We start from the raw sequence: 288,358 nt of genomic DNA, 5'->3' as shown, positions 1-288,358 counted from the left end.
AAGGCTTAGGATAAATCAGTGTCAATGCTTACTCAGATAACATCCATTAAATTGGAGATGTTTCCATCCCTGCATTGTCTCTCTCTCTGCGATAAACTGCTACACACCTGCCAGGTGGGGGTCATCAAAAGGACAGGAAAAGTGGTTCCGCGGAATCACACTGGCAGCAAAACGAATCACCCTTCAACACTGGAAAGCCTGGACCACACCAAGCACAGAAAACTGGATACAAGACCTCCTGCAACTAGTAGCCCGTGAGAAAATTCTACTCTAAGCTATGCAAAAAGTCAAGCTTTGGAGCACATTTTTGGAGATTTGGAGTACATTTTTGCAACTCATCGCTGCGTAACAGCCACATCTAGAAACACTTTTCCATTGTGTTGTGGCCGCCGTTTGAATCAGAATGGCTGCATATATCTGTTCATTGATATCAGTGCTGTTTTTCTAGAAAAAGAGGTGCTGGAACTCACCACGTATGCCTCCCTTGTTCTCTTAGAATGGCAATGGTGCCCCCCTGAGAGGTGCCGGAATGGAGTTGCGGCTGAAAAAAAGCCCTCATTGATATCTTCACATCTTCTCTGACTTGGCCCTGAACAGTAGAGGTGCAGGGTGGGTAACTTTCCAGCCTTTCTCAACCTGTGGGTCCCCAGATGTTCTTGAACTACAACTCCCATCACCCCTAGCTAGCAAGGCCAGAGCTCAGGGATGATGGGAGTTGTAGTCCAACAACATCTGGGGACCCACAGGTTGAGAACCGCTGTTAGACTCTGTGCTTTCAGGCTTATGGAGCCACTCCCCCTTCTGATGATAAGTGTTTTACTTCACTTATGTTGACCTGCGGTTAAACAGACATTCTGCATTAGGAGACCCTCCCAAATGAAATCAAGATTGGAACATGTGTGGAGGGGGTAAATTCACAGAGATTACAGCTTCAGAGGGAAAGCACAAATCTCGCCTCCCCAGGTGTAATTTCTGTGAAATTTACACAACAGTTCGTATTAGGGTTGCCATACACCTGGAATTTCCCAGACATACCCGAATACTGCAGTCAGAAGCAGTGTCCAGGCAGAAATTCACAAAATTTCCGGGAGTATCTGGATGTATGGCAACCCATGCCAGCAGTGTTGATTTTGCAAAAAGAAAAAAAAGCTTAAATACTCGGGCTGGGCGTAAGGTGGAATGCTCAATGGTGCTTTAGGAACCAGTTAGGTGTGGGTAGTTAGAAATGCATATTTTGAAAACTTGTGTGTGGGAAGCTCAATTCGTTCTTTAAAAAGATAATTTGAAATGTGAACTAATTCTTTAGTTCTTCATTAGTTCCTCTTCAAGCTGCTGGTTGCTCAGGAGTAAAGAATGATCAGAGGGGGGAAATTTTTTAAAAAAGACTCTGGTTTTAATGACTTTGTGGCTCCCACTGACATTCACCAGTATAAAGTCTTATATGTCATTAAAGACTTGATAAAACTGCTTATCAAATTAAATAGAAAATGCCTGCATAGATTTCAAGCAAAACTTGATTTCAGTCACCCAAGGGAGCGAGCATATTTTACAAGCAATCAGCTTTATAAGTAATCATAGTACTTGGATCATTTTCAAATCCTCCATGAATTATGCCAGAGTTGCAGTGAATATGAGTTAGTGTTATGCCTAAGGTTTATTGATTATGAGAAGGCTTTTGATTCATTAAGTACTCTGAATGGATGCCTTGTGGAATCTGGGAAACTGAAGATGTCAACACTGACATTAGTAATTACACAAATACAGGGATGGCACGTCTAGTTTAGGGCTCACAAAAATAGTAGCGAAATTAAAATTAAAGGAGAAGGACATTGCAAGGACTCTTAAACCCTTGGAAGGAACAAAACCACCTGAAGCACTTAAAAATTGCCTTCAGCTCTGAAAGATTTGATGCAAGATTTGAATGAAACTACAATGGGATAGAACTAAAAATAAATGTCCTTCATCCTTGCTTTTATCTTCACAATTACCCTGTGACTGAGAAATAGTATCTGGCCACCCTGAAAAAAATTATGGCTAAGCAGGGATTTTGAAATAGCTCTCTCTAGCAAAAGTCCAGTATCTTTGTCTCCTGTATGCAGACTGGACCTTATCTGAAATAATTATTTTTAAATCCAGTTACTTTACCACCTTGTTTTTTTAAGTGCAAGACTAAAAATTAATGCTCCTCAGCAAGTTGCTAGTCTTTAAGCTATACAAGAGCATAGCCAGCACAGAGGGTTAGAGGTGTCACTGAAGAAGAATCAGGGCTATTTTTCTAGGAAAAAAGAGGTGCCGGAACTCACCACGAACACCTCCCTTGTTCTCTTAGAGTGGAAAAGGCCCCCACCTGAGAGGTGCCAGAACTGAGTTCCAGTGAGTTCCGGCTGAAAAAAGCGCTGAGCAGAATATTAGCCAGCATTCCATTTGTCAAGAATAAAGCCACTTCTCCAATCTTGTTTTTCTTTTAGAAGATGAATGTATTTTGCAGGCCAAGGGTCGCATTATGCTAGTGAAATGGTTCCCAAATGACCCCTTCCCCCTTGAAAATTGCTGAGGACCCCAATGATGATGTATCTACAATTTAAATTCTATGGACCACATTTTGGGAACCCCTGCTGTAGTGGAAAACTGTTGGGGTCACATTCCAGTAATGTGAGATCAGACCCCCCACCTCTCTCTCCTTCCCTCCCTCCCTCTCTCTCTCTCTCTCTCTCACACACACACACAACTGATCACACATATGAGCAGAAATAGTGCTTCAGGTTAAGAACTTTGCTTCAGGATGAGAACAGAAATTGGGCTCCGGTGGCGCGGCGGCTGCAGGAGGCCCCATTAGCTAAAGTGGTGCTTCAGGTTAAGAACAGTTTCAGGTTAAGAACGGACCTCTGGAACAAATTAAGTACTTAACCTGAGGTAGCACTGTATCCAGCACCCTGTATTTGTCCTGATTCTGTAAAACACAAAAAGGCCTGCCTTATAGCTATTCAGAACCTCAAAATTAAAAATGCAATTGCATCTCAAAAATGCACATGCAGTTGCAAAATGTATGAACACTTTTTGCATATGGGCAAGGGACACAAGTCTACCTCTCCACTGAGACATTTGCCCTTCTGCTTTGATCTTCCTGGAGCAGATCCTTTTGTGAAAGAAGGAGCTAGAATTGTGCACTTTGAATTGTCCCTTTCCATTTGCCCCTGCTAAAAGAGCTGATGGATGAGAGGGGACCTAGAGGGCTGAAATCCAGCTTCAGGCTCTCTTTTGCTGTGGGCTGGAGGTTTTGCAGGTCTGCTGCAGACACTTAAAGAAAACAGTTACGTGGAAAGCGAATTCTGTGTCTAAGAGCTTAGATTTAGCAGAACTCTCTGCAGGAGTTGGTGCAAGCCCTTTACTCAGCCGCATGCGTATTCCCAGCTCTTAGATGTAAGCAGCATCACATTTCCAGGTGCTTGGGATTGTACAAACCTGCAAATTTCAGCACTGCACAACACATGGTAACTCAGAGGCAAGTACCACTGTGTTTAACAGGGCTTATTCCTAGGTTAATGGGATGGCAGCCTCTGCTATTTAAGACTCTTTAGCTTCTGACTCACAAGAGGCAATTTTTAAAAGCCATTGCCTGTATTTCCTTACTAAGAGCTCTTCCTTCCTTTTCTATATAAATCAAAGACACCATTCCTTGCATAAGTGCTTATGATGCACTTTGATTCTTTTCTTTTGCTTCACAAGTAGGTCCCTCTGAAGTCAGCATCCTCTTCCTGACATATTCTCTTGCAGTATTCCTGTGCTCGCAATGGTGGTGCTCTCACACAGTTCCTGTCGGCATCAACCCCTCTTAAAATCTGCTTTTCGTTCCTGTGCTTGAGATCATTTCTAAGCTATTACCAGAATTTTTCTATTATCCAAAGAAGTGTTCAGATCTATGAGACCTGCGTATCGCCTGCAGTGGTCAGAATTAGGTTTCATTTGCCTTGTACTTTTTTCTTTCTTTCGGGAAAAGGAAAATCCTATTATTGCCATAGTGCAGGAATGATAGCAACAAGAATGTCAGATAACACACTTGGACAATTTCTGCAGAAGGGAAGGCTTACTAGAATAAAACCTTCATAAAGCAATCATGACAGATTCGCTTTGATTTGCTAACCATGACATGGGAAATGTCAGATGAGCAATCTGATTTTCATGGTTTTTTAGGCAGATATGGAAGACCCCCATGCCAAAGGGAAGTTCAGGCAATGAGTCATGCCTGTTTCCCCCTGGCCTTATGGGAATGTATGTAGAGGTGAATGGCAGAAAATACAAGATCCTAATCATTGCTAGTTCAAAGCCTCCTAAAAGAACTAGGATTTGGCTTTGTGGCTGCACCCTGGTTTGCCTTGTCTCCACACTTCTGACTGTATTGCAAGGAGTGGGATGTTGCCATTTTACCAGCTGCTCTTGTGCAACCATGATGCAGATGAGAAGATCCCTCTAGCTGAGATTTTAGTGTGTGTGTGTGTGTGTGTGTGTGTGTGTGTGAGAGAGAGAGAGAGAGAGAGAGAGAGAGAGGTGGTGGTGGGGAGCAGTGATGTAGTGTGGGGGGGCATAGGGGCAGTTGCCCCAGGCGCAAAATTCTTAGGCGCACAAAGTTTCAACACCCAGTGCTGCCTCAATACAGCTGTGTTCTTCCATTGAGAGGCTCCACTGAAAGCAGCTTCCTCATGTGAACCAGGAAGTGGCCTCTCCAGACAATGGAACGACTCTTCTCTGTGGCTGTGATCTCCTGGGTGACATGGACGTCGTTAGGCAGTTGAATGCACATGCGTACTCTGTCCATTTCACTCTCTCCCGCCTTGCCCCAGGCTCTGGAAATCCACGCTACACAACTAGGGAGAGGGAGTATAAAGTATGGATGCACACAGGCTTTGTTTGACATAGCCCAAAGCTAAAAGACGAAGATATTTGGGGTGCCTTTTAGTGTCACAAAACTGCTGTGGACGCATAACTGCACAGCTGTATTGAAATGGAAGCACACCTGCCCATCCATCTAGTTCAGTTTAAGGAACATGGTGACCAACTAGCCTTTATATGTTGAGTGAGTGATCAGTGCCTGGTTTTGTAGGAGACATTTTTCCCCCTCTTCCTGTTTCATCTAGGGAGATCAGATGCTTGAGGTGAGGCCTGAATGGTTGATTATAAGTTCCATGTCAAATCGTTTGTGAAAGGTCTCAATCTCTAATACCTTTCTGAAATTCTTCTCATAATCTGCTCAGTTCTGCCAGGGTTCAGCCTTTGATCACAGTTTTTGATGGAATCCTATACAGGCTTACCTGAGAATAAATCTCATTGATCTTGGTAAGTCTGACTTCTGAGTAGATGCACGTAGGACTGCGCTGCTATGAAGACATGTACAGTGGTACCTCGGGTTACATATGTTCCAGGTTACATACACTTCAGGTTACAGACTCTGCTAACCCAGAAATAGTACCTTGGGTTAAAAACTCTGCTTCAGGATGAGAACAGAAATCGTGCTACGGCGGCGCAGTGGCAGCAGGAGGCCCCATTAGCTAAAGTGGTGCTTCAGGTTAAGAACAGTTTCAGGTTAAGAACGGACCTCTGGAATGAATTAAGTACTTAACCCGAGGTACCACTGTACTAGAATTATAAGAAGAGGTGGTTTTGAAATAGTCTGTTTCCCTCATCACCAAAAGATCACTCCTGCATATCTGATATATGGGGGAAAGCCTTCTACTGCAGAGAGCAAAGCCTTCAAGGAACCATTTGAGCCTCAGCCCTTTTAAAGACATTTGCAATTACCCCAGCCTTTTCAACACTGCTTTTAAATCAAGGGGTCTTTTCACCTTAATCGTAAATGATTGAGAATCCATGCATTATTATTTTTTTCAGTGGAAAATCCCTGTCTGCCAAGCACATACTCAGACTCAATGTTAGCTAGCTATAAAGGGGCTCGTATGAAAGCAAAATGCTGTTCTCTGAGAGATTAGGAAAATGGTGGGTGGGTGAATTATATTTCTGTCTTTCATCTTTCCTCCCCCATGCTTTGAGAAATAAATATTAAACTTCATGTATTTAACTGAGAGCACATACTCTCCCTTTTTTAATATTAAAAATCCTTGCAACGATACACCATGAACTTGGATTGCTGCAGTAAGTGTTATTATGATAAAGGAGGGGAAGTATGGTGGGGGGAATCTGACAGTATCAAAGGTGGCCAGCCTGTTGCTGAATTTTAATCACCAGCTCTATACTCTGCCAAGCGCTGCAGGAGCAATAAAAAGGGGAGTGGGGGGAAAATACAATATATTATGTGGAGCTCCTCTGCGTGGGCGGCAGTATCTGGGGAATGTTTGCAGGGATTTCTTGCAGGCGAATTTTCCTTTGTGAAGGATTTCCCCGGCTCTGCACGCTGACAGAATAACTGATGGGTTTTCTGCTGCACTAAAGGGGAAATACCTTTTTGTCTTCGAGAATGCCCTTCATTGCCGGAAAAGAAAAATTGGTATGCAGAAGCTGTTCATGATGGTTGCTAGATGCAGGCTTTCTGCTCTCTTTTCAGCATCATAGATAGATAGATGATAGATAGATAGATAGATAGATAGATAGATAGATAGACAGATAGATAGATAGATATAGTTAGCTAGATAGATGTAATAGTAATAGTAACAACAACAACAACAACAACAACAACAACAACAACAACAACAACTTGCTATTCAAGAATGCCGCCAGATACTTTAATAAAGTGCCTTTATGTAGCTGGTGCAATGAAAAATGAAAGCAACAGTGGAAAATGAAATCATGCCCATTGTATTCTGAAATGTTTAGAGTAGCTTTAAATCATCAATTAATAATGTATGTTGGATGATCAAGATGAGATGCATTAATCATTGTGCAAGAACAGAGGCCCATACTACTGTTTAATTATCTGGAGCTTTCCAATGTCACAAATGAGTTTGTCTTGCACGCTCTGTACTGGCTTTCTTTAATGCAGCTCAAAACATACTAGTTCACTTGTGATAAAGCAGGAAGTCAGTGGCCATTTTCTGAGCTGGTGAGAAATATCGTTGAGCAGTGCGAGATTCCAGGGGTTCAAGGAGCTCACCCAGGGTTCGGTTTCCTTTGGAATGAGGGACAGCGGAGACTGTGGTGTCTTTATGATATATAACCCTCCAAAACTCACAAGACCCAGACCTTTCCAGCTATATTAGCGCAATGGTTTTTTATTTGGAGCGAGATTTGGATGTTATCACTAAGTAAAAATTTGTATAGCTTTTACTCTCACCCAAGGTGTCCAAGCTGCTATTCATTTACACGGAGACTGGAATTATATGCTTTGGAAAACACTACAATGTTTTGCATATACAGTCGTACCTTGGTTGATGAACGCCTTGCGAGTCGAACGTTTTGGCTTCCGAAGTGAGTGTTCCGTTTTGCGAATGTTCTTTGGAACCCGAACATCCAACGGGGCTTCTGTGGCTTCCGATTGGCTGCAGGAGCTTCCTGCAGCCAATTGGAAGCCACACCTTGGTTTTCGAATGTTTTGGAAGTCGAACAGGCTTCCCAAACGGACTCCGTTCGACTTCCGAGGTACCACTGTACTTATATGGGGGAGAGAAGTGATGGAGAAATTCAATGCTTATGGTAACATTAATTCTAGTCTAGGGGTGGTGAACTGTGTCCATCTGATGCATTGGATTCTTCCCCCCTGATGTCACAATGATATCAAGTGACTGTTTTTGCATGTGTGGAAAAACACTGCACAGATATACAGCTGGTAGTGCATACATGTAAACATGCCTTTATATTTGTCCCATACAACCGCTGGATTTTAAAATCTCTTTTTAACCTATCATGCTTTATTCCAGATTAGAGCATGACAATCCCAGGTCTTTTTTCGATGTACAACTGTTTTATTTATCTGCAGGCTTTTCTCAGGTGCTTTTTTCCCTTTTGAATGGTGCAGGCTACTAAGATTTAAGTACTGGTCCATCAGATTACATATACATCCATTGATTTATGTTTCCCCATTGTTTAGCTGCAGACCTTGTCATGTGTGATTTCCTTTGAGAGACGAGGGCAAATTCTTTTATTACTGGTCTGTAATTCCATCACGATTTGCGGTAACACAATAAAACTGTATTTTATGGTAGCAAATTCCTGACATGAAATTTAGCCTCATAACAACCTCTTGCCAATGCAGCACACTGTATAATATACAGGGTTTTCCTCTTTGAAAGCCTGAGCTGCTGAGCTGTAAATTTGCTTACTGTAGCTGTTCTACCTGGGCTATTTCTGCAAGGAAATCTTTTTCTTTTGGACCTCATTTGGAGCCTGAGTAAACTACACCATTCTTTTTTATTCTTCTTACTCTGAGCTTTTATTATGATATTTGAATATGATATTTAATGTTCCTACTCTGAGGTTTGATTATGATATTTGAATAGGATATACACCTGTCCCCTAGCAAGTTGCTGTTGATTAACAGGCAAACTACTTGACTGCCATTATAATGGGCACTTTGGCACACCCCCCATACTGCAATCCTAATTTTATACACAATGGGGGAAATCCACTGGAATTGTGCATTCTTATGCCAGGATACTGAAGCAAATATGTATTGTTATATGGTAAGGCCAGTATGACGCAGTGGTTAGCATGTTGGAATTCTCCACTGAGCCATGAAGCTCACTGAGGGACCCCGGGGTTATCTGTCAGCCTAATCCACTTTACAGAGTTGTTGTGAAGATAAAATAGGACTGGGGTGGGGAACCCTTTCAGCCTGGTAGTTCTGATTCTTAGCTCCTCCAACCCCAGTGGGCCATTTTGGCAGGTGGGCAGGACCACTTGTCAGTCAGTTACCTAATGTCACTATGACATGATCTGTTTATGCGGGGCTCCCATTTTATGGCCACTCCAATAAATCTGAGAGTTATTCACACAGAGCCTTGCTATCAACCTGCACAGCCTCTGTTGTTGTTTATACCTTGCCCATTGTTAGGATTCTTGCTCCGTGTTTGCAGTCATGAGATTGTTGTCTATCACATGACGGTGTATGTTTTCATTCCACAGTGTGGGAAGTGACGGAGACAGGATGCTTTATGTTACTGAGTTCCGTGAAGTGGGACTATTGTCCTTTGTTCTTTCTCTCTTTGCTGTCTGATGAGAAAGGAAGGAGCTAAGTCAGAATGCTCTGAGTATATTATATGTAAATAAAGTAGATTAGTCAAGATGCTGAGCTATTGAGTCTGTTACGCGAACTGCCAATACTCTGCAGGATCATAAGTGTGCTGGTGCTTCTTGGTATCAGTCGCTGTGATGTTTGGGCTGGTGAAAGCTTTTGAAGCTCCCATACGACTGACCAGGAGGGAGAGAACATGCTAGTCGGGCATGTGTCTTTGCCAGGGTCCTACTTGCCACAGCCAGTCTTATAGCAATTTTGTTGGAATTACCTCTTTCTGCCTCCCGCACCATCCTTGTTTTCAGCATTTCCCAAATGGCTGTCTATCCACCATTGCCTCTATCATGGCCATCAATCTTTAATATTTGTTTTCTTAGATCCAGTGCCATTGTTCCTAAGGACCCGAGTGTGGCTAGTTCATGTAGGCTTGTTTGGGCTCTTTGCCACCTATACAGGAAGTCCCTGTCAAAAGGACTCGTATTGCTTCGTAACTTACTGGCTGTGGTACCTTGTTGTGACATAACACTCTTTTCTACAGCCATTTCTACTGGCATTTGGTTCCAGATTGCAAATTCAGCTGGTGACAGATGCCATAGAAAACTGGGCAGCTGTATTCAAGAGGAGTGACTAGATGGGCATTTGATCTGACACAGGAAGGCAGTTCATTTTTTTCACCTGCTTTCCCTTCACATGCAGGTAAATATATTTAAAGGCCAGGAAGACAGCTTTGATAGAAATGTTGCTTCCAGTGGCTCATGAAACAATTTCTCCAGCGTTTAAAAGAGATTATGCTTGCCTGTTGGAAGGCAAGCAAAGCTATTTCAAGCCTCTTCCTATGTGCAAGGAATCTTAACATTAATTTCACACAAAGCACACTCCTACATAATTTTATATACTGAGTGTGTGGGTGGGGAAACCCTTTGGTATGTTGGCTTAGAAGTGTTAAGGTTCTTACAAGCTCACTAATGCTCCAGAAAAAGCAGAGAAAATGTTGATGCTCCTGCCTTTCAATTACTTAGCAATGTAAGTTGTAATAACATATAGCGCCGTATATTGCACTTGCTTGTACCTTGGACTTCATGCACCCTTGGTCTTGGCCTTGGTCTTTTAGACACAAACCTCTTTCTCTGAAAGAGGAATAAAACGGGGGTGCCAAGGCCAGCCCAGGGACACTTTGCACCTTGATTTTCTCAATGCAGTTTTATTTGGATTGGGGAGATGGCAAACACCCCATATGCACACGATCATGTGGACACACAACATTGGCCACGACCCTATTTTCTGTTTGTGAAGGGAACCAGGATCCAAAAGGGGAAGGGCGAGGTGGCAACAGGGTCAGCCCAGTGCAGCCAATGCCTCTTCCTTTTAAGCTGACCAGTTCTCTGGGTATGCAGCAGTTGCGCAGCTGGGTGAAGCTCGGGTGATCAGTGCAGCCCCATCATGCTGTTTACTATTGGTTGTAGCCTAGCAGTAGGCTGAACTTGAGCTAAAATGGCAATAGTTCAGGGTCCAGTGAAAATTGCAGGAGTTTAATATTCTTCACAGTACTCCCTGCTAAAGATGCAAAGCAAAAGATAATATTGCATAGGTAACAGTTTCTGTTCACAGCAGAAACCTGTACCACATTTAATCCTACTCTCATAATCGTTAGAAACTGATTATCTTGTCAACCAAAATCCAACCAAATTCCCAGAAAACATGTCTGCTAGGTCCCATACTTCAAACCGCCCTGCAAAAGTATAGTTGCTATGTTTTTCTCTGTTTCTCTGTATGTCGAGCACAATGGATTAGACAAGAATAATCCTTTCAGAACTGTTTGCAGCCTTCTTTGCTCCCAATATAGTTTTCATTTTGGTTTCCCCACAATGCTCAGTGGTGAGGCTGAATTTTCCAAGTGGCAACTGGCATCACCTCCACACCATTCATTTAATGTTAAATGAATAAAAATAAACATGCTGCAAATTGTAGCTCTGTTGTGGGTAAACTATAGTTCCTAGGATTATTTGGGGGAACCTATATGCTTTGTGTACGTGTTGAATATGCTTTAAATATATGGTGTGAATGTCACCTAAATTGGGTGAAAACCAGCTATCTTTGAATAGTAAACCTTCAGTGGTGGAGACATTTATGCAAGCAGCAGTAAAAAGCTAATGTGAGCATAACCTATAACACCTCTACCAGTTAGGGATTTTTCAGGTTCTGTTAGTTTTTATTGGGTCTATAGTGTTCTTTTGAAATTGTGCCTCATTAGCCATTTCATAACAAAGATGACAAAGTGTAAGATTTTAATGTGTGTTTGAATATTAACAGTACTGTGGAAGCTGCCTCCCAAATATATGTGGTGGAAGGTGACGTAAATTAAATTAGTCAACAATTTAATAGGAATTTATTCCTTTGAGAATAATGGGAATGTTATTGAAAGCTGTTGTGCACTAGGCTGCCTGTATGATCCTGAGAAGATACTAGCAATTATGACCCTTGATTTTTTTAAAAAGAGAGATAGAGAGAAATCTCAAGCACCACTGACAGTGGAGGGAATTTCAGGAGGAATTCTGGGGCCATTTTGTGTCAGCTTTCTCACTGCATGGAATTGCATTCATATGAGGAGCAGGTCATACTGAACTTCTTTGTGTTCCTTGAAAACCAGTTTCCTTCTCAAGTTACACTTTAGTCTTTAAATGTAAAAGTAAAACAGACTGAGCTGTGACTGTCCAGGAAAGCTGATTGTATAACTGGGACCATGCAGTGCAATGGTTCACATGACATGATGTGCTAAACGATGACTTACTGAGATGGTATGAAGGTGTGGGCTCCTGGAGAGGAGCTTCCCATGACTTTGCTCCTTTCTGGTCTTTAATTATTTTTTTTACTGCCTTACAGTCCTAAACCAAGGCTTGTGTTGTCCAAACCTGGACTGTGGTTAAGTTGGCTCTAGTCACTACCTATGAGCAGCCAAACTTTGTTATTGAGTAGAGCTTAAAGCTTAACCATGAGTCTGGGTTAGGACCACACACTAAACATCTGGGTTTGGCCAAACCTAAGTGAAGCAATAATGGGAATGTTACTGAAATGTTATTGGACTGCAAGAAGATCAAACCTATCCATTCTTAAGGAAATCAGCCCTGAGTGCTCACTGGAAGGACAGATCCTGAAGCTGAGACTCCAATACTTTGGCCACCTCATGAGAAGAGAAGACTCCCTGGAAAAGACCCTGATGTTGGGAAAGATGGAGGGCACAAGGAGAAGAGGACGACAGAGGATGAGATGGTTGGATAGTGCTCTCGAAGCTACCAGTATGAGTTTGACCAAACTGCGTGAGGCAGTGGAAGACAGGAGTGCCTGGCGTGCTCTGGTCCATGGGATCACGAAGAGTTGGACACGACTAAACGACTAAACAACAACAACAAGTGAAGCAAAGGGACCATGGGCCCACCAAATGTTCATGCAGTCTTGGTAATCCATAGTTTGCCTTACTGTGATGTGTGAATGAGGCTGGTGTCCAAGTTTACACGTAAAGCCAAACTATAGTTGAAATCAGTAAGCCAACTTCAAAACCATGGCTTATTCTAACTAACAAAGCATTGTTGATAAGCTATAGTTAAGGCGCTGGGCTGTGTTTACATGTAATGGTAGCCCATGGCTTATTATGTAAGGTGTAGTCAAACCTTGGTTTAATGTGACATGTGAACCAAGCCAATGAGAACACAGTCAAACCCCCACTAAGTTAAAAATGCATTTGCTCATATTTCTCTAGTGAGCTTTTGAATGATTAGCTTATGACATTCTCATGGTGCTGCCAATTTAACCTAGCCCATTTTTACATAGAATCATAGAATTGTAGAGTTGGAAGGCATCCTGAGGATCATCTAGTCCAAACCCCTGCAGTGCAGGAATATGCAGCTTACCCATATGGGGATCAAACCTGCAACCTTGGTGTTATCAGACCCACACTCTAACCAAATGAGCTGTCCATTGGCATGATCTGGATGAGAGTTTTCACTCCTTATAGAACTGGTGTGGACTACTTAGAAACCAAGGTCTTCTCTGCTAAATTTTCATATTTTTTTTTTAAAAAGGTTTTCAGTATAGAATACATTTTTTTAAATGTAGCAATATGCAGATTCTGACTTCAGAATGAACTTTCTGTCATTACCATGACTTATTGTATCTACAAGGCCATTAAAAGCAACAGATACTTATTAATTTGTTTGGTCTAAGAGGCACAAGGTGCTTTCCAAGGTTAATTGTCTAGCTTATTAAAACTTCCATCTAGCTTATCCAGGAAAACCCAGTACTGCTCTAAAGACTTCAAGCATTCTCCTTTTAAAGTTTATCATTAGGCAGGAAATAATGTGTTCTTTTCCGTTCTTTCTCTGAATCCTGAATGTGTCCTGCAATGGGGTCCGTGGGGAGGAAGAAGGTGGTGGTTGAATGAAGAGGTCCTATAAGCTGCACCTAGCACACAGGCCGGGCAATTCCATCCCCCTGGCAAATGTCCGTACCATACAGGAGATCCTGAAAAGCACATTGCAAAGAATGAGAAAGAACTCATTTTTAATGGAAGGCGAGAGAAATTCGCACTGAAAAGCAAGTCCAAGGTAAACACAAGGTTATCTCCACCTTTGGTAAATAGTCCAGCAAATTTGCTTTTGTGTGTGTGTTTCTTCTTTAGAGTAAATTATTCAACTCCACATAAAGGCTATTTGGTTACACAAAGTAAAAATAAAAATTATGGTTAGCTGTTATTTAGGGGCAGGAGAAAATAATATACTCAAGAATAAATAGCTTGCTGGGATTTATTGTGCTATATTTTAAGGGCCCCATGAGCAATAGATCATTTTACATGTTGTATCGTACAATATTCATCACCAAAGTGCTATATTTATCTCAAACGGGGTTTGCTTTGGGTTTTTGTCTTGCCCTTGAAACGTTGCAGTATTTCTGCATTTTAAAAACCGAGTTTGTCAATTCAGGATAGTCCATAAAGCAATGATCAGTGAAATATTCAAGATTCCTTTTTGAGTGTCTTTTACCCCCCAAATTAGATTTACCTAAAAACATTACCCTCACCCCATGCTATTCCATAGGAATATTGGCACAAAAGAGCTGCCATGACAGTAGCAGCAGAAATCTTGTTTATTGGTCTCTGTGGAGTTTAGAAAGAAGAAAAGAGAACCATAATGCTCTCTTTATTGCAGGTTAATACTGGGAAAACTGCAGCCCTCAAACTACTTAGAACAAATGCAGCAATGGAGGATTTAACTTCTGCTCAGACATCCAAATTGCACCTTTACCAAGAGAGTATGTTCCCTCCCTATTCAGTGCCTTTGCTCAGCATCTTGACTGAGAAAGTCACCACCAGGAAAAAAAGGTGCTCTGGTGCAGGACTGGTGGCCAGAGGCAAGTTGGGATGTAGGTGTACAAGCTGTGTATTGACATAGACAAGGAAGTAGCTATGCATGAGGGGGCTGGGGCTGGGGCACGCTGCTAAATCCCTTCTCATCCAGTGCATCACCTTCAAGTATCTGATTATGACGGCCTATGTAACTTACGCCACATTTATTAGTCTTCGTGCTGCCAGCAGACTCTCATTGTAGTAAAAGCCACAGGAAATGTATTGGTGTAAAGCTTCAAGGCAAGTTGCCAACTACAGGTTTTAGGAGACTTGTATTATTATTATTATTATTATTATTATTATTATTATTATTATTGAATAGGACATACCTGTTTTCATCGGAAACATGTTGGAAGGTATGAAATCTCGTTACGATCCTCAGGAAATGTATAAATGTATATGTGCTGGGGCTAGGCGGAAGAAGAAATATCACCTTACAAACATTTTGAGGGTTCCCATTTTGAGATAATATTTTGCAGGATTTTTCTGTTGACGGATGTGGCAAATTGTTTTAATTTTTTTAAAAATAAGATTTTTTTTTTCCTGGTGTGCTATTTTCAGTCATGCCCTAGGTTTATTTTCTTATTTCTTATTAGGTGTGCTTCACATTCCTCTAGCAATCAGTTTTGTTAGCCAGCCATGTACAGCGGCCTGTATATAATTGCCATGGTTAGCTGCTGCCAGTCAGGATAACACTGGCATAATTGCATAATAGGATGCTTAGGTGTTATCAGTATTCAACACAAGGTGAGAGCAAAGGGCCTAGTGAGGAGAACATTGGCAGGAAATAAAATTTACTTTTTATCTTCTGTTATCTGCAGTGCAGAGAAGGCATTTGGTCCTATCTTCCCTCAAGGTGAATATGACCTACATTTATAAAGATTCACTACCACGAAAGAAAATTAACCCCGTAAATGTGAAATGGGAGGGCCCTCGCAAGATCTGATAGGACTTTCAGACATGGCAAGATTAAAGTGACCTAAGATTAAGCTGCCTAAGCTTTGTATATATAATGATCGGACACCTGTGTGACTGTATGGAAGCAGATTAACATCCATATCAAACTAAATTAATCTCTTTGGAAAGTATAATCTCCCAAATTTAGCCTGGTGCATTATAGTGAACAAGGTGCCTGGTGCCTAAGATTCATAAAGCAGGGAGCTCTGAGGCAGTAAAGACTGTCAGTGTACAGATGTCATGCTTCCCTGCCTAGGGAGGGAAGCTGGCAAATACATTGTAAGGAAGAGCTTCAGGAAGAAGTTGCACAAGAAAGAGGAGCCAAGAACACAAGACCCTTCTTTGTGTGGCTACTCCATGAGAGGTCCATAGGGTGGCAACACCAGAACAGGTCTTTTCTGAAGTGGCTTCCTGTTTGTGGAAGGCTCACCTGGTGCCTTCATTATGTATTTTTAGGCACCAGGCGAAAATGTTCCTCTTCGACCAGGCCTTTGGTTGATTAATGTTCTATACAGCCTTTTAAATGTGTTTGGGGTGGGTGGGTTACAGTTTTGTTGCTTGCATTTTGTATATTTAGTTGTGGGCTTTTATCTTGTGATATATGGCTTATTTACACATTTTTGCAACCTGAGCCTAAGATGGAGGGGCTCATTGCACTAACACCCCAAGAGGTACTTGTTTCTCCCATAGCCACAGCCTTGGATTCCAGCAGAAGTCAAGCATGGCTCTGACTCCCAGCTTCTGCCTACTGCCTGGTCTCAGCTCATACATCCTGGCCCTGGCTAACTACCAGCCAGGTGAGAAAGGTGGTCCACTCATTGGCCCTCTGGCCCAGAGCAACATTTTTTGGTTATACTAACAATGTTTTTTAAGGACCATTAACTCACAAAGAAACTTGCCTGACTAGTTTAACAATGAAATCCTGCATTAGCGTTTTTACCCTGGTTGGTTCCAGAACCTCAGGGATTAGAAGGTCTCAGGCATCATACAGACCAGCTCCCCAAACTCACAACTACTACTATCTGACATTCAGAAGACATCTTAAGGCAGCCCTGTTCAGGGAAGTTTTTAATATGTAACGCTGTACTGTTTTTAACACTGATTGGGAGTCGCCCAGAGTGGCTGGGGAAACTCAGCCAGATGGGCGGGGTATAAATAATAAATTATTATTATTATTATTATTATTATTATTATTATTATTATTATTACAGGTATGTAGAGAGGGACAGACAGACAGTCTTATTTGGTACCCAATGGTCATTAAACTAGTTTACATGGACTCTACACTTGGGTATCTGTACTCCAGTACAAAAATGTACACCAGTGACTGTCTCATGTACATCACTGGTGACAATTGGGTGCAGCGTGATGGAGAATTAAGATGAAAGTCAGTCTGGAATAATAATTTTCTCACTTTCTAAGCTCATTGTACATTCTTGTCTGTTCTAATTGGTTTCCATTGGATTGTTTAATTGGGAAAATGATAGCTTTTTTGAGTGTAAATATTAATCAGATCCCCTCGTTCTGCTTTTTAGAAGTTTACAGAAACACTTTGGTGTACAAACCTCTAGATATAGTTGCTGTACCCATACTGAAGGGGTGGGATTTGGGTTTCAGATGTAAATTGCACCCTCACCCCAAATTACTCAGTGCCTGAACATTTCTCTCAGTTGTGGAGGATAAAACATATTGGCATCAAGGGGACAATCTGCATTACAGAATTAGTAAGGGGAGAAATGATGAAACCCCTTCTACCCACAATGTACCTCTGGGGTTCAAATCGCAACCCCCATGACTGCTTTTAGCAGCTGCAGCAACACAACAGAAACAAGGGGTGCTGGGAGATGTGTCTATACCATGTCTTTAGAAGAACTTTCCACAAACCCCATAGTAATTGTAGGTGGTTCTTCAGCAGTAGTCAGAAGCGAAGAAAGTTGAGGGCGGTGGGGGTGGTCCGTCCTTGGTGTCACTCCTAAGGGGGGTGACATTACCACGGGCGGCACCCTCCTGGGATGCTCCCTGGCAGCAGCGCACCCCCCTGGAGCACACGCCCCACAGGTGCCCCCCCGGGACGCTCCCCACTGCCCGTGCACCCCTGCGAGCAGCTAGGATTATTGTAACTCGCTCTACGTGGGGCTGCCCTTGAGACTGACCCAGAAACTCCAGCGGGTGCAGAATGCTGCAGCAAGACTCCTTACGGGGTCTTCGCTGCGAGATCACATTCACCCGGTGCTATACCAGCTGCACTGGCTCCCGGTGGAGTACAGGATCAGGTTTAAGGTGCTGGTTTTCACCTTTAAAGCCCTATACGGCCTAGGACCCTCGTACCTACGGGACTGCCTCTCCTGGTATGCCCCACAGAGAAACTTACGGTCCTCAAATAAAAACATCTTGAAGGTCCCAGGCCACAGAGAAGTTAGGCTGGCCTCAACTAGAGCCAGGGTTTTTTCGGCTGTGGCTCTGATCTGGTGGAACACTCTGTCACAAGAGACCAGGGCCCTGCGGGACTTGACATCTTTCCGCAGGGCCTGCAAGACAGAGCTGTTCCACCAGGCCTTTGGCCAGGGCACAGCCTGACTCCCTCCCTCGGCAATCTTCGCGGAGCTCTTGCCCAATGGTTGCCAGTGGCCTGAGTTAATTAATTTTACAATGAATGATTTTAGAGTGTTGTTTGTGCTGTACTTTTGTACTGTTTTATTGTTGTTAGCCGCCCTGAGCCCGGCTTCGGCTGGGGAGGGTGGGATATAAATAAAATTTATTATTATTATTATTATTATTATTATTATTATTATTATTATTATTATAGCCCCGCCCGCGTGGGCCGCTCCGGGGGGCTGGAGCAGCTAACTCCACTTCTGGCAGTGGTGTCTGGTGAATGGTGTTCTCTGGCACATTTTGACTTAGTGCTGAAATTTTGAAATGCTTTGGATAAGTCCGGTTAAAACAAGCTGCTCAACACCTCGCTGAAAGCCCATATTTATATTTATATGAAACCGTTTATACTTCTTTGGCGGCAAGCTAAGTGAAGAACAAACGGAAGTGTCTTGTACACGGAAGCAAGAGGGTGTGACTAAAAAGCCAGAAAATTTGAGCGTTAAATGACAGACAGGCTTAAATGATTCATTACTTTGTACATACTGCAATGCTAAATAACGACTTAAATATTTTAGAAGGACTGATGGAGTTCTATGCAGCGTAACCATTGCTGGATAAAAAGAAATGAGTGTGGCAGTCAGAGCTGGAGGTGAGTGTCTGGAAGATGCAGGACTTGGTGTTAATTGAGAAACTGCCACAAAGGGTTCCAGAAAGCAACTGAAATGGAGTCATTGGGGATTGGTTTGACTTTATTGGGTACACAAATAAAAAAGAACACCAACAGACTCCACATGCACACCAGTATGTGAGGTTTTGGCATTAGTTACTCTTTCATTTTGTAATTCTTTCCTTGTTGATCCACTTTTCCTTCAATGTATTCTTACCTGCAAAACATATTGTCTTTTTTCTTTGGTATCCATGCAGAGTTGGAAAATATTTATTTATTTATTTATTTATTATTATTATTAATAAGTTCATTTCTATTCCACTTTATATTTTTAAGTAAACAATCCCAAACAAAACATTATAGAGGAAAGTCAAATATAAGCATGCATTCAAAGCAATATAATTAACAGGAAACTAAAATATTATCTTAAATATTTCAAAACAAAACATCATAAAGGAGATCAAGTACAGAATGCACATTTAGCACTGTAAAACTTAACATTTTAAAATCATTTAATGCTCCTGCACTTGATGCACTATTTTGGTAACTGTTCTGAGTGAAATGCCTAAAATGAGCCATGCCTGATTTCTGCATGAATCCAAGGTTGGGACTGTGGGAAAAGCAAGACATTCTTGGCATGCTAAAGCTGTGAACTCCTCCATCGTATGCTCAGGTTGTATATATGCGTAAATGAACCACATATCATAAAGACACAACAATCTCCACTGTGCCCCAAATTGTGCAGAGGCGCTTTGTGTGAACAAACCAAAGTTTGTACCAGATGACTGCACCAAAATTTGGGCTATTAGAGGAGCAAAGTACATGCTTTCTTCTTCTTCTTCTTCTTCTTCTTCTTCTTCTTCTTCTTCTTCTTCTTCTTCTTCTTCTTTTGCATTGAAATTAGTGGGACTTTAAGTTTGGGCATAATAGGTTACTCCCAATGCCTCCAGATTAAAAAAAAAAAGCTGAGAACTTTCCCCTCACAAATTCTAAAGCTTCCTTCATTGTGAGTGCTCTGATAGTGTTCGTTGATAGTGTGTTGACAAATGACTCCATTTGTCTTGACAAATGGCCATTTCTTTATCCTGACCCATTTCAGGCTGGCTTCAAGCCTAGTTTCAAGACCAATTTGGCCTTGGTCTCGCAGATAGATGACCTTTATTATTAGAAGGGCAGGTGGAGTATGACTCTGTTGCTTTTACTTGATCTTTCATCAGCTTTTGATGCTGTCTACCATAGTATCCTCTGGGATCAGCTCTGTGGAACAGGAATTTGTGGGACTGCGCTCTCTGAAGACGGTTACAGCTAGTGGATTTGGACAATTATCAGCCCCTTCAATTTGAGCTGTACCATCTTGTCCTCAATGGTTTTTAACATCTCCTTGAAGCTTTTGAGAGTGGTCAAAGCCTTAGATGTAGAGCATGGTATTGCCAGTATGCTGATGACACTGGGTTCGGTGCAGTAATGTCTGAATCAGGTGAGGCTTTGCAAGTCCTGGGCCAATGACTAGAGGTCATGAGGTGGCTGTGGATGAGGGCCAATAAATCTTGGTAAAACAGAAGCCCTGTACACAAGTGTCCCCCAAGTTTGGAAACTTGGCAGGTTTGGTGTTCTTGATGGGGTTGCACTCCCTGAAGGAGCACATACATAGCTTGGGAGTGCTCCTAAATCCATCACTATCATTGGGGGGCACAGCTAAGAGTGCTCCCCCCCAACTTGGGCTGGTACACCCACTACAGGCATTCCTGGACAGGCTTAGTTTGTCCAAAGTAGTGCAGATATTGGTAACTTAAAGACTGGGCTATTGCAAAGTGATCTATATGGGGTTGTCCTTGAGTTTGGTTCAGAAATTGCAGCTAGTACAGAATACTGCCGCCTTGGTTTTGGTTGGAGCTGCTCCACAGCAGCATATTACATGGGTGCTGAAAACTCTTCACTGGCTGCCAGTACCTTACCAAGTTAAGTTCAAGGTATTACTGTTAGTATATAAATGGTCCAGATCCAGCTTACCCAGAGGGAAGCCTGGTCTCTAATACACCAGCAGATCACTTCTAGCATCAGGGGAAACCCTTCTGTCAGGCGTCAGGGAATCCAATCTGCCCCCTCCCCCCACGACAGGCTGCTAGTAATTTTATTCAATATTTATTCAATATTCTTTTGTTCAATATTCACAGAGAGAGGCTTATAAATGCTGCCTCTATGAGCAATGGTGTTGCTCTGAGTAAACTCCACCCCCTTCCCTTCTCAATCATCAACAGCACCAGCCCCCTTATGGTGGCTGCTTAAGGTCATTTGCCTCTTTGCTCTCTCTTCTCCTACTTTCACTGCTCACCGGGTTCTGGGAGAAGGGGGGTCTAGAATGCTTTCTAGTGATAATGTATCAGGTAGCTGCTCCAGCTCTGTTTCTCCCCACTCCTCTTCTCCCATTATTTCCCAGCTTTGCCCCTCTTCTGTCTCAGAGCCGTGACCTTCTGCAAACTGCTATTGTTAATCCATACTGTCTTCCTCTTCTTTGGAAGGGAGAAAAGGAGCTGGAGGCGGTCTCCATCATTCCTCCTCAGTCCTTCTGACACCTTCTGACAGTCCCACAGTTCTCTTATTTGTTTAGTTTCTATGCAAAGTAAGGCTTAGCATAGTGGAGCCTGTACAATGAAACACTGTTCCCATTGACATCAGACCAGCACACACAATTCTGATACTTTGTAGCCTGCTGAATAGTTCCTGTTTTCTTTAGATAATTTTTTATTTCCCCCCGATAATTAATTTGGTTCAGTGTTGGTCATTTCTTCTGTGTTTTATGAAGTCCTAATGATTTTATCTTATACCACCTTTGTGTTTTCTTGTATAGTAATAAGTAATAAATAATGTTGTTTATTGAACGAATAGTCAACACATTTGTCAAGTGCTTCTTAGGGTTGTTCTTGAGACAACATGCTTTTCCTCGCTTGGTCCCTTCTTTCAAATATTGCACTCTCTCCTTTCATCTTTGGGAGGAGGAAGATTTGGAGATAGGAGAATGCAGGGTGACGTAGGGGTTTCCCTATTTCTGTTTAAAACTAAATCACCTATAGATGTACTGCACTTTTCAGAGCCACTAATTGGGTTTTCCACAAATAGAAAACTGCACAAGCTTGGAACATCCTTAGAGAATACTTAATAAGTCATCACTTCTTGTAGTGCAGTGTTTTACATGGGGAAATGTATTTCTGCTTTTAATTAACTCAAGGAAGGGTTTCGGAGCGGAGATCATTTATAAAATAAATTATCTATTTCAGATTTAAGGCTATTCATCGCCATAGGCTACAAGTCTTTAGTCTTCTTAAAGAAGTATAGAGCTAGACATTGAACTCATTGTCTCTAGAACCTCTATTAGTACTGTCAAGAGTCTGTGGGCTATTCCTAGAAGTTTGAGCTAACGTGCACTGTGTGTAGAGACAGTTTTTCTATCTGCTGCAAATTTGGGTGTTTAACATGATCATCTGGTTGACAAATGGATTTTGAGTAGCCAGTGGTACATGAGTAGATGCAGCAGGGATAACAGAAGTCATTACTTTGCCCCAGTGTGTAAGAGTTAAGTGTTCAGGGCACGGGGGCATGTGAACAAGCCTTACCTCCATCTCCCTGTACATTGGTCTCCTCTCGGATCTTCATATGTTGAGTGTGAAAGTTTGAAGGGGGCTACTACATCAATTCAACTGAATGCATTTAGAAGTCTCCGCAATTGGGAATCCTGATAAGACAGAGTTCCTGATCCACATGAAGGTTTCTACCTGTGTTCAGTCAAGTGCATGCAGAAGCCTCCTCCAAAACTTCAGTTTCAATATGTGATGGTCCTAGAGGGGATCACATACCGTAAGGGATGACATTGGGGACAGGGCTTGCACATGCACAACAGTTCTTACATTTCTCTGTTCAGACAAATGCCTGAAAGGGCTTTTGTAACCATGGAGCTGTGAATTCTGTTCATCAGAAGGAAACCATACTCAAAATCCTATGCTGGTGCCATTGTATAGCCTGAAAAAACCCAACACACCAATCTACCCACCTCCTTTAAAGCAGACAACAGTTGTTAGTCTTTGGTTTTTATCATTCTCTTTGCTTTGATATTCCTGAGGTTTAAAAAGGGAATAAAGTGAACATGTATGCCTTAATCCAGCAAGGGAGATTTGCATGTGAAAGCAGATTGTTGGATTGGGAGCCTGCTGTACATAGAGTTGTATTGTACAGGTGGCGACCATTTTGCCTGTGTCCAATTGAAGCGGGACCACTGATGTGTGGGTCCTTTTGAACCTGGAAGAGGACCAAACAGGGCAGGGTGGGCTTATGCGTGCTCCGCCAAGGTGTTCGGGGAACAGAACCCCTGCACAAAATAGTCGCCGCCAGTCCCTGCTTTTATTCAGAGTAGACCCATTAAAGTTAATGGCCATGACTAATTTAGGTCTATTAATTTCAGTGGGTCTACTATGAGCAAAAGGCAGCTGAGTACGACCCAGATACGCATTCATGTGGCAGGCTTCCAGTGTGGTCACTTGGTGAGCTGCTAAGTCTGGGTGAGAATAAGCATTTCTTTTTCCTTTTAAAAATTTATTTATGCTTTTCTATCCATATTGCAAGACATGGGAGTCGGTAGCTGCAACTATTGTCTGCACATGTATTGATGTAAGCAGATACATATGACTCGTGGATGAAGTGCTTATGTGTGAGTAATGTTGGGGGTGTGGTAGGTTTCTACATTGCCGTCTTTTGTTCTTTCCCCAATATCTGACAAACTTAGCATTTCTATATGAGTTCCTCTCCATTGGGGTATCCTTCACAATCTTTCAGGCTGAGGCTGGAGACTAGTGGAAACCATATTATATGCCTGCTTAAAGCAACAATTAAATGACTTTATCTCAGTGGAGATGACTTATCCATACTATTGGAGACTTTCCTTTTGAAAGAGAAAGTTGAAGGTGGTTTGGAAGAAGCATTCCTGCCTTTATTGTGTTCCCTCATCCCATTTACACTTCCCTTAAGCCTGCAAATCTGTTTAGCTAGAGGCGACAGTGAGATAAAATAAATGTGTTCAAGAAATGGGATGGGATGTCGTTCTTAAACCGCTTTCGGATTCCAAATGTGTATTTGTAAAATGTAGCCTGAAGTTTTTTGCTTTAAAAAACTTATAGTACAAATCTTGCTGGTGAGGAAATGCTTCCTGTTTCTCTATCGTCTGTTCCATATGGCTTCTCCAAATGACATGAATAATTTAATTCTCTCAGTTTACCAAGTAATATTACAGTTTACCAAGTCATATTATGATAATAAACTATACATCAAAGTAAAATGATGAAACATGCATATAATAAAACAAATCAACAGTAAAAGAAAGAATAGTTTTAAAGGCTAGAGAATACTTTCCCAGGTTTCAGTAAAAATCACAAAGAATATAATTAAATCTTAATACCTTAATACCTGTCAAATTTCAATGGCTTAAAACCACTATCGCATTCAATATGAGAGATTACTGTGAAACAATTCAGATTACTGCCTTATTATGAATAGAGATCAAGAAGCCACTTTTGGTGCTCTCCCAAGTGGCAATCTTGGGAGAAGACCAAAGGACATAATCCATTAATGTTGGATTATGGAACTGAAGATCTGTTGTCTTTGCACTGGGTACCAGATCTGTTTGAAAAACCTAAACTGCAGAATTATTTCATGAGGTCTGACCTTTGGAAAGTCCCTTCGTTGGCCTGAAGATTGTATAAATTTTTAATAAATAGCTGCTGTGGTGATTAACTTCATCTCTGTGGTGCCAGATGTTTGTTAGATAGTCCTTGATGAAATCAATTTAACCTTTTATGTTTGCTTTACAAATTTGGCTGATGGAAAGTTATGGGAAGCTGATGGAACAAGGCCTTAAGTCTGGAACAAAACAGGGAAAAAAAATATGGCAGGCAACCACCCAAAGATGTAAAAATAAATGATCAAAGGACAGTATATGCAGGGCTCCCTTATATAAATTTTCCACTACACTTTCTTCCCCTGCCTTCAGCAAAGTTAACATGGCAGACCAATCTATGGGCTGGATCCAGACTATGTTGAGTAAACTTGGGTCCTAAGCACTTGGTGAGCAAGGAACAGTATATTAAAGGTGAGACCCCAAAGCATGAATGCCTGAATCAAACCCATGAACCAGTCAGATTTTGAAGTGAGGGATGGCTATCACGTATTGCCACCTGGTTGACACACCAGAAATAGGGTTTGTGGCACCCAGGCTGCCACTACTGTTGGAAAGAATTACGAAATGTACTAAATGTACTACATACAACATTCAAAAGATGTGCCTGGCTAGAGCAGCCCATGGAAGTGACCCATGTAAAGCTTCTTCTCAAATGAGAAATCCAGCAGGCCAAAAAATGTGTGTGTGTGTGTGTGTGTGTGTGTGTGTGTGTCTGAGAAGAGGCAGAATTATTACGATTTGCTACACATAACCTCACCATACAAACGGCATCATTGAAAGAAGTATACCAAAGCAGACCAGATGTTTTTCTGGCATGCCACTGTTGGCTACCCCTCTGTTGACAACGGAGCAAACAAAACTTGTGTGCCACCTTCTTATGCACTTCCCTGAGATGGGAGACTCTGAAAGACAGCATGACAGGGTGGAAAATGAGCACCCGACTCTCACTAAGTTTTTAAGCCAGCTTCTTGTGAACAACCTCCATCCCATTAATGGAACAGAGGTTGTGGGTCATTGAGTGCTTCCATAGCCTTTGATAACAAATCCTGAAGCCATTTTAAAAATCTACAGTATTCAGCACCTCAGGTATACTATATTTGGAGGGGCTTACACAACCATGGGTACTAACTTGGGCTGGGGCACTTTCTTGGGGCCTACATTGTCAGGAGCTTAGTGCTTGCCAATCAGAAGGTTGGTGGTTCGAATCCCCATGACGGGATGAGCGCCTGTTGTCCGGTCCCTGCTCCTGCCAACCTAGCAGTTTGAAAGCACGTCAAAGTGCAAGTTGATAAATAGGTACCACTCCAGCAGGAAGGTAAACGGCGTTTCCGTGCGCTGCTCTGGTTCACCAGAAGCGGCTTGGTCATGCTGGTCACAGCCAGTAAAGCGAGATGAGCGCCGCAACCCCAGAGCCGTCCGCGACTGGACCTAATGGTCAGGGTTCCCTTTACCTTTACCTTTAGTTGGTGTGAGAATACCGAAAATGGCACAGTATTGGGTAGAGCAAGGTGGGTGTGGTGGGTGAGGTCCGCCCTGTGTGTCACCTCCGAGGAGGGTGACAAAATGTTGTGCGGTACTCAACGGCTGTGAGAGACACTGTGGCTTTGGCATGCACAGACTTCTTGCTGCTGAAACGGTCCACCCGCCAGCTCCGCCTCAGGTGTAGGGCAGCAGGCACACTCCTCATCGCAAAGCACGCAATCTCCGCAAAAGAAGCTCAACAGCAGTGGCTGCGGAAAAAAGCTTGTCAACCCCCCCCACCCAAAGCTAAAAAACTATGAAATAAAGGCAAACCATTTTTGCAGGCAATCCCCCCCCCCATGTGTGTGTGTGTGTGGGGGGGGACACAAGAAATTTCCCACACTGGGTACCAGCTGACCTTGCTACGCCACCAGCAGGCACCAGTGTGTGTCAGTGGGTGGCCGCTCCTGACATGGGCTCAAAGCTTCCACCAACTCATTCATGCTTCCGGGTAAGGATGGTGACCGTCTGTTCACAGCAGCACAGCAGCACTAAAGGGTATTTCTCTATGATGAACTTTTCAATTAGGACGTGAAATAATTTTTATTCCACAGCAGCATTATATGTAGCTAGAAATAATGTGTTATTTTTTTGGGGGGGGGATAGGCTTGCCATATGTTAGGAAAATTCCTGACATGTTCTGGTTTGGGGGTGTAAGGGGGTCAGGGGGGAATTTTGTATGCCAACGTGATGGAAGAAGCAGTGGGGAAAGTTGAAAAGCTTTAAAAAAGGCAATCCTTGTGGGGGGGGGGAGTCGTGATAACCATTATAACTATTAAAAACTTCCTATATATTTACTGACTGTCCATTTAGTACAAAAGTCTATGTTATTTAATTTTTGCATGTTGCAGCAATATTCAAGGCGACTTTAATTAATGTGTTATGTTCAGCAGGGAATAAAATATGGCTGACAGATTTTCTTTTCTTTTCTTTTTAGGCTGTGGATAAGTTTTGTAAAGAACAGCCTTCCTCTGGGAGAGATATCCTCTCTGCCCTTCATAAGGAATTAAGATTATTGTCAGACAATAAATACACCACATGGACAATATGTTATTTATACCCCTCTGCCTTAAAGGTATCTTGCAATTTCAAATTTCAAATCCCCATGATTATAAAAGCTAATTGCTAGATTTTAATTTTTGGATACCGGATTAACGTCTCTTGTGGCAAAGATTTCTTACTGGGTTGAGTATACAGTGGCCTTATGTCCTGTTTTGCAGAGGGCAGGCCAGTGTGTGGAGGGCTATGAGAAGACAGACCTCTTTTTGAGCATATATTTTATTTTAAGGGCTGCCTGGTCCAATTCCAGTCTAAAGATAGAGCACCAAAAGAAAGGAGAGAAGCAAGGGCCTCAAAGTTGCCCATCAATAGATCACATCTGGATAACACACTGAGCCAGGTACAGGACCGGATTTAGGTTTGATGAGGCCCTAAGCTACTGAAGGTAATGGGGCCCTTTATATGTCCAGCTGTCCTTTGTCAACAACAAATTGTCACTGTTTTTGTGTTGAATATATGCTATATGGTAATTTATGGACCTAATAGGTATCTAAAGCCATTTGCACATGTTGCCATGCAACCAGTCCATGCAGAATGTAGGCACCCTATATATAGAAATGAGCAAACCAGTGATATTTTAGGGAGCAGGCTAGCAGGCGGGGCCCATTACGTACACCATAGGAGCCTACACAACACTACACACTGTTGCTCTATGTAGGTTTTATTTTGTTTTTTTATCTTATATTTTGGAAATGTATATCCAGTGTTTTTTCCCTTTAATTTTTTTTGGGGGCCCCAAGAGAGTGGGGCCCTAAGCTATAGCTTGTTTAGCTTATATGTAAATCTAGCACTGGCCAGGAACACAGCGTCACCTGTGTACAGCATTCCCTGCTACGGTGTGGTGAGTTGTAGTTGTCATTGCTCTCTTTAAAACTACGAGCATCAGTTTCATTAATGTTCTCTCTTTCTACTACTTTCAGAAAATATAACATTCCCTTTGTCACCCCTCTTGTGTACACATCCATTTGTTACACTTCTGCACCCTTCTGCTTCCAAGAGCTCAGGGCATCTTACATCTGGTTCCTAGACAAGTCCCTGCCGTTAGGCCATTTATAGGGCCAGAGCTACTTAGCATCACCAGCAGAATCCTATCATGTACTGTCAGGGAACTGACATCAGAGCAACAGGCGAAGGAGAGGCTCTCGGATTCTGCAGGGGAAGGAACAAGCACTAGGGGGAGACACAGCTTGATGGAGGGGGAAGGAAATCAGCGTAACACCAAGGAGCCAGGAGAGCAAATGGGAGAAGAGGTGGAAGGGCTCCGGGATTCTTCCTTGGAAGTCAGTGAGGAGAGCCCTGGTCCTCCACTACCCACGCCCTCCTTGCGCAGGAGACTCCCACGCAATGAGAGGCGGAGATGATTGGGAGTCAAACAACTCTTATGCTGGCAACGGTTTAAGAAACGCCCACAGACAGACTCTGCGAGCGACTGAGGCAGCCACGCTGAGATGGGCTGTGCAGTCAGGACAGTTTAACCCAGGCAGCCAAGCTCCCAAAAGGGGACAGTTTACGCACGAGTAACTCCAAATCATTACATGTACCAACAGAGAATCTACAACCACCTACCACTTAGAGCTTTCTTTTTTCTTTTCACGGTGTTTCTCAACACCCCTCCTTCTTTGCTGTCCTTTCCTCTGTTATATTTATTTAAGGATTTATATAGCATCATAGAATTGTAGAGTTGGAAGAGACCACGAGGGTCATCTAGTCCAGCCCCCTGCAGCAATGTGGGAATCTTTTTGTCCAATATCAAACTCGAACCCATAACCCTGAGGTTATGAGCCCCATGCTCTACCAACTGAGCTGTTGCATATAATGAGTATCATGAAACCATTAAAAAAAACCCCAATAACTGTTTATTGCTACAAATTTTCCTTTGGCTAAAAACAAACAAAAAGGCACCACTGGTGTTAACACAATGCTGGCCATGCAAGTCATTGATGCCAACTTTAGAAATGAATATGAGTCTCTTATACTCATTGTTTCAGCTACCAAATTGATTGATGAAATAATAGCCTTGTCCAGTGTAGTCAGTGGGGTACCCTGCAAAGGTTGCTGTACTTCAACTCCCATAAGCCCAGCTAACATGGCTAATAGTCAAGGAGGGTAGGAGTTGGAGTCCAGGAACATTGGCTACCATGGCTTTGAGAGTTGCCATCCAAGGTTGGTGCCCTAGATAGTTGCCTGGGTTGCCTGCTTCTAAATCAACTGTGTTGAAGAAAATATATATGCAGTTTTTAATGTCTGTGTGACAAGCTAGGTAAAGGTAAAGGTACCCCTGACCGTTAGGTCCAGTTGCGGATGAATCTGGGGTTGCGGCACTCATCTCGCTCTATAGGCCGAGGGAGCTGGTGCTTGTCCACAGACAGCTTCCGGGTCATGTGGCCCGCATGACTAAGCCGCTTCTGGCGAACCAGAGCAGCGCACGGAAACGCCGTTTACTTTCCCGCCTGAGTGGTACCTATTTATCTACTTGCACTTTGACGTGCTTTCAAACTGCTAGGTGGGCAGGAGCTGGGACAGAGGAACGGGAGCTCACTCTGTCACGGGGATTTGAACTGCCAACCTTCTGATCGGCAAGCCCTAGACTCTGTGGTTTAGACCACAGCGCCACCCGTGTCCCTCGTGTGACAAGCTACATAGGCCAAAATTCATCACTATATGTTATATACAGGCACTATATATTATATTCCGCACAATATGTTATATACAGGCACTCCGCCTTCCTTTGCATCCAGTCACACTATCAGGTTTGTCTTTCTGGCTTAGTTTGAATTGTGTAGAGATGAAAAGTTGTGTGGGTTCATTTTAGGTGTCACTATTCTAGCCTTCACCTCAAGTGCTCTAAGTTTTAAATAATGTTGGTTTATCTTATTTATTTATTTTTTAAAAAATTCTTTCAATAATTTTTAATGCTACTACAACCAATCCCCTCTGGATCGTTTTCCAGATCCAGTTTGTTTAAGATTCAGACAACTCAGCCAGTTGTTTGCTTTGCCTTTCGCTTCTCAAGAATATTTTAGCAACACCCCATGGCAATGCTGAGTCAATAACATTTAAAGTTCAAGCTAAACCTTTCTCATTTTGCCTTTTCCTGGTAGTCTTTGTGTAGTAGAAGCCTCTGTAAATCTAATGTCATACACTTCTTACTGATGGAGTGCCTATTATCCTCCTGTAATACTGCTGGAGTAACATTTAAGTTTCTCATGATCTCACAGTGCCTGCCCAAAAGGTCATAATATCCCTGTTGATCACCGTTCTTCTTCAGATCTCCACACCATGTCCTAGAACACTAGTCTTCACTCTTTTTGGATCTGGGACTGTCCTTTAGCCCAAATATTCATTTAGGGACGCACTTCAATCCTCACATTTGCTTCATGGTGTTGCTGCTGTTGCAACTCACTTAGTGCAAGCTGCAAGCCATTGCTTCAGGATCAAAGTCCTACATAACCTAAGCCAGTTTTTTCCATCCCAGTGCCTACAGGTTCCATGGTGCCCATAGACCTTCATTAGTGCCTCTAGACAGGTGCTTAGACTCTGAACATTTTTAAAAAAAACTCTCTAGCCTTCCTAGATATAAAGTTATGAAGCAAAAAGTGAAGTCACCCTTCTAAGTTTTTGTGTGTGAAATTTGTATTTTTCAATGCAACTGGGACCCGTCTTGTTGTCTGATGTTTTCTTGCCTCTTTATAACAACCAGCATGCATGCTGCATTAATGATTCCTGCTCTATAGAATCATGAAGAAAACCCTAAGGCAGTAAGTGTTTACACTCTCTCTTTCTCTGAGGTCCAAGTTGATTACTTTTCCAATCCATCTAATCCTTCAGGGCAATTGTCTCCATAAAACAGGCCTAAACATGTAACTGAATAAAAAGATATGGCAAACTCACAGGATATCTGCCTTCGCCGGTGTCTTTAGTGTGCTTAATATGACCTGAAACTGTAGTATCACATCTACTCTGAAACACAATAGAGAGTTATATTATGTTACAACATATTTTATAGAAATAGAAAAAAAAAGACTCAATATATGCTGTTGAACTAAAGCTGCATTTTCTGCTCCTCTGGAATATCATTAGTATTCCATTCAAATAACAGCAGTCAGACTTTCATTAATGTTTTGGGATTGCTTAAATCCAGTGTAAAGCAAGAGAATTGCTGAATGTGCAGACTTCTGAAGCTGCCATAGTAAGTTACCAAATTATCTTCTGTGGTGTGAAGGTGGCTGTCAAAAGTGAACAGAGAATTTTATGGAGTCTGTATGAAAACAGCATTGTCCCACAAAATAGAATACACACCAAATGTCTATCAGGACCAATATGAACTTGATGAAAGAGCTCTATACAGCAGCCAACAGTAACCATTTCTATAATGCTGTTCCTACCATTTTTTTGGGGGGGACACGAATTTGCCACACACACCCTCCCCTGAAAGGTGGTATCTCCCAAGGGAGAATGTTATGGCCTGGTGGGTGATTTTACCTGATGGGGAGAGGTGGTGACAGGCTATTTAAGCTTGCTCCAAACTATTTCCTCTTCAGAGAATGCAATTTTCCCTGTTTCCAACACCAGTTTATTTCCTGGCTCAGGGCACATGAGTCAGCCTTCCTGTTCTATATTAAAACTGCATACATAAGATTTTGAACAACAAACTCACAGAAGAATGATCAGAAAACACATGATTAATTAGCATAATATTGAGCAAGAAAAGTACAAATCCCATGTTGACCAAACCACGTTAACACAGTTCAAAGGCTAAGGGAAGCATCAATCCTGTCAGGATATACTTCTAAGTTTAGTGGTTTCTTAGGAAATGTTCTTGGTTCTCAGAACATTCTTAGTTTCTCCATTCCTAACCAGGCCAGTCATGTTTCTGGAAGCCGTAGAATCAACTGTCTCTAACATCTAAAGCAAACTTTGATATGGCTGGCAATAGATCCTTGGTGCTTGGCAGAAACTTTCTACCAGCTTTCTCCCCATTGTGCCTATGTTTGTCTGCCAAGTGAAGATAACAATTCATGCAGCTGATGAAGTGGACTCCGGTCTTGAAAAGCTGATGCCATAATAAGATGCTACAACATCTTTTGTTTTTGCTACAACCGACTAACTCTGGAAGCATCTTAACAAACAAGATTAGGGATTTCTGGCTTTAGGCCAGATTCCGTAAAGTAAGGAGGCCACAAATATAAAATGAATATATGACAAAAGCGAGATATATCTAGGTATAAGCTCCACTTTTCTCATATACATGCTTCTTTTTATGTTTCCGTTTTTGAAAGGGCAGCATGCTCTTGGCTCCTGTGCAGCTATCACCGTTAAAGTGAGCAGGCTCACAGGACCCAAATCAATGGCTTGAAGTTACAAGAAAAGAGTTTCCGACTAAACATCAGGAAGAACTTTCAGACAGTAAGAGCGGTTTGACAGTGGAACAGACTCCCACGAGAGGTGGTGGACTCTCCTTCCTTGGAGTTTTTTCAGCAGAGGTTGGATGGTCATCTGTCATGGATGCTTTAGCTGAGATTCCTGCATTGGACTAGATTTCTATGATTCCATGACTCTGTGTTTCAAAGATCAACAGTGGGAGAAGATTACAGTAGTGGAACAGATGTAAAGTTAATGAGGAGAAAAGAATTGGGAGAGAGAGCAGGGAGAGAAGTAAAGGATCGTGGAAGACAAGGCTGCCACTGGCTTCTAGCCTTGATAGATATATTTAATCTTCATTGATGGAGGTAGTATGCTTATGCATGCTAATTTCTGGGAATCACAAGTGGGGAGAGTACTATTCATTCTTGCCCTGCTTGCGGACTTCCCATTGGCGTCTAGTTGACCACTGCTGTGCCTCTGGTTTGATCCAGCAGGGACTTCTTATGTTATTTGGGTCTGTACAGAAGAAGATAGATCGGATCATTAAGGCTGTTTTGTAAACAGCTTTGTGGGTATGGATCCAAGATCTGAATCACAATCCTTTCTGGACAGCGTCAGTTTTCAACCAAATCAACCTGAACAGCTCTTGAGGAAGAGGAATGGAGGTGCTGTAAAGTGGCTAATTAGTATGGGGATGTGCATCAAATAGCAGGGGAACTGGTGCCTATTTCTGAAGCAAAATGTATGTCATTTTCAGAGGCAAAATGCAGAAAACAATTAGATGGTTGTAGGTGAGTTGAAGAAGTAGACTGTCCATATGAGATAAACTTTTTGTTTAGGCAAAATACAATAATCTAAGGGGAATAGAAGAACAACACACTATTAGAAAGAAACTCAAGCAAAGTTGCAGAAGGGAAATACCTCAGCTGAAAAAAAACCTTTTAAATCAGTCCTCTTTTTCTATAGCAGCTCTGACAAGGCTAAATCCCATGCACAGTTTATAAGTAAAAGCAAGGATTCTAAGAGCTTTGTTTTGTGCACCAAAGCTGCACCATGAGGATTTCCCTTGAAATGAAATGTGAGTTATTCACGTCGCTAGTAGACTGTTAGATATAATGAAGAAAAATGGTTTACTTTTGGTAATTTTTTAATTACATTTCCCCCGCCCCCACTCTTTCCTCTGGCTGACATGGAGAGTCAAAGTATTTTTTCTGCCCTCCTCAACAACCCTGAGGTAGCATAGACTGAGCAATAATGACTGGCCAGAGATTGCCCAATGAGCTTAGTTGCTGAAAGGTGAGTTGAATCCTGGTTCTGTTCACTGATACACCCTATTGGCTGTCAGTATAATGAGACAGGACATAGATACATTGATTCTCCTGACAGTCTACATTAGAGCAAATATATATCGACATTTTGCTCATGTTTTTCTTATATCTATGGGTTGTTCACTAGAAGGCTACTTTGTCAGTGGCATAGTGTGGGGAGGGCCATAGGATCGGTTGCCCTGGGGCACATAAGTGTTAAGGGAGTAAAATTTCAACACCCGGCGCTGCCTCAAGACAGCTGTGCGCTTCTGTCACTGGGCTCTGTTGAAAACATCTTCTCCATGGGAACCAGGAAGTGACCTCTCAAGACAATGGAACAACTCTTCTTTTCTTATCTCTGCTGCTGCAATCTCCTGGGTGATGCAGATGCCATTAGGCAGTTGAATGCACATGTGGACTTTGTCCATTTCCCTCCTTCCCATCCCTGCTCCTCTGTGCAGCCCCGGGTTCTGGCAACACATGCTATGCCACTGTATTCTGTGATACAGTATTTAGCAACACTCCACAAAAGAGAATAGATCAATTATTCAGTAGACTGGAGGAGAATGACAGAGCGACCCAAGTTGTCAAAGCTCAGTATAGCATCCATCTATTAATTGATTGACGCAGGTAATGACATGTCAGAAGTTATTAATATTAAACAGTATATATTTTAGTGAGGTGTAAGGTTTGGCATAAAGCTTTCTGGAAGGCGGTAAAGCTCTATTTTCTTTTATTTGTTAAAGATGCAGATCACGGTACTTAAAACAATACAACATCGCTCAAAAATTCATAAGGTTTCTGTCAGCATTTTATGTAGCAATTGTCAGCTTCGCTCCTAGCTGTAAAGCAGGAATGGGGAATCTGTGATTGTTGGACTGCAACTCCCATTATCTGTGATCACTGTCCTTGCTGTTTGGGGCTGACAGGACTTCTCCAGCTCTGCTGTACAGAAATATGAAGATAAATTGTGCCATGAACCAGAAGGCTCTTCACATTACAAGATGGTGGAACTTAGGCTGATTTTCATATTCCATATGTGGTGGAAGTCAACATGTCAAAGCAGTTGTGTTCAGTGGGTTGCAGTGTGGTTTGTTTGTATGTATGTATGTATGTATGTATGTATGTATGTGTAAAGCAGGAGTGTTACTGAGTCAGATTAGCCATATAGACATTTTATTTCTTTTGTCAAAATTATCTTGAGTACTAATCTATTCCCTTGCTGAATAGCAACAGCCTCAAAAGATGACAGAATCCACTGGCTGTGTATAGCAGACCTTATACATTTGGAATTTTGTTCCCCTCTGCCCTGCAGGGGAAATACTGGAGAGCAAGACTCAATAAATGTGGACATATATTTGCTTAGAGAAATTGACAATCACGCAGCTCACGGGCTGCACTTACCGTATTTTTCGCTCTATAACACGCACCTGACCATAACACGCACGTAGTTTTTAGAGGAGGAAAACAAGAAAAAAATATTCTAAACGAAACAGTGGATGTATGATTTTTGTGGTTCATGCTGTGGCCACAGACGTGATCTGACGGTGAGTTTGGGGTAGCCCAATGCAAAAATCCTGAGGATCCATGTGGATCCATGCTTTGTAACCATGTTTTTGCGCCATTGCAGCCCCATGAAACAGTGTGTGTGTATGTGTGTGTTTTGGTGCAGGCTGTAGCCATGCATATGCTATATGATCTGATGGTGAACTTGGGGTGACCCAGTGCAAAAATCCTGAGGATCCATGTGGATCCGTGCTTTGTAACCACATTTTAAGTGGGGAGGGAAGGAAAAGTATTAAAGGGAGAAGGAACACGCGTGGGGTGGGTGGAGAAGGATGTGGCTAATAATGCAGGAGAGGGGTCTAAGGGGACAAGGAACACGTGTGGGGTGTGTTCAGAAGGATGTGGCTAATAATGCAGGAGAGGGGTCTAAGGGGACAAGGAACACGCGTGGGGTGGGTGGAGAAGGATGTGGCTAATGATGCAGGAGAGGGGTCTAAGGGGACAAGGAACACGCGTGGGGTGGGTGAAGAAGGATGTGGCTAATAATGCAGGAGAGGGGTCTAAGGGGACAAGGAACACGCGTGGGGTGGGTGGAGAAGGATGTGGCTAATGATGCAGGAGAGGGGTCTAAGGGGACAAGGAACACGCGTGGGGTGGGTGGAGAAGGATGTGGCTAATAATGCAGGAGAGGGGTCTAAGGGGACAAGGAACACGCGTGGGGTGGGTGGAGAAGGATGCGGCTAATGATGAAGGAGAGGGGTCTAAGGGGACAAGGAACACGCGTGGGGTGGGTGGAGAAGGATGTGGCTAATGATGCAGGAGAGGGGTCTAAGGGGACAAGGAACACGCGTGGGGTGGGTGGAGAAGGATGTGGCTAATAATGCAGGAGAGGGGTCTAAGGGGACAAGGAACACGCGTGGGGTGGGTGGAGAAGGATGCGGCTAATGATGAAGGAGAGGGGTCTAAGGGGACAAGGAGCTCGCGTGGGGTGGGTGGAGAAGGAGCTTTTCGGAGAGCTGAGCGGGGAGGGGGGAGGGAAAGAGCACTGTTGCTTTAAAGGAGCCAACCGGACAGCAGCCACTTACAGCAGTGTAAGCAGCTCCTTTCCTCTCCCGCTTTCCTCCTTCTCTCCCTCTTTGCTGCTTTACGCAGCTAATGGCAAATCCCCTGCAACCCAAGTCCTGCTCAGCGGATCAGTTGAGACGCTGGGAGAATTGTAATTTCCCCCTCTCCCTCATCCCGTGCCCTCCTGTCCCCAGCAGCCTTTTAAAAAACTTTTTTACTGATTTTCACTGCGCTCGTGGCTCAGAGCCCTCCTGTGCCTGCCGTCCCTCTGCAGCCTCATTGCTCCGTTTAGAGAGCGCACGGACCTTTGCTAGCTGAGGCTGCAGCAGCTGTTGCTGGCTACGCGGCGCTTTTTCCGGCTCGCTATGGCTCCCGTCTGTCCCTCCTCGCATGTAAGCGGCTGCTGCCCACTTTGCTGGCATGGCTCTCCTTCCCTCCCTCCTCCTCAGCTCCTCCCCCTCCTCCTGGCTGTAAAGCAAGCAAAGCTAGAGCCGTGCAAAGCCCTGCAAGCGGCTCCTTTGCTTGATTGACGGCAGCCATGGCTCCGGTCGAGTGCATTCGCTCCGTAACACGCACAGGCATTTTCCCTTACTTTCTAGGAGCAAAAAAGTGCGTGTTATGGAGCGAAAATTACGGTAATTGTTTGTTCTCTGAGAGCCAGTGTGGTGTAGTGGTTAAGAGCGATGGACTCGTAATCTGGTGAACCGGGTTCGCGTCTCCGCTCTTCCACAAGCAGCTGCTGGGTGACCTTGGGCTAGTCACACTTCTCTGAAGTCTCTCAGCCCCACTCACCTCACAGAGTGTTTGTTGTGGGGGAGGAAGGGAAAGGACAATGTTAGCTGCTTTGAGACTCCTTAGGGTAGTGATAAAGCAGGATATCAAATCCAAACTCCTCCTCCTCCTCCTCCTCCTCCTCTTCTTCTTCTTAATAGGCTGGACCTGGTTAAATGAATGCTTAATTGTTCTGCAGTTATTTATTTAATATAGTTAGTTACCGTATCATTAAATTTCAGTAGTGACGATGTCTTGCGGAACATAAGATATTCCTTAGGATGAATCAGCGTCCATTTATTTATGAATACTAATTTTTGTTGGCATAATTAATTAATTAATTAATTAATTAATTAATGCAATTGATTTATTTATATCCCACCTTTCCTGCAAGGGTTACAAGATGGCATACATAGTTCTCCTTCCAATTTTATCCTTACAACAACCTTGTGAGGTAGATTAAGACAGTGACTGGCCCAAGGTCACCCAGTGAACCCTGGTCTCCCAGGTCTTGGTCCAACTCTCTAACCACAACACCACACTAAGTAATTACTGAGTAATGATAATAGTGGAAAATTTGCATTGGAAAAGGGACTGAGAAAACACTAAACACAGTGTGTGTGTGTGTGTGTGTGTGTGTGTGTGAGAGAGAGAGAGAGAGAGAGAGAGAGAGAGAGAAAACTAATATCTTACTGTCATCCACAAATTGAAAACTTTTAAGCCCTCCAAAGTCACCCTAAAAGCATGAGTAGACAGCTGGCTTTATTCCAGAAAGAAATTATTTCAACACCTGTGAAAGGAAAAGGAGCAAAGTTGCTTATTTTTCTCTAGAATTAATCGAGTGCTCCCAGGTCTGAAAGAAAAGGCTGTTTTGAACTGGCTAAGCAACCCAAGGATTAGCCACATTGAAGTCTCTAAGCCAGAGATGTGTATCATACAAAGTCCATTTTACCTTGACTTGTCTTTGGAAAGATTCTGTGGCATTGATGCTATTTTAGTTAAATCCATTCACATCAAATTAAAAGTACCCTATCAGAACACGATTATTCCTCATTTTCACAGCTCCCTCTGATGTTAATGAGATTTACCATATGGTCTGTGAATGCAGAATGTAAATAAGCTTCTTTTTCTCCGCTGAATTCCTTGAGCCTTGAGGGAGCACTCAAAGCTTCCCAAAGCATGTGGAGAACAAATCCCCAACTAGTTCTTCTACACTTTATACAGAGGCAGCAATACTAACACCACTATTAGAGGTCATTGGATGGAAAGTCTGCGATATCCCATTTAACTTCTTTTCTTGCTAGGTTTATTCTTTGTGGGATGTGTTATATCAGTGCAGTCAATTACACCATGCTTTACTTCCTAGAGTGGACAGAGACAGGGGGATATGTAACTTCCTGTTCCTCTTGTAAATGACTCAGCAAGTGAGTGTGACCCTATAAAAAGCAGAGTCACACAGCCATTTTGTCTTCGGTTCAATTTCAGCTCTGTTCAATTCAGTTAAGTCTCTGGCTCTCCGCCAGCAGCTCTTAGGCCCATCCTCACAAAGGATGTGAGCTACGTTATATCTTTGTAACCTGAAGCTTAAAGCCTGTCTTCTAGGATGTGTATTGTGAACAACTTTCTGAGTAAACATATTGTCGTGAGTCTTTATTGCAGGGGTTAGCAAACTCCCAGTACGTTTCTGAGCACAATTCAAAGTGTTGGTGCTGACCTTTAAAGCCCTAAACGGCCCTGGTCCTGTATACCTGAAGGAGCGTCTCCTCCCCCATCATCCAACCCGGACGCTGAGATCCAGCGCCGAGGGCCTTCTGGCGGTTCCCACGCTGCGAGGAGTGAGGTTACAGTGGAATGCCCTCCCAGCAATAAACAACTACCTTATTTTTTGCTCTATAAGACTCACTTTTTCCCTCCTAAAAAGTAAGGGGAAATGTGTGTGTGTCTTACGGAGCGAATGCAGGCTGCACAGCTATCCCAGAAGCCAGAACAGCAAGAGGGATTGCTGCTTTCACTGCACAGTGATCCCTCTTGATGTTCTGGCTTCTGAGATTCAGAATTTTTTTTTTCTTGTTTTCCTCCTCCAAAAACTAGGCGCGTCTTGTGGTTTGGTGTGTCTTATAGAGCGAAAAATACGGTAGCTTACTTTTAAAAGACAACTGTTTAGGGAAGTTTTTAGTGTTTGATGCTGTATTGGTTTTAATATTTTGTTGGAAGCTACCCAGAGTGGCTGGGGAAACCCAGCCAGATGGGTGGGGTATAAATAACAAATTATTATTATTATTATTATTATTATTATTATTATTATTATTATTATTATTATTAGGAATTAAGTATGGTAACTATAGATATTTAACAGATGGATAAAGGAAAAAGATACAGAAAACGTTATCTTGAATATGGAACCCATGGAAGGAGGAAAGGAGGTCCCAAGCTTCAATAGAACCTTTTATTTTAATGTTTGAAATGGTTAAAGTTAAAATGTATAAATTTTTGTAAAACCAATAAAACATTTCATAAAGAGAGAGAAAGGACTCTGTATTTTCTTTTTTTGTCTCTCTGTCTTTTGTTTTTGTTTAGTTTCTTTCATCTTACTATACTATGAAAAGCTTTAATAAAATTTTATGAAAAAGAAGAAGAAAGGTCTAATGGATTTTGCAGTAGCAGGATTACATAGATCTAAACTATTCCATGTTGCCATCCAGAATCTCCTCCAAAATCTCTGCACAACCAACATTGGATGATTGTTTCATTCTAATGGTGGTGGTGATAATAATAATAATAATAATAATAATAAGAAGAAGAAGAAGAAGAAGAAGAAGAAGAAGAAGAAGAAGAAGGCGGCTTCATAGCCTGCCTGAATCCCTCTGCCCTGCCTGAATCTCTTTTTGAGGTGTTTGAATAATTTCAGTATATAGCAAGAGCACAAATACAATCCTAATATATATTATTAGTAAAATACTAAAAAGACACAAGGATAAAAGGATAGTACTCTTGCTATTAATATGCAGCACAAGCAGAACAATCTTTGAACACTTTTGGGCACTCATTATTTTGACAAAGGCACTTGCTACATCCAGAAGTTCCATCTGCTTCCACATCTGGTGTGTGTGCATATCTTTCATGCAAATTCTTGTTCAGAAATTACACCAGCCATGTGAAAACAGGATGCACAATAACTCATTTGTGTTTCCTTTCCTTGCCACTGGCTGCATCCAGGTAACATGCAAAGATGCTCAGATAACTGAACTCCAAACCAACCATCACTTGACCCTTTACTTATTAATAACTATAAGGTTCATTATGTTGCTTGCACTGTAGCTTCGCCAGTTAAGTATAACAAGATGCCCAGCAAGGGTTTGCGATGGATTAGAATGAATCCTGAATCTTGAAGTGGGATGTTTCAGAGGGGTCCTGAGCTTATTTGAGGAGGTGGTACAGTAAGGAGGGCCCGTATAGTTAAAGCTATGGTTTTCCCAGTAGTGATGTATAGAAGTGAGAGCTGGACCATAAAGAAGGCTGATCGCCGAAGAATTGATGCTTTTGAATTATGGTGCTGGAGGAGACTCTTGAGAGTACTATGGACTGCAAGAAGATCAAACCTCTCCATTCTGAAGGAAATCAGTCCTGAGTGCTCACTGGAAGGACAGATCGTGAAGCTGAGGCTCCAGCACTTTGGCCACCTCATGAGAAGACTCCCTGGAAAAGACCCTGATGTTGGGAAAGATGGAGGGCACAAGGAGAAGGGGACGACAGAGGACAAGATGGTTGGACAGTGTTGTCAAAGCTACCAGCATGAGTTTGACCAAACTGTGGGAGGCAGTGGAAGACAGGAGTGCCTGGCGTGCTCTGGTCCATGGGGTCACAAAGAGTCGGACATGACTAAACAACAACAGTAAGGAGAATACTGAATCTCTTTTAGCTCCACCCCCCCATCCCCAAAATCAAATGTACCTAGGACAACACCCCTGGACCTATTTGCCTCCAGTTTGGCACCTAGGGAATCCTATCTCTTGCCTTCCATTTTCATAACAATTTCCCAGAAAACAACAGGGGAGCAAATAAGTCTAAAAGGTGCCCTTTCAGGAGAATCATTGCAGCTATCCTTCTGATACTCAACAGGATCCATCCTCTCAGGAGGCTCTAACAAGCTTCCAATTTTCATCAAGTTCTGGCAAAAATAAAATAAGTGATAGATGGTTTGTAAAAAAACAAAACCTCACATTTTAAAGTGCACAGTGTTACGGATAAGAGTAGGGGGTGACTTGAGCCAATAATCGCACCAGGGTGGAAAAGAATATATTGATTCAGACTGCAGTAAGAAGGTACAGGACAATGGATTCCATAGCCTGTACGCCTCATGGGTGCAGAGGATATATTTTTATACATTTTGCTTACTTCAGGTCACCAGGAAGGTATACTGTGTTACATGCTGATTGACTACGGTGTTGATGTATACTGTGCCATAGAATCAAAGCACACTATTCAACTTTTTCTGCTTGTTCTTCAGTTCTGTGATTTCTTACTTCCTTACCTTCACTCTTGTTACAGAGGGTGTTCTGTGTGCTGTTCCTCAACAATACATTCCAAAGGGAGGGGTAGTGAATATAAAAAGAAGAGCAAGCAATATATGGCACTCTTTCCTCAGGCTGCTGCTGGCCTAAAATAGTGTTTGTCTGGTTCTGATACGCTACAATGGCACAAAAATCTTGGACCTATTTATCTGCAATTTGGTAGGCTATATGGAGGCTATTATGCCTGCAAATTTTATCCACTTCTGCCCAAAGGACAAAAAGTTATCACCAGTTTTTTATTTCCCTGCAATAGTGAATGCAGAGGGCATGGAGCATTATTTTTGTATGAACTAGGTTAGTATTTGGAGCCCAGGTCCAATCAGAGTTCAAAGTTCTTTGGACTAAAGCAGGTAATCTACGGAAGTGCCAGATTGGGATGCCAATATAATATTGTGGCTGGTGCACACCTGTAATACTTGGGGAAAGTTTTCTGCTACTGAAAACAGCAGGAAAGGGCCTTGAAGGCCCAGATACTTGTTGCATCAGTGCTGTTTTAATATATATAAATGGGATTAGTTACACTGGACAAGAGGCCGAAGATTAAAATTAATGGGGATCAAACTTGGAAGAAAAGGGGAAGGGAAGAGTTTGTCATGCATAAAATTATCAAAAAATTGTTGAGCAACTTCTGAAGCGAGATTGCTGCTGAGATGATAGCTAGAAGGCAAAAACACAAGGAGCACGATCCAGCAAATACATAAGTTCTTTCAATTTAAATGAAGAAGACTGTATTTCATTCTGGGGTCGTGATCCAAATTGTGGTGTCTGCAACTGCTTTTCATGAAATTAAAAGTTGTTGGGAGATCTAGTCACAGATCTCCTACATAATATTAAGTTTGGCCATAACTTGCTTCCAAATACAGTGTAGAAGTGGAATATGAAATTTCCCTGCAGGCCTCCCAGTAAGCTGGTGAGAAATAATCTCTGTTACATTTTGAGACTAGAAACATACATTTTAGGACCCAAAATTAGAACAGTGCTTTTATTTATAGAAAGGGACATTTGTGGCAAAAACACACTTGAATGAGCTACAGTATCAAAGACAAGAAAATAAGTAAATTTTGTAGAGGTTACTTCTTTTCTAATTCTGGCTACAATTTTTGTCTTTGAATCTTTCAGCAATGTTTTCTTTTTGTGTGGTCCAGCTCCATTCAGTGCAAGGCTGGCCCAATACATTTTGGCCCCTGAGGCAGACACTAAAATGGCACCCTGCCTCCCCACCAAGAAAGGAGGAGTGAGGAAAAGATCTACACCAGGAGCAAGCAGGTAAGAAAGATTGACATGGTGATCTGCTGCCCTGGGGGATCCTGCTGCTGGTTATGGTTGCCTCACTTGGCCTCAATGGTGGGCTGGCACTGAATAAAGATCAACATGGGGATGTGCTTTCCTAGGGGATCCTGACTCACCTGACCTCATGGGTGCCCAGCTCTGATTCAGTGTGTGAATAGAAGGCTGCCTAGGAATCTTCTGCATGTTGCCTTGAGTTCAGTGAAAGAATACTAATAATTGGTAGTCAGTCTTACAGTATTCAGGGACGCGGGTGGTGCTGTGGGTTAAACCACAGAGCCTAGGACTTGCCGATCAGAAGGTTGGCGGTTCGAATCCCTGTGACGGGGTGAGCTCCCATTGATTGGTCCCTGCTCCTGCCAACCTAGCAGTTCGAAAGCACATCGAAGTGCAAATAGATAAATAGGTACCGCTCCAGCGGGAAGGTAAACGGCGTTTCTGTGCGCTGCTCTGGTTTGCCAGAAGTGGCTTAGTCATGCTGGCCACATGACCCAGAAGCTGTATGCCGGCTCCCTTGGCCAATAAAGCGAGATGAGCGCAGCAACCTCAGAGTCGGTCACGACTGGACCTAATGGTCAAGGGTCCCTTTACCTTTACCTTACAGTATTCAGGCCATTGATTTTGTTGGGTCTGTGGCTTAGTTGGACATCACCATACTATTGGTATTTTTACAGTATGGATTTTGTTTTGTGCAAGGGCTTTGTTCACTCTCTCTTTTTCTTCTTTTCTTTCTGCTTGAAACAGCCAATTTTCCTGTCCTGCCTCTAATTTTGTTCTTTTTCCAGAGTTTATCGCTTACCTGGCCATCTGCACCATTTCATATGGATGGCACTGTGACAGCACATTTTTATTGCAACTCTCATGTAACACCCGTTGTATCTTACATGTGATAGTGATGGTCCTGCTCTGCAGCCTATTTTGTCTCTCTTACTCTTGCCATGGCAAATTAATGCTTCAAAACTTCAGAAGGATTAAACTCCCTTGAGGCACACCAAAGCAGGACTAACACTTTAACCTGAAGATCATGTCTGTTGCATTTTGTGTGCCTATCTGTCAATTACTTTTATATGCTATGACTAGGTGTGTGTTGGTATAGCTATGACATGAAACCAGTTTTCTGAATAACTGCCATTCACAGCATATTGGAGCAGAACGGACAAGAATTTTCAATTTACTCTGAGGATAGGATTGCTTGAGGTTTTTTGGTTGTTTTTTTGTAGTAAGCTATTTACCTCTGCAGAGCAGAACTATTCATGGGTATATTGAAATGCACTTTTCTCTGCGGAAGTAACGGGATGGGTGGGTGGCAGGCAATATTCATGAATTTGATCTATCATGGTTGGATAATAAAACCAAGAATTATGAGATAAACCTTGGTAGGTTAATAAAACCAAGTAATCCCTGAGATTGCTTTAATTTTAATGGCTTTGGTTCATGACTGATGCTCGACTACTTCCCAAGATGCCACCAAATTCATATTTCCAGGTTTGAGTTTATAAAGCTTACCTCATGGAAGAAGCTTATCATCTGAGTCAGAGAATCTTCCAACCAATTAGTCAGTTTTCTGTCCTATTCACCAAATCTCTTTCCTACCCTTCCCACTTCTTGGACCGGACTGGTGACATTGTCACATCTTCAGTGATGGTGGCAAGTTAGCTGTCAGGAGACTGAACGGAAGTATATAATTGTAAATGATATAAAATATCACCCAATATTTCACAATGCTTCTAGGAAATAATCTGGCTAAGATGGAGACTCTGCAGATAATGTTTCCCACATCTGTGAGTTAAACAGAAAGCCTGGTGGTGGTGTTGCGGAAAGCTCCTTTGTTTTTCCTCCTTCAATATCACTGTTTACCTTGACATGCTTTATATATTTTGCAACTCCTTCAACAAGACAAATGTGATCTTGAAATATTTTTTCTTCATCACAAGGAATACAGAAAACTTTACACCTTTGGTAAACAGAAAATGCCAAACTTCCTCAGGCATCGTATTATTCATGTAATAAATGTAATGTAATAAAAGAATACAAATATTTACTCCATTTTACAATCCAAGGATTCTGACCACTCTTTTCATGGCTTACAAACACACAAGACATAAACACACATTTTAGAAAGCAATTTACTTTATCCTGAATAGGCTAATTTTCCAAAATCGTATTTACCGGTAGGTCTATAATTTTGGTTTCGGGCAGAAGTAAAATAGCTTCTTGGATGCCAGTATTAACAAACAAGGCATTTGCTGATATGAAACCACCATCTTCTCAGCACACAGCCTCTTAAGTTGTACATACCATTTCCTCAAAAATAGATGTCATTATGCTTGTTCAGTGATTATCTAATGCATGGAATAAAATATGCTTTTTAGAAAAGAGCAAGAAAATGAATTGTCAGGATGGGTGTGGGGACCCCCTAGTTTTGTCAGCAGCCTGGCTCATCTCTGCCTCTTGGCCTCTCTCCTCTCCTGCTTCAGCTTCTGCCTCTGCTTCTGGACTGCTCTCTGCCACAGCCTCTTCCTGCTCACGAAACCCTGTTGCCTCTTCAACTTCTGACACCACCTCCTCTCCCTCTGCTCCCTCTTCTCTCTCATCGTCATCCTAACACTTATCTCCTAGCTGTGAGTCACTTCCCCCAGGGGTTCCCTTCGGGGTTCCCCAGCTGCTGCCCCCTACCACTCCTCTGCATCCAGGTAGTCCATGGCATGACTTAACTAATTGCAATTCATGCCATCTAAAGCTATGGAGATCTACTGAGAAGCAAAGGAAGATCCCTTGACCCATTAATGGTGCACATTTTATACACACTTACCTGAGGGAATAAGTTCCATTTGACTCAATGGGACTTCTGATAAGACATATATAGGGTCATACTTCAGGACCCACCTCCATTTGTGTGATAATGTTATACTGAACCACACACACACACACAAATATACTTGCATGCTGGGCTGTGTGTGAGTAAGAATTGAGGCTAAAGGGTACTAATAATTCCTTGTTCTCAGAAGCGGGTAATATTTATAATACTGTTTGTCATCTTGAGATCAGGATTAATAGGATGCTGTGTCTTCAAACCTTGTTGGTTGATAAAGATAAATTGCTTCAGATTAGTGCCACCTCATCTAAACCAAATAGTGGCCCTTTACCAAAATGTACACAAACAGAAACATAGCTTGAATGGAAAGCAGGCTCTCAAAAGTAATTTGGAAATGTACCAACCCATGAACCATATATGATTGATCCTCGGGAGCTTGACAAGTCAAGGGCAAATTGGAAGCATAGGGAGTCAGAGAGTGAAAAGAAAAGAAATTCTGTTGATCTACATTTCTACTACAAATTTAAGTATTTTGCTAAGTTAAACTGAGGTATAGAGGCTAAAATGTAGGCCAGCAATTCAACCTTTACCTGCTTGGTGGTCATTCTTTTAATTTCCACATTTCAGTATTGTCATATGTTCGGTTATTTCTCTGTGCAGCGAAAGTGTAAGAAAGCCACAATGTGGGATCCCTAAAAGGAAATGTCAAAATCTACTTTTCAAAACAATAATTAATTGTACGCATTGTTAAACAGCATGTTGAAAACTGATCTGGATGATTCATTAGAAAGAATTGACTCTGATTGCCCAGATGTAACATTAAAACCTGGTAACTAGAAAGCCAAGAAAATGCCGAGTCATCCATTAGTTCCACATGGGTTGCTGCAACCATGTTTTCTGATACAACTACATATTTCTCAATACTGTACTTGCTACTAGAATAACTGTGAATTTGGAGGTCTCTTAATGGAGAAAAAAACTCTCTCTCTCTCTCTCTCTCTCTCTCTCTCTCTCTCTCTCTCTCTCTCTCTCTCTCTCTGTGTGTGTGTGTGTGTGTTTGTGTCAGCCCTTTACTGAAATGTAATAAACCATAGTTTTAATTTGTTAGTAAAGGAAATGCTTTGGGATCTGTAGCCTTCTTCAGTTTTAATAGTGGAGGCAGAGAGGCTGTGAAAGATTTCAGATTAACAGCTTGAATGAATAATTTGCAATGAATAATTTACCAGACATATTTTAACTTTGCATTCTGTTTACGGAGAGTCTGTAAGCAGACTGCACCTTTCTTAAATGTATTCATCTAAAAATCACTGCACAAATGTTAATTGTAAATGGCATAGGCTACCTTAATTTTTTAAAAGTTGACTTTACAAATGACTATTTTGTGAACACTTGTGTTTCAGTCTTCACTTAAATTCTGTTCTAATAGAACCAGAGCTTCTTGGATGAGTCCCAGCAGCCTTATGGCAAGTACCGATGGGAGCAATGAACCTCACAAGAATTCTGCATGATTTGTTTCTAAGAAGTGGCTTTAGACAATTGGTGATGACTTTTTGTTTTGAGTAGCTTTTAAAGCATAAGAGTCTAATGCACTGCTGCTGATTCTGACTTTTTTTTGCTGAGTGTTTGCTTTGATTATTTTAGACTGCAATCCTAGATCAATTTACCTGGGAGCAAGGCCCTTTGAACTCATTTACTTTTGAGTTGCCACATGTAGGCTCTGTTAATGCCTTATCTTGTATTTTGGATTCTTTATTGGTAACTATTGGTTTTTGCTTTTATTTTGTAATATGACAATTTTTACTATGTCTTTTTAAGCTACTTTTGATACTTTTTGTAGAAAAGTAGGGTAAACTTAACTAAACAGTAGGAGTGACAACTTTGCGCCGAAGTCAATTTTGCATATAGGATGCAAAGTCAGTGCTAATTAACAATACTGTAAAGGGCAGCAGACTCATATACAAGACCAATCTAAGGCCAATCCACAGGAAGGATATAACTGGTCATAAACCAATGGGCATTATGGAAAAGGTTCATTTTTCTCTGATGGCTCCCTTCTTAATTATTTGGGCTGCCATACATTCAGATCTTCCCAGACGTTACTAGGATTTCAAAGGTAGAATTGATGTCAACAGCTTTTGGAGTGTCCTGGCTTTAATTTTTTTGAAATATGGCAACCCTATACAAGCTTATGTGATTTAAAAACAACTCTAGTTCTAGGGTGAAAATGCCCCCCAAAATTCCAGGTCAGTATTCATGCATTTTATTTCTGCTTTTAACCTTGTTATTGGGTTGCTATTCTATTATGTTTGATGGCTTGTGAGTCACTTTGAGAATATTTTACTGAAGAGTGGTATATATAATAAGTTAGTAAAAGAAAATTGGGCGTGACTTGCCCTGTCAAAGTTTACTATCATAAATTGCTTCTCTGTTAAATATATTACATATCCTGGGCCAATGAAATCCTACTTGCCACTGAAGCTATGAGACAACATGTTGTGGAAATCATCCATTGTCAAGTCACACATCTCAAAGTCAGAGTGAGACATGTTGCAGAGACTACGCGACAAGGAGAGGAAAGTACTGGAATAAAAACCTCAAGTACTGAAATAACTTATGAATTCTAAATCACAGTTTCACTTGCTGATCCCTCATGAAAAGTCAGTTTTGCATATGACATATTTAGTAGCCATTATGCTCATTTCCTCTCTCTGTTGTGTAAAACTGAGAGAGGAAAATATTAGCCATGGAGTTGCTATTGTTAGGAGATGCAAAACTAAATTGCACCTTCAGAACTATGAGTGTTAGAATAATTCAGCCACAAAGACCACTTGTTGAATGAGCCGATCCAAGTAATGGAAGGTTTAGTTTTAGAGGGATTGTACAATCTAACATACGTTCATCAGGAAACGGAGTTAGCTCTTTAGCACAATTCAGCCCATTCTATCATTTTCACGGGAATTAAGTTTTTGACACACACTTACTATATTACGCCCCACATTTTATAACCTATTTCTCACCAGAGGGGCAAACTGTACCACCTCAGACAACAGGCAGGGGGCTTGTTTTACCGAATAGTATAGGTAAAGGGACCCCTGACCATTAGGTCCAGTCGTGGTCGACTCTGGGGTTGCGGCGCTCATCTCGCTTTATTGGCCAAGGGAGCCGGCGTACAGCTTCCAGGTCATGTGGCCAGCATGACTAAGCCGCTTCTGGCAAACCAGAGCAGCTCACGGAAACGCCGTTTACCTTCCCGCATGAGTGGTACCTATTTATCTACTTGCACTTTGGCATGCTTTCAAACTGCTAGGTTGGCAGGAGCAGGGACCGAACAACAGGAGCTCACCCCATCGGGATTTGAACCGCTGACCTTCTGATTGGCAAGTCCTAGGCCACCCAGCACCACCCATGTCCCATGTGTTACCGAATACTCCTCCATAATTTCCCCCTGTACATGGAAAGCTAGCATGGCAGGGAGAAAGGCTATGTTGTAGCCTTTCTGTATAATATAGTTCTTTATATGAAGGAATATTTAATCATGTGAGCCTATACCTGTATCTTGAAGTGGTACAAACTAAATTCTAATTTCCTACATCAGTGAGAACGAAGGCCTCTATTATTATTTGGGGTTATCACATGTACCCTCCAAGACCTTCCCCAGTGCCTACAGGGTCCCCCAACCTGAAATTAGGTTTGAAAGAAGCATTCTATTGTAGCCAGTAGTACAGGTTATGCATTGTGTAAGTGAAAGGAATGGAGCAGAAATTTGATTATTTGCATTTAAAGCAAAATCTATCGGATTCACACTTCCCAACGCAATGTGACAACTGAAACACAACCATCCTGCAAAGTTCGTGCTTATCCGAGTTTTTCAATGTAGTTTCCCAAACAAAAAATGTTTGCAAATGTGCATATATTAAGGAAAAGTGTGCATAATAATGAAAGCATTCATGAACATAAAATACAACATGCATTATAATAGGAGTAATTGCATACAAAAATGTGTGTGTTAGTCCAAACTGTACACAAGAATGAGTTCGTTAGGGAAAAAATTGATTGAAATGATGAAGAATTTTTATGAGGATTTATATCTCTCTCTCCATAAATTGCTGCAGAAATGTGGAGAACAGAATTTAAGATTAGAAAAATGAGAAGCCAAGAAAACTGAAATTGGCAGCTCCATCTCGAGTAAGCAATGCCCACGGCAGTTTTTCTTGTTTGCAAATGTGCCCACAGGCAGAAAGAGATTGGTGACCCCTGCTGTATGGAGTGGATTTCCAAGCAGTCATCAGCTGATAATGCCGTGCTAGCGCTGACCAAAGCTGGCTACGGCTTGCTGATCTAGTAGGAAAAGGCTCACAATCAGATTTCTTAATCCCTTTAAGACTCTGTGGCCCTGAACTTTTGCTGTCGTATTTTGGTAATAGAACTGTAGCTCTATCAGCACATGAAGATTGATGAAGAGTCCACGTGAAAGCTGGATCCTAGAGAACATTAATGATATATCAATACATCCGATTTAATGAAAATTAAAAGCAGCATATTTGTTGCCTTTAGGCAAAAGCTGCACTTCATTGCAAATTCAATTTCATTCCTGGTATTTCAATGCACCTGTGAATTTTGCAGAGCTAATGGCCTGGCTTTTGTTCAGGCGGCACTCACCCAGGTAATTATCACTTTGTCACTGCCAGGACTTCACCTAGCAGTCTGAAAAAGCACCTTGGAAATACTCCAATGGAGACCCGAGAAGCAGCATCATTACTTCTCCCCTCCTCGCCCTGAAAAGGTAAGAGTAGCTGCAAGATACAACTACAGTGGTACCTTGGTTCTCAAATACCTTGGTACTCAAACAATTTGGAACCCAAACACTGCAAACCTGGAAGTAAGTGTTCTGGTTTGCGAACTTTTTTGGAGGCCGAACGTGCTCCGATTTGAGTGCCACACTCCCGTTTTGAGTGTTACGCTGAGGTCTGTCTGTTTTCGCTATTTAATGTTCGTTTTTGTTTTTGCAGCTCTTTTTGTTTTGTTTTTGTGACTGTGTGGAACCCAGTTCAGCTCCTGATTGAGTGATTGTGTGACTGCAGTACATTGTTTATTGCTTCCATTTTATGGATCAGTGGTCTCGTTAGATAGTAAAACTCATATTAAATTGCTGTTTTAAGGGTTGTTTTTAAAACTCTGGAATGGATTAATCCATTTTGCATTACTTTCTATGAGAAAGCACACCTTGGTTTTGGAATGCTTTGGTTTTGGGACAGACTTCCGGAATGGATTAAGTTTGAGAACCAAGCTACCATTGTATAGAATACGGTAAGTAGGCCTGTTCACAGTATGCATGTCAAGGGTGGAGAGCCAAATGTGGTCCTCTGGGCCTTCTGTCTGGCCACTGGGACTCCCACCGAGGCCACACAGCCACCCCAGTTACACACCTCACTGGCTTTGCTTCACACACCCTCCTGGAGTGCTTTTGCCCAGCTAGTATGTTTCTTAGAAGGTGATTTATCTTTGCCTGGATGGAGAATAGAGAGGGGTGTTCAGGTGTGTGTAGAAACTATACAATTGTACAAAGATATAATATACACCCATTAATCTGCCGACTTTTGCCTCTTACCCCACCCACTACTGGCATGTGGCCTCTGGATGGTTTCTTAGTAGGGAATGTGGCCCCCATGCTGAAAAAGGTTCCCATCAATGCATATAAACATTCAAACTAGTGTGCAAGCAACCATTTGCTTTTGTTGGCATCCATCTGTCTTGGGAGACAATGGAAGAGTGTGCCTTCGAGGGTAAAGCCAAACTGTTGGAGAGTTGCTGTGGCTGTGTAGAAACTGATATGGGAGAGACATGTTTTATTGCAGCTGGGACCAATGAAAGCACCCAGTTATGCTGCTACAGGTGTACCATGGTGTTCCTTCTTTCTGCATTTTGCAAAGTAACATAAATAAGAATAAATAAGAATGGCCACACTGGCATATATTTTGGCCCTAATTCACAGGTGGAGAAGCCATTATATGCAGCATATAATGTGCTGTATACTGGGACAATATATACACCCAGTGCGTATATATATTGTCCCAGTGCGTATACTGGGACAATATATACACCCATGCGATTCTTTTTCATTCCAATATTTGCTTAACCATGGCTTCTTCTCATCCTTTCATTCAGCCGATTGTTGCCTTGTGTTTCCTTTCTCCTGAATGCCTTACTTTATTTTTTACCCTTCTCTTCTTCTTCACTATGCATCTCTGCTTTTCATTATATGCTTTCTTTATTTTCTATTTCCCATAAGATGAAAGGGTAATCCTATACTGCTTTTACTTGGAAAACAAACACCACTAAGCAGAATGGGATATGCCTCTAGTTAAATATGTATAGGATCTGGCTGCACAATTAGTGCAATCTACATATTCTGAAGTTGTTGCGTTGAAATAATGAGAGCTATTTCAAGGTAACACGCTTCAAGGACTTCATTCAGAGAGCTGAGAGTTCCCATTGCAGGGCAAGGACAAAAGTGAGTGAAAAGTAATAACTCCAAAGCAAGAGAGAGAATATTTGGTTGATGATCTAGCTGACTCTGTATTACCCAGACAATGAAGACTACAGCCATGATTATCTGCACATTTCACAGTAGTCCAGCTGAAATCATCTGGAGTATTTAAAAGTAAGGTGCCCAAGGAGAGCTGAAGTTCCCATTACAGGACAAATGTTGAGTGGAAATTGACTAAAGGAAGAAAAAACTCAGAGGATGACCTGAATCTGTATTTTCCATGCAATGAATGACTAGAGCCCATATTCTCTGTACAGTTTGAAGTAGGCCCTTTGAAATTGGCAGGACTACTTCAAGAAAAGATTCAGGGAGCCGATATTCCCATTAGGGAGCTTGAGAAAGGGAGAGCAAAGCTCCCAAACAAGGTAGAGAGAACTTTATAGATAGTTCGGCTTTTCAGCTTATATATATAAAAGTGGTCATTATAGTGGGGGGCACCCACCAGGCATTATGGTCCCATCTGCTCCAACAAGGGCTGTTACTTAGGAGCTACTCAGTAGAGGGGTTGTGGTTTTGTTTTGTTTTTTGGATCAGGAAGTTTTTAATGTTTGGTATTTTATAATGTTTTCAAAAAAGTTGGAAGCTGCCCAGAGTGACTGCAGGTGCCCGGGGCCACACGCCATCACCAGGGCATGAGCCATAACACTGTTAGAATTCCTGCTCCATGATTGCAGTCATAAGATTGTTGTCTTTCACATGACGGTATATGTTTTGACTCCACAGAGTGGGAAGTGACGGAGACAGGATGTTTATGTAACTGTGTTCCGTGAAGTGGGACTATTGCCCTTTGTTCTTTTTCTCTTTGCTGTCTGATGCTAGAGAGAGAGGGAGCCATGTTGCAGTGCTCTGTGTCATGTGTAGGCTGAACTCCTGACAGAAACGTCATCACACCCCTGGCATGTGTGCACTATGTCATCATAGCCCTGGCAAACCGACGTCACGCACACCTGTAACGGGGAGTGGTGACATAGCACACGCACAACGGGAAGGTCATGCTGGCATGGCTGTGCCCCACTTTGTGGGTGCCCGCCCCCTCATTGAAAATGCTGTGGGAGTCATGGCACTCAGGGCCCCTGGGACTTGTCGCATATGCAAAATAACTTGGCCAGTCTTGGATTTTATGCAACTTGACTTATGGTAGGCAGAGAGGGTTTACTCTTCTGCTTCGGGCAGAAAAATGTCTTGGGTCAGCCCTGCAGATAAAGAATGAAATGCAAGAACTACTAAAAGCAAATGTGGCTCAGCCCCTTCAGCCCAACTCCCTGCTGACAGAAAAGCCCGTATCACGGTCTCTCTTTCTTTCACTATAAAGTGGCAAGAGTATATTAGTTTTAGAACTCCGCAGCACTTTCCTCTTTGACAACCTATAACTATTTTAACTCTGCCCTGTGCCCCACTTGTAATTAACTGAAATACTGCAGTCACTGCAAGCAAGGCAAAAAATAAAAACAAGTAAAAAATTAAGTTGGAAGGAGTATGATTTATTGAACGAATTTTGAAATAATTAGACCATGCTTCTGTAATGATGGCCGCGGAATGCTCATTAATCACAACCTTGCTATGTGTAATGAGGGGGACTTTAGTTTATTCTCACAGCTCTAAGTTGTGCATTATCAAAAATATGAAATGTCCACAGTTAACATAGGCTGAAGCCCACAAGCAATTTAAATTAATTCTATAGGAACCAATGGGGCTGATCCAAATCTGTGTATAGCCTTGGGTGGGGGGAACATTTTAGGTTTCAGTCGTAGTGGTGTGTTTGTGAGGGAGAGGGGTGGCAGGGTGCCAAGTTCCACAGCAAAATGTAAGGCCTGCTTTTACAATTGTGCCAAACTAAGTGTATCTTTAAAGCACTCCTTGTGGTTTCTTCGTGATACCTTCCAGTAGTCAAGTACTAGACAAACCCCAGGAGGAAAGGAATGCCACAGAGAGGCTGGGAATTTTTCGGGAAGTCTACAGAGCCCCACCTTGAAGATGTGTTGTTAGGCTTTTGCTCAGTCTTTGGACAGAGGCCGGTCTCTGCAGGAAGCAGTAAAAAAACCCAAAAACACTGGGGTCACTTAGAAGCATAGAATCATAGAATCATAGAGTTGGAAGAGACCACAAGGGCCATCGAGTCCAACCCCCTGCCAAGCAGGAAACACAATCAGAGCACTCCTGACATATGGTTGTCAAGCCTCTGCTTAAAGACCTCCAAAGTAGGAGACTCCACCACACTCCTTGGCAGCAAATTCCACTGTCGAACAGCTCTTACTGTCAGGAAGTTCTTCCTAATGTTTAGGTGGAATCTTCTTTCTTGTAGTTTGGATCCATTGCTCCGTGTCTGCTTCTCTGGAGCAGCAGAAAACAACCTTTCTCCCTCCTCTATGTGACATCCTTTTATATATTTGAACATGGCTATCATATCACCCCTTAACCTCCTCTTCTCCAGACTAAACATGCCCAGCTCCCTTAGCCGTTCCTCATAAGGCATCGTTTCCAGGCCTTTGACCATTTTGGTTGCCCTCCTCTGGACACTTCACATTTGCTAGTAGTCCCTAGGGGTCAGAGTTTCCAGGAAAAGATAACAAGCAAAAGCAGAAAAGAGGCTGCCCCTGTCAGAATATTCCCCCTCAAGAACATTTATTCTTGGTTGCTACGGAATACAGATAGCTGTCAGTAGAGCATGATACTCTTAATCTCAGGTTCGTGGGTTCAAGCCCCATGTTAGTCAAAAGATTCCTGCATGACGGAAGATTCGACTGTATGACAGATAATCCTTGCGGTCCCTTTCAACTCTACAATTCTGTCATTCTACAGGAGGCTGCAGCCCAGTCTGGTAGAATATGGCTGCTTTATGTTCCCTGTGGAGTTCCGTCTGTGGCAAGAAATTGGCAGGTATAGCACCTGCCTTTCCCAGTTGGGTTTAAAAGAAGGCCCACCCACCGACCCCTGCCTTACGCTTTGCAAAGAGTAGGGAAATTTTATCTTGCTGACTAGAAAGTCCCAGCCCCTTCTTCACCCAGCCTTTGGCACACCTGATTGTTGTTTGTGATTGCAGAACAGTGACAGCTATGAGGCCAGTGCTTCTTCTTCTCTGTGGGTCTAATTTGGAACTTCACAGAGCTCGGCCTTGCATCAAGAGCGGGGTATGTATGTCTTCTTCCAATAAATAGTGATATAGGTGTTCCTAAGGAATACCCACATGTGTTCCAGCCAGGAGTATTCTGAGCCTGTGTGGTGGTGGGGTTAAGATGTCTGACAGAGGCCACAGAGATCCTGGTTCGAATCCCCATTCACGTTTTGTTTGACCTAAAGCCAGGACCTATCTCTGGGCTGTTGTGAGGGTGACATGTGGAATGAGGGGCTAACCCTAATCTTTGTGAAAGAAGAGTGGGAAATAGGAAAAAAAGATCACTAAGCTTTGTTGCCTGAAACCTGCTTTTACAAGTTGTTGAAGAAATAGGGTGGCTTGCAAGGATAGGACAGAAAGACTCCAGCGCCTGAGATCTGTTGTAACAGAGCTCTGCTTCCCATCTCAAGGCTGGTGTGCAGTGATGGTCCTTATAAATGCTGTACCATCGCTTTCACCCAAACCACGATCCTCCTAAGGGTCTTTCTAGTTGACTACATTGCACAAAAGAAGAATGGAAAAGACAACCGGGAGGGATGAAATGAATCAAGTCAAACTCCTCTGCTGCAGTCATATGCTTGAATTCAGAGGCTTGGTGGGATGATCTTGTCACAAAGGATGCAGGGGAAATCAATATTTCCTACTGACAGAGCAATTTATTCTCTTTGTTGTAACTATCGGATGAATGTGAAAAGCCATTTTACAAAGCAGTGTCCCTTTATTTTTTTATTTTTAAAAAATATTTTCTGGAGTAAAACTGTATGGTGCTTTCTGGTGCTTTCTTGTTTAAGTTGATTCCCATTGTTCTGTGAAATGGATTGCCATTGCGTTTTTTAAGGCTTTATTTATGCCAATTAATCCGACTGTAGTTGTTTATTATTTATCATATTGTCTTTGATTGATATTTCATATAACAACTCCAGACCTTTATTGAGGGATAATCACTCACTGACTACTCCAGGTGGCAGGACACTCAATAACTGCGCAAAAGGTTTTTGTTTATACATGACTTTCATCTCTTCCTATGCATCTAACAAGTCCAGTCTCTGAGTGCATGACACATAATCTTTATTTGATATTTTAATTTGCACTTGCAGCTGTGAAGTGGCACTCTCTTAGTAATGAGATTTAGTTTTCTTTAGGGGAGCATTGCATATGTTAGCATGGTGACAGACTAGCAGAACCCCCTAACAGTCCAGGGTGATGGATGTGTGGGGAGGCCCTGCCCTTGTAAGTGATGCTGATAACTGGTTGCCAGGGTGACCAAGGCATGCACCATGGAGCACACTGACATCACCTGAGTGCTCTACTCCTTGCTGCAGAAAAATATGAATATGAGCCAAGTTCCTCCCATGCGAAGATTGCAGAAAGCTGTGGGAGTAACTGGCTGCATAAAATGATAGCTGGCTTGGGAAGGCGAAAGCTCAGTGAGACTGAGTCAAATCCAGGAGACAGCTGACAGCCCTGCCCTTTAGACCAGTTCAAAATGTTCACAGTATGTGCACAGCATTTGGATAATTCTATTTCACAAAATCGGGATGCGGGTGGCGCTGTGGTCTAAACCACTGAGCCTTGGGCTTGCTGCTCAAAAGGACTTCTGAAATTTTGGGCTCTCCTGAGGCAGGGTGGACAAACCTGTCAATTTCAATTTCTCCCAGTTTCTCCTTTTTCCAATCTTGAGTTCAGTTCTCCACATTTCAACATCAGCTTCTGATTTGTGGAAAGACGTTCTTATGAAAATCCAGCAGCATTTTAGTGCTAATTTCTCCCGATAGACTTACTTTTGTATGCAAGTTTGCCCAATATACACATTTTGGCCAAGCAAGTTCCCTGATTATTATTTTTTTGGGGCATACTGTTTATATATGCATTTTAATGCAAACCATACCCCTAATATGTGCATTTCTGTACACATGATGGGGCTAGAGAAATGCCTTGCAAAATTCAGAGAAGTGTGAATTTCAAAAGATGACTTAATTTTGGTTTGTGTATTGTTTTGGAAAATATGAATTATGTAGGCTCGCCTTTAAATGCAAACTGAAACAAATCCCCCCATCCCTTTCCCCATCTCTCTCTCTCTCTCTCTCTCTCTCTCTCTCTCTCTCTCTGTGTGTGTGTGTGTGTGTGTGTGTATGTGGTTCTATCTTGGAGCCATAAGTAGTGGCACTCATCCTGAACACTGGAAAAATAAGGGATCATGATGACACCTTCTGTAGAGAATAGAGTTTGGCTTTGTCCAGTAGTCTGTCTCTTTTATGCAGCCTCTTTGACAATTTGTGCCGAAGGATAAAAAGTAATAAAAATATATTAAAAAACACAAAAAATAAGGAATTGCTTGAAAAATAACAATAAAAAGGCCTGAAAAGAAACTAAACTATTGATTAGTTTCAGAAACAGCCCTCTGGCTAAATAAAATGTTATGCAGTGGCAGACTAGCAACACTCATCTTGCAGCCTTATTGTTCTCCTTGGGATTTGTGTGATTTCAAAATTAGTCCTGGACTATCTTAATGTATTTCACTGGGTTTAGGACACAAATTGTAAAGTACCAGTCAAGTTTTTAAATGGACTCTTTAAAAGCTTTTCTAAGAAGAAAGCTACAATATTCTACTCAAAGGTCCTGTTTCCTTCAAAGAATCCAACTTTTAAAAAGTTATAAGAGCAGATTAGGTGTCAATAAGCAAAAATGTGACCAGCTCATGATTTTGTATCTCTGAGTCATCTTGCATGAGGAATGTTTGGTGAGAAATAAATAGCAAAACCACCAGAATGCCTATATTACGCAAATCCAATTGAAAAAACACATAAACGTAATAGGCCGTATAGTAACAATTGCAAAGTTATTTACAGTACTAGAAACTACTTCCCAAAAATTAGATACAGCTTCTCATAATGTCAAAATCAACTTCGTGACATAATATATTAAAAAGTAGCTTTTCAGTTGATCACCAAGTCCAGTATGTACAACTGGATTTGTGTAATATAGGCATCCTGGTGGTTTTGAGAAATAAATAGCAGCAGCAACTAGAATTACTACTGTAAGGTGCATTTAATTTTAATGAAAATCAAAGCTGACTCTGTCTTTTGGGACATGTGCAACATGGTGTGGGCCTTGAGGATCTTCAGATCATGACTGTCTTCTTTTCAATAAGTTCAAGCCTTGTTCCTTATCAAGTAAATAATACAATTTGCTACTTCCCAATTAGTCCACTCACCCAATTAGTTCTTTTCATAAGACCTCTGAGACTTTATCATAGTATCATAAACTTAGAAAGAACTGCGAGATGAATTTAGTCCAACTAGCTTAATAGGGTTCGAACAGATATTCCCAGAGGTCTCCAATACGTTTGACCTTACCATCCATTGCTTTTGTTAATACTTATTGATCTTGGTTATGCAACAAATTATGATGAGGGCAAAAACCAGCAGGGAAGAGAGAGGTCATTATCACCTGGAAGTCATCAATTTTTAAAGATCTCCATGCATTGATCATATTTTCAACTTTCTACCTTGTTGCAAAGACAGTTGACCTAATAGGGAAACGATTGACTTGACACAAAGTTATACTGGGAAGCCAACAAAAAGTAGTTAGAGTTTCAGGGGCTTTTTTGCTTGTAAGTCAGAGTAATGACAAGCGAGCAAACTAACTCAAAGGGCATGCCCTTTCACGTACACAGAGAATTTACACACATGAACTTTTCAGCACAAAAATTATCAGCCTCCTCGCAATTATTTTTGCATTATTTAAAAGATGCACTTAAAGCTGTGTATAGTTTCCACTTCAGTCTTTGGCAGAATTGTGGGCCTGAAGTGAAACCTCAGTACAAAAAATTATAATCATCATCATCATGGTTTCATTGAAAAATATTTCTTAGTGTCTCTTTATTTGAAGGTGGTGTACAAAAGGGTGAACAAAAGTATTCACCTATCAAATAAATATTGCATTAAAGACACAACACATAAACAGAAGAAGGGGCAGACTAAAAATACAAAATTTAAGGAGCAGTTCCAACTGAAATGTCACCCAGCCAAAATGCTCCGGCTGATAGGAAGATCTTAAACTGGCATTGAGAATGATGTGCTATTGGTGCCAAATGTGTCATTGCCAAAAAAATTGTAAAGTGGGTGTGCTATTCCAAAGGCTTTCTCCTTTGAAATATATTATGTGCCCTTGGTAAAGGATATCTCAGGACATGGCTAGATTGGTAGGGTACAAAACTGCCTGGGACCTTAAAGGTGGGTACTACCAGCACTTTAAATGGGTCTCAAAAGCTAATAGGCAGCCCATGCACCGTATTTTTCGCTCTATAAGACGCACCAGACCACAAGATGCACCTAGTTTTCAGAGGAGGAAAAGAAGAAAAAAAATATTCTGAATCTCAGAAGCCAGAACAGCAAGAGGGATCGCTGTGCAGTGAAAGCAGCAATCCCTCTTGCTGTTCTGGCTTCTGGGATAGCTGCACAGCCTGCACTCACTCCATAAGACCCACACATATTTCCCCTTACTTCTTAGGAGGGAAAAAGTGAGTCTTATAGAGCAAAAAATACGGCAATTCTTTCAAAGAAAGCCTGTCTTGCACCAGTCAAAATTCTGGCGGCAGAATTCTGTACTAGCTGAAGCTTCTGGGATAGCTCAGTCAGTAGAGCATGAGACTCTTAATCTCATGGTCATGGGTTTGAGTGTCACGTTGGTTGGGCAAAAGATTCCTGTATTGCAGGGGGTTTGCCTAGATGACCCTTATGGCCCCTTCCAGCTCTGCAAGTCTATGATTCTATGATATTTCAATGGCACCCCCATGCACAACACATTACTGTATCCTAGGCAGGAAGTTACCAGACCATTAAATTGCTATGCTGAAAAATAGTTTCAGTCCTTGCAAAATGGGATTCGAATGTTATCATGCCCAAGATGGAGGGTGCCCCTGAGTGAAACGTGAAGTGCAACAACATTCTGAGAGTTAAAACTTTAAAATACTCTTTCCTGCTTTATTCTATCTCAAATAAGTGTGTTATTGAATGGAACCCAATGCTCACACAAAGGGATTTCAACCTTCTCTATGCAGCCCTTCTGTGGTTGAGCCTGCGTTTAGTGCACAATGGAAGCTGCCTGACACCATAATTTCAGCTGCATTTGCACAACAGAACACCTGCAGTTGTTCATACTGCAGATGCACTCACTAATAGCATAGTTCCCCCCCCTTTCTTTATATTTCCCCATCTTTAAATTCATCTCTGCATTGCACATGATGAATGTCTGTGCCAAAGAAGCAATTTCCCATTGTGTAAATAACTAGTGCAGTAGATGGAAGTAATCCTGAAGGCATCTGTTGCAATTCCCCTAGATTCTATAATTTAAAAAGCTAGATACATGTGATACCATTAGATATAATATTACATTCCCAGACTTTCAGAAATCAAATATTAGCTGCATTATCTTTTACATTCTCTGGAAATTGTTCCATGTGGGCAGATGATAGATTATAAAGAGCCACACAAGCTAGTTCATGCATAAAATAGAATTGTACTTATTTCAGCAGGTGAAACTTCTCTGTAAGACTTTTAAAGCCTAACCAGTGGGTAGGTTGTAGATAAATTCATTTTTTTTAATGGGATTTGACTGAGTCAGACCTAAACATGGCTATTTTTAGTTACTTGATTTTAGTTCCTATCCAGTCATCTTGAAAGAGTGGCAGAATTATTTATCATAAATGAATATCTCTACTGCAGAAACAGATTCTTTAACAGGGTATCTTCCACTGAAATGTACTCAGTACATTTATTGTGAAGGCCTTTGGATTCACAATAAATATTGAGTTGGATCCAGAGGGACTTCTCTTGATTGAACACTACTTAGGCCCTGGAGATCTGAATTCATTTAAAGTAGCTAGGTGTTCCCTTACTACCTTTTTGCTATATTGGGCTACAGCTCCCTCCTTGCATTGTTTCTTGTGTTTTCACCAGGTTGGGCACTGCTTTTGTTTGGGATGAAGACTGAAGCAAATAAGGTGTTGAGCAGTTCCGTCTTCTCTCTGTCTACCCAATATCATTTCTCCATCTTCTTCATGCAAGGCACCTGCTACTTGCTTGTCTTTCCTCTTGCTTTGAACATAGCCAAAGAACCCTTTGAAAAATATTTTTAACCTCCCTTGCAAGCCTGAGCTCATTCTGAGCTTTGGCCACCAGACCTTCTCCCTGCAACTGTTGGCTACACATGTATACTCTTCCTTTGTGATATCGCCTTTCCACCTGTTCTTATACATTCCCTTCTTACATCTCAGCTCATCTATAAGCTCCTTAGGTGTCTCCCACTTTTCTTTCTTGTTGGAATTGTCTGTGCTTGTGTCTTCAATATTTCATCTTTAAGAAACTCTCATCCATCTTTGACTCCTTTCTCTTTGAATATTTCTGACCATGGGACTTCTTCCAGTAGATCCTTAAGGTTTTTTTTGTTTTTGCTTTTTTAAAAAATCAGCATTATTAAAGTCCAGACTGCATGTTCAACTACATTCAGCTTATCACTTCCTTCCAAGGTTCCCTGTACTTTCACTTCATTGATCAGTTGTTCTCAGTTGGTGACAACCAAGTCCAAGAGAGATGACTCCCTTCTTTGTGGCCTTCTGGTCACAAGAGCTTCTTCACCTGCTGGATTTCTTCCATTTCTTAGTCCACTCAACCATTGTGAAGAGGTGTGTGTGAATCTGAACTTATGATATGGTTTATCTCTGTAGATCATGGCATGACTACTTCAGTTTTGTAGTATGTTTGTAATTATGTAATTCTGAAAGCCTCCTTGAACACGGTTTAACTATGGAGAGACAGCAAAGAAACAAACAAAGATAATGACGATGATGATGAATGGACAGAAAGTACCTGCAATTTGTGTGATTGCTTTTCCAGGCTAGTATGATTGCACAGTCCATGTGGAATGTCAGTATGTTCCTAGGGATCACCAAGTGAGGGTTGCTAGGAGTATGAACTGGCACACTCTTTCTAAACAGATAGATTTTAAGGCCCAAACCTTCCTAGAAGCTACACCTGTTGATCAAGATGCTCTTGCCATCTAATACCAGAAGTGCACATACACTGGTAAATTGAAGCTGCCAGAAGTTTGGAAGTGGTCCCCCCCCTTCTTCTCTGTCCTGCTTCTCCTTTTCACATTCTCTGGTTGTTAAAAATGGTTCTGAACCAAACAGGGCAACCTAAGTCAATGAGTATTAAAGTCCTCAAAGTCTGCATTGCAAAGAATCATTAGATAGGTCTGCTGCCCTGAGAAGTTTATTAGGGAGTGTGCCTCTGAAAAGGGGTGCTTCAGCATATACTTTTATCATGGGAATTGGGGTTGCTTGTGTGTAAACCTCCAGCCGTTCCCAACTGCTTGGGGTGGTTGCGTCTTTCCCCGGCTGAGCAGCCCTTTTGCGCTGCTGCTCAATCGCAGGCAGAATCCGTCAGTGGGTGTCTCCTAAATTTCCTCCAGCATAAGAATTCCTTAACGGACAACCTCCTCCTCGGCTCTCTGCGCGGAAGCCTTCTGCGCAGAGTGGGCGTGCCAAGCGGTGGTCCTCCACTCTCCTCACTGACTTCACTGGAAGAGTCTCGGAGCCTCACCTCCGAAGTGCTCTCTGCCTCTCCCTTCTTCCTGGTGTCACCTGGACTTCCTTCCCCAGAGGACGTTCTCTCTCTTCCCTTACTAGTTCCCTCTCCTGCAGAATCTGGGAGCCTAGCCTCTCCCCTCTGCTCCGATGTCAGTTCCCTGACATCGTGTGTGGTGTAGTGGTTAAGAGCGGTAGTCTCGTAATCTGGGGAACCGGGTTCGATTCCCCGCTCCTCCACATGCAGCTGCTGGGTGACCTTGGGCCAGTCATACTTCTTTGAAGTCTCTCAGCCCCACTCACCTCACAGAGTGTTTGTTGTGGGGGAGGAAGGGAAAGGAGAATGTTAGCCGCTTTGAGACTCCTTAAAGGGAGTGAAAGGCGGGATATCAAATCCAAACTCTTCTTCTTCTTCTTTTGTAAATAATGATGATGTAAGTATATCTGATTTTTTTTTAATGACACTATTGCTCCACGCTAAATAGGGATAAGCACTGTGCCACAGTGGCAACCTGTTAGTTCCAAAGTGTGAACACTGAACAGAGCAGACCGCATTATCTTTTGCTGACACAGCCTGGTTTGTTTGCTTTTTTCCAGCTCTGAAACAAGATGCTGCTGCAAAGAGCCACTGCGTGCTCTATCAATCATTTTTGACTACTTAGTTGCTGCAGCTTTAGATGTTTGCCTCTATTTAGAAAAACCCACAATTCCTGAACCAAATCAATTATGTCTTCAAGTTGTGAACAGCATATCTGATTTCCTATTACCAGCGTTGAATATGAAATTACACAAGAAGGGAACCACTATTTCTGCAACAGTGGGGGAAGTGCTGCCTCAGTCAGTAACTGTCCTTCCTGACTACTTTGGAGGAAAAGGCGAGGCCCTGAGGTCATCTCTGTCATCTTGGCTGGGACCACCTGTCATTTGGTTCCTCTTGCCTAGAAGTGTCTCCTGCAGTGACCACCACACCTGGTCATCATGCAACTTTACTATAACAGTTTGAAAGTGCAGATACCCAAAGTTTGCTTACTCTTCTCTTCCATCCCCGGTCATTCTTCCTTTTGTACCATGCATTTTGTTTCTGCAGCATTTTGTTACATTATTTTGAACTATGAACTCTCCTGAGTGCTTTGGCAGAAACGTGTTATATCAAGGTAGCAAATAAATAAGGAATCAGAATATTGTGCTGGCTGTATCACAATGGATAAAAATCTCTGTTGTCTGGGATGGTGACAGACAGGCAAGAAGGCTATTTCTTCACCTCTTGTGTGCCTGCCTATTAGATGTAAACACTTTCACTTCTTGAAGTATCAGAGAGAGAGAAGATGAAGAGGCTGTGTTAGTTTATGGTTCTGCTGAGCTCCTATAGCTATTGGGTGGTAGCTGTGGCAAAGGTGACCTTAGAGACCATATACTGGCCTCCTTGCTCTCCAGACTTAAACCAAGCAGCCCTTCAAGCAGGCAACTGCCCTTTGATGGCCCTTTACACATATGACCATCTTCTAGGAAGGACGACACACAGTGGTGCTACTCCCTAAGGCCTAAGCCTATCTTGAGCCATTCATATGAGCTACCCCAGGATCTGTCCCCCATTGTTTTCAGTGCTGCGGCATGCTCAGCGCACCGTAAAGTTGAGACTTCTTTTTGGAAGTAAGTCAGGTTTGTTAAAAGACAAGGACTGCATTAACTACACGGCGCCTCCCTGCTGATAAACGATATTGAATGACAGTCGTCTCTCGAGAGAAATGAATTTCAAATCCCATTTCTCACCCTGTGCATATGTTCCTTTCCAACTGTCTGATAGTTTCCCTGGTAATGAGGGAAGCATCTTCCTGATAGTGCTCTAAAACAGATTGCATTTGCGGGGCAGGGGTGGAGGGAAACCTTCCAAAATGAAGAGCTGGGAAGACCCCATTTTTATGCACTGTGAAATGATGCTGTTAGCTTCCTACTTTTGAACTGAAAACAAAAAAGAGCAAGCATTACAAGAAATAGTTTTTATGAGTCCTAATGGCTGCTGCAACCCCCCTCCCCCTCTTCGTCATTCGCAGGATTTATGAAAATGTTTAACACCTCGGGAGACCAGCTGAGTACAGGAAAAAATAAGAATGCTGAACAGCAAATGGTGAGTTCCCTGCAGCAGCTGAAAGTGGATCTATAAATAGAACTGCAAAGGAACAACCCTTCTGTGAAGGAAGAACCCTTCAGCAACTGCGGGAGGGAACCTCCGACAGGCTCTGCATCCTAATGAAGGAATGGTGTGAGGGGGAATGACTGCAGATTATTTTTCTTTGAATAGGCAGCGCAGCAGATGTGCATTTTATTTCCCAGTTTAGTGCCTGTTTCCACCCCCCAACCACCACCCTCCCCCCAGAACTGGGGAAGAGGGAACGATAAAAACATCATTAATTCCAACACACAATATGTCAGCAGCAACGTTTCCCTAGGAGGGAAAGCGGGGACTTGGCACCCGTCATCTTAAGCTTCTCCTTGTAGCAGATATAAATTCCTCGTTTCTAACGAAGGAGGATTTAACAGGGTTTTCACTGTAGCGTTTTCTCCCGGTGTGTGTGCTGGGAAAGGGACCCTCACGCTACCCAAGTAAATACCTTTGTGAATGCATTTGGTTTCCTTGGTATTGCAGAATCCGATCACTGTCTCTGGTTCTACCCTGCTGACAGTGATTTCTCCTGGCTCCCAGAGTGATGTGTTTTGCACATAATGGTGAGCACAGTGAAAATGGTGCAAAATAACACAGAAAGGGTGAAGCATGGCTTTTGTCTCAATCCATAGCTGCACACGTATCCCACATACAGAGTGGTGTTCTGCGTGAGCAGAGCATCTCTGGGAGCTGCAGTCAATTATTTGTGTTATTCTATGTACAAATGTTCTGATCTCCACTTGAGTGAAGGAGAGAGACCTTGAGGCCTCTACCTCCACTGCCAGCATCAGTCTGCTTCTGAAAACCAGGTGCTGGAAAAACTGCAGGTAGAGAGGATGCTGTTGCTTCTGATCCTGCTTGTGGGATTTCCATAGGTGTCTGGTTGGCTGCAGGATGCTGGACTAGATGGGCAACTGGCCTGATCCAGCAGCTTCTTCTTATGTTCTTCATTGGCATGGGAACGATGTGTATGCATGAGTAGATTATTGAACCAGTGGAACAGGTTGGAACCCTAAAAGAAGGAACAATGAGGTAGAGGAGAATTTGGAGTCAACATTACACCCTGGATAGTGTGGATACTAAAGGAAGGTCAGTGGTAAAGCACATGCCTGGCATGTAGATGGTTCCACTTTCCAGGGACAGGGATGCTCCTACTAAAACACTTGGGGGGCCTTATAAAGTGACATGCTCAGTTTTCCACTCCAAAGCACCAAACCAACTTGGATCAAATGTAATGTATGTATGTACAGTGGTACAGGGTTACAGATGCTTCAGGTTACAGACACTTCAGGTTACAGACTCCGCTAACCCAGAAATAGTACCTCGGGTTAAGAACTTTGCTTCAGGATGAAAACAGAAATTGTGTCGCGGCAGTGGGAGGCCCCATTAGCTAAAGTGATACCTCAGGTGAAGAACAGTTTCAGGTTAAGAATGGACTTCCAGAACGAATTAAGGTCTTAACCTGAGGTACCACTGTATGTATGTATGTATGTATGTATGTATGTATGTATGTATGTATTACACCTATGCATTGGTGTGTGAGTGAGTGGGGAATATTCTGTTTGGAGAATGACTGTGCTTCAGGGCATCTTTTAAATTCTGATGGCGTCAGGTTCCCCACATTCATAGAATGCACAATCTACTTAGGGATTCACTTTATGAATAGACTATATGCTCTTTTATTAATCCTGGGCTTTCCTGGGCTAACAGGCCTTGCACACCAACCAAGCTGCATTTAAGGGAATGGTGTTTGTGTCGCTGATCACACTCCGTGGCCTGAGGCTCAAATGCACAGTCCTCTAAGAATTGCATCCACACAAACACCATTTAAATGAATGGGAGCAGCATAAGAACAGTATTTTTCAGTGGCATTTATGCCAGTATGAATAAGTCCCAATCAGTATTTTTTAAACACCTGGCAGTCCTCTCCTATCTGCTTCCTAAAAACTCCTAATCAACAAATTAAGATGGAAAAGATGATTACTTGATACACATCCTAAGCATAAGAGATTTTAATGTGTTGAGCAGAGAGATAAACAGTCCATTTCCTGAAGTCTTGGAGGTGTTTTGTGGCAAAACTTTTACCTGTGTGCAATCAATATCACCACCACAACAGTCCTTTTGTGAAGGTGAACAATTCTGTTGTCAGTCTAGGGGGTTTCATATATGTCTGAAAGGTATAAGCACGAAGGTGTTATCTTGATGAAAATGTTATGAAAGAGGCTATCGAAGCAGCATTTCAATGCTGGACATGTAAAATGCAAAAAATAAGCCCCTTGAGAATGATAGGTGGGAATGGGGGGGGGGGGGAGCCTGAGAGCGCAGTAACAAGTTAGGCAGTGCCTGTAACATTGCAGGGTGATTCCCCTTCTGCCTTCTAAAGGGTTGATTATTCCTTTCAGGTTTCAGCAAACCCTCAGATCTGATTCTTATTGACAGCTGTGACACGTTCCGAAGGAGACCGTTTCTACCACTTGCAAACTGCTGTGCGCAGCAAATACCTTTTCTAAGCTCAGCCAATCTCTTTGATTTTTCTTTGAGATTTTGCCTACCAACCCAATATTTGGGAGAGGGGAAAAGTACCCTGGCAAATCATGTTTATTCTGTGCTTTGCCAATACAAACGTTCCTGCTCATTGCAGACAGAATTTTTGTTGTTGCCTGAGAAAATGGAAAGGAAGGTACATACCACGGGATAAATATAGTAAGACTGCAAACGAGTATAGTGAGATCCAGTTAAAAGAGGCTGCAGTCTTGATGTCAGGCTTGACTTCTCTGTCCTGTAGAATAGAGGGTCAATAGCCATTCTACTGAAATGGAGGGCAGCACTTCAATTGATTTTAATAGATTGGGATTAGGCCTATAAAACCTAGCTGCACATTTATCTCAGAATGAAACGTAGCCCACTAGTACCTAATGGGATGGACATGCAATTTATTGTCCTTGTAAAAAGACAATATGAATCAAAACTGTATCTGTCCAATTTTAAAAATTCAGAGCCAGATGCAAATTTCTCTCTATTGCAGCTTCATTCAACTCAGCCTTGTCCAATTTCTGAGATTTGGGGCTGGCTAACTGCAATTAAAAGGTTAGTTTGCAGTTTGGATCTTGGTGTAAATTATTCAAATTCTTGCTGTAGAGTTTCAAAAGCAATTTGCAGCACAGGATGGAAGATAATCTGTTGAGATTATCAGTCTATGTATTGGCAAACACACTGGCTATCTTTAATCCCACTCCCTTATATAGTAACCTGGGATAGTGATTTAGCATTTTCTTTATGGTAATGAATAATTTAGATTCTAAATAGCAATATGTTTCTACATCTTGCCCTTTTGAATCTGTGGCGTTTAATTAATTTTCAACCAGTGCTATCTATAAAGCTGTGGTCAAAGTAAATAGTGTTTATTTTAAGAATTCCAGTTTTAATTGGCTTTCTCATATATATATTTCTAATTAGCTACTTTACATGGTAATTAAACACAGAAGTAAACTTGGTATGCCATTTTGGTGCATTAAAAATGAATGATTTGTCATGCTTTGCAGACCAAAAATTAACATAAACCTGTGGGATCGATAGCTTTCTAAAGAAATGCAGGAGAAGGGAAGAAAGGGAAGGAATGATCTCATTGCCAAACTTAAATAAACATTAAAAATCCAGTAAAATGCATGTTAAGAATGAAGAATGAAGAAACAAAGTAACTCCCACTCATAGTAATATGCTCTAAAACACTCCATTAGAGAATATTGTTTAAAGTGTTATGGTGCTATTACCTTGAGACTGGAAATTTCTCATGCAAGCAACAGAATGATTGCAGAGATATTTTGAAAAAAATGGCATATTGGGAGTCCAGTTCAATTTAGCTTCCAATATAGATAGGAATGCTGTTTCTTTGCAGTTGCAACAATCAAGGTTCTCACTAAATCTCTGTAATATTTAAACCTTATTCCCCCCCTGTTTGGTCTTCCAAGCATTGTTGATATTACCTGCTATTTATTGCAGTTCAGTGTCAGTCTTGGCTGTATATAGCAAATGTTAAGGGCAGTCTAAAAGCAGAAATAAGAAACAGCTTAGCTGTCCTCTTTCACTTTGCCACTCCAGACCCTCCAAGTGTCCCTATTTTCCAGGGATGTCCCTGATTTTGAGAAGCTGTCCTGATTTCTGATTTGATTCTGGAATGTTCCACTTTTCCTTAGGATGTCTCTATTTTCATTGGAGAAATGTTGGAGGGTATGCCACTCTGATGAGCTGATGGACACATATTACCTTTTCCTTTTAATTCCCCCCGCCTTAATGCTGTGGTTCCATACAAATCATTTAGTAATGGGAAAAAATGTGTTGATACACAAGGTGGAATAAATCAGATGCCTGAATCACTGTTTAGCTCCTTGCCCTCATAGCAGGTATTCTGTGTGTCTGGCAATTCATCTCCACAGAAATGTGGCAATGGACATAACAGGCCATTCTGCGTGTGGCAGGCTGAGGTAGCATATTAAGGGAGGCACAACACATCTTCTTATTTTTAGAGAGAAGAGGCACAATTCAGATGAGTAGATTTGTGAGGAATCACAAAAGTATTAATTAACATATTTCCCTTTAATGTACGCAAGTACCCACATTTATTTATCATCTAGCCAGTCAGTTTGATTTGCCAACAAGTGATATTCAAATCAGAGGGATTCAATTATATATATATTTATTTCCCAACAGGTGCCCCACCACAACCTGACAGGAAAAAGTATCTTCTCTATGAGATATGTTATGACTCCTCTTGCTCTCAGGTATTAAAAACCTTCTCTTTGATGTAGAGGGAGGTTGTGGGACACAGGATATATCCATGCACATTCTGAGATGGCACAATTTCATGAGGACTATACCACTTATCATTGCTAACATTTTAATTGTCTCGTGGCTCCATTTATACAATCTATCTCATACAGTGGACAACAGTAACTCATATCAGCATTTTTCATGAGATCAATTGAGGAGAATGGGAGGAAAATTAATTGTTCCAGCACCCACTCTATATTTAATGGTTTCTTAGCTGTGCACTGTTTCGCACTAGACATGGCCTGTGCTGTGGATACAAATAAAGGGACCCAAATGAGTCACTGCAATTGTTCTTCACCACTTGGGATTCATGCAGATTTATACGAATGGCATCTTCCCAAAGAAGTGATTTTGATGGGCTTTGGACCAAATCCTAAGTGACTTGGCATGGATGAATTCCTACCTCACTTTTGCAGATTCTTCAATAGCTTTTAAGTCCTCAAATCATCTATTAATATTTTAGCAGCAGAAATCATTAATGAAATGGCTGCACACAAGCACTGACAGAGACAAAGATATCCAAGTTCAAAAGCAACAGCTAAGGAAATGGCTAAGCCCATAGCCATAAAATGAATGTTCCTTTTGCCACTTCAAAGAGCGTGATCAAAGTTGTAAAAATGCCGCTTCCTCTGTAGTAAAAGATGGGATTCATCTCATTAATGGTCCTCCTCACATATATCCGTATGTGCCCTGAAACTTGATATGATGAAGAGTCAGAATTAAGATGTCAAATAAATTAACGGGGCATGTTATTGGAGGATTTCATAGGCTTTGGCACATCTGGCACCGTAACTTGCAATTTCTGTGGGAAGCTGAGGGTCATTCTTAAAGCTGCTCAGCAATTTGGAAGTAAGAATCAGCTCAAGACAGTGACGAAAGTAAGCTTCCATGACGAAAAACATACCCTCTTCCAGTGGCGGCCATGAATTGTGCTGACTTCCACAATGTTGTGGAGTAAAAAAACGCAGCAGGAGCCAGTAAGATTTATTTTAAAGTGAGCCCCAAGGAAAGATGTCTGCAGTGGGCCCTGCCAGCATGCTGGGAGTAATCCCACAGACCTCCACTCCAACCCTGGGAAGGGGTGCAATCCACCATTGCAAATGGGGATTGGCCATGCGGTCCTTCGCCAAAGATCCCTTCAACCCTAGATCCAGACCTGGGAGGCACAATTAGGAACTGTGCACTTGGGCACTGAAGCTGAAATTCTCAAGGAAGCTCCCCAGAGTCTGTAGCATTTTGGTGCTAAACGCTACAGAAAGCATTTTGGGGAGGAGGGGGAAGTGGTGGTGGTGTTTAATTCAATCATTATCCTAGTTCTTAATTAACATCAAAATGATGAATGTCACTGGCATAGCTTTCCTTATGCTATTTGTTTCAGTATGAAACTCAATTATTTTTTTTGCTTCTTATACATTTATGATGAACTGCGTAATATTTTATAGATAACATGTAATCGTTTGCTGTGTGGCTGCAAGGCTTAGAGCAAAGTCTTGACAGTCCTGGGGAGCTCATAAGAAGAAGAAGAGTTTGGATTTGATATCCTGCTTTATCACTACCCGAAGGAGTCTCAAAGCGGCTAACAATCTCCTTTCCCTTCCTCCCCCACAACAAACACTCTGTGAGGTGAGTGGGGCTGAGAGACTTCAGAGAAGTGTGACTGGCCCAAGGTCACCCAGCAGCTGCAGGTGGAGGAGCGGAGACGCGAACCCGGTTCCCCAGATTACGAGTCTACTGCTCTTAACCACTATACCACACTGGCTCTGCAATCTTTAGAACTGCCTTGCACTGTGTGACCCAGTAGCAGTGGCGTAGCGTGGGTTGTCAGCACCCGGGGCAAGGCAAGTAATTTGCGCCCCCTAACCCATGGGTTTTAGTAGGGGCAGAGAGCTGCGAGTGCGAGTGCCCCCCCCCATGTTGCGCCCGGTGCGGCCGGCCCCCCCTGTACACCCCACGCTACGCCACTGCCCAGTAGGCCTTTTGCTGCAACACAACAGGGGTCTTCTTTTTGCATTTCATTGCCATTTAACTCCAATCTCTGCATTTCCTCCTTTGCATCTCCACCTGCCAACATAGGAGTATACGTAACACATGTGACAAAATGGACTCTGGTCCATGAAAGCATAGGGCTAGGGTTGTATTCAATATTAGTCATATTCATAGTTGTCTCACTGAAGTTAATGGAAATGACCAAGTTAGGTCCATTGATTTCAATGGAACTTTAAAGACTCTGCATTTCTTCTGTTGAATCTTGTCAGTTTCGGTATGGATTTAATGTACGCAAGTACCCACATTTATTTATCATCTTGACTTCAGATGTCAAGTATTTAATTTCTCAAATGACATAAAAAGAGGGTTTAGTGCCACTTTGATCACTCAAATATATTATGCTGTAAATTTACTGATTCCTATCGTGTATAATTTTTAAACTTTCTTTGAATTCACCAACTTATTCCCTACTGCTATCTTGACTACTGTGTACCTGGGGCATCCTCACCATATGTAGAAGCCACTACCTTCTTTTTGGGTTGCCCTGTTGTGCTTCCAGAGCGACAGGCACTCAGTCATCTGAGCTTGCTGTTAGTGGTGATGATATTTGATCAATACTTATGCACCTTGGGGATTTAAATGTGACCGTAGGAATCACAGAACCTAGTACTTCCAGTGCAGGACTGAGTTCAGTCCTGAGTGAGAAGCCCCTTTCTCAGCCATTGTGCCTTTGATGAGTTAACCAGCCCATCTATAATTGCACCAGGCATTTACTTATCAGTAGTGGTCGTAACCAGTAGTGGTCCTGCCAACCTAGCAGTTCCTGCCAACCTAGCAGTTCGAAAGCATGTCAAAGTGCAAGTAGATGAATAGGTACCGCTCCGGCGGGAAGGTAAACGGCGTTTCCCTGTGCTGCTCTGGTTCTCCAGAAGCGGCTTTGTCATGCTGGCCACATGACCCGGAAGCTGTACGCCGGCTCCCTCGGCCAATAAAGCGAGATGAGCGCCGCAACCCCAGAGTCGGCCACGACTGGACCTAATGGTCAGGGGTTCCTTTACCTTTACCTAGTGGTCACAACACTGTAACGTACCCTCCAAGTGTCCTTACTTTCCAGGGGCAGCCCTGGAATTAGAAAAGCCATCTTGGCTTCTGATTTGATCCCGGACTGTCCCTATTTCTCCCACCAATGCTGCTGCTGCCGAGCTCAGGGAGGAAGCTGAGCTGCCACATATCCCAAGTGGAAGTGGTGGGAGCATCTCCATGGTCGCTGCTGCCAATCTCCTTCTTTGGGCAGCTGGTAGTGGCTGCTGGAGAGTGAGCGACAAGGAGAAGCTGCTGCCTCAGAGGCCCAGCCCCAGGTGATGCTCTGGCTCTGAGGAGCAGGCAGAGAGCAGGGCTGCCCTTTGCCAGGGTGAAAGTTGAGTGGAGTGCAAGGAATCTTGATTTTTCTTTTTTTAAAATATGCTTTCTGCATCCGTGTCTAATGTTGGCCCCTTTCTAAAATTTATTTGTTGGTGTGCGGTTTTCTTTTTGTAAATCTACCAAAGACTAAAATAAAATCTGGATTGAGGGGTTTTCTCAGGACAGTGGAGGGCATGTGGGCTGTGTCTCATGTTGGTGGCACTTGCCCTGTTATGTACTGAAGTTCTTACCCTGGGCCAGCAGGGGGATACTGTAGATAGTTTTCACTCAGGTCCGCTTATGCAAATAAGGAATTGAAAGTGACGTTCAGTGATTGGATAGTACAGAAAGTTGTTACTGTTGCTTTGTGGTTCAGCTCTATATAAGCAGGTTGGCTGAACCCTTCAGTTCAGTTCTGTTCTGGCCTGTGAATAAACAAGAGCTGTCTGAAGAATCTTAACACACCCTTCTTCTGATGGGGGGGAGGCAAAAATCAGGGGTCGAGGAGGGTCAGTTGAGGGGGAGTGAGAAATGTCACTCTTTTCAGCTAAAGAATTATGGAGGGTGCGCTGTAAAAGGGTCAGTATAGCAGCTCTGAACATCTGAGGTCTGTCAGTTCTCCTAAGTACCTTTTGAAACTGCGCGTGCAATTTCTTCTTTGCATGATAAGCCTTGAGCCTCAGATATATGAAAGCTGACATCCCGCTTTAAAAAGATGCTGTGATGGCAAAATTGCTAGTTTTGACAATCTGCCCGTGGAGGCCTATCAGAGTTGTGATTAACCACAAAAGCATTCTGCAGGCTCATTCATAACTGTCATTCATCTTAGAGCCCGTGGAGCAAGTCTTAGGCACATCTGGCCAATATTGCACCATGCACATAACTGAAGCATTTGCAACCGGGAAACTAGAAATATCAGCAACGTTTCACCATTTCCAAAGCTTCTATGCTGTTTTGACTAAAACTTACTTATTTTTCATAAACACAGTACTCAGGGCAGCTGTCTAAGGAAACTAGCACAGGACGTTTGTTAGTTGAATCTTGTTCCAGACTTGGGGGACCTTTGTGCCTAAAATGAAACCCCGTGGAACTGTGTAATACAAGTTAAGGTGCTTTTCTTTACCCAGCGGATATTAGAGATATTAAACGGTTAACACGGATGAGTTACATTTGCTGGATTTGTTTCCTCCCAATTGACCCACACTTTATTATTGGTTCCTTTGAGCTTATATTCCTGTGGCAGTTCGTATAGTTGGAGAGAGATTAATTGAAGCTATATAGGGTGATTAATAATATGGGGAGGCATGTTCTGCTGAATAAAATGTGCACCTGGCACAAGTTGCCTTGCCAAAGGAACTGCTGGGTTCTGGAGCCTGCCTCATGTAATCAGGACGGTTTCCCTTAGGTGCTTCGATTGCCCTTGTGGTCTGAAATGAAAAGGACCCAAAATGCATCACTGGATATGCACAAAGTAATGAAATTTCACCTGAGTCAAGTGGAGGGCATTGGGTGCAACACCGCTCCTCACATCCTGTGAGCACGTGGAGAGAACGAATCGAAAGGGCTACCGAGGTGAGGATGTGCTTAAAGTGCTTTTCTGCAGTTAAATGGCACTCCTGAGGCAATGAAAATACAAAAGTAATTCTGGTTGTGAACTGCATGGTGACTTATAACATTTTGGTTTGTTTACATATCCACAACTTAGCAGAGTTGTTGTTGTTGTGTTTTTACACAGGAGCTGAAGCAAGCCAGAACAAAGTTCTGAGTAACCTGCCAGCACCCCAAAACTTCCCCAGCTGCTTTTGCTAGAAACCTGTTGGCAAGCCATGATTGGCTGCAGCTCTTAGCTGAGTGGACATTCAGTGGTAAACCTATGAATGAGGTAAAATGCATCAGAGCCAACAGTGCATGGCATGACCTGCAGCTTTCAGAAGTGGATTCTGGGTTTTCTCACCTGATTGCATCTACCACCTGAGCTCAGGTCCTCGTCTGTACAAATATATTTCACTTCATTTCAACACCTTTGTTTCACTTTTGATGTATCAGTCCCCATTTCTGCCTGATAATAAGAATAATAATGCCCCGCTCATGTGACTGGATTGCCCCAGCAACTCTGGGCAGCTTTTACTGGGCATGCTGGAGATCCGACAGCAGAAGGACACAGAGGACATCTTACTTGAGAATCAGAATGAGATAAAATGACATGCTTTCATCCAGAAAGCTGTAGTTGACCTGCTTGTTTCATTCTTGCCTGCCTGTTATTTCGTGCACAGGGGGCGGCGGGGGGGAAAAGCAGTATGCAAAGAAAGTGTTGACACAGTGGAGATTTGGATGCTTGTTTTTTTAAAAAACAAAACAAAACAAAGACGCAGTGTCCCTGTAACATGCAGGGGTGTGCCTCTGTCTGTGGAAGTGCACCATTTACAACCCTGATGAGCTGTCCACCTTATTTCCATTTGCAAATCCTCAGAGGTTGAGTGAGCAGTGACCTGCAAAATGTGCAACGGCGTTTTAAATGAAAAGAGTGGAAAGAAAATTCACAGTAGAGAGGCTGCACTCTTCAATGTCTGCTGACCAAGGGAAAATTATAAACACATATACAAAGCTAGTCAGGAATGTAATTATTTGTGCCTTCCAGCCTGCATCTTGATTTTCAGTCAATGGTGGTTTGCATCTCTTTTGCTTTCAGAACCTAATGTTACGGTGGAGGAGCTTCTGAAGCATATTCCGAAATGACTCTGAGGGACCGACACAATTAAGTGAATCTGAAATCTAGAGGTACTGGTAGCTAGCTGTCCATGTCAGATCTATAAATCTTTTGCAGTCTTTTGCACCTATATTATGCAGGAAGATTGCACTCAACTCTGAATGGGTCCAAGGGGCAAAATAAGCAATGGCTTCTATGACTGCCACATTTATTGTGCCACAAGCTTGTACAGGCAAGAGTATTTCATAACTGGCATGAAGGGCACTGTGAAGGTAAACACATTTTGAAGGCAGAGGTATTGTACATGAATCAGTTGATTAAACTGAAATATAATTCAATCACTAGGAGAGAGCATACTCATAGATTAAGTCTAAACACACCTAATGGTTGCAGTCTAGTATCTAATAATAATAATAATAATAATAATAATAATAATAATAATAATAATATATTTATACCCGGCTGGGTTCCCCCAGCCACTCTGGACGTCTCCCAACAAAATATTAAAATACAGTAGTCCGTCAAACATTAAAAGCTTCCCTAAACAGGGCTGCCTTCAGATGTCTTCTAAAAGTCTGGTAGTTGTTGTTCTCTTTGACATCTGGTGGGAGGGCGTTCCACACGGCGGGTGCCACTACCAAGAAGGCCCACATGCGAGACTTGCCCAGCCAAATGAAAACCAGTCAGATTTATCAGTAAACACTAGTTTCATAGCCTCATAACCTTTGTGCTTCTAAACATCTTTTGATTAAGTGGAGTGGCCGTGAGATCAGAAATTGGCCACTTTGGGATTTGGAAATTATCAGCATTTCCATATCTAATGTCAAATATGACCCCTTCAGATTTGCAGAGACTGAACAGACACCAGTACAGTGGGCCAAATTTTGGAAGGACATCAAAATCTTAAACTTTTGTGGATATTTCTCTGTGAAATATGCACATGAAATATGCATTTTGACTCTGCCTTGATTTTTAATGATTTCCTACAAGTGTCTTCATAGATATGAAACAAAGTTCAGCATACCCTCCAACATTTCTTCGATGAAAATAGGGACATCCTAAGGAAAAGTGGGACATTCTGGGATCAAATCAGAAACCGGGACAGCTTCTGTAAATCCGGGACTGTCACTGGAAAATAGGGACGCTTGGATGGTCTGCGTTCAGGCAGCATTCCCATATATTTGAAACTTGTATTCTTGGTTTGCCGTATATGAACATGCTTACATTAGCTTTTATTCTCCAACGTCCCCTACACCGTTTGACCACTGAGTGGCAGCACAAACATAGCTGTGTAGTTAAAATATTTCCCGACAAATCTGCAACCATGAAGATGTACAGGGAGTTTACTGAGTTGCCACTTCAGTTTTTCTACTGGCACCTGGGAAGAAATAGGAGCCATTAGACTAAAAATATAAGGATGCTTAGAAAAGGCAGGGCCCTTGTATCTTCACGGGGGTTAAGCTATTTCTGCCTGGATTGATATTCTTTGTTGTTACAGAAATTATATTTGGGGAAATGTAAAAACAGGGATATACATAAGCGGCTTTCCAAAGCAATGCTTTAAAACATCTTTCTTTAAAAACCTTTAATGTTATGAGACCTGCTATATCCAGCAATACAGAATGTTTATTTAAAATGAGGATTATATCTTGAAATGTACAATTTGTGCCAAACAAACCTAAGCCTACTTTGTAGTCTGTATCCAATAGATGGAGGTGAGGGTGCTTGTTGCCAGGAGATAAGGCAATGTGGGGGAGAACGTTGCAGTTCTGTACATGACATCCTTCTGGACCGTCTAGAGGGGCTGGGAGCTGGGGGCACTGTCATACAGTGGTTCCGCTCCTTCCTCCTGGGCCGTGTCCAGAAAGTAGTGTTGGGGGGTGAGTGTTCAGACCCCTGGGCTCTCATTTGTGGGGTACCTCAGGGTTCCGTCCTCTCCCCCATGCTTTTAAATATCTATATGAAGCCGCTGGGAGAGATCATCAGGGGGTTTGGGCTGGGTGTTCATCAGTATGCAGATGATACCCAGTTCTACCTCTCTTTCAAATCAGAAACAGTGAAGGCAGTGAAGTTCCTGTGTGAGTGCCTGGAGGCGGTTGGAGGATGGATGGCAGCTAACAGATTGAGGATGAATCCTGACAAGACAGTACTGTTTTGGGGGGCAGGGTGGGCGGGTGTAGGGGACTCCCTGGTCCTGAATGGGGTAACTGTGCACCTGAAGGACCAGGTGCGCAGCCTGGGAGTCATTTTGGACTCACAGCTGTCCATGGAGGCGCAGGTCAAATCTGTGTCCAGGGCAGCTGTCTACCAGCTCCACCTGGTATGCAGGCTGAGACCCTACCTGCCTGCGGACTGTCTTGCCAGAGTGGTGCATGCTCTAGTTATCTCCCGCTTGGACTACTGCAATGCGCTCTACGTGGGGCTACCCTTGAAGGTGACCCGGAAACTGCAATTACCGTATTTTTTGCACCATAACACTCACTTCCCCCCCCTAAAAAGTAAGGGGAAATGTCCGTGCGTGTTATGGAGGGAATGTCTACGGGTGGCATGCCTACGGATTTTCCTCCTCCAAAAAGTACGTGTGTGTTATGGTCGAGTGCGTGTTATAGAGCGAAAAATACGGTAATCCAGAATGCAGCAGCTAGACTGGTGACTGGGAGTGGCCACCAGGACCGTATAACACTGGTCCTGAGAGATCTGCATTGGCTCCCAGTACGTTTCCGAGCACAATTCAAAGTGTTGGTGCTGACCTTTAAAGCTCTAAACGGCCTCGGTCCAGCTCCGAGGGCCTTCTGGTGGTTCCCTCATTGCAAGAAGTGAGGTTACAGGCAACTAGACAGAGGGCCTTCTCGGTAGTGGCGCCTGCCCTGTGGGACGCCCTCCCTTCAGATGTGAAGGAAATAAGTAGCTATCTTCTCTTTAAAAGACATCTGAAGGCAGCCCTGTTTAGGGAAGTTTTTAATATTTAATGCTGCATTGTTTTTAACACTTGATTGGAAGCTGCCCAGAGCGGCTGGGGAAACTCAGCCAGATGGGCGGGGTACAAATAATAAGTTGTTGTTGTTGTTGTTGTTGTTGTTGTTGTTGTTGTTGTTGTTGTTCTTGTTCTTGTTCTTGTTCTTGTTGTTGTTGGATTCCAATGAGGGGGGCTTGTACAGGAACCTTAACTGACTCTGCCAATTTTGGTTTGTCTCAGTTTCTCCTTCCTCCAACATTAAGTTGAGTTCTCCACATTTCCTCATCTGTTCCAGATGTTGAAAGCCGCCTTGAGCATGGTTTTAACTATGGAAAGATGGCATAGAAATAATGATGGGTTTGTGATTTTTTTAAAAAGTCTTCTGAAAATGCATCAGCATTTTAGTGTGAATTTCTCCTTATACTCATTTTGTATGCAATTTTATCCAATAAACCTGAGGGTTTTTGTTTTTTTTGCAAAGCAGTTTTTCCAGTACAGTGCACTTCTGTATGCTGTTTTCACTAATGTATGCATTTTCAAAAATGCACCAGTATATGCATATTTGTACGCAGTGTCAGATTTATGTATAAGCTAAACAAGCTACAGCTTAGGACCCCACTCTCTTGGGGCCCCCCAAAAAAATTAAAGGGGAAAAACCTGGATGTACATTTCCAAAATATAAGATAAAAAACAAATAAAATAAAATCTACATACAGCAACAGTGTTTTGTGCTGTGTAGGCTCCTATTATGTAAGTAAATGGCTTTAGATACCCGTTAGGTCCATAAATGACCATATAACATATATTCAACACAAAAAACAGCGACAATTTGTTGTTGACAAAGGACAGCTGGACATACAAAGGGACCCATTACCTTCAGTAGCTTAGGGCCTCATCAAACCTAAATCTGACTCTGTTTGTACACATTGCTTGGCTAGAGAACTGCATTGAAAAATTCAAAGAAGTGCAGATGCTAAAGGATGGTTGTTTTGGAAAGTGCGAGTTTGTTAGGTTCATCTTTAAATGCAAACTGAATTGATTTTCTCCCCCATCCTTACACTGGAGGCAAAGTCTTGAGTGGGGGAGGGGGGGTCACCTGGGGCCTTCCAGGCATTGCTGGATTAGGTAAAGGTAAAGGGACCCCTGACCATTAGGTCCAGTTGTGACCGACTCTGGGGTTGGCTCATCTGGGGGGGGGGCTCATCTCGCTTTATTGGCCAAGGGAACCGGCATACAGCTTCCGGGTCATGTGGCCAGCATGACTAAGCTACTTCTGGCGAACCAGAGCAGCGCACAGAAACGCCATTTACCTTCCCGCCGGAGCGGTACCTATTTATCTACTTGCACTTTGACGTGCTTTCGAACTGCTAGGTGGGCAGGAGCAGGGACTGAGCAACGGGAGCTCACCCCGTCAGGGGATTCGAACCGCCGACCTTCTGATCGGCAAGCCCTAGGCTCTGTGGTTTAACCCACAGCGCCACCCGCGTTCCACAGCGCCACCCACGTCCCACAACGCCACCCGCGTCCTGCTGGATTACAGCTCCCATAATCCCCGACCATAGACCAAGCTGGCAAGGGCTGATGGGAGCTAGAGTTCCACAACATCAGGAGAGCCCAAGGTTCTGCTGATATCCCCCTCTCCCCGTTTTACCTGGCCAGGGGCGGGGGCATCCAGCTCAAAGGTCTCATTCAGGTGACTTCAGTCCTGCCACAGCAAACCTTCTTTTCGGAGGCTGTATGTGTGAATTCAGGCCTGTTTTGGGGGGAGGGGCAGTGGGAAATGGCGGATCTTCTTTATAAAACTTTGGAAATCACCCATACGAGGTGACCGTCGTTTCTTCATCAGGCAACACACATCACACATTATGTTCTAATTAATATTATTGCAAACGTGTTAAGTTAGGTGCTCTTGTGACAGCAAGGATCTAAAGAAAATCAATACTGGTTGCTTTCTAAAAAGCAGACACTTCATAATGAAGAAGAATGCATAGCATGGCAAAGATCTGTGAATACTAAGCACCCGCAGGATGTTTTGGGCCAGGACCAGGGGTATTTTCAGCTGGCAAATTTGTTTTCTCTCTCTTTTTTACAAAGAGACTTTCTTCCTTTTCTGGTCAACACTGTTGAGAGACCACAATACAGTGGTACCTCAGGTTAAGAACTTAATTCGTTCTGGAGGTCCGTACTTAACCTGAAACTGTTCTTAACCTGAAGTACCACTTTAGCTAATGGGGCCTCCTGCTGCCGTTGCGCCACTGTGCGATTTCTGTTCTCATCCTGAAGCAAAGTTCTTAACCCGAGGTAATATTCCTGGGTTAGCGGAGTCTGTAACCTGAAGCATCTGTAATCTGAAGCATTTGTAACCCGAGGTACCGCTGTAATTATAAACTGGCAAGCTACATGGACATCCATTTAATAAGGCCCTTTTGATTTTAATAAAGCACCCCAGCTCTGGTGGCAACAGTCCTCTTGTGTGTATTATACATTCAAAAGTGGAGCCTATCATAATTTTGCAGGAAAGAAATGAGAAACCCAAGAAACTGGTTGTATCCAGTGTTCTGCGTGCTTTGTTCCACCCGCAGAGCAAAGAAATCACTGAGTGACTTTAACTTTCTGCTACATTGCACACATCACTTTGTCTGGATCTAACCCATTGTGTCTGTACAGGAAAGAAAATTCTTTCTGAAAAGATATCAGTCTTTTTGAGGATCTCAGAAATGGGTTGGTAACTTTCATACTACTGTGGATTTGTCATCCTTCCCCACAGCACCCTTCTGCATGTGTGACAGGAGTGATCCAGGTGTGGAAACATTGGAGAGTCATGGAAATTGGCTTGGATCAGGAAAACATTGCTCTGTTACTTTGCTTAATAGCTTTTGATTCATTCCAAGCCAACCAAAGGAGTATAGGTGGAATGGCTGCTTTGTAAATGTGCTTGTGCCTAGGACAGAAAATAATTTGGTTTCGTTCTTACTTTTGAATACTAAACAGCTATTTTCCCCAAGCCTGTCATGTTGCACTAAGTAATAGTCAGGTTTAATGCATACCTTTTAAGTTTTCCAAATGATTTGAAGATAAAAGCTCTGGAAACATAACCGCAGGAAAGAAATTGCATTCAATAAAGCTGAAGCAAGCTACCAGGTATTATTTCATACCTTATCATATTAGAAGCAGGGGTGATGTTGTAGCGAACACAGCCTGCGTTTTGTTCCCTATACTTGGATTCCTTGGAAACTGGTTGGGAATTTTGTACCATAATCCAGCTATGCACCCAGGGCTGCCTCCGATTTGTGCATGCCAAATTCTCCAGTGTTATGGATACTGCTAATACCCAACATGATTGCCTCAAAATGTATCCTTGGGGAGGACAACCTGCAATTGGGATGCTACTGCAAACTAGTCCAGGTCTTGCCTTATAATACAAGGACATGCAGAGTGGAGCCTCACTCATAGGATGGGGAAAGTACTATATGCAGCACATAAGGGATGTTCAGATGATATTGTGTTGCGTGTGTTTGGGTGTGCTGTAGTGATATGTCTAGCAGTCATGCCCTCCCACATGCTAACCACATGTGTGAAAACAGGGGTCCTTTGCATGTCCATGTATTGAATCTCCCCTTGTGGGAACAGGGTGGGGTCCAAGACCAATCAGGATTTCCCCTTACCTGGAGCACCACTATCCACTTCAAATTTATGGGGGTCCCTTCTTATGTATGCTCCATTGTGTGGGAGGGTGGCTGTTGCATCCATCCAATAGGAATAGCACCACTATCTTTATGCTTATGACCTGGTCTTTCAGCTAGCAGACTTGGTGGTTCGTATGCCTTGTTTAAATACACCTCTTTCGCTTGCATTATATCTCACCACAGTTCTGAGACAGCGAACGGCAGGCTTCCTTTTAGGCGAAGGCGGTCTAAATGACAGATTGGCAAGAAACAGAAACCTGTTTTGTTAGGTTTACTTCCATAAGATGATAAATTCCTTCCACTACACCAGACAGCTTTGTACAATATAGGCTAAAATGAGTTTTTGATCCACTACTTTCTATCCAGGGATGAATATTATGTCCACCTCTATAATATCAGAATGTTAACTATATTTCAGTAGCACAAAGGCAGTTGAAAATATGTTCTCCTCATTCTAATGCTTTTTTGAAATGCCTCCCGGAATATTTTCTTCCTATCGCTTCCCCTTTTTTCTTTATTTTTGTTCTTTTATAATTCTCTATGTATAAAACTGACATTTGAATTATTACCGAAGGTTGCCTCAAAACCATGGCCTAAATTAGGTGAGGCCTCAACATCTGCCAGTTGACCCTAGCAACACATACTTGCGTTCTGTTTTTGAAACATTCTGCACAAGTCTTTAAATGGATCAATATCAATTATTAGAAAGACAAAACAATCTTGTTGCTGTCATGCCTGCCACACTTTCCTGAGCTGTGCGAAGTTTCAGGGGTGCAGCTCTTGTTTCCTTTAGTAGGCGGTCACTGGAGCGTTATGGTGTTTGGTAATATGTGGATTCATGTATACAGGCTGAACATAGGTAAGCGTGCACAGGCTAAACATTCTAATAGAAAACCCCACTGTCTTCCATCAGACAACCAGTCTCCCAAAAGGCACTTTTCAGAACCTAAAAACTAGACCTCTGCTTCTTTACCTGTGTCTTTCTCAAAAATGCAGTCTGCATCCTTTGTACTCTTTCATAGAAAGATAGACACACACCTACATTACAATATCCTTGGGTCGGGGAAGAGGGATGCATTTGCTCTATTCAGGAAGACCCAGCTATTAAGAGTCATAACCCAGCAATTTCTCTTAAAAAAGGAAAGTACTAACAGACAGCTAGCAGGTTTGGCCAACCTAAGCAGTCCTTCATTAGCTCCATTAACCTTCACGCTTACCCATGCTCACAACAATATCATACAAAGCAGTGGGAACTGGTGCCCATTGGAACTAGAAGGCCAGAAGGCAGGGAGCCACAGCCAATGCAAATAGAGCCAAGTAACTCTGGTTTGTCTCCGTCGTCTTCCCTGCTGAGTTCTACAAAGGCAACACTGAGGCTAAGGAAGAGGAAGCTGTCAGCCAGTGCCACTCCTTAGGCTGGTTTTAAGTAAGGAGAGGTGAGGGCAGGCTGAGACTGGTGAGCAGTGCCCTGTTTGCTCTGTGGACCGTCTTCTACTGACACAGACATGTTGTTCGCATTGATCTGCTAGCCTGCACGGTAGATATGGTGAATTGGAAAAATACAGATGGTAAAAGGACATGCAACATATTTGTAAGGAAGGCATTACTGCTTCCTGTAGGTTCAGTTTAGTGGTCAAGTGCTGCCAGAGAGCAGGGATAGGGAACCCATGGCCCTCCAGGTGTTGTTGGACTACACCTCCCATCATCCCTGACCATGGGCTATGCTGCCTGGGGTTGATGGGAATTGGAGTGCAACAAAATTTGAATGGCCAAAGGTCCCCCATTCCTGCCACAGGAGGTAGAAGGTACATTATTCTCCACCTGAGCCCATGTTTCTCACTGAGCCTCAGCCACATCCTTTCTCTTCCACACAGGGGCTTAATATTGCAAATGGGACATTTAGACATGACATTTAGACAGGTCACTGATTACAGGGTTTATCTTTTTTAAAAAAACAACAACACAACTCATTTGATTTTTCTTTTTTTATTATTCATTTATTTCATGAAATTTATATACTGCTTGACTGTAAAACAACAACAGTAAAATCAAGAAAAAAAGTACAACCCTACTCTTAAGCATGCAAAAGTTAAATTATTAAAGCAAATTAAGATTACCTCCATGGAGTTTTCTTGGCAGGGATACTGGAGTGGCTTGCCGGTTCCTGCTCCAGGTTTGTTCAAAACTCTCCACTATGACCTGTCCATCTTGGGTGGCCCTGCACAGCATAGCTCATAGCTTCTCTGAGTTATTCAAGCCCCTTCGCCACGGCAAGGCAGTGATCCATGAAGGGGAGGCAGTGATCCATGAAGGGGTCTGACCAAACTGCGGGAGGCAGTGGAAGACAGGAGTGCCTGGCGTGCTCTGGTTCATGGGGTCACGAAGAGTCGGACACGACTAAACGACTAAACAACAACAAGATTACCTCAACTTTCTAAGCATATGGGTAGGCTAAACAGGAATGCTTTTCCATGGAAAGGGTTAATCTGGATTAAATGGGGAAATTTACAGGCTGGCATTTTGATGCCAATGTTGTGTGGCTGGTACAAACAGCAACAACAACCCTGCATGCAAGAGGAGCACCAATCCCATGTGGAAGCAAGGTTTCTGTTGTCTACATGGGCAGAGTGCTATTCATTCTATAACAAAGTTTATTCTTCACACTTTTAGAAAATCCCTTCTGTTGAGATTCACTGTATGTTTTCTATATACTATAGTGACAGTACAGTCTCACACAAATAGGATTCGTATTTATCTAGAATTTGTATGCATTCTATGTGTCTACCACACTCTTTAGAGTGAGATTTTAAATGAGACTTTAGCCAGCATATCTTCTTTTTTATAGGACTAGGTAGGAGGTACCCATCTTGCTTTGATTCTTGCCCACTGTTATTTTTCACCACTGTCAGCTCTTTGTAGTATAGTGTTTTCTCTCCAGGCAGATGAGCAACTGTGATTCTGCCGTATGACAGCCTCCCTATGTTCTTTCCAATCTGCCACCTCCCTGTTCTGACTGGCACATTAGGGAACCGGATAACCCTTCATCTTCACAGGTGGTGCTAAATTCCCCTCTTTCCCCTGATATGAGCAATTCGATAAATAGGAGCCAAAAGAGGCACAACACAGCATTGTTTTTTCATCTCCTTGGAAGACGTTTGAAGAAACCATCAAGTTACGCACTTGCAGCTTCCAAATGAAATAACACTAGGCTTCAAGTGAGTGTTGTGCCAGAGGCCCTGTATGTAGTACAAAAGTTCACACTGGGTCTGAAATTAATCCTTTGGTCTTCAGTGTTCGCACCCCACTCTGCAAGCGGATGTAGTGGCAAAATCCCCCCGAAACACATACCGTATTTTTCGTCCTATAGGGCGCACTGGCCCATAGGACGCACCTCATTTTTTTGGGGGGGGGGGAAATGAATAAAAAAAAATTATTTCCCCCCCAGCTGCGGCTGCCACCCCAAGCCTTGCGCACACCTGCCCGAAGCACGGGGCGCCCTCCGGAGGGCGCCCCGTGCTTTGGGCTGCAGGCTGCCGCCCCAAGCCTCGCGCGCCCGGCAGGACCTCCCGCCAGGCGCGCAAGGCTTGCGGACACCCGCCCGAAGCACGGGCTCACAAGGCTTGCGGATAGCTTCCTGAAGCCTGGAGAGCGAGAGGGGTCGGTGCGCACCGATCCCTCTTGACTCCAGGCTTCAGCGAAAGCCTGCATTCGCCCCATAGGACGCACACACATTTCCCCTTCATTTTTGGAGGGGAAAAAGTGTGTCCTACGGGGTGAAAAATACGGTAGTTTATGTGCTTTGCACAATTTGTACAATATTCGGTTTTGGCTTTGGTTGTTGCATGTGTGAAATTTTGAATGTGTATGTTGATGGCATGCCAAATACGTATTTCTTTAGGGTTTATTTTTTTAATGTAGTGGACCGTGCTCCTAATAACAGTAGTGCTAATAAGGTGGCTAACCTAGCAGCATTGAAACTGGATGAAAGGCTTCTGTATGTAAGAGGCAGTTGGCAATTTTAAGTCCTTGCTACCCTCCCATTCGCTCTCCCTGAATTTTGCTTTGAAACACACAAACATATCCTGTTATAGAATGGGAGAAATTGATTTCATTTGCAGTTTTAGCTCCACAGTGCCAAATCTGTCTGGAGAAAGCTAAATGACTAATGGTGAGAATTAAATGTCAAATGTAAATTGCTTCTGAAACGAGCAGCCGACTTTCTTCTCTTTTCCAGCTTTAAGAGAAGTGGGGTTTTACTGAGAATGAAATGGATTTTCCCAAAACTTACTTTATGCTGCAACACTGGTTTCCAAATCCTGGTGTACGATCACTGAGGGGCTGTTTGTGGCAACAGCTTTTCACTTTAGTATTTGGATTCTAGCTGGCTCTGGGTGTGTGAATCCCTGCACTGGCTCCTAGTTCTGTCCATAGAAAATAGCAACCAACATTAATAAGTATTCAAAATTTTCAGCCAAGGCAGCTGGCTCACTGTATTTTGTGATAGGTTTGGATCCTCAGTACATTCAACTGGTCCTAGTGTATACATTATTCCAACTCTTTCCCCCAACCTCTCAGCCAATCAGAAGGAGAGTAGAGCTCTGGGTAACTTTTCATTTCCACAAAATTACCGTATTTTGTTGCACCATAGGGGGCACTGGACCATAGGGCGCACCTAGTTTTTAGACGGGGAAATCAATAAAAAAAATCTCCCCCCCCCAGCCCCAAAGAGCAGCATACAGGCTGCGCACAACCTCTCCCTGCCGGAGGGTTGCGCGCGGCTATGGCACAAGCCAAGGCAGCCAGCGGGATGGATCCCGCTCGCTGCTTTGGCTTCCTCTTTAGCTCCGCACAATCTCTCCCTGCCGGGAGAGTCTGCGCAGGGCTAAAGAAGCCATAGCCCCGTGCAGCCTCTCCCTGGCACAAGCCTGCATTCGCTCCATAGGACGCACACACATTTCCCCTCAATTTTTGGAGGGGAAAAACTGTGTCCAATAGAGCGAAAAATACGGTATTAAGTTTCTTTTTCATTCCAGAAGTCATTAAGTTTCTTTCCTCCCCTTAAGTTTCTTTTTCTTGGGCCGAATGTTTGGCCCTGCTGTAGGCTTCTGATCCTTTTGGACAGAACACCCTTTAAAACTAAAAGCAGCCATTTTATAACTAGAAACAGAACTCAGAATGATTGAAATAATATCAATCCTTCACAGTGTGAATTGTGGACCTTATCTTAGATAACAAACCACATCATTTTCCAACATGGCCACCCCGCTCACAAATTCAGAGCGGACAGATTAGTCATTGGGGTGGAATTCAAATTTTCCTCAGAAAACATCTGCTGAAATTAATGGATCTAACAATCATGTTCATTCATTTAAGTGGGTTTCCTGTGAGTAAAACTTAGCTGAATGCCACCCTGTGTGTCCAGGCTGCTTTCCTATCCTGTCTGAGGGCTTATCCACCAGAGAGTTTAACGTGGATTTGAAGCTGCTTGTCTCTCAGTTTTTCTGGTGTTATCTACATGATGCCCTCCTCATCCAACTTGCATCTCTCACTTTCTCAACATTGCTTCAGTCATACAGGAGAGAGAGCACACGGTAATGGAGACAGGGAAATTTGTTTTGCTTCTTCTGTACTAATGAGGGTATCCCTTGCAATGAAAATTTGTTGAATGGCTATATAATTTTGTTTACTCTGAAATTTATTTTTGATGGCGTCAGTCCACAACAGTAGGGAAAACCGTGAGGTAAAATAAATTCAGAGGCCTTTCAGTATTACAATATGAAGATGCATTTGGTATCTTTCTTATGGTAAATAGTTCTCTCTTTCTGCATGAGGCACTGGGGGAAAAAATGTCATTTTTATTCAGAGTTCATGCTGGCTTCTTTGGTGTCATAATGTGTCCTAAGGAAATAATAAACAATTCTTTGCTAAATGCAGGCTGCTGACTGTAAAATGTGACAATGACTGGCCTTCAAGGACATTTGCTGCATTCTGCTCAGGTACCTTCACAGGAAATTTGGCATGCAGAGCCTGAAAGACTCACACATTTTCCCTTCATTTTTAAAGGCAACACATCTTTTTCTGTATAGAAGGGAAAAAACTGATTACTTTATTAAGATACATAAATACTAAGAAGTACTTGTTATAATAGCGAAAAAGGCCTTCGTTGAGTAGGCAGCATGAATAATAAATTATATTAGTTTGGCTAGGATTTGGCTAGAACCTTGTGAGAAGGTTCAGAAGTTACAAAATTTCCCTCACAAGGCATTGCGTTGCCTGAGCTCAGAATGTAACAGCTGGGTTAAGGCAGCATCAATTGTACAAAACACCAATATGTCCAGTTTCAATTGTTGGAAGGACAAGATCTTGCACGGTGCCAAAGCTGCATGCAGATGCTTTATATCCTGTCTCCCACCTTACATGACTCCCATTATGTAACCATAGAAAACAAAAAATGTTTTACTTACAGAGTTGCGCAGCATACTTTTATTGATTAGCTCTCTTACTATTGCTTTCAAGGGAGAAATGCTTTCATATGTTATGAAGTTCAGACTAGAGCTACTGCTACCAATGAGATGGTGAAACTGGACTAATTCAATATGTCTAAACCATAATTAAATGTTTACACCAGTGTTGATAAGGCTGGGCACCATTCAGCACTCATCCAGCCTTGCAGTATGCTGCGCAGATGCTAACTGACCTTCCCAATAGCTTCCAGTCTCGAGAAACATCACCCTTCTTCCCTGGCATTCACCTCTGGGAATATGTTACCATGATCCTTCCAGGGATACTGCTAAGTTTCAAAACAGCACCTGCCAGGAACTGTTGGACTTAGCTGCCTTATTTGCTTGGAAGGGATTTTATCCAACCAGCAATAACACTCTCTTTAGAAACTACTGTCCTTCACAAGCATTTACGCAGCATAAGAAAGCTGCAATTGAAATGATGGCAAGTGTATGTGTGTATACTCCAGTCGTTTTCCACCACCCACACTCCTCTTCTATTGCCATGGTGTGCTTTTTGTTGTGTTTATTTCTCGTGGCTCTCGGAGCCTTTCGTTTCCTCCACAATTTCCAGTCTCTTAAGTATGGTTTTGGCCTGGTTTTCTGGGCCAGATGGTTTGATTGAGAATGTAGGAAGGAATGACATATGCAAGATGGCTCATTCGATGAATCAAAAAGATGTCTGACTTCAGTCAATAGCAGCTGGCAATGAATCCTATAAACAGCCTGGGCTTTTTCTTTTCAGCCGGAACTCACTGGAACTCAGTTCTGGCACATCTCACATGGGCGCCATTCCATTCTAAGAGAACGAGGGAGGTGTTCACACTGAGTTCCTCATTTTATAGAAAAATAGCGCTGTAAACAGCTATGTGTTGGTGTTACATTATGGTGAATGAGGATTCTTACTCTTCTAGGAAACCGCTATCAGATGCTAAAGGTGGGAATGGGAGAAGAAGTCTGATTCTCTCTCTCTCTCTCTCTCTCTCTCTCTCTCTCTGTTTCTGCTAGCATCCAACAAAATCCATAGTTCCATATTATAAACAATCATGGTTCTGTTGGACATTTGTTGATTGCTCCCCACCCCAGGACAAAGGAAGATGCATTTGCTTAAAATGTGTGCATTCTGTTTTATAAGTATTGACGCAAGTTCAGAAACAATTACCATAATATAAATAGAAAGCATCTCACCACCATGGGGAAGACTCTAACTCGGTGACCTGCGTGATTCTTACTGTGTGATTGCTCAGTCTGCTGTTACTTCAAGGTCTCTGCTCTCCCTTCTTTGTATACTTGATCTTTAAACTGGATTTTGACCAGAAAACCCTTCAGGTAGAATAGGTGTTGGAAACCTTTCACCCTTCAGCTGTTGCTGAAACAACAACAACAACAACAACTTATTTGTATGCCGCCCATCTGACTGGGTTGCCCCAGCCACTCTGGGTGGCTCCCAACAGAATATTAAAAACACAATAAAACTACAACATTCATCATCCCTGGCCATTGGTTATGCTGGTTGGGGCTCCAATTGGCCAGCATGACCAATGGCTATGAGTGCTGGGATTTGTAGTTCAGTAACAAACATGGAGGGCCAACGCTTCTTCATACCATGACTTTGAACAGAAGAACATAAGAGCATCTGCAAGAAAAGTCCAAATACAATTCAGTTCCCAAGCACTGGGACATGAAAGGGAACAGTCAACCAAAGGTAGCCTAGTTTTCAAAGTTGATTGTCATTTAATTCTCATTTCTCTATAACTTTGCCCACTGTGGTGTTTGAGCCCTGGAAGACCTGCTCCCTGCCTCGCTGGCCTTTTTTCACCTCACCTGGGAGGGTGGGGACCTGACTGATTCCAGCTACAAGAAGCTGAGGTTGCCAAACATACTCTTGAGCTGAGGTATTGTTTTGGGTGTTTTGTTGGACCAAGGTTGTTGCTGTTGCTGCTGTAAGTTTTTTTTGTAATCTTTATTTAAGGTCTTGTTGTGATTTATGTGGAAATTGTTCGATTTGGTTGTGTGTTCTTTAAAGTTTTATTTATTTGTTTATGATTGCTTTTGTTATGCTGTAGTTATGCATTTTTTCCGTGTTGTAAGCTGCTTTGAGCATGGTTTGAACTGTGGAAAGGTGACAGACAAATACAATTACGTATGTATCTGACCCCATTCCAGTGAGATTTCGGTCACTGTTATTTTTATTTTACAGTTATTTCTCTGGCTCTTCTCAGCTGGGATTTGCTAATGCCTCCTTGTGGATGTTTCAACCCCCAGCCCACAACGAGAGCACACCTGAAAACAGCAAGTGAACCATGATGGGGAGGGGCACTTAAAGCATCATCCCATCAAGCCATTCAAATACATTCGTTTCTTGTCATTTATCCTAACCCTCCCAGCCAATTTACTGCCATGTTCCTGTTAAGCATGCCTAGCATTGCTGAGGTCAGCAGCGCTGAGGGCAAACTCTTCAGTATTCCTGGCATTTATAAGAGTCCTAATCTCCAGAAAGGGGGACATCTTGACATTAATTTCCTTGTCACATTCTCCAGTGCCTAATTATAGTACTAATCAAGTATCTGGGGAAAGAGCAACCAAGGTAACATTTGGAACAGTCTACATGTCAACAAGCAACTCTTTTATTCACCTGATAAGGATACAGGTTGAGCCGGTTGCTATATTTAGGGACCGGGCCTCTTCTCTTTGAGTTCTCTACAGAAAAGAATTTGAACTCTCACCCATGTGCATATGTACAATCCCAGCTGAAGGTTTCAGTGTTTTGTTTTGGGTGGGGTCCGTTGTCTTGTGCAAGGTACTTTGAGTGGAAAACCACCCCGCCCGATCCTCATCTCCTCCTAGGCCCTGCGAGCACAACAGCCCAGATTGAGGGGGGATGGTTAATGGATGGAATTGGTGCATTGACTCACTCTTGCCATTGTACACATTCTGAGAGAAGGCAGGTGGGCAGAGAGCAAGGAACATGAGTAGCAAAGCCAAGAGGCTCCAGTCCAGAGAGTGACAGTGGTTCCACTGCAGCAGCGTGGGAAGGGAGGTCCATTTCAAGGTTGCTGCCACCACCGAAAAACCAGCTCTCTTCGGCTCCTCTTTCCCTTGTCACCTGGCAGAAGCCATTCCACTAAGCTGCAACAAAAGGACAAATTGCTCCAGGGCATGGCTGCATGGGGTACGGGAGAAAGGGCCGTTCTACCAGTGCTGCTGAAAGACCAGCTCTATCAGCCTTCTCCTTCCATCATCTGTCACCACCTCCTTTTAGGGTGGGTGAGAACCAAATTTAATAATCTATTAAAGATAATTCAGAACTCTTAACACTACTGCCCTGGGTTCTACAGTTTCCCAGACCTCATTTTAATTTATTTTAAGGGGGCAGGAGCATAATGCTATCAATCTTCAAAAGCAAAACTTAGAGCATAGTCTTAATTAACAGAAGGTTAAGGCTCTAATACAATGCACCATAACATGGGAATAAGTCTCATTTAACTCACTGAGGCTTCTGAGTAGACCAAGCACAGGGTCTGTTGAAGCAATGATTCGTCAACATCAACTTTGCTGGACTGGTCATGTTGTGCGGATGCCCTGATGATCGTCTTTCAAAGCAACTACTCTATTCCAAACTTAAAAATGGAAAGCATAATGCTGGTAGTCAACAAAAGAGGTTTAAAGACTATATAATGGCAAATCTAAAAAAATGTAGTATAAACACTGACAACTGGGAAACACTGGCCTGCGAGTGCTCCAATTGGAGAACAGCCTTTACCAAAGGTGTCATGGGCCTTAAAGACGCTTGAACTCAGGATGCAAGGGATAAACGTGCTAGGGTCCAGAATTGGCCTCCACGGTCACTTACGGACTCATTGTTAAAACTCTGTTTATGGAAGACAGTCTTACTCAGCTATGAATGATCACCAAAGAAATCATATACACATCTGTCTATGAGCAAGTACCATTTAACTCATTGGGACTTACTTCTGAGTAAATCTGCAGAGGTTTGCATTGCAAGGCTGCCAGATTACATGGAATTTATAGTTACCATTTGACATCACCAGTTTATAGTTTATAAGAGACCTTTGTTACAATTATATACTGCTGCAGAAAGTTCTGCATATACTTGCATAGGCATATATATATATATATATATATATATATATATATGCATATATATATATGGTAAACAGGCTATATTAACCTTTGGGTATTGCATTTCACTCCTTGAGTTGTTTTATGAATTAACTGATGTTATGTAAGGTAATAAATTTTAGCATGTACTTAAAACTCCTTTTGGCAAACATTCAAGCTCAAGCTTCAGCTTTCGCAAGGCATTTTTGAAGCTGAATCTCTTTTGTTTGTGCTGGAAGGCAACATCACAGGGTTATCAGGAAGGTTGGGCTTAAATTTGATTTTGAATTAGAAGTAATATTAACAAAAGTGTGTTCCAGTATTCGCTCAGCTCTAGCTGCAGGATAACAATTGAAGGAGCAAACATACCGGGGGGGGGGGGGACACTGCTTCAGCTATTGTGTTTTGTAAGTATTCATAAAATACATATTATTATTTTTTGCTTTTAATATGGATGTTCATTTTCTATTTATCAAGGTAAAAGGCGACACAATTGTTTCTTTTAAATATATTTCAATCAAAAAAGTCAAATTTTCAGCTTGCTCATTTATCTATGGATTCTTAAACAGCATTTTCAGTGCAATATTCATTAAATAGTAAAGGAGTTACATTTCAAGGATAGTTAATAGTAATCAAGGGACTGTTCTCTCCTTTTATTGATCTTCAAAGAGGAGCCAATTAGCAAACAAAACAAAAAAACTGATGATGGACTTAATTTAGTTTTCCTTGTTTATTCAAAGAATCAATCTCTGGAGTCATTTGAATATCATCCTCTAAAAGCACCATCTTAATCATGTTTACTCTGAAGTAAAGGGCACTCTGCTCAACAACAAGAAGGACCATTTTGCCCTTCTCCAGTGGTCTTCTGTGCCCCATTCCACATTGTTCAGGAGGGGCCCCTGACCCTTTGGGGAGGCTTTCCAGGGTTGCAAGTGGCTCCACAAATTATGGGAGTTGCAGCCCAGGAAGATCTGGAGGGTCACAGGTTCACCATCCTTCCTCTATGAAGTGAGCAGAAGCACAAAAGAAGAGCCCTTCTGAAGCATAACGAAGGTCCATTTAACCCAGCACCCTGTGCTACCCAGTCCAGTGTACAATTCTACAGTTACTATGCAGACTTCTATGGGAAGTTCACAAGCAGGACATGAGGACATGAGCACTACAGGCCATGTCCTTGAGCTATATGTGATTAGCATCAGTCTGAAGGGATCTTTACATTTCGTGCAGGTATTCCTGTCCCTGGGATGGAATTGAAGCTGATTGTGCGTTGCTTGGGAGGCATGCCTATGCAATCTATGACAGTGGTTTTCTCAACCTTTTTGAAGCCACGGCTACCTTGACCAACCACATGGTTTCTGCACCTCCCTGTGGGAGCCACTTACACTGGAGTTCCATTACAGGACATGCATGAGTGGGGATTCCCCCATTTCTTCCTGTCCCCACTCTGTTCTGCTGCCATCCCATTCCAACCTGCCTCTTTTTGGGGTGGGCTCAAGGAAGTATGGCCAGGGGGGCGGGAGGAGAGAGAGAAAGGTATACAGGGAGGTAATGGGCTGTAAGTTAAAGCCACCAGCTCCCCTGAATGTTCCAGAGAGAGAGAGAGAGAGAGAGAGAGAGAGAGAGAGAGAGAGAGAGACTCGGGCTCGGACTTGGAACCAGAGGAGTCTCAGTCCGCACCAGATCCTTTGCCTCAGGCGGCAGCTGAACCAAGTCTGGGGCCTGATTCTGAAGAGCCCCAGTCTGCACAGGTTCCCCTGCAACAAGCACCAGCTGGGCCGAGTCAGGGGCCTGAGCCTGCCCTGGCTCCAGATGTGGGGATTACCTCATTGCCTTCAGCTGGGCCATCACTTACAGTTGTTCTACTGCCAGTTGGGTCAGGAGAGGCTGAGGCGGTCTCTGGGTCTAGTAACCCACCAATATCTCCCGAGCTGCAGAGACTAAGGTCTGAGAGAAGGAGAGACCTGACTATTTACAGGAGGAGTGCTCACCTTCAGGCAAGACAGGGAGGTGAGTCACCGGAGAATCAGGACCGGTTGTTACCCCAACAAAGATAAAAGGCTGTTGGACCCAGCCCCAGGTTGCGGGAGCAACATTGCTGTTTGCTAGAACCTGCCTGAGACCCTGTGCCTGATCTAGCCTGGTTTCTTGCCTTGTGTCCTGCCTTGGCCCTGTTGGACTGACTCCTTGGATTCGGGACTGGACCTGAACCGTGTTGCTCGGGTTAACCCCTGGGCCCAGCACACACACACACAGAGAATGTGGGAAATATATGGATTGCAAGTTAATGAAAGGACGGCCTCCAGGGCTCTCCTGGACATTCCTCAAGTCTCCCCAATGATCTATGCAATGGGACAAGGCAGGACATTAATGAGAACCCCTTCATGCTGTGTTTACACATGGGTACCAAACACCCATGGCTAATGCTCTAAGCATGCCAGTAGTTAAAATATTTACAAATACATTTTATGTCAGTTTTCAGAGGTTTTATTTCCCATTTCTCATTCTGGTGAATGTCCTTCAGTCATACTATGTCCATCAGCATGTCATTTACTGCTGTCTAGAGATATCTGGGTGTCAACAGAAAGATTGATATAATTTTGAAAGTTGTGCTGGTTTGCTTTCTTTCTTTCTTTTTTACTGAAACTGTCCCAAGTGATGCACATGAGCAGACTTAATGTGCCTTGAAAGTCATATCGAGAGACTTGAATACTTTCTCCTCTCCATTTTCCCAAGGACAAATAGAGTCTCTTGAGTGCAACCCAAGAAGTAGCATATTTTGCAAAAACAATAAAATGCATGCATAGGATTTAGATGCTATTAAAGTTCTATTGCAGTGGCTTAGAACACAGTTCATCCCGTCCCTTATCTGCAGCTGGAGTCACTGCAAGAAGCGAGGTTACAGGGAACCACCAGAAGGCCCTTGGCGCTGGACCTCAGTGTCCAGGCTGAATGATGGGGGTGGAGACACTTCTTCAGGTCTACTGGGCCGAGGCCCTTTAGGGCTTTAGGTCAGCACCAACACTTTGAATTGTGCTCAGAAACGTACTGGGAGCCAATGTAGGTCTTTCAGGACTGGTGCTATATGGTCTCGGTGGTATATGTGGTATAGTGCTTAGGCTGTTGGCCTATAAAGCTCACTGTGTGACCTCAAGTCAGCCAGTACCTCTCAGCCTAACCTACTTCACAGGCTTGTTGTGAGGATAACATGGGACATCATGCCTTTTTCCATGCCTTATTCCCATTCATGGTTCACATCTATTTCCACTTCAGGTCTTCTCTTCTAGGCTGGCCAACTTTAGTCTCATTTGCTAAGAGTAAGTGCAAGTCACTGTTGGTTAATAAAACTATATCAAGGTGCAAGCAAGCCAATAACTTTACACCACTATAGAAATGAGTTGATTTATGGAATATTATGGAAATAACCACAATGATCATAGCTGGGCTAAAATAGAAATAGATCATTCTGAAAGGGAAACAGGAAAGCATGAAGAAGCTTGAGTGGCAAAATTAATTTGAGAAAAAAAAATGATTAGGATAAATGATAGCCTGCCTGGGTGGCTACTTTTTTGTCACGGGTTTTGCATCATATGCTATGTTCATACTGGGAGATGAGATTTGTGTAGTGAGGCCCCATGACCACCCTGTACCCCAAGGAGCAAATAACTAGACAATACACGGTATATTGGTTTGGGATCAAATAAGGCCACAGCTTTATTGGTTACAGATGTGAAGGTTTGGCCATAGGCATTGAAGTAAGCAACTACATATGTCACTCCCACCTGTCTGCTGGAAGTGTTTATAAGAGTAAAACCAGCAATGGGGGCGGGAGGTGCCCTATGAGCTACGTCAAATCAGCGCAGTATGTGAGAGGCCAAAAAGTTCAGCAGGACGGTCATTTAACCTTGCCGTGGGTCACGTGTTGCTATTCCTGCTGTCACTGGCCAATTTGATGGCAGGAGGACGATCTGGCCTGCAATAGGCTGTTTTCCAGAGGAGGCCCAGAGCCTGCCCACAAAACCGCCCACACAAAATGGGCAAATTGACTTCTATTTTTCTTTGTAACAAAATGCCCTGGCCAAATGTAATATTCTCAAAAGGGGGGGGGGGGAGCGTTGAGAAGAAACTTCTAGAGTTCTCACAACAAATTATATATTTATATTTGAAAAAAAATATTGCATGTAAAGAGAATTCTTCAGAGACTCTTTCAGAGAATCTAAAACACCCTTCAGTGAGTGGTTTTGAACATAAATATGAGAAATTGATAAAGTGGCCTTGGCTAGGAAAAACCAGTGCATCATTATTTTTTTAGAAAGTAACTCCAGCAATCTGGCTGGGGTTGTGGGTTTTGCTTGGCACTAAGTGGGAACACTGCTGGGGACATAGCTGTTATTGTTGTAAAAGTCCTGCTAGTTCAGATTGTTATAGAGATCAGTGAAGGAGCAATAAGTTAAAGAAAATAGTGCCATATTTGACTCTCTAGCTGACAGTCAAGAGAAGAGAGAACAATTTCACCAAGGCATGTCAGCACCTTATCACTTTCAAAAGTTTAATGTTAGTAACGTGAAATTGCTAACATAAAAACGCAGCTGCAATATGGGACACATTCTAATAATTAGCTGCCTGGAGCACTACTTTTGCCACATCATAGTGTCAAAGCGAGAAAGGAAAAATGTTCAAATGGCATGAGTCCAATTCAGATAAGTGCCAGGCCTTTGAGATCTTCCTTCCATATAGATGTTTTTATTTGTTCCTCTGAGAATGCTGCAAAATTCACTTGACAGACTCCATAAAGAAAAAAAAGGTTGGGACAATTATGGGGCTTCTCCTTTTAATGATTTCCTATACAGATGGAGGTTAGAGGCCAAGGAAATTCCCAGCAGAATCTTTCATTGGAGAATACCAGCAAGAGAGCAATTTGTTCAGCTGTTTTCCTCCCCTTTTTTAAACTACAAATGCTTCCCTCCGGGGTCTTCTCTTATGATGCCCAAGCAACTTCTTCGTTAAAAGTCTAAACATTCTGTATGAATAACAGCCACTAGATATAATTTATCTATGCTATAAAAATTCTTGTTCACAGGAAATCAGTCTCTGCAACCGCAGGACTTTCTGTAGGTAATAAGTTTTCATAGAGCTTTTGGTAGAACTGAAACTCCAGTTCAGATCCTAGTAACAAAAATAAGTGATGTCTTTTATAGTTTCACAGGGAGAGCATCCATTACTTCTTCCAGTTCCATTTCAAGGCAACACAATTGCTTTCATTGGACCATCAGCGCAGAGCAGTGGCATGCGGTAAGTGGACTAGGCGACTAGGCTAGTCCCCTAAATGTTCCCTTGGCTCCTCCTTCCCAAAGCCCAGGAAACTTCTGCCCAGCTTAGGGAGCGAGATGTGATGCCCACCTGCGTGACATCGTGACATCATATACTTGAGACCATCCCTCCCAATTACTCTGGCGCCTCTGGCCCTAACTGTTCCCCTACAAAGGTTTCACTGCATGCCACAGCCACAGAGTTACCATATATGTTGTTTTAATATGATATTTACCATTTTGGGGGCCTTTGAGCTGAAAATAATAATAATAATAATAATAATAATAATAATAATAATAATAATAATAATAATAATAATATGATGGTGATGATGATGATGATGATGATGTGGTACAGAAAAATTACAACACACGCAAAAAAGCCAGTATTGTAAGTGACTGGATCTCACTGATACTCAGGTACAATGTTTTGATGCTCTTTAATAGAATACAAGCCGGATTGATGGATTTGCATTCTGGTTTTTAGATGCATCTGATAGTATTGCAGGATCTGGAGCCAATGCTTCTTATTCTCTGCACTGTGGAATTAATAATCACTTTGCGTGTGCTGAAGCATTGCCAGATGAGGCCTTAGAGTATGACTTTTCAGCAAAATTGATTTTTATTTTGTCGGAAGAGTAGTGTCTCTCTTGCGCTCTCCTGCCCCTCCCTGTCTTGCTGTCTCCCCACCCCCTTTCCTATGGCTCTATTACTTCACTGAAATATGGGATTTGGCTCCTAACCTGATTATTATGGCATGTAAGCCAGTGCAATCTTTTCAAGCCATTTCCAACGCAAGGAGATCGCACTGCCTTAATCCATAGCACCATACTGGGAAGTGTTATTGATTATGTCTGTCTGCAAAAGGCAGCAAATGAGCAATGCTAGCTGAGGAAAGGAGAACCCTTCTGGAATATCAGCACGATGCCCTTGCAGAGCATTTTGAAACCTCTAAATATTTATCTGCAAGCACTGCAATGTCTCCCTTGTCACTGTCACCGTATGACAGGCTATTTAAGGAAAGGATAATCAATCTGTTTTGTAGACCATTTCAATCTATTCAAGTGACTGGAGAGGGGTTTCCCTACCAATAAGAACTGGCAATGCCCAAGCATAATTGAGCTCATGGGTCAGAACAGCAATATCCCTTTCTACACCCAGAGAAAGATAGACAGTTGATGCACTTATCCATCAGCTAACCAACTCAAGTCTTCTGCAGCTATGCTTCTCTACCAGGAAAGCAGCTATGCTTTCTCTCTACCAGGAACCACTCGAGCCACATAGACCTCCTAGGGCAAAACTACACATTACATGCAAAATCAGCCCTTAGACCCCAATAGCTGCTTCTTTGAGTGAAAACAATGGAGAAGTAGTGGAGGCAGGAATGGTTGGTAGGTTAGGGCAGCACAGCAGAGCTGGCATGTTGCTGCCACTTAATGGGACACTGCAGGATGGGACAGGGTGGTGAGGAGGTGGGAGTAGCTTGGGCACCCTGGCAGAACTAAGACTATGCTCCCACTAGTGCCAACACCCTAGCCTAGTACCCTGCCAGACCCTTCTAAGTGGAGAGAGGAGGATGTGCTTAATTCTCCACCTGCCATATTTTTTTGCTGCTGCAATTATATCCCCATAATTGCTCTCAGGGACTGTTAGATAGTTCTGTTAGTGGTAGAACGCATAAAATCATAGAATTGTAGAGTTGGAAGGGGCCACAAGGATCATCTAGTCCAGGCATAGGCAAACTCGGCCCTCCAGATGTTTTGGGACTACAACTCCCATGATCCCTAGCTAACAGGACCAGTGGTCAGGGATGATGGGAAGTGTAGTCCCCTGCCTGATGCAGGAATATTTTTGCCCACTTTGCCCAGAGTTACTCATAACTCTGAGATTAAGAATCTTGTGATCTGCCAACTGAACCATCCTGCAGAAAGTCTCAGGTTCAACCCATTGCAGCTCTAGTTAGGGGGGGATACTCCTGTATGAAACGCCAAAGGGCTCCTTCCCGGGTTGCAATATTCAGCCAGATGGGCCAGTCGTCTCACTTAATAAAAGACAGGTCCTTATGTTTATGGTTTTAAGCTTGCAAACGGGACCCTGATTGAAGGGCAGGGGGGGGGGGGTTACTGGGGGTCTTACACACTGAACCACAACATGACAAGTGCAAGTTAACAGGATAAAATCATTAAAAGCAAGAAATTAACTTCACACATGCACCAACAGGTTAGGACTACCCAAGACATAATGATCTAACTGTGCAATCCTTTGCATGTCTACTTAAAAGTAAGCCCCATCGAGTTCAGTGAGACTTACTCACATGCCAGCATTTGTAGGATCACAGACTTATGGTCGTAAAGCTCGCTTAGCATATCAATTGTGTATGTCGTAGCAGTGAAAAAGACAAATTGAATGTTGTGTGTTAAATGGAAAAGACTGAAAATAAAACTGCTGCAAATACTTTAATGCCATTATATTAAGCTAATTTTAAGGAGCAACATCCTTAGAATAAAAAGGTAAAGGTAAAAGACCCCTGGACAGTTAAGTCCAGTCAAAGGAGACTATGAGGTGTGGCGCTCATCTTGCTTCAGGTCAAGAGTTAGGGTTATATTGCTGTGTTTTATACTGGTTTTTAATTTATTTTTATTTTATAATAAAATTTTATTTTATTTTATTTCCCCCCACTTGGTTTTCTGTAACAACCACCTTCTGAAGCCTTATGGGCTACTCTTCTTAAAGGATGAAAGACAATTTTGAAACTGTATGGTACAAGTTAAAGGACCCTTGCATGGTTAAGTCCAGTCAAAGGTGACTATGTGGTTCCAGCGTTCATCTCGCTTTCAGGCTGAGGGAGCCAGCGTTTGTGCACAGACAGGTGATTCGAACCGCTGACCTTCCAATCAGCAAGCCCAAGAGGCTCAGTGGTTTAGACCACAGCGCCACCCGCTCCCTACTGTCTATCATTTCAGCAATTTTATATTGAGAAGTTTATAAAAAATACAGCTGGAAACAGCACAGAAAAGGACATTTAAATAACACCCAGTTAGGAACTCACGAAGCTGCCATACTGAGTCAGACCAATGGTCCATTTAGCTCTGGGTCGTCAACAGCAACTGGCAGATTGGGTTGCGAAACAGGCTCTCTGCCACTGAGCTGCAGTCCTTCCCTACAGTAAGAACATGTGGGGATTTATAAATTTAGTTTAGGGAAAAGGTGATAAGATGGAGCGGGGAAAGATAGTGGAGATATATGGGAAGAACAAAATTTGATTGGACAATCTTGCTCCCAATGACTTTGCCACTATTTTAGTCTACTGTAAAGTAAAGGAAGCCATGACTTAACACAGGAAATAAATGAACAAATTGCAGCCCCATGTAAAGTTGATGGTGGCAAGTGAACTGCAATTGTAGTTTCCGGTATCTTCTTTGCCCTTTTTATGCACCACCATAAAATGTATACTCTGAAACTGCCTCACATTGCTATCTGTGGAGCATAGCCAGTTTCTTCTTTTGTGACTCCAAGAGAGAAGTCATTTTGAGATGAGGTGGATCACATTTATGTCTTTGACACTATATGGTGAGGGTATGCTCCTTCTCTTTCATGGGGGGGGGGGAATGTAGTAACGATCACTTTATTTGCCCTGTCCCAACTATGTTAAGGACACTGAATAAACAGAGGCTGGTGACTGAAATAGAGACCAAAGTCATTTTATTTCTAATGCTTGATTTGAGTTGTCCCAGAAGAGCTTCAAAATTCACCATAAACTTGACAACCTACATTCACCAGTGTTTATTTCCTCGGAGAAGGACTTTGGGATTTGCTCAAAACACACAATTCTAAACTGTGCCCTACTTAGTTAGACCCCTTGCCTAACATATTCTTCTGATAATGCACCACGTGTATAGCATGATTCGGACTGTCCATTCATTGGAGTGTAAACCTGAGTCAAAGTTGATATTGCCAGGTGAGTGTATAGCCTAGGGAAACTGGCTACTAATTTATTTGTCTGGCGTTGACAAATGTATGTGATATTTACTGGATACTTCATTTCCTTTTACATGCTTAGATGTTTCTGCTCAATGCACCTATCAAATCAGCATGGCTTGTACCCTATGTAGCTGGTGGGGACATGTGCTCAAAATGTGTAAGGCAAAAAAGGATTACGGTGAATTTCATGCAGCTCTTGGGTTCAGCTCTTGGCGTGCATGCTTGATGCTGGGGAAATGGAATGAAAATAGTACTGACTTGATGGATTTCAGCTCACGCAGCCAGCTAATGCAGGCCAATGACACAGTTGCTGGTTGGACCTCAGAATCCAATACGTTCCAAGGGCAAAGCATGCGTTAAATATACCAGCGTCACTACCAGGCTGTTGTTGTTTTCAAAGCACAGAAGCAGCAGGTTTTATAAAAAAATATAGAGCCTTGTAAGACTTTCCCTGCTTGTGGGTCCAGGCACAGTGAACCCGTAGGGGGAGGCAGGGCAATACATGGTGATGTTGCAATAAACTTAATATTTTGGGATTACACAGGCCACAAAATTTATTGATTACAGATGCCAGCAGGTTTTGGGGCAGACACTGGGAGTATACCCTCTATCAACCAACCTGCTGCTGGTTGATGATTTGTCAGGGTTACCAAGGTTAAAAATCTCCCTATGACATGCATCAAATCAGGGTGACGCTTCCAAGATTTTGGGAATACTGTGGCTCATCAGCCTCCATATCGGTGTCCAGAAAGAAGCTCCTCCCCCTGGATCCCTTTAATCTGATTCCTTGGACTGGGGTGTGGGGCTCCCACCCCTGCCCCATATCCACCTTGAATAAGGATCCAACCCAATGCCTTATCTGCCATTAAGTTTTAACTGTTTTAGAAGCCTTTAAAAAAAATAAATAAATATGTGAGTGTATTTGCCCCCTTGGGCTTCTTTGGGAGGAAGGACAGGATATAAATTATCCAATCATCATCATATTTTTTTTGTAATCTGAAAAACATGAATGCCTCAGGTGGGCCTTCACGACTTAAGAAGAAGCCTGCTGGCAAAAACAGGAGGGATATATGTCTGTATCTATCTATATTCACTTAGAATTTGCAAAGAGAGTTACTATCTTTCATAATGTCATATTGAAATGAATAAATCTTTTGGGTTTTGCTGTGCAGAAATGCAGAGGCTATTCAGATTCTCCGACGCCTGCAGACACCAAGTAATGGGCTGTTGCTCAGGCAGTCAGATTCTACTGATTATTATTATTATTATTATTATTATTATTATTATTATTATTATTATTATTATTATTATTATTATTATTATTATTACTGCATGTTTAAATAAAGTTTTGCTACCTTGGCATTAATGATCTTTTCCCAGGGAAACAGTGTCATATTTTGGAACACTAAAATGGAGCAGACTTACTGCGATTAAACTTTACAGATTCCAAGTGCACTTCTCAGGAGAAGTCAGAAATCCTGTTGGTCTGAAAGGAAGCCTCCAGCCCCAGACATTTCCTGAATGGTAAGGCAGAGAAGCGGACACGGAGCAATGGATCCAAACTACAAGAAAGAAGATTCCACCTAAACATTAGGAAGAACTTCCTGACAGTAAGAGCTGTTCGACAGTGGAATTTGCTGCCAAGGAGTGTGGTGGAGTCTCCTTCTTTGGAGGTCTTTAAGCAGAAGCTTGACAACCATATGTCAGGAGTGCTCTGATGGTGTTTCCTGCTTGGCAGGGGGTTGGACTCAATGGCCCTTGTGGTCTCTTCCAACTCTATGATTCTATGATTCTATGATTTCCACATAGATCTGTCACTTAGAGGTGCAAACGATTAAGTATAAGCAAGAGTTAAGGTGTGCATTTTGGAGCAAAATAATAACAACCCTAACTTCCAATATATGCTGCTAGAGTCTGCACTGGCAGTGACTGAAGAGGAATGAGACCTTGGGGCAATAGTGGATAGCTCAGTGAAGATGTGCGCTCAGTGTGCAGCGGCAGTGAAAATGGCCGCTTATGTATGGATGTGGGTGGTGGTTGTGGCTCTACACAAGCCACAGTCGTGGGCGCCCACTGGGTGGCTGGGGGAGGACGTCATTTACTTCTCTGCCAGCTGCACTGGTTTCTGGGGCTCACCTGCAATTCTAGCCAATCATGGGCCAGCTTGGGCTGCAACCTGGGAAGCAGACTGGAGAGAAGACTTTGCCTGGCTGGCTTCCCTCTGGTCCACTCTCTGGGATATAAGCTGCACCTGGGCACAGCTCTCAGTCGGAGTTTGGTCTCCTGTGAAGAAGGACATTGCTGGAAGCTCCTGAAGAAGCCAAAGATCTGAGAAGAGCCTGGTTTCCGAAGTGACCAAAGGGGCTTGGCTACTATGAAATTGGGATGCTGGATCAGATAGCCCTTGCACCAGAGCTCTTCTTAAGTTCTTATGTTATTGTCCTTATATCACTCTGAATGTGACCCTATGTGCAATTTCCAGGATGCACTGGGACTTGTTTCAACTGAACATTCTTAGGATTGCCTCACACAAGACTTTAAACACAAACCATCTCTGTTGGGTTCAGCTGACTAAACTCTAAATGTGGTTAATTTTGTCCAGAGAAAAACGTTAATGACTTCAAGCAACATTGTGAGGAGGAAAAAAACCTCAGGCAGATAATTTCATTTTGGTGTTGTTGCTCTTATGATCATTGCTGGAGGATTGCCTAATATGATTTCAAAAGTTGCCAGTTCTAAACAATTAAGGTTGGTCCACAACCAATTCTAGGCCTGTCTTTTCTTTTCCTTCCCTGGACACCACAGAGGTCATTATTTGTATATTCTTGGCAGCAATGATGCTAGTTTGAAGTACAATCAATACTTTATATTCTTATGCTGAAAGAAAATGGCTTATTGTATCAGAAAGTGCTTGCTGGTAAAATATCTCTCAACTACAAATCCTGTGACAGATGCTTGATCGAAGACAGGATCCTGCTGCTATGGAAATAACCATATTAACCACCTTACCCAGGTGATTTGCCACCTTCATACATTAGTGGGAGCATACATAGAATCAGTGCTCCCATGCTGCAGAGGCCATATGATTTTAGGGGCGGAAAAAAGCTCTGGAGGTAGGTTCATATTTGTCTCCTCCGATCCTGATGCACAGCAGGAAAACTTCTGTCAGGGAAATGCCATTGGCTCAGGGGCAAGAGGGGAAAAGCCAGATAGATTACAGAGAGCCCCCAAAGATCGTGGGAAGCAGCACCTCCTCAGCAGAGGAGAGTAACCACGCCTCCAGCGGAGAGGAGCTTCAGGGCTTGGAGGGGGCAAGGCGGTGCCAGGACACCTTGCCTGAGCAAAGCGGGGAGGAAAAAGGTCCTCCGTTACCCACACCCTCCCTGCGCAGTAGGCTTCCGCGCAGAGAGGGGAAGTGCAGACTGGGCGTCAAGAAACTACTCTGCTGGGGAAGGTTTAAGGACCGCCCACTCACAGATTCTGCCACAGCGAGCCACGGAATAGTGGCGCTCTGCATGGTGAAGGTTTTTTGGCACCAATAACGAGGCTTTACAGCCGACCAGAGAGGCATTTGCCTGATTGCTCTCGAGTAACCCCCTGATATCCTTACAACTTCCATGTATTTAAGCTGAAAATTGGCTTAGAAGGAAGAGGCATGTTTAATATAGGGCCATTGTTTCTTTCTCCCTAATCCAAAGACAATTGCAAAATCATCTCCAGCCTGTGTTTCCACAGTCTGGTGCTCAACAGAGTGTGCCTCAGCCTCTCAGGACACCACTGGGCTTGGAGACTTAAGAGAGAAGGTAGTTATTATTCACCATCCTTCTCTACAGCAGCTACAGTATCCTAGGTTATTGATCTTAGGGAATCTTGTGAGGATCCAAAGAGCAGCAACGACCCCAGATTCCCAAGCTCACATTGTTTGTGGCTTCAGGTTTGAGTTCTAAACATGCATGCCGAGACAGACTGTATGTTGCTGTTTTTACCATAAAATCGGTTTAATGAAAGCTAAGTGTAATGGTAATGGTGGGAATGAACAAAAAGATTTACTAGTTTTACCCCAAAATGAAATTAATTCACCTTTAGGTTATTTGGCAATAATGGAACTACAGTGGTAGCTTGGTTTACAAACTTAATCCATTATGGAAGTCTGTTCTTAAACTGAAATTGTTCTTAAACCAAGGCGCGCTTTCCCTAATGAGGTCTCCCGTTGCTGGTGCCCTTCTACCGTTCAGCTTACGTTCTTAGACCGAGGTAAATTTTGCAAACAGGGACACTACTTCCGGTTTTGCAGAGTTCTTAAACTGAACTGTTCGTAAACAGGGCTGTTCTTTAACCGAGGTACCACTGTACTTTAAGGCGTAGTTGGGAGAATTTTGAACTAGTTCAGTGAACTTTGTTCAACTGAAGTAGTTGATTCCGAGCACTGCTTTAAGGTGTCATGAGACACTGCTGTTTATTTGCTCGAAAAGATTAATACGGCTATCCACCTAGGATTTAAGTAGCATTCATCAAAATTTAACCTAGTGCGAATGAAGTATGATATCTAAGTATGTGTAACTTTCATTTGCTCACATGTAATCCCTTATTACAGTGGTACCTTGGGCTACATATGCTTCAGGTTACATACGCTTCAGGTTACAGACTCCGTTAACCCAGAAATAGTACCTCAGGTTAAGAACTTTGCTTCAGGATGAGAACAGAAATTATGCTCCGGCGGTGCGGCGGCAGCAGGAGGCCCCATTAGCTAAAGTGGTGCTTCAGGTTAAGAACAGTTTCAGGTTAAGAACGGACCTCTGGAACGAATTAAGTACTTAACCCGAGGTACCACTGTTCTTTTGTTCCTTTCCTCCCCTCTGATACTCCTTCCTTCCTTCCTTCCTTCCTTCCTTCCTTCCTTCCTTCCTTTCTTTCTTTCTTTCTTTCTTTCTTTCTTTCTTTCTTTCTTTCTTTCTTTCTCCTCCCTCTGTTGTGTCCCCTGTAACACATTGAAGGCTGTAGCTAGCATTCTCTGTCCACTAGCACAATGGCAGGAGTTGTACTGGTGAAAACTCATTGCACAACACTTTGTGCAATCTATTGTGCAACAAAGTTGCCAGCAAGCTGCCTATGCATTCTCTTGCACAGCAACATTCTGCTGGTGCAGAACATTTTGCCAACAAAAGAAGTGTGCTACTATGTGGCTTTAATTTAGCGTAACATAAATTCTTAGATAGTAGGTCCTTTGAAGGCAGTGGCCTGTCTTCCCTGTGTGCACTATAAAGCAGCAAGGTACAAGCAAACAGAAAGAGAGCCCTGGCTAGAAATATGTGGTTCCTAATTTCTTTCAGTTTCGAAAAGATCAATCAAGACAATTATCAGTCCTGTTGATAGAAAAGAAAGCTGAAGGCGTACAAGAGAAATCCAGCTGCGCTTCTCTTATTGGCACACATGAAGTAGCTGTGAAGTGAAGGCTGCTTTTAAATTATTCCTTATCGCAGATGTTTCCATATGGCGACCCTTTCATGAGCAGATGTTGCCCAAACAAATGGGAGAATTTGTCTCTAAACCATGCTCTTTTGGTGACTGCATTGATATATGGCTCAGTGCAATATATTGTTGCCTCCTAGCTAACATTTGGAGTGGGCAAGACTAGTGGGAAAGGAGGGCACAAGATTTTAGAAGTGTTTGTGTTAGAGAGAAAGAGAGAGAGAGAATATACATGCATATGTGATGTGTATGTATTTATAACCACCACATGTTATATAATATAAAGGTAAAGGGACCGCTGACCATTAGGTCCCGTCGTGACCGACTCTGGGGTTACAGCGCTCATCTCGCTTTATTGGCCGAGGGAGCCGGTGTACAGCTTCCGGGTCATGTGGCCAGCATGGCTAAGCCACTTCTGGCGAACCAGAGCTGCGCATGGAAACACCGTTTACCTATTTATCTACTTGCACTTTGACGTGCTTTCAAACTGCTAGGTTGGCAGGAGCAGGGACCGAGCAACGGGAGCTCACCCCGTCATGGGGATTCAAACCGCCGACCTTCTGATTGGCATTTCCTAGGCTCTGTGGTTTAACCTACAGCGCCACCCGCATCCCATGTTATATAATATAGAAGTTTATAAATAATATATTGTTTATATTATATTATAATAATGTATTATATTATATATTACAATATATTTCAGTAATATTATTTATATTATAAATAATATAGATGTGTATGTTTATAAACACATGTTTATAGATGAGCTTTTTGGAATAAAATGTTCTAGAATGGTCCTTATTCATGAGGTATGCATATAGCGAAATGCTTTCCTTCATTTGAAATTAAACTTTGACATTTTCCTTTGAAAGAGAAGGCCTGGATATTCTCAGCTAATGTTGGCAGAGGGCTGCAGTAATTAGCATGTACAAGGGAGAACACTAACAAAACAAAAAAGGAAATAGGTTGCAAATGCAAACAGTGACTGAGTCTTTGATATGAGTGGGTGTAGGACTGCGGAGTCTTATAAGCATCCAGGGAACTGGAGGTAGACTATTGTTAGCGAAGAAAGGGGTGGTATCTCTAGTGGTCTTGTTGTTGTTCCTGAAGAGCATTTGCAAAACTTTGGAAACATTATTTCCATTATGTAGAATTTATATCCAACCTTTCATTTTGTGCAGTCTCAAACTGAAATAGCAAACATACAAATAACAACGCGCCCTCGTCCTGGTGTCCAGTCCAGGGGCAAGGAAGTGGTACTGGGGATTAGGGATGAGTGAATCTGTTAGTTTGGGTTTCTCTCAGTTTCTCATTTTCCCAATCCTAAGTTTGGCTCTCCACATTTCGGCATCAGTTTGCAAATTATTCTTAAGTCCTTGTGAAAATTCATAAGCACATCATCATCATCATCATCTCCATACCACTTTATTTATTGGAGAAAAATCTCAAAGCGGTTTACAGCATATTAAACATCAATAAAACAATGCAGAATCAAACATTTCTCCCCAATATACACATGCTTATATATGCAATTTTGCACTATATGCAAATGTTTGCAAAAATGTTTTCCCTAACAGAATGCATTTTAATGTTATTTTCAACAATATCTGCAGTTTTATGCACTTTTCCTTACTGCATGCATTTTTTTGTATACATCTTGCTTGTCTACTGAACAGCACAACAAAATCCAGAGAACTGCACATTTTGAAGAAGGGCTGCATTTTGGCTCACACGTTGTGAGGGAGGATAGGATACGTTCACCTAAAACATGAACTTAAGTGAATTTCTCCCCCAACCCTACTGGTGGCACACAGACACCTTCCATTCTATGTTACGGAAAGAGAGGAGCTTTCTTTATTTGGCCTGAAATATTTGGCTGTGGCTAACATTGCCAAAGCCACTGGAAGACCTTTCATTGCCTACAGACAGCCACCCAATCTTAAACAACTCCTAACCCACAATAATACTACAACCAGACTTAACACGGACACTGGCACCAGAGCCTGCAATAAACCCAGATGCCAACTTTGCTGCCACATACACCCGGATAACACCATTACTGGCCCCAACAACATCACACATACCATCTCGGGACTATTTAATTGCTCAACGTCTAACATTGTGTATGCCATCAAATGCCAACAGTGTCCTTCAGCTCTCTATATTGGACAAACAGGCCAAACCTTACGCCAAAGAATAAACGGACATAAATCTGACATCAAGAATCACAAAACAGAGAAACCAGTAGGAGAACACTTCAATCTCCCAGGACATTCTATACAAGATCTCAAAGTAGCTGTTTTACTACAAAGGAATTTCAGAAATAGACTGGAAAGAGAAGCTGCTGAATTGCAACTCATTACCAAACTTAAAACCATGGAGGGACCTGGTCTGAACAAAGACATTGGATTCTTATCTCATTATACATGACTAAGCCATTTCTCACCTTCTCACCCCTTGCCTTTTCCTGTAAGACCTATTACAGTCGTTAAGAGTCGTCAACAGGCTCATCTCAGCTATCTGCCAATCTCCCATTCCCACCACCCTTCTGAGTAATACCCCTCCCCACCTTCTCACTATATAGAAGGATCTGGCAACTTCTGTTTCAGTGTATCTGAAGAAGTGTGCATGCACACGAAAGCTCATACCAAGAACTAACTTAGTTGGTCTTTAAGGTGCTACTGGAAGGAATTTTTTTATTTTGAAATGGAGAGTGAAGCATAAACCCAAAGATTAATGGCAATATCCTCCAGCTGTTCTGCAACCCTGACAGAAGAATCATTCAAAAGAAGCCTAATTTTGAATATGTACTGAGAGTCAGTTGAATTCACATAGAAAATTGGTTTTTTAAAAAAGAGAATAGAGGCTACATTTGCCTTTATAATGCCAACCTGACCAACTCCACCAGCTGCAGAAAGTAGTTAGGTGGAATTTCTATGTTGGTCCTAACAGATATATGGAGGAGAAATCTTTAAAGGTTCATATAAAATCATAGAATCATAGAGTTGGAATAGACCACAAGGGCCATCGAGTCCCACCCATTAAAACTGGATTACAGTACTTTCCCACCTATTAAAACTGGATTACAAAAAGTTACTTCAGCACTGTGCACAATGCCCCAATATGACCTGAAAAGGAAGTTGTTTTTGCTAACCTTCAAGTGACTAATATAATTTTAATATTACTATTTATAATCCTTAGGCTGTTAATGGTCTTATATTATCCAAGGTGATTTGGAATTCACTCATGAGTAAGCTCATGAGTATTCTCCATTTTTATTCTGCAATTATTCTGTGTGCTTCATGTTGATTTATCATGTTTTCTTTCCATTATTTTTGGAATCCTTTTGTACATAGGGAATTTTTCTAATAGCCACTTATTTCTCTGAGGAACATTTTATGCAGAATGATTTGCATGTTACCAAATGTCTGGCTATTTAATGGTATTTTGTTACAACTAAAAATTCAGCTGGGAGATGCCTGCAAGATGAGTGACCTGGAATCACCTCATATTCTGTAGTCACGTGATTTCAATTTGGGAAAACTCTTTGCCAAGTTAAACATGAAGGGTTATACAGTCGTGTCCTTCTGCCGATGGGACACTCTTCAATCCAGCAGACACTTCCATGAGTGTAAAGGGCAGAGGGAGCTGTTTCCCCCCCTGATTCACCCTTTGCTATGGCCTAGGACCCAAGTACTTATGGGGCTGCCTCTCCTGGTATGCCCCGCGGAGGACCTTAAGGTCCACAAATGACAACACCTTGGAGGTCCTAAGCCGCAAGGTGGTTAGATTGGTCTCAATTAGGGCCAGGGCCTTTTCAGTACTGGCCCCAACTTGGTGGAACGCTTTGTCACAAGAGACTAGGGCCCTGCGGGACTTGACATCTTTCTGCAGGGCCTGCAAGACAGAGCTGTTCCACCTGGCCTTTGGTTTGGACTCAGTCTGATCCTTATGTTTCCCTCCCCTTATGGTTTTGATCTATGGGCTACTATTAAAATGAGAAGGGAGAAGGGGACAACAAAGGATGAGATGGTTGGACAGTGTTCTCGAAGCTACCAGCATGAGTTTGACCAAACTGTGGGAGGCAGTGGAAGACAGGAGTGCCTGGCGTGCTCTGGTCCATGGGGTCACGAAGAGTCGGACACGACTAAACAACTAAACAACAACAATTAAAATGAGGCTGCATTTTAAATTATATTTTAAACTGTATTTTAAATTGGGTTTTTAAATTTTTTTTACTGGTGTTAGCTGCCCTGAGCCCTGCTCTGGCCAGGGAGGGTGGGGTATAAATAAATAAATAAATAAAATTATTATTATTATTATTATTATTATTATTATTATTACTACTACTACTACTACTACTACAACTACTACTACTACTACTATGTAACTCCTACAGCGCTGTTCCAGAGGGGTTGGAGAACCCTCTGAAACAATGTGGAAAGTGGCATGGGGAGGTTGTAGGTAGGAGAATGTGGGAATTGGAGAAACTCATGTCCCTGCTTTCTGGTCATGGAAGACTCTGCTGGATCCAAGAGTCTTACATCAATGAAGATACATATCTGGAAACAACTCCGAACAATTTTAATCAATTCTTACAGAACAATCCTACAATGCTTACTCAGAATCAGGGCTTCTTCTTCTTTTCAGTCAGAACTCTCCACAACTCAGTTCCGGGCCCTCTTAGGTGGGCGCCATTGCCGTTATAAGAGAACAAAGTTCATGGACTTCCGGGTTAGCGCCTCTGGCAATGGCGGATTTCCTCTGACCGGGAGGAATCCGCTCCGTGGAAATTAGGGTCTGGACCGCCACGGCGAGGCGGAGACCCATTAAAAACCACAGGCGGGAGAAGCCTGTGGACGTGGGATTCGGCTGGCACCTTTTGCGCCTCCCCTACTCGCGGGGAAACTCAGTTTCGGGGATCCGGAGCGACGTGGGGTGAGCGGGGCGGTGCTTCAAATCGACTGCTTCTTTCACGGAGTGAAGCCGCATTGCTGTTGCCGGAGAGCGCTGACTTTTTCCTGTGGACAATTGGACTCTAAACAACTACCCGTGAGTAGAACGGAAAATTGGATCTCTAAACATCTTACTTTGTCATCGAAATGGGAAGGTTTCAAACAGGAAGTCCGCCTTCCTCTTTTATAAATAGATTAAAGCAAAGACGTTGCAAGCTAAAGTCTGGAAAGTCTTTTGTAAAGGATTAAATCTCCATCGGTTAAAATTACTAACCCCCCCCCCCTTGGAAGCAGGAGAAGAGGGGGGAAATTTTAGATCGTTTATGCCTGCAGGAGAGAGAGTGAAGAAAGATAAATTACCACCGTTTTGAACCTGGGAATGGGCTGCCAGTAAGATTGCCGTTTTGGGAAAGTTCATCGACTGTGAACAAAACGTATGTTGACAGTTTAAATATATATATATATATATATATATATATATATATATATATATATATATATATTGTAGGTTTTGGTGTCTTCGGGTGTCTTCCCGTGTAAGAGTTGGGGTGTCTAGGCGACGTTTCGACGAGGTCTCACTCGTCATCTTCAGGCTGCTGCTTTCGGCTTCTTGTTACTAGAACAGAACTAGTTCTAGTAACAAGAAGCCGAAAGCACCAGCCTGAAGATGACGAGTGAGACCTCGTCGAAACGTCGCCTAGACACCCCAACTCTTACACGGGAAGACACCCGAAGACACCAAAACCTACATTCCTGTACCCGTGAAAATCTACGAAAGCATATATATATATTGTTTCCATTGTTTCCTTTTGCACTTAAAAAGGAGCAAAGAAGTAACTGAAAATCGAAACCAATTTTGTTGCTGGATCTGCGCTTAAAAGGATGGATACAAATAGAAATTGTTTCCTCTAGAGCAGGGGTCTGCAACCCGCGGCTCCAGAGCCGCATGTGGCTCTTTTACACCTTTGCCGCGGCTCCGGGGCGGATACTAGCGAGGGGAGGAGGCGCATTGTGTGCCCTGACACTCCCCACTGTGGCGGGTGCTGTACTGGCTGTGATGTCGCATGGGGGCGGTGCGTGCGTTAGTCACGCACTCTCCCGACGTCACCTTCCCGCCCGCCCGCCCGCTACATTGTAAGGGGCATGTACGCTGGTCACTGCATTGAAAGGGGGCATGTACGCTGGTCACTGTTTTGAAGGGGAGTGAAGAACACACACACACAAAAAGGTAACTTGTTAATTTAACGTTTATTTCTATGAGGAGGAGTAATTCTGAGGGGTCAAACAAAGAAATAATAAAAAAGTGACAAAAAAGTTATTTTTATAATGACGAGTTTTGCGGCTCCCAGTTTTTTTTCCTTCGGAAACGGGTCCAAGTGGCTCTTTTTGTCTTAAAGGTTGCAGACCCCTGCTCTAGAGGGAGCTTTTGAAACTGTTGCAGGAGTGGAGCTGGGGAATTTTCCAGCTGCAGAGATTAAAGACCGTGAGAATCAGGAATTGACCTTGGACAAGAATGTTGACAGAAGAAGCCTTAGTGATTGCATTTTGCAAGACAAGTGCTTTATTGGGACAGCTTCATGAGAAGACGGATGTGATGATTACTAAAATTGACAATTTGGGACAAAAAATGACTGATTTGGGACAAAAAGTGAATACCTATACAGAAACCACTCAGGAATTGATTCAGGAATCTGTTTTGACATGGCAAGCTGTGGAGAAGACGAAGGAGAAAGTTGTTGTTGAACCTCAAGTAATTCAAGTGGAGAGAGCCCCGGCCTTACAGAGGCAATTTGATGAACATAAGCTGTTGCCTTTTACGATCCAATCTAGAGAATGCCAGATTTGGTGGGAAGGAGCCCCGCTTGGATTGGAGAAGGAAAGTAGGATAGATCCCCTTATGCAGGGATGTTCTGGCCTTTGGGATCTGGATTTGGGTCAGGGGGAGATTGGAGTTGTGGGGGCCTTTAGCTTTGGAGGGACTCTGAAACATGCTCTGAAATATCTTTTGGACTTTAGTTCTGACTATGGGCTGACCTGTCAAGAAGGAATAAAGACATTGTTAGGTTGGAGTTTCCCCGAGATCTACTCCTCAGTGCCAAAGGAAGGAAATTAAGAATAAGATCAGCAGAAGACAAAGTAAAGTGCATGTATAAATATGAAGAAGAGCTGCAGAAGGGACATGGAAGAGAGTTAAGAGCCTCGGACAGAAGGTCACCAGGTTGATGGACCATATGGGATTGATAGAAAGGACTGACAGAATCCGAGACCAGGGAGAAGGGACGGTGGAAGAAGATTGGAAAAAAAAGTTTTAAAAATTTTTTTTATTTAGAGAAATGTTGCAAAATTAATGAGTCTTAGAAAAATGTTGGAATGAAATTATATGGATTTAGTAGAAATGTTATAAGGAGTTAAGTATAAATAAGTTTTAGGGTTTTAATGGTAAGATAAGGTTAAAATAAATTAAGATAATTAAATGACAGGAAACAGTGAAAGTTGGAAAGGATTTGCTGAAATAATTAATAACTAGAACACAAAAAGGGAGGTGTGAGGAGGTCGATGAAACAAGTTAATGAAAGATAAAGATATGGAAATGTTGGATGTGCTTTTAATTGTTTTCGCTTTTGTTTCTGTTTTGATGTATCGTGTTTTTTGCTTTTTTATATGTACTGTAATTTGTATTGTTTACTTTTCTTTTTCTTCTCTACTTCTTTTTTTAATTCTTAAACTTTTAATAAATATTATTTTTTTTAAAAAAAGAGAACAAAGTTCATGGTGAGTTCTGAACACCTCTTTTTCTAGAAAAATGAGACAGCTCAGAAGGAAGTCTCGTTGTTTTCTATTTGGTTTACTCCTAGGTAATTGGGATTACAGCCTAAATCTCTAAATTCGGTGTATAGCAAACATGTATTGCAGCCCACACTTTACAACCCATTTCTGTGGACTTTGTGCAGCCTGACCACCCTGCATATGTCTGAGGGGTCACGGGTTTGAGAGAACCATCCTAAAGCAGCTGACCATATGCTTACATAAAGGTGATGAAAAGAAGTTTCTGCCTAGTATCGTATTTTCCAGGAAAGCATTTCAAAGCACCCTGAATAATGTATCCCAGGCACAATCACAATCACCTGCCATTCTAACAACCAAATGCACATCTTGCTTAATAAGCGCTCACTGGCTTCTCCCCCCTGATATTTTGTAAGACAGAGGTGCAGGTTTCTAAATTCCTTTAATGGATTACATGCAGCGAAACTGTCACAGTAATTGGGAGAACTGCTCCTCACATTGTACAGCATCTTTTAATGTATCTAATAGTGGCACTTAAGCTAAACACACTTATGTTAAAGTGCTTGTACAAAAGGTAAATAACAGTGACTGGCAGCAGACTCCTAAGCATTTTTTTACTTATAAGTAGGGATGTGGGAAAAATTCTATTCAGCTCGCATTTAAAGGCAAACTTACTTAATTTTCCCTTTCTGAAACAATATGCAAACTGAAACTTATAACCATCCTTCAAAATTTGCATTTTTCAGGATTCTGCAGATCTCCGGGGTGGGGGGTGGGGTTGGGGGTTGGGGTCCCTTCCAACTCTTCAATTCTATGATTCCAGCAAGAATTTTGCAGAAGTTCTCCAGCTAAGTCACATATGAAAAAATGTATATGCTAGGGTCAAGTGTTCATATAAATGCATGTATTAGTGAAAATAGCACACAAAATGCATATTTGGGAAAATTGATTTGAAAAAACATATGCACACACACACAAATGTGTATATTAGGCACATTTGCATACAGAAATGTGTATATTTGGAAACACTTGCATTAAAAATCTGATGATTGTCATGACTTTATTTTAAAAATCGTAAACTGATGCAGTAATGTGGAGAACTGAATTTAAGATTGAAAATATGAGAAACTGAAATCGACAGAATCACCCTTCCATATTGATGCATCTTGCTCATTATTGTATACAGTGATTGACAGCGGCTTTCCATGGTTTCAGATACGGGATACTCCCAGCCCTATACAGTGGTGCCCCGCAAGACGAATGCCTCGCAAGACGAAAAACCCGCTAGACAAAAGGGTTTTCCGTTTTTCGATGCGCTTCGCAAGACGAATTTCCCTATGGGCTTGCTTCGCAAGACGAAAACGTCTTGCGAGTCTTGCGATTTTTTTCGCTCCCCCCCTTTTCTAAGCCGCTAAGCCACTAATAGCCTTTTAGCCGCTAAGCTGCTAAGCCTTTAATAGCAGCTAAACCGCTAATAGCGCTAATCCGCTAAGCCGCTAATAGGGTTGCTTCGCAAGACAAAAAAACCGCTAGACGAAGAGACTCGCGGAACGGATTATTTTCGTCTTGCGAGACACCACTGTACCTGGAGATGCTGGAAATTGATCCTACGACCTTCTGCATGCATTACTTGGGCATATATAGTTTCTCCTTGCTGTCCTTCCCATGTCCCATTCCAGCCACAATTGCCATGAAAAATCAAGCTCTTTTAGCACTGAGATCTATGTTGTATGTTTTTAGTTCCAAGCTATTTTATTGGCTAGTAAACTCTGTTTTCAGGTGTGTTGCTCAGTGGAATGAGAACTTTGTGTCCAAATCGCTTCCTCTAGCCTTTTGCCTCCATCTGTCCCTTCTTCCTTCCATGACTGACACCTGGGCAACAGATGGTGCAAATAGCCCAGAATATTATTGTTAAATTAGTATAAAAACACTGCCAGGTTGCTGGATTCTTTGGCCATGGACCTTGCGGCTCTGAGGACTGGTTAGAGAAAATGATGGTATCTAGAAATTAATTGAGGCTGAACTTCTTGGTCTTGTGTTCTGAGTGGCTGGGGCAAGACATTTTAAGAATATCTAGTTGTTTGTCGAGAAGGACACACTTTGTATTCATTCTCATACGTTAGTTTTATATGTTGCTACTGCGCTCTAGCATGCTTTTCAGTTTTCAGTTTAACATTCATTGTAATAATTGCTGAAACTAATTGCCTTCCCCTCTCATTGTGCTACATTTAAAGGAACTAACATTTCTGGCATTCCCAGCTTTTTATAATCCCTGTTCTACCTGAGAGTTGGAGGGGATGTACGGCCATATTCATAAGCATCATTAACCATCGTTCAAATAGTATGAAGTTAGATCCCAATACAGTTCACACGGGATAATTATTTTAATTATCTATTAACTAAAGATGGCACATGATAGATATTTGGTGGTGAATGGGTTTATTATGTTCAATTCAGGATCCCCCCATAAGAACTAGCTGCCCTCATCCAAGTTTTGTAATTGCCTTATATTTACTGATTTCATGCATCGTGAAACTTAGCCCCAATACTGTATATAGCTGAATGTTTCGTAATGCACAATATAAAAGGGGACTTTGGGATATAAGCCCAATTCTGGTCCAGCGTTCTTTTAGATAATTCTTTTCCAGAGGATAATGAATGATAAAATTCCAGAGATCAGATAGGTAGCAGTGTTAAAATGTGGAGGGTGCCGTGCTCTTATAATTAATGCTTATTAAACATAGGAGCAGGAATTTCATGTTAGAAGAAATATGTATATTTTATGGAGGATATAAGCCAGAGGTGGGGAGCCTGTGGCCTTCCAGATGTTGATGGATTCATCTGCCCTAGACAGTTGGGCAATGGTCAGCAACAACAACATCTGGAGAGCAGCAGGTTCCCTATCACTGATCTAATGTTGTATCTTCTACTTTCTTTACCCATTCAAACTCCCATGTTATGTTACCAGCTAAATTTTTTGCAAAAGGCAAATAGATTCCAGTGGCACCTGCAGACAAAAAAAAATGTTATTTGTTAACAGAAAGTCGACATAAGAGTTATGTAATTCCTTTAACCAGGTAGCAGCCACAGTAGCATAACAGGGCTGCTGTGATGGCAGACTGGGAGGCTGAGGGACCGTGGACACTACTTTGAGCTCCTTGGAGAAAGGTGGAAAGTAAATGCAATAAACAAACAAATAAACAAATAAATAAATAATTACCCTGATCAGTATCAACAGATGATAAAATTACTTCCATTAATGAAGTGGCAGCCACAGGCACCTCGTATAAATGCTCATCGTGACATCTGATTCAGTAAGATATCACCCAACCGAAACCCATAAACAAAGTGAATGTAATAATAAGTACGTAAGGTCCGTATAGTTAAAGCTATGGTTTTCCCAGTAGAGATGTATGGAAGTGAGAGCTGGACCATAAAGAAGGCTGATCGCCGAAGAATTGATGCTTTTGAATTATGGTGCTGGAGGAGACTCTTGAGAGTCCCATGGACTGCAAGAAGATCAAACCTAGCAATTCTTAAGGAAATCAGCCCTGAGTGCTCACTGGAAGGACAGATCCTGAAGCTGAGGCTCCAATACTTTGGCCGCCTCAAGAGAAGAGAAGACTCCCTGGAAAAGACCCTGATGTTGGGAAAGATGGAGGGCACAAGGAGAAGGGGACAGCAGAGGACGAGATGGTTGGACAGTGTTCTCGAAGCTACCAGCATGAATTTGACCAAACTGCGGGAGGCAGTGGAAGACAGGAGTGCCTGGTGTGCTCTGGTCCATGGGGTCATGAAGAGTCGACTAAACAAGTAAACAACAACAAATGATCCCCCCTCTATTTTCTGATTGAGTGTAGTCAAATATGTGGGGTGATGCTTGTGGGATGGCGCATGAGTTATCCAGGACAGGATTATCTTCCTGTTCAGGAGTTGTATTCACACCCTCTTTTGAAGACCCTGTGAGAAATGGCTGCACTGAAAATGGAATCATTGTAAACAATAATAGAATACAGCTTCCTTTGTCTGCAACGGAAACTCTCTTTGTGTGGGTTAACTACCACGCTCCTTCGCCACCATCCCTACACTTGGTAACACATCATTTAGGTGTGTTGAAGGGCTTGGCCCTATTCTATGCTATTTTAAAAGGTTCCTCCCCTTAACAAGAGTCTTCCATGCTTTTAAGTCCCTGAAAACTGCAAGTAACACCCCTCCTTCAGGACGAAGCATAGGGTAGAAATTGAATTTTTAAGGCCATAAGAAGTCCAGTATCCTGTTATCCCAGATGTCTGAGCACGACAGAATTCGTCACATTTCTGATTCCTAGCACTTGGCATTCAGAAGCATATTACTTCTGACAGTGGAGGTAGGACATAGCTATCATGGCTAGAACACGGGTCTAACACATGCACCCGTCTCCCCATATACTAGGTATGCTCCTGGTTGCATGGCTCTTTGTAACTGGCCCAACAGAAATATGAGATGTTTTTTTCATCCTTTATTATACAGAGTTCTGTTTATCTGGCGAAGAGAAGCCAAAACTGAGCTGCCTCTTCCTCTTGTTTTGTGGCAATGCCCTTTGGTGAGGAACAGCAAACTGGAAAAGAGAGATCACAACCAGCCTTATTCACAGCCCACTGTTCCATTTGTTTCTGAACAGCAGATCTAGCAGCTTTTCCTTATTTATTGTTTTATTGCTTTTGACTTACTCCTTCTGGTCTGTGAAGACCCCAAGCAGTCAGAAACACCGAAACACCTGTGGCTTTGTGACATTGCTGCATGTTTGGAACAATTTTTTGCTTTTAGCCCAGTGTTACAATGCATCAGCGGTTGGCTTTTTCATGGCACCCTGGGGGATGAAAAGTACTAAAAAAGAGACAATAGTGGAGGAGGAAGAGCTGAGACAGCCTTGAGCGCCAAATCACTGGAATAGCACATTGCAAGCAGGAAGGCCAATAACAAAGATTGTGTTGAGGATATTTCAGATTGACAGGAAACACATGAATTGCCCTCAATCAGTCCCCGCAGGCCCCCTTCTGAACTGCGGTTCGAACTGTCAGGCATTTTTGGTTAATGTATAAATAATCCTCTAAGGAGCAGCCATGAATATCTTTATATCCTGCAGCAGCAATGAAGTTTACATAATGTCTTAACTTATCTACCATAGCTGCAGACCTTCTCAACCCCTTTAAAAAGTCTAGTGCAGGGGTGCCCAAACTAAGGCCTCGTTTATCTGGTCCGCAGAGACCCCCACCTGCTGCCACCTCCCGCTCTTAGTGGCGCTGCCCACTTCCGGGTTGGAGGAGCACCAGAAATAGCTTGTGCGCATGTGCAAATGTTATTTGTGCATGCGCAAGCGTTATTTGCAGTGCACATCCGGGTCGGAGGAGGCCTGTGCACATGCGCACAAGCTATTTCCGGTGCTCCTCCGACCCAGAAGTGCTTTGGAAATAGTATGTGTGCATGCGTATGGGCACATGCTTCCCCGCCCTCTGGCCCGCCGCACAATCAGCGCTGGAGACACCGGTCCAAGGAGCGGTAAGTTTGCTGACCCCTGGTCTAGTGGCATGTACCCATAGTGCATATATGTGTGTGTTTGTGTGTGTATAACTGGATGCGCCATACACAGGGGCAGAGTGTGGGGGAGCAAGGAGGCCTGTGGCCCTGGGCACACAATTTTTGATGGGGGCACAAACCAGGCACCCCTGTGCAGGTGACCCCAGTGTGTCGCAGCCCAGTGCTCCTCTCCACTTGCCAAGGGCTCAGCACAGCCCCGGTTTGCTCCAGTGGGAGTGGGTCGCTCCAGCGGTGTCGGCATTGAGCGATGAGGGGTCCACCCACTCAGTGCAGACACTGGCAACTGACACTACACCGCTGGCCATACAAGGACATCCAGTCAACCTGAGCCACCCATGCCTTGGGCTGAGTTTCCCCTAGTCTCTTGGCTAACTGCGCAGCAAAGATAAAAGCACAGCCAGGCAAGCACTGTGTGGTGCAGAATCCAGCCACAGGGGAAGAAGAAACCAGACTGCTTTGGTTGGGCACAGCAATCTTAAGCATGTCATTCAGAAGCAGGTCCTCCTAAGACTGCAATCCTACATTCAGTTACTTGGGATTAAGATCCAATGAACCCAATGAGACTTGCTTCTGAGTAGGCATGTTTAACATGTGCACCAACAGTTGTGGGCCTCCTCGACCTGGGAGAGTCACCAGAGCCCCTTGGCTTGTTTTGAAAACATTGAACACTTTGTTTGTGTTGGCTTTTGGCGGCCAGGACTGTGAACAGTATGTGCCTAGCATTTGCTTTGCCTTACACATTTTGGATCATATTTATAATATTATATAAACAGCATAATATTAGGGGATAAAGCAATATATGTTTATAGAAACAAGACAAACGACTGCTATGTGTCCTGGCCCTTAGGGATGAGGCAATATCCAAAATGAAATAAATAAAACTTGTTTTGAATTTATAAATATTTCTGTACTTCAGTTTCATGTCAGGCTGAGACGACTTGATTTATTTTCCCTTACCTTTTCTCTTTCTTTTTAACTTATTTGTTGTCTCTCTCAAGTAAACTGTACTGATCTATTTGAAAATCTCTTTCCTGGTTTTTCTTTTCCCCTCTGCAGAACCTTGCGGATCAGTGGTCTGGGACTAAGTGGATCTACTGTTCTGTGAAGTGACAGCCTTTTCAGAGTATCCTTTGCTATTTCTTAATACTTCAGATATTATTTTCTTTCCTGTAATGTACTGAAATGTTTCAGAGTGCTGTCTGCTGTTATGAAACAAACTTTATATACCAAATTTCAAGGGAGAGTGAGAAATGTTACTTTTCAATTTAAAATTATTGAGTTATGTTAGAAAGCTGAAATGTGGTACCTATGTAATTTGTCTCTTATGGAAGTACAATATAGTGAGTGAGTGACTCCACTCATTAGAATATAACTGACATTGCATAAAGATATAAGCACTGTCAGTGCAATCTGGTAAAATTCTATTGAAATCTATAAAATGCTTAACAGCACAATCCTATATATGTCTGCTCAGAAGTGAAGTTTACTCCCAGAGGAGTGTGCATAAAATTACTAGGAAATGTTACACTGAACTCAGCAGGAGCTACTTTCATGTAAATATTCCTTATAATCAGACTGTAAATCCCAATGATTGTAAGTTCTAGTGGAACTTGGTTGTGAGTGACTCATTTTGCTGGATTGTTCCTTCTGAGGGTCACCTCAATTGCATGATGTAATAAGATCTGAGCATCAAGAGCAGGGATGGAGAATCTGTGGTCCTTGAGATGTTGATAACTTCAACTTCCATTATCCCTGAAAATTGGCCATGCTGGCTGGTGCTGATTGAAACTGTGAGTCAGTAACTTCCAGAAGGCCACAAATTCCCCACACCTGACTGAGCGGTTAGGATGCTATCTGATAAAATTCTTATTATAAGTTTGTTATCTAGTTACTGCCTATGCCTTAACTACAATTCTTATTTTAATTCTTGTTTTCACATAATGTAAACAATAAAGTTTCTTGCTTTTTAAAGGGCCTTTTAATAGGCTTTTTTTGGCTACTGCTATCTTTTTTTAACACTGTTACTCACAGTGCAATCCTATGTACACCTACTTAGAAGTAGGGCTTACTCCCAGAACCAGGTTAAGTTTGTATAGGGTTGCAGCCTCAGTCTCTTAATTCAGAATTCAGTAAATACTACCACTATTTTAAAAATGTGCCAGAGCATATAAGGGATTGTTTCAGATATTCTTTCCCAATTGAAAATAAATGTATTATATCAGCATGTGATGAATCTCATATGTCAGCAGCCTTTTCATATTAGGATCTAAAGTTCTTTTTAGGATCCAAAGTTCTAAACCCAGAGGACACTTTCCTGAGTCATACATAACCCAGAAAAACAATATGAAGCTCAGCATTTGAGGACAGAGAGTGCATCACATCAAATCCAGGGCTTCATTTTGAAAAAAAAGGCAAGATCTCTGAATCAGTACCAACCAATATTCTCATACATTTCTTATTAAAGTCCCTTCAGATATCAGCCAAAGCAGGGTGATGATCTGGGTGTTTATTGTTACATGTTGCTTTGGGAGTCTTGAGCACCATGGAATTTACCCAGAACACTCCAAATGTGTTTACCGAATGTGTAGCCCTTACGTTGTTCTCTGATATCTGAAAATGCTGTCAGGGTGTGTCTGCGATAACTACACATTCTGTACAACAGGAAGCAGTTGGAATAGCTGAAGGGGTACATTTCAAAAAGCAGACATGGCGTTGCATCACCAACACACCTGACAGAGTGCAATCACTGACACAGAAATAAGACCCCCCTGCAGTGTTTATCGTGCAATGGAGCTGTGCTTTGCTGGCATCCTTGAGCTAATCAACCTACAGCTCAGTGCAGATTATATAGGTTAGTTGTGCTGCATCTTACATTGGCACAGAGCCATGGATTTCTGCTACTGCAACCATAGCCATGCACACTAATCCTCTGTGAATCTACTTGGAAGCTTCTACATTTAATACTATGTGGGTAATTCAGAAGACTAGCAATCTTTCTCTAGTTAAATAGATCCACTACTTCTACATGGAAAATACTCATTAGCTATGGGTGGTATTCTATTCAGTTTTACTCAGAGTAGATCTGCTGAAATGAATGAACATGACTTAAGTTAGGCCCATTAATTTCAATAGTCTACTCTTTGAATAAAAGCTGGTATTTATTTATTCTGGTCAATAAGCCATTGGAAAAACCTGGTAGACTACCACCCCAATGAGTTCATTTTTCAGAAATGTAATGTTTTCTTAAAAATGAAAGAACATCAAATTACTAATTCTGTACCACTGGTTTTATATTCCTGCACTCTTCGGAATACTTGTGCTATAAGGCACCACTTGTTTCACTGCGATTTTCCTGGCATGGCTTTAAGAATTGTGTAAGTAACACCTAGGACTCATTCACAGATTACATGCATGCAGGTTTCTGCAGGTATTGGATATCCTCTAACCCGCAACAGTTACGCAATCTATGCATTCATTTTGGAATTCCAGAAATCAGACATGTGTCCTTCTGGATGACATTTAGGAGCTATCATTTCAGATGTTACATTGCTCCTGCATTTGAGAAACACGGCAGTAAGTATTGCGACTTGATAAACACTTGTACAGCTTTTATATGTGAACCGGTTAATTAAAAGTCACTGAAATATATTAGTCTTTGCTAAATAACTGCCAGCATTTCCTGGATCAAACTGCCCTAAGCTTGCAGTTCCTCTAATTAATTCTAAGGTGCAGGTATCCAAGCTGAAGTGCAAAATGACAGAAAACAGTTTGAGAAAAAGCCTTCTTTGTAGATGGAATGGAACAGGATAAGAAAAGGGAAGCAATGCTAAGTGGCAATCTTCCTGAAAAGATGAAAGCAGGCAGTCTGGCATAATTTTGCTGCCATGTTGGTGGAGCTGGTTTAAAGGCTGACATTGTCTCCTGCTGCCTGCTGCTTTGAAGAGATATATATGTATTTGTGCTTACCGCTGAAAAGGAAAACAAGAGACCAAAGGTTTTTTAATGGGTGCTCAAGGCTGTCAGTCAGGGAAGCATGAGTATAACCCCTCCTCTTCCCCAAGGCTTAGCCACCCTTGTCTTGTGTCGGATATACCTCTCTTAGAAACCTGGAAGTTCTCTTCTTAGAACTAAAAGCTCTAGAATAGACAACTTGATGTCTCTGGAGACTTTATTAGGATGCCCATTTGAGCTTTCCTATTCTAGCGTTCCTGTTTTCTTCTCTCCTGTAACTGATTTCATTTCTTTCAACTTGAACACGTCATAAAGCCTCAACTGGAAACCAGCGGTTATTCTGTTTCCTAAGACGTACATGTGAAGAAAGCTAGATTAAAAAATGGGAAAAGAATCATAGGAGAAGACCAGTTCATTTTGGTTGAGCCATAATGAAGTGCAAGATCTACCAGCTCAGGATACTGAGGAGACACTAAATCAGAAGGGAGAGACGCAACAGGTAAGCCCTGAAAGGCTTTTATCTCAAAAACAAAATGTGGATAGTGCCAAATGAAATTTCTTAATTAGCTGAAAACCCTTTGTAAAGGGTGCATAACACACAATTGTACAATTTTCTTCCAATTAGCTTTTATAGGAAGTGGGGTCGGGTTTTTTTTACAAATATTATCTTTGGAAAGTACTTCTAATTCATCATAAATGTTCCTTTTAATATTGTCGGAGGGGGACGGACCTGCCTTTCAGCTTAAGCCTCAGGTTGTTATTGATATAAAGGAGTACTCTTGTAATTCTGTATTTTCCATTCTTGTGCGTTTATTGAATTGATTGGAGTTATTTGTTACTTATCTGGTTAAATAAGGAAGGTGGAACTTATCCAGCTGGATTAAAGGGAGAAAACTTTTGAAGCTTCACACCAATAATTCATTTCCCAGAGTTTCAAAAAACCAAGAATACATTTATATTCTAGAATGTTATCACTTGTAAGGAACCATAATATCTCTTATAGCGGAATCTACCCAACATACACAGCTCCATTCAAATCCAGGAGGTATAGGCAAAAGAAAACAGTCTGTACACTACACAATTTTATGGGTGAAGTCTTTATTAAATTCTGGTGCTTTGTTTTATTACCAGGGAAAAGAATGTAAAGCTTCCAAAGTTAGGAACCAATATGCCATAAAAGCAGAATAAAACAGCGAAACCAGCAATGAATCCTATTGTATGTTTATTAGTTCAGACTCAAAACGCATGATGCAGCTCATTACAAAATTCAAGGCAGGGACACAATCATTCGTTTATTTTAGTATTGCAGATCTAGAAAAGCCTTTATTGTTGTTGATCTTGGGTCCTCCCTGTTTAATAGCATGGGAGTCTTTCAGTATCCCCCCCCCCCAAAAAAAAAACTTTGATTCAGGTATGGATGATCTGTCTTCCAGATTCTGTGCAACTCTTTGCATAAAAGCAATAATGATTTTTCATTTAGAGACTGGATACTTAGGAACTCTTTTCTAGTCCCCTCTCTGTCCCTCTAAATATGGTAATCAAAGGCTGGGGGGAGAAGTACGATCAAAAGCTTCCACGCTATTTTACATTCATTAATATGCTAGAAATGAACTGTAGCCAAGAAGCATTCCTGCTGCAGCACATGTTGCACCACACATAAATCTAAACCAAGCTCACTAATGTTGCCATGCTACCAAGGCCCCAAATCACACAAATAGCTTTATTCTTTATGGGTATAAGGTGATCAAACACCAAAACGATAAACCAATGTACAAATGACATTTTGATATGGGAGCTACAGTATTAGCCCTGTGAATAGTATTTCATTTTCCCATCTGCCTAGAAAATGTTCCTTGCACTGCCATAATCTACATTCTATACATCCTTTGTGGGGGTTTGTCAATTAGTGTTCCGAAGGGTTCAGAAAGTAGGGTGATATTCATGACTGGCCGTGCTCACTGAGTGGTCTATTCTGGGTATGTCTTATTTACTTAAAGAATATTATGTCCCATTTTTCACTGCATCTGGGTCTCAAAGCTGCTTACATAAAAATAAAACCATACAATATAGAAAATTAAAACACTGGCATAGCATTCTGATGTCAATTATACTTGCCATCTACATGAAACTCAATGTAAAATGAGAACCCAATATTCTGGGGGCTCCCAGTTCTGTGTTTCATTTAGCATCAGGCTGCTGTTATCTCTATCCTGATCCATTTTTTGAAGCTGTGGTCAAATACATGAAGTCTAATAGGCTGAATCAAGATGAGATAGATATTGTGGTGGCAGAGAATCAGACTGTGCTGCAGTTGAGGTTGTCTGTTATCAGTGGAGTTTGCATAACTCTGGACCTGGCATTGCTACTTGAGAACCAGATGGTACCTGTGGTCAGGAGTGTCTTGTAGCAGTTGATTTTTATATGCTGGCTGCCATCATCTATGCCTTTGAGAACTTTTTGATTGGCTACTGAAACACACTCCATGTCAGGTTGTCTTTGAAGGTTTAGAGCAGGAATGAGGAACCTGTGGTCCTCCAGATATTTCTGGATTAGAACTCCCATCATTCCTGACCACTGGTCATGCTTACTAGAGCTGATAGGAGTTGAAGTCCAAGAACATCCAGAGATGTTCCTAGGTTCCCAATTCCTGGTTCAGAAACTCTCCTTGCTGGGATGGAAACATAGACCATGGTTGGGGGAGGTAGGATTAAACCTCTTTGTCCCATGTACTGTGGTTCCAATGGAAACCAACCCCTGCCTTTAGTATTGAATAAACAAAACCCACCGAATGTGTCACATTTAGCATCGCATGTAGGTGGGTCTCAAGTACTGGCTGCACCTGCAAACCTTCTGTGGTCTGTGGAAATTGCTGCTTTGCTTTGTTTTGAAGGCATTTCTTCAAGAATCTGCCGTAGAGGAAATAAACTTGTGGCGACCCACTTTCCACCATTTGAGAATGGCCAATTTAGCAAATGCTGCGAAGGAATGGTTCCACAGCACAAGCAACAAAGATTGTCAGTGGCTCAAAAGGCGAACTTTTCACCTTTTCCTATTTACTGTGCTGATTCGGTAAACTCAGGGCAGACAAAAAGAAAGTACTTCATCTGATGGTTAAAATGCTGTCGTGCTCACATTCCGCTTGCAGGCTTCCAGTGGGCTTTTGGTTGGCCACTGTGAGAACATAGTACTGGACTGGATGGGCCTTTGGCCTGATCTAGATGGAACCTTGGCCTTGGCTCATCTTGTGATATTACAGTGGTACCTCGGGTTACAGACACTTCAGGTTACATACACTTCAGGTTACAGTCTCCGCTAACCCAGAAATAGTACCTCGGGCTAAGAACTTTGCTTCAGGATGAGAACAGAAATTGTGCGGCGGCAGTGGGAGGCCCCATTAGCTAAAGTGGTATCTGAGGTTAAGAACAGTTTCAGGTTAAGAACGGACCTCCGGAACGAATAAAGTTCTTAACCCGAAGTACCACTGTAGTGCAAAATGCCAAAGGGCCTCTCCTCACTGGAGTGGAGACAGCAGGGCGGTTTAGTAATTTTAGACTCTGGATGTAATAGTCTTACATCCTTTAGAGCACTGTTTCCCAACCTTTTTCTGACCGCGCCCCCCTTTTGACCTTGTTTCCTTCCTGTGCCCCCCCCATGGGCATAGCCAAGGGGGGCAGCTGCGCTCCCAATAAGTAAAAATCAATAGAAATCAATACAAATATGAGGTTCTGCCCCTCCAACAAAAGCCTGCCCCCTAACAAAAATCCTGTTTACGCCCATGCCCCCCTCAATGTCCTGTCGGTAGAAAGGTAGCTGTTTAAATGTTTTGTTTGTAAATAGAACATGATTTATTTCTAATTTTTATACTTTATACGAAATACAATTACATAAAATGATAGGAACATAATGAAATATTGTTGAAGCGGAAAAACACAGAATCATGGAGTTGGAAGGGACCCAAGAGTCATCTAGTCCACCCCCTGCAATGCAGGAATCTCCGCTGAAGTATCCATGACAGATGGCCATCCGACCTGTGCTGAAAAACCTCCAAGGAAGGAGAGTCCACCACCTCCTGAGGGAGATCCATCTTCCATGTATTATAAAAAGTAAACAACACTTATTTGACACAGAGGGGGGAAACATACAGATACAGCCCGAAGGGCCAAGCAATTGGCCAAGAGGATAGCCAGCCAATCAGGATTTTTTCCCTTTCACTTATCACTTCCTGCTGTGGCCCCCTAGCCTCTTGCTAGCCTCCCCCAATTGGGAAACACTGATTTGAAGTCCAATAGGGCTTGCCGATCAGAAGGTCGGCGGTTCGAATCCCCGCGACAGGGTGAGCTCCCGTTGCTCGGTCCCAGCTCCTGCCAACCTAGCAGTTCGAAAGCACGTCAAGTGCAAGTAGATAAATAGGTACCACTCCAGCAGGAAGGTAAATGACGTTTCTGTGCGCTGCTCTGGTTTGCCAAGAAGCGGCTTAGTCATGCTGGCCACATGACCCAGAAGCTGTACACCAGCTCCTTCGGCCAATAAAGCGAGATGAGCGCCACAACCCCAGAGTCAGTCACAACTGGACCTAATGGTCAGGGGTCCCTTTACCTTTTCCTTTTTATGTGCAATGGTGCTACCCCTTTAGCATCACTCTTCCAGCTTTAAGCTCTGGTTTGAGAGTGCCTGTTCATTCACTTTCCTGAGTGGAGCCCCAGACCTCTTTCCCAAAGTCCTGTCTTGGCAGCACTTCTGGAAAGTAACTAGTTTTGTGGAGCCTGCAGTATTAATACACTTAGTTTACAGATCAGAGTTACAGAAAGTAGGAAGTCATTTTCAATTTTGTTTGACAATCAGCGCTTTTGTCTGAAGACCATACACAGATAGTCGTTTATATTGTTTTGATCATAAACCCGATTCCAATACTGCAGTAGCTCTAAAGATTTTCAGGAATGACTATACAGAAAATGAGCCATTGAACACTGCAAGGTACTGTGGCACCCAGTTTATGATTTACACAGCCGTTCTTTCTACTTCTGATAATGTAACTTTGATCATGGATAAACTGTGTATTGAGGAGAACTATATTTTTATTCAGTTAGTTGGTATGCCAGACCTAACTTACCGTGTCCTCTAGACCAACTTTATGTGCTGATTCATATGCTAAATTTGGATAAAGCATAAGCTGCATTGCATCTTGAGCTTGGGAGTATATTGAACATTGGCTTTTTGATTTCCCCATCTATAAAATTGGGACAATTATTATTGTGTTATATGAAGGCACTGCTACATCCTTTGCAGCTATGGCTGACAATAATATATGAAAGCTTTCTATTGTTGCAGGACATTGCTAAAAATGAAAAGGATATTGGCAAACCCATTTTTTCTGAAGCACAAATCATAATTACACATTGGCTTCAGAAGCTGTACGAAACCATCCTTCCACTTCAGAAATATATGCAGGTCTACTGATCTTTTCCAAAAAGTTCTTTATGGATGATGTACTCTGATGTATTTTCTGTAAGGACTGCATGTATTCATCAAAGAGATAATAAGAACACAGGCTTTCCCAAGCTCTTAATGAATATCACTTTATTCATCGCAAATTAGATTATTAGAGGGGCAGGATGTTTTGCCATCGGAACAGAGACTTAAAAAGTGTGGGATTCCATTATGTGAACTTGGAGGTGTAATTTAATTTCTCTGATCCTCTATCAATTTATTGATCAATTAAATATCAACTAAATATTGGGTGGAATTCTACATCCCACAATGACAAATGTTCTGTCAGCTTGCCAGATGGAACAGTCTTCCTTCTCTTCTCCCCACATGCTCTTCCGAGGGCTCACCTGACTCCCGCAGAACCAAAAGTGGGGTTTGTGGAAGAGGGGAGGAGAGGGTGAAAGTCTTATTATACAAGCAGGAAGACCTTGCATAGGGCTTCTTCTGATGGCACTTATTAGGCGAATCCTGTCCTTTATTTCTGGCTCTTCACTAGTTGAGAACTATAGATTAGTCTGCATCCAGTGTGTAAACCAAGAGCAACAGATCCACATAATATGCACGAATATTATAAGCATGCATAATATGCAGACTCTTGTGCTGGGGAGTTGTTTGGGGTTTTTGTTGTGGGGGTGTGTGTTGCTGCTTGTTGTTTTGTAACTTTATTTTATATTTTGTGATTTATGTGGAAATTGTTCAGTTTGGTTGTGTATTCTTTAATGTTTATGACCAATTTTGCTAAGTTGCAGTTACGGTTTTTTTGTGTTGTAAGCTGCTCTGATCATGGTTACCAACTATGGAATGGTGGCATACAAATAAAATTATGTATGCATGTGTATCATATAAGGACCGCTCTCCCCATCAATCGGAGGACGTCCTTTGCGTGGCCACGCGCAGCACCTCCAATCCTCCGAGACTCTCGGCAAGACGCTCCTGGTCCACCTCCCCACGTCACAGCCCTTTGAGGTTCCTGCCAAACCTCAGTTCAAAATGAACCAATAGTGGCGAAGGCGGAGCCAGGAGAGCGGACCAGGAAGGAGTAGTCTTCACTATGGTGTATGTAAGGGGGGGCGGAGCCTACCTGGGAGTTCGCAATCGGCTCCAGAGTTTGGCAGAGACACCGCGATTTTGCAATCTCGAGTGGCGGTTTTAGGCCTTCGGCAGAATCCTTTAATCTATCTTCCCTAAATTGGGGGGGGGCAGGTGAAGCAGTGACACGCACCCCTGCAGCAGCGATCCCAGGGTTCCCTGTTAGAGGAGCTGTGTTGAGGGGAGTCACTGGCCCTACGCTGAAAGGTTGTCAGTGCACTTCCCCATGTGGTGGTGAAATGGGGGGTGGGCTCTCTGCTTAAACATACGTCTTCCAGAGCCAGCCCACTTCCCAGACAGATCTGTTAACCTGATGTGCCTCAGATTCCCGGCTGGGGACTGGGAGGGATAAACAGCCAATGCCTAAGTCACGGTCTTCCTATATCTGAAAGTTTAAATAAAGTTGTGGCCAATTTTAAACCCATAACACGTTGTCACGAGCCATTCTTTTCACCCAGGTGGCTCCTGGGGTTGGGGGGTCTCCGCCCGGGCATGCAAAAATGTCCATATTGTGTTATAAGTCATTTGACCTTAATAAGCATATTACTAATACTACAAGGCCCTTTCATTCAGCTCATTGCATAACGGTGGCCTTCGTCAAAACCAGTTCACGCTGTTAGCATGTGGACAGCATCCTTTTAGCATAGTGTTCGCCAACTTCTCCTTCACTGCCATCGTTCTGCCCGGACACTGAGGTCCAGCGCCGAGGGCCTTCTGGCGGTTCCCTCATTGCGAGAAGCAAAGCTACAGAGAACCAGGCAGAGGGACGTCTTGATAGTGGTGCCCGCCCTGTGGAACGCCCTCCCACCAGATGTCAAAGCGATAAACAACTACCTGACATTCAGAAGACATCTTAAGGCAGCCCTGTTCAGGGAAGTTTTTAATGTGTGATATTTTAGTGTATTTTTGGTCTCTGTGGAAGCCGCCCAGAGTGGCTGGGGAAACCCAGCCAGACGGGCGGGGTACAAATAATAAATTATTATTATTATTATTATTATTATTATTAGTAGTAGTAGTAGTAGTAGTAGTAAACTGAGTGAAGCAGGTCAGATATAGAGGGAGTTTCTCAATCATGAGGTATGATACAGCCTTGTGTAGCCTTCCATTTCTGAAAATCTCTTGATGTGGAGTGCCGTACTGGAAAATGTGCTGCTAATCATGGAAAACCACAACTCAGTCAGATGTTACTTCTTCTGCATTCATGTACTACTGGGGTGCTCTGGGTCTGGAGAGATTTTAAAACCTCTAATCAGCTTCTTGATTTGAGGATATCATCTCTAGCCAGCATTACAGAAACTGCACAAAGACTCATCTTTCTGGCAGACTTCTTTCCTTCTCCACCTGATTCCTGTCATTTACTCCTAACAGTCAGGTTTCAATAGCATTGCTGATCATAATAGCAACCTTAGTTCTTCAAGTGCTGGTCCTTATATAGCTAAAAATATAGCTAAAAAGGGATCTGTGGACAAGAGGGAGGGAATGGCAAGTTTGGGAAACCCCAAAGATTCCAGAAATGAAAATAAAAATATAGATTTATTTTTTTAAAAAAATCTCTTAAGGGTAGAAAAATCCAAAAAAATGACTCAATAAAGACTGACATGCTCCCTGGGCATTGTATGCTGGTCAATTGGTATTTGGGAGGCAAAATGGAATGGAAAGGCTAGAAACCTGAACGGGGATAGCTTTAGACTGCAACACTTCGTTGTGGGGTCCTAGATGTTATTGTATATATATTGTGTGTGTGTGTATACACACACACACACACACACACACACACACACACCATAGCAGTCAATGTTTCCCTTTTTTAAGGGAAATTCCCTTATTCCAAATAGGATTCCTTGCAAGAAAAGGGAAAAAAGTTGACAGCTATGATATATACTCCGAGAACACAGATTAATTAAGATTACTATAACTACTACCATTGATTTTTTTTCTATAATTTTTTTTAGGGGTACTCTCATTTTCCTACTCATATTGAATTACTGCCCCTCGATGAGGCCAAACTTGGATTCACAAAATGTTTAGGGGTATGTGTACCCCTGCGTCCCCCCAGAAAAAAGCACTGAGTACTACTACTCAATAATAATAATAATAGTAATAATAATAATAATAATAATAATAATAATAATAATAATAATAAACATTACCTGCCTTCACCAGCAGGTCCCAAGGTGGATTACAAAAATTTACAATTCAGAATTAAAAAAACAGTTAAGAAAGATTACAGTCACAGGAATAAGGGATCTGTGTCTGGTTTATTTTTCATTATGCAGTATTGCCATAGAGACATTGCCATAGTGACAAAGATGAACAAAAGACTGGAGAACATGTAAGATTTCATTTGATCAAGCCATAATTGTCTTTTCTTTTCTTAAATAAACAAGATATTTGAAGCCTGGCTGAGCAGTAATAGTGTCGGCAAAGGAAATCCTTGAGGTTTTTCAGAACCAATTTTCTCCCATTTCTGTTATGAATCTGTAAAAAGTAGCAGGAATCCCATGGTGTTGTTTCAGAACGGCTATAGAGCAGTACGCAGTAAGCCCACAACTTATGTTCATTTAACTTGTGTGCATTCAGCTTTATGTGCAAGGCAAAAAAGGGGAGGGCAGGGTTCCACAAAAAATGACTTTGGCAATCACACCCACCATTGAACCCAATGTGTTTTGACTGTACATGATTTTGGCTTTAGGCATGATGCCTGGAACATAACACCCATGTAAATTGCTGACTTACTATATATTCTAGAGTCCAACAGAATTCCGACTGTTAACTAGAATAAATATTTTTGGGGTCAAATTTCAGTTTTGCAACAGTAATAACCCCAAAGCAGCTTTAAGGGGAAAGGGCCTTCTCGGTGGTGGTGTCTTCCTGATGGAATTCTCTCTCCAGGGAAGCTGACCTGATTACCGTCCTTGCTATCTTTCTGGCACCAGACAAAGACCTTTTTTTTTTTAAATTTCCCCAGACCTTTAGGGTACAATCCTAAAGGAAAGACTAGATCTCCTGCTCTGCCTGCAGAGAGGGGTATCTATGGACGGAGAAGGAAATCTTCTTTCACAAACCTCCTCTTACAGACATGGAAACCTCTGCCTACCTTGCTGCTCTAGTTTTGAGGGTGTTGATGACAAAAGCGGATTGTTCCAGGGACACATGGGAGAATGCTTTTGATCTGCTGGATCTCAAACCCTCACTTTCTCCCGAGGTGCTCACCGGATGGAAGAGGCATTTTCCTTCCAGCCACTCCCTCAGCTGCTCTGGTTGCTGTGAGATTTGAGAGTTTTTCTGCTATGGATTCTCCTTCCTGCTTTCCTAGGTTGCGAAGTCAATCTTTAAGCTGTGATTAATCTTTAACGCTGTATTGTTTTTAACACTTGATTGAGAGCCACCCAGAGTGGTTAGGGAAACTCAGCCAGATGGGCGGGGTATAAATAATAAATTATTATTATTATAAATTATTATGATGAGTTTATGGCTGCTATTATTTTTTTTAAGCGGGGGCGGCAGCGAAAGGGTTTCAGACAGGGGATATTAACAGACTTACCTGGAGATGCCAGGGATTGAACTTACTACTAAGTTATGGTCCTTCCCTCTGAGTCTGCAAAGCATTCTCAGCTAATGCAGCAACTCTTCAATTTCTTCGGTGAAAATAGACTAGAAAAGGATAATTGCTTCCCCCAACTTTTCTGCAGGCAGGAACGAGGAAGTATACGGAAATATCTCTCAAAAGTCGCTCCGATAATCAACAACCTCACTGATTTTACATGCTCTCGAGTGTTTGCTCTCAATATAATGAAAACACATCACTTTATGCTCCACCTATGTACCTACCAAGTAAAGTATGGAAGCAAAGCGAAAACCACGGTGCGGCAAAAATCCCTCTCTGTTACTCTCGCTAGCCTGAAATGTATTGGATGCTAATCGCTGATAGCGATCTGAAATTACTAGGATAATATTTGGAAATTGTGCTAACTGCTGTTTTAAATTATCAGTCACCTGATCTTTGCTAGCTTGCTGTTTGCCACATAACTGATGCATAAGCCAACTTAGTAAACATATGAAGCTGTTTGTTTGTTTATAAAGCGCCTCATATCGCGCCAGGTGCTGTTCAGATTGAAACAAGGACAAATCCCTGCCAAGTGTCTGAGAGCAACATTCCCCAACCGAGTGCCTTCCTGATGTTTTGGACCACAATTCCTAGAGACCATACTGGCTGCTGGGAGCTGAAAGGTATCAGGTTGGAGCAGGGTGGCTTACAGTCAAACAAACAAAAGGGATAGGAAATTGGAGTGCGAGCTCCCAGGGCAACACCTAGTTGGTTACTTTGTAGGTTCTTCCCAAATAAGAAATACCATTGGCTACGGGGAGGGAAAGGCATAATTAAAAATTTTAAATGCCATTAAATGGGTTTGGGAACTCTTATTGATTGACATATGTAAAAGTCAGGTAGATTTTGAGGAGGTTGTGAGGCCGAGAGCAACCCGCATTGCAATGTTGTTGGGGATGGGCCAGTGTGGCTTCCGGTCAATGTCTATTGAAAGGCATGGTTGCTGCTCTGCTGCCAGAGTGAGAGGCAGCAATGATTCTGAATACCAGTTGCTGGAAACCACAAGAGGGCACAGTGCTCTTGCGCTCAGGCCGCCATTGCAGGTTTCCCACAAGCATCTGATTGGCCACTGTGAGAACAGGAGGCGGGACTAGATGGGCCGTTGGCCTGGTCTAGCAGGCTCTCCATAACAGTCTTATGACTACAGTGGTACCTCAGGTTAAGTACTTAATTCATTCCGGAGGTCCGTACTTAACCTGAAACTGTTCTTAACCTGAAGCACCACTTTAGCTAATGGGGCCTCCTGCTGCCGCTGCGCCGCCAGAACACGATTTCTGTTCTCATCCTGAAGCAAAGTTCTTAACCTGAAGCACTATTTCCGGGTTAGCGGAGTCTGTAACCTGAAGCGTATGTAATCTGAAGCGTATGTAACCTGAGGTACCACTGTATTGTAAAGGGAGAGTGAGATGTAAGAAAACTAACTAAATCTACCATTGCCCACCTCACACAGGAATGGAAATGGTAAAAACAAGCTGACATGAAAACATGCATATATATATATTTAATAATAATAATAATAAATAATAAATTTTATTTATACCCCGCCCTCCCCAGCCAGAGCTGGGCTCAGGGCGGCTAACATCAATAAAATCACAGTAAAAACATAAGGGGGGGAACCAATTTAAAATACAGGTTAAAATGCAATTTAAAATGCAGCCTCGTTTTAAAAGTAGCCAATAGATAAGACCATAACGGGAGGGAAACATAAGGGTCAGACTGAGCCCAAACCAAAGGCCAGGCGGAATAGCTCTGTCTTGCTGGCCCTGCGGAAAGATGTCAAGTCTCTTTGTGACTGATATGCTATTGTTGTTCTGCCTCATTCATTCTCTTTCAGGCCACAGTTATACAGCCAGGGGTTGCCAACCCTTTTGTATGCCCTTTTGGGCCAATGGGCATACTTTGCATTTTGAGGAAGTGATGTGGCAGAAAGTCACAGAATGGTTGCTGTAGTAGAGGCATGACATAATAACACAAAATGGCCGCCACATCTAGAAAAGCAGAAAAAGAGACAGGGCTACAAAATGGTGTAGGGATGTCTCTTCATCAGTTGAAAAGAGGCACTTACATCAGCCGCCACTGTGCTTGCTCATGGACAAAAAAGGTCTTTTAATAATATATTTCTGGATGGACTTAGTGCTGTCCAATGTAATCATTAATAGTGCTATTCTAAAGGCACAGAGGGAGACAACCCTGCCATGAAAACTAGCTACATTTTGTTCTCCAAGCTCTGCCAAGCTCTATTTAATTTAATTTGCATTTTACTAGTAGTTTCAGTTAATAACCACCATGGGATAAAGAAAAAAAGTTTCAGTAATGCATTAACTATTATTTCCGACGCCGTCAGAACCGTGGGGATGGTTGTCACTATAATAGCTGGCTTCCCCCATCCTATTGGGCCATTGTTATTACAGTTGTGCAGTGTATTACACTGCTTAAGCTACTTCTCTATCTTGCTCCTTACTGTTCAGTTCTCCTCCCTGCCCTGCCCACTCTGCCTCCCACTACTTAAATGCAACTGAGGCCAATGCAAAATCATATTACCCTTTTTAGGGATGATGGGTGCATTTGATTCTAGGCACCATTCTATCTGATGTGTTGGCGCAGTGTATCACAGAATCAGTCTGCACTTGAGCCTACAACAAGAGGCTTCTCCCAAAGCATACACACTTCCAACAATTAGGTGCTGCCTATTTCTCCTCTCCTCCCACTCTGATTGGTCCATTCATGCCTCAAATCGTCCATCTTTTCTTCCCATTTCCTCAACCTTCAATTTCCCCCTACCTTCTTCAGGTTTCTCGGTACCTTGTCAACTCTTCTCCTTTCATTTCATCTCTCCTAAGTCTGGATTCCTTCACGCTGAGCTTTCCTTCCCTGAACCTTGAACCAGTCTTCAACTAGCTACTCTGCGAAGCTTTACTCCCAAGTCCTACTGACATTTGCTTCCCTCACCTTGTTGCCCTGTGAACTACTTTGTTACTGGTTGATTTGAATTTCTGAGTCTTTCCACCAGCTTTGCCAAATAGTGCCTAGAGGCAATCTGAGACAGATTGACAAAAGGTCCTATACCAAGAAATACTTTTTAATTTGAGTGTACTCTTAAGTGATACAGTGATAAATGTCTCTTCTGAGGATCTCTGCTTCTTTTCTCAAAATAGTAGAGAGGTTGCTTACTTGCTTATTCTTATGAAAATTATTAGCAATATTTGAATGGGCTGTATAGTGGGTCATTTTAATATTTCTTTAAGCATTTGATTCCAAATGTTAAAAATCACTTTACAATTGGGGTTTTGAATCTTACGGGCTTTTTATTTCTCAAAACACCTAATTCCAGAAATCACTTGTGTGTACACCAAAGCTTTCTTTTACCAGCATATATGTCTTTACTATCACACCTCCTCCGCAGCGGATTAGAAAGCAACTGGCTGCTGTCTTCTGCTGTGAATAGCTACTAAAAGCATAATTTCATAGCTGTTTGTTATACAATCAATAGCTGTTAAGAATCAGCAACTCTGCTGTTCATAGTTCCCTTGTGGTGACATCGTTTCCTACATTTCTAAGGCTCATTCCTTGTTGTTTCCCAATTCTCAGAGAAGTAGATTTAACACATTCTACACTGAGGGGGAACCCTTGTCTGCTGAGAAACTCCTGCACATCTGCCACAGAACCTATAGGCATTGTAATGCTGTTTTGGGATACACACACGCAGTTTAGGTGGTGACCAATGTGGTGCCCTCTAAATGTTATGGACTACAATTCCCATCAGCCCCAGCAAGCATATCCAGTGCTCAACAATTATGGGAGCTTTTGTCCACAACTTCTGGTGGGTATAACACTGGCTGTCCCTGAGTGGAGACTGAGCTGTGGATCAGTCCTTGGTTTGAATCTCACCTCTGCCAGAAACTAACTGGCCTTAGGCAAATCTTTCTCTTTTAGTCTCAGTCCCTCCATCTGCAATATGGGGGAATAATAATATCGAATTACTTTACAGAGGTGTTGTAAGGATTACAACTAGATAATACATGTTAATCTTTATGAACTCTTGTGTTATGCAATGTTAAGTCTTATTTACTGCTATTCTTAATTTATTGGTGACAAATGATCTTAGGCAAACAATTTAATTAGCACTGCCCATTTCCAAAAATTAAAATTATTTATCAGTCCTACAGGAGGAGACAAGTTTGAAGGCACATTCTAAAGTGAAAAAAATTACACTGATTATTAATGTCCCTATTGTACAATGGCATAACCATATTTTAAGAGTAGTTTGTGAACAGAATGTGTAAATATATAAACAAAATTGTAAATATCTGGCCTTTGTCAGCAATAATCACTGCCCTATATCTCGTGGATATATTCTGTCATGTACAATGTTTTTTGGAAGCACATCTACATGCAGTTGGAAAAAATAAAATATTCACTGAACAGGGTCATCTTCCATCATGATCTCATATTGTTCCATCCTGTCTCACATACAGCCAGCTAATTTCTTTTTCCAGCTGTGCAAAAGAATTTAGTTATCTTTCTCCATCATTATAAGCCAGCTGCTCTTTCTCCTAGAGATGGTCTCTGATGTAACATTTGCAAAGCCCATATTTTATCATGGCTGTCATGGAACAAAGCCAGAGCAGAGTGGTCATCATTGCAATTCCTCACACCTCTGGATAAATACTAGCTTAAATAATGGGGTCCATAGCAAATATTCCTGAACTTCCACATTAGTTGCAATTAGGGTGTGATCTTACATGATGGGGATCTCAAGACGCTTTTCAGAGTTGACTTCTTTCACCTTATTTCTCCTCCCCAAACCTTCTTTCTCCCTAAAATCTAGTTTCCGATGTGCATTGCGATATTATTTTTATATGGAGAAGTATTCAAACAAGCAAGTCCTTACCTGCAGTGGAGACACCTGAGTGAGAATAAGATCTCCAATCACCATGTCACTTCATAGAGGGGTTTTTTTGTAGCATACTCTAGAGATTGCACTTCGGTCTTGCTTTATCACCATGGACTATAATACAGGATACAGCATGAGTTGCCTTGAATGGCATATGGGTACCACAGGCCGTTTGATGGGAAATGAGGATGCTAGGACTGAGAAGAAAGTCAAATTCTGATGGGAAACACAATGCCTCAGAGATATTTTGGGCTTCTCAGAAGTGAAGTGGGATATCTGTGAGCTGGAATGAGTCAAAGCAGGGATCCCTGAATCACTTGTAGATTATTAATATAGACAGCAGAATTTCTGATCCGACATTTTGTGTAGAAATAAATCCTCAGCACAAACAAAAGTAAGTGTTAAAGCTTTGCTTGCAGAAACATTATGAAAACAATAAATGATACATCATCTCAGTTATACATTACTAATCTTACATATACTGATTCCAGTTATAAGGCTCAGGAACATATTTTTGCCAAAAACCAATCGAAAGAGCTCAAACTCCCTCTTTTTCCAGCTTGCTGCATTTTGGTCAAAGCCCAGGGAGAGCTGTGTGTGCTTGCAAAAACAACTCGTGGCTCTGGGTGGTGTCGGCTACTTCATTAACATAAGTAAATGCTCTGAAATTCTGAAATCCCAGAAAACCTGTGACTCAGTCATAAAAGTTAGCTCACCCCACCTTTGCAATGGAAAAATACCAGCTTTCCGCCATTCTTCGCAGTAACTTGAATATAAAGTGATTACAATTATACACCATTTTTAGGTAAAGGTAAAGGGACCCCTGACCATTAGGTCCAGTCGTGGCCGACTCTGGGGTTGCGGTGCTCATCTCGCTTTATTGGCAGAGGGAGCCGGCGTACAGCTTCCGGGACATGTGGCCAGCATGATTAAGCTGTTTCTGGTGAACCAGAGCAGCGCACAGAAACGCCGTTTACCTTCCCGCTGGAGCGGTACCTATTTATCTACTTGCACTTTGACGTACTTTTAAACTGCTAGGTTGGCAGGAGCTGGGACCAAGCAACAGGAGCTCACTCTGTCATGGGGATTCGAACAGCCAACCTTCTGATCGGCAAGTCCTAGGCTCTGTGGTTTAACCCACAGCGCCACCCGCGTCCCCTAATACACCATTTTAGGCAGCATTAAATAATTTTAGGCAGCATTAAATAATTTCAGCATCACTTTGTGGCACAGCAGCAGTCCACCCTTCCATAAATAATAAAATAAAATAAAAATGCTGAAGTCCAATGTCTTTTGGAAGCAAGAACCATGTTTGTATGCTCACTAAAATGCCACAGTGGGACAACAGAGGGAGAGAGAGCAAAGACCAGACAGAGAGGGGAGAAGGCATGGAGAAAAAGCTCCATTGTGACTGGTAGGTCTAACTTGTAATCAGAGAAACACGACTATCATGCCAACCCTGTATGGGAGATGACTGGTGCTAACATTCTTCATTTAAAAAGTGTTCCATTAGTGACTCAGACGATGTGCAAAGAATCTTACTTTGATGCTTGTTACAGTATATGGCTTTGTCAGGAAGGAATTAGTAATTACCCTGTAAATCACAGACACATAGAATGGCTTGTTTTTCGCTAATTGTAGTGGCAATTTGAAATACTATTTTTATTTATTAAACCATTTCTGCATGTAGCCCCCAAGGCTAATCATAAAAAAACCACAGCAAAACAGTTGAAACGATAACAGCGATAAAACCAGTCAAGGATGAATAAGATAATTAAAATACCAAGCAGCAGCCCATTAAAAATATGTTGAGCAACAGAAGGTTTAAAATCAGCTCCACAGGCCAAAGGTCTGTTTAAATTCTTTAAAAGGCTCTTGATGGTGACAGAATACTGCTGAAAATGAATATGATCCACTGGAAGGTTCCCTGATTTTCATGCCACTGCATATTGTTTAGGATTGCAAATGCTCAGTTATCTATGTTAATAATGCACCAATGGGCTTTGTGTATTTGATAGAAACTGCGTACTGATTTGCCTTGCTACTATTATCAGTCTATTTCTGCAATGTTTTTGCTGCAGTATCTGGGTTACATCCAGACTACCTGTGGATGAATGGCTGCTCCTGGGACTCTGCAACTGGGGGAAGGGGGGAGCCTCCTGAGTTTTTAGAAAAGCTACTCCAGAGGGTCAGGGACCCTCTGGGACAGCATGGGAGTTGGTATTGGGGGCTCGTGAAAATAGTATTCCTCCATTCATCCAGTGGAAGCCTCTGTTAGATCTCATTTCCTTCTTGCCCCGTAAATGGAAGGAGCCTTTCTCTTCATGGAAGGGCAATTCTGGATGCAACCCTGTGAACCGGAATGTTTGTACAGTATGTGGATTTGACCATTTCAGAAAGACCAGTCTGAGCATATTACACCAGTCCTGGTCAGACTGCACTGGTTTCCTGGCCCAATTCAAAGTGTTGGTTTTCACCCACAAAGCCTTAAACGGCTAAGGACTGCAATACCTCAAGGACCGCCTCTTTCCATATGAACCTACCCAGACCCTGAGATCATCTTCCGAGGCCCTCCTTCGTGTGCCTCCTCCTTGAGAGGTCAGGAGGGTGGCAACACAAGAGCGGGGCCTTCTCTGCAGTGGCTCCCCATCTGTGGAATGCTCTCCCCAGGGAAGTTTGCCTGGCGCCTTCATTATACACCTTTAGACGCCAGGGGGAAATGTTCCTTTGTAACCAGGCCTTTGGTTGATATTATTGACATCCAACACCCTTTTAGAAGGTGGATTATGGGTTTTTTTAAAAAAAGGATTATTGTTTTTGGTTTGATTTTATATACTGTGATCCTTTTATGTGAACCATCCTGAGACCTCCAGGTATAGGGTGGTATATAAATTCTAATAATAATAATAATAATAATAATAATAATAATAATAATAATATACATAACAATTAATATCACAGGGTTTTATGGCATCAAATGACTTAAAGGAGATTTAAAGGAATCTTCACAATATCCCATTGCTTAGCACAATATGCCAGCATGGAAGCTTCACAGGACTAATTCCTGCATGAAATTCCATTCTCAATATAAATAAATATATATATATATATTAGCATTTTAATACTTGCCTTGATCATTGTATAATGTTTGCACATAATTCATATATTCAATTGACTGAAGTGATAATTTGGGGAAATTTATAGATGGAGGCATAAACAGTCCATCTCAAAGAATCGTGCGCCTCCTTCATGTCAATGAAAGCAAGCACTGCTTCTTTCCCAGAGCAGGTATTTCTGAGGTGTAAAACAAGTGCTGGGAGGTGGGAAACAAAAATTGGAGAGGGGGTTTGTTGGAGAGGACAAGTTGTGGGAGAATGAGAAATGTCCCTATATTCATCAGGGAAATGTTGGAGGGTATGGGATGCTGCTGTTAGAAACAAGTTTGAAGTTTGCTAGGGAGAATCACTTCTGTAGTCTGGCATGAGGCAGTGAGCCTACTCTGCCCAGAATACGTTATGAAGAACTAGTAACTGTTTGAAGGAACACACATGGAGTTTGATTTGCCCCTGGTATAAATCCTCACAAGTCTACCTATTTCAAAACTCTTTAATCAACTTAGGTTAGAGAATTTGGACCATAATGGAGGCTTTATGAGGGGTTTTTTTTTTTTTTTTGAGAACAATTTGAAATCTGCTTTCATTTCCTTTGAAGTGTACTTGACTAAGACAGTTCTTGGTAGGAGGCAAAGCAAAATGAAGTTTCGGAGAACAGTAAGGACCTCAATTCAATGCACGGGATTTGTTTAAGAAGCTAAGCCATGTCTCTTTTCCCTATTGTATGCCTTCCTTATCCTTCTGCGGAGTTTGTGGAAGCCTTTCCCTCTTTCCGGCATAGCTGCGAAAGACTGTTTAAAATATCCACATTTCCCTGAAGTATTTAGTTGTGTTTCTTCAAAGCAGTATCTTAGAATGCTGGGTACTCTGATTTGGGCTGTCTTCACCTCTAACGCCCGTCTTCGGGATCAAGAAAAGAAAAAAGTGGATTATTTTCTTTGTGTGCGATAAATAGTTCCCTTAAAAACGGAACTGTCTTCATGCTTGAAATGGAATGAGTGTCAGGAATGTTTGTCCTTAAAAGAAAAGAAAAATGTTGCTGCAACCAATTAGAAACATTAGCATGAAGGGTGGGTTATCGATTTAAATATTGTTATTGTTAATCATCATCATCATCATCATTGGATAGGTTTTTGCTCCATGTAGGTCTGTTTTCTAAATAAATATGGGTAAGATTTATATACATCTCTAGCATTATCTTGAAAGCACTGTCGTTCCTTATAGCCTCTGACATATTTCTATATCTTTCTTCACAAATTCTTATTCTTTGCATTCATGCAAATGCTTCTACAATCATTATGATCTGGACACTCATAGAAACTGGAGTGTTTTTCAGTAACTAAACTCAGTTTTAGACACTTGCTGCACTGACATACAATTTAGTTAAATGTATTTATTTTTAAAAGGTTCTACTGATTTTATCTGTGTTTTGTTAACACTTAGAGAGTTTTGGAATTAAATAGTCTATAAATCTTTCTAAATCTTATTTAAAAACGTGCTTGCATTTCATTGGAGAACCAGGTTTCAACCCATTTTTTATATTTAAGTCCTTTCCAAAACTCCAGTGCAATGCTTGAATTTTAAGAGTGTCACTTTGAGTAAAATAACATCCTTTTTGAAAATGACAGATAAATGTTTGTTTACATGACATATAAAATATTATCTAAAACAAAACTGTTTTTAAGGCTTTGAACTGAAAAAATATAAATCAGGAGTGGAAATCATATTGCGGTATTATTCAGTAGTATACATAATAGGGAATTATATTTGAGTAGGTAGCTCTTACTCAAATCTATCCATCCATGCATCTAGCCAACCATCTATTGATCTAACTAAGGTCTTAATCTTACAAATATTTTTAACTATAAACAGTGCCACTGATGGTCTTTGATGAAACTTGCACCCAAGTAAAACCAAGAACATAGCAAACACCAAGACCTTATACATAGGAGAAGGATTACATTTCTACAAGCCACCATCACTGACATTGCCTCTCTTTTGTACTAGAAATCTCGTGTGCAAAATGAGAAGTTTTGCTTCAGCAATAACCAGAAAAATTAGGTATGATAAATACAATTCTTAATTCAGACATTATTGGTTTTATATTAGCATGCTATTAAGTGTGCACAGAAATCACTTAAACAATTTTAACAAACATTGGAAAATGCAAACGTTTTATAATCCATGTGCTGCTTGATAATATGCATGATGGAAAGCCTTCATTTTTCTACATACCAATATGCCTAACCGATTTATGTTCTTCCTATTATACATAATACGATTTAGGTAAGACCACATCTTGCTCTCTGAAATCATGGAAGCAGCTTTTTTCACTGGTAGCACCAGTGCTCCAGAATGTGCTCCAGAATGTGCTCCCTGATGAAATATGGGAGGCCCCATTGGTATTGGCATTCTGCTGGCTCTTGAAGATACACCTGTTTCAAAAAGTTTTCTCCTTATCTCCTGACTTGAACTTGTTGTTTTAATTGCTTAGAATAATAATAATAAATTTTATTTATACCTCGCCCTCCCCGGCCAGAGCCGGGCTCAGGGCGGCTAACACCAATAAAATCACAGTAAAAACATAATAGGGGAAAAAGAAAAAAAAAAAACCCAATTTAAAATACAGGTTAAAATGTAGCCTCATTTTAAAAGTAGCTGATAAATCGAGACCATAAGGAGAGGGAAACATAAGGGTCAGACTGAGTCCAAACCAAAGGCCAGGCGGAACAGCTCTGTCTTGTAGGCCCTGCGAAAAGATGTCAAGTCCTGTAGGGCCCTAGTCTCTTGTAACAGAGCGTTCCACCAAGTTGGGGCCAGTACTGAAAAGGCCCTGGCCCTAGTTGAGACCTGTAATGGTTTGGAGTTACTCGTGCGTAAATTGTCCCCTTTGGGAGCTTGGCTGCCTGGGTTAAACCGTCCTGACTGCACAGCCCATCTCAGCGCGGCTGCCTCAGTCGCTCGCAGAGTCTGTCTGTGGGTGTTTCTTAAACCGTTGCCAGCATAAGAGTTGTTTGACTCCCAATCGTCTCCGCCTCTCATTGCACGGGAGTCTCCTGCGCAAGGAGGGCGTGGGTAGTGGAGGACCAGGGCTCTCCTCACTGACTTCCAAGGAAGAATCCCGGAGCCCTTCCACCTCTTCTCCCATTTGCTCTCCTGGCTCCTTGGTGTTACGCTGATTTCCTTCCCCCTCCACCAAGCTGCGTCTCCCCCTTGTGCTTGTTCCTTCCCCTGCAGAATCCGAGAGCCTCTCCTTCGCCGGTTGCTCTGATGTCAGTTTCCTGACAAGACCATTATAACCACCTTGCAACCTGGGACCTCCAAAATGTTGTCATTTGTGGACCTTAAGGTCCTCCGCGGGGCATACTAGGAGAGACAGTCCCGTAGGTACATGGGTCCTAGGCCACATAGGGCTTTAAAGGTCAAAACCAGTACCTTAAACCTGACCCTGTACTCCACCGGGAGCCAGTGCAGCTGGTAAAGCACTGGATGAATGTGACCCCAAGGCAAGGACCCCGTAAGGAGCCTCGATGCGGCATTCTGCGCCCACTGGAGTTTCTGGGTCATCTTCAAGGGCAGCCCCGTAGAGCGAGTTACAATAATCAAGCCTGGAGGTGACTGTCGCATGGATCACTGTGCCCAGATCAGGGGGAGAAAGGTAAGGGACCAACTGCTTAATACGGCGGAGATGGAAAGCCATTTGGGCAAATAATTGCTAATAATAAACATTCTCCTCTCCCCCTTTCTTCCAGAAGTGAAGACGAGGAGAATGGACTAGAAGACCCTCAGGGTTCCTTCCAACTGTACAATTCTGTGATTCATTGCTTTGCATAATGCTGTACTCAAAAATAATTCACTGTCTAGCCGAGACCCAGTTAAGTCAAAGGATGTGACGATATCCCATCGAATGACTCAAATGTCTATTTCTTCTGAAATTGGTTGTGTGCTGGACTATCAATAATTTTGTAAATGGAATGAGCCAGAATAACCTTGAGATAAAATATATTTTGGGTCATCACCCATTGTTTCTTTATGTGTGCCAATAAGGCAGGCCTGGTCCTTCTACGAGCACAGCTGTAAATCCTTAAAATCATATACAGTCTGTGAAAGACTAGTATGAAAGACTTTAAAGCCCAAGACAGTATAAAGCATTACTTCCAACCAGAGCTTGAAAAGTTCATTTAAAAAAGGAACTAGTTCTAGTTCATGTTCAACATGCCCAAAAGGTAAAGACTTGTTCATGCTAGTCCTTTTGCAAAATTAACTTGTTTGGTTCATGATCAGTTAACAGTTCAATTCAATATCATCCAAATGATCCTCAGCATTTTTTCCTAGCATTTAGAATGTTACAACCTGCCATGCTGAAATATAAGATTTACTTAAGACTAAGAAAACATCAAAACGTGCACAGTGGCATGTGAATTAATTTATTTTCACCAACCATTGTGATCTTTAAGCTTAAAGGCCCAAAGAGTTTAAATAGCAAAACAAACAAAGCAAACATATAAGAGAATGCACCTGAAGATGAACTAGAAATTTTTGAAGTTCTACCCCAAAATGAACTTAATTCATGGTCAGTTCTCTTGGCAATTACAGGAACTACTTTCAAGTGTAATTAAAAGATTTTTGAACTAATTCAGTGAACTCTATTGAACTAAACAAGTTCTTTCTAAGGAGTGTTCCTAATGCTAGGTAAAAGTAAAGGTACCCCTGCCTGTACGGGCCACTCTTGACAGACTCTAGGGTTGTGCGCCCATCTCACTTAAGAGGCCGGGGGCCAGCGCTGTCCAGAGACACTTCCAGGTCACGTGGCTAGCGTGACAAAGCTGCATCTGGCAAGCCAGCGCAGCACACGGAAACGCCGTTTACCTTCCCGCCAGTAAGCAGTCCCTATTTATCTACTTGCACCCGGGGGTGCTTTCGAACTGCTAGGTGGGCAGGCGCTGGGACCGAACAACAGGAGTGCACCCCGCCGCGGGGATTTGAACCGCTGACCTTTCGATCGGCAAGCCCTAGGCGCTGAGGCTTTTACCCACAGCGCCACCCGCGTCCCTGTTCCTAATGCTACTTCAACATATTTATATAGAGCCCACAGTGTGCTTGAGCTGGTGCTAAACCATTAAAATCAGTTGGACAGATTTTCTGCTGGTCTTTTATGTCATTCCAGGCCAGCTTTCCCAGCATAACAGTAGTTCAGATAAAGATGAATGGTGGAGTAGTCCAGCCCAAACTGTCATTTCTAGCTCAGGGTTTATGGATCGTCAACCATGCGACAGTGCAAATGATAGTATCTCTGTGCAAATGGAACAACAGCTGAATTTCAGGCCCAGTCACCAATCTGTCATGACTTTTCAGACCTTCATGAAATTTAATTGGCTACCTATGACTGACAAGCAGACCCGAACTTTCCAAATCCATTTCTAAACGAATTTGTAAATCAATACACAATTCTTACCCTGGAAAAGTGGTCTGGTACTTTGGGAGCTCATGTTAAGTTTCAACTTCCATTGGTAGGAATTGGATTAATTTTCAACAAGACAAGAAAGGCTGGTGAGGGACTCATTACGGTTCTGTTCACCATGGCATGAATGTCAAGAGTGCTCAAGGGCAATGGCTTCAAGTCTCAATTATGTTAGGAAAAAATAAAGGCACTAACCAAAGTCAGGAGAGTGGCATATCAAAAATACCTATAAACCCAGCAGTCCCAAAGAGCCTTCCTTACAGCCTTGCAAATAAGCCTCAAAAGTTAGAATATGACAAAAATGTTGTCTGCTCCCACATGTTTAGACTAAGTGACTTATAAATGCACAATACGTAGAGCACACTTGTAAATTAAGCTCACAAAAATCACTACCCTACAGAAATTTTCGGTCATATGGAAATTTAAAAACAACAACAAAATCCTAATGTCAGAAACACAGGTTAAATAGCCCAAATATTCTGGGATTACTTTTTTTTTTAAAGACCTATGGAAGAAAATGTTTGAATTCTTTCTTTTTAAAAACTTGGTGTATTTTCAAGAGAGTGCATAGAAACATAAAATCTAGCTGGCTAATGAAGGCAAGTTAAAAAAATTCTTTTTGCTGAAACTGGAAAATATCTGCATCAAAATTGCCCAGGTCTTTGAAGGTGAACCTTCGTTTTTTAATCATTCTCTCTATTTTCAATTTGACCACTGGATTGTTAGGATTTGTTTCACTGCTAGAGCTCAGCCCATGAAAGTGTGCAGAAAATAGATACTCTTCTTTTTATATATATATAAAAATCTTAAAAACAGTATCTTAAAAAAGATACTGTTAAAAAACCATGGAGTAATCACAAGTGGTCCTGCACAGTTTTCAGATACAATTGTCACAACATATAGAGCGCAACAGGCTGGATGGTAATGTTTGTAACAATTTTTTTTGGTTACTTCCTAACAAACGAATCAAGTCCGGGATGTACATGATATACAATCCTTAAGCAAGGTTTTGTTGTTGTTTAGTCGTCTTAGTCGTGTTTGACTTTCCATGACCCCATGAACCAGAGAATGAGAGCAAGGTATATAACCTATTTAATTAAATCCAATGCAGATTAAGGAAAGGTCCCCGTTATAGGTAATATACCTTGCTTAAGGATTGTATATGGTGTACATCCTGGACTTGATTCGTATGTTAGGAAGTACAGTAACCAAACATTTTTATTACAAACATTCAGCCTGTTGCGCTCTATATGTTGCAACAATTGCATTTGTGTCACAAGATATTGTATTTGTTTTGACCCTTTAGTTTTCAGATACAGTCTGTACAAAAGTACCTTTTAAGGCTTATTCTGCAACTTCTGCAAATGTAGGCATCTAATTAAAATCCACATCACAACTTTTCTTCTGCTGCAGCCTCAGGGCAAGGAAAAGGTAAATGAAGTCAGGCTGTATTTACTGGGCATATGCTGGCTATTGAGGTCTTAATTCTTATTTCTTAGGAGTTAAATTCTCCTAGTTTACAGGGTCTTGTCTAGGTGCAAATGGAAGAGCCCTTTGGGAAAGGCTTTGCAAAACTTCATGGTAATTGATGTTAGTCTGGTCAGTACTGAATGTAACATGTTCAAAGGACTTTTTAAAGGGCAAGATTTTTCCTGCTGGGAGAAAATGAAGGAATTTGGGATCACCTGGGATCACAGTTTCTAGTTACCAATGGCAACCAGAGAAGCCCATTTCATCAGTTTTGGGGAATTGTCATTATTTTGAAATAGTTTACAGATAGTTTAATACACAGAGCTGCCTATAGGTGATTAAATGAAACTGGAATTATTCAGGCACAGAAGCATCTAAATAGTTAATGGGCAAGTCTATATGAGGAACTCTTAGTAATGGGGAAAATTATTTATTATAAAATCAGGTGTAATTACTTAAATAATTAGATGGCATGCAATTCAGAGTAGACCTATAGAAATTAATGACCTAACTTGCCATATTCATTTCAGTGGGTCTACTCTGAGCAAACCTTGGTTGATTAAAACCCATTGAATTTATTTTCTGCCATTGCTGCCTGTGGAATTGGGAACTATTACAATTGATTTTATAGTGGGTTAAAAATTAAAGCAAATCTCGATACATTATACAAGTATAAGCTTCAAGGCAAATATAACCAGCCAACTATGATAAACATCAAACTGTGGTCTGCCAAAACCCTGAGTGAACAACCAGGTCTTTAGCTGGCATCAAAAGGTTAAAAGAGTGGGTACTGATCATATCTTTAAAAAGGAAGAATTTCCAAAGCTAGGGTGCCACCACCTGGAAGGTCCCCTATGTTGTCATACAGTGGACCCCAGTTAAGAAAATCGGTTCAGACAGCCTCCCTTGAAGATTTTAACAAGTGGGCAGGTCTGTAGAGGAGCAAGCATTCTCTGAGGTCTCCAGCCCCCAAGTTGTAGAAAGCTTAAAAGGTCAAGGATCCCTGGACGCTTAAGTCCAGTCAAAGTTGACTATGGTGTTGCAGCCCCTATTTCGCTTTCAGGCCTAGGGAGCTGGTGTTTGTCCACAGACAGCTCTCTGGGTCATGTGGCCAGCATGACTAAATCTCTTCTGGCACAACGGAACACAATGACGGAAACCAGAGCGCACGGAAACACCGTTTCCCTTCCCACCTATTTATCTACTTGCACTTCTGGCGGGCTTTCAAACTGCTAGGTTGGCAGGAGCTGGGACAGAGCAACGGGAGCTCACGCCGTTGCGGGGATTCGAACCGCCGACCTTCCGATTGGCAAGTCCAAGAGTATCAGTGGTTTAGACCACAGCGCCACCTGCAACCCTTAGGCTTGGTAGCATATAAGCAGCCAATGCTGTTCATTCAGAATAACACATGCAGTATAACATTTATTTATTTATGCCTTCGAATTATCCCTAGGACTGAGAAAGTTTGAAAACCCCCAAACTGTGTGTTCAGAAATGATGAAGCTTCACGTCTGTTTTGAATGGAAATATTCAGGATTCAGCATTCCCTTTGGCCTCTGCTTCCTAAACCTTTTGCGAACCTTGACTTGGTATGTATCATCTGCACCATCACTCTTCCAAATGCAGATGCCAGCCCCTGAAAATGTGAGGCTTTTGGTTTCCAAAGCAGGATGCCATTGAGCTATGACTGAGAATGACTAGTACTTCTTTAAGAAGGATGCAGCATTCTGCGAAGGACAGAGTAAAGTTCAATAATGTTTTTTTAAGAGAGCCAGCTGAAGAATTTAATATTTAGAAAAAGACAGTGACATGCAATTGATGCTTCTGTGAGAAGGGAAATGGGATGTAGGTGGCAATTTTCAGTCTTCCTTGCAATACAAAAACCTAAAGTAAGCTTCAGTAAATCATCCTGAGTCAATGGTGTTGTGCTTTGCGTGAAATAGTACACTTGGATAAAATAACATTTTCCTCCCAGATATGATGCAAAGACATTACTAATACTAAAACACTCTATTTTTGTCTCTGGCTAAGCTGTACAGTAAAATAGTACCATAAAGCAGGTAGGCTTGTGAACAATGACCTGCATCTTAGGAAAATAACTGCCCCTGCTGTGCCCCCTTTAACTGCTTAATTTCCAATGTAGTTTTTTTTTAAAAAAAGCAACTTCCTGTCCCTCAACAGGAAACAACAACAAAAAACAACAACATTTTTTCCCTGATCTTCCCATTCACCACTTCCCCAGCCAACAATTGGCGATTTGCTTGAGGATAGCAATGTACATGGTTAGAAGCTGGTTTTTGACCTACAGCTTGCATCAATTGTGGTTGGTTCTTTTACTCTGGCTTAATTCAAGTCAACTTCTAGGAAAGAAAGAAACAAATGGCTTTGGTATGGTAGTAGTGCCCAAATTCTGGAACACTGCCTTCCTTCTGAAGGCATGGGTGTTCGTTTTTTGGGAGTTCAAAAGAAACTTACTTTACTCTTGGTGGCTATGGTTTGAGTGTTTTTGAGACTTGTTTTGTTTTATCGCACTGGTTTTGTGGTTTTATTATCAATATTGCTGATATTTTTAATCTTTGGCTGTTATTCTACTACTATCTTAATTGTGTTCTGTGATTTGTAATGAGATTGTTTTATTTATTTTTATGTCAACAACTTTGAGGTCATTTGTGACAAAAAACAAACAAACTATGGTTTCTTTAAAATACAAGTAGGCTCTTGAATTCTTCAATGAACCAAAGCTAAAGCCAATTATAACTTAGGGTTATCTCTCAGCACAGTCTAAATAAGGGAGCGCTTCACTATGTCCTTTTGGGAGTGCTCCATCCGGTGAAGATGCTGGTTAAACTCCACCCATGATTTCCACGTCTCACCCTTGCCTCTACCTATTCTTGCTGTTGGCCTTGCTTCCTCTGGGTTGTTTCTGACCATGTGTTTTAACCCCATTTGAATTAATTAAAAGTTTTAAAACTTGCTCAGAATGCAAGGAAAGATGGACGTCTCTTTTCTCTTCAACTTTGTTTTATTTTTCCAACAAATTTCGTCGATCTCCTCCTCCCACCCAAAAACAGACCTCTATTAGCTCTTCCTCTCAAGCTGTTTTTGTTAATGTTTTCCTTTTGACGAGTGTCACCGCACTAGTAGCAATTATGTGTTATTTCTAAAGAAAGTGTATGCATTAAGTTTAGGGGACCTTGGGAAAAAATCAGTTCATCTTGTTTTGTAATGTACCATGTTTCAGAATCACAGTTCTTTAAAAATGATTGGGGATTAAATGAAGACATCCTTCTGTGGATCTTCGCTGATGAGGGTAAAGACTCTACCACCGCTGAAAGCATATACAGGTTCCCACAGGGATTAACCAGGATAAAGCCCTGAAATAGGGCAGAACGGAGGTGGGTTGGAGTCAGAGCTGGACAGGACACGCCTCTGTTGGCTCCTAAGTGAGTCCAGCAGCCCAAGAGGAGCCTGATGTAGGTCTTTCTGATGTGCTAGCCTGCAGCCGGTGCACAAAAATAAGCTGAAATACCTCCCCGGCCCCATCTTCAGCCCTGACCAGTGCAAATGGCAGGGCGTTGGAGGTAGTAGTTGCTTCACAGCTGCCTAAGTGTTTATATTTGCTTTGAGATATATGGCTGATATTAGGGAACAAATGGACAGGTCCACCTCTTGTTTCTCACTTGCCGATAAATATATTAGTAGCATGCAGTAGTTCTAATAACAGTGATGCATAAGATAACCAAATTAGTCTCAGACAAGTAACAAGGATTATATCAGGGGTCAGCAAACTTTTTCAGCAGGGGGCTGATCCACTGTCCCTCAGACCTTGTAGGGGCCCGGACTATATATTGGGGGGGGGGGAATGAACGAATTCCTATGCCCCACAAATAACCCAGAGATGCATTTTAAATAAAAGGACACATTCTACTCATGTAAAAACACGCTGATTCCCGGGCCATCCACGGTCCGGATTTAGAAGGCGATTGGGCTGGATTCGGCCCCTGGGCCTTAGTTTGCCTACCCATGGGTTATATCCTTCAGCATCCATGCCAATGCTGTCTCGTTGTGGGCAGTTCAGGACTTTGTTGCCACAGTAAAAATCACCTAGTACATTAACTAACTATATAGGGTTTTTTGGTGGGCATGTGCTTTGGATACGATTTAGAAGTATTCATTTAGTATCCTTCTCTGCATACGCTTGCCTTAAGAAGTGAAGCAACTCAAGAGTGAACATTTTCTGTGGTGCCCACCTCCCCAGCCCTGGAATTTCCTCCCCAGGCACACTGCCATCTTTTAAATATGTGAATTATTTCCTATTCGCCTGAGCTTCTTAAAGAACGAGTATCAATTGTGAAAAAAAATGTTTTTTATCACTTGCTGTACTGTTGATTATTTGCTATTATTTAATCAGCTTTTGGTTTGGTTGGTTGTGAATTATTTATTGTTGTTGTTTTATATTGTTTTAATTTGTGCTGAAACCTGCCTGGAAGGCTATTTAGGGGAAACAGTAGGAAAAATGTTTTAAATTAGTTTTATACAAATCAATAATTTATGTTATATGGCAGCTAATGATCTGAAAACTTGCGTTTTCAGATTAATAAAGGAGTTGTTTATATTGGCCAATTATAAATCAATAAAAAAGCTAGCCTTTGTAAAGACAGCTTCATATTTGGACAAACTAGACATATTGAAGTGAAGCAAAAGGAGTGGTTGCGTCCTGATACAGTTAACATGGGAAACAAATTTAAACAAGAACAAATTTAAACAAGGCGTATTTGAATATATACATTACTGCTCCTATTCTAAACTTCTCCACAAATGCATAAATAAAAATGGGAATATTTAGCCTTATTTATCTTACTAATGATCATTTACTGAATTGAATCCCATAGGCATGCTTTCTTCCAAATCAAAATAAAATCCATGCAAACATTTAAAAACTAGTGAAAGGAAATGCAGCCATATGTAAATATTTATTCATAGATGCAACAAATGCATAAAAAAGGATGTGCAATATTTTAGCATCCGATGACATAACACCTGCATGTCCTTAGTATTGCGCTGTACTGATAGCTTAGCGCTTCAATAAATTACTGTCATGTTCTTATTATACTGAGAAACTTGTCTCTTCATATGGTGTTTCCCTTTCCACTGGAATTTATGATAGCATTGATTAAATAGTAAGCTATAGAGATGAAATATATTATGTGGTGAGCTTTTTGAATAAGTGCATTGTGGTTAAAAAGCATTCCCGTGCTCTACATTTCAATAAATAAATCTCAACATATAAAATTAATAAAGAGGGTGGGATTAAATCACTACCTTTAACAAGCACAGGCAACTGGGATTAAGGAAGAACACCACTGTTTTTCCTTTTGATTATATGAATTCCTTTCCTTTGTATAAAAAGCATTTTCCCTTAGAAGCTTTAAAAATCATGTTCGGGTAGGCAAGAGAGAGGATCACGTAGGCATTTTTTCCCCTTCCTATGGATAAATTTAGCTGAACCTTTTAAACATGGGCTATAGAAAATGTTCCATTAAGCCTACAGTGAACCTTTATATTTATATTTCAAGCACTAAAATCTAACCTTTTTAAATTCGGGAGTTGGTATGGTGCCACCTATTATTCAGAAACTATTTTCTTCTTGAACCATGGAACCGAGAACTTGCCAGAGCTAAAGTGACTCCATTGAATTAGTAATGAGCCCAAGCAAATGCTGGAAAATACTTCTAAACTGGCAATCATGTAGCAGCTGCATCTCTTATACAGAACACTGCAGGCTTTGTTCTTCCAAATAATTTTATGGAGAACTGACAACCAAGAGACAGGATGAGATGGAATATATCAATTCATTATTTAATGGCAACACTGCCTTGTGCTGAAGTTGCCTTTTGGTATATAAATAGAGTATAACAACTCGAATACTCTGTTCTACCTGCAATCTTATGCAATCCAAAATCTCAGATATAATGCAGAAAGGATTTGATGAAGCAATCTTCACACCCAAAACAAAAAGCTGGTGGTTTCATACATTGCATTTGAAGGGGGAAATATGTCTAAAAGTTTGGTTTTTTTAAAAAAACAAACCTCAAACCAACCAGCAGCTGTGATAGAAATGGCTGAACCCCGATTCCCACCCCCCTAAAATCTGTCGATCTAGGAATGTTTAGGATAATGTAGACCAACTATTTTTTATTAAGTTAACATACACAGGGAAACTGTAAAGAGACATGCATTCAAGCAAGTTCACTATCTTGCCTAATAACCCATTACTTAGCTCCATATGCCTATTTCTAAATAAGGTCTGAACGTATATTTAAATATTTGATCTTTAATACAGTGTAATATTTTTTTTTTTACAAACAATTACAAGGACAAAGCACCAATATTGTTTGGATACCACTTTCTAAATAATTCTACTTTGCACTGTGAGGACAGTATATTTCATAGAAATTTCATGCAGCAATCCCCATCCCCAAAGATTTCCCTTCTTTTTAACCGTACAGGGAGAGAGTATATACCTAGTTCCCATATCGCTACTATGAAAGAAAGGAGAAAGTCTGAATCAAAAGCAAGAAAAAGAGAGAAAGAGTCAAGACTGAAATAAAAAGTACCGTATTTTTTGCACCATAACACTCACTTTTTTCCTCCTAGAAAGTAAGGGGAAATGTCTGTGCGTGTTATGGAGGGAATGCCTACGGGTGGCATGCCTATGGATTTTCCTCCTCTAAAAACTACGTGTGTGTTATGGTCGGGTGCGTGTTATAGAGCGAAAAATACGGTAAATAGACTGGGGGATCCTGAGTAGACAGATTGTAATTAATCAACTTAATTCTGCAGATTTCAATGGGTTTAGCCTCAGTATGGGGTTTTATTCTCATCAAATGCAGCTACACAGCTTATTTCTCCTTGAATAAAAACATGCCAAACCACATACATATAGCAGTGTTGTATCACTGAAAGTTTCAGGTTCAGTGGGGTTTGTGGAGGCTTGAACCTGCCAAGGCAGATGCATATGCACCTGATAGACAACCACAGATTTAGTGCAGCAGCTGAAGACTAAAAATGTAATCACATGTACACTAGCCAAACTTTCAAGCCCTTTTAACAGCTTAAACATAGTTAAGTCCATTGAGTCTTGAGATGCACTACTGATGTCACTGGAACTTGTGTCAAGTAACTAGATTGAATAGTGCAGGCTTTTTATACAGAACGAATTGTTGCGCGAAGGAAAGTCAGTGCAAGGATTCCTGCTGGCGCAACAAGCCTCCCCTCCTCTCCACATGCCCTTCCTAAATCTGCTCTGGAGGGTCGGGAGAAACCCCCAGAACAATGCATGGAGAAGGGAGGGGGAAGATTGCTCTGTTGGGCAAGCAGAAGCACTCGCACCAATGGAACTATGTCCTTAGCAGCACGCTGAATACGACCCATGATAATAAGCAGTGGTGAAGTGGAGAGCGAAGACTGGAGAGTTCAGCTCCAGGTCTTTTTGCCAGAGTGCCTGTGCTACTGACAGACTCTCCATGGCTTCACAAAGGAATGAGGTGATGGTGAAGCTTTCAGGTTTTACAGATGTTTCCGGCAGTTTAGCATGGAGGAAGTCAATGGATGAGGGGGGGGGGGAATCAAGCAGAGACTGGAAATTACTTTCCTTTCATGGGGCTCCTGCTCATTGCTAGCAGTTTACACGGTAACGTTTCATTGCAAGAGGGTTTGTGTTTCTGATTGAACAATTTCGTTTGGCTGAATAGCTTTTCTTGAAGCTCAGGGTGTTTTTCAAGTTGAATACATTCTATATATATATAAATATTTCCTAAGGACTGCCAGCTTATTCTAATAAATTGGGTGTTATTCTGCTCTTTGGAGGGTGCATGTATACAGGGTGAGTCTTTTAAAAGAGGCCCCGTGGATACAGAAAACACATGTTTCACGGGGCCTCTTTTAAAAGACTGACCCTGTACATGTATATAGGGATCCACGCAGCTGTGTGCATTTTTACTCTCCTTAGAAGTGACTATGAGGGCCCTCATTATTACTTCAAAATTTTCCACTACACACAAAGAAGTCGAGAAGGCTGTTTTCCTCTGCTTATCAGTGCCAGTGCAACCTCAGATAGAATAGAAAGATGCCCCATATGCAAGGTATAAGTGTGTTATTGACAGTCTCCACATATTTGAGAGGTCAAACTTTGTACTAATGGAACTCAACACCAAGTGTGCTGACCACTGTGAAATGCTTTTATTTCAAGTCCCAAATTATACTTAAATTTGTTACATAGTGGCTAATATATTTCGCTGTGATTCTTTGAAAACCAAATGGCTCTGGAAATGCAAGCATGCTGTAATCTCAGTTGGTATAGTTTCAAAGGCATTTCTTATTTACTGCATTACCTTTAGAGGACCTTTTGTAATTTAATCCTTTCAGCCAGGAATGGAAATATGCCAGTGACCTCGTTGCTGCAGCTTCTGAAATATGATGATGGCATCTAAGAATTTATATACATTTTTTCTCAATTCTGTTCAGGGCTTGCTCTGGGAACTTGAAATATTTTCCCAGCCCAACTCAACAATATCCAGCTATATTATTACTAATATGGGGTCACTTGCAGCCCCGTTTCTTTGCTCCAAAAAGCAGGAGGTGATACGTTAATATTAGCCTAAGAGTGCCACATGAATTTTCTTTTGCTCTAGACACCTCGACCTGAAAAAGAATATATGCAGGAATGCTTCCAGATGACTAGTTGGTCCAATATATTTTATTTATTTGGTACACTTATGTCTGGGATGTGGGAGAAATTTGGTTCGGTTCACATGCAAGCCTACCAAATTCACACGATGCCCCAAGCAATACATGAACTGAAACACAACTTCCCTTCGAATCTTGCATTTCTTAAAATTTTGCAATGCACTTCTTCAACAAAAAAGACACAAAAAATGTTTACTAGGAGAGAGAAAAACACATGTATTCATGAAAATAGCATCCAAAGATGTATTACGGTAGTGAAGATTGCTTGCAAAAAAAATATATGCATATATTGGGATAAATTTGAACGAAATTGCATGTGAATTTTCAAGCAGATCCTTTTTTTTGAAAAAAATAAATCACAAACTGATGCAAAGATGGAGCACACTGAATTTCAGAAGGGAAAAATGAGAAATAGAAAGAAATAGCCCACCCCTACTTATATCCACCTTTCTTCCATCATGAAACTCAAGGCAGGATATACTGGATTCCCATATGGTCTCCCAAACCTTTTCAGTTTCCGCAAGGGGATGTCATCCTATTAGACACAATCTAGTTTTGTGCCCAATCCTGAATATGCTGAGTGTGTACCTTAGACTTTTAGAAATATCTCAGGAAGACTAGACACATTCTGAGTTTGCATAGGGCAGAGAGAGAGAAAACACCTTTGCTTGGCCGTGTAAATGCAAAACCGAAAATATATTGACTAGCTGAAAATTACAGTCTATTAATGACCCAGAAAGCCAAGGCCTCTATTGAATCAATTGCTCTTTGTCTGAAATAAAGTTATAGATTTTCATTTCCTGGCACACTGTTGAAAGGTGTTGTACAAGTTTCCTCTTATGGTAAGGGCTGAAAGGTTAGAAAGCAGCTGATCACATTGGAAGATATGTTCAGTCACAGTTCACAAGTTGATCTCACCCATGTCATTCAAGGAGGCAGCTTTGTTTTATGCATGCGGCTGCCACTGGATATTTACTGTACTGGGAATGTATACTAGACAGATATGGACTAGAAAGTAAAGTTGTTTTATGTTTGCTACTGTGGCAAATAATAGTATTACTAGTGGTATTATTCGCAGAGGATGCACTGACTGGTATGCCAGACTTTCATTTGGGCCCTGGTTTTTACCTTCAAAATGATTTTTCTTAATTTATCTAGAGTCCACGGTTATTAGTTTAGAAATATTAGAAAGCCTTTTTTGTTGTTTTTTAAAAAGCAGGAATTTTGGAGCAGCTAGCTGCTCTGTGTGTATATATATTAGGAGACATATATTTCAAGCCTATAAACAGCAAGTTACAGGCTACACTGTTGGATGATTGTCTCCTATGGAGCCTAAATAGACACTGCATGCATGTAACATTCTCCCTGCTTTAAAAAGAATAAAAAAGGAGACTCAGGGACTGCAGCTGGGAGAAGAACATTGGCAAGTATCAGCCATTTCATCTTCAGAAAAACTTTGCAATTATGCTTTACGGTTCTGCATCTTATGTCACAGATGTGTTGTAGACCCTACCTATGCTTTTAATATCTTTCAACTTAAGTAACAAAAAAGAATCACCATTCTCTGAAAATGTATAAAAAAGTACCCTAGAACAGTGGTTCCCAATTGGTGGTCCACAAACTCTAGCGGGTCTGTGCAACCATTCACATAACTAAAACTACATTAGAGACATCAAAACCTTCAAAAGCAGTGGGTCCAAGGCTTGGCTTTGAAAAACAGAGCATCCACAGTACTTACCTAATTAGTAACCAGTCCCCTTCAAGATGATGACTGGATACTATTCTTATTAATTACCCACTTTCCTCCTTTGGACGGTAGACCAGTGCACAATAGCACAAATTAATTTGGAACTTCTCTTCCGTTTTATTATCACATGTGTGTCTTTGTGCATGCATGTGTAAGACGGAAGGTGCCGTTTCAGATGCATAGCTCACAATATACTATTTGCATGGCTCTCTGGAGCTGAACCAAGAACTATAGAAATGAAACCACTTAAATACTTTGATTGGAGATTTCTATTAATGCTGTTGGGATTGGAATGATTTCTTGTGTTAAATGTTGTTACAATTAATTCACTGTCCGTTGGCTTATAGAACAATCCTATGTATGCCTACTCAGAAGTAAGCTCCATGGAGTTCAATGTGCGTAAGAGCCTCAGCGCCTAGGGCTTGCCGATCGAAAGGTTGGCGGTTCGAATCCCCGCGGTGGGGTGCGCTCCCGTTGCTCAGTCCCAGCACCTGCCAACCTAGCAGTTCGAAAGCACCCTCGGGTGCAAGTAGATAAATAGGGACCGCTTACTGGCGGGAAGGTAAACGGCGTTTCTGTGTGCTGCGCTGGCTCGCCAGATGCAGCTTTGTCACGCTGGCCACGTGACCCGGAAGTGTCTCCGGACAGCGCTGGCCCCCGGCCTCTTAAGTGAGATGGGCGCACAACCCTAGAGTCTGTCAAGACTGGCCCATACGGGCAGGGGTACCTTTTTATGCCTACTCAGAAGTAAGCTCCATGGAGTTCAATGGGACTTCATGCAGTAATAAGATATTCCAGAAGCTAGAAACAAAAATAATTTATTCAAATTTGAGTGCATTCAATGCTAATACAGCACACATGGGACGTAGTTGCGGCTGCATTTGAGACTTGCTTGGGAAACCCATCAAGTTTTATATGTACAACAGAATGCAATTCAATTTGTTTGCCTTTCGAAGCTAAATTAATTAATAAGGAATAGCATAGATGCAAATATAGGATCACTGCATCTGCTAAAAAATCCAATCAGTAAAGAACACTCAGTTACACATCCAAGTTGGAATAAAACATCCAACATCTAAAAATGATTAAAATGTAAAACAGGGAACTTAGCGCAACATCAAATATAAAATAGAAGCATATAGTAGAACATAACAAAATCAAGAGTGTATTGATCCTTTCATGAGTTGTGTCCTATAGCATTGATCCTGTTGTCAATGTTACAAATTGCTCTTTCAATGTAGAACTATACATTGTGCATTTCAGGTTTTCAAGCATATTCTCAGCTTGGACTTTGTGAACTACTATGAGATACAGATCACTTCAGAATGCATTCAAAACAAGGACGTTTTTAATTATTTTGCTTTGATGTGTATAGGATTATTATTTTTATTAAAAAGTGCTATTTTAAAGTAAAGTAAATAAAATCCCTTCCACTAAGTGTACAAGGTGATTCACCTAATCAAATAAACCTAAATTATTATAATTGTCTACACATAATACTTAATATGCAATAATGCAGCATATGAACATTTACTTGGAAATATGTCTCACAGAGTTCAGTAGAATCACCTATAAGAAAGTGTGATTTTGAGTGTAGCCTTAGTAGATTGTTAACATAAGAGAGAAAGACATATTCAAACACAAAATAAGCATACTTCAGATTATTAATCTAGCAAACCCAGATTATTAACCTAGCAGACTGTGATTTCTTCTGTAAATCACTACAATATCCTAGATTATAAAAATCCGTTTAAATGTTCTAAGGATAAGTATAATAACCCTGATTTTCATGCTATTACAATAATCTTGCAACATGTTGCAACATGTTATTTATAATCTACAGTGACACTGCTTTCAACAGTACAAAATCTGGCTGAGAAAAATAGCTTGGCTCATTCTCAACAAAGCCTAAATACTGATCATGATACAACTGACCATGTCATAAATTCCCAGAGAAGAATTTAGTTTACCAAAACATGGCTTCCACATATATTTATTTTTCTGGATTAACTGGGATTTGCAGATGCTTCTGTCTAAGTAAGGTGTTCCTGTACATTTTAATTTTTTTTAAAATTCAAAGCAAGCTTCTATAATGACAATATGATTGCTGGTTTAATAATGGTACTCAGAACAGCATAGCTGTTGTACGTGAATCGATTTTTGGCTTCCTTTCTGTAAATAAAAAGAAACAAAAGAGAATTTGTCCGGCACACCCATTGTATTCTCTTTGGGATGTGTTAAAATTAATTATTTACTTGAAGGCACTGGAAAAAAGACAAAATGGTAGCAGGTGATCAACTTTAGGGTTGCTGCAGAATAGAATTTCAGGAAACTGGATCCAAGTCAGAAATTCAATTACTTAATGACAGTGATCCTGTTTCACTGTTTGGCTGTTGCTGACCCCTAAGGAGTGTCCCTGCCACATGAATCTTCTTAAACGTTTGGTAAAAGTCACGAGGTAGGTTTTTTTAAAAGAAACTACAAAACTGATGGATGGTTTTTCTGTCTCTCAAGTTTTAGTTCCCAATAAAATATTAATAGTTTTAAAACACACAAACACACAAAGGCCAGAATATTTAATCTTTCTAAAGATATGTTTCTGGAAAAATGAATGAAATGGGAAGGAACCTTGAACAATTTGTCCACACGACAACCTCACCAAATATTTTCATCTTTGTTATTTTTAAAATAATTGATAAATGGGTCCCTGGACCCTACTCTTGTGGCTTTTTCACTTCATATTAATCAGCATATCATGTGAGAAGCACCAAAAAGCAGAGACAAACAGGTACCGTCAACAAGTATTCACGCATGAAAGAAACCTGTACTTATTAAGAACCTTGAACTTATATTGAATCTTGGTCTCCCATGTTTAGTTTGCATTAAATTCCAAGGACTAGATGTTCACAGCTTGGGTTGTCCGACTATATGGCTGCTTGGAACCATATTGGCTCAGATTTAGAGAAATGCAGGAACATTTTGTGAATTGGTCTTAACTCCCTTCCCTGTAAGTCTTACCCACACATCCCCTTATTATCATTGGAGTGCGCTCCTATTGTACCACAAATGCTTGTGCAATCTCGTTTTATCCAGGCGAAGGGGTAAGCAATACAAGCAATTGCAGGCTATATAAGGTTTTAATTGTGCACTGCAGATGATCATGGAAACACTGAATGGTATATACACCACGGTTGTCTCTAATTGTTACAGCACTGGTGTACACAATGGAACGGAGTCAAAAATATCCGGTAATTTAAAAGGGAATGCCTTTCTTTTGGGTCGCTAGACTAAAGAGCTCCTGGTGAACAAGAGCGAACTGTACGCCTTATCTGCACAAATATCTTCAGATTCAAAAGAGGCTGTTTAATTTATTTATTTCAGTTTTATAACCCAATTCAGGGCCAAAGGCTGACAACAACAAAATTATTTAAAGAAGATTGCCACAAGCTATGCAAATATAAAATGCAAACATCTGGATCGATCAAAATTAGTCCTTTTTGCTGCCTAACTGTGGTCACAACACGCCTCTCTCTGCACAAAGAGGTTTTGCACTGCAGGATTTACAGTGCGGTTTTTCAGCTGGCTTTCGATCCTGGGCTAGAAAAAGGTCTGGGAGAGGGAAGTTGGAAGCATCTGCAACTGGACTGTGCTTCTTTAAAATAAAGGAAGGCTTGGAATGAGCGGTAGATTTGCACGCCTATATTTCTACGGTATTTCTCTGCGTGCTATATGGGTTTGGCTATATGGCTAGTTCTATATGGGATTGTTTTAGGAACAGCCTCACGCCCGTGGGGCTTTCAGAAGCAGAAAAGACGGAGCGGAGAAAGGCGCTAAGCAAGCAGCCGGGCTGGATTACTGGTGTGTGTTTCTGTCTTGCAGAAAATCCCGCTGCTGGAGGCTCCAGAAAGGAAAGCCCGCACGGAGAGGGATTGGCCCGGGCTGGACAGCTCCCAGCGGCTCCGAGTTGCTCCTCTCTCTCCCTCGCAGGGGCGGACCCTCCGACCCCCCCCCCCGCCCCTCAAGCGCAGCCGAAGCCAGCAACGGGAGGCAGCAGCAGGACGCCGCTCGGCATGTTTCGGAAGAAGCGTAAATGTGCGCGAGCAAGCGAGGCGCTCGCGAGGTCGGGGGAAACCCCCGCCCCCAGCCAAGCAGGCGGCTCCCCTCCCTCCCGCCCTCCCTCCGCCTGCGCCTGCCAGGGCTTCCCCGCGCCAAGGCCCAGCCCCGCTGGAAGCGGCTGCGGCTCAGCCAACTCCCCACCAGCACCAAGCGACAGCTGCTGGGAAAGGTCGCCGGCCGCCGCCCTCTTGCCCTCCGGCGCGGAGGAGGCATGGGGTGCGGGGGAGGCGCCCCGAAGGGGTTAAAAGAATCCTTCCCTCCCACCCACCTCTCTCTCCCCCCCCCCCGGGCGCTTCCGTCTCCTTCAATGGGAAAGCGTTTCCCTGCCTCCTCTCGCGAATGAGCGCGAGCACCGCCTTTCACACTGGCATTCCGGGATTTCCCTTTGTTCAGAGCCGGGAATCCTCGTCGGAAGCTTCCTCCGCAGTCTCCCCCCTCCCTCCCTCCCTCTCCCCGCAAGCTGCACAGCTCTTACTCCGGACTCGTTCCATGCTTTTCAATGGGGCTACTCCAGAGCAAGGGCTTTGAGCACTGGATTTTCCTGTTGTTGTGTTGCTCTAATCTCTATGGGACTCGGAGCAATTGCCTTGAGGACAGGGATCTTGCTGTTGTTGTTGCTGTTATTGCGGATGCTATTATGGTTATTATTATTATTATTACCACTACTACCATCGTTGCATTTTCCTGCTCTCAAATTACATACATCGTAGGTGCTTCGAGGATTGCCACCCGCCCACCCATCCCAATGCACGCATCTTTCTTCCCGCTAGAGGTAACCCCCAGTTACATCACCCGGGAAACCTGTTTGCGCTCCATGCCCAAGGCTTAGATTCCCCCCAAACCCCCATGAGATCCGAATTAAATCCGAATTAAACCTATCTGGTCTCCTGATACAGCGAGCAGGAGGCCCCGTCGGGGGCAATTTTAGAAACGTTAGGGAATCCGTAGTCAAATGGAAAGCCTCGCCCAGTGCCTTACATGCACGTCACATCCACACGAGCGGAACCACCCCGGGAACTCCTGTGCTGCACGTCCAGACACAATAAGGCTACCAATGGCCTTATTTTATTTTAATTCGGAGCTGGGGGTGTTAAGGGGATGAGCTGCGAGACCACAGCCTCGTTTTTTTCGGGGCTGGGGACGATAGAGTGGGTTTCGTTCATAGGGGAAAGCCCTGGAGCAATCCAGATTAAGGGGAGTTTGGAGGAGGGGAGGGGATGGGATTGGGGGGAGAGAAATAACCCTTACCTGCCTGAGCAATTCTTGCAGCAGCAGCAGCAACAGCAGCGGGTGGTGCTGGTGACAGCCCCCCCTCCTCCCGCCGGGGCTGCCACTGCAGTGAGTGTCTGGCGGTGGCAGGTGGAGGAGGAATCCCCCCGGGCGGAGAAGAGGAAAAGGAGGAGGAGGAGGGAAGAGGAGAAGCGCGCGCCCCGTGGCTGGCAGCGCCACCAGCAGCAGAGGCGGCGGCGGCGGCACGCGCAGCTCCTGGGATTCTCTCCCCCCCCCCCCGCCACGCGCCTGCTCCTCGCGCGCTTTTCTTCTCCTCCTCACGCTGCAGCTCGCTTTCTCTCTCTCTCTCTCGCCCCCCCCTCAACCCTCCCGCCTTTTCCAGGTGACGTGATGCCCGTTGTTTTGGTGCGCCCGACCAATCGGACTCGGCGCCTGGATTCTACGGGAGCCGCGATGGGCCCGTCGTGGCGGCAACAGGACTCCCCTCTGCCGACCATAACGCATTGCGCAGGGTGCACCACCGCCTGGTCCTCCTGCAGCTTTAACAGCTCTGACATGGAAACACCATTGCAGTTCCAGCCGGGCTTCTGCTCAGAGCAGCAGCAGCAGCAGCAGCGCCCACACCCGCATTGCCAGCAGCAGCAGCAGCAGCAGCAGCGCCACGCTCAAGACAAGCAGCAGCAGCGCAGCCCGTGCCTCCAGTGCAACAACTGCTGCGCTGCTCACTACGGCGCTGCGTCGGGCGCGGGAGATAACCTGCCGCTGCTGCTCCGCACTTCGTCGCCCCTTTCGGCGGCGGGCGCCTTCCGGGCGCGCTCGTCGACGCCGCTCTCGTGCTCCGCAGCCTCGTCGCGCCCGGGCAGCCAGCTCAACGTGAGCGAGCTGACCCCTTCCAGCCATGCCAGTGCGCCCAGGCAGCCCCACCACTACGCCCAGCCCCAGCCCCACCACCACCACCACTCCCACTACTACCAGCCGTGCCATAGCGTCCAGCCGCAGCAGCAGCAGCAGCCGGCGGGAAGCCCCAGCAGCAGCGTCGGCAGCGCAGGCAGCCACCCAGCAGCGTCCCAGCAGCGGCGGGAAAGCAACCCCTTCACGGAAATAGCCATGAGCAGCTGCAGATACAACGGCGGCGTCATGCGTCCTCTCAGCAACCTCAGCTCGTCCCGCAGGAACCTGCACGAGCTCGACTCCGAGGCGCAGCCGCTGCAGCCTCACCAGCCGCAGCCGCCGCCTCCCTCGCACGCCAGTCCCAGCGCTTCGGCTGCCGCCGCCGCCGCCGCTTCCTCGGCCAGCGGCGCCGGCCCGGAGATCGTGGTGTCCAAGCCGGAGCACAACAACTCCAACAACTTGGCGCTCTACGGATCCTCAGGCGGCGGCGGCGGAGGAGGAGGAGGAGGAGGAGGAGGCAGCCAGACCAACAGCGGCGGCGGCGGCAGCAAGTCGAGCAAGAAGAAGAACCAGAACATCGGCTACAAGTTGGGACACCGGCGCGCGCTCTTCGAGAAGCGCAAGCGCCTCAGCGACTACGCGCTCATCTTCGGCATGTTCGGCATCGTGGTCATGGTCATCGAGACCGAGCTGTCGTGGGGCGCCTACACCAAGGTACCTGCTGCCCCTCGCAGCGCCCGCCTCGCATCCCTGGTCTCGCTGTGCTTCCTCTATTCTTCTCTGTTCCTCTCCCCCCCTTTCTTTCTTTCTTCCTTCCTTCCTTCCTTCCTTTCTTTCTTTCTTTCTTTCTTTCTTTCTTTCTTTCTTTCCCCTCCACATTTCCTTTCTTGTCCCCACCCCGTCCATTCCTTTCGTCTCCTTCTTCCCATTCCCACTTTATTATTTTCCCTCTCCTTTCCGCATCTTTCTCCCTTTTTGTAGCAGTTCCTATTGTCATATCCTCCCCCCCCCCCATAAGGACATTCTCTGAATTGGGAAAAGTGCGCTCTGTTGCTTAGCAAATGTGGCTTCCCCGGCTGAACTGCTTTTGTGTATGTTAAAACTGAGCCACTACAGCTGTGTGAACTATTTTTGTGTAGGTCACACCCAAATGCAGTTGTGCTTCACAAGTAATGTGGTTTTCTAATGTCCCACCTGCTTACTTAGCCACTAATTTCAATATTGCTTACTTCCTCCAATGGGGCAGATAACCACTTTGAAACCCCCATAAAAGATAACCACTTTGAAACTCTGGTGGCATTTACTTCCAAGGAAGTGCCTTTAGGGATGCAGCCAAGTGCTCCAGTCCTGTAAACTCTGTTACTTGGAAGTTAATCCTACGGTCTCCATATCCAGAGATTCCTATTGCTACGGCCACAATCTTTGCCGCTATTTTGGGGAACCTTGCAGGGTGGCTTGGAGTTTGCTTGCTTTTCCTGCAGATGTTTAAAATGCCCATCCATGCATGCTTTGCTGTAGAACGAATGTGTATCGTGCATCTGCTACATTGCACACCATACTATGCAAGGAGTAACAGAGGAACTTGCTAACTTGCACAGCCAATCCATCTTAGCCTAGTAAGATTTTCCCCATAAACATTCTTCATCCATACATTCTGAATGAATGCTGTGTGGATGCTTTCTACACTATGATGCCCCGCATCTGGCATGCAGGCACTTGCTGCTTGTATCTCCTGAACTGAGCAGCGACAGCTGTGTGTTAAAACCCTGCCTCTTTGTTACCACACTGCAAAGCTGACGGGGGACAGACAATTGGATAATGCCTTGATAAGATAATAACTGGAAAAGCCAGCTGTTTAAATGCCTTGCATCAATGGTTTTAGCATCCCTTACAAGATTACTGCCCTTTAGATAGCTTTAATTCCAGAAAGGCTTGCCCAGTGTAGTTAGACCTGCATGTAACATTTTTTGGGGTGACTTTTTCCACTCCCAGTTGCTTTGCTAGGCCTTTAAAGGAGTTTATCTCTTCCCAGTATTGTACTGGGTTGCTCTGCTAGAATAGTGAGTTTACACTTAGCTCATTAGTTGTATCTTGTTTTGTGTTGTTGCTTTTTAATGTAAAGATCTATACTTTTAAAGGTGTTGTCGTTTTTTAAGAGCAAGGTCTTTCTTACAAAACGTAGCCTGTATTCCCCTCTGAGATCTTCAAGATGAAGGACACAAAGATCAGTGTAAAAAGCATCTATTTTTCTCTTGCAGGAGTCGCTGTATTCATTAGCCCTAAAATGCCTTATTAGCCTCTCTACAATCATTCTGCTTGGTCTGATTATTGTATACCACGCAAGGGAAATTCAGGTACGTTCCACTTATGATCTGAGGCTTGTTGCTACCTGTGTTTCAAGGACATTTCTGTGAAACTAAACAGACTGCATTGATGCGTTCTTACTAAAGAGTTAACAGTGCAACGTCTTAGGTGCTACTAGCAATATTGTCACTTCCAATGTCTGAGTACCCTAGTCTGCATGTACTAGATGTACTTTTCTAGCCCTCAATGGCAATTTATTAATGCAAAATGAAGAGCTTTAATGCCTGCCCATTCTTCTACAACAACTGCATGTTATGCTAATCCATACAGGATCATTTGACTAATTGTGGACTCTTCAGTCACCTCCAAATGTCAAACCTTGGTGCTGCTGTGCTAGGTGTCTATTATACAAAGATAGACTTGTTGCGGGTGGGGATAAAAGGTTATAGCAGGTTTAAATTCAATTCATCATTGACACAAGGTTTGCAAAACTCCAGTAATGAACTACAATGATATTCTTTTTTAAAATCAGCAAAGCACAGTTTTGTTTAAAGGGCTGATGATTAGCTTTTTCTTTAAGTAAATGTAGTTTGGAAGATCAGTCCCTTTCAGGATTTAGATATGTTTCTTCCTCTAAGGACATTGTCTCTGAATTGGAAAAAGTGTATTCTGTTGCTTACGAAATGTGTCTTCCTGACTGAATTACTTGTATCTGTGTATCACAAATACAATTGTGTACTTCACAAGTAAGGGTGTATGGTTTCCCTTATGTGCACCCTAATGTTGTATCTGCTTACTTGGGAGATACGCTTATTTCAGTATTCCTTACACCCAAGGAAGTATGCATGGGATGAAAACTATCTCAGTGTAGTAATACTGTCCTGTGTGAAGGGTACAATGTATTCCTATAGAATGCTGTTCAATTATCACAGAGAACTTCTTATAAAAGCAATAGTTAATATCTTTCAAGGACCAAGGCTTTTTCTTTAATTGATGGAGAAAAATACCAGCATGTAATAGGCAATCGTAATTGTGAAGTGTTTTCGAGCATTTTCAAACCAAACCATAGATCCTGAAGGTTCTTTCTCAGGTAGCTGTGTGTTGTATGGCTCAAGGTCACAGGATCTGTTTCTCTTAACTTGTACTGTAGCTCTAGTAGAAAGAACATTTACATTTTTAAAAAAATGCATCAACAATGTACATATATACATATCTATTCAGAAGTATGTCCCACTGAAGTGCAATGGGACTTACTCTCAAGTAGGCTTGAGTAGGATCGCAGTCTTATCAAACCTTCCTCCCAGCTTTAGGTTCATACTTCTTAGCACAAACAGTAGGATTGCTTGTGTGAAAGTGAGACAGTATTATTATTATTATTATTTAAAACAATCTCATTTTCCCTTTCTTGGAACCCATAACTTATTTACCAATATTTTTTCATGCACATCTTCCCCAGTAAATCTGAGCTAATATGTTTCAAATCACAATAATAGTACATCATTTTCAGTAATGCAAATAAAATATCCCCTCAGGAGTCATGCGAAGCCTGAAGAAGCTTACTGCTTGTCATAAAAAAGATGAATATAATTGTACTAAGCATTTAAAATGGATAACAGGAATATAGTTTACATTTCTTTAAACAGATGTTTGATTTGTAGCACTCTTGTAAAAAGATCAATCTTTATTTGCAAGTAAGTATATGCAAATAAATCAATTCAAATCAATATAGGGCTGTGCAAGTTTTTTTCCTGCTTCCCTAGAGCAAATCTCAATGAACACAATGGAACTTACTTCTGAGTAAACATTCAAATGATTGAGTTGTGTATGTTATAAAATCAGCATTGCCTACAACCAGTTAAGCGACGAAGTTCTGAACATCAGTGTTCAAATAATTTATTCTTGAGCATTTGAACCCAAGTAAAGAGTTCGGCGAGTTATAACCTTACAAATACTTTATGCTGGTGAATCCCCCCCCCCCCCCCGTGATATATTTATGAAAGTGCTGGTAAATGCAATAAAAATTAACTTTTTATTACAGTTATGTGATTACTTCTAAACTCACTACCTTTTTAAAGTGGTTGTCAGTGACTACTGATGATTTGTTTTACCAGTAATTGCCATTATTGTTGTTGTATCTTAAAAGCCTAATTAAATAGTGATAGTGGTACAGTGGTACTCCTTTAAATCTGGCTACTGTAGACAGCAGGGCATTCTGGTGAAATTATTGGTACGCTGCAAATCTTCAAATGAAGTATGGGCTTTTCTTTCTTTCTGACCACAATGACCTCATTACATCCTTTACATCCTTTAGTTTCCCCTTGTGAAATATCCACCTGCTCTCTCATGACCAGAAGATAGAAAATTAGGACAGCAATAGTCAGTGCCCACAAAATCAGCAGCAACTAGCTATTTTTGGGTGGATAGTTGTGGGGAAATCATGTATGCAGTGATTTGAGTTCATTCACTTCTGTGGATGATGTAGTTCTGCGTTATAATTTGTCTAAGTTACCTGTGACTATTTAAATGTATTCTGAAAAGAAGTGTAATCAACATAGTATAAGTTAGGAGAAACAACAGACAGGAACATTTTTCTCTAATTATGTTGCAATAAATATTTTAGTTCTGAAGGAAATAGCATTACATCGTAACCAGGAATATTAGCTTAACAAATGTGTTCTCTCTCCCTCTCTCTTGCTAAGGAATGAAATAAGGGTTCATTTTAGTTCCAAAAAGTATCACAGGAAACCTTCCAGTACAAATAATTTTCCTTGGGCTTTCCAGTATCATACTCCCCAGATATCTTAGTGATAGAAAGTTCAAACACTTGTATAGTGTTGTTTTTCTAAGCCTTGGCAGTGGCTATTTTTAGTTCTGGTATAAAAGCTTTTAGATAGCATATAAATCTACATCAGTAGGCAGCCTGACTTCACTATTTTCCATTGAGGGCGTAGGGAAGAGTTTCACTATATATTTTTAAAGCTCAATTTCTATAGAAAGAAAGAAATATCACCAGCTCTGTACACAGTACAGGCTTTCACCTTCAGCACTGTGGACAGCTCTTGGCATCAGAAGTTTTGCTAATACTTGTTTATGCAATTTAACATCTTTTGGCCCGAAAGTAAATGTGTACGTGAACATATAGGAAAGGGAATATGCAATGTGATTCAAAGTATTTCTGGAAATCCAGTGTCAGAAGAATATTGAAATTGAGTTAAAAGACATTTTTGAATAGAGATGAATGGCTTATTTATTTTTTATGATGTACATACATGCTGTTAAAATGCGCTACATTCGCTGTTTGCATAATCTGTTGAAACACAAAGGAGAAAGGATGTGAGCAGCTTGTAAGAGAAAAGGTATTAAACCCTGCAGTCTTGTGGAGGGTATTCAGAGGTGATGACCACTCACTTGGAAATCTTCGTAGTATTGTATTTGGCCAGTTCAGTTCCAAAGATTTTGCAACCCTTGGAAACTGACATCTGTGCTAAGCCTAATCTTCATTCTAAGTCCATCAGCAAAACAAATAAATGCTTCTGCTCCAATAAGTGTGCATAGAATTTTGGCATTTGACAGAGACCAGCCTTCTAAATAGCATTTCTGTTAAAAAGTGATACTTGTGCAAAGTCATTTTGCTTTAGAACGGAGCACAATTACAATACTCGTACCATTTTAGAATTATTTTAAATATAAAGTATTTACAGATGTTTACTGAGGCACACATTGCATAATATGAAGATCGTGCTTCAGGCCAATAGAGGGAGGTATGCTTTTTCCTACAATAATGATTGTAAAACACATGCTGACTGAAAAGAAAATCCTAACACAGCACCAATGCCTTTCTGGGTGTAAATTAAGAATTTCAATTTTTGTAGGGGAGATTTTGTGAAGAATATTATTTCGCCATATGCAGTAATGGTCTTCCCTTTATAGAATGCGGCAAGTAATAACACATAACTTGGAAGGCTTCATCCTACCTTTCCAAAATAAGGGGAAGCCCAAGAAAGAAGGGTAAACTAATCAGTTGTATCTGAAAATACTACAGTGTTTGTTCAGGGTCTTTGAATTCTTGCTTCATTTGCAAATATATATATGTGTGTGTGGATGCACATGCATGTGAATAAAGTGACTCTTTGAAATATGCATGCGGTATGAAGAGTAGCAGATTTGATTGATTTTCTACATAGGACTCATATCTTCATGGTTTTCAGCATAAGTGAGCCATATGATTATGAACATGCAGTGCAGGTGATACCTTATTTAGCACAATGTTGTTATAGCCACATAATTAATGCTCATCGAGCACTAAAACATGAGCTTATGTTCTTGTAAAAAAAAGAGGACAAAGGTTCTTGAATTTAAAGAAATGCAGTATTTTCCAGTAAATGTTGTATGAGAGATTTGAAAGTCAGTCATACCTATTTATTTAGTACAACGGCTTCAGTATGGTTGGAAGATCAATAAAAGATCTGTGGATTATCTTACAATAAGTCAATCCAATGGTGCATGCAGCCCAGTACAGTTCATTGTTACTGGTGGTACCTTTTCAAGTTGTCAAGCTACATTTTCTGTTTTTTTGCTGTCTCTGATTAGCATGATAGTAAGCAAAGCATAGGGACGCGGGTGGCGCTGTGGTCTAAACCACAGAGCCTCTTGGCCTTTCTGATCAGAAGGTCAGTGGTTCAAATCCTTGCGATGTGGTGAGCTCCCGTTGCTCTGTCCCAGCTCCTGCCACAACCTAGCAGTTCGAAAGCACGCCAGTGCAAGTAGATAAATAGGTACCGCTCTGGCGGGAAGGTAAACAGCATTTCTGTGCTTCTCTGGTTTTGGTGTCCCATTGTGCCAGAAGCATCTTAGTCATGCTGGCCACATGACCCGGAAAAACTGTCTGCAGACAAATGCCGGCTCCCTCGGCCTGTAAAGCGACTGGACTTAACTCTCAGGGGTCCTTTGCCTTCTTCTTTTTTAAGCAAAGCATATATGCTGGCATTGGTATGTGGTTGAATGGGGATGGATTAAGAATGGAAAGCATATCTTATGGAGCAAAAATGTTATTTAGAGGTTATTGCAAAGTTTAAAGAAAAGAGTAGCATTTTAAGCTGTTAACTGTATGTAACATTGAGTTCTTGATGGTCTGACAGAATTTTGAAAATAAGAAGTAGTTGGTGTTTTAGATCTGTATCATTCTTCGGATGGGACAGCCGAAGTATACAGAAAAATACATACTAGATAGTGGTGGGCTGTCTGTTACTGATGGATATCAACCTTTTCAAGAAATAGGAAATTTAAGTTTGGATTGACTGTTTCTCATCCACTTGGTAGTTAAGTGCTATTTGTTTTGCTCGGACTGACTCCCAAGGAAGTTTGCATAGAATTGCAATTCTAACCCAGTTACCCTGGGAATGAACCCCATTGAATTCAATAGGACTTACTCCTGAGTGGCAGGATTGCACTGTAATATTCATTTGCACTTTAATATGCACATTAGTTAGAAGTGACTGTGTAATGTTCTCAGATGTATAGACCCTTATGTTGTTTTGTATAAAACAAACTGTGTGTGTGTTGTGGATTGCCTGATTATAACTTCCTACTCCTGAATCACAGAAGATAACATATACAGTTATTTTTCCTATTTCTTACATTTTCACGAGCTTTTTAAGGTGTATTCCAAAATGAGCATGTTAAGTAAGCCAGCCCCATGCTCTTTGTACCTCCATTTTCTTTCATAGAACCTGTACTTTAAAAAGTTCTTACAGCAAATAATGATGTTACAGAGCTCTTAAATAGCTATCCTCGTGCTTCACTGAATGGCCTGTGTACCCAGAGTTTGGTATACTGCGGAGAATACAAAATAAAGCTCAAGCCTAACACTCAGACTGAAGACCTAGGTCAGGGGTAAGCAAACTTTTTCAGCAGGGGACTGGTCCATTGTCCCTTAGACCTTGTCTGGACTATATATATTTTTTTTGTGGGGGCGGGAGAACAAATTCCTGTGCCCCACAAATAACCCAGAGATGCATTTTAAATAAAAGCACACATTCTACTCATATAAAAACACACTGATTCACGGACCATCTGCAGGCCGGATTTAGAAGGCGATTGGGCTACATCTGGCCCCGAACCTTAGTTTGCCTACCCATGACCTAGGTCTCTGTTTTATCAAGAGTGAAATATTATATTTTATTTTGGGGCATTGGGCCTACCTTGAGGCAAACACCACCAAGCTAGACCCAAGCAAGTACACACCTATGAGGACTTACATGCAAGTAACAATCTATATATTCACATTGATGTTTTTGCATTGATCAGGATTCCTGAATTTCTGTGTCATAGAACAGTGTTTTTATTATTATTAATGCATATCTGTGATGCATCTCCAGTGGCTTTTAACTGCTTAATGTGACACTATCCCTCCCTCTTATTTTATAAATCCAAGTTGCATCATGTTGTGTCTTGCAGGTCATTGGAAATAAACGCAGTGAGATAAAGACAGTGAAATTTGTCATCAGATTTACGTATCACATTGTTTTAGAACTTATGTGATTCTTAGAGAGAGAAATCCTGAAAGGGGAGGTCTGCAGACCTCATGCTTGGCAGAAATTAGGCACTTGTAGGTCATCAGGGGTCACTAACATCAGGGGCGTAGGAAGGGGGTGCTGGGGGGGTGCAGCCGCCTCGGGTGCCATCATAAGGGGGGTGACAAAATGCCGGCTGAACTCAACGCTGCCTGTGTAGTGGAACCGAGCGGGGTTGAGTTGCATTGCAACGCCGATGCGTCCCCTTCCCACCTTTGTGGCCGGGCGCATGCGTGGTTGGTCAGACCCTTCTCCCCCTGCCTGTCCATGTCCTGCCCTCGCTCAGGTAGTGCGTGCGTGTCTGTGTGGCCGTAGTCAAAGCTGTGCTGCTCATGGGGCAAGGCAGGGTCTTTCTGGGGCTGACATGGACTCCCGAGAAGGGCACGGAGGCGGGAGAGGCTGTGGTTGCCTGCTTTCACCTTTCATTTAAGGGCCAAGGCGCGCTGGTTTGGGGATGGGGAGGAGGAGAAGTGGCGTCTAGGAGAGCTCCACAGCCCAGCTGGTTTGAGGGGAGAGACAGAGAGGTCACGCTCTGGTGTAGGGGTGGAGAGGAGAAGAGGGAGGCGAGAAGGAGCCGTATCAGGACCAGCAACAGCATCGCCTGCGTGGCTTTCTTTGACGGGGGTGGAGGGAGGTGGGAAGACGCGATCTGTATTGGGATCGCCTGTGCATCTCTCTTTGACAGAGGGGGGTGGAGGGACGATGGGGGAAGGTGGGATCTGCATTGGGATCACCTGCATGGCTCTCTTTGACAGATTTCAATTGCAATGCAGGAGTGGGAGGAGTGACAAAAAAATTTCCACACCGGCTACCACCTGACCTTGCTACGCCACTGACTAACACCACACACATAGTTGCATGGGCAGAGGCTTTCCCTGGTGTCCACCCCAACCCCCAACCCCCACAAAATGAGTCTTGGAAGTAGCATTCAATTGTAGCCAATATAAGAGGCTGCAGTGTGTGGTTGGGGTTGGTGCTGCCAACAGTTCATCTGGTTTGGAAATGTGCCCATGGCTCCAAAAAGGTTGGCAGCGAAAGAGCACTTAAATAAAGGAGAGCAGCCACAACCGAGGGGGAAATCTAGCACACTTTAGCATTAGATGCTATTGCCTCATAAGCATTTCTGCCCATAAATCTTAGGTTTCTTCTCTGTCCCACAGATAAGAAATTACGCAGTGTGCGATACGTGTACTCTCTTCTCTTTAATATTACTGAATTTCTACTAGGAGCCTTTGTTCTTGTGGGGTTTGATGGTGACCGTTATTCCCAAGGCAAGCCTAATTCACATTTAAAACAATTACCTTTAAAGGATCAAGGTATATTCAATCCCTTACATTTGCATCCCTTTCACTTATGTCTGCAGTGCTCCATCACCTTCAATGAAAATGTCACATTTAGGTTATTACAACTATAATTCTGCTAATGACACATCAGAAACCAGGTTTTAGTTTTCCTCCCTAAGGTTCTGACTCTTTGAATGAAAAGTTTTTTGGGTTTTTTTTGGGAAAATCAGGATTTTCTCAGCCCTCCTGTTATCTTCCTTTGATGTTGTCCTCTGAATCAATTGCCTACTCACACACCCCTTCCTACTTATTGCACTGCAAGTTGTTGTACCCATCCTGCTAGGAATTTGAGATGCCCCGTGTTAGATGAAGAACCAAAAACCTTGCATATTGGTGGTTACAATTGCAAATAACATTGAAACAGATCTAGAATGGATTGATTTCAGTGCCATTGACTTCTGCAGATATGTAATTTCAAATTACATGCAGTAAAACTTGCTGTGAAGAGAGACTTGTGTTTCTTGATTCCTTGCTGTGCATGTTCCCATGGACACACTTTTAAATAGCAGGTATCTTCTGCACAAGATGTTGTCACCAGATGATACAGACTGTTTTATTCTCTTATTGTTTTTAGTTTTAATTGTAGAATATTTAGGGTGTGGACACAATAGGGAGAAAGGTTCTGACTCCATCCCCGCCTGCAACTTCCCTTGCTGTCTCATTTTGTGAGAGTTTCCAGAAGTTTCTGAGAGCTTCTGGATGGGGGGGGGGAGAAATGATGGAAGGGTTAAGCTCCCTTGCTGTTGCTTGTTCTCTTCAAATTGTCAGCTCTTGATGCTGTTCTTCAACGAAGAAATGGATTGCAATTTCTCAAAAGTGTAATGCTGAGCTAAAGGGTATGGTTTAGTCCACAGTAAGAGAGATAAGTGGTCTTAATATAAAAAACAACAACAATCCCTGTTCAAGACACAGAACAGTCTACTCATCCTTCCTTCAAAGGTTTCCCTTACCTTAGCCACTCACTTTATCTTTCTGCTTTCATACCCTGACACTTCATTGCCTGTAACATTTGCTCCACCAGGTTTGCTACCGTCAGCAGTCTCAGGGTCTCTTGCTCTCTCAAGTGGTTTCTCTTGCTGTCCCATTAATCCTGAAATACCGTATTTTTTGCTCTATAAGACTCACTTTTACCCTCCTAAAAAGTAAGGGGAAATGTGTGTGTGTCTTATGGAGCGAATGCAGGCTGCACAGCTATCCCAGAAGCCAGAACAGCAAGAGGGATCACTGCTTTCACTGCGCAGTGACCCCTCTTGCTGTTCTGGCTTCTGGGATTCAGAATATTTTTTTTCTTGTTTTCCTCCTCCAAAAACTAGGTGCGTCTTGTGGTCTGGTGCGTCTTTTAGAGCGAAAAATACGGTAATATTCTAGACTCCCTCCTACTCTATCTAAGGCAGAAATCCTAAACCCTTACCTGGATGCCTCCACCAGTGGATTGGATAGAGGGCTTTGCTTCTACGGAGGCCCCACTGCAGTTGCAGAGTATGGTGGAAGGGAACAAAATGAGGTGTTCTCTCTCTCTCTCTCTCTCTCTCTCTCTCTCTCTCTCTCTCTCTCTGTGTGTGTGTGTGTGGCCAAGTGGAGACAGCCAAGAATCTACTGGCTAACACCCACAAAGGGGCACGACTTGTACCTCTTGGTCTGGCCCAAAAGCTCATGCAGCAAAAAGCACATGGATTTTACTCCCTTCCCTTCTGTCCTGGCTGGTGTGAGGAGCATAGGTTCAGTTGTGGTGGTGGCTCCACAACCTTTTTGTATTCCACTTCTCTCCAACCAGTGTTAGGATTTGTTTAACTGAGCAAATACAAACGCTTGGAGTTTTTGCTCTTCTGTTCATGGAAAGAGTTCAGCTCATTGAAGAGGTCTTTAAACAAGCAAAACCTTTCTGTGTTTTACAATGGTTTAATGCTCCTATTGATTTGGTGGATCAGAAGTATTATTATAAATAAAATAAATACATGGAAAGATCAACTGATCACAGAATGGTGATTTAGAATACAAGTCATATTCTTCTCCTGTTTGTATCAAAACTAGAGAATAAGCTAGATAACTTTTCAACTGCAAATTGAACTTCTCACCATTGGAAAATTGGCAGATTTCTTAAGAAACATAAATGTCCTTTTATAGAATAGCTTGTTTACTCAGAAACAATAGCTATGTTAAAACAGACAATAAACAGTTCATTATTAGTTTGTTTCCAAGTTATTGTTAGCAGCAGATGTTTTGAAGATTTATATTCATGTCACATTTGTAAAACCTTATACAATAGGATTGCTAGAAGAAAGGCATCATTTGAATTTTACCATTCTATAAAAGTAACGTTTTAGAGTTTGTCATCATTGGTCAGCACAAAAGCAGACAAAGCCACACCTAGCTTCTGTATATATTTTTGAATTGTGAAGGCAGAACAGACTGAGGTTTTATTTTTAGTCTTGATATTGTGCTTCTGGCTCCTGTAGAACTTATTTAACAATCATTTTTTGGGGTGAGACTTCATAGTCCTTCTGTCTTTGTAGAATGTGCCTCTTGTTTGAAATAAACAGATTATTCAGCTGAATGGTATTTTGCATGTCATCAAATCTGGTGTGCTAAAAGATTAGCAGTTATGTTGGCAAACTTCAAATATTGTGAAATATATGAGTGGATAAAAATACAATTGTTCATTGCATCACTTGTGAACAGGACAAGAAGGAGTAGGCTTAATTTACAGGAAGTTATATTTTGGGTAATTTTAAAAAATATCATGTAAGAGCAGTTAAGCAGTGAAATAAGCTGCTTAGTGGGGTTATAGAATTTCCTTCCTTGCAGATTTTCAAAAAAATGTTGGACAGACACTTGCTTGGATTTGTAGTGTAACAAATACTGCCAAATGGGACTTCATATTTGGTCAGATGGGCTGCCAAAGATCTTGAACTGAAACATAAAACACAACTTTGCTGTCAGAATAATTTGGCATGTTTAAATTACAAATTGCATCCTTCAGCAAAGCTTGAATATTAAATCCCACCTTTCAGCATCTTGCTGTAATATATAAAATTGGCAGAATGAGGCAGGCATTTTTAGTGAAAAGAAACATTTTACAGTACATGCCTTGGGCTATTTGTTGCTCTTTTTTTGGTAAAAATTGGCATTATCCCTGGAAGGCAACACTGTCACTGGTGCAACAAGTTCTGGTGCATTGGTGAAATGTACTTCTTTTGACCTGCTCATGTATAACTCCCATAAAAAGTATAATATCAGAAGGGGAAGTTGATGAACAGGAGGACTATTGGCGATCTGAAGTTCGAACAAAGCAATAGATCTAGAAGATTGCATATTGTTATATTTCTCTACTCTCCTTGGGTTGTACTTATCAATCATTATTATTTCAGTCATGACTGGGTCCATTTTCAACTTGCTTGATTGTCCATGATAGCCCATTATTGTCCAAGATGGTAGATGTTGGTTTACATATAGAACTTGTTTAGATTGTTACAACCCAAGTCCTACACAGCCTAACATATCCACCAGTGGGAGTTTTCTTGCTAGAACACATGACAGTATATGAAAATATTCTACATTGCATGATGTTAGAACTCAAACTTGGAATAAGGGGAATCCTGTATTAAGGACCCGGAGAAGCCTAGGCAAGAAGATATATCATTACAAGATGTTTGAAGCAACTGGTGGATGTATGGAAGAGGGAAGGGCATTCTAAGGTTCACAGGCAGTGGCAGAAAATGCCTTTTTTGGGGTCACTGCCCCGGTGATATTCAATAATCTTTAACTACTATCTGTCTCCTGAAGGGTAGCTGGGTTAGTTTGTTTTAGCAAAACAACAAACAGTTCTGTGGCACTTTAAAGTATGGTTACCAGACGTCCCCATTCCCTGGGGACGGTCCCCGGATTCACAAATCTGTCCCCGGACAAAATCTGTCCCTGGAATGTTCCCAGGTTTCATTTAATGCCCCCGTATTTATATTTTAAGTGTTGCAGATTTATTAGTAGGGAATGAATGTTGCATGATTGGTTCAACGGCACAAGACACATCATACAGGGACTTCCGACAAGACAAAATGGCGGGTGCCATAGCAGCGGGCAGCTCCTGAAGCCAGCCAGAGCCAACTGCGCTACCAGGCTGGCTCCGGGCTACTGAGACTGCTGCCACTGCCGCCACTACCAAGGGGGAATCAGGGATGCCTGGCGTGTCAACTGGGGGAACCGCTGACCAGCCCCCCCCCGTGACCCAAAGCGAACCAGGAGCGAGAACACCCGGCTGCCCAGCGGTGCTCCGGGGCCAGGAAAACCCTGGAGCTGATGCAGGGAGAAGGAGAAGAGAGAAAGAGGAAGGAGAAAAAAGAGGGGAGCCTTGACCTTGCTGCGAGGAGAAGAGGTAGGAGAGCACCGGGAGGACAAGGGCACATGGCCAAGCCCAGGCCCGACCCAAGCCTACTCCACGGTGGCTAGCGCTCCAAGAGAGCAGGCCGGGGCACAGAGGAAGGCCGCGCGACAGAGGAGAACACAGAAGAGAAGATATTACTTATTTTTTTAAAAAATAACTTTTTAAAATAACTTTTTTTTGTCTTTTCAAAGAAAAATGTGTCCCCGGATTCTTTGAAAAAAATCTGATAACCTTACCTTAAAGACTTTATTATCCCTTTGGGCACACATTTTATTATGCCATAATAAATTTGTTAGGGTTAGGAGGATATCCAATTAGTGCCTCCTAACACCCAGTCTTTGACGTTTTGCCAATTCTCACTCCCACAGATTTGCAGTGTGTTGATGGGGACTGCTGGGCAGGGGTAGGTGGCAAATATTGCCTTCCTCTTCCAGATGAGCAGATGGATCAAAAGTCTTTGCCCTTGTGCAAGGGCAGCAGTTGGATATTGCCCTTAGTGTTTGAGGTGTCACAATATTTTATTCTTATATCAGTAGCTTACCTGACCACTACACTTCCCTGTATACAAGCATGCTAGTTTCCCTAACAGCCTTAGCAAAGATTACTTGTTGGAAAGTAAACACTGTTTCTTATTTCCTCAGACATCTGATATAATAAAGGTTGCATTCAAAGCAAGTATACTTCTAGAGTCTGTCACTGTGAGACAGAAGAGATTTTCTTAAGCTGGGAGGCAGGAGGGAGAAGACAGAGGCATGATATGGAACCCAGTGCAGGAACAAATGCAGAAAACATGTAATGATCAGCACGCATTATCCACAATGGAGACAGAGAGAAAAAAATTTCTGTGCTGGATGGATCAGAAGAAGAAGAAGAGGAGTTTGGATTTGATATTCCGCCTTTCACTCCCTTTAAGGAGTCTCAAAGCGGCTAACATTCTCCCTTCCCTTCCTCCCCCACAACAAACACTCTGTGAGGTGAGTGGGGCTGAGAGACTTCAGAGAAGTGTGACTGGCCCAAGGTCACCCAGCAGCTGCATGTGGAGGAGCGGGGACGCAAACCCAGTTCACCAGATTATGAGACTTCGGCTCTTAACCACTACACCACACTGGCTCCTAAGAAGACAGCATGCCATTTAGAACAGGATTTCAAAAATGTGGATCTACATGAACAAATGGCAAAGTAGTCCTGAGTTTTGTTCTGCAGAAAGTGGCAGTTGCGAGTACAGTTTTTGTGTGTGGCTCAAAGCTATTTTTTTTTTAAATCAGCAAATCCATTCAGTGACAGCACAGTCTGCAGACGTAATCTGTTCTCAGTGCTTCTTCTGTCACCTCAGTGCCATATTCTGATATCTCTGAGAATTAGTATTATTTCCTAGTTTAAGATAAATAGTTTAGCCCTCAACAGCAATGGAGAAAAATCTGTAGTGTCATCTCAAAGCACAGAAGGCAAGCTGGCTGCACCTATAATTGAGCTGAGCTGTAAGCTTCTTAAACAGCTCTGAACACTCTTGGCATACTATACATTGTTGGTGCAGCTGAGGAACAGATCAGCAGAAAGGGGCATCTGTATGATGCTATTTGCCCTTTGTCCTCAAATCAGTGGGTTAATGTAGAATAATACCTGGTTTCTCTGCTTGCTCACCTTACAGAAGGCTTCAAATGTTGAAACTTGAGGAGTTTCATCCAACTACATTGTTTACTCCAACTTCATGAAGCCCTGGGCTTGTATTGAATTATAATTGGATTACCTGTTACATGCAGTGTGTTATTAAATATTAAAACAAAGAAATTATTAAGATTGTAATGTGTGGGTTTCCTCTGGCAACTTGTGCATGGAACCAACATGAGTAAAACCCAGTCTGGTCTATTTAGCAAGTATCTATAACTTTCAAAAGCTCATCTAGCTAAAATGCTCCCAGATTTTCACACACATACATAACTCTTGAGAGTGTTGATTATTTCTATTACAGCCAAACAGGGGTCCCAGCAGAATTTAATAGGCCCAGTACGCAGTATATTGCTTGGGCCCTCTTCTACACTCGCAGAAGAAGACACCAAGTTGCATAAAATTTGCATACTCTTTGTGATATGCACATTTGTGCCATGTCTTGCAGGTGGCAGAGAGGGCTCAGAAGTGAACAGGGACCACACACAAGTAATACAGTAATATGATGATAGACAAAATGCCTACAGGCAAAGCTTTCCCCCTAACTGAATTTCCATTCTAGAAATGCCTTACCCTGTTTAATTTCTGCCTGTCACGGGGCTGTTAAAGATTCAGGAGCCCTGCTCTCCCCTAATACTAACCTTAAGCCATGCAAACGAAACATTTGTGGAACTCGATAATACATTTTTATATAAGTGAACATCTGTAACTGTATAAATGTAAGGTAACATTGACAGACAAAATGAGTTGATGAAGTGTTAGATATGAAAACACACCCAAAACTAGGAAAGCAGGCATCCCCCTCCCACCACGCTTGATAGTTAGAGTCTGCTCCTGATATTTAACAGCAAAAGACATCCACAAATCAGTTTGCCAGGGCTGATAAACAACAAAAATACTCTATTTGCAGTTTCACATTTTGAACTTAATGTACTAATCATTGTTTTGTTCACTTGTTGCCTTGGATCAATTGCTAATTCTCAGCTGCAAAAGGAGACGTTATGTTGTAGATGTCAAATTTGGCATCATTGTACTATAATGGGCCATGTTTTGGGGTTCTTCTTTGCAAATTAGTATAGCTCCAAGACTTCAACCAATCTTAATTTGGCCTGATTACTGCACTCCTGTACCCACTTTAATTTGGGTTGGAATAAGCTCCATTAAGCATAAAGTTACTCACTTCTAAATATACATGTATATCATTCTAATATAAGTTAATGAGGCAGTGAATTCTTAAAAAAACGAAACGAAAGTTCAGAATCCAGTTGCTCTGCTTTATGCTGGCCCACTACCCTGGAGCCAAAATTGTCCTATCCAGCATATAGGCTTCTGATAACTCTTTAAAATATTGGCAACATAAATGATCTATGATGGCAACTATTTCTTAATGACAATTCTATTAAGATACACTCATATGGTTCCCTATGCAAAATGGTTCTATATCATAATAGAAAAATGAGAACCTGTCTTCTCCAAGGTGAGAATTGCATTATAGAAAGATATTGTATTGAAAGTATTAAAAACAAATTAGTTTCAGTAGAGGGGTAAATGACCTGGAAAGAAAACAAGTGATAGGGGTTTATCAGTTCAGTTTCTACAACATCCGGGCTTTAAGGGGCAAGCATTCAATGAGGAGAATGCCAGACATTTCTGTGTCTGGAAAGCCTATGAGTGTATATTAACAGCATCTCTCCATTAAATTAATCCACTTGGTTTTTAACAACTGGTTTGCAGTAGAACCTCAGCATGTGCAGGTACCCATTTATATAAGCAACACCACATCAAGGGAACTCACTGACAATGGATATAACCAATGGCGATTCCTACAATCAGAATGGATAGGTAATTGCAGAAATGGCTGGCTGCACCATCTGTGGCCAGCTAGTCGGTCATGCAAGTGCATGCTTATGGACAGTAGATTGGTTGCACAGAGACCAGAATGTTTTCTATAAACTGTATTCAAGTGACAGAGGCAGCAGAGGAACTTGTAACTGCTTGAGTTAGTGCAGTGATGAAGTATAGCATAGCCAATACTTTAGCATCCTCCTGTGATTGGTAGTCAAAGACCCACATGAAAAAGAACAACCAACTTCTAAGGACATTTTTGTCCCCCTCTTGAGCTGCATTGGACATGTTGAAAGGGAGGAATCTGAAGCGGACTGATAGTGTTGAATGCTACACATTAATATTATACTACAGTTCAGGACAGGAAATGGAGAATACCGATAGTGTCCTCTTACAAGCAGAAGAGAAATTTGAGCAGGGCTTTAGGATGTCAAAGAGTTCACAGCAACTTCATTCACTTTTAATTCGGAATCACAGGTTCAGCACCTACTAACAGGTAATGCATTCTGATCATCCTGATATGAAAAAAATAAAAACTTCCTACAGCATTCTTTAAAGGGAGCAATAATTTGATATAAGGACCAGCGTAAATGCATAGCCTTAACACTGTCTAGAAACCTTTGTTTTACACTTCCAGAAATAATTCGGCTGCATCAAATAGCATGTTATCATTTCTATAGCACATTTAATGTGCAAATTGTAAATTATATCTTCATTTGTTCTGTCTATGGTGCTCTGGTTTTTGGGTGCTCTGTACTTACAATGTAGAAAACCAAAATCTCATGTAATTTGCTACATTTCATCTTCAGTTCATGTAAGATTGATTTATTCAAAAATATATTCCTACATTTGAAACCCTTTACATAATTCCATAGAAAATGAGGGATATATTGAGTTTTTACTCACGCAAAATGTAGATGAGAAACATCAAGCAATTTAAGTCAGGAAACTTGTTAGATAGATATTTCACTGAAGGAGAACTTGGTAGATATGAGACAGCTTCGAAGTCTATATAGAAAGGAACGTGAAAAGGTTTCTTGTTATAAAACCTCATGACTGAGCAGTATGAAAAGTCATGAAATGTCTTGTAGTTTAAATGAAATGAAAACTTTGAACCAGGTAACAAGGATCCAAGTGTGAACATTAGCCTAAAGCTTCATTTTCATCTGTCCTTTTCCCCACCCAGAACCTGCCGTGAGAACAATGTGTACAAAATGTAATTATAGTGAAACCTCTTTCCTCCCCACAAGCCAATCTTCTTGTGGTTCATTCATTTTATCCCAATTAGAAAAACAGCTCTGGAGAGTTGGCACTGGGCAGGATGTCATGTGCCAAGGGTGTTTTAGAATATGGAAGACATGTTCAGAATAAAGAAGCATTTAGATTAGATAAGCTTGCCTAGGAGAGGTTATATGATATGTCTGTGGTAAGAATATGGACATTCAAACTGATGCTTTTGCATTGATCAGGATTCCTGAAGGTGAGTCCTAGCACAATGTTTTGCTTTTTGATTAATGCATATCTGTGGTACATCTTTAGTGTTTTTTAACTGTTCAAAAATATTGTGGCCCTATGCCTCACTCTTATTTTATATATCCAAGTTGTATCATGTTGTGATTTGCAAGTCATTAGAGATAAGCACAGTACTGTTTAGGTACAAAGTAGTTCATTAACATTCTCATCAATGGGTAACTGAGGTTGATGGTGGAATGGGGTTAGTCAATTTCCCTTTTTGCTGCATGAGCTGCACCCTAATTTGGGATCCTGACAGAAACAATTTGGTTTGGATCCAGCCCATCCATTGCCAGCCCTGCTCCACCCCTGAAACAATTTGTTTTGGTGCCCTATTGGGAATGCAAGAAGGTCGTGTTGTTTCCATTCCACTGCAATTTGGTTTCTGCCAAGAACGCCATTATTCATCTTGCTCTCTGCTATTTAATGGAAGTTACATAAGTTATGTAACTATTTACATAACTAACTTTGATTTCAAAAAAGCACAAATAAAGCTCATTAATGATACATCATCCGCAGACATAAAAACAACAGCAGTATGATGTGAACATATACCCCATAATGTTTGCTTTGCTGATTTCTGTTCCTGACCACAGGTGAACATGCAAACTGCAGCTTCCTTTTCCATTTTCTTTGGAATACTCTGATCTCCCTCGGCCCTGGTCAGGCTATCACCAGTGGTTTTCCCACCTCTGGTAGCTTGACAACAATCTGCGCCTTCTGTCCTGGTAGAGACCTACCTTCAGCAGAGCACGGTTGAGAGAAACCTCCCCTTAATTGTTGATCCCTCCTATGTAAGGCACCATATTCACACTAATAGAGGGAACTTGCACATTGTATCTGGACTATTAAGAAAAATGATGGAGTTCTTTTTCTAATAAAATATAAATGGCTTTATTCTCATGAATCATATTCTCTACCAAGCTTAACGATATTAAAATTTTAATTTTCTTTACCGAACAGCTAAATAACTCTTTTCCTTGAGTAATTTTCAAGATTAAATTTTAATGCATGTTGTATGAACTTGGGCCATTTATTTCCATGCAACTTTTAAAACTAAGTCCTGGGTCTTACTAAGATGGAAAGCACAACTCTACCACTTCAGATTGCAGTTGGGGTTCACATGATTGAATTCTCCGTTATTATTATTATTTATTAAAACCTCTTTAGACATAGGTAACAAACTGGCAGAGGTAAGAGACATCGCAAAGGATGCAAAGGTTGTTCTCTCACATCCCTTCATCCACTACAAGAGCACCATGTGAGAACTGTTGGCTAGCCTATGGTTATTTGTTATACTGATGAATTTTTCAATTATAGATAGGGAGATTTCTCTAGGTGGCAGGAGCAAAGACGGTGAGTGTGATCTTGCTCCCTACTTGGCACACATTTATTCTAATAAAAATTTTCACAACGAGGGAAATTCTGGTGCTGGTGACATTTTCAAACACATACTTTCTGAAGATACTCAGTCATGTGAGAAGCTGTAGTATCCTTTTGGTTTAATGGTGGGATTGTCTACCAAGAAGCCTGAAAAGGTGAGGAAGATTATTGATGGCAGAAGTAGACATCATGTATTAGAGTCAGACCCAACAGCAACCAGTTAGCTATAATTCCATAGAAACACAATAATGATAACTTGAGCCATGCTTCTGTTGGGATTTTTCTAATCCATAGTGCTTCTGGGCCATGGGGATATTCATGTAAAAATGCTCAGTTTACGAAAATATTTGCTGTACATTAATTTTTTTTCATATGGCTGGAATCCGACATAGCACTAAGTGAACGTTCAATCAGCGCAAGGATTTCTGTTTGCACCACAGTATGTTCTTCCCATCTCATCTCTCCATCCCTTCCCCAGATCTGTTCTGGGCATTCTCACAACACTCTAGAGTAGATTTTGGGGGGTTGTGGAGCACATGGAGGAGGAGAGGGAGCAAAGTCTCATTGTGCAAGCAGAAAACCTTGTGCTGATGGGACAGGTTAGTTGTATACTGCCCTATATACTGCTTAAACTAAGACAGGCTCCAGGCAGTTTTCAAAATAAGAAATATCATACAGTATGTTTGTATTATTGTCAGGGACTGTGCAGAGGAGGAATGGTGGAGACCACCTCCCCAGCCTGACCCTTCTAGAGAAGAGGAAGACAGTTTAGATTTATAACAGGGGTTTGAGGGAGGTCACAGCTCAGAGGAAGGAGAGGGGAAATAATGGGAGAGGAGAAGGAAGAGGAAGCACCAGGGGGGCGCAACAGCTGACGTATGCAGTGTCTTTAGAAAGTGTTCCAGACCCCCCCCCCGAACCCAGCGAGCCTTGAAAGTAGGAGAGCAAAAAGCTCAAAGACAGAGGGCACATACCAGCATCCGTAGAGGAGGTGATGAGGATGATGAATGAGGAAGTGGGAGACGCGGGGGGTGGGAGTGGAGATTCACTCGGGACAACGCCATTATCCAAGAGGCTGGGTTCTACAGCCCCTCTGTAAATACTGGAAAAAAAGCAGACGGTAAGAACATTCCTTGTCTTTGTATGTTCCTGGGCAACCAGCCCTGGGAGTCTCTGGCAGCAGCCTGACAATTATATTTCTAAAACAAACCATAAAAACTCCAACAGAGTACAAAACAGAAATGCAGTTCAGTATAAAACAGTACGATTGCCCTTCAAAATCAAAAACATAGCAGCGGATTTTGAAAATATTGTAAGAGCCAGGGATCCCTTCCATCTTCAGCCTGACTCAAGATATACAACACTCACCCCACTAACATATCACACCTAAATTCTGTCTTACATCTACACAAATCATGCAATACTTTCTCAGCCAACGCCGTTCACTCCATTATTCTCCCATACATCTACCAATACATATGGATTCACCACCCAACCAGTCACTCCAATATCTCCCTCATAACTAACCTGTTTTTAATTGTTCATCTTATTCACTGTTCATTTGTGGTGAGGAATTAATGATTAGGCCAGCTATTTACAAAGCAGTAAAGTAAATGTGTCTTAAGTTGTTATTAGCGTTTGAGTGACTAACATAAGGAACTTCGTTACCCCAACAACATATATACGGATTTCATTTCAACATTAGATGGAGCTGTGTGTGAGAGAGACATTCTGAATAATGCCTGAAGTAAAAAATACGGAAGAAAACATCACGTTTTTAATGTTTTCAAATGAATTATTTTTTCAGAATATGACTGATGTTCTTTATACATCTCTTCAAATATTTCGCTAAAGTCAGTCTTCTGCAATTCTCTTTCAGCTGTTCATGGTGGACAATGGAGCAGATGATTGGAGAATAGCCATGACTTATGAGCGCATTTTCTTCATCTGCCTGGAAATCTTGGTGTGTGCTATACATCCTATCCCTGGCAACTATACATTCACATGGACAGCTCGGCTTGCCTTTTCCTATACGCCATCTACAACAATAGCTGATGTGGATATAATTTTATCCATACCAATGTTCTTAAGACTATATCTTATTGCCAGAGTTATGCTTTTGCATAGCAAACTTTTCACTGATGCCTCATCCAGAAGCATTGGAGCACTAAATAAGATAAACTTCAATACTCGTTTTGTTATGAAGACTTTAATGACAATATGTCCAGGAACTGTACTCTTGGTTTTTAGTATCTCCTTGTGGATAATTGCTGCATGGACTGTCAGAGCTTGCGAAAGGTAAGTCTCCATTTTATTAAGATGTGCCAAGATGCTTCAGGGGGAAGCCGTGTGTTTTAAATGTATGGTGTGGATGTGACCTTTATTAATGCAGCTCCTCCCCCCAGGAATGTTAGTTGTTTTGTGCTTTATGCCACTTCTGTACCCTATCATTGCTAGCTCCTTGCCTTTGAAGCATTTTTAGGAGATTATTAAATTGTATCATTACTTTGCTATAGCATCACAGGATGCTGAGTGATATTTATTTTGCTTTCACCTAAACTGGTATTTAAGTCATCAGAATCTGCCTGTGGTTTATTTTTGGCTTACCTAGAACATTTAAGAAACTGGCTGGGAACTACTAAGAGTGCAATATGTGTGTGTTTACACGGAAGTCAGTCCCACTGATGGTCTTCTGTTGGGCTTTCTCCCTGGGCAAGCGTGCATAGGATTGCAGCCTTGATCTGTTTTGTCATTATCATTCCAGTTTATATCTCAGGTATTTTAATTATGTTGTGATGTGGTTATTAATGTGATGATGCACATTTAAAACTGGGGAAGGATACAGGAGAACTGGGGCCTCACAGATGTTGGTGAACATGTAGTTTAATAGGCTTAATGTCACTGGCCTTGGTTGAATGTAATGCTAATGAGGGAAACAAACCATGGTTTACTGGGAACCAGGCAGGTCTGCTGGTTCATGCTACTCAAATCGCCCCAGTGGTTATGTGTGAGCCATCACTTGTGGTTTGTTTCAGGGAAAAGAACTATGAGAACAAGCCAACAATGCACTGTTTACAGTGCAGTCCTGGACACAGCATTTATAGGATTGCACTGTAAATGTGTTTTTATACAGTATTATGTAAGCTGAATATCGGAGTGGTGATGTACATATATCCAGATGTTCTTACCTTGCAACTTGGCTGGGAATGGGAGAGGGCTTGGACTATTGCTTCACATAATTCTATGAATTCCAGCATTCTTTTTAATAAAAATAATTAATGTAGCTTATTATAACTGAAACAGTCCTTGCGAGGAGGGGTGTCAGGGGCTGAACTGAGGAGGAATGGTGGGGTCTGCCCCCCACCTTCTCCTGAACCTTCCTGAGAAGAGGAGGACAGTATAGATTCAGAACAGCGGTTTGCAGAAGGGCATAGTTCAGAGGCTGCTGGGGGCAGAAGCTGGGAAATACTGGAAGAGGAACAACAGGAAGAAGAAGAAGCACCAGGGGAGAGACAGCTGACAGACTCAGTGTCCTTGGAAAGCATTCCTGACCCCCTCTGTCCCAGGACCTGGCGGGCATTAAGGGTGATAGAACAGAAAGCTCAGAGGCAGAAAGCTCAGCTTAGCCGCCGCAGGGATGACGTAGAATAAGAGAGAGGGAGGGGTGGGACTTTACTCAGAGCAACGCCATTATCTAGGGGAGACTGCTTTCCTTCGTCTCTCTCTCTGTGCATGGTGAATAAATAATTTGATAAGAAATTCTTCTTGTTTATTTGCTTCTTGGCTGCCACAGTGGGAGGGAGCGGATTCCTTGAAGCCTGACAAGGGAGGACTAAGCTCCCATGTTCTAAAGAGGAATTGCATAATGGGTGTGGTGGATTTCTCATTGTAAATATTATGAATATTTCATATATATATATATATATATATATATATATATATATATATATATATATATATATATAATGCTACTTTTAAAAAACACGATACTTGTTTCCTCGTATTAATTGGAACTGCACGCCCAATTTCCTGCACACCATGCTGCAAATGTTCCCCTAAAGCTGTAAGCCTCACACAAAAAAGAGGCTGTGCTGAATCGCTGTCGTTTGCTTTGGCTTCAAGATACTTATTAGCCAAGTTTTAAAATATAGTAAAATTAAATAGAAAACCTTTACAGGAGAGAAGATTTGGCTTGCCTGTAATAAAAATATTTCTTAATGTTTTACTAGAAGCAAATGGGGAAACATGCCCATTTCATTCCTCTCTTTCCGCTGCTGAAAAAGGCTTCCAATAGAGGAAGAGGAAAGGATAACAGGAAGAGGTCAGACAGGAAATGTGTGGGAATGACACTGGTCAGCAGGCCAGTTGGCTGTTAATTGATTTGGCTCACAAAGGGTGATTGCTGAATACTGTTAAGGATCAAACAAAAGATAATTATCTTTTTATTTCAGTTACCAAAGGTTAAGGAGAATGTAAAGTTGTGTTGAAAATGTCACTGGAGTGCCATGACCCTGTTACCATGGCTACAATGAGCATGTGGCTGGTTCATGCACTAATCTATGACTACACATATGGGTCTTGTTCAGAATGTGCACATACACTAGGCATGTCCAAAGTCTGCTTCAGGGTCCCAATCTGGCCTGCCAGTCGATTTAATCTGGCCCCTGTGGCAGTATATGTCCTGGGGTAAAACCCTAAAAATAGCTCAACAACTAGCTCAACAACTCTGGGGTAAAATTGCAAAAGACTTTGGTTGGCCCTCATGCATGTTCACTTCATCAAATCTGGCCCTCTGTGAAAAAAGTTTAAGCACCCCTGAAATACACTACAGTGGTGCCTCGCAAGATGAAAAGAATCCGTTCTGTGATTCTCTTCGTCTAGCGGTTTTTTCGTCTTGCGAAGCAAGCCCATTGACGGATTAGAGGATTAGCGCTATTAGCGGCTTTTAGCGGCTTATCTGCTGATTGGATCAGCTGATAAGCGGCTTAGCGGCTTAGAAAAAGGGGGGGAGGGGGAAAAAACCAGCAGGAACTCGCAAGACATTGTCGTCTTGCGAAGCAAGCCCATAGGAAATTCGTTTTGCGAAGCACCTCCAAAACGGAAAACTCTTTCGTCTAGCGAGTTTTCCGTCTTGCGAGGCATTCGTCTTGCGGGGCACCACTGTATTTCCTCCCTACAAGAGGACTCTATGTAACAGCTTCCAATTTTCCATGGGGAAGTTTAAAAAAACTACTTGTGCCATCATGTATATGTTAAAAGTTGATTCCCCACTTATCAGTGAAGGTTCACTTAATGTCAGATCCTTCCATCTTGAACCTGAAGCCTTCTGCATGCAATGCAGATGCTGTGCCATTGGTCCTTCCTTGAAGGTCAGGAAGCCATCATCATCATCATCATGTACTCCAGGAAATTCATATGGACCTCTCTCTGTTGGTCATTTGGAAAAGTCTAAAGGCGTTTTCTTTTTTTAAAACCCCAGTTTCAATTTGGGGTTTTTGTGATTGATTTAAGAACAGTTTTATCTCTTAGTGTTCTCTTAATGTTATTTATTTTTCACCACCCTATTCTATTTTAAATTTTAGGATTGTATCCAATGGGATTTCTCTGTTTTCTCCTTTCACCACCCCAAAATCTGCTCTGGGGGTGGAGTTCCCCAACCTTCTAGAGCAGATTTTGAGGAGGGGGTGGCTACAGGGGAGAAATGGGTGGACGCTCCATTGACCAGAGCAAGATGGCCCCAAGGGATACAACCCCTTAACGTTGCTTCCATTTGTTGTAACTTGCCTTGCCAAAAAAGATGGGCTAGAAATACATTATTTATTTACTTATCCATTATTAATATATTAGCTCCGTAAAGTACCGAAGATGTTATTTGTGTTTCAGTGGATGAAACACACACGTCCTTCCCTGCAGCATTGCAACTTCTATAAAACAACAACAGGACACTAAAGGAGAGCGAGTTGGAGGGCAAAATGCAACCTTTGCATTAAAATCATAGGAAGAGAATGCAGAGAAAATACTGAGTTGAAACCACAACCTGTCCAAACTTTGTGAAATCATTGAAACTGAAATATTACTCGTGAACAGATTTCTTCTTCAGTGTTGTAAAAGTAGTCATAAAAAATTAATTAACAACGGTGATCAAGGACTGCCCATTATCACTTTGATTTGTTAGCATACCAATTCAGGGAGCGGTCAAATAATTTATTGTCGTTCCATCTTTCCTGCCAGATGCTGAAATGTCAGTGTTAATTGGCTGAAAGCCTAATTTGTATTGCTGTTTAAATGTTTGCACTTCAAAAAAGGTGTTCATAATTAAGGATGGGTACAATCATTTTTAAAACAATATTTTATATCTAAGTAGTGGGGGGAAAGAAAACATACAGTAGCGATCAAAGACATTGGCACACAAAACAACAGCAAAGTAGAAATAGAAACTCATTAGTGAAGCTCTGCCCTTGAATAAACACAGAGTTAAGTGTTCTCAGTCCCAGTGAAATCAATGGACTTAAACATACTTAGCTCTGTATTGGATTCTGAACTGGAAAAGAAATAAACTGATAGTACAGATCTTGAATTAAATTCTTAAAAAACAACAGCACACCAATTCTAGGCCCTGAGAAGTTTTTTATGTGGTTGGCTGTGTATTGTTTTTGTGTGCAGTGTGTCTCCATCAAGTCTTTAAGGCATTTGGGTTTTGCAGCTTTCATTAATGCAAAGAGTTTTTACACTTGCTCGTCATGTTCTGAAAATGAACCTGTCACTGAGCCGCAGAATTTCAAAAGTGAGCAAGTAACAATATTGTAAAATACTGAACTTGTGGCTGGCACGCACTTGCTCCAGCAAATGTTTACGCACATTTTTAAAACACACACACACACACACACACACACACACCTGTTTATGCCTTAGGATCTCTGTATTGCCACAGCTTCCTGGAATCAGTTGTTGTGGCCACGGTGCATCCACCCAAGATGATCTGCAACATAGCAGAACAACGGGCCACAGTCTACCATATTTTCACGCTCCTCATCTTGGTATCACTTTGATGCTGTAGGGAGAAGGGTCTTCAAAAAGGAAGCACAGCAGCCATGGCTTAGTATTTTCAACCAAAATTTCACATCAGCCTGAAGTTATGCAGGCATCTAAAGATAGCAATTCATTGGCTTGGCACAGCCATACCAAATATGATGGAATCATTAGGGATGGAAGTATCTGTTAATTTCAGTTTCTTGAGGGATTTTTTGTTTTGTTTTCCCAATGTTAAATTTAGTTCGCCACATTTTGCCGCAATTTACAATTTCCCCCTTTGTAATATAAGCCTCAAGAAAACTCAGTGTCATCTTTGCATCCATTTTTTCCAAATATACACATTTTATACGCACTTTTGACTAACGTACACATATTTGTAACAATTTTCCCCATTTATAATACATTTCTGTGTTATTTTCACTAATACCTTCATTTTAATGCACACTTTCCTCCCTAATATGTGCGTTTTTTATAAACATTGGTAGGAGAACTTCATTGCAAAATTCAGATATGTTCAAATTCTGAAAGATAACTTTGTTGTGGTTTGGATATTGTTTTGGGAGTGCAAATTTGCAGATTAGGTTTTGAATGCACACTGAATCCATTTTTTTCTTCCATCCCTGGGGCCAGCTGTGTTTGTTCTTGACACGTCTCATTCCAAAACAGGTCGAGGTGAGATTACTGTCTACCTTTCAGAAGTCCCATAGCTTAGTGGTAGAGCATCTGCTTTGCATGCAGAAGGTCCCAGGTTCAAATCCCAGCAACTCGAGGAAGGTTTGGGACTGTCCACAGCCTGAAACCCTGGAGAGCCACCAGTCAACCCTAGTCAGTATAGACAATAATGAGCTAGATAGGCCAATGATCTGACTTGGTACTGAGCTTTGTATGTTCCTATGAGAATACAGGTAATAATAACTGACTCTTTACCCTACCTCACCTTCTCCATCATTTCAGGCTTTTTTGTCCCAACCTGTAATGGGATGATTAGCTGCTTGTGCGTAAAATCGTGCTCCCTCAGAGTTTGTGCGGCTCCACAAACCTCTGTGTGTGACAGAGCTCCTCAAACATGTCTGCTCTAGTCACTCGTAGAGTCTGACAGTGGCTGTCTGCGGAAGCGCTTCCAGCAAAGAAGCTCCTTAACGGAAACGCGTCTCCTGGACTCACGGCGTGACAGTTTCCGGCGAGGCGTGGGTCTCCCTATGGGAGCCTCAGATACCTCCCCACTGTTCTCGCTGGAAGCGTCTCTGAGCCCTCCCTCCTGCTCGCATTCCCTCAGAGATCCACTCCTCCCCCTGCTGGTTCCTGCTTCAGCTGTTGAGTCTCTTTCTTCCTCCCTGAGCCCCTCCACCACCTGTTCCTCCGATGGCAGTTCCCTGACATCCACCTCCCCTCCAGGGCCCCCCTCACCCCCTCCCATTTCCTCTCCTCTGGGAGGTGAAGGGTTAAAACCCCGAAAAGAATCTTCTTCATCTTCAGACGTCTCGAACAATTCCCTCCATCGATCGCCGTCCTGGCTCGCTGAATCCTCCTCCTCCTCGGAATCTGTGAACCCCTCCAACTCCTCTTCTTCGTCGGTGGTGGCAAAGTATTTCCTCCGGAACCTCGCTACAGGCTGAGGTTTACGTGGGAACCTCTGATGAAAAGTTTCTATTAAAACTTCGTCATTGACATCCTCTGCCCTAACCCAGGTGTTTTCCGACTCCGGTTCCCCTTCCCACATTACCAAATACTCTACTTGATCTCCCTTCCACCTGGAATCGAGGATCTCCGCTACATGGTAGCTGTGTTCCTTCTCCTCCATTGCTGGCCCCCTAGTGACCCTCCCTTCTCTGTCCCCTTTATACGGTGACAGCAACGACCTGTGGAAAACTGGGTGCAGCTTCATGTGGTTCGGTAACCGGAGTCTGAAAGCCACTGGGTTGACCTGCTGCGTGACTTCAAATGGGCCCAGCCTTTTGGGTCTTAACTTCTTACAACCCCCTTTGAATGGCAACCCTTGGGTTGACAGCCACACCTGGTCCCCCACCCTAATGCTTTCACCTTCCCTTCTGTTTTTGTCTGCCTGCCTCTTATATTCCTCCTTAGCCCTGTTTAAGTTGAGTTGGAGCTGGCGATGGATCGCTTCCATTTCTTCAACGAACTGTTCTGCAGCTGGAACGCTCCAGTTCTCCCCTTCCCCCCCTGGGAAGGCTCTGGGATGGCACCCGTGATTAGCCAAAAAGGGGCTCATCCCCGTGGACACGTTCTCTGCATTGTTGTAGGCAAATTCTGCCAACGCCAGCTTCTCCACCCAATCATTCTCTCTGTCATTCACATAACACCTCAAATATTGCTGGAGAACACCATTAGCTCTTTCCGCCTGCCCGTTGGTTTCTGGATGACGGGCCGTTGAGAAATTAACCTCTACATGCAGTAAGCTCATGAGCTTCCTCCAGAACCTGGAAGTAAATTGTTTCCCTCGGTCTGAAACCACCCTCAAGGGGGCGCCATGCAACCTAAACACATTTTCTACAAACAATTTAGCTGTTTCTTCTGCTGTGACCGCATGTGAGCAGGCTATAAAGTGGGCCATTTTAGTTAACAGGTCTACCACAACCATGATGGCTGTTTTCCCTCTAGACCTTGGCAGATCAGTCATGAAATCTATTGCCACTGCTTCCCATGGTCTTTCAGGTGTGGGTAGTGGTTCTAATAAACCTGCCGGTGCCCGCCTCTCCCCCTTGGCTCGTTGGCATTGGTCACACCCTCTCACATACTCCCGCACATCTTCCCTGACCTTGGGCCACCAAAATTCCCTGGTAACCAGCCACATGGTTTTGTGTTGCCCAAAATGCCCTGCTGTGGGGCTATCGTGCAGTTGCTTGAGTACCTTCTCCCTCAATTCCCCTTCAGGTATATATAACGCTCCCTTGTAGTACAATGCCCCGTTTCTCTCCTCAAAACCCCCGGGTTTGTCTCCCTCCCTCCTGAGACCCCTGAGTTTGTCCTGGGCGTATTCATCATGCACCGTTCCCTCTACCAATTCCCTTTGCCCCACCAATGCCGCCCCACACACCCAGCGGTCCTCTGGAATGACATGGGTCTCTTCGGGTGCTCCCTCCCCCTCCAAATATTAAGGTTTGCGTGAGAGAGTGTCCGCCCTAACGTTCTCTGGGCCTGGCACGTAACAAATCTCAAAGTTAAATTTGGAGAACTCCTGGGCCCATCTCAACTGCCGTTGGTTGAGCACTCGCGCAGTTCTCCAATACTCTAGATTCTTATGGTCCGTGCACACTTGCACCTTATGTTGTGCACCAATTAGCAGGTGCCTCCATTTCCGGAAAGCCTCATGAATAGCAAGAAGTTCCCGGTCGTACACCGTGTAGTTCCTCTCGGATTTGTTCAGCTTTCGCGAAAAGAAGGCACACGGTCGCCACTCTGACTCCTCCTTCCCCGGCTGCAGAAGAAGCACCGCCCCTATGGCTCTGTCAGATGCGTCTGTTTCGACCCTCAGCTTCTTTTGTAAATCCACATGCAGAAGTTGTTCTTCAGAGGCGAAGGCCCTTTTCAGTTCCTCAAACGCTCGCTCCGCCTCCGCCGTCCAAACAAACTTCTTTTTACTGCTGAGACAGTCCGTAATGGGCGCCGTCAGGTGGGCGAAGTTTCAGATGAACTTACGATAAAAGTTTCCAAACCCTAGGAACCTCTGCACATCCTTCTTGGTTTTGGGTGTTTTCCATTCCAGCACTGCCTGAACCTTGCCGGGATCCATGGCCAATCCCTTGTCTGACAGGCGGTACCCCAGGAATTCCACCTCCTTGGTATGAAACTGACACTTCTCCAGTTTCACCCACAGCCTGTTGGCTTGCAGCCTGCTCAACACTTCTCTGACGTCTCTCACATGTTGCTCCTCATTCTCCGAATACACCAACACATCATCTAGGAAGGCCACGCAATTCTTGTAGAGCAAAGGACCCAGTACGTGGTTCATAAAAGATTGAAAGCACGCTGAGCCTGCTTGTAATCCAAAAGGCATAACGAGATATTCAAATGCCCCCAAAGGGGTAAACATGGTGGTTTTCCATTCATCCCCTTTCCTTATACGTATCAGGTTGTACGCCCCCCTTAGATCCAGCTTTGTAAAAATCTTTCCCTTCCGCACCCTGGTCAAAATATCATCAATCCTGGGCATAGGGAAAGCCACTGGTTCTGTCACTGCATTTAACCGCCTGAAATCACATACAAGTCTCGGCTTGTCCGTGTGCTTTTTATCCACAAAAAACACTGGGCTACCCCCCGCTGCTTTGGACTCTCTGATGAAGCCTCTCTTCAGGTTCTTGTCAATGAACTCTCGCAACTCCTGCATTTCTCTGTCTGACATGGCATACAACTTGCCTAAAGGAAGCTGTGCTCCAGGGAGTAAATTGATCTGGCAATCAAAGGGCCTATGCGGGGGTAGTTGGTCAGCTTCCTTCTCGCTGAACACGTCGCTGAGATCTGCATACTGTGGTGGTACCTTCACCTTCTCCATTACTTCAGTCCCTGCTAGGGTGGCTTGGGCCCCTGCTGAACCCTTTTCCCCTTTGCAGTGTTCTAAGCAATGTGCTGAACCAAAGGAAACCACTCTTTGATGCCAGCCCACCAGCGGATCATGTAGCGCTAGCCAGCTCATTCCCAAAATAATGGGAGCGCCTCCCAAGGTGGCCACATTAAACGCTATCAGTTCTGTGTGCCTTGCCACCCTCATTATCATTGGGACGGTCTGCAAGCTGACTCCTCCTCCCAACAACTCCCTGCCATCGATCGTGGTCACCTGCAGGGGGTTGCTTAAAGGGATCGTCTGTATCTGGTGTTCAGCAGCAAACTCCTTGCTCATAAAATTGCAGGAGCTGCCTGAGTCCAACAGTGCCTTTATTTTTAGGGGGTGTCCATTTTGCAGCTCTAGCGACACTTCAATCACTAGAGCAGGTTGAGGAGCTTCTGGCACGGGCACTTTCACTGCTCTTTGGCCTGGCTGCAGTGCCCCGACTGTGGCAACCAGGCGTTGGCTTTTACCTGCTCTGTTTCTCCCTGCTCTCCTCCCTCAACAGCTCCCACCATCCCTTGCCATTCCTTCCTCTGGGGGCAGACTCTGGCAAAGTGGCCTGGCTGTTGGCAGAGATAGCATTTCCGGGCGCCCTTTCCCTCCTTCTTAGCCCCCTCACTGGGTTTTGAAAATGCGCGCGCGCGCGCTGTTCCGATTTCCATCGGCTCTGCCGGCGGGAAAGCTGGCTCAGGAATGTCTGGAATGCGGAACTCCTTCCAACGTTCCCCTCTCCCTTCCCGCCTTTCCAAGGCTCTTGCCTCCTGACGCGCTCCTATGGTCAGCGCAGATTTGGTCAGCTGATCCATAGACACCGCCCTGGGGCTCCGGGACAGTTCGTCTTTCACAGCCGAAGAAAGACCTTCTTCAAATAGCATCTGAATGGGTGCCGCCGATAAATCCCAACCCAATCTGTGAACCAGCATGGTAAACTCAGTCCAGTACTCACGGACAGATCGGCTTCCCTGCTTGCAAGCCATTAGCTGTCTGCGCACCACCCCTTCCTCAATATCGCTGGAAAACATGATATCCATTGCACGAAAGAACTTCATCGTGTCCTTTAGGACGTCATTGTGCGTTGCCATTAGGGGTCGAACCCAGTCCCGCGCCCCCTTCTCAAGATGCCCAATTACGAAAGCAACTCGCGATTCCTCATCAGGGAACTCATCAAACTGCACATTAATGGCATATTGCATCTCTGTCCTAAAGGCATGGTAATCCTTGGGGTCCCCCCCAAACTTCTGCACCAATCCTGGTACCTTTCTGGGGAACTGAGTGGCTCTCCCCTTCTTGTCTGCATCCTGAGCCCTTCTCTCCTCAAGCCTCGCCGTCTGCAGCGCAAGTTGGACTTCCAACGCTCGGTATCTTTCTTCCAAGCTTGGACCAGCCCCAACCCCTGCTCCTCCGGTTCCGGCTGGGTCGCTCATGATGCTTTCTCCTGCACAGGCAGCGTACAGAGACTGTCAGACTGCTGTAATGGGATGATTAGCTGCTTGTGCGTAAAATCGTGCTCCCTCAGAGTTTGTGCGGCTCCACAAACCTCTGTGTGTGACAGAGCTCCTCAAACATGTCTGCTCTAGTCACTCGTAGAGTCTGACAGTGGCTGTCTGCGGAAGCGCTTCCAGCAAAGAAGCTCCTTAACGGAAACGCGTCTCCTGGACTCACGGCGTGACAGTTTCCGGCGAGGCGTGGGTCTCCCTATGGGAGCCTCAGATACCTCCCCACTGTTCTCGCTGGAAGCGTCTCTGAGCCCTCCCTCCTGCTCGCATTCCCTCAGAGATCCACTCCTCCCCCTGCTGGTTCCTGCTTCAGCTGTTGAGTCTCTTTCTTCCTCCCTGAGCCCCTCCACCACCTGTTCCTCCGATGGCAGTTCCCTGACACAACCTAACTATTGGGTGGGATGTGGGTTGTGCTGTGGGTTAAACCACAGAGCCTAGCACTTGCCAATCAGAAGGTCGGTGATTCGAATCCCCGTAACAGAGTGAGCTCCTGTTGCTCGGTCCCTGCTCCTGCCAACCTAGCAGTTCGAAAGCATGTCAAAGTGCAAGTAGATAAATAGGTACCGCTCCGGCGGGAAGGTAAACAGCTTTTCCATGCGCTGCTCTGGTTCGCCAGAAGCGGCTTAGTCATACTGGCCACATGACCCGGAAGCTGTACGCCAGATCCCTTGGCCAATAAAGCGAGCTGAGCGCCGCAAACCCAGAGTCGGTCATGACTGGACCTAATGGTCAGGGGTCCCTTTACCTTTAACTATTGGGTAACTGGCTGTGATTTGAGCTTGGGAGAGAAATGCTTGAATGATGAAGCCTGGGATGGGGGTCAGCTCACTGCACATGTGCATTCTTTTTTTGGTGTGAAAAGTAGATCCCACTGCTTACCCTCTTTTAGGCATTAACATGGATGATATATAACTAAATAAACATGGATTTCACCATCACATCCAGTTGAGTTCTCAATAAAGGACATTCTGTTTAAAGAAAAGCATAGCATTTTCTACAATATTGTTGGGAAACAGCAATGGTTATGTTGTTCTGGGAATCAATCAGCATAAAAATTTAGAAAGACATAAACCACTGTTCTAGAACCATATGGCCAAGCATTCATAATTTAGAGCAAAAGGAAGCAGTAATATCCAAAGCATAACCCTGTTCCCATGACTGCAATTTGTTTTGGCTGGCTTTTGATGTTGAATTTTAGCTTGTTGTGACCCGCCTTGGGATCTGCTAGTGAATTGTGGGCAATAAGTTGACTATCATCATCTCCATTGTCATCAGCAGAGATTGTATACAATCATAAAGGATATACTGTATACAGCAGAAGAGTTATCTGAAGCCATTCTTGGTGGATAATCAAAGCTAGTTATGGTAGCAAATAATTTTCTGGAGTGAGTGACTTACTAGATCTTGGTAGGTTCTATTTGTGTATCACAGCTTGTACAATTGTGTGTGTTTCTCAGGAAGTAGAGCCTATACATAACCCAGTCTGGATGACTGCCACCCATGTCTTGACAATGCATTTTGAGTCCAAGCTCAGCAAAATATTAGAGCTGTGAAACTTGGGCACATTGCATTACTTTGAAAACATTGCATAAGCTGGTCCGAATCTTACCGTATTTATTTTAAGGTATAGTTGAAGATGCCACTCTTTCCTTGCAAACCTGTCCTCTTGCTTCCCAGGCTCTCCATGGGTGCCCCTGCATCTTCCTGCCACATTGTAAAAAAAGAAGAAAATGTATGAACCTCTAACTAAAACTGCTACTTTTTTTCATGGCCCCAAAGTGGCTTGATGAACGATGTTGATGTTCACATGCTGGAAGGTACATGGGTAACTGTTGCCTGTTACCTAGCTTTTATGCAAGTACAGTGGTACCTTGGGTTTCATACGCTTCAGGTTACAGACACTTCAGGTTACAGACTTCGATAACCCAGAAATAGTACCTCGGGTTAAGAACTTTTCTTCAGGATAAGAACAGAAATTGTGCTCCGGCGGCGCGGCAGCAGCAGGAGGCCCCATTAACTAAAGTGGTGCCTCAGGTTAAGAACAGTTTCAGGTTAAGAACAGACCTCCAGAATGAATTAAGTTCTTATCCCAAGGTACCAATGTATGTTTAGGAGGAAATTGGGGATGGAGCAGGGGAAACTATGGCCAAGCCATTTGTTTCTGATCAATTTATTTATTTATGCATTTATTAGTTGTACTTCACCAAATGCTCCCAGGGCGAGTTACAAAAATATCTTAATTAAAGCAAGTACAATGTACATCAGTATCATAAAGTAACACTACAACTATTTCAAAAACTATTTTTTTTTAGCTTCTGAAGGAGTATGTCTTGCATCTAGATTGCCTGGGCAAACCCCCTCTCATTTTATTGCATTTAGAGGCGACGTGTTTTGCTCCATGATAGGAGGTAGAAGGAAGAGTTATAAGAGGCAAGCTTCAAAGCATTGTGAAAGGCTAGCTGAACATCTGAACATAAGGTTAATGGGAGTCATGTGGCTAAAAGCCCATTCCACGCTTTTGCAAATGTAGACTACTTCATGTATTCAGACTTCGGCTGATAAGAGACTTTTGAAAGACCATAGCAACCCATTAACTTTCATAACTTAAAAAGACTGAGATAGTTAAAGAAGCTTTGTATATTGCAAAAAGCAATACTTTCTCTCCTACCCATAGGGATAGGCGAAACTTGCCTGTACTGCTTCGGAATACCTTTTGACTTTTTTTAGCTGGGTTTCCAGATTGTCCTGGACTTCAGTAGCAACTCAGCCAAGCACCCAAATGAAATAAGCTATGTCATCCATCTACAGCAACCCCAGATAAATTGTTCTCTAAATAAAAATGTTTTGGCTTGTCCCCGTCTCCTAAAAATGAGCTCCATTGGCCTCACCAATATATTAACAGAACTAAACACTCTGGTAGTGCCATCGTTTATTTGGTGCTAAAAATTGTAGCATTAATTCTGTTGCCTCATCTCCTCACGCAGAAGCACTGGACACATGATGTGTGGCAGTTCTAAAAGGCAGCCATCCAAACCCTGAATTATTTTTGCTTTCCAACACTGACATCTGCTTCAAAGCAGATTGCAGAGGTTGTCTTTCCTGGTCTCTCAGCTAGTTGCTTATCTAGCAAGACTGGTGACTGCAGACCTGCTGATATAATTAGTTTGTCACATATGCTTATTACGAAGAGATTTATACTATGAATGTATTTTAATCCTCCCCCCACCCCCCACCGCCCTGTTTAGACAAGAGTGCAATAATCTACGTGGAAAGGTTGGCCTTGTAATAACATAATTCATATCCATACATAAATGGTCAGGCCAGCAATGAAACATTCAGGTGTGGTGAACAGTTTGCAACACATCCCTTGGAGTGTAGATAGCAAGAATGGCTCAGCAATAGGAGTCAGAACTATTTCTAGCTCATCCTTAACGTTTGGCTGTAACACAATATAAGCAACACAACATAACATATACAGTGTCTAAAACAAAGGATTCTTCTATATATTTTAATCCTGCTTAATTTGAGATTATGGGCAGTTTGGGGATGTGCACTAAGCATGCACTAAGAAATGGAGGCAGTGAGAGATTTTACTTTCTTGGGCTCCATGATCACTGTAGATGGTGACAGCAGCCACGAAATTAAAAGACGCCTGTTTCTTGGGAGAAAAGCAATGACAAACCTAGACAGCATCTTAAAAAGCAGAGACATCACCTTGCCGACAAAGGTCCATATAGTAAAAGCTATGGTTTTCCCAGTAGTGATGTATGGACGTGAGAGCTGGACCATAAAGAAGGCTGATCGCCAAAGAATTGATGCCTTTGAATTATGGTGCTGGAGGAGACTCTTGAGAGTCCCATAGACTGCAAGAAGATCAAACCTATCCATTCTTAAGGAAATCAGCCCTGAGTGCTCACTGGAAGGACAGATCACGAAGCTGAGGCTCCAATACTTTGGCCACCTCATGAGAAGAGAAGACTCCCTGGAAAAGACCCTGATGTTGAGAAAGGTGGAGGGCACAAGGAGAAGGGGACAACAGAGGACGAGATGGTTGGACAGTGTTCTCAAAGCTACAAACATGAGTCTGACCAAACTGCAGGAGGCAGTGGAAGACAGAAGTGCCTGGCGTGCTCTGGTCCATGGGGTCACAAAGAGTCAGAAACGACTAAACGACTAAACAACAACAACTAAGCATATTCAGTCTGCACTGGGACATTATTGCTTTCCTCCCCTGTTTTATTCTTTTGGGGGGGCGTTGCTGGTGGTCAAGCGAACATGATTGTGTTCAATCTTAACTATAGTAAGAAAAACAACTAGGATTTCTCCTGGCATCTCTTCCTTCCATCTCTAGGGATTTTAAAAAGTAGATTTACAGTATGAACCAGGAAATAACTTACCCGCACCATGAGATAGTTTTACTACCTTTTTAAATATATCTATGCCCCTCTTCATTCACCCTCCTTTCTCAGCTATTTCATTCCCCCTCCCATCTAGTCCCCCCCCCCCTTTAACTGTTTTTATTTATTTTCATGGTACGGAAGAATTTTTTTGAGAAAACAATGGTTGCAGAAGTAAACAACAAATAACTTGTCCTGATAAAATTGCAGACTTTTATCATGCCATGTGTTAGAGTTTCATTTCATTACTCTACTCCCATCTAGTTTTTACATTTCCCTCCCTCTCAAGTCAGACAGTGTTCTATGGCTATTGAGTTCTCGTTGGATTGTGTTGGATTCTCTTTTCTCTTAAGGGCTTCCTCCCTCCTCTCTTTTTCCCTTTTCTTTTTTTTTTTACTCTTGCAAAACTTTGGATTATTCACATCTTTTGACACCTCCTTGGGCATGGGTAGCGCCATTTTACACATTTGCATGTGAAGTCTTGAATCAGAAATGGAGAGAATGATGGAAATGAATGTAAACCCTACACTGACCGGTAGTGTTGCTTTCAACGGCTTTTGTTTGGCCACAAAAAAAAATATGTTTGGAACCTCAGATCAGGATTCATGATGACCGATATAATGGCACTAAGTACATTCATTTTAGCCGCATAACTTTACGGCCCCAAAACACTGGATGCTGATTTCAGCAGTCATTGCAAACAATTACAAAGTGATTCCGATTCAAATAATAGAAGTATTACAAGGTTAGAGAGATGAACCAATTACTATATCCAAAGCAAAATGAAGTATACAGTATGCATGCTTCTGAAAAGTGCCAATTATAACAATTTGGCTGTGTTGCTGAATTGCTTCTCACCAGCTCTCAAACGGTTCTCTCTGGAAAAACGCATGGAGAGCAGCCACGAATAATGGATGGAGGCTGCGCTTGCAACCTCCTGACAATCTTTTCACAATCTCAGATAGTAGCTCACAAACAGATGTTCACCTAGCCATAGTCCTTGACAGAATTTGTATCCATGCAGAGTCCTCTAATAAGACTATGCATCCGCAAAGCCTGGTGATGCAAACCTTGGTGTCAGGATTGTGGGGCAGCTAATATAATCCTTGTCCTTTGCCACCTTGCACCTCACTCATAGCTCTTCGGTGGCAGAGGAAGGGAGGGGAAGGCTGCATCCTCCTACAATAACTTCAGTGCCAGCTCTTAAAGATAAAAAAGCATTGCTTCTGGGCATTAATTCATGGGCAATAACAAACTGAAGAATAGGTTTAAATACAAGCATATTTAGAACCTTTAACATGAGAATAGTAAGATGAATTGCCTTTTTCAAGGTTGCATTTTGCTTCGGGCTTCAAACCTTATGCGGGAAAAGACTGTGTTCCTGCATTCTCTTAGTTCCATTTTTATGCTGCTGTTCCTTTAATAAACTCATGGGTCCCCCCCCCTCATTTTCACAACAACCCTGTGAGGTAGGTTGGGGGGAGAGAGACTGAGCCAAGGTCACACCACAAACTTCATTGCTGAGTGTAGATCTACTGAACCTCCCTGGTCCTAATCTGACACCCCAAACATCCAGTATACCATACTGAACTATGACTAGCAGCTTATTTCAAAAGTGCAATGGGTTGTGTATGCTGATCAGGAAGATGAAACAAAATTCTCCTGCTGAGATATTTAATTGGCTTTTAAGATTGCGATTTAAACGTTTTTCCATTTTATTAGCAACAGTATATGATTGCAGCAGACAGATAATGGTTTCTACATCCACAAGTTATGCTGAATTAAAGATGGGAAAATGTGGCCATTCTATCAAAAAGTGGAAATGTTTTGAGGGAGTGGAAAGATAAAGCAGGGAATAATTTATTTAAAGATGCTTGAGGGAAACGGGGGGCGGGGGGGGCGGACCTTTTCTCCTTACAGAGTCATGAGGTCATTTAGTTTGATGATTCTGCCCTCCTGGAATGGAAAAAAATTTTTTTATTCAAACTGTCTAGAGGGAAAGGGGGTCAATATCTTCTTCTCCTCTGAACAGAAAGACAGAATTTATCTAGACACTTTATGTCCCCATGTTTCCCAAGCAGTACTCCCCGTCACAAAGTGACAGTAGACCACCAGCAGTGGCAGTCTGAAGGGGAACTTGAAGATTGCCCTGGTAGCTCACCTCAGAGAAGAAATTCATGTTCATCCTTATTTAAACAAAAGTCTCTATCATTTTCTACTTAAACTTCAGGGTCTCCTGGACCCTGGAATGATAGATACCTTAAAAACACTTTCACGACTGAGATTCTTTCCAGTACAACCATCTTTCCAGATATTCTCTCACTGGCACTAGGACCTTTTCTTTATACAGGAACTTTAGTCTTTTGTTCTCTGCAGATTTCAAGCCAGATTTCAAGACACTCGGGGGGGGGGGGGAGGCAGCTTTATTTTTCAGTATTCTGCATATACAAACCAGTACGGATATGTCATCACACCCACACATAAGAAAATTACCATCTGGCTTCCCAACTTTGTGTTAAGGAATTTACTTTGCCGGTGCTTCAAAACCAAAGCCAAGCATCCCTTGAAATTCTTACTCTCAAGGTGATCATCCTGGTAGCATTAACGTCAGCCAAGTGGGTGACTGTATTTGTGTGCTTTCATACTAAGGTAGCTCAACTCCTTCATTTCTGTTTTATTCCTAAGACGAACACTATACAGTGGTACCTCGGGTTAAGTACTTAATTCGTTCTGGAGGTCCGTACTTAACCTGAAACTGTTCTTAACCTGAAGCACCACTTTAGCTAATGGGGCCTCCTGCTGCTGCCGCGCCACCGGAGCACGATTTCTGTTCTCATCCTGAAGCAAAGTTCTTAACCTGAAGCACTATTTCTGGGTTAGCGGAGTGTGTAACCTGAAGCGTACGTAACCCAAGGTACCACTGTATTTCATTGGGCCCAGGAACTGGTTTTACATTCCACCCAGTGAATGGGAAATGAACATGTCTATGCTGCATTGCAACTACCCACCACTTCTAATAAGTGGAACTTCTGTTATCAGAAGAGGTGGTCTCCTGTAGAAAGTCTCACCTTCCCACTCGCCATCATACCCTCCAACATCCGGCTGATCCAAATCGGGGTGCTCCGTTTTTTTTGATCCTAAGCTCTCTCAGGAGCCAACTGACTCACGCCAGAGCATGAGACCAAAAAATGTGCACCTTTTGGTCCAGCGCTCTGGCACAAGCCAGCTAACTCATGCCAGAGCACTGGACCATTCTGGGATCTAATCAGAAGCCAGGATGGCTTCTGTAATTCCAGGATGTTCAGCTTAAATTGGGACGGTTGAGTGGCATGGAAGATGAGAAGCTGTAGTAGCGGGTGGACAGGACACCTGCCTGCTTCCTTCTGTCAGTGGTGCTGGTGATAGAGTGGAGAACATAAAGGAAATAAACTCTTCCCTTTGTCACCATCCTAGCTCTGCACTAAGAAAGCCTGTACAGTATGGGACATGAAGTAGAGAAAGGACTTTCTTCCCTTCATGTCTCTTGTCCCAAGAAGGAAGCCTGCATAGGGCACATGTGTTCTCCCTCACCCTCTGCCAGCACAACTGGCACTGAGAGAAGTCTGCAAGAGAGGTGGGTGGCAGTGCAGACTTCCTCCATCCCATAGCAATATGTAGATCCAGTACTGCACTGCAGATGTAGATATAACTATTGAGTTGACTTGTGCCAGATGTTTTTTTTCTGGTGAAGAAGAGATGGACCTGGTACAAGTGTACCAACCTCTCGACCTATTAAAAATAAGAATTAACAATGGCAGGCTCTGGGTGAGAGGGTTCTGTTGGCTAAATGTCATTGTTGTTGTCCTCCTCTTCTGTCTCCTATATCAATGGGTTCCCTGACCATGGGCTTAGCTGGTGGCTGTGGGGAGCTACGTGCTGCCATTTTATATTTTCTGCAGTGCCCAGTGTAGCATAGCTCCAGTGCATTGTGGGAAATCTGCCTCTTGCAGCTGGCACAAGGGAAGCATCAGTGCTGCCAGGTTCTGCTAAGATACAGAGTGTCAGTAGCTGTTTGACTGTGCTGAATGTTGACACCAGACCTGGCCCCAGATGCCATTTTTATATGTCAACAGGAATGAAACTTTCTCCTCAGTGGATTCTTCTGTTGGCATGCACGGGGCATTCCTGTGCAGTGAAGTGAATGGGAAAGACTCTGAGCATAAAAAGTCGTCTCTCGGAGCCCTGCAGTATTTCAGATTCATTCCATACTAGAGCTTGCACTTCTTAATACCATGAATTAGGGGTTTCTTATCAATAGTGGAAACAAATGCATTAATTGTCACCATCAAATCAACCGTTTGATACAGTCTGGCACATTTTCAGATTACTTGTTTGTAAACAGTGTTCTTCGTCTAGCAAATATTCAGCAACACTTCTCTAACTGGTTTTAGCAGTCTGAACTGTTAAAAGCAGAAAAGTAAACAAAGTGTTTCCTCATTCCAATAAAGAGAAAGGGGGAAATCATTGCAGAAGTTGGTTAGAACAGAAAAATGCTTCGTGAAACGGCCAACTGGAGTAAAAATAAATGTTTCTATTTTCTTAAAGTGATTTAAAAAAACACACCTGACTACTAATTGACAATCTGGTAAAATGCATTAACAGGCTATACATGTTTTGCAAGATGGCAGAAGCAATCTTCCTCCAATAAATGGATGTTCTGTGTCTCTGCTTGGTATGTGAAAATAATGGATTTAAAATGAATATGTCCCCAATTAAGATCCATGCCCAAATGCTATAAAAATAGTTTTCTGCACCTGTCTTTGATCCATTTTTGCAATATTTGATACTTTTAATGTGCATTCTTTAGGTCATTTATCTTCAACATAAATCTATTATTCTCTGTTGATGGGGAACAGAACAGTGAATTTAAGGCTGAGGTACTGAGGAACTTGTCTTAATGCCTTCTTCATATTCACATGTCAGCAGACATTATGACTGGACCAAATCGACACTTGTTTCATACACCTTTGAATGGGCTGTATTGTTTCAGCAAGTTTTTGGGAGGCGATTTAAAATTCCTTGGCTGGAAGAGAATAGTAGCAGTTGCCATTTTGGTACCTCTAGAAAGCCCTGTTCTAATCTGCTTTTTGAATTTTGGGGGATTCAAAATGGCTGCTTCATAAAATGTGGCTTCCTCCTTTGCCACTTGCTGGGGGCTGCCTTTATAGTGGACAACAGTTGCAATCTACATAGAAACACACACTTTTACAAAGTGAGCAGATTGTTCTACCAGCAGCTCAGGTTTTTTTTTGGAGAGGTACAATATTAACCACCACCTGCTGACCATGCCCCATGTAAGTCATGTTCAGGATAACTTCTGCAAGTGTATGAATATGGTACACCACGGTACACCTGCATGACTGGATACTTTCATCTGCCCCGGCTGCAACAAAACATGTCTCTCCCATATCAGCCTTTATAGCCAAAGGAGTCTGTAATGTAAGTTCAGCACATGCAGAAGAAATTACATGGGCTCAAGGTAAAATGGAACTTTCTTCTAGCCCTGACCTCAACATCTTCATGTTAAGATCAGATACCTTGCAACAAGGCAGCTTACACATGTAGACCTCAACATCCAAAGGCTTCCACACATTCTGGACCCCTGATCAGACAGGTTTCTGGTTATGGGTTTCAAGCTCGACATGAATCAACAGTGTGAGGCAGCAGCAAAAGAAAGCTAATGCTGTTCCATGCTGCATCAACAGAAGTATAGTGTTCTGATCAGAGGAAGTAATAGTACCACTCTATTCTTCTTTGTGTTCAGTTCTGGGCACCACAATTTAAGAAGGCTATTGAGAAGCTGGGATGTGTGCAGAGGAGAGCGACCAACATGATCAAGGGTTTGGAAGCCAAGCCTTATGAGGAACGGTTGAAGGAGCTGGGTATGTTTAGCCTGGAAAAGAGGAGCCTGAGGGGAGATATGATAGCCATCTTCAAATATCTCAAGGGCAGTCACATGGAAGATGGAGGAAGCTTGTTTTCTCCTTCTTCGGAGGGTAGGACCCGAACAAATGGATTCAAGTTACAAGAAAGGAGACTCCATCTAAACTGTCAATAAGAGTCGTTTGACAGTAGAGCAGACTCCCTTGGAAGGTGGCGGACTCTCCTTCCTTGGAGGTTGGATGGCCATCTGTCATGGATGCTTTCGTTGAGATTCCTGTATTGCAGGGGGTCAGACTAGATGACCCCGCAATTTCTCCCAACTCTGCAATTCTATGATTCCAACACATGTGGAATCCAAACAGAGAGACTCTCCTCCTGCAAAAGAGGGGAGTGGTTGTGGGCGGGAGCCGGTCTCCGCCTCAAGCAGGGGGCGTTAGCCGCCTGCCTCCCACTCACCTGGCTGGCACCACACCCACGGGCAGGCACCCAACCAGGTGCCTTCGAGGGGGCGTGGACGGTAGCGTAAGTCCCTGCTATGCCAGCCATGCGGCCTCAGTCTTCGTCGTCCCATCGCGAGTCAGGATCGTTCGTCTCGTCTGTGTGTGCTCAGCAGTGATGACCATGTGGAGCTACTTGGAATAGGACCTTTAACAGGGAAGTTTTGCCTTACCTTTTCTGTTTTCTGCTGCTTTTCACTTATATCGCCCCTATTTCCTCCTTGTTATCACAAGTAGAGCCCTTAATGTGTCTCCTAGCACCTTTGAATTTTGCCCCAGCCGCTCGCACTCCCCCAGCTCTTTGCCTCTATTTTCTGGACCCCCCCCCTTTTACTATCCCTGTGTGGTTTTGCTAGGGTGGCTGTAAAACTTAAGGGGGCTGGAGGGAGGCTTTGTGGTGTCATAGGTGCCTGTTGATATATTTGGGGCTTGCAGACGATCTGGTTTGGCAAAAGCCCTAGCCTAAATTTCACTCCCCCCATTTCGGGCAACTTATTTTAGCCTAGCGCGATCTATAGCGTTACGACGTCTGGTCCGTGGAGTCAACTGATGTAATCCAATGCCTAAGCCAATACCTTTTCACTTGCTGTAATCAATAAAGTTGTGGCCTTTTCTTGCCCATTAACCTTATATCACATGTCCATGTGTTTTCATTACACTATGCGGGGATCAGGTCCTCGAACCACAAGTCTGCATTCATAGATTTCCATGCTGCAGACTTCAGTGCTTAACTCGCTTGCTCTTTGGCTGGGACCAGCAATGTGATCTAATCACCCCTTAATTCTGTGAAGCCCTCCTTCTGTGAACATCAATAGGTGCTCTAGTGGAGCGATGGTACCATCACTGAGGAGAGAGAATATGCAATGCATTGTAAAAGAACTTTGGTTAATTGCTAGAAACAATTCTGAATGGTTCAGAGCGTTCAGAGATCCTAGATTACACATTCATTAAGATACTCTTGATGTGGAAGGATTTACAGTTACAAAACAAAACAACAGACAATGAGAAAATGCTGGCATGAAACTTCTGTAATTCAAACACTTTTTACAAATTACGGAAATTAGCGCTGATTTATAAAGCCAGATTGAAGCAGGAAATATACTGTCTTCTTACTGTCACTAGCTGATTAGGAATGCAGGAGCAGATATAGTCATGTTTACATCAATTTTTACCTTAGCGCAGAATTTAGAAGGATGTTTACTTCCAGAGTAAAATTTGATGTAAATTTGCATAGCAATTGGGAAAGAAATGCCACATTAGTTGGAAGAGAATTTTAGCTTTGCTTGTCTGTCTCTTTGAAAGCATTTACATGCACAGGAGAATGGATCTGTTTCCCTGTCTTAATAAGAGATGGAAACTTGGTGCCCTCCCTGTATTGCTGGTCTCCTCCTCCTAATATTATTATTGCCATTATTAACGAATGAGACTATTTCTATACTAGTTACAGATAGGTAGCCGTGTTGGTCTGCCATAGTCAAAACAAAAAAATTCCTTCCTGTAGCACCTTAAAGACCAACTAAGTTAGTTCTTGGTATAAGCTTTCGTGTGCATGCACACTTCTTCAGATACTTCTATACTGTTCAGCATAAATGGCTTGTTATACTTGAGTGTATGCAAACCACTCTGGGGGCCTTTTTGGTACAAATGTGCACATAGATATCTATATATGTAATATTTACAAATCTCTAAGCTGTTTGTAGAAAACTAAAGCAGAAACAACAAATGTTGCTGAAATGCACAGTTATGTATAGAATGTTAGAAGTAAAGGGTAAAGGGACCCCTGACCATTAGGTCCAGTCGTGGACGACTCTGGGGTTGCGGTGCTCATCTCGCTTTATTGGCCGAGGGAGCCGGTGTACAGCTTCCGGGTCATGTGGCCAGCATGACTAAGCCACTTCTGGCAAACCAGAGCAGCGCACGGAAATGCCATTTACCTTCCCACCAGAATGGTACCTATTTATCTACTTGCACTTTGACATGCTTTTGAACTGCTAGGTTGGCAGGAGCAGGGACCGAGCAACGGGAGCTCACCCTGTCGCGGGGATTCGAACCACCAACCTTCTGACTGGCAAGTCCTAGGCTCTGTGGTTTAACCCACAGCACCACCCGCGTTCCTATATAAAATGTTACATTAATACAAAATTGCTAGTATCAGCCTCTTTTATTTCTTATGCACATTCCCTCGCAGCCTCCTGGCTATCACCCAGGGCTTAAACACAGCCACAGCTCACTGACAAAATCCTTGACCACTAGGAATGCTGGCTGGAGTGATGTGAGCTAGAGTCCAGTGATATCTGGGTGTGGGCGGGTGTATCTTATCTGTACCACTTACCAAGCTAGTAAATGTTAACATATTGATGCTATAGCTAAATTGAACCTTCTTCCTTCAAAACATATTAGGTTACAGAACTGAGAAAAAAACAACTTAAAATATAAAACCACTGTCAAAAAACCCCAGCAGAATTTAAATGGTAATATTTTTAAAAAAAATAAAATAAAGCAGCAGTACAAAGAGCAGTCACCTGAATAAAGAAAACTTAAGTGACTGTGTTCACTCTGAAGAAAACTGTATGATTACTTTGCTTTTCTTATATCTATATGTGTTGCATAAACCATCTTAGAAGAAGCAATTCCTCCCGTGGGAGCAAGTGAAAGACGAATATTGTTCTAAGCGTGTGCCGTCTTCAGTTTTTTATACATTCTTTTATTAGAAAGAGTATTTTAAATGGGCTGCCTGAATATCAAGGGCACCTTTTTAGTTGATTAAAAATACTTTATTAATTTTATTGATTAGGGTGCAGTGCTAAATGCATTGACTCAGCCAGGGCGTGAGGACAGATAAGCACGTTGGGATTTCCTGCCAAGCTCTTTGGTAAATGTGAAACGGAGGGCAAGACTTGCCATTGCAGCCATGCCACCTGGGAGTCCAAGTCGCTGAGAGCGCAGAAGTAGGTAGTCAACAGCCCGTCCTGCGTATCTGCCGCTGGATGTTTTCAGACATCATACAATTATTCTACAGTATCAGACCACCTATATATTGGGACAGTTCACTGGTTCTATACTCTGATGTGTCCACATGTGTCCTGTTCTTTGTGGGAAAGGAAAGCTCACTTGAGTTTTCTGTTCTTTGCCCTATGATAGACAATGCTTTCCATGATGTGGAACACTCCAAATGGCAAAAGTACCTACAGTGGTACCTCGGGTTAAGTACTTAATTTGTTCCGGAGGTCCGTACTTAACCTGAAACTGTTCTTAACCTGAAGCACCACTTTAGCTAATGGGGCCTTCTGCTGCTGCTGCGCCGCCAGAGCACGATTTCTGTTCTCATCCTGAAGCAAAGTTCTTAACCTGAAGCACTATTTCTGGGTTAGCGGAGTCTGTAATCTGAAGCGTATGTAACCTGAAGCGTATGTAACCCGAGGTACCACTGTATCTGAGGTATTCCTAGTGCCATTGGAGCTTTAAGCAGCAACTGAACCCAGGATGTGGTATGAATTGCATTAGTTGCTCTGAGGTATATGAAATACAGCTGGTACAGTTGTAACTTAAGCCTGGCTAAGGGTTGGTGGATTAAGTATAGAAACTGAATGAAAATTCGAAGCAAAATGTATGAGATGATACATTCGGAGACCAAAAAAAAAAAGAAAAAGGATTTTTCTTATCAGCTGGGGAAACAAATACCAGGATTTTGATTTCTCACACAATAACTATGCAACAAATGTGTGGTTTTTTATACAGATTGTCACTAAGCAGACCATGGTAGAAATGGCCTGACTTCTGAAATCCATCCTGCAACTTAGTTTGCAGTCAGCCTGCATGGTAAAGTTGCAATGGATGTCTTGTTTATAATGGTTTTAACTTACTTTAGAACATTACAGTCTCTTAGGACAACCCTTATTCCATTCTAGCTTCTTGATTTCCATAAATTATAGTATAGCTCCACAGTACCTCTCATTAAATTGAATTAGGCACAAGCTCCCTTCTCAAATGTCAACCTTCTGCATAAACTTTCTTAGCTGCTAACTCAGAGATATGAAACTTTGTCCTTCAGATGGCTGCTAGTGTTCTCTTTTTGCTTCAGCTGGATTCAATATTCTGTTACTCCACACAGAATACAAATATCCTAAACAAAAAAACAAAAAACCTATACATTTCTGGAACATATGAAGGAACCTGTTAATGCAGATATTGTTTCTTAATCATGTTTCATAATTCACAGAAGTAAAATTCTGTTATTTCATTTTAGTGTAATTATCTGTGGTTATTACATATTAAATTGGAATGTGATTTTAAAAGGAAACAGCATTTTGTTTTTAAAAATTGGAACCATCAATATACATCCTGAAGTATGAAGTCTTGGGGGAGGAAAAAACTGAAATGCATTCATTGAAAGCTGGGATGGGGAACCCCGGGCCTGGGGGGGAAAAGGTGGCGTTTCCAGGCCTTTGTGACAGACTCTTTGGGCTCTCCCTAGGCCACCCCCCTGCCACCCACTTCTCCCCAAGCCACACCATGCAGATCCCCCAAGCGTCCCTTTTTTCCAGGGACAGTCCCAGATTTACAGGAGCCATCTCTGTTTCCGATTTGATCCTGGAATGTCCCGCTTTTCCTTAGGACGTCCCTATTTTCAATGGAGAAATGTTGGAGGGTATGGAGTTATGTGACTCCTGAGCCAAGGAGATAAGTAACTATACAATCCTTAGAAGCCATCTGAAGGCAGTCCTATACAGTGGTTACATACTTAATTCATTCCGGAGGTCCGTTCTTAACCTGAAACTGTTCTTAACTTGAGGTACCACTTTAGCTAATGGGGCCTCCCGCTGCTGCCGCACCGCCGCCACGCGATTTCTGTTCTCATCCTGAAGCAAAGTTCTTAACCCGAGGTAATATTTCTGGGTTAGCAGAGTCTGTAACCTGAAGCGTATGTAACCCAAGGTACCACTGTATAGGGATTTTTTAATGTTTAATGTGTTATTATGTTTTTATATTTGTTGGAAGCTGTCTAGAGTGGTTGGGGCAACTCGCTCAGATAGACAGGGTATAAATAAAATTGCTGTTGTTGTTGAATAAGACGTCCCTGTTTTCATCAGAGAAATGTTGGAGGGTACGCACCATGCACTGGTACACTTTTATTGAGTCACACCTTCCTTGAGTGCCTCTCTAGACTGTGTCCTGGAATTCTGATAGCTCTTGCTTGCCTAGGCAGAAGTTAGAGAGGGATTCATGAGTCTGTGTAGAAACCAGCCTCTGCACAATCTACTTTTACAACCTACATTCATTACTCTTCCTACTTTTGCATCCAGCCCCACTCACCAATACCATATTCCGCCCCGGAAAGGTTTACTGGAAAACAGTGTGACCATTCATCTGAAAAAGACTCCATGTGCCCGGTGTGAGACAGTAGCAGTTGATTCCCCACCCCCAAGTTTAATTAGAAACGATAAGCTTGCTATGTTCCTTGAAGGCAAGGCCAGCCCATGCATGAGGCAAGGTGGTGTGATTGCCTCAGGCAGCAGGATCCACAGAGGCAGCAGATCTGGCCCCAAGGAATGTATCGCCCTCTGCCGCAGTGGCAGCAATGGCTGAATCATGCTCCTTGGAGGCCAGATCTGCCACCTCCTGGGCAGCCCCCACAGTGACCTCTAGACTGGTCTCTTGGTGAATAGGAGGCACTGCTGGTCTCCCCCCCCACCCCCCTTGTTCCTGATGCGAATATCTTTACTTGCCCTTTCTTCCCTGGCGGGGTTTGGGATACCATTTTGTGGTTAGCCTCCGTGCCAAAATGTCTTGGGCCAGCAAACGCCTGCTTGAACAGATCCATGTTTGAACTGCCTTTTTTTGTTCTATACATCAAGGGTGATTGGATGAGCTGCTGTGTCACGAATGCAGCGAGAAGTGTTTTCATTCATTCATAAGAGTTCAGAATAATATCTGGCTGTGCTTTGAAAAAAGCAAAGATATTGCTTCGTTCTCATCTGTACTATGTGAAAGTGAAGTCTCCTTTTTAATCCTGCTGGGGGGTTTGTCTGCAGCAGGAAAAGCAGTCTACCAATTTCACTTGCATCTTGCAAAGGAAAAGAGTGTTCTCAGAGAGTGGCTAGAGAAGGGCACCAGAGCGCAGAGAGCAGAGGAGGAACAATTGAACTATGTTTTATTTATCTCTGTAGCTCACGCTAGGGCACTGAAGTTTCTCGTGTTTTTGAGAGAGATGATGTGTAAGAAACTAAATCTTTGGCCTCTTTGGAAATAACGGCATGTGCACAGGGAGATATATGATGTCTCTGTATGTCAGCTAGTAGCCTAGAATTATTAGAGTGGGTGAGATTGCGGCTTGGAAATCCACTGTCTTGAGAATGGTTTTAAAATAATTATTTAAACAACAATTGAAACTGGGGGGAGGAGGTTGTATTTGTCTTCTGGACCATAATCAGTTGAAGCGATTTCCCCACAAACAATGGCCCTCTTTAGGCATTCTATTGTTGTGTCTAATAATCATGTAACACAAGGATGGCCCACAAAGAAGGGGCATGCTAGCTCCACCCACTGCTTTCATTGACCTCCACAAGTTAGAGGCCAAGTGGGTTATAAAGCATGCAGGAATCCTCCACAAGTAGAGAAGGCTTCCCCACTTCACACAGCCACCCTCCAACCAGTACAGGGCAGGCAATGAGAACAGTGGCAGTGACGAGATGGAGGAGCTAGTATGCTTGTGTGATTATTATTCTCAGCATCCAAATGCATGAATCATAGAGTTGCAAGGGATCCTGAGGCTCATCAAGTCCAACTCCCTGCAATGCAAGAATCTCAACTAAAGCCTGCAAGACATATGGCCATCCAACCTGTGCTTAAAAACCTCCCAAGGAAGAGAGTCCACAACCTCCTGTGGGAGCCTGTTCTACTGTCCAACTGCTCTTCCTATCAGAAAGTTCTTCCTGATGTTTCGTCAGAATCTCCTTTCTTATAACTTGAAGTCATTGGTTCAGCTCCTACCCTTCAGAGCAGGAGAAAACAAGCTTGCATCTTCCATGCCCTTTAGTTATTTGAAGATGGCTATCCTCTCTCACTCTCCTCTTTTCCAGGTGAAACATACTTGGCTCTTTCATTGTTTGCTTTCAAGGACCGCAGGAAAGGCTTCACTTAAATGTTGTAGGATTATGGTAGAAGGAAAGGGGTGATACGATATCCCTATTTGTAAGCATTGCTATTTTTAAAAGGTATCTGTACCTTTGTACTTAACCATCTAATTCACGATTGAATTGAATTTGTACTTGTTGGCATCCACCTGCCTCGGGAAACAATGTAAGAGTGTGCCTTTGTGGGTAAAGTCAAACTGTTGCAGAATTGCAACGCCTGCTGTGGCTGTGGAGACCAATACGGGAGAGATATGTTTTATTGCAGGTGGGGCAGACGAAGGTGTCCAGATTTGCTGCTACAGGTGCACCCTGGTGGTTCTTCTCTATGTGCTCACCCCAGCAGTCATTCGTCCTCTGTTCACTGCTATGGATACGCAACCTGACTTTCTGTCTCCAGGTACTGCAATCACCTTCAATGGATTCCCATACAGCCTTCATGTCCCTTTTACAGACAGACATCTTTGTAACACATAGTTGCTCTGCCTACAGACCTAGTGCCTGAAGCCATCTCCTTGCAGAGCATGTCCTTGAGGAGCCTGCCACCTTCGGGGATCCTGTCACCTTCCATTCTATGCACATGGCCAAGCCAGCATAGACATCCCTGAGACAGGAATGTGGGCTTGGGAGAGCACGTCCTTATGAGGAGCGGTTGATGAAGCTGGGCGTGTTTAGCCTGGAAAAGAGGAAACTCAGAGGAGATATGAGAGCCATCTTCAAATATCTGAAGGGCTGCCACATGGAAGAGGGAACAAGCTTGTTTTCTCCTGCTCTGGAGGGTAAGACTCGAACCATTGGCTTCCATGTTACAAGAAAGGAGATTCTCACTAAACATATGGAAAAACTTCCTGACAGCAAGGGCTGTTCGACAGTGAAACAGTCGCCTTGAAGAGGTTGTAGCTTCTCCTTCCTTGGAGGTTTTTAAGCAGAAGTTGGAAGGCCATCTGCCATGGATGCTTTAGCCGAGATTCCTGCATTGCAGGCGGTTGGACTAGATGACCCTTGGGGTTCCTTTCAACTCTACAGTTCTATGATCTTTGTTTGAGACTCTGTCCTGCCTACAGTGGTACCTCAGGTTATATACGCTTAAGGTTACATACGCTTCAGTTTACAGACTCCACTAACCCAGAAAAAATGCTTCAGGTTAATAACTTTGCTTCAGGATGAGAACAGAAATCATGCTCCGGTGGCACAGTGGCAGCAGGAGGCCCCATTAGCTAAAGTGGTGCTTCAGGTTGAGAACAGTTTCAGGTTAAGAACGGACCTCTGGAACGAATTTAGTACTTAACCCAAGGTACCACTGTACTTAAAAATAAACAAATCTTTGTTCGGAAACCTTTTGGTTTTATGTTCAGTTAACATAAAACAAGCTTGCTTCCCTCCCATGAGACTTCTTTTAAGTGTTCCTCAACATTTTCTCAGAACTGAATTAAAGCTTTGGGTTCTCCCCTTTCATCCTCATTCCCTCAGTATATTGTCTTAAACTGAGCATCCATAAAATAAAATATATGGGATGCTTTCCTCTTTGCCGCTGGATTCATGGTCTTTTTTCCAATATACGTAATGACTCGGTGACTGTCATTGAAGAATGAGTGAAGCACCAAGAGGTGTTACACTGTGTACATCAGGGAAGTAAATAAGTCTCCTGTAGAAATGTGATGAATGATTTATCAGGCATCGCTGAAACAGATGACGGCTTATGTTCTGCAGCAAGTGACATACTGGATTTGGGATGCTTTCATCAAGTCAGTTACCTCTAAATGCTTTGTTTATGTCTATACACTACTGTTTATATTCCGAATTATCCAAGGAGCAAATATACTGGCAAAAATTATCATTTTAAATATCTTGACATGCTAACAATGTGAAATGAACCAGGATGATTTTAAAGCTCTCATTAACCCAACCAGGAATATCTGGGGTTCCTTCTGGAATTGTTGATTTAGTGGTGTCAGTATGAATGAACAACTTTTCATGACCGCTGCAACTGAGTAGCAAACAATCAGGGCTAGAAACTGCAAATTTCATTTGCTAATTGACTAGTTTCTGAATAAGATATACAATTAGATCATTCTTAAATGGTGTCCAAGTCCAAAAGCTTAAAGAAATGTGTCTTGGATTTGGCGCATAAATGAAGAAAGGCACATAAATGTGGCCCTCCAGATGTTTTGGGACTCCATTTCCCATCAGCCCCAACCACCATGGCCAATGGCCAAGAATAATGGGAGTTATAATCCACAACACCTGGAGGGCACAAGTGCTCCCAGTTCTTGCTTTAACCCTCTTCCTATTTTAGGATTTCCATCTTGAAGCAATGCCTTCTCCTTTTCCTGTCATTGATATTAAGACACCCTCAGACTGGCATCAGATAGCAGTGCAGGGTGTTTGTTATAGCGAGTTCCTTCAGACAGTGAAGGAAGCTTGAGGTTCTGGATTTTTATGGATTTTAGAATTCAGGGGGGGAATGATTTCACTTGTTTACAGACTATAATGTTTACCAAGCACTGATCCAGTTCAGATGTAATGAGAAACCATGATTTTCTGCTACACGAATGAGACATGGAAACCCTGAGGCTCATATGCATCCTCTCCTCTCCTTTCACATCCACAAGGAAGAAATTGGAAACCTTCGTTTCTGATGTTAAACAAGCCACAGTTCTTGATGACAGAGAACTGTGGATTGTTGAAACTGTGGATAGGAAAACCAAGCCAGACTCATGAAGATGGAAGAAGCTTGTTTTCGTCATAGGGCAGGACCTGTACCAATCGATTCAAGATACAAGAAAGGAGATTCTGCCTAAACATTAGGAAGAACTTGGTGACAATAAGAGGTATTCAGCAGTGGAGAGGACTCCCCCAAGGTGTTGGACTCTCCTTCATTAGAGGTTTTTAAGCAGAGGTTGGGTGGTCATCTGTCAGGGATGCTGCCGTTGTGATTCCTGCATTGCAGGGAGTAATTTCTATAATTCCAGAACAGGAGGAAAGCTACTCAGACAGAGGTCTGCATGCATAGATTTCCATGCTGCAGGCATCAGTGCTTAACTCACTTGCTCTCTAGGTGGGACCAGCAATATGACCTAATTGCTCTTTAACTGTGTGAAGCCCTCTTTTGTGTGAACATCTATAGTGGACCACTCACTCTGTGTTTGTTCGGCAACTTCAGCAACTTCTAAAAGCGTGGCTAGGTCACCTTTCTGCAGCCACAACAACAAAGTTGTGTGACCCTTAACAAGTTTTCAGGGAATGGAGCTCTCTTGATCAAATGCAGAAGGCTAATATAGTGGCTCAAATCCCTGTGACGGGGTGGGCTCCCGTTGTTCGGTCCCAGCTTCTGCCAGCCTAGCAGTTCAAAAGCACGAAGTGCAAGTACCATATTTTTTGCTCTATAAGATGCACCAGACCATAAGACACACCTAGTTTTTGGAGGAGGAAAACAAGAAAAAAAATATTCTGAATCCCAGAAGCCAGAACAGCAAGAGGGATTGCTGTGCAGCGATCCCTCTTGCTGTTCTGGCTTCTGGGATAGCCGTGTGAAGCCTCTTCAGGGCAGTGGGATGAAGGCTCCCCCTGCCCTGAAGAGGCTTTGTGTGGCTAAGCCAGAAGCTAGAACAGCAAGAGGGTGCGCTGCGCAGCGATCCCTTCCACTGTTCTGGCTTCTGAGATAGCTGCGCAGCCTGCATTCGCTCCATAAGATGCACACACATTTCCTCTTACTTTTTAGGAGTGAAAAACTGTGTCTTATAGAGCAAAAAAATACGGTAGATAAATAGGTACCACTCCAATGGGAAGGTAAACGGCGTTTCCGTGCACTGCTCTGGTTCACCAGAAGCAGTTTAGTCATGCTGACCACATGACCTGGAAGCTGTACGCCGGCTCCCTCAGTGAGTAAAGCGAGATGAGCGCCACAACCCCAGAGTCATCCGTGACTGGACCTAATGGTCAGGGGTCCCTTTACCTTTACCTTTAATACTGTGGTACCTCTGGTTACAAACGCTCCTGGTTACAAACGCGTCAGGTTATGAGCTGCGCTAACCCGGAAGGAGCTGCTCCTGGTTGCAAACTTTGTCCCAGGATGTGAACAGAAATTGTGCACCAGAGGCGCACAGAGCAGGAGACCCCATTAGTGAAAGCACGCCTCAGGAGAAGAATGGTTTCAGCTTAAGGACGGACCTCCAAAACGAATTAAGTTCATAAGCAGAGGTACCACTGTAATAACTAGCAGTATTTTAATTTCTATCTTTCTTTATCTTATCAAAGGTTACTGAAAGTGATTCTTGCTATGCTGAGCTTCATTCATACAACTTTTCCAATCACGGCAGCTCCTTTTGATGCTTACTTGGACTGAACGGGCTATCTGAAGAGTATGACATGGGAACAAAGCAGGTTATGGAGTCCCACTGCTAATCTTCTAGTGTGCGGCACACAAAACCACAATTAGTACTTACGACTAATGTTTCAACACATCTTCCCTGACTGGTAGAAGTTGAAGAAAGTACCCAGTTCAATCCCTAAATGACATCCTGCACAACGTGCTTGTAAGCATCCCGTTTCAGGTTCTCTGTTTACATGGAAATGTCATATATTTTGGACCTGTTCGTTAGCGTCCTTTCTGATGTTTTGCTTTTCGTTCATGTCCATGTGACTGAGGCTCACTACATACTCATACTGGGGCTGACAAGAGTCGTTGCATAGGAAAGTAGCAGGTGCCCTCGCTTCCCCCTACCAGGCATATAATGCCACATGGGGTGCAAGTGCTCAAGATTTGCACAATCTCACTCCTGCTCCCCATCATGTTGAGTACCTGCGTCTCATTTGACATCTGGTTGGTAGGACTGGGAAGGTCACACAGCTCCTCTTCCCTGTACTAAGATGACCTGCCAGTAAATGAATTAAAAGAAGAATATATGTATAAATCCTGCAGTGTATTGAGGAGAAAAAGAAAGAAAGAAAGAAAGAAACCACTCTCCAACCACCTATTATTTAAACGAGTGATGAAAAGACAGAAGATTTATTATTTTGGGGGACGTCTAATAGCTAGTTATTCCACTCAGTGTCAAATTGACAAGTTTCAAATTTAGTGGGCTGTACCGTTTTCGCTATAATTAGTCTAGCTGTATAACGTTTAACAGGGCTCTGCTTTGCTCAGATCAGTAGTGTTTTGCAGGATTATTTTTTTTGGGGGGGAGGGGATATCTGGAAGTCCGTGTCCCCCCCACCGGCAACATTAACTTTCTGTCTATTAATCTTCTCAGTAATTTTTGTTTTATTGTTTAAGAAAGCAAGGGACACGGGGGCGCTGTGGGTTAAACCACAGAGCCTAGGGCTTGCCGATCAGAAGGTTGGCAGTTCGAATCCCTGCGACGGAGTGAGCTCCCATTGCTCGGTCCCTGCTCCTGTCAACCTAGCAGTTTGAAAGCACGTCAAAGTGCAAGTAGATAAATAGATACCACTCCAGCAGGAAGGTAAACGATGTTTCCGTGTGCTGCTCTGGTTCGCCAGAAGCGGCTTAGTCATACTGGCCACATGACCCGGAAGCTGTACGCTGGCTCCCTCAGCCAATAAAGCGAGATGAGCACCGCAACCCCAGAGTCATCCGTGACTGGACCTAATGGTCAAGGGTCCCTTTACCTTTTAAGAAAGCAAAGTGCTGGACCACGAACTGTATTCATGAGATTATCAGTGTTGATCAGGCTAAATTGAGGCAAGCAGCTCCGCATGAAGCAGCAGATAAGCTGAGAAGCAAAGTTTAATTCTTTTTTTTTTTACTTGTTGGCATTAAGATGAATGTGAAACAGCTGTCAAGGAGGAATGATGGGTAGCAATTGTGATCAGATAACAGGCAGCTATTGTAACCATTAAAGTGAGATGTATCACTCACCACAGACACAATTGCAAGCAAAAAAGTAATAATGTTGGGAGTCATAATGTGCATTTGAGCCATATTAAGGGAAAGGAGGACTCCACAATTACAATTTGTACTATGGACCTCGGATAGTAAAGGAATCTGGACTATTGCCTTAAAAAATATAAATAACAACTTTTGTGAGTGATTCTTTCCCTGCCAAAGTCAGCAGCATAGTGTGAGAAGGAGCAGGAACATTTCAGTTACTAGTGAATATTTTTTAGGCCTGCTCGTATTCATGCTTAATATGAACATTTCCTCCAGAATATAATCTGCTGCCAGTGCACATTGTACTTTCACCTTCTTGGAAAACTCAGTGCCTCTTTGCTTGAAGAGTCCTGCAGAAGTTTCTCCTCAACCTTCTCTTTGAAGGATTGGGCTGTTGCAAAGTTCAAATTCTATTAAAGTGTATCATGGTAGATGGATATTTCTGCTTTTCATTCTTACAATTTTGAACGCCATGTTGCATCATTCCAGAATACTTTCCTGATAAGAGATGTGGCAATGCAAAAGTGCTAGTGTTAGATTCCACAAATTATATAATGCTCCGTTGTAAAGTTGAGAATTATCTGGCTGAGTCATCTGTCTTCATCAACAGCCAAACAAATGTGTCTGGGAAACACAAGCACAAATTGGTGGTTGATGTCTTCCTGCAGGTTGTGAACGAGGTTTGGGCAGTGTGCGTGGTGATTTTTGGACCAATTTATTCCAGAATTGTCAGCTGCCAGTAATTTGTCAGAATTGTCAGTGGCCAGTAATTTGGTACTTTCTTTCAAACATAATAGGGGAGTAGACTAGACTTAACAAATGGCTAGTTTATTTAGTCCATCTGTACTAATCCAGCCTCTAAAAATATAGATAATAGGTTACAAAATGGAAAATTTTCACAAAAAACATCATTAGTCAAGAGTTAATTTGCTCAGCTTTTAAAATGCAAAACATTGTTAATTAATACTGTGTACATACATTGTATTTAAAGCACATTTCTTCCCCTAAGGAATCCTGGGAACTACAGTTTACCCCACATAGAGCTACAAATCCCAGCACCCTTAACAAATTAGAGCTCCCAGGATTCTTTGGGGGGGAGGCAATGTGCTTTAAATGTACAGTGTACAGTACAGTGGTACCTCTAGTTACGAACTTAATTCGTTCCGGAGGTCCTTTCTTAACCTGAAACTGTTCTTAACTAGAGGCATGCTTTCACTAATGGGGCTATAACTATTTTATGCTCATCTGCCATGCTTCAAACAATGTATTTTGCTTCTTTAATTAACTTATTTTGTCAGATGATTGCCACAAATCAAAAAACATTGTCACTCATAGTTTAATGTAGGGATGGGGAATTTAAATAATCCAGTATGCTGGTTCCTTAATTCCCCCATGAGCCATGTTCAGTAGGTGAATGGGGCTTCCCACTTTAAAATCACCTGATGCCACAATGTTGTCAAGTAATCCATTTTCCTTTGCCTATGTGGTTCAAACTGTTTGGGTAAAGGAACAAAGCCAACAATCAGCTGATTGATGGTGCTTCCAAAGGCATTGTACTCTGCAGTTGCTGCCCGTCTGCTGATTGGTGATGCCTGTAGATCCAGCTTTCCACTGACCCATGTTTTTACCTGCTTGACATTTGACATCATATGTCAAGTGTGGGCCAGGTAGCCATGGCTTGCCTGTGGGTTAGAGGTTCCACACTATTATTTAATGCAATCAGTAGCCCTGAGTGGAGTTTCTTTCTAAAAGCTTCTTTTTACTCACTATGTGGTTTTTCTCCTGTGTAAAATATATTTGAAGTGCTTATTTGAGCTGTCGTTTGCCCTTGAATTCCCACCTGTTGCGATGTAGTACTATTTAAACCCAATATGTATGTGTTTACCAGATATGGTACAAGGTCTACCCACATAGCTCAGTCGGTGGAGCATGAGACTCTTAATCTCAGGGTTGTGGATTCAAGCCCTGTGTTGGGCAAAAACATTTCTGCATTTCAGGGGCTTGGACTAGGTGACCCCTTTGGTCGCTTCCAACTTTACATTTCTATGATTCTATGTTTTTGTGGAGCTAATTGGGAGGATTTGCAGCAGAACAAATCACTACAAATGAGTCATATTTTGCTAACTCCTCATCTCTGTTGCATGACCCACATTGACATTACTTGCTGATCTACCAACTGCAGGCCCCTAACTTGCTTTAAGGTGTTTCCTGTTGTAAATTTCACTCTCACACACAGACACCTGCCTTTGTGTTGTGTTTCTGAAGATCCAGTAGAGGATATAAAAGCCAAGCCTGTCTCTGCAGCTGTCATAACATTTCATTAACTATTAAAGCTTAACAGTAGGCACTTTGAATGAAACCTGTTGTCTCATCTGTGTTTGCATTTGCATAAAGCTAGCAACGATGAAAGATGCCATGTCTCCATTTTCCTCTTCTCTGTTTTCGAGTCAGAAGCCTTCCTCTGTATTCGAAAGATGCACAGTGCACCCTAACTTAAGCTTAGATAATGTGAATTCTCAGGAATTGTTCAGGGCAGGAGACGGAAGTCTGTTCATGCAACTATAGTACAGTGGTGCCCCGCAAGACGAATGCCTCGCAAGACGGAAAACCCGCTAGACGAAAGGGTTTTCCGTTTTTGAGCTGCTTCGCAAGATGATTTTCCCTATGGGCTTGCTTTGCAAGACGAAAACGTCTTGCAAGTGTTCCGATTTTTTTCCGCTCCCCCCCTTTTTCTAAGCTGCTAAGCCGCTAATAGCCTTTTAGCCGCTAATCCGCTAAGCCTTTAATAGCCGCTAATAGCCTTTTAGCCGCTAATCCACTAAGCCTTTAATAGCCGCTAAGCCTTTAATAGCCGCTAAACCGCTAATAGCGCTAATCCGCTAAGCCGCTAATAGGGTTGCTTCGTAAGACGAAAAAACCGCTAGACGAAGAGGCTCGTGGAACGGATTAATTTCGTCTTGCGAGGCACCACTGTAATATGCATGCAAAATACGTACATAGGAATTTAAATCCCTAGGAGAAGCATTTCATATGGTTGGTTTTCTTTCCAGTGCTTTGCTATGTCTTTGTCTTCAGAACGCCGACATTTCTCTTTTGCAAAAATCTTTCTCTCTATCATCCAGTGTGAAGGTAAAACTTTTCACTTCATGTGTGCCAATAAACCAAAAGGGATAAGCTACAGCAACAGATGAATGTAGCCAACATAAAGTCCAAATAGTGAGGTTTAGCATTTTTCACTTTAGGTATGGCAATAAACCAAACAGTAGAAGTCCAAAGAATATTGTTGGCATGTTACAAGATCTGCCCGCTCTGCCAAGCTATACCTACAGGAAAACTGGCAGTGAAGAGGGAGAGCCTGACGGGTCAGGAGCTGGTACCCAGCTGGTCAAATGCCAGCCAGTGGAGCTGGTGGGTCAGGAGGTGGACTATACACAGAATTTGCATATGTTTTTAGATATTCCACTGTATTAAACAATACCACCATCCCACATGATACCAAGCTCCATAGATCAATGTAATCAAGACAACAGCTGTGCTACATTTGAAAAGCAGCAAATCACCTACATACCAAGCAGAAAGCTTGAGGAAGTGAGCAGATTACAGTTCATGCCACACATTTCTTTATTATTAGTAAGAGATTTGTATATTGTCCATCACCCAAGATGGTAACAGAGTGGTTGAAAGCAAAATTAAGTAGTGTGTGTGTGTGTGTGTGTCTGTGTGTGTAAAGAATATAGGGTGAGAGATAAATAACTTGACCAAGAAACTTGGTACAAGACAGTGACGGGATCTGAACCCACAACATCAAACTATTTGTTTGATCCCACGTTTCTCTGCTGCAGCAGAACACCCCTTTCACAGAAAGTAAACAAATTAATTTCTCATCTACAGTTACTCCTTCAATAAATTTACTTCAAGTATCCATCCGGCGCACTCCTCAAAATATGTTGATTTATTTGCACCCCATCCCGAATTGATAAACCTGCCCAGCACACACCTTCAATTCATCTTTAGTTAATTTACCTCCAGATGATTTTCCATCCAGATTCTACTCCAAATAAATGCTCCTTCAACTAATTTACCCCCATTCCTCATTACCCTATACCTCTAAATAAATTTCTCTGAAATTAATTTATATTCCCAAATTAATATTCTACCCTGTTCACTTCTTCCACCAAAAGGCGGCGTGAGTGAAAGTTGAATGACTTTGAGACAGGGTTCCCCCCCTTTTTTTACAGCAATGTACAATGTTGTCCAAACATTTCTTTTTGATTCACCATCTAAAACCCCACCTGGAGCTTTGACATGTTCAGCAGTAGGGATGGAAAGATCTGTCAATTTTGGTTCTCGCAGTTTCTCATTTTTCCAATCTAAAATTTAGTTCTCCACATTTCCGCAATGATAGGTAGATTTTTTTTTAAAATCCTCATAAAATTATTAAAGCATTTTTGTGTGAATGTCTCCTTCTGTATGCAGTTGTGGTTAACATACACAATTTTGCATTTTTGTAAACATTGGTTGGGAAACTGCATTGCAAAATTCAGTTAAGTGCGAATTTTGAAGGGTGGCTGTGTGTTTTATTCTCATATTGTTCCAGAAAGTGAACTTCACCATTGAATGTGAACTAAACTCAATCCCCCCACAATCCCTACTTGGTAGCAGCTTGGTTGTCAGTGCTTTGAAACATGAGCTTCAAAGAACTCTGAGAAAAGATGCTATGTGATGCTGTACCATCATTTCTAGAATCCAGAGACAATGACCGGGGAAAAAGGGTGGCCAGCTTTTTGACAGAATGCCCTTGGGTCCAGAGAACCATTGTAGGTCATCCCATAATGTATTTGCTAGGGTCACTTGAGGCTCCAATTTGAAAGAACTTGGAAGCTGGACTGCCTAGTTGGTTGTGATTCAAAAGAATTATGAAAGGAATTGTGAAGTTTTCGGTAGGACCAAGGTGAAACCGTAAAACTCCCCTGTTATTTTGTTACTGGATGCTGTATATATAATCTTTTTATTTTTATAGTTCTGAATTGTTTGTTATTTGCATGTTGTTATGTTTGCTATTGTGTTGTTTTGCTGTGTTATTATGAAATTATTTTTGCAGTGTTTGGTTTAGGAATGTATTGTTTTCTTGCTTGTAAGCCACTTCGAGAATGATTTTGTGTGTGTGGAAAAGTAGCTTGCAAATAAAACAAATGAATGAAACAGTGTAGAACTACAGGGAAATTATTTCTGAAGACCACCTACTACAGAGGCTTTTTTTGCTCATGTATCTTATTTTTTTTATTGCACATTCCAGACTGAGGTTGCTCAGCAAATTGCACGACAAGACTGACCTGCTCTACACTTAATTTTCCCATGATGAGGAAACAGCTACATTGCTGCAAGTCAGGCTGTGCACTGTTGAATCGGTGATTATAAGATCAGGATGTCTGTTGCAGCAGTCCTTAAGGGATTCTTTTCATGACACCAGGGGTATTGCTTGCAAGTCAGTGGCTTTAGAATTGTTTATTATGAACCTAATGGCTTTGCCGAAGAAAAATGAGACTACTAATACAGTAAATTAAGTTCTGTTAAATCGCAGCTGTATAATATCATTCACACTGGATTTTTTCTGGTATTGCCTTGCCTTACAGCTAAAAACTGAGAAAACGTTTGATCAGCACCACAGAGCAGTGTGTTACTAAATAGGGATACATACATGGTGGGAAAGTCATCTGAAGGACATTGATAATTAAGATTCTTCTCTCAAGCGAAACCTGTGAAACTGCTTCGGTTAATTCTGCTGTTAAAATATAGCATAGCACTGCTAAGCATTGTTGTGATTAGCAATGTCTGAACTGGTAATACCAGTAATAGCTACAGTATGTGCATATATTCTTCTTTAATTCCCCTAACCTATCTGAAATTTGTCTTCTCCAGCTTGTTTTCTTTTAATTCCCGAGCTTTTATGCTTTTAACTTGGATTTAATTGGTGGCTTATTGTGATACTGATAATAGATCTGTGTTTTGGATATGTTAGGATTTATTATTGTGGCACTGCGCCCATCAGATTGGTATGGGGCAATGACCCAGAAAGAGGCCTTTTTCTGTGGGTGGCCCTGTAATCTAGAATACCTTTCCCTCTGCAAGTCTCAAGGTAATCTGTTTTAGGTGCCTCCTGAAAATGTGTCAGGTGGAATTCAATGTCATTTCAGAAGTGTTTCAGCTTGCCTCTGTTGTATTTCACTAGGGAGCGGGTGGCGCTGTGGTCTAAACCACTGAGCCTCTTGGGCTTGCCAAGCAGAAGCTTGGCAGTTTGAGTCCACACGAAGGGGTGAGCTCCCATTGCTTTGTCCAAGCTCTTGCCAACCTAGCAGTTCGAAAACAAACCAGTAGATAAATAGGTACCACTGTGGTAGAAAGGTATACGGCATTTCCGTGCTCTCTGGCACTTGTCACAGTGCCTTGTTTTACCAGAATCGGTTTAGTTATGCTGGCCACATGATCCAGAAAGCTGTCTGCAGACAAACTCCTGCTTCCTTGGCCTGAAGCAAGATGAGTGCTGTATCCGATAGTCAAATTTTACTGGACTTAACTGTCCAGGGATTCTCTACCTTTACTGTATTTCACTGTTTTCTGTTTTTATTTTCTGTTGTGTTCTTATGTTTAATGGTTTCATATTAAGTTATTACATTATGTTTTAGTTCAGTAGTGGGGAACCTCCAGGCCTAATTAGACCCGCCAGGCCTCTCCATTTGGCCTATGAGATAGTTTTGAGAAAAACAATCCCATTTGGCCATCCCATGTCATCATGTGGCATCGGGCGCTGGACTTGGGAATCCATGGTGCCACATTCCAAAGGAAGAACTGGGGGTGCACTATATAAGTAGGGCTGGGGAAGAGATTTGATCCGATTCACATTTAAAGGCGAATCTAATTTGCAGTTTCCAAAACAATATAAGAACCAAAACACAGCCATTCTTCAAAATCCACACTTCTGATTTTGCAGTTGAATTGTCCAGAGAACTAATGAGTATTAAAAAATGCATTTACTGCTAGGGTGAACTGTGCATTAAAATGCACACATTTGTAAAAACGACATGCAAAATGTATTAGGGGAAATTGCTTTGCAACCAAGAGTATATTAAGAAAACTGCAAACACAAATGTCTATATTAAGAGAAATTCGCATTAGAGAGCTGATGAATGGAGTACAGGATCAGGTTTAAGGTGCTGGTTTTAACCTTTAAAGCCTTATACGACGGCCTAGGACCCTCGTACCTACGGGACCACCTCTCCTGGTAAGTCCCACAGAGGAACTTACGGTATTCAAATAAAAACATCTTGGAGATCCCAGGCCACAGGGAGGTTAGGCTGGCCTCAACCAGAGCCAGGGCTTTTTCGGCTGTGGCTCCGATCTGGTGGAACGCTCTGTCACAAGATACTAGGGCGCTGCGGGACTTGACATCTTTCTGCAGGGCCTGCAAGACAGAGCTGTTCCACCAGGCCTTTGGCCAAGGCATAGTCTGACCCCCTCTCTCCTTCTGTAATCTTCATAGAACTCTAGCCCAAGGGTTGCCATTAATTCTGAACTGATTTTAATTCTGAACTGAACTTAAAATCTGAACTGATTTTAGAATGTATTTCAATTAATTGACTGTGATTTTATGTAAACTGTGCTATTTTTACTGTTGTTAGCCGTTCTGTTGTTGTTATTATTATTTTAAAAAATGCAAACTGGAGTGTAAAATTAAACTTAAGACAGGGAAAAATGAGAAATTAAGGGAGACTAAAATTGAGATTTGCCTATCTGTAAGTGTGTTCATGGTCCTTCCTTTCTTGTCAATTCTTCAATTTGGTGCTTGTTGAATTCAGTGACTTTTTCTGTTGCCCTGCATAGTGACCAAAAGAGGTGCCAATTCAAAAGGCACTGAATTCAAGGTGGAAAGGAAGAATCAGGAGTGCACTCAGAGAGTGCTCCAAATTCTGCCTTCACAGCTACAGCAAGTAAATTTAAATCATCTGATATCCTATGACTGGTTCACTTACCTGTCCAACTGGCTTGTGAAGGGTGGAACACTAAGAAATCCCAAGCAATATGTCAGTCAGTAGCTTAGTCAGTAGAGCACAATACTCTTAATCTCAGGGTCGTGTGTTCAAGCCCTAGGTTGGGCAAAAAAATGCTTGCATTCCAAGGAATTGACTAGATGGCCCTAGTGGTCCTTTCCAACTCTACAAATCTAGGAATCAAATCTTCTGCAGGTTTGGTTTCCTTTTTTGTATGAAAGAAGCTGAAGACTTATGGTTCTTTTAACAGACTATTTCCATCCCAAGCGCTTTTCTCCCCTAAGAGGAGATCAGTGTTGTCCACGTTGATAGCAACAACCCATATACATGTACTGTATATGCTGCTTCATGTATGTATTTGTGGGGAGCCCCATAGGGGACAAAACGTGCATCTTAAGCATATGTTTCAAGTAACAAAGCTATTCTTGAGAAGGAACAAGCTGCCAAAGTTCTTTTCAAAGCCAAAAAAGAAAAACACAGTTGAAGAATTTGTGGTTAAAGAGATTATAATTTTCTTTTTCAGGTATCATGACCAACAGGATGTTACTAGCAACTTCCTTGGAGCAATGTGGTTGATTTCAATAACTTTTCTCTCCATTGGATATGGTGATATGGTACCTAACACATACTGTGGGAAAGGAGTCTGCTTGCTTACTGGAATAATGGTGAGTGCCCCTAGTTTTAATTTCCACATTTCTTGTGAGTTTCTTGGGTGAATTGTTTTCAGAACAACTTCACTGGTTTAACAACACGTATTATTAATGTAAAATTGTTTGTTAAATCTTTGGTCATTTGTATACTACTGTCCATAGACCGGTACATGTCTATACAGGTGTCCTATTGAGTTCTGTGGGACTTATTCCCAGGTAAGTAAGTTGCACCCTGACTTCCCATCATGGTTAGAGTATTCTGATTGAGATAATTGATTCCATTGATTTCAGCGGTCTGTTCTAAGCATGATGAAACATGGCTCCAACCCAGTATTTATAGGATTACAGCATGACACTCCTGATCACTGTCTTCGGGAATTCACTTCCTGCTTTTCTTAGGAAATGTTTACAAACTGAGCTAAACAAGTTGATATTCTGAGCATCAAATATCTCAGCTACCATTCATGTCATATATGGCAATCACCACATTTCTGCCTCTTCTTTTTGCCTCCCCTGAATTATAATGTCAGACCTAATAGTTTCTAAATTTGTCTTACAATAGACTGAGTGATTTTGCTTTTATGAAACGGCTCTAGTGGTTTCCCCTCTAACATCTTTGCATTAATACATCCAGTGCTTTTTTTTCTGGGGGGACGCAGGGGTACACATACCCCTAAAAATTTTGCGAATCTAAGTTTGGCCTCATTGAGAGGCAGTATTTCAGTATGGGTAGGAAAATGAGAGTACCCCTAAACATTTTATTAGGGGGGGAAAGCACTGGATGCATCTATTATTACCGTATACTTCATTGCTATATGCAGTGGCAGTGAAAAGGACAAACCACTTTGTAATAAGTAAGGGATTGGGTTGGTTTTTTTAAGCCAAGTATAATAATAAAATTATATCTATCTTTGTTTCTCCTAATGTTATATTTTTTAATAATTTGTATCCTGATTTTTTCTTTATCAGTGATAAAGCAATGATTTAAAATGAAAAGAAAAACATTGCAATCCCAATAAAAAGAATTTGTATGCATAAAATACATTATAAAGGCTTTCTGAAGAGCCTGAAAATGGCAGATCTCTCTGGGGAGGGCGTTCAACAATGCTGGCTGCACTACCAAGAGGTTTCTGTTATAAGTGCACATCTGCTGAACTTTTTTTGGCAGTGGCATCCAGAGCAAGGGCACATGGGGGCATATATGGAAGAAAGTGACCTTTAATATGCTTTCATATACTCCAGTGGTAGCTGGAGTTTCTGAACACTTTTTAAGAGCTGTCACACATGGAGTACGTAATGGTAGTTTTGCCTAGGGAGCATTAGGATATGACTGACCATGGCGAGGGATGACTTTGCCAGGAAGGGGCACCCCAGAAAATTGTGTAAAGGGAATTCTGAATAATGCCCTCTCCATTTGGGGGCCCTAATTTCCTCAACGAATATAGTGGAACTGAAGAAAGGAAAGGAAAGGCCAGCTGAAATAGTGATTTGATATAGTGGCCTACTTTATGGAGAAAGACTTAGACTGCAATCCAGACCCCCTTCTGCTGGGCTGGGTGAGGGGCACTGGACTGATCTGAGGTGTCCCTCCACTTTCTTCTACTGGTTAAGCTGGTCTTCTACTGGCCACCAAATGGGTGGGTGGATGGAAAGCCTGTCAGTGTTAGCTGATTCATACAAATCAGTATGTGACTACAGCTACTTTCTGTTTAACTACACATATATTTCTCTATGTGACAAATTGTACCCGCCTCTCTACATGGAGCCTCTGGGAATCCATCACAGGACTTCTTGCCCCTGTTTGAAGAGGGTTTGTTCTGGCCTGTTGCCAATTTCCTTAAATGATCGAAAAAGCAATATACAAAAACTCTGAAGGATCTGATGTGGTAGATAATGTGATAGCCCTACTGTAGAATCCTGAGGACACTGCAGTAATTCCCACATCCACAAAACCAAGATGTCTGAATCAGTCATAAACTGTCCAGATTAAAGACGCCCAAATACAGTGGAGTGGGGAATGTAATATATCTAGCCTTCTCTCTCTTTCTCTCTCTCTCTTTCTGGAAATCATTTTTATTTGGTTTTACAAGTACAAAGTTATAAAAATCCAAATATATGTCCATCTACAGAGATTCCTCTGAATCTCAAGACTTCCCTCCACCCCTTCCATGGGGTCCTATTTAGAAGATTTACAACTGCATATTCTTCAATGGGACGCGGGTGGCGCTGTGGGTAAAAGCCTCAGCGCCTAGGGCTTGCCGATCGAAAGGTCGGCGGTTCGAATCCCCGCGGCGGGGTGCGCTCCCGCTGCTCAGTCCCAGCGTCTGCCAACCTAGCAGTTCGAAAGCACCCCTGGGTGCAAGTAGATAAATAGGTACCGCTTACCAGCGGGAAGGTAAATGGCGTTCCGTGTGCTGCGCTGGCTCGCCAGATGCAGCTTGTCACGCTGGCCACATGACCCGGAAGTGTCTGCGGACAGCGCTGGCTCCCGGCCTATAGAGTGAGATGAGCGCACAACCCCAGAGTCTGTCAAGACTGGCCCGTACGGGCAGGGGTACCTTTACCTTTACCTATTCTTCAATACACTAACTTTTATATCAATCCATATTGTCCATGGTATTTGTTACACTACAAGTGAAATCAAAATCCTGCCAATCCGCTTACAGTGGTCTCCTAAATAACTTGTAAATTTTTTCCATTTTTTAATAAAGTTTTTGTCCTCTTGGTTTCTGAGTTTTCAAGTTTTGCCATTTCAGCATAGTCCAACAGATTGGTTTGCCATTCCTCTCTGGTAGGGACCTTGTCTTCTTTCCATCTCTGGGCTAGTAACATCCAGGCGGCTGTTGTTCCATACATAAAAAGTCTTTTCTGATCCTTTGGAATGTCAGTACCTATAATTCCTAATAAGAAAACTTATGGTGTGTTTTTTTTAACAAAGGTTATTTTAAACATTTTTTTTCATTTCATTATATATCATCTCCCAGAAAGCTTTTATTACCTTACAAGTCCACCACATATGATAAAAGGTACCTTCTTTTTCTTTGCATTTCCAGCATATATTTGTACTTGTCCTATACATTTTTGCCATGTCTCTTTCTTTCTCTATCTCTATGGTGTAGGCTCACACACAGGATGTAGCAGAACACAGCTGTTGAGGACCGAATACTGTGAAGAGAAGTTATGGAGCAATTACACTAGAGCATATGAGTAAATACTGTAGTAATAATGGTAATATCGCACATGATCCAAGGAAACATAAGCACTTTAGGCCCCATTTATTTTCAGTGGGAGAGGTACACGCATACTGAAATATATCCATCTGAAACCCTGAAGCTTAAAAATGCTCAGGAGTAAGGAATTGTACTCTTCAATTGTATTGTGTCTCTAGTGTACTTTATGAGTTAGCTAGTATTGTAAAGAGAGGTGTGCGTGAGATTTGAATCCTGAGCCAAAATGGAGTGCTTCAAAGGAATGTTGGGCTTGTCAGAAGCAAAGTAGGAATTGTATGAGGTAGCACAAATCAGAGTCCCTGGGGCGCCTTAGCAATCCAGATGTCAAAAAAAAAAAGAAGGTTGCAGAGAAGTATCTGCTAAAATCAAAACTTTTTTTTTTAAGGTACCTGGCAGAACTTCCCTGCATCTATTTGTCATTTGGCAGACTTTTTCCACTCTGTAGGGGTTAGCATGCTTGCAAATACCATCTACTTCTGCCAGAAGGGATAAAGGGTTGTTTTGTTTTTCCAGTAATGAAATGGGGGGAAGGGGGAAAATGAAACCGATTTGGATGGACCTTGAGGCAAACCAAACAATGTACATAGCACTTCAGATTGATGCCGGCTGTTTTCCAAAATGCTGAACCAAATCTTGTGGTCAGTGCTCACCCCCGCTTCTAAACACGTTCCATGGAAAATATTGTAGCCTTATATTTGCCACCGTTATTATTTTGGGTGACATAATACAGTCATGTATTTTCTGCACTGGGGGTTGATGGTTCCCTGGATAGGCTCAAGACAAAGGGCATTCTGAGATGGCATTAACGTTGGGGATTGGATCGCTTCAGCATTCTGAATTATCCATGAATGTGAGATACTTCAAACCATGCTGACTGGGGGCATTCAGCGGAGCTCATAAGGATCATCTTGCGCTATGCTCTTTATATGGTTCACTTCCTGTTGAAGAAAAGGGTGCCTGTTACCTTTCCTTAGAGTACTTTCAGCAGTCCTACTTGAGCATTAAAGCCACCAAGAGTAGCTGAGGCAACCCAGTCAGATGGGCAGCTAATAATAATATAATGATTTATTATTTGTACCCCCGCCCATCTGGCTGGGCTTCCCCAGCCACTCTGGGTGGCTTCCAACAAAGATTAAAAATACATCAAAATGTCACACATTAAAAACTTCCCTAAACAGGGCTGCCTTCAATGTCATCTAAAAGTCAGGTAGTTGTTTATTTCCTTGACATCTGATGGGAGGGCGTTCCACAGGGCGGGCACCACCACCGAGAAGGCCCTCTGCCTGGTTCCCTGTAGCTTTGCTTCTTGCAGTGAGGGAACTGCCAGAAGGCCCTCAGCACTGACCTCAGCATCCGGGCAGAATGATGGGGGTGGAGATGCTCCTTCAGGTATACTAAGTATATTATTATTATTATTATTATTATTATTATTATTATTATTATTATTATTATTATTAGCATTAGCATTAGCATTAGCATTATCATCATCCAGGAGTATGGGGAGCTTCTACCTGGAAGAGTGCAATATACTAAGTCACAACGACATTGATGAAACAGAGAGCAAGTGTGCAACACCATGGGCTCATTTTCCATTAATGCAAAATAAACGGGATCAGGGTCAGCTTGCGGGGAGGGCTGACAGTATGCAACACACTTCCCAATACTGCCAACAATGGGGCATACCTGGAAGGTGAGGGCCAGGTGGTGAGAAAGTCAGGCATATGCGGGCGCTATGGTGGAGGCAGCCCAGCACTGCTTTTGGTGCATCCACACAGCACCAACCTCCCTGCCGCTTTGCTTCTCCCCCTCTTAAGATGCTGGTGCCAGGAGGCGAGGTGTGTGCAAACAGCGCTCCCTGCTGGCTGCTCCCAAAGGGATACGTACCAAAGGGGACAAAAGAGCTGTGTTCACTACAGTGGTACCTCGGGTTAAGAAGTTAATTTGTTCCGGAGGTCCGTTCTTAACCTGAAACTGTTCTTAACCTGAGGTACCACTTTAGCTAATGGGGCCTCTTGCCGCCACCGCACGATTTCTGTTCTCATCCTGAAGCAAAGTTTTTAACCCGAGGTACTATTTCTGGGTTAGTGCAGTCTGTAACCTGAAGCATCTGTAGCCTGAGGTACCACTGTAATGAACAACGGCATGTGGAGAGGAAGCAAGATTTACCAATTCCCGAGGAGAAGGCATGCATAAATGTTACCACTATGTGGGTAGTTCAGCTCAGATAGCTTGACATGAACAAATGGAAGCAATGATTTGTGCAGAGCATAATAAGTTTATATCAACATGATATTGTCATAGCCTCTAATATTAGTGGCTTTCGAATGAACGTTCCCCGTTTCATAGAGAATTGGCCTATTAATAGCTTAAATGTCATAACTTGGAATAGAACTTCCATCTTCAGGGATCATATATCTTTGATTATGAGATATCGAATACAACAATGGATGGCAGACTTGATTTTCTCTTGCTTGTAGCATTCCAGAGAAGTAGATTAAACATACTGATGTTCACTGAAGAATTGAATATAGATAGCATAAGACAAATTGTCACTGGCAGGTCACAGTTCCCTTAATATCTGAATATTTTATCTTACTGTAGCTTAAAGTGAGGGTCTCTTCTCTTGACAACCCCATCCATTGTAGCCACAGGAGAACACTGGGAGAAATTAAGCGTCACCCAGAGGCAATTGTTACGTCAGGGCAAGAATTTTGGCTTGCCGGGCAGAACAATCCCTGTTCTCTCCCCGCACAATGTTCCTAGAGTTCTTTCATCACCCGCAAGTGGATGTCCTTGTGCGGCTTTCACTGGCAGAACTCACTGGTTGAATCCTGCCCATTTGACATATAATGAGACAGTCACATAGATGCCACACAAACAGCAGATGCAAGATTGTGCCTGATTGGTTTTTGATGCAGTAATGAAAGTGGCTGAAAAGTATGCCAAAATTGTATCCAGGCTGAATCTTGTACATGCCCTTACTACATACTAGGGATGGGGGAGCAGTTTGATTCACTTGACATTTAAAACCTACCCAATTTTCACTTTCCAAAACCTACCCAATTTTCACTTTCCAAAACAATCTGCAAACCAAAACACAGCTTATGAAAATTCACACTTTTTGGAATTTCGCAATGCAATTCTGAAGGTGAGAAATGTCTCCCAAAATAAATATTTTGGTTCAAAGTGTACATGAAAATGCAAATATTGCTGGGGGGGGGAGCCTATCAAATACACTACATTAGGGAGAGTTTGCTTTGCAAAATGTGTGTATAAAGCAAAATTGCATACACAAACGTGCCTGTTAGGAGACATTCACATGAAAATGCTGGTGAATTTTCATGAGGCCTTTTAAAAAAATCAATAAATTGCAAACTGATGTGGAAAACTGAACTCAAGACTGGAAAAAATGAGCGATGGAAAGAAACAGAAATTGACAGACTCACCCACCCTTAGTACACACCGACATGCCTTATAATGAACTGATGTGATGACTTCCTGCAAATGATAGTGTTTTAATCTTTCAGTCTTCCACACACAGATGGTCTAAATCAGCGGTTCTCAGCCTGTGGGTCCCCAGATGTTGTTGGACTACAACTCCCATCATCCCTAACTAGCAAGGCCAGAGCTCAGGGATGATGTCCAACAACATCTGGAGACCCACAGGTTGAGAACCGATGGTCTTTCCTTACTTTGGGGATGCTGGGGAACCCAGACAATTTGGCTCCTTTCCATAAGTGCAAGCACACCAACTCCTAGGGACCGAGGAAGTTTCGGTCCCCAATATATATTTTTTTAAGGGGATGGGCCCCCTCAATATTCAGAGGCCGTTGCGTGGCATCACGTTAGGGCCCCCAATCCTCCGGAGAAGCTGGTGCCTCTGCATAAGTGCCCTTCACCACATGCCCCCTACTGCCCCAGAGCTGTCCCTGAACATCTTCTCCACATGCCCCGTGCTGACATCGGAGCTCTGATGTTGTTTGGGCTCAGAGTGGGGACCCGACATCACTCTCACTTTCATAGCTCTGTCTCCAGTGTCAGAGAGTAGTGTTGGGATACTGCCAGGGAGACGGAGGCATCAGGCAGGCCCCCAGTTATCTCCAGACGATCACAGGTCTCCTGGGGAACAGCATCAATCAATTAGCGACACGAGCCTCAGAGACATTCCAAGACCCATGCACACCCTTTCAGCAGAGTCTCCATGACGAAAGATGCATACAGGAGAGCATATTTACAGCTTTATTCAACGTTGTTCAGAACAAAGGAAAAACATGACTGCTCTCCTCCATGTCCAGGAAAAAACAGCCAGAAAAAAGCTACATACAAACGGAAGTTCCCAGCAAGAAGCTGGAAGTAAACAGGCATGTGACACACAACAGCCTGTTCCCTTTTAAGCTGGAACAGAACTATATCCTAACAAGTAGGACCCAAGGTATCCCGTGTCCCTGAGACTTTCTCCCAGGGACCGTAGCATTGAAGCTTCAGTGACTTCGACCAAGTTCTGTATTGTGGAGAAATTAAAAACTTATTATATACCTTTGTGGTTTTTTGACGACTGAGAAAAAATGCTTAATGGCTGCCATTTTTTCTGGGAGGGGGATGTTCAATTCTTAGAGCTATGTAAATTATTTTGGTATCAACAACATAATTAGCTTTGCTAATAAGGGATTGAATTATACGTTTCTTTTAGGAAGGTTCAGAAAAGGCCAATTGAAAATTTCTGATGTAATAAAAACTTGAATAATTGAAAAGGGAAAGGGAAAGTAGTAGATACCAGTGAAACATAAACAATATAGCAGTATTTCCACTGCCTTAGAAGTCTAAAAAGATCGTAGATAGAAATATTCCAGTCAGATGTGATTCACTGTTGAAAGCCTCTCTCACTCTCAGTTGGAGGCTGCTTTGAGCATGGGAGTGGAGAATTCCCCAACTTTCTGCCCTGTCTATGCCTTCCTTGCTCATGGGTGATTGTGCAGCACAACAACCTCTGAGCAAACTAAGGCACTACTTGTGCTAGTCATTGCCATGCCACAGACTTCCCTAAGCAAGAGAATTAAAAAGTAGTTTGCACTGCATTATACCCATGTTTTATACCGGATTTCAGATTTCTATCTGCTGTAGTGGTACCTTTGTTACTATGACACCTCTGCCCATGGAACAGCAAGTCAGCAAGACCCAAGCACATTTAGATATTGCATGCTCCCGCACCTAAAATGCCCATTTTTTTTGTATCCAGTTCTGTCTAATATACACATTTTTTGTGACACATTTCCCCCTAATGGAATGCATTTCTGTTTGTTACTTCCAGGCTGCAGCTTCTTGTTGCAGGTGGTCTTACTTGTCTTAAAACCTATCTCAGGAATGGATTTTGCTCTCATTCCTCCAATAATTGCTTCTTTTGGAATTTATTTATTTATTTTTTAGCCGCAGCGCTTTTTTTAACTGGCCCATTTGGTTGGCTCTCCACCTAGGGATCCCAGAATGAATGGAATGTCTATTTAAATTCTTACAGGCCTTTCATTTTATTCAGAGGAGAAGGCGGATTGTTGTGCATTTTCTGGTGAGAACTAAATTTCCCATCATTGTCTGTAAAGCGGACCTACTTTCTTCTTCTTTGGATCCCAAGGGAAATGAGCAAGAAATGGGTCAGCTATCTTCTCCCAGGCACAGGCAAGTATAGAAGAGTATTTTGTGGGCAAAGACAGCAATCCGCCTCTTATTTGGCTGAACTCAAAACTGCTTGAGATGTCTAGAAGGAGCGGGAGAGTTCAGTGGTGTTTTCCTGAGAGTCATAAAGGAGAGTACCTAACGCAGGGGTCAGCAACCTTTTTCAGCCATGGGCCGGTCCTCTGTCCCTCAGACCATGTGGTGGGCCAGACTATATGGTGGGGGAATGAATGAATTCCTATGCCCCACAAATAACCCAGAGATGCATTTTAAATAAAGGAACACATTCTACTCATGTAAAAACACCAGGCAGGCCCCACAAATAATCCAGAGATGCATTTTTTTTTAAAGGACACATTCTACTCATGTAAAGAAAAATGCTGATTCCCTGACCATCCGCGGGCCGGAATGAGAAGGCGATTGGGCCACATCTGGCCAACGGGCCTTGGGTTGCCTACCCCTGACCTAACGTGTAGCCAGTTGACTTTCAAACTTGACTGCTCTCTCATTTTGCTCTCTGGAAGTGTGTGTCTTACTGATAGGCAACAGATATTTGCAAAAAATAAATAAATGTATCTCCTCCTTATTGCTAATTTATTAAGGTTTTTAAAATTATCGATAACTATAAATAATATAATATAAATAAAGGAAGAGGGTGGGGGCTACATTTAAAGCAAAACTTTTGAAAAACAGATATCTTTTGGGGGATTAAAAAAAACTACCAGGAAGAAGAGAAGCAAAGGCAGCTGTGTTGGGCCATAAGAAAAAGAAATCATAGTAGGGAAATACCTTTATTACCTCAGCAAAATGCCACAAATTAGTGATCAAACTTTTGAGTTCTTCAAAGCCCTTTATCAGGCTTAGGTGTTAAGGAAATTTTTGGGGGGAGGAAGGCTGCTTTTTCGTTGAAACCATAAAGTTTACATTGGTATTGGTCTTTAGCTGAAGCGTAAGACAAGATAGCAGTTTTATCATATAAGGTTCTTCTAGGTGCTTTGCTGTTTTTAGATTGCACCTAGAGATCCTAAGAGGAAGAAATAGACAAATGGACATTGGCCAATTCCCAAATTTTTAACAGATATAAAATCCAGCAGTTCTGTAGCTTTAAGCAAAACACACATAGGGAAATGTGGTAATTCTTATATTTTCAGAGCTGGAGATTAATTTTAGGTAGTGTACTAGGTTAAAAAAGAGTAAACTGAAGTCAAATTAAGTAGCTTTTCCTAGTGGCTGGAAGGGAATTACCTTCAGAAAATAAAGCCCCATCTCCCTATGCTATAAAATCCACTTCCTCCAGTTTAGGATACTGTTTTTGAATGGCTGAATTCAATACTCTCCAAGTCATTCAAAAATGAAAACTAGCTGTGTTGGCCTGTAATAAAAAATTCATTAAAATAATATCTAAGAATTAAAATTTGTCCAAATTGTTGCAGTCTTTAAGGAGTTTGCTGGGCAGAGTTATTGAAAACCCAAATGCTTTTTTCACTCAGGATATGGAAAATGATATTTCATGTTACTCATTCTCAAGTTGCATACATTGAAATGCATTCACTGATTTTATATACAGTGGTACCTCTGGTTACATGCTTAATTCGTTCCGGAGGTCAGTTCTTAACCTGAAACTGTTCTTAACCTGAAGCACCACTTTAGCTAATGGGGCCTCCCGCTGCTGCCGCGCCGCCGGAGCACAATTTCTCTTCTCATCCTGAAGCAATGTTCTTAACCCGAGGTACTATTTCTGGGTTAGCGGAGTCTGTAACCTGAAGCGTATGTAACCTGAGGTACCACTGTATGTAAATGAGCAATATACAGTAGCAAAGAACTATACATAAATGAGACATGCAAGCCAAGCCAAAGAATCAGATCTGTCACTTGTATTATGGCACTGGTTCTCAAACTCTTCTCTGGGCCACACCTTCAGGATAAAAATGTGCTCATGCCACACCAAAGTTTTTATTGATAAGAAATACATTGCAAAACAAAAAGAAACAACTCCTAGCAGTGCTTGATTTATAACATTCGTTTCTGAGCACAATTCAAAGTGTTGGTGCTGACCTTTAAAGCCCTAAACGGCCTTGGTCCCGTATATCTGAAGGAGCGTCTCCACCCCCATCGTTCTACCCGGATACTGAGGTCCAGCACCGAGGGCCTTCTGGTGGTTCCCTCACTGCGAGAAGCCAAATTACAGGGAACCAGGCAGAGGGCCTTCTCGGTAGTGGTGCCTTCCCTGTGGAACACCCTCCCACCAGATGTCAAAGAGAACAACAACTACCAGGCTTTTAGAAGACATCTGAAGGCAGCCCTGTTTCGGGAAGCTTTTAATGTTTGATGTATTATAGTATTTTGATATTCTTTTGGAAGCCGCCCAGAGTGGCTGGGGAAGCCCAGCCAGATGGGCGGGGTATAAATAATAAATTATTATTATTATTATTATTATTATTATTATTATTATTATTATTATTATTATTATTATAACATAGGACAGAACTAATCTGAGACAAACAAACTCTTCATAAACACAAAGAAGCCTCTCTCTTTTCTTTCATAGAAGAATAGCCAAAGCTATTCTCCACAACTCTGTTTGAATGGCAATTCCAGATCACAACTAGGATTATGGGTTCATGTTCATGTATATCAGACAGATATATTCTCTCAGTTAAACTAGTTCCGTCGTCCTTTGTTGTGTCTTGAATTCTGCGCAAGTGGCTAACTCCTGTCGCCGTATTTTATATGTTCCATTAGATCAGGGGCTGCCAACCATTTTGGGCCCATCTGCAAACTGGAGAAACTGTTGCCCCTCCACACACACAACCAAGCAGACGTTGCAGCTTGTTCTATTGGGTGCAACATAATACTTCTGTCAAGTCAAACTTCAGTGTGTATAGTGGGGGTTTACCCTGTGGGAACCAGGGAATGCCTGTGAGCTTATGTGTACCTATGTAGATAATCCCTGTGTTGGATTTTCAAGGGGGAAAGTAGGATTTAGTAAATATCAGAACTATTCCGTGCCTCACATAAAAATGAAACTGAACCACAACTCTGAATCCAAATTCTGAGTTGGATGCAGCAGTGCCCTTCCACAGTTAGAAGCCACAGAAGAAGGGGCGATTTGTGTCATTTCACGAGGAAAGTGCAAGTAAATTTGGATATGCTCTGCTTCTTGCACAATGTGCTGTGGAAGCAGCAGCATGAGAACAGCTGTAGAACCAAACTGCTATAGAAGTGTGAGATTTTCTGCAGACAGTTGTGATTGTTTTCCTCCTGCTTTGAATTCAGTCGGCTGTACTTTTTAGTTCTGGACCTAAGCAGTGTGGCTCCCTGATTTGTCTTACACTAGCATGTGGACAAATGAATCATCTTAAGCCAAATCTCCATGCTTAACCAAATCTTGTACCTTGTTTATATATATATATATATTGTGTTTTGTTAAAGGACTCCTAGCTACTGGTCTTTGCCTAGACATCTCAAGATGTTCCCTCTATTCATTGTGAGCTTGGTGACATTTTTAACAAAGGCTTTTTTGCTTTCTTTCTCCGAAGGTTAATTAGTCATTGAAGTACCAGCTGTAGCATATAATCATTTGTTGGAAATGGTTAAGCTTCTGGAGAATATGCTGCACAGACCGTGTATAGCAGGGAGGAGCCGTGGAGTTCAAAAATAATTTACGTGTTTTTGAAGCTCTTTTGTACATTTATGGAGGCCTGACTTTTTTTCTTTTTTAAAAAAGAAACCTCTTTATATCATGAATCACAGTTTGTTCTAAGCTTTTCCAGAAAAAAAAAGGATTTATACTTGCCCTGACTCTGATCCAGTACTAATAGGTATGATTCCCCCTATTAAAAATGAGAGGGTAGACTTGAAAAGGAAAGCAGAGTATACGGAAGACAGAATAGAGCTTGTATTGTTGGGAAAATGGGAACACAATAGTTCAGGAAGCAAAAGTGCAGCTATTCATTTGTCTTTTAAAAAAGAGCTACATAATGCTTCGTGCCAATCCCTTCTTTCCCAAAACTAGTTTCTATGCAACATTGTTCAGCCAGGAAACAGGAGGTGGATTCAGTCCCTGAAAGAAAAGTAGGTGGTTTCTAGAAAAACCAGAGTGTGTGTGAGGTGTGTGTGTGTGAGAGAGAGAGAGGGGGGGGGAAGGTTCCAAAGGCTGAGATCTCTGCTACTGCAGGTGCTGAGAATCCCTTAGTGTAAGTATATGATCCTGATGAAAGACTTACAGTATTTTGTTATGCACATCTTCTTCCCATGACAGACTCTCCTAGATGTTCTAGGCTGTTTTATTTCACATGGTTTCATTCAGGCTCTGAAAAGGGGTTAGACATAATATATCGTGGACATAATATATCTTGATTTCGGCAGTTGACAGTCTTCCTTGCTGACAAAGTGGTAAAAAGTGGCTGGATACTACTCCAGATAGGTGGATCTACAACTGGTTGAAGAACCATACCCATTGGGTGCTCAGTAATGACTCTGTGTCAGCCTTGAGGGAATTCTCAAGTGGGGTGCCACAGGGTTCTATCCTGGGCTCTCTCTACTGTTCGCGTTTTTATAAATGTATTTGTGAGGGTGTGCATGAGATAAATTTACCTTATAGAGGAAAAGTTCATTAAAGTCTTGTGAAGAGCATCCCAAATATTCATCTTTACAAGGATTTGTAGAGCTGCAATGTATTTCAATACAGATCAAATATTAATGTCAATAAATGTTTAATGTATAGAATCCCTATAAACTGTTACTAATGGAATGTAAGCCTTTCCCCCTTGTGGGTAGAGCAAAGGGCAGATTGTACAATATTTCACTTTCCATGGGTTAATTAGATTTTAGGTAAGACTTTTATTAAAGTCCAAAGATAAAGTTTAAACAGGCGTCTGTTTTTATTAGATTTGTTCCTAATATAATTATTCTGCCCTCCTTAATAGACACACTGATCAGTTCACTATAAATTGGCTTAGTTAAGCTCATTATTGCTATAATGTAAATGTTAAGTAGTGTTTTAACACTGATATTAATGATGCAACCTGTTTAAGTCTCCCTAGTTTGTTTTCATAACTAGCAGAGAAAACTGAAAACTTATAATATCAAATAAGGAACTGATGTTTATGTGTCAGTGCCAAAACCCCATTGCATGTATTGGCTGCTCAAAGAATCACATCTCTTGTACTACCCTTTGTCTTTGGCCTATAAAGTCCCAACTTCTTTTGCCCTCAACAGGATATCTGTAACTTGCAGTCTTTAGTTTCCCAACTAAAGAATATTAATGCCTGTGGAGAACTAGTGGGGAGCTGTTTAACATATTGACAGTGCTTTCAGCTTTATCCTCCTTTGTTCCTGGAGCAAGAAGATTCTCTTCCTGTGAGACCAAGTGGCCTGGTTTGCACATCAAACCTTGGCTTAGTGCAAAAGTGTGAACATACAGGCTCCAACAAACCATGGTTTGTTCTTGGTTACAACTCATGGCTAGTCTGGATAGAAGCTAACCAGATGGGTTGGGATGACATACCAAGGCATAACATGGTGTGGCAGCAAAAAGAGATGGGGAAGAGTGAAGTAGCTACAAGCGCCTCTACGGGAGTCTGTACATTCACGCTTAACCAAGGTTTCACTTAATGTACTATGCAAATCAGGCCATTGTGGAGGGAAGGAGGGTGAAGAATTGCAGATGATCTGGAAGCGATTGAACGTGCCATTAAAGTAACTCTTAAAGTGTGATATTACTGAGGGTGGGATTCACCTGATGAGTCTTGTCTGGAATATTTTTTTTTTTTGTGCAACACAGCTTTTCTCCCTGCTACCCTCTGTGCCACCCAAAATTGGCTCTGGGGGGTTTGCGAGAACCCTCAGAATAGCATGTGGAAGGAGAAGAGAGGAGATAATTCCATCAGGGAAACTGAAAAGCTCGCATTGACTGAATGACTGCCTTAACATGACACTGAATTTCTTCCCAACTGCAGAGACACTGATAAAATCAAATTATATCATTTTGCACTAAACAAATGTACTTCTTTTGTGTAACCATACTGTTTTCTTTTCCTGTTTCGTCAATAGTGTGACGATTATTGAATAAGGTATTACAACTCTTTGGTTTTTGTTTTATTGCTATTTCCAGGGTGCTGGTTGCACTGCACTGGTGGTAGCTGTGGTAGCAAGGAAATTAGAACTTACCAAAGCTGAAAAACATGTGCATAATTTCATGATGGATACCCAGCTAACTAAAAGAGTAAGTCATAATGTGTGTTTTTTGTTTGTTTTTGTATGTTCAATAAAAAGCAAATATTTTGCTTTGTTTTTCACCATGGTCACAGATAGTTCTAGGGATAGATCTTGAAAGATGCTACTGAATTATTGAATCTCTAAGTTTCATGTCAGCTTTAAGTGTTTTGTCCACTGGTGGTAGATGTGAGGTCTCTCGTAAGGAATAGCAAAACAGAAGCAAATATGTGGAATAGGTCCTGGAACATGAGCTGAAGGCACATGATCAACCAGGCCTAGGCAAACTCAGCCCTCCAGATGTTTTGGGACTACAGTTACCATCATCCCTAGCTAACAGGACCAGTGGTCAGGGATGAAGGGAACTGTAGTCTCAAAACATCTGGAGGGCTGAGTTTGCCTATGTCTGTGATAAACCAGTCTTAGTAAATCTAAGTAGGTATGGGACTGATCAGTGCCTGGAAGTGAAACTTTGGAGGAAGTGTTACGTTTTCTGCCTTGATTCCATCACGGAAGAAAAATGAGATATGATTGTAGTGACAAACTAGCAGCCAGGTTAGTCTGACTAGTTGTCCTTCAACCCAACTGCTCATCTACTTAAAACAAAACAAAACATAACTGGCATTCAGTGTCTAACAATTCCTGATGCTGTGGTGGAAATGTACTCTCAGAGTGCTGATCAGATAAAATGATCTTGTGAGAAGCAATGCTTGTCTATTTGGCATTCCAGTTTTATCCTAACCACGTGCTTTAAAAAAATAAATAAAAATATTATATATATATCCAGGAAAATCCGTCCGTATGGCAAGTCGGGATTTTTGCAAATTTCCTTAAAGATAGCTCAAAAACTTCACCTTTTTTAAAAAAAAAGATTCAGCAAAAAAGCTTAACAACTTTTGGCAACCCTGCTATATAAAGCCATGATCCAAAATGTCAAGTATGTTTCCTCTTCTTGCCTATGAAAAAGATGTTCCATGACAACGCAGGAGAGAAGGGCAATTCCTGCATGGGCACTGGGGAAGAGAAGGGGGTCAGCGTGTTAATCAGACCTACTGCGTCATAATGTATGAACCAGAAATCCCAAGATGGGATAGTCACTAATTCAAGTGCCAAGCAGAGGCACAGAATTTAGACAGTTGTGCTCTTATTACGTTAGCTCTCTACAGCACCTGGTCTCAGAAGGAGACATTCCTGTAAATATTTATAACATGTGCTAGGGAAGACTCATAGGGATGTGTAATGCTGTTTCAGTCAGCCTGGTGTTTTCTTTTTTTAAAACAGGTGAAAAATGCAGCTGCCAATGTACTCAGGGAAACATGGTTAATTTATAAAAATACAAAGCTGGTGAAAAAGATAGACCATGCAAAAGTAAGGAAACATCAGCGCAAATTCTTGCAAGCTATTCACCAGTAAGTACCATTTTGGCTTGTCTATTTCCCCCTTATCCAGGATGCTGTGTTAATCTGGCAGGTTCAGTTTCTAGTGTGGATGTTGCTGTTCTGCCGATACAGGCAGCTGTCCCAAATCCAGCTTCTGCCTGATTCTGTTCACTTTATCTCAAGGGTGTGGGAGGAAAACATTGTATGTATCTTAGTGTGTCCCTGAATCTCCATCTCATTGATGGGAAACAATAGCATTTGAGATGGATATGAAATGAGATGCACAATCTAATTCACATACAGATTATACATACAGTTTTTAGAAGGAAAGACATCTTAGACTCTTCATGAAGTTTCCGTGGATTTCCAAGGCCAGGGGAAGAGAAAGCAGAAACGTTGTGGAAACAAATGAACAAGTTTTTCACATCCCTGACTCTTCATGTGTGATCCAACCACCCTTCCTTGAATATAGATTTTCTTTGCTAAAGCGTCCTACACATGATATTTTGGAATAAGAATGAATCTAGTACGTATTGCAAAATAGATTTGAATATCAATAACATCCTCTTGTGATTTTTCTGGCAGGTGCAAACCGCTGACAAAAGAATATTTTACTATATTCACCATCAGTCAATAGCCCCTTATTTTATTATGTGATATATAAGTTTAATATAATATTTTTTACCATTTTTTAAAATGATTTCAAGCAGTAGGTTCTACTACTGTGCCAATTTTAGGTAATGGGTAAAGAATGTAATCATTTCCTATTGAAATGATTGGTTCATTTTAAAATCAATGTTATTGCTGCAGCAAATTTACACTTGGTGAAAAGATAATGGTGGGATAGTTGTCTTCATTTTGGCACCCCAAGAAATTAGCCACCTTATAGTCTATACATTTAGGGTATGTGGGGGAATTAGTTCCTGATACGAGCTAATCTTTGGAAACCGCAGGCTCCTTGCAGATATAATGGAAGCATTGCTGATTCCTCATTCATACTTGACTTTGGAGAATGCTCAGTCCCTGTTATGTTAGAGCAGGAAGAGCTCGCCACAAATTGGGCTACATAAAACTAGTGGCAGATATTAATTGCTGCAGGTTTCTCTTCTTCACACCCTTCCTCTGCAGCACATAGAGAGTTCTTGGGAGGAGGAAATGGCCAAAGAGTATGGAGCTTGGTGAACTAGCAGTAGAGATATAGTGTAATGAAAATGGGAGCAGAGGTCCACTTCCGTGAAAGAGGTCCTTTCTCAGAAGTGTAGATCAGAACCTCAGAATCTGAGTTGAAATACACATGGTGTATATTGCTTTTAATCATTCTACAGTGGGGAATCAGTAAAGTTAGATCATCTTGACAGACCCAATACTATAATAACAAGAAAAAGACTTCAGAGCCAGTTCCAAGAAGTTGCAAAATAAATATGGCTTAGCATTATGAACTGCAGCAAGCATCTGGTTTATTTGCTCTCCACTCCAGCACAGATGCAGGGAGTATATTAAAAAATCTCTGCTTTCATTCTATATTAACCCCAAACTGTGGTCAATCTTAACCATGGTTAGTTAAAACAAGCGAACTTTATGGACTGTGGTTTGAAGTTGGCTTGTTTCAACAAACCATGGTTAAGATTAACAGTTTGTATCATCTGAATTCCAACATGACAAACAGCTAGAAGTGAAAGCTTAGAGAAAGAGAAAGAGGGATAACAGTTCCAAGGTTCACTGTAGCTCATTCAACCATGGTTTAGTATCATGTCCAAACAAGGCTCATTGCGAGCAATTCGTTTTTCTTCCTACTTTCTTCTTTTCCACACCTGATGTTAACACAAGACGTGGAATCTCTGGTTGTTCCCTGCACAGAGGTCTGTGTACAGAGCCCAAGGGTCGTGAATTTCATTTTATAGAGTCTGTAGTCACCCATTACACCAAAAGTGAGGAGGAAATAAGTTTCATAAATTAACCGTGCTTCTCTTCTTTCACTGTTGATTTGAACGCATTAAATGGCAGTAATGTTATTTCCTTTTCTGCTTCAGAGGAGGGATCTGAAAAGGGCTAACTCATTAAGGGCTAACTCATTAAGGGCTAACTCATTAAGGGCTAACTCATTAATGGTTACATACTATGCTTAAGTTATAAAATAAAATGTACACAATGAGTATTAGTTCAGTTTAGCAAAGATGTGAGGTTAAATGCTGCTGTCTATAGAAAAGCTGTTTCTACCAAAAACGGGGGTTCCTGAGATAGTGAATTACAAAATGAGCTGAAACCAGGTATTACAATATTGTGATTTAGTGGGATTCTTACTTCTGAGTGTACATGTTCAGGATTGGACTGCAACCTCTGCAACAGGGATAAGGAGCCTATGTACTACAATTCCCATACCCTTTGACCATTGGCCATGCTCGCTGTGGCTGGTGAGAATTAGATTCCAAAAGCTCCTAGAACGCCACAGGTTTCCCACCCTGCCCTACTGTGATCTGGCATCACATCAGTCTTCATGGAATAGTCCTTTTTTCACATTAATATGGCTTCTAATAAGCATGGGGCAGGGTAGCTATTATCTACCAGGTGCTTGTCTTCATTTTAATTTAATATGTGATTTAGCTTTGTCTTCTGACCTTACTTTCTATGTGTCCCTTGCTAGAAGTATTCAGACTTTCAAAAATATGTGTGGATTTGCCAATTGATGTGCTAGAGCTTTGTTCTCAAAGGAAGTGATGCAACTTTATCCCTTTAGTTTCAAAAAGAACTGCAAATATTTGTTCATCAGCTACTATTGAGTAAGAAACTAAATGAAGTAATTCCCATAGTGGCTACCTTTCCTTGTTATGCAGAGTCAGGTTTCTGTTTTACTTCTGAATTTTCATTTGTCCTGCGTCATTTGACCTCCCAAGTCAAACAAAGGGGGTTAAATTGTATTCTAGCAAAATAGGGGAATGGAACCAGTCATATCCTGTTGGATGCTAACATTCAGAATGCTAAGTTTGATTTTCTATTTCTAGCTGAACTGTGTAGTTCTCCTTTTTGATTCATGGTGATAGTCTTCATTCACATATTCATATGTTTTCCTTTAACTCCCCTTAATGACCCCCTTTAAAGGTTAATTCTAGCCTACTCAACACTTGATGTTGGGAGGGAAGATGGAAATAAAATGTACCAATACTAAGTCTCTTAACTTTTGAGAATCCTGGTAATATTTCAGCTATCAATTCTTCCCATGTATGGATGGCATGTGGGAAGGGGGCTGAGGTATTTAGGTGCCACTGATATCCCTCCAGCCAGAATAAAATGTGACGTTAAATGTTTAACATAAACAAGCAGCATTCTAGTGCACAGTGTTCAAAGGTTCATTTCTCACTTCTCCCCTGCTCTTGGCCACGCTATGTCAGGAGCAACAAGCCACAAACCTTGACTCAACACATGTTTCTGAATTCAGAATATGTGTCGAGTCAAGGTTTGTGGCTCTAAACACACCGCAAGTGGTAGCCAAAGTTTGCTATTGGCTTACTGCTCATGGTTTGTTTGGGAGAAACAAACCACAAGCCTAGGTTTGGATAATATGACTAGCCAAGACTCGACTTTTTATTCCCCCAAATATAGCACACCCAAGAGCAGGGGAGGAGTTAAGCAGGGACTTCCACCAGCATGCTGCTTGTTCGCATTAAGCCATAGTTAAAAATTAAGCATGGTTTAATGTGATGCGTGAACGCAGCTAATGTCTGCTTGTACCACAACATATGAAACGTCGCTGCTTACTTTCAAAACATGGTGAAATGTGGTATAGAAACTGAGAGTATAAAGCTGTCCTGCACTTGAGTTGTTAATTGCTGACCCAGAGAGTTCTATGGAGAAAATGTATGAACTACAAGCTCCATAACAGAGCACATTGCGCTCACATGAAGACCATCCCTTGTGTTAATTTGTTTTAGTCAATTTTACAGTTTCTTTTCTTTTGTTTTGTCTTTTTATTTCAACAATGAAAATAGAGCTCGGAAGTAAGTTGTGTGAGCTGTTCCTTTCAAATTTGCAGAATTTACCACTGTCTGCATGCAACAAATGGATACTTTATTTGTGAATTTCAATAGTCTGGTTGCTACTGTGGAACTGCAATCCAAAGTCATGAATTTCTTCTGTGATAAGTGAAGTTCGGAAGGAAGGAATCAGAGTATCAATATTTCTTAATTTTCAGAGAAAGATCTGGCTAGTATCATTTTTAATCTGACTGTCGCAGCTAAGAAATGATCACTTTATAAAAAGGTTTGCTCCACCTAAGTCACAACCAAGGCTGATATACACATCTTGAAGATGCAAATCTCTCTTTATCAACATACATTTGCAAGAGAGGTAAATAATCAGCATAAAAATTATACCATTTATTTACCATATTTCTCGAAATGTTCATATAGGGAGGGAAAGGAGGATAGAAAGCTCAACCTAAAATGTTGCTAATTGGCTTTCCCTCTTCCAAAGATAACTGATGACCTAAAATATACTTTCAAAAGCTTATACAGACAAATCTACCTGTCTGATGTATACAGACCAGCACTCTTGTTTGATTTCTTTCAGCGTTGTCCCTTATAGACCCTCTTTACACATAACAGTAAGCCAAGCCATGGCTAAGCATGAATGAGTGAACATGTGCGTCCTTAGAGGAAAAATCACTGGCACTTCACCCCTCCCCACTCTTGCTGCTGCCATGCTAGCAAACATTATGCCATTGATTGGCTTAGCAGTACATCTAAAGCTAGGCCCAAGGTTTGCTTCCAAGACAAACTAGAAATGCAAGGGCAAACTTTGGTAATATGGTCCCCTGAGCAAGGACAAGATTTGGCACCCCCCAAAAAATATTTCTTATTTTCACAATAATTCCTTTTGGTACAGTTCCTTTTTTAAATCAATCTTCTCAATAGGTACCTGTATAAATATAGGAATTATTACTATTATTATTATTAATCCCCATGGTTTGGCGACTTGTGCAGGGGAACCGCCCACACTGTCCTAAATCCGACACTGACAAATGATAAGCCAAATCTAAACCTTGGCTACAAATCATAGTTTGTGTGATTGAGCAAAACCATGAGCCCAGAATCAGGCATAATGCTAAGCCAAACCATGGCTTAGCTCTGGATAGTGGAACAGCAACAGGACAGCTCATTTACACTTAGCCATGGTTTGGCTAAGGGAACTGGGTCACAGTATCACTTAATAATTTTATGTGTTTCTGGACATACATTATTCCTCCTCTTGAAAAGGTGAGCTTGAGTGCCCCTCATATCTCCCACAACAATGCTGAACTTGTGTGACTGCAGCTGTAAGCCCATTCATTCTCATTCACCCCATCAAATTGAATGCACAGTGCTGAAGGGGTGGGCTTTAAGAGGGAATCCTGAAACAACTGGATTCTGGGATTGTGAAGAAACCACCTTTAGCTTCTTTTAAAATAAAGGTAAAGGTAAAGGACCATTAGGTCCAGTCATGGCCGACTCTGGGGTTGCGGCACTCATCTCGCTTTATTGGCCGAGGGAGCTGGCGTACAGCTTCCGGGTCATGTGGCCAGCACGACTAAGCCGTTTCTGGCGAACCAGAGCAGAGTACAGAAATGCCGTTTACCTTCTCGCCGGAATGGTACCTATTCATCTACTTGCACTTTGACATGCTTTCGAATTGCTAGGTTGGCAGGAGCAGGGACCGAGCAACGGGAGCTCACCCTGTCGCGGGGATTCGAACCGCCGACCTTCTGATTGGCAAATCCTAGGCTCTGTGGTTTAACCCACAGCGCCACCCGCGTCTCACAGTTTATTTTATCTTTTCAAATAAACTGTGGGAATAAATTCACGAGTTATCAGTGGTGAATAAGACAATGGGTGCAATGGCGCTGATACAGGACAAACACAAAAAAATTAAATAAATAAACGGATTCCAATTATTAATGAGGTTTAGGACAATGACCTGGAAAGAGGAACCACATGAGATTAATGCCTAAATTCAGGGTAGCTTCATTTCTTGAATGAGATCATGGGCATGTTGTGAACTGAATAATGTTCTCACACACTTAGTTGACCACACAACATCCTGCTGGCTTGGACACACAAAGTCCTTCATTGCCTTTGTAACTTGATGATGATAGACTGCCTTTATAAAGGAGACAAGCCTACATCCCTGGGAGGCAGTATCCATCTCCAAAATACACAGAGAGCAACCCCAGCCTGTAAGGCCTCTACATTTAGTTCAGCAAAACAGATTTAACTGTACAAAAGAAAAAGCATGGAGAGCTGCCTCTTCCCTTGAAATGAATGGGAAAGCTATTATGGAGCTCTTGGTGTGGGTGTGTGCTTTGGTATAAATAGAGAATTTTGCATTGGACTGTTTTATTCCTTGAAGCACATAACCCTTAAGAAAAGAAGAAGAGGAAGGAAGCCACTTACACCAATATAGCCGATTCACAATTTGCATCAAGACTTTACATGGATAGTACTACAGATTTAAAACTTTTCTGTTCTCATATATTTGGAGAGGGGGGAAAGATTAACAGTCTTTTGGCCATATACCCTTAACAGTCACTGGCCATATACCCTTAAACCAACACACATTTTCATACTACAGTTCAGAATAATACATCTTGTTTTTCTCTTTCTTACCCTGCTCAGCTGATTAACATGAATGGAATTACTTGGGCACCAAGGGGAAAACTATACCCATGAGGCTCTTTAATACAGATACAATACTTCGTAGTGTTCTGGTTTAATCACGGACAGATAAACTGGCCAACCAAACCTACTAGGAAAATTGCTATGCACATATGTACAAAAGTATTCCAAGTCAGAGACATTGTGGACTGTGAAAGTAATAAATTAACAAGGAAAACTGTTATGCACATTGAAAACAATTAAAAGTATTCCAGGTCAGCAACACTGAGGACTGTGAAACTAATATATTAACAATGATGCTCTTTATTTAGCTGCTGGTCAGATAAAAGCTTTTAAAAATTAACAAGGAACTCACTTATCACTGTATTTTCATCAGGTTCAAACACCTCCTAACCAAATCCATTTCAGACTGAAGAGGGCTTATACCTGTATCTAATCATGTAGGCATATGGAAGAGGCCGAATGATTGCTCAGGCAATAATAAGGAGATTGAATTGTCGTTCATTACTTCCTATGCCTACTTGCCAGGATACTGGAGCTTTAAGGAATGTTTTGGCTTTCTTTCATACACTATGAATAAATCCTTACCTCCCACTTTGAATTCAGCGTTAACCATGGCAATTAGTAGTCTCGGGGACATCACATTTTCTTGCTCTCTTCTTTCTTTTTTGCGGTGTTAAGGAAGCATGCTTTTTTTTCATTGTACCAGACACATAACCAGTTATGACTGTACACAAAGTATTCAAGACATTGTCCATGCAGTTATCTGTTTAGATGCATGCTGTATTCAAGTTTGAGGAGCTGGCAAAAAAAATATTGTTATCTGACTTGGATTTTCAATCTTTTAGATTAAGAAGTGTTAAAATGGAACAGAGGAAATTGAACGATCAGGCAAACACTTTGGTGGACTTGGCAAAGGTCAGTGTAACAACACCGGCTTTTGCTTTTGTATACTGTACTGGCATTTTGCTTTTGTATACTGACATTCATCGTTTTGCTAAGGTTTAAGGTAAAAAGCCAACTCAAGCTCTATAAGCCTATTCCAGTGAACTTCCTTCTGTTATCATAGGGGACAAGTCAACATTCACAAATGGTTTAGCTTCTTTGAGGAAAGCAAAAGCTCAGTCTAGCTGTGGGAAACTACTCACACGGCCTTGGGACAGGAGATGCTCTTTGAGCAGGTGACAAGGAACAGAAGAGAGTGTACAAATAAATGGGACTAGATTTTATAAGTGGCTTTTGAATGCTGCCTTCCTTGTTCCCATCCAAATTGCCAAAATGGAGTGGAGTCTCAGGGCCACTTTACACATTAAAGTTGTATGGTTTGCAACTAAAATGCTCTGCCTATGCACTGGAGAGGCTATGCACATTTTCAGCCACATATCTCCTGATTTAAGCATCTCAGGGACCTGGGATATCCCTCAGCTCGACACTGGATTGACACACAGTGCGCGAAGCACATTTGCCACTACATAATGTGTGCAGTGCTCCTTAGAAAGATGAAACTCTCTTTACTGTAAATGTTGAGGGGAATTGAAAGCATATAACTGCTCTAACAGAACCCATTTGTGGATAGAGAAGCTTTTCAGCTTCTGCTACAAAGAGTATTTGTTGAACTGAGTCACATTTCTGCATCTCCGGATTTCTGAAGGGTTTTCCAACCCACCTCATTGTTTGCTTGAAATCTCAAAAGTGTGCCACTAAGGGATCACAAGCTCCAGCTGAATTGCACCTGTGCAATAAAGCTTGGAATAAAAACACTTTCTGAAGCTGGTTCGTGCTAGTTGTTTGTGAAGCTGCTGGTTTATGAAGTCACAGTTTGTGTTGCTATTTTCCTGTTTCTAAGCAATGAGTGTTTGAATTGCTGTGGAACAACCTTGCTTGCTCAAACGCGTCTCCCTTTCCCTTTCTCTTTCAGACTCAAAACATCATGTATGATATGATTTCTGACTTAAACGAAAGAAGCGAAGACTTTGAGAAGAGGATTGTTACTTTGGAAACAAAATTGGAAACATTAATTGGTAGCATTCAAGCTCTCCCCGGACTGATTAGCCAAACAATCAGCCAACAACAAAGGGATTTCCTTGAAGCTCAGATACAAAACTATGATAAGCATGTGACCTACAGTGCAGAACGATCGAGGTCCTTGTCTCGGAGAAGGAGGTCATCCTCCACAGCACCACCCACCTCATCAGAGAGTAGCTAGAACAGAATAATATAACCACAAAATAAAGACTTTTTGCCATCATATGGTCAATATTTTAGCTTTTATTGTAAAGCCTTATGGTTCTAATCAGTGTTATCTGGGTTCTGATGTCAGAATTCTGGAAACCTGAACACAAAGTTTTAGGCCAAAATGAGTGAAAACTCTCTCTCTCTCTTTTCCTTTCAGATGCACAGTGAATGCACCTATTATTGCTATATAGATTGTTCCTCCTGTAATTTCACTAACTTTTTATTCATGCACTTCCAACAAACTTTACTACTACAATATACAATATAATAAAAGGGTTAATTTCTGCACATAGTTGCTTGATCACTTTGATGTTAACATTCCTAACTCTTAATACTTTTTTTATCCCAATGCTGAAAATGCTTCGGTTATTGGAAACTGAGCTCATTTTGTATTGTCGTTCCAATAAGATCTAATTTCACATGCTATCTATGCAGCAAAAAGGGAGGAGAGTATATGAAATGTTAATTTAACAGAGTGTACTGAAGTTTAATTTTCCTTGACTGTAATCCTGTGCTAGTTTACATGCCGGTTAATCTAATTAACCAAGCAGGGTCACATGTCTGTGATTGGTGCAGGATTCCAGACTGTTTGCACACACCCTAGAACACTTATACCAAATCTGCATGTCCATTTTTCATGATGCCAGCTCAAGAACTGGCCAAGTCACTTGTTAAAGTAATGGCTTTGAAGCACGTCAGTGAGAACAGCTGTCCAATGCCCACCCATCCCATTCCAAAATCCCATAGGATTGCATGCTATATGCTCTTCTAGATTATATATGACAAATAGCTGTTTACTAAAAACTGGGGAAAGGGCTGTTAATATACTACTCTAAACCATTTAAGAAGTCTTCAAATGTGTTTAAATGAAAGCGGGTGGGGTTAGCGTATATATATATATATATATATATATATATATATATATATATATGCAGGTTTTGGTGTCTTCGGGTGTCTTCCCGTGTAAGAGTTGGGGTGTCTAGGCGACGTTTCGACGAGGTCTCACTCGTCATCTTCAGGCTGGTGCTTTCGGCTTCTTGTTACTGGAACAGAGCAGGATCTCAGTGTTTGAGTTCCTATAAATACTGTTGAGGGGGTGTGGTGTATAGCCTCCAACGTTCTGGGCAGAGAGGAAGTTCCCAGGTTAGTGTGCCTTTTCTTCTTTTGTTCATTAATTACTTGAGGGATATCTTGAGTGATTTCTTGAGTGATATTCTGAGTACCACTTAGGAGGGTCATTAGGTGTGGATTAGTTGCTAACGCTTTCGTGTCTTGACCTCTTGAGCTAGTGAAGAGTTTTTCTGAGAAGATGGCTGTACTGCAAATAGTTGTGCTCTGGCTTGGCTTCGTGTATAGGGGCGAGCTGTGGTTTTGTGCCCTGTGCCAGCCAGATCTGTGTAGGGATTGCAGGGGGGTGCAGCATCCGGAGGTGCCACTATGGTTTGGCTACTGGATGGTGTCTGTAATTTATCTGTGGAGAGGGTCTGGGTTTGGGTCTGGTGTGGTTGATTGGAGATGGCGTTCTGTGTGCCTCTGGTTCTGGTGTCGGTTTTTGTGGGGAGGGCTAATTTCCAGATGTCTGGCAGGCGGGACGTGTCGTCACGCTTGTTCATGTTGTGAGGGTGTTTCTCTATCTCGATGGCTTCCATGATTATTCTCTTGTGGTGATGTTCCATGTTAAAGAGCAATTTGGAATCTGCAAAATTAATTTCGTGTCCTGTTTCTTTCATGTGTTGGTAAAGAGAGGAAGTTTTTTCTTCTTTTTTGACGGCATTCTTGTGTTCTGCGATACGTGCATTTATTCGTCTGTTTGTTTGTCCAATGTACGTGGCTGGGCAGACTTTGCAGGGTATTTCATAGACCCCTTGGTTTTCTAGCTGGATTTTATCTTTGGGGTTTCTGAGGATATTGGCTATTTTTTGGTTGGTGCAAAAGGCTGTTTTGATATTGTGTTTATGGAGGATTTTGCTAATTTTATCTGTAGTGCCCTTGATATAAGGAAGGAGGGCCATGCCATTGTTTTCTTCTGTGTCTTGGTTTTTGGGGGGTGTTTCTTTTTGGATTAGCTTCGTAACCCTGTTTTGCTGGTATCCGTTGGCGATTAACACATTTGAGAGATTCTGTAACTCAGTTGTCAAGTGTCAACCACACCAGACCCAAACCCAGACCCTCTCCACAGATAAATTACAGACACCATCCAGTAGCCAAACCATAGTGGCACCTCCGGATGCTGCACCCCCCTGCAATCCCTACACAGATCTGGCTGGCACAGGGCACAAAACCACAGCTCGCCCCTATACACGAAGCCAAGCCAGAGCACAACTATTTGCAGTACAGCCATCTTCTCAGAAAAACTCTTCACTAGCTCAAGAGGTCAAGACACGAAAGCGTTAGCAACTAATCCACACCTAATGACCCTCCTAAGTGGTACTCAGAATATCACTCAAGAAATCACTCAAGATATCCCTCAAGTAATTAATGAACAAAAGAAGAAAAGGCACACTAACCTGGGAACTTCCTCTCTGCCCAGAACGTTGGAGGCTATACACCACACCCCCTCAACAGTATTTATAGGAACTCAAACACTGAGATCCTGCTCTGTTCCAGTAACAAGAAGCCGAAAGCACCAGCCTGAAGATGACGAGTGAGACCTCGTCGAAACGTCGCCTAGACACCCCAACTCTTACACGGGAAGACACCCGAAGACACCAAAACCTGCATTCCTGTACCCGTGAAAATCTACGAAAGCATATATATATATATATATATATTCATGTAAGAGAAAGTCTCCATTGACCAAAATGTATTGGCCTCTCAAAATATTGTGTGTCTCTTGTGTGTCAGTGGGATCCTCTGTAAACCCTCCCATTTAGCAAAAGTTAATCCAAATCTGTTCACAGTGTTCCATTCAGGCAAACAGGGTGATGAATTTGAACACCTCTATTTCTTAGAAATGCCTGCTGTCTTTAGTCATGTAATGATGTAATGAAAGACAAACCCCTGCCTCCCAAGCAAGTGTTTCTAGTTTTGTCTGGCCCCAGTTATGACCATATTTGGGACTAGCCTGCAGCATTACAAGCGAGTCCTAAAAAATGGATGCACCTGAACGTGCATAGACAATAGCATGTCTCTCTTAGGACATTTTTCTTGATAAAAAGGAATGCAAATAATGAATTACTGGATTGACCTGGAGCAAATTACCATGTGTCCAACTGTGCAGCTCTAGAAAGACCCAAATGCAGTAAAACAATTTATTGCATTTGGCCATTTTCCTCACCTGAGTATTTGGCCAAGCACACACATACAAACAGCTTATCAAACGCAGAACATAAAATGCAGCAAGGGGGAAAAACACAATTAATAAAAAAATAATCATTTATAAAAGTACTTTCTGGCTGTGGTACATGCATTTCCAGATGAGAAACTGAATGCCCTTTTCAGTCATTTTTGGGTATTTTATTAAACTGAATTTTCTTTACCTCTTTTTGGAGGTCTCTTCTATATAGCTAAGGCCTTTTCATTGTGTAGAGAAACCCTATGTTAAGGTGGCAAAAAATTCATTGCTGCTGGAAACTACACAGATAACAAGCACAGGTTATCTTACTACATGTCTTGTAAAGGATGCTAGCCATTTCCTCTTCCCCAAGGTGAGGCCTTATTTACATTAGAGGAGGGAGAGGTGACAGCATGCAGATGTGGGCAGGATATTAGTGGACAGAATTGAAATCAGGGCCATGCTTCAGGTGAGAGGTGCCCACATTGATTATGGTAACTAACCTGGGCAAAAGTAGTCAACGTCACTGGGTACTGCTGCATGGAACACTCACTCCAGCCCTAGTCAAAGCATCATGCAATCATCTTTTGAGGTCTGCTTGATAAAATATTCCAAGTCTCATTTTCATCTGTAAGTTCATGCCGCCTAAGCACAGAGTGGATCACAAAGTGAAGTATAAATCTAGATCAACGAGTAAAGTAAGTATTTCTAGCACTATTGCACTGCATTTAGTTGGGTTGCCATTTACATGTGCATGCATTGTGTGTTTGGGGTCAGAAACAAATCAGACCAAATTGCTGAAACCCAATGGAATGGGACTCAATTGGAATGTAGAAATTGAGGGGCATAACCTGCTCAAAACAAATAGATCAAACAGTAAGGGAGGAAGAGTAGCATCATATGTAAAGGATATGTACACTTGTGAAGAGATCCAAAACTTGGAGAACGGAAGGTAGATTCAGAGTACCTTGGTAAAAATTGTAGGAGAGCAAAACAGCAGTAAACATACTGGGAGTGCCTGCTATAGACCTCCAAGCCAAACTAAAGGCTTGGTTGATGACTTCCTAGAGCAGATTACCAAGCATTCAATGAGGAGAGATGTAGTAGCCATGGGAGACTTCAACTATTCTGATATCTGTTGGAACTCAAACTCTGCCAAGAATGTAAAGTCCAACCAATTCCTCAGTTATCTCGCTGACCATTTCATTTCACAAAAGGTGGAAGAAGCAACAGGAGGGGAGGACTCAAACCAATGGATTGAAGTTACAAGAAAGAAGATTCCAACTACACGTCAGGAAGAACTTTCTGACAGTAAGAGCTGTTTGACAGTGGAACAGACTCCCTCGGAAGGTTGTGGACTCTCCTTCACTTTTGATGCAGAAGTTGAATGGTCATCTGTCATGGATGCTTTAGCTGAGATTCCTGTATTGCAGGGGGTTGGATTAGATGACCCTTGAGATCCCTTCCAACTCTACAGTTCTATGATTCTATGCTTCTATGACCAGATTCAGCTTGATTCACCCTTTCCCAAGCAGTTGATGGGCAGGTTTTCAATTGTTAAACAGGATTCAGTAAGTGAATCTCCAGCAGGTGAGTAAGGAAGGAGTGCCATGGCCTGAGTGCACACTAACGCATGCCCAGCCAGAGTTAAACACAAATGTTTACTCCTGAACATCTATGGGTCATAACAGGATCCAGGTGACAACCTCCATGCAAATGTTGGGTGGTGCTCAAACAGAAACTGGTTGCAGGGCGCATTCTAGATTTGATCCAGTGCTCCAAATTACTGTGAGGCTATCTAACCTAAAGCTTCCAGATTGGATCTTTCCCTTTTATCATCCATCATAATTAAAGCACCAAACAGATAGATATCTGTTAATATTTTTATAATGTGCTGTAATAAGGGCTTGCCCATACTGCTTGCCCTGTGCCTTGAAAGCATGGGTCCGAGTGGTTTTTCATTTGTTCCACCACTTTCCCCAGGAAAACCCACTGTTTACCACTGCGTTGGAACAAACGACAATCCGCAGCAAAAAAACCAGTTGACATTTGTTGTGATTCAGTGGTAAACAGCAGGGGGGAGTGGCAGGAATAGCAGAAATGTGGCCAAACCCAAAGTCAGTCCTTAGTCTTCCTTGTAATGAGAATCTAAACTGAATTATGTTTGCTGATGGAAATATGCACATGTCTTGATTTCTGGACTAACCTTTCTTCCTTTTACTCCAACAGGATCTGGAAACATGTAAGTATATTACATTTTTTACTTCCTCTGCTTGTATAGCATGGCTTAAACTGGACGATGACAGGTAACCTTTTGTCCCAACAATTAATTGGGTGACTTTTCTCTTTCCACTCACTACTTGAAAAACTTTCCTCTTTCTCCAGAAATAAGCTCTTGGCTGCATCAATTTCCTGGTGCTTCTTTGACATCAGAAATCTCAGGTGTTTCTGCACTTCAGATACCTGACCTGCATTAAGCTGCTCATTTGAGTGGGTGCTGTCGTAATGGCCACTAGCTTAGGTAGTTTAAAGGGGAGTTCTGCAAATTCCTGGAAGGGGTGTGTGTCTGTCAATGGCTAGTAGTCATGACAGGAAGTGATGATTGTCCACTGTGGAAAAAGTAACCCATCTACCATCTATATGAAAGTAAATGAATTCATGTCACCAAATGCGGATGCTGTGTTAATTCTGAATGACAGGTGCATGCAATCAAGGCACTATGAAACCCTGTAATTCTGTGATTACACTATGTAAGCATGTGGATTACTATCTAGCTCAGAATTAGTATCCTGGGAAATGCAGAATTCTCATTTCCAAAAAAGCAAAATTCTATCCCTTAATGGTAAACAAATAGGCTTCAAATGTCTTGGCAAAGCTTGATGAAATGCTGCAAGCTACAGAGGAGGTACAATTAAATAAATGTGCTTAGTTAGCATAATTCCTTAAAGTCTCAGAATTCAGCTTTTTATGGTACAGAATCCATTGTTGTGTTGGAGAATTGTCTCTATTCCTCCCCCACCCCAGCTTTCAGATTTTAAATGCCAGCACATTTGCATTGGTTGGACTTAAAACAACCTCTTTGAATGGTGAGCGTTCATGAATGACCGGCACCTGATAGCCACACTTAGTACTTCTGCACAGGATGTCTAAGGTGAAGCCAGGGAATATTGAAACATCCAGAATGGGCTGCCATGTTCTCTTGGCACCTTAACATTTAAGGGCCTGTCAGCAGCATGCTTTTCAGTCATTCTTCATTGGCGCAGTTAAAGGACAGAGTTTTATAAAGCATTCAAGAATCATTTAAGCAGCCATATGTCATGCTCTGCTAGATCAATCTGCAGCATATGTAGCATTTTCCTCCTTCTCCCCAAATTCATTTGACTATTTTCCTAACCACTGTCATTTGTGCCTGTCTTCCCTACACCTAGCTGACAATTTCTCTACTGTGTTTTTTTCCTTTTGCCGTTCTTCATCAATCAATGAGAAAACAAACTGCACTTGAAAATTATAAAAGGGGAGAATTTTTTTTAAATGAAATTCTCAGGGGTGGAGTGCAGGGTTTTTTTGTTGTGCCTACCTTATTTTTTACCACTGCTTCTGTTTCTATATATATATATATATATATATATATATATATATATATATATATATATATATATGCTTTCGTAGATTTTCACGGGTACAGGAATGCAGGTTTTGGTGTTTTCGGGTATCTTCCCGTGTAAGAGTTGGGGTGTCTAGGCGACGTTTCGACGAGGTCTCACTCGTCATCTTCAGGCTGGTGCTTTCGGCTTCTTGTTACTAGAACAGAGCAGGATCTCAGTGTTTGAGTTCCTATAAATACTGTGGAGGGGGTGTGGTGTATAGCCTCCAACGTTCTGGGCAGAGAGGAAGTTCCCAGGTTATTGTGCCTTTTCTTCTTTTGTTCATTAATTACTTGAGGGATATCTTGAGTGATTTCTTGAGTGATATTCTGAGTACCACTTAGGAGGGTCATTAGGTGTGGATTAGTTGCTAAAGCTTTCGTGTCTTGACCTCTTGAGCTTGTGAAGAGTTTTTCTGAGTTTTTCTGAGAAGAGTTTTTCTGAGAAGATGGCTGTACTGCACTTAGTTGTGCTCTGGCCAGAAATCAAGATATCCCTCAAGTAATTAATGAACAAAAGAAGAAAAGGCACAATAACCTGGGAACTTCCTCTCTGCCCAGAACGTTGGAGGCTATACACCACACCCCCTCCACAGTATTTATAGGAACTCAAACACTGAGATCCTGCTCTGTTCCAGTAACAAGAAGCCGAAAGCACCAGCCTGAAGATGACGAGTGAGACCTCGTCGAAACGTCGCCTAGACACCCCAACTCTTACACGGGAAGATACCCGAAAACACCAAAACCTGCATATATATATATATATATATATATATATATATATATATATATATATGCAGGTTTTGGTGTCTTCGGGTGTCTTCCCGTGTAAGAGTTGGGGTGTCTAGGCGACGTTTCGACGAGGTCTCACTCGTCATCTTCAGGCTGGTGCTTTCGGCTTCTTGTTACTGGAACAGAGCAGGATCTCAGTGTTTGAGTTCCTATAAATACTGTTGAGGGGGTGTGGTGTATAGCCTCCAACGTTCTGGGCAGAGAGGAAGTTCCCAGGTTAGGTGCCTTTTCTTCTTTTGTTCATTAATTACTTGAGGGATATCTTGAGTGATTTCTTGAGTGATATTTTGAGTACCACTTGGGAGGGTCATTAGGTGTGGATTAGTTGCTAAAGCTTTTGTGTCTTGACCTCTTGAGCTTGTGAAGAGTTTTTCTGAGAAGATGGCTGTACTGCACTTAGTTGTGCTCTGGCTTGGCTTCGTGTATAGGGGCGAGCTGTGGTTTTGTGCCTTGTGCCAGCCACGTACATTGGACAAACAAACAGACGAATAAATGCACGTATCGCAGAACACAAGAATGCCGTCAAAAAAGAAGAAAAAACTTCCTCTCTTTACCAACACATGAAAGAAACAGGACACGAAATTAATTTTGCAGATTCCAAATTGCTCTTTAACATGGAACATCACCACAAGAGAATAATCATGGAAGCCATCGAGATAGAGAAACACCCTCACAACATGAACAAGCGTGACGACACGTCCCGCCTGCCAGACATCTGGAAATTAGCCCTCCCCACAAAAACCGACACCAGAACCAGAGGCACACAGAACGCCATCTCCAATCAACCACACCAGACCCAAACCCAGACCCTCTCCACAGATAAATTACAGACACCATCCAGTAGCCAAACCATAGTGGCACCTCCGGGTGCTGCACCCCCCTGCAATCCCTACACAGATCTGGCTGGCACAAGGCACAAAACCACAGCTCGCCCCTATACACGAAGCCAAGCCAGAGCACAACTAAGTGCAGTACAGCCATCTTCTCAGAAAAACTCTTCACAAGCTCAAGAGGTCAAGACACAAAAGCTTTAGCAACTAATCCACACCTAATGACCCTCCCAAGTGGTACTCAAAATATCACTCAAGAAATCACTCAAGATATCCCTCAAGTAATTAATGAACAAAAGAAGAAAAGGCACCTAACCTGGGAACTTCCTCTCTGCCCAGAACGTTGGAGGCTATACACCACACCCCCTCAACAGTATTTATAGGAACTCAAACACTGAGATCCTGCTCTGTTCCAGTAACAAGAAGCCGAAAGCACCAGCCTGAAGATGACGAGTGAGACCTCGTCGAAACGTCGCCTAGACACCCCAACTCTTACACGGGAAGACACCCGAAGACACCAAAACCTGCATTCCTGTACCCGTGAAAACCTACGAAAGCATATATATATATATATATATAAAAGGATCGTTAACAAGGGTGCAAGGAGTTTGTGCGTGGACAGACAGAGTCCCCCCCAACCCTGGGCAGCCCCCGTGTGGAGTAACAACTCAAGACAACGTGCTATGGGATTAAAATTGGCCACAACTTTATTATGTTTCAGATGTGGGTAGACCTTGGCTCAGGCATTGGGCGTTTATCCCTCCCAGTCCCCCGCCAGGGATCTGGAGAACATCAGGGTTATCCAGAGTGTGTGTGGGGGGTGTGGGGGCTGGCTCTGGAGAACATATGTTCAAGCAGAGGGAGCCCGCCCCCGTTACGCCACCGTCGCAGGGGAGAGCAATGACAACCTCTCAGCGTACGGCCAAAGCCTCCCCTCAAAACAACCCCTTTAACAGGGAACCCTGGTATCGCTGCCGCAAAGAGAAGGGTGGCACGAGTCACCGCTACATGCCCACTCCTAATTTAGGGAAGATGGACTAAAGGATTCCGCCCAAGGCCTGATACCACCAAAGTTGTGACGTTTTGCTACGGGAAAGGCAAACCTGCCAATGCAGGAGAATTCCTTTCCAGCCCTTCAACAGCGACCTTGACGTACCGCGCCTGTGTACCAGTGGAGAAAAGGTTACCATATTTTTCGTCCCATAGGGGTGTGCTGGGTCTCCCACGGCTAGCGGATAGCTTCCTGAAGCCTGGAGAGCGAGAGGGGTCGGTGTGCACCTCCAGGTATCCCACCTGGGGAAGGCAAAGCCAAGCCTGTGTTAATGGTGCCGCATAGGGTCCGGGGGGCTGCATGCGACCACGCAAAGGGCACCCCCCATTTAATGTGGGGAGCAGTCATTGTGAGTGGCCTCTCTTTCATCCTTCAAAGCATCTGTCCAGGAACCCATAGCCTCCCTGTGTATTCTCACATCCTGAAAACCTGTGAAGCTGTTATTTGCATTGCTAGTGGGCACTGGCAGTCACTCCCTCACTGGCAGCATCACTTCCCTGTGATCTCTGATGCTCTTCTGGCATCAGTAATCTCAGGCGTTTCTGCACTTCAGATACCTGTCCTGCATTAAAGTGCTCATTTCAACATCTGCCACAAGATGTCATACTGATGGCCTCTGGATTAGACAATTTTAAGGGGGCGTTATACAAATTCCTGGAAGAGGCATGTGTCTTGTCAATGGCTATTAGCTTTGGAGGAGCAATTTTCATTTGCAGCGCAGAAAAAGAAGAAGGAAGAATTAAGCTCTCCCTCTCCACCTGCTGCGTTCCTAATAATTATCAAATCCAGTGACTGCTATTTGCATTTTTTTGAAATGAGCACATTAAATGCAAGGGCATGTTTAATGCCACATCTATATTGGCCCTTAATCTATGCTAATATTTAATTTGGGAGGCTCAAGGATCCTGTTGTGGAAATGAATCATGCATACTCACTGAGTAGTGGAGGGGAGGGAGAGAATCGCAAAGAGCTTTTACCTGGTAAACACATTTGCTTTGTTTAGCCTTTCATCAAGAGGAAGAAAACTGCAAAGCAAGTTTCCTTTTTTTTAAAAAAAAAGCAAAAGCAGGGAACAGCTTGTTTCCATGACATTTATACAATAATCTATATCTAAATGACAAGCAGATTTGTGGAAAAGCAATGTTTTACTGCCCTTTTCTCCTTTGATCCTTGATGTCTTAAGTAAATGAAAAGGCACAGGTTTATAGGCAAAGATCACCTGTTACGAACTGACAAGCTGCACAGAATCCTGAAAGTATGAGAATCAAAGATGTGTATCGGTGTCCAAAGTAACATTAGATCTGGACCGTCATAGGTAAGGAATGGCTGGGGAAAGTCGCCAGTTGGTATGGGCAGAGTTTTCTCATTTTTGACTCTGTTACACTTGCCTCACCCAGGGGTCCTGCATAGGAGTCTTGGCCTGCAGTCAGAGAAAGTGGAACACCCTCCCAGCACGTGGAAATAAACGAGGCGATCCACAGTGGGAAAGGTCAGAGAGGAAGGGGACACTGCCGAAACCTGACCTAACCCGAAGACTTCCTTTTGAGAACTCTTCCTCAGAAATCCATGATTAAACAACCCCTTGGAACATCAGCTCAACAAAGGCGCTGCAAGAACAACACAGCCATATAGGTAAGCAAGAAGGGCTCATCATGCTTCCAAGCATGACTTCTAAACATCCTCTCTTCTTCCCCCAAACAAGGGATAGAGTGTTGGCCAACACCAGCACCAATGCAGCTTACCTGGCTGTGGCTGGGGCAGCATGCACAGTGGCAGTGAGGTTGGGGTTGTGTAGGCACACCAGCATGAGCATCAGATTGGCTCCACCTGTGTACCCACACAACCCCCAATCTCGCAGCTCCCCTTATCCACTCTAGCCCATCCAGGTGATCTGCCATGACACCAGTGCCAGGAAGGCAGCTCTGCAACCCTGCCCCGCCATGTTGGCTGAAACTGCCCTAGAGCAGGCACAGGCAAACTCACCCCCCCCAGATGTTTTGGGACTACAACTCCCATCATCCCTGGCCACTGGTCCTGTTAGCTAAGGATGATGGGAGCTGTAGTCCCAAAACACCTGGAGGGCCGAGTTTGCCTATGCCTGCCCTAGAGTGTTTCTCCTTCCACTTAAATGTGTTGAAATTATACGGACTAAACAACTGTCCCTTACGCAACAGTCAGCAGCAGTGCTTCCTGAAAAAGGTGCTGCCACCACAACTCCCTGAGCTTCTGCCATGGAGTGGGAAAGGCAGCAAGAAGCACCCCTGTGAATGAACACAAAATGCTAAAAATTCCACTGGGGAAAACGGTTATGTCCCTGTGGAGATGGCAGTATTGAGTCAGTGGCATATATGCTTCTGGCTTGCACTCTTTATGAAGATTTGAGGAGTGAAGTTACCACCCCTCTATTATTGTCCATGCCAGGTCGCTCAACCATTGCTACTGTGTCCTTTCTTCTGGCAGATCGAGATGATCAGGTGACAGCAAAAACTTCAAGGTTTTTAGTGGGGGCAATTAGAATAAGATGTATTATTTGTTTATTGATGTAAAGCCCCAAAATGTATTTTCTCTTGGTTAAGTTTTACCTCTATCTTCAGTACATTTATTTTATTTTATTGCTATGGCTAGTGGCTGATGCAAATAAAGATTCTTCTCCTGCAAATTTTTTAGCAGGGGCAATTAGAATAAGATCTGTTTGATTACTGATGTGAACCTCCAAAATGTATTTTGCATAGTTAAGTTTTTACCTCTTTCTTCTGTACATGTTATTTCATTTTATTTCTATGGCTAGTGGCTGATGCAAATAAAGATTCCTCTTCTTCTGAACACAAAATACTGTACTCCAGCTATTCCTACAACTAGGTGAGTGCCCGGGCAATGAAAGAGTAGTGAGTTTGACTGAGGCAATAGAAAAGCACCCGTGTGAGGACATCCTTCCTCAGTTATGCATTTTCAACAAACCCCTGGTTTCAGCTCCTACCCCATTATATCTAAACTTACCAGGCCTTTCTCATCTCTCCACAGGAAATGATGTTCCCTCACCAGTGCCGGGAAGACCACAAGCGATGCAGCAGAAGCGGTGGCTAGCAAGAAGTCAGATGTTCAGATGTGGGGCCGCTGCTGTTTTCTTCCCAGGGGCCATGTGCCCATCAAGAAATGCATGGCAAACAGTTACATTCATCACAGGGAAAGATGGCACCCTCCTATCCTGTTACACAGTTTCAAAAGGCACGGTGACTGCAAGAAAAAGATTGACATCCAGGACTTGCTCCACAACTGATCGTTCAATAATAATAAAAAACAACCCCAGTGTTTCAGCTGTGTCTCTTATTCTAGTGGTTAGCAGATTGAAATCCTTCCCCCTGACTGCTCACCTGATAGGACTCACAGTGGCAGCTTTGCATGGATCAGGAGGTTCTTCATTGTCACACCATACAAGATCTGAGGGAGTGCATCTGTGGAGCACCAATCAAAGGTGGGGTGGAAGGCCCCCCAAAGCCCAATGTTCTCCTGAATGCCCCATACTGCATGCGATAAAGCCGAAATCTGCATGAAGTGTGCAGGGTGGGGAGCAGTAAATAACAAGGTCTGTTGAGTAACCAGCAGGCCCAGGAAATCAACCTGATGAAAATGGGGGGAGCATAACTTGGAGGGGTGAAGGAGGTTGGTCAATATCAAAGGAATCCTGGGGTACTGCGATGGGGTTAAACAAGCCGTTCCCAGCTTGGTGTCCTCCAGCATGGCCAATGTTCAGGGGTGATGGGAATCAAAGTCCAACTGTAAGACAGCAGGTTGGGGAATCCTGGATTAGATTAGACCATGACCTCCGGCAAGAGTATTGTTAGCCCAGAAATGGAAACAAGAAGAGATTCCGACGAAAGAAGAATGGCAGACGAAATTAATAGACTATGCAGAATTGGACAAAATGACAGGAAGGATTCGAAACCTGCGGGACCAGAGATTTACAGAAGATTGGAATAAGTGTATGAATTATTTGAAGAGCAACTGTAATCAACAAATTACGCTAGTAGGACTACAAGAAGTTTTGTAAGGAGAAATATACGAAGTGTTACAAAGTAGAAAAAGATACAGATATTGGTTATGAATTTGAAATGTAATAGGGAAGATAAGAAATGCATACTCAGAGATTAGACTGGAAAATTTTCAGACAGGATTGATGGAAGTCAAAAATTTGAATAAGATGTAAAAGTATGTTTAATTACTGTTGAAAATGATATGTTAAAAAAAGCTAATAAAAGATTATATTAAAAAAAAAAAGATTAGACCACGACCTCAGCGGGACACTTGATTGACTACTGCGTTGCGCTTTTTCAGGTCATGCGTGTGTATTTTCTCAGCCCTTTTCCTGGGATCCAGTAGTCAGTGGTTGAGCCTTACATGCTAAGCTCATGCCCTCCCACCGAACTCTTGATTCCAAGAAGGACCCTTACACTGCTGAGATTCCCATTTCTTATTCATGGGGATTTGGAAGCAATGAATCATTTATCAGTCAGACCCCTTGGGAGACTATGAAGGCCCGGTTGTGTGTGTCTCTTCTGGGACTCTGTAGCTTTGTTGTTGGTTGCTGAAGCAGGAGACCTGCAGTCTAATCCCACTGCGTCGTCCTTTTCCATTTGAACAGAGGCCCTATCAACATCTTCCAGGGACAGGAAATAAGCCTACCCCTCCAGTTTCCCGTTACATTGCTCTTTCCAAATGAACACCTAATATCGGTCTCTCCTGTGACCTTGCTGTTGTCCATATGGCTCCCCTGCTTTTGCTTGTTCCGCTTACATAGACAACAGTATAAACATGTTGTGTTACAAGCATTGCCTGTGGGAACACACTGGTACCGCAATGGGACTCAACCCTTCTCCCGGGGAGCTTGTTTCTAGGTTCTGCATGTTGTCAGCTAGTCATGGCAGTATGTTTGTGCTTTGTATGCAAGAGAAGGTGTGGGGTCAACCAAACAACTGCATTCTTTCCATTGCTGCATTGTTTGGTTGCTCCAATGGCTAATGTTGGAGCTTTGCTGCTAAGTTTGGGTGATTGCTGGGTGATAAGGGAAGAAGGATCAGTCAGGTTTGGTTCTCAGTTTCTCATTTTCCCTATCTTAAATTCAGCTCTCCACATACAGTACCTGCAGCATTTTTTTATTTTTAAATCCTGATGAAAATTCACCAGCATTTTGGTGTGACTTCGTCCTGGTACTCCCTTTTTGCATGCAATTTACCCCAATATAAAGCATATTTGGTATGTTATTTTCAGTAATACAGTGGTACCTCAGGTTACAGACGCTTCAGGTTACAGACACTTAAGGTTACAGACTCCGCTAACCCAGAAATAGTACCTCGGGTTAAGAACTTTGCTTCAGGATGAGAACAGAAATCGTGTGGCGGCAGCAGGAGGCCCCATTAGCTAAAGTGGTACCTCAGGTTAATAACAGTTTCAGGTTAAGAATGGACCTCCAGAACGAATTAAGTTCTTAACCCGAGGTAGCACTGTATATTCCTTTTTATGCACACTTTCCCCTAATATCTGCATTTTTGTAAACATTGGCTGGAGAACTGCATTGCAAAATTCAGATAGGTGTGAATTTAAAAGGTGGTTCACATATTGCAAACAACTGCAATTACCAGAACAGTTGTGGGGTTGGTTCAACATTAAGAGCAGTGACTAAGCTTTGAGACGGTTCTATTCTCTTGTGGAACAAATCATACCATGACAGCATGAACATAGCCATCGGTTGCAAACCCATCCTGAAGGCTCAAAGGCCTTAATCCCCAAGTCACACTGATGCAATCCCATTAAAGTTACCAGCAGCTTCAGAATAAGAGCTGATTTGCATGGTGCTTAAGTTATTTCATGGCCTGGGAGAGATGTTCATGAAGTCCATGTGGAGGAGAAGATCTCTGGGCTTTCCCAATCTTGTCCTCCATGCACACTGCTATGGAGAATTAAACGCAGCTGCATGATTTGCACAGTATTTGCACTTTGATACCAGGGAAGCACCAGGGAGAGAGTCAAAAGCAGCAGCAATCAGCGGGAAAGAAGCAATGGTGACTTTCACTCAGAAGCTCAGTAGGACTTACTTACCTCCATGTAAGCATGCACAGGACTGCACACTTTACAGTGGTGCCTCGCAGGACGAAAATAATTCGTTCTGCGAGTCTTTTCGTCTTGCGATGTTTTTCGTCTTGCGAAGCACGGTCCGTCGCAACTGCGCCTCTTCAAGCGGCTTTAAGAAAAAAGTGCAAGACGTTTTCATCTTGAGAAGCAAGCCCATAGGGAAATTCGTCTAGCGAAGCAACGCAAAACCGAAAAACCCTTTCGTCTAGCGAGTTTTTCATCTTGCGAGGCATTCGTCTTGCGGGGCACCACTGTATTTCTAGAAACAGACTCAGACTGCAGCTAGCTACCATGAGGGTGGGGAAACTGTGGCCCTCCAGATGCTGGAACTCCCATCGTCCCTGACTCCTGCGGACTGAGACTGATGGGAGTTGGAATCAGGCCTTTTTTCCAGTTGGAACTTGGCGGAACTCAGTTCTGGCACCTCAGGTGGGCGCCATTATCATTCTAAGAGAATGAGGGTGGTGTTTATGGTGAGTTCTGGCATCTCTTTTTCTAGTAAAATAGCACTGGTTGGAATCCAACAACACATGAAGAGCCACAGGCTCCCCATTGCTGATTTACCTGGAAGTAAGCGGGTGGCGCTGTGGGTTAAACCACAGAGCCTAGGGCTTGCCAATCAGAAGAATGGCGGTTCAAATCCCCGTGACAGGGTGAGCTCCCGTTGCTTGGTCCCGGCTCCTGCCAACCTAGCAGTTCGAAAGCACTTCAAAGTGCAAGTAGATAAATAGCTACTGCTCCAGCGGGAAGGTAAACGGCGTTTCCGTGTGCTGCTCTGGTTCGCCAGAAGCGGCTTAGTCATGCTGGCCACATGACCCGGAAACTGTATGCTGGCTCCCTCGGCCGATAAAGGGAGATGAGTGCCGCAACCCCAGAGTTGGCCACGACTGGACCTAATGGTCAGGGGTCCCTTTTCTTTACCTTAAGCCTATTGAATTTAGTAGTTAAGTATGGTAAAGGATGTAACTGCCAATATCTTTTGAGCTGTGTGGAACAACACTTTTTCACAAGGTGATTTCATTTTAGTCCTAGTCCTAGTCCACAAAGATTGATGCCATGATAATTATTTTATCTTTAAGAAATCCCAGGACTCATGACAGTTAAATTAGTGCTCCCTCTTTCTCATATATGTTGCCTGAGCTATGTACATCATCTTTTCACAGACAACCAACAACAAGTTCTGCACTTCATTTTCTCCTACTAGGAACAATCCTAGGGGCTTCCATTTTGCTAATGTTTATCCTTTGAAATTATTTTTATATTCAAGTCTTGACGCCTAAGAGCAATGTTCTTTCTCTGAAACAAAGGAACTAATGAATTCTGAGAATCTCATTAGCTATAGCCAATGCAGTGTGGTGGTTAGAGTGGCAGATTTAGTTAAGCATGTCAAATTCCAGTTGCTCAAATCAAGGTAGCCTAATTTATATATTATGCAAATGGTTTGCTAATTCAAATCTTACTCTGATTTTTGAGAACAAAAATATAATTGCTGAGTTCTAAAACATCTGCACCTGTTAATGGAAGGTCAGGCCTCTGTATGCAGTCAGGCGCTGGATTGGAACTATGAGGGACTCTACACTAAAATCTTGGCTCTCTCTATTATTTTTGTGAGCACGTATCTTCTGGGCCCCAGGGAAGACCCCCAAATGTGGTTTCAAATTGAACCAGGAAATGTTTTCTTTAGACAATGGGTATGTCATTCTAGCCGTGTTTTGCCTCTCTTGACTATCACTGTTTCCCAAATGTAATTTTGCATTCTGTCTCTTGTTCTCTAGGGGCTCAAGACTTTTATTTTATTTTTAAAAGTATGAATATGGGGCAGCTAATAGTCCACATGGGCAACAGATGGCATGGCTAAAATCCAGACCAAACCTGACAGACCAAGGTTTGAAGCTCATGATTAGATTACCTTGAGCTAGGAATAATATACATACATACATACATACATACATACATACATGCATACCCTGCCCATCTGGCTGGGTTTCCCCAGACACTCTGGGTGGTTCCCAACAAAATATTAAAAATGCGATTAAACATCAAACATTAAAAACTTCCCCAAACAGGGCAGCTTTCAGATAACTTCTAAAAGTCAGATAGTTGTTTATTTCCTTGACATCTGATGGGAGGGCGTTCCACAGGGCAGGCGCCACTACCAAGAAGGCCCTCTACCTGGTTCCCTGTAACCTCGCTTGTCGCAGCGAGGGAACTGCCAGAAGGCCCTCAGCGCTGGACCTCAGTGTCTGGGCTGGACAATGGGGGTGGAGACGCTCCTTCAGGTATACTGGGCTGTGGCTGATTAGGGCTTTAAAGGTCATCACCAACACTTTGAATTGTGCTCAGAAACATACTGGGAACCAATGTAGGTCACTCTCTTTCCACCTAATTTACATCCTAGGATTGTTTTGAGGATAAAATGTGGGGACCATGTACACCAGTGTGAGGGTTAAGATAATAATGTAATAAAATTAAATCATAGGCACAGAGAATTTATTTTGTTTTGTTTTTACGAAAACCAGACTGACATTTTCAAATTGAAATGTTCTTTCCATTTCTTAACATCATCCAGAAACATTATTTTAATTAAAAACTCTGTTGCTAAATGACTTGCCCCTTATTGCACCATCTTTAATAGCAGCTTTGGAGTTCCGGTCACATTGCAGTGGAGGTTCTTCTGCCTCATTCAGTGACTTTTCTACCCTTGAGCAGAACCCAAACCATTTGGAATGTTGCAGACATCAGCATCGGATCTGAACAGATGCATCAAATCACCTGCTTTCGGCCATTAGCCAATGCCTTTCCATGCTCTAAGCAACAGCATGTCTACTGCACCTTTATGGAAAAGTAGACTAGATCCCCCTTCACTCATCCTAGCTTTCTCCTCCTCAGCCCTGCTACAGATCACACACCATATCTTGTTTTCTACACAGGTGGGCTGCATCAGCTCTAGCATCTCCCAGCAGGGCTCTGAACAGCATGACTCATTTGGCTTCAGATGTCAGTGGCTGCACCGTGCATTTGTACATAACTATTGTGAGCGTCTGTCCTTGAGATTCTTCAGTACTTGCTAATCACCTACACTCTGTCATGTGACAGACCTCTATGTCTATGTGTGTGCGTCCTTCCTTTATTCCCTAACAAGGCACTTATCTTCCATAGCCTGGTTAGGCATGTGTAAGAGTTGAGCTGCCTAAGTACAGCATGGTGGAAGAGAAACATTCAGGATAGGGAGAGAGGGTATGAAATGTTCAGACTGTTGCACTCTTAAAATTCTGCAGTTCAGACACCACATTTATTATCTGAAATCAGGGTGGTCTTGGATATGACAGCTTTGCAGATCCAGGAGTAATCTCCGCAGTTAGGAATGCAATGAAATCTTCTTGTGGGTTGGTGAGATTGGGACAGAACATAACAATGGCTAGTTTTTTAACATGATTTGGTCATTGCCTTCATTCACCTGGGGTTCTCTGCTATTCCCCTTTAGGGATGCAGGTGGCGCTGTGGTCTAAACCATTGAGCCTCTTGGGGTTGCCAATCGGAAGGTCAGCGGTTCGAATCCCCGCGACGGGGTGAGCTCCTGTTGCTCGGTCCCTGCTCCTGCCAACCTAGCAGTTCGAAAGTACACCAGTGCCAGTAGATAAATAGATACCGCTGTGGTGGGAAGGTAAACAACGTTTTTGTGCGCTCTGGTTTCTGTCATGGTGTCCCGTTGCGCCAGAAGTGGTTTAGTCATGCTGGCCACATGACCCGGAAAGCTGTCTGTGGACAAATGCGTGCTTCCTCAGCCTGAAAGCAAGATGAGCGTCACAACCCCATAGTTGCCTTTGACTGGACTTAACCATCCAGAAGTCCTTTACCTTCTACCTTACTCCCCTTTGAACCAGGTACCATGCTGATGGCACATCATATTCTGCTTGTAAGTTACTAAATTTTCTCCAAAGAGTATCCTGGTCCAACATCAGACAGAAACTTTTGTGGATGGCTTTTTGGTTTGTTTGTTTTTTGCTACCTGCTGTTTTCTCTATTCATTTTCTGAAGCAACTTCCAATGTTCACTTGCCCTCTACACACTTGTACTTGATTTTTCTTTTCAGTCTCGCTTTTGAACTCTTACCAGACCCGGCTTTGCCTTTAAAACTTCTGCTTGGAAACACACAAACCCTTTAGAGCCTTGCATTGTTGGCACCATTTTGCACGCAGAGAAACCAGCAGAGCTCTCAATTAAGATTCCAAGACAAAAGGCACTTTAGCAATAACAGCAAGGACTGAAAAACACGACGATTGCCAATTAGCAGCCATGCCCTGGTGGGGAAACAATTAAAATGTTGGGAAATGTTTTGGCTACCTGGTGCGGTGTAAAAGGAACAGTTAATTCAGAAAAATGATTGTTGGACAGTGTGTTTGTTTGCTTGCTTTTGCCACTTGCAGGAAAGCTTTCTCGATGGCAGACATTAAAAAAAGACATGTCAACACAATTTCAGGCAAGATTACGTCAACTTGTAAAGAAACACAGCATCCTGTCTATTTACTGCCGACAACTCTTCCCAATGTATTATTGCTAAATTGCAGGGAAATGTTGTTTCCCCTCTCTTTGCAGTAATGAAATTAAAGAAAAGGCTTGGCTGAATGAAGTATGCTATGTTTGCGAGAAAGGTGGAATAGAATAATACAGCAACCAAGTACATGTTGTGATGTGCTTCTCAAGCACCTAATCTCAAAACACAAAGCAGTGATCATTGCTGAGTGTTCAGGCAGTGAGCTAGTTTTAAAAAATATTGAAAACAACATTTTTTTCTGCAGTTGTTTCCAGTGAGTGATATTCAGCATGAACTTTATTGAAAGAGGGCTCTGTCACTTTTAGGAGAAGGTCTTAGGCAGCTTGGAGTTAAACCCCATTGAGGAATGCTTTTCGGGCATTTCCACTAAAAAATAGTTGAACTTCCACCACATGTGTGGTGGATTTGCAAGGAAGCAAGGGTATTTTGGGAACTGATACATGATGAGATAAAAATAATTCCCGTTTCTTCCCACATACTCTTCTTATCCATGATCCCCACAGCACTGAGGTGTTCTTTGCTTAACTGAACAAGGCTTTGTTTTTACCTCCTGTCCAGCAAGGAGGATGGAAGGCATTTCTAGAAGAATATATATATATTTATTTCTTCTGTGGAGTCAGCCATGTAATGCCATTCCTCTGTATGTGCTGAATGTGAAAAAGGCAGACATCTATTTGATTGGGTGTTGACTTTCCCCTATGCCAGTCGTACCCCACTTTGGGGGCAGAACATCACAGTTGCTAGTTCTGAACATGTTTTGGTCTTTGTCTTCATTCACCTGGGGGTTCTCTGCCACTCCCATTTGAACCAGGTCCCAGGCTGATGGCACATCATATTCTACTCATAAGTTACTAAATCTTCTCCAAAGAGTATCCTGGACCAGCATTAGACAGAAACCAGAAACCAGAAACTCTTTTTTGTTTTTTGCTACCTGCCATTTTTCCTAATTATTATCTAATGGCTTATTAATAAAATAGTTTAAATCAAAAGCCTAATGTTGGTTGGCTTGGTGCACTGTTTAGGATTTGCAATATTTGTTCATGTAGCCAGCTTGGGTCTATGCTACAGTTTAGCCTGCTATGAATAGGTAAAGATAAAAGGTAAAGGACCCCCGAAAGGTTAAGTCCAGTCAAAGGTGACTGGCGCTGCGGTGCTCATCTTGCTTTCAGGCTAAGGAAGCCAGCGTTTGTCTACAGACAGCTCTCTGGGTCATGTGGTCAGCATGACTAAATTGCTTCTGGAGCAACAGGACACTGTGATGGAAACCAGAGCGCATGGAAATGCTGTTTACCTTCCCACCACAGCGGTACCTATTTATGTACTTGCACTGGCATGCTTTCAAACTTCTAGGTTGGCAGGAGCTGGGACAGAGCAACAGGAGCTCACTCCGTTGCGGGGATTCGAACCGCTGATCTTCCAATCAGCAAGCCCAAGAGACTCAGTGGTTTAGACCACAGTGCCACCCACTCCCAACACTATGAATAGGAGAAGAGGAGAGAGCTTTAAGCTAGAAACTACATTTTACTGTTTTATTTTTCTAAACGCAGCCTTTTGTGTGTTCAAAAAACTAACTTCTTGCCTAATTAAGCTTGTGTGGGCTGGTGGGGATTCCAATTAAGCTTATCTCCCCCCCCACATTAATAATGCCTCTGCCTTATCAGCTATTACTATAAATGGGATAAGATAACCTTTTGGAAGGAGTTGGGTGTTTAGAGATTGGTGGTACCCTAGCTAGATCTTTTTACTGGTGCACCTACTCATGCTAGTAAGAATCATTGCTCTCTCAGTAGATGGTAACAGCTACAGATTTTTAGCATATTTTACAGTAAAATTAGTACTAGAGATAAAGCTGGAGTAAATAGACGTCATCTAATTTAATTTATCACGTGGCTTCTAGGGTGTTATGGTAAGGACAGTTGCAAGGATTTTCCAAAAGCCCTGAGAGTAGACCGGTCTTCATCAACCTGTTTCCCTACATCTGTTTTGAACCACAAATCTAATCAGTCTCAGCCAGCACAGCTAATGAACAGGGATGATGGGATCTGCAGTTTGAAGCTTCTGGGGCATCAGGTTGAAGACTGAAATAGGGCTTGTTCCTTATTTACAGGACAACCCTTGCTGCTTTTAATGAATGAATAACATTTATTGACTATCATCACCCAACCGATGCCAAAAAATTCAAATGCACATACAAAGGTTCTGTCAGAACTGTGCTTCCCTACATTTTCTTTATAGATAAAACCACTCTCCAAAACTTTTTGTTTCTCTGCATTTAAAAAATCTGTGAAGAAAAACTGTGAGGTCTTCTGCAAGAACAGCAGTGACTGAATTCGCACACTGCTTAATTGTAAAAACCTTTACATGGTTTATATAAAATACGCTCACATTAAAATTTTCATTAAAAGTCAGAAAAATATATAAATAAAATCAACATTACACACACATGCCAACTTTACATACTGTAGCTGACTTGAAATTGTATAATTGCTCTTTGACTCTGAAGGCAGTTCCCCTTTGGCACATTTTCCCTGGAGTTTCTCACCTTCAGAACTTTTTTTTTACTGAAAGGGTCAGTTCACAGAAACTGAAACACATATCTGTTTCAGACTTCTGCTTTCCATCTCTACAAACAAACATGAAACAGCTCTGACAAGATGGGGCCATGTGCAAAATAATTAGAAAAAGAAAAGAAAATGAAACAAAATGTTACTGGTTCATAAATAAGCCAACAATAATAGTAATAGTAATAAGCCATAAGCTTTTCTTTTTATTATTACTTTGTTAACAGGAACTGCTGCTGTGGCTGCTTCTGGTCAGAGTTCCAGCTTTTGTGCTTAGCAGGTTGTCTTTCTCATGCGAAACACTGAAATAGAAAATCTGGGGTGGGCGGTCATCTTAGTAATTACTGTTGATATTACATCAGCCTATAATTTGTATAAATTCTCCTGTGTAATATACTTAGCTAGCAAAAATACTCTACGGATGATGGACACCCATCAGGAAACAGATAAAAGGTAAAGGTAAAGGACCCCTGGACGGTTAAGTCCAGGCAAAGGCAACTATGGGGTGCAGCACTCATCTCGCTTCAGGCTGAGGGAGCTGGCATTTGTCCGCAGGAAATATGCCCATAAAGAAAGGTTGCATCTCTATGTGAGTATCTCACCCATTCTTTCCAAATTGGGCAGCTACCATGCCTTTTTTCCCTGGCCTTCCTCCTGCTCACATAAAATCCTTGGGTTGCTGGCGTTCCTCTGCCTACAAGCATTAGGTCAAGCATAGGCAAACTCAGCCCTCCAGGTGTTTTGAGACTACAATTCCCATCATCCCTGACCACTGGTCCTGTTAGCTAGGGCTCATGGGAGTTGTAGTCCCAAGACATCTGGAGGGCCGAGTTTGCCTATGCCTGCATTAGGTGCACATCAGACCAGCTGCTCTTACCTTTTCTTGTTGGTTGTTTCTTACAGGTATATGCCTCAGGAAAGTGTGGCTCTGTGGCCACAACATCGTGCCCTGGGCCCAGGTGTACACAATGACAACATCCTGGGGCCAACACCTTGGACTGGATGCCAGCGCTCAGATCACCTGGATGGGTAGGAGGGGCATGTGCTGGGATAGCTTGCTGCCATGGCTTGTTTCATGATTTGCACTGCATGGGCTGACAGATTCGCTGGTGGTTCAACTGGGGAGAATGATCTGGTTGGCATAGAGGGCATCTCAACCTCATCTCAACCTCACCCTTGTGACTGCCATGGACCTAGAGGCCTTGCATACAGCACATCCACATATGAGTATCTTGTGTTCGGAGCTTCTGGAACAACAGCTATGGCAAGGGGCCATGGACCCTGCACACATTAACCATGCCCCGGGGGTGGGAAATGAACAGGGCAATGTTGCACAAGGCATTGCAGCTGGAAGGATGGGCGATTTGGCACCTTGGCATCACACGTGAGAAAGTGGCATGCACCTATCTCCACTGGGCAATGAGGCTTGGCTGTTGGACATTTACTGAGGCCTGTGTCATTGGTCGCAGATGTGAGTGGTTTGGCAGCAAGCTGGCATGGTGGGGCTGACTTGGGTGGCAGAAAAAGGCCTTGAGTTGGACCCGTAGTCTGGCAGAGGGGATGGCTTGGAATAGCACTCCCAGTACATCAGTCAGATTTTCAGGGTATCCAATTAAAGCAGGGAGACATATTCTGTCTGAATGGCCAGACGGGGGTTAACAGGCCACAGAACTCCCCAGGATGGCATCTGGGAGGGATTACCCAGAATTGATTCATGTCACAGGGTGATCCTAAAACCCAGGATTAACCCTGAAAGAATAATAATCTGTCACGGTTGAAAATTGGCCGCTATTTCTTTAATGCTTAAAAAAGCTGGGTCAGCATGAGTCAGTGGCCTGTACCGAGTTGGATATATAAAGTGAGAAATGTTAGTTTGGTGTTGGGTTGGTTGGTGAAAGCTGGTAGTGTTGATGTGTGTACAGTTGGTCAGTCGCTTTTGCAGAAAGACTTTTAAGAATAAAAGCAGAAAGTACTCTGCAAGGATACTTTTCTCGTGGACTCTTTTATGCCGACAAGGGTCCGAGGACCAGGCTGAGGCGACAAAGGGAGGTCAGAACCTTTTTTTTTTTTTTTTTTACAAACACTGACATAATCCAGCAGCTGGGTTGGGTGATTCAGGATTACACACCCAATGCCTATGCCAAAACCTACTGACATCGGTAATTAACTAAAGTTGTGGTCCTTTGACCCCCCCAAGCTGTTTGTCTTGTTGTTATTTCTCCTTCGTACACCCCATTCCCTAATGGCCCGGACTCACTGCTCCTAGTCCTGCAACTCCAACTATCCATTTCCCCATGTTTTTCCTTCTTCTCTTTGCCATTCTTTGCCATTAAGATTTTTATATATCTTACTGTATCATGAGAAAAACCTTTTTCCTTCCTTTCTTTTCATATCAGAAGGAACAGTATTTCACCCTGATAGAAATGGAGGTAGATTTCAGCTATACAAACAGCAACATGACAAGCAGCTTGTGAGAAATGACATAACTGCTTTCACTACCTGTTTGCAAATGTCTTCTTTTTGTGGGCCTTCATTCTTTTTCTCCTCAAACTATGATGAAAGCGAATAGCGAGACCTTGGTGAGTAATTTGATGACTGGGTCTGTAATACCTTACAGTCAGACAGGTGTGTGCCGTCGAACCGTATTTTGGCATGCTGCCCCTTCACCATTCATTTCATGCTATGTGCCAAGGCAATTTTCAGCATAAATCATTCAGATTTGTATGCCACCATTGTAAAGATTCATTTGAAGTTGAGCACAGAAGCCTCACCCCACAATTCTGCAAGTCCTTAGCAGCTACCACCAATTCTGAGCCTTTGTCAGGACTTTCCTCATGTTTCCATATGCTCTTTTCTATATTCAAGCAGACTAGAAAGTTGGTTTAAAAACAACAACAGATCCTTGTGATTCTGAATTGTATACAAATCCCCCTGTTTTAGCGCAATTGTATACAAATCCCCCTGTTTTAGCGCAATATGCGGTAGGTTAACAATCTATCACTAGTTTTAAAATATTCTGTTTTGAAGTTTCTCTGTATATTTAAGCCTGGTTTTGGATTGCTACTTGCTATTTTTAAAACAGGAATGCACATTTAAAAAACAACAACCAGCTAACACCCTTAATTAAGGTGAAAAGAGTATGTTTAAATGAATCTTCACTAAGTAGGTTCAAATCTAAGTCAAAAGTCCACCCAATGCAGAGGGAATCGTAATTATGAGAATTTAAGAAACAGAAGAACATTGCTGTTTTTTCTAAGAAGTGGGTTGAGTACAATGGTAAATGCGGGAAGCTAGGTTGCTAAGCATTCCAATAAATAAAACAGAAAATATCTCAGCTAACCACCTATGAGAGCTCTTGAAAAGAAATGTTTTCTTTATCTGCTGACAAGGTTATGCATAAAAGAACAAATCAACTGTCTTTCAAGGCAGCCAATGTTTCCATGACAAAAAATGGATGGTGGGGGTGCCAGGGGTAAAGAGAGTTGATGGTGGAAGGTGGGGGAGAAAGCACTTCAGCCAGCTGGATATCCCACCATGGTCCTTCAGAATTCTTCTTAATCATAGTATGCCAGAGAGGATGCAAAAATAAAGCATGTAGGGACAAGGGAACCCATGGCTCTCTCAGTGTTGATGGGCTCCATTAGCCCCTGCCAATGTGACCAGTTGTCAAGGGTGATGGGATCTGGAACAAGGCCTGGAGAGTCACATGTTCCCCCATCACTGAAATAATGACTTGTATCACGGCACATCTTGGGAGCAAGTGAAGGATTTCCTTTTCAGAAAATGTCTTCTCTGCTCATCTCCTAGCACCCTCTCTGATTTCTGGGGACCAACAGGATGTTGTGAAAGGATCTGGGAAGGGAACTGGCATTTCTTTCCTCCCCCCCCCCCCTTTGTACTCTCTCACTCTTAACTGGTCTTGCTCAGCTGCAAAGTTGCCACTCCCTGCCCACTTTATATCACTGCAAATATTTACATTTTTGCAGTAATTAAGAAGGAGCAGGTAGGTGACGAAAGCAAAGGGTGCCCACCCACATCCATGAAGCAAAAAATTGGGACAGTACCACTCTTTGTGTAGTCGTGTTCTTAAAGTCGTAAGAACATTAGGACATCTAAAAGATCCCTGCTGGATCAGACCAAAGGCCCAGAGGTCTGCTCTCACAGCAGCCAACCAGGTGTCTACGGAAAGCCAGCCAGCAAAACTGTCCTCATTCATGACTCTCAGCAATTGGCATTCAGAGCCATGTTGACTCTTACACTGGAGGCAGAGCAGAGTCAACACAGCTGGTAGCCATAAATAGCCAGGTCCTCATTCAGCTGCATTGGATGGTCCTGAATTCTAGTATTATGGGAGAGGCAGGAAAACTTAGCAGACCATGTCAGCAGGGCCCTGTGCAAGGGCTTTCCCAGTTCACCTCCCTCTGGGTGCATTTAAGGAGAATCCCCAAAACAGCACACAGAGGGAGAGATATAGGGGGAATCCTTCTGCCTGACAAGCTGATGTGCTTGTGCAGAGGACATATTCAACATACAGTTACACTGAATTTCACCTGTAGTAATGAGAGATTCTTGAGGAGTGTGGGGTGGGTAAGTGTGGAGGACAAACCCGCAAAAAATAAAACCACAAAAGTTCATTTTATTCAGCTTGAAAGCTTTACTATTAAGTACACACCACCGCTCATTTCCCCCTTGATCAATAGGATTGCTTACATTTAATTAAAGCCACACCGGAATGTTTTCAATTAACCTCCTTTAAAGAAATGGCATGAATCTGTAATGGCATTTTCACCGGCTTTCAGATGGAATTGTCTTTGGTCAGCAGACAGTGTCAAAATGCTCCATCAGAAAACAATAGTTCTTTGAGGCAAGGAAATCGATCTGCCTTGTGAATTGCAGGGTACTTCCTTGAAAGCAACAAGGAACTTGCTCACCTGAATGAACGGGACCTTAAATTAGCCACAATATAATCAGCCACAATGTCAGCGAGAAGTGAAATTCAATTGATTTACATTAGGCCTCAAATTATACTCTGGCAATAAGAGGCTGGTGCTCTTCCAGTTATACAGAGGGTTAAGAGTTCTGCCAGAGAGCGAGAGAATCAGTGGATGCCTGAAACTCAAGGTTTGCAGCAGCTGTCTGTAGAAGCTTCTTAAAATCACCATGAAACCCGAGCCAATGTGCAGGCCAGACTCTGAAACAAAATCATCCAGGAATTGCAGCTGTGAATACGGCTTAATGTCAGGGCTTGAGCTGCCGAGACTTGCCTTGCCAGTCCCAAACAATGTGCCACCCACCCTGAAATCTCTGCATATGCTTGTGAGCAGAGTTATCGGCCTCTGAGCCCATCACCTGGTTACTAAGACCACTCCTATCAATTCTATTGATATTTATTATCGGCCGTGCTCATTTACCACACAGTCCAGTTGCTAGGAGGAATGCCTCCAGGGTAGTGGAGTTAGGGACTCAAGCGCTGGCCACATCCCTGATGGGCGCAACAGCCCTTGACATTTTGTCTTGAGAGCAAAGATTAGTTTACAATGCAAATGACTCATCGGCTCTCCACTGCCTCCCCTCTCTGTGGGCCACCAGGGAATCTTTCAAATATAAATAACAGGGGCATAAATAGAAAAGAATAACCACTGCCAAGTTCTTAGCTGTGTTGTGTGTGCGTTGCCATTACACGTTGACGCTCTACCAAAAAGATAGCTCACATAAAATTCTTGCATGTCAGTAAGTTTGCAAATTAATTTCATGGGATGAAAAGTAATTGGAGAATCTGTTATTATTGCTATTACTACAGTTAGTAAAACAAGATAATTAATCTCTCCTCAAAACTCACTGTTTATATGAAGCATTTCCATGCCTACTGTACCTTAGCTTGCTACTAAGCCTAAGCACGTATAATTGATTCTAGTTCATGTTCCTCTCCTGTTTACCTTTACTTTTATATCCCTCCCCTTTCTATGTTTCCTCTGTGCTCAAATTTAGATTATATGATGCTTGGAACACCTCTTGTTCTTGACCTCTTATACTCCGTAAAAGGCTATTCACACTAATATTAGGGACGCGGGTGGCACTGTGGGTAAAACCTCAGCGCCTAGGACTTGCCAATCGTATGGTCGGTGGTTCGAATCCCTGCGGCGGGGTGAGCTCCTGTCGTTCGGTCCCAGCTCCTGCCCACCTAGCAGTTCGAAAGCACCCTTAAGTGCAAGTAGATAAATAGGTACCACTGTATAGCGGGAAGGTAAACGGTGTTTCCGTGCGCTGCGCTGGTGCTGGCTTGC

At 42.4% G+C, this 288,358-nt stretch overlaps 1 protein-coding gene and 1 long non-coding RNA gene across 3 annotated transcripts; one reads left to right on the top strand and one right to left on the bottom strand.

Annotated features, from left to right (window-relative positions):
* Positions 1 to 87,763: 87,763 nt before the first annotated feature.
* On the bottom strand, positions 87,764 to 166,498 carry LOC308597909. Its single transcript, XR_014013276.1, has 3 exons — positions 166,374 to 166,498; positions 90,437 to 90,617; positions 87,764 to 90,047 (listed from the first exon to the last, which is right to left on the bottom strand). It is a non-coding gene; the product is annotated as an uncharacterized lncRNA (long non-coding RNA).
* Positions 165,059 to 259,530, top strand: KCNN2 (potassium calcium-activated channel subfamily N member 2). 2 transcript variants are annotated; one of them, XM_081213652.1, is made up of 9 exons: positions 165,065 to 165,101; positions 166,738 to 167,960; positions 169,505 to 169,600; positions 190,128 to 190,546; positions 233,745 to 233,886; positions 248,884 to 248,994; positions 250,266 to 250,393; positions 257,856 to 257,925; positions 258,926 to 259,530. In XM_081213652.1, exons 1-9 carry the CDS (start codon positions 165,080 to 165,082, stop codon positions 259,211 to 259,213), a joined length of 2,499 nt encoding a protein of 832 aa, XP_081069778.1. In that variant the 5' UTR covers positions 165,065 to 165,079; the 3' UTR covers positions 259,214 to 259,530. The 2 variants fall into 2 exon arrangements, with proteins under 2 accessions (XP_081069779.1, XP_081069778.1); XM_081213653.1 differs by lacking the exon at positions 169,505 to 169,600 and having other exon boundaries at positions 165,059 to 165,101.
* The last annotated feature ends 28,828 nt before the right edge of the window (positions 259,531 to 288,358 follow it).

The sequence above is a fragment of the Podarcis bocagei genome (assembly GCF_964188305.1).
Source record: "Podarcis bocagei genome assembly, chromosome: 11".
Taxonomy (NCBI): Eukaryota; Metazoa; Chordata; class Lepidosauria; order Squamata; family Lacertidae; genus Podarcis; species Podarcis bocagei.
The sequence above is the reverse complement of the archived record's forward strand: the minus strand, read 5'-3'. Positions and strand labels throughout refer to the sequence as shown.

Excerpts from the sequence above, each read along its gene's own strand:
- KCNN2 (XM_081213652.1), top strand. The coding sequence starts at position 165,080 with ATGTTTCGGAAGAAGCGTAAAT. Across the intron at positions 169,601-190,127 it reads ACCACGCAAGGGAAATTCAG|CTGTTCATGGTGGACAATGG; the intron begins GTACGTTCCACT and ends ATTCTCTTTCAG. Across the intron at positions 257,926-258,925 it reads CTTTGGTGGACTTGGCAAAG|ACTCAAAACATCATGTATGA; the intron begins GTCAGTGTAACA and ends TTTCTCTTTCAG.